This window comes from Hyla sarda, chromosome 4 (assembly GCF_029499605.1).
Source record: "Hyla sarda isolate aHylSar1 chromosome 4, aHylSar1.hap1, whole genome shotgun sequence".
Classification (NCBI taxonomy): Eukaryota; Metazoa; Chordata; class Amphibia; order Anura; family Hylidae; genus Hyla; species Hyla sarda.
In genome coordinates, this window is record NC_079192.1 from 406,172,661 (window position 1) to 406,394,702 (window position 222,042).

A 222,042-nucleotide genomic window follows, 5' to 3' on the forward strand; every position below is an offset into this window, starting at 1 on the left:
GAGCGCCGACGATGCAGGGGATCCCGAAGAGGCGCGCCGGAGCCCCGAGGACAGGTAAGTGATAGTCAGCGGACCACACGGGGCACCGTAAACGGCTATCCGGTGGCAGCTGAAGCAGTCTGCGCTGCCGGATAGCCGTTCATGTGATGGCCCCGACATACAAAAGCATCGGATGTTGATGCTGCCTTCAACATGCGATGGACTCTGAGAGGCCATCTATGTTGAAATGATCGTATGTCGGGGCGGTCACTGTATGTATATATATATATATATATATACATATACACAGACACACACATACATACACACAGAATATACACTTATAGAAATAAGATATCAATGTTTAAAAAGATACATGTCAGGTTACCCACCGTCTGGATCACACTCTCGGGCGATCTTCAGCGCCTCAGATGTCGCCATATCCGTGTTGGCAGCAGTGACAGCCAGGATAATAGAATTGGGGTTACCGATGTACCGCAGAATAAGCTCCCTGATCTGAACTTCAATGTCCTTGGGCTGGTCCCCTACAGGTACCTTCGTTAGAAAAGCAAAATACATACAAGGCTTAAAACGTGTTTATATATTGTATGACGGCCAATATCTGAAGAAACAACATGGCCTCCTCACCTTGGTTATCCCCGGTAAATCCACCAGTGTCAGGTTGACCACATGGGGGGAGAAAATCCTCAAGTGAATGGGTTCTGAACTAATACCCTGGAAGACAAAAATACGACTGTCAGGCGGTCAATTTCTTCTCTAGAGTAACATCTACTTACAGACTACTTCCGATCACATTTGTTGCCTTAAAGGGGTACTCCGCCCCTAGACATCTTATCCTCTATCCAAGTTTTTCATCATACTCGGAGTGTATTTTCTTTTTTTGTCGGGAACACGCCCCTTTTTCAGCTAACCACGCCCATTTTGACGTTTAAAAAAAAAAAAAAAAAACTGATGATATTGTGTGTCGGGAAATTGTGTCGCACAAAGTGTCGCATGGGCTATGCAACACAAATTTGGTCGCACAACCCAAGATAAAGAGTCGGGTATAAGTAAATCAGGGTTAATGTGTGAATGTATGTATGAATGTGTGTGTGTGTGTGTAGTCATGGCCGTAAATGTCGGCACCCCTGAAATTTTTCTAGAAAATTAAGTATTTCTCACAGAAAAGGATTGCAGTAACACATGTTTTTCTATACACATGTTTATTCCCTTTGTGTGTATTGGAACTAAACCAAAAAAGGAGGAAAAAAACCAAATTGGACATAATGTCACCAAACTCCAAAAATGGTCTGGACAAAATTATTGGCACCCTTTCAAAATTATGGGAAAATAAGATTGTTTCAAGCATGTGATGCTCCTTTATACTCACCTGGGGCAAGTAACAAGTGTGGGCAATATAATAAATCACACCTGAAAGCAGATAAAAAGGAGAGAAGTTCACTTAGCCTTTGCATTGTGTGTCTGTGTGTGCCTCACTAAGCATGGACAACAGAAAGAGGAGAAGAGAACTGTCTGAGGACTTGAGAACCAAAATTGTAGAAAAATATCAAGGTTACAAGTCCATCTCCAGAGATCTAGATTTGCCTTTGTCCACAGTGCGAAACATTATCAAGAAGTTTGCAACTCATGGAACTGTAGCTAATCTCCCTGGGTGTGGACAGAAGAAAAAAATTGATGAAAAGGTGTCATTGCAGGATAGTCCGGATGGTGGATAGGCAGCCCCAAACAAGTTCCAAAGATATTCAAACTGTCCTGCAGGCTCAGGGAGGATCAGTGTCAGCGCGAACTATCCAACGACATTTAAATGAAATGAAACGCTATGGAGGAGACCCAGGAGGACCCCACTATGGAGGAGACCCGGAAGGACCCCACTGCTGACACAGGGATATAAAAAAAATAAGACTTCATTTTGCCAAAATGAACTTGAGTAACCAAAATCCTTCTCGGAAAACGTCTTGTGGACAGATGAGACCAAGATAGAGCTTTTTGATAAAACACATCATTCTACTGTTTACCGAAAACGGAATGAGGCCTACAAAGAAAAGAACACAGAACCTACAGTGAAATATGGTGGAGGTCAATGATGTTTTGGGTGTTTTGCTTCCTCTGGCACTGGGGGCCTTGAATGTGTACAAGACATCATGAAATCTGAGAATTACTAACAGATTTTGGGTCGCACTGTACAGCCCAGTGTCAGAAAGCTGGGTTTGCGTCTGAGATCTTGGGTCTTCCAGCAGGACAATGACCCCAAACATACGTCAAAAAGCCGCCAGAAATGGATGGGAACAAAGCGCTGGAGAGTTCTGAAGTGGCAGCAATGAGTCCGGATCTAAATCCCATTGATCACCTGTGGAGAGATCTTAAAATTGCTGTTGGGAAAAGGCGCCTTCCAATAAGAGACCTGGAGCGGTTTGTAAAGGACGAGTGGTCCAACATTCCGGCTGAGAGGTGTAAGAAGCTTATTGATGGTTATAGGAAGTGACTGATTTCAGTAATTTTTTCCAAAGGGTGTGCAACCAAATATTAAGTTAAAGGTGCCAATAATTTTTTGTAGCCCATTTTGAGTTTGGTGACATTATGTCCAATTTGCTTTCTTTCCTCCTTTTTTGGTTTAGTTCCAATACACACAATAAACAAACATGTGTATAGCAAAACATGTGTTACTGCAATCCTTTCCTGTGAGAAATACTTCATTTTCTAGAAAAACTTCAGGGGTGCCAACGTTTACGGCCATGACTGTATGTGTGTGTGTGTGTGTGTGTGTATGTGTGCGTGTGTGTATGTATGTGTGCGTGTGTGTATGTTCCAGCATCACGTCCAAACGGCTAAAGATATTAACATGAAACTTGGCCATATGTTACTTATATGTCAACAACAAACATAGGATAGGTGATTTAACCCTTACTCACCCCCATTTGCCAGGGGCGGGGTTTTTTATTTAAAGTCCCATGGTCTATGGGAAATGTATGTTACAGCATAACTTCCAAACGGCTGGAGATATTTCAATAATACTTGGTCACATGTTACTTATATGTCAAATAAAAATATATAATAGTTTAATTAACCCTAACCTACCTATGTGAAGGATGTTTTTTTTGTTTCAAGTCCCATACAAGTGTATATAGGACTTTTGGTGCCTTACTCCACAAGCTCCGCATCTCCTGTGAATGTGTCAGTCCGGCTGGCAAGCCACACCCTCCTCACATTTCATGCCCCATCTTGCAAAGACACGCCCACCATTTAAGCCACACCCCTTTTATTGTCGGCTTACAATATCTATACCACAACGCAGCCCCACCTGAAGACGGGATTTGAGGATTAGATATGGGGAAGGGATATGAGGACAAAAGCTTTCTCCTTTGTTGCTTTTCCTCCCCCACAAGGATAAGGTAGGAAAAAACGGGCAGCGTGGGTACTCAGCTAGTGTGTGTGTATATATATATTTTTTTATTTTTATTAGATAAGATTCTGCTATAAGAAGTCACAACAGATAAAAAAAAATATATATATATATATATATATTTTAAGAAAAGTCCCATTTCCTTGAAGAAAACAACAGCAGATGACTTGGACGCGGCACCAAATTACATTACATTAGCAGCAGAGCAGGAAGCTAGAGACACTGCTCCATATGCCGGGAAACCATGGAGGCGCAATGAGGACACATGAAAATTTTACAGGATGAATTAGGATCCTCTCCAAGGGATAATCCTCCATAATGACTGCAGGCAGCCAGTAATGTAGACACAACAGGAGCGCCGCAGCGCTCGCTGTCTCCGGAGGAACGGGAACAGGACGTGCCCACATTATGCCTTTTATTAGCAGCCACTTTTGATTAGGAAATTACAGTACAGTACACGTCTACAATGTTTTATTATTCGGCCGCTCCTACTGTGAAAAAAATTAAGTCCCTTTGCACACAGCTGTGATTAAATATTTCTACTGTATTGCTTATACAGATCCTATGCAAACCTGTGCGTCTCCATGGTAACAGACTACAAACAAGCTTTGTGTAGTCTGACCCGTTATCCTCTTTTACTGTAATGGGGTGAAATCCCATATGTTACATGTGCCGATTTTCCTGTGGATTCACTGTGAGTAAACATCCCCCTATAGAAACCCTAGGCTATGGCCTTCCAGAAAATACTTTGGAATATGCACAATTGTATGTCCCAACCACGTGGTCACTCTTACTTTATTATTGCCAGATATCCTTTCCGTTTCATTCTCGATTTCTTGACGAATTTCATCAAAGTCTGTGTAGATCTGAAGGAAAAATAAAGACTTGAAATAACAGAAGATGAGAAAGAAAAAACCACCAACACAACACCACCACCACCACAAACACATAATTCATATATATTATTTATCATTTTTTTGGGTTAAATTACGCCAAATGCAGATCCTACCTTGTTCTTTGTGTGAAGAAATTTGCCCCATTCCTCAGCTTCTACCCCTGAAACAAAGTAAAGCACAAGAGGTGTAAAAACATCCTGACTATAATGATATACAAAACCAGCTGTAATACCAGAAACAGCCACTACCAAGAACATGGCGCTGTGTTGGGTAAACAACGTAGGGGATATAAAGCGTAATGTTCGATCAGCTGATAGGGCGCAATGCAGGGAGTCAGGCCCCCCCCCCCCCCCTCTGATCTAACAGAGGTCGCCTACCCTACGGTGCCAAGGATGGGTGAGTCTTAAACACCTTAAAAAAGGTTTCATTTACTGTATATAAAACCCTTCTAAAATAAACCAGTGAGAAGATTCAGGGGCCCGGGCTCCACATACGATATTCCAGGCACATTGTGTGCAGAATTATTTGTGCTGCCAGGGAGAACAGTGTGAGTCACGATTTCCATCCTTCAGGCATTTCTCCTATACTGAGATGAGTCACTGACAGATGGCGGGGGCCTGAAGAAGGCCACGAGGAACATCCCAGACTTCATACAGGCCCCATCAACATTTTCTAGGTAACACTAGTACTAGTGAAAGTGCCGCAATAAACTCATTTCTGCCTGACTTTATACCCTGCTGCGGCTTTGCAATGAGCCTATGATGTAACCCCAAAATTTATTAGCCAATGTGAAAACAAACACTAAAAGATCCCCGTCTGTATGTTAAAAGGGGTTGTGTGAATTAGAAAAACCTATTTAAATACCCTATTAGGGTAGGGTCACACACAGCGCATCCGCAGCATATTTCATGTTGTGGATGCGCCGATGGCAGAGCGAGCTCCCTGCTGCGGCCGGGTAGCTCTGTGACCATCAGCATTGCATCTGCAGCGTCAAATACACTGCGGATGCGCTGTGTGTAACTACGCTTAGAGAGGGTTATTCAGGAGTGGAGACTGACTATGAAGAAAGTCTCTCTCTGGAGGACCTAGCACTATTGGTGCACTCCAAAAACAGTGATAAGTGAATTTAGATCTGAGAGCCCCAATAGGGACAGGGCCCAATTTTAGAGTACAGTGCTGGGGAAACTGTGTGCGCTATATAAAAGAATGGTTATTGCACAAAATGCCAATTGATTTCAATAGGATCTGTGTAATACCTCATTTGACCTGTGGGGGCACTGCAGGGAAAATAAAAAGGTTCATTTTGCAACTGATCGATGGCGATCACCCTCTGATTTGGTTATTTTTTTTGTTTGTTTTTTTTATATCTGTTTAAAATCTACAAATAACAAAACCAGCACTGCTACATCTTTACACTCAGAAGCCTGTATGTCATTTGGAATTAAGAAAAAGTAACTCAAGCTCGGAGCAATGAAGCACATGATCGCTCGCTATTTGCAGAACTCTTAGAGTCCTCAGAAGACTTTACGCCCATGTGATGAAAACAGAGTGCAGATTCTCATTTAAAGGGGTACTCCACTGCTCAGCGTTTGGAACAAACTGTTCCGAACGCTGGAGCCAATGCCGGGAGCTCGTGACGCCATAGTCCTGCCCACTCATGACATCACGCCCTGCCCCCCTCAATGGAAGTCTATGGGAGGGGGCTTGACAGCCGTCACGCCCCCTCCCATAGATTTGCATTGAGGGGGCGGGGCGCAATGTCATGTGGGGGCGGGTCTATGACGTCACGAGCTTCCGGCACAGTTTGTTCCAAACGCTGAGCAGCAAAGTACCCCTTTAAGAGTAGCGGCATTAACAGCCATACGCCCCAGGAACGCTGCGCTTCTAAATCCTATATAACACAGGGGATCTGCTTCATGCACACAGGCATGGGGACACCCATCGGTGCAGGTTGCAGGGGGTCAGAGGTCGCAAAATCACCACTTGGGGCGATTCGCTCACTATGGACATTGCAGGGATTATACACACTGCAGTTTAGAAAAAATATATAAAAATGAGTAAAAGAAAAAATATATATTTTTAGATGCCGCATTTCAGCTTTCTGATCCGCTTACTTATACTGTAACAGTAAAAAGGACCCAAAATATCTAGAAAAAAAAACTCTGCCATAATGCATATAGGAGTGCGACTTCCATAGTATTTTTTTTAATTTAACTTTTTATTTGTGCAGTAGAAAACAGGAAGCAGCGCTGGTGATCCCGGCGGCCACTTCTGCCCCGAGAAACAATGACAGTGAAATCGATAAATAAAAAAAGCAGAACATGGGTCACTTATTACTACACAATAACCATCCATGCAAAAAGGTCATGTCTGATAGAACCCCCAGCGCTCGGAATACACGCAGGCCGCTTATACACGAGCGGATTATGCAGATTAGCCTACGGATCCAATGTTAAAGGGGTAAACCCCTGGATAACATTTTTTTTTTAATCAACTGGTGCCAGAAACACTTTAAAATTTGTAAATTATTTCTATTTAAAAACCAGCACAGAAAGGAAATTCAAAAAGAAAATAACTTCCTGTGGAGCAAATAGAAGTTGATAAGTACTAGAAGTATTAAGATTTTTAAATAGAAGTCATTCACAAATCTGTTTAACTTTCTGGAACAAGCTAATAAAAAAAATAAAAAAAAGTTTTCAAGGGGAGTACCCCTTTAATCTATGGCAGTGTTCTCCAAACAGTGTGCCTCCAACTGTTGCACAACTACAACTCCCAGCATGGCTGGACAGTATCTTTTTTTTTTGGTCAGGTCAAAGTACTGAAAGGATTAAGATTTTTTAATAGAAGTAATTTACAAATCTGTGTAACTTTCTGTTTTCCACCGGAGGACCCCTTTAAAAAGTGAATGGGATCCGCCGGGATGGGCTGACGTCTAACATGCGACGGATAGTTCTGGCTCCGTTTTTCTGCACTGAACAGAATGCGAGACGGAGCAGTGAACCTAGGATTGGACATATCCTGTAAACCAGTGTGTCTCCAGCTGTTGCAGCTGTGTCTCCAGCTGTTGCTGTCCGGGCATGCTGGGAGTTGTAGTTTTACAACAGCTGGAACCCTGTTTGGAAAACACTGCTGTAAAGTGTTAAAGGGTTACTCCGGTGCTACAGCGTTCTGAACATTTTGTTCAGAATGCTCTGAGCCGGAGGCCGTGATCGTGACGTCATACCACGCCCCCTCCATTCATGCCTATGGGAGGGGGCGTGTACGCCAACACGCCCCCTCCCATAGACATGAATGGAGGGGGCGTGGTGTGACAGCACACGGGTGTGGCCGTGACGTCACGACCACTGCCGCGGGAACCCAGCATTTGTTTAGAACGCCCAGTGCTGCGGGAGATTGCGGGGGGCCCCAGCATTAGGACCCCCGCTATCAGACATCTTATCCTCTATCATTTGAATAGGGGATAAGATGTCTAGCAGGGGAGTACCCCTTTAAAAGTAAATACAAGGGTACGTTCACACGATAGCGAATTCTGCCACTTTCCCGGACCCATAAGTCGTAGCGGAGTTACAAACGGGTGAACGTACCCTAACAAACACATTAAAGGGGGACTCCGGTTGAAAACATTTTTCTTAAATCAACTGGTGCCAGAAAGTTAAACATATTTTTAAATGACTTCTATTAAAAAAATCTTTACCCTTCCAGTACTCTTTAGCAGCTGTATGCTACAGAGGAAATTATTTTCTTTTTGAATTGCTTTCTTGTCTTGTCCACAGTGCTCTCTGCTGACACCTCTGTCCGTGTCAGGAACTATCCAGAGCAGTATAGGAGGTTTGCAATGGGGATTTTCTCCTGATACAGGCATTAGGTGTCAGCAGAGAGCACTGTGGACAAGACAAGAAAGAAATTCAAAAAGAAAAGAATTTCCTCTGTGGCATACAGCTGCTAAAAAGTACTGGAAGGGTAAAGATTTTTTAATAGAAGTAATTTACAAATCTGTTTAAAGGGGTTCTCCGGTGCTTAGACATCTTATCCCCTATCCAAAGGATAAGGGAGAAGATGCCTGATCGGGGGGAGTCCAGCTGCTGGGGACCCCCGGGATCTTGCACGCTGCACCCCGTTTGTAATCAGTCCCCGGAGCGTGTTCACTCCGGGTCTGATTACCGGCGACTACAGAGTCGGCTGCGTGTGATGTCATGCCTCCACCCCCGTGTGACGTCACGCTCCGCCCCTCAATGCAAGCCTATGGGAGGGGGCGTGATAGCTGTCACACCCCCTCCCGTAGGCTTGCATTCAGGGGCGGGGCGTGATTTCACACGGGGGGGGGGGGGGGGGGCGGAGGCCTGGTCGCCGGTGATCAGACCCGGAGCGAACACGCTCCGAGGACTGATTACAAACGGGGTGCCGCGTGCAAGATCCCGGGGGTCCCCAGCGGCGGGACTCCCGCGATCAGGCATCTTATCCCCTATCCTTTGGATAGGGGATAAGATGTCTAAGCACCGGAGTACCCCTTTAACTTTCTGGCACCAGTTGATTTTAAAAAATAAATAAATAAAATGTTTTCCAACGGAGTACCCCTTTAAGACACATTAAGCAAATAAAAGTGATGTAACATTGCCCTATCCAGAGGATATACATAGCAATGAGGAGGAGAGGGGTAGGGGACAGTGCAGGTCCTGATACAGCCAGTGATCTATAGGGGGCGCCGTGGAGAGGTCTACAGCTCATGCAGGAGGAGGAGGAGAATGAGGAAACGGGAAACCTTTGGATAACTGTCTTGGATTTTTCCAGGCGTCCAGGTCTGGAATCAATGGGGAGACGTGTAAAGAGAAGACAAGAGGCAGAGAGAAGCGTTATCTACCACACAGGACTCTGTTCACATCTAGCAGATTATGGACACCTTTTCCACATGACCAATACGAACGCCAAACATGTTACACACATTTCCTGGCACGCCCGTTTCATCCACTGCCCCCATTTACTTCATTGTACAGTAAAGTCCTATTCGTGTGGCATCGAGAGGACCCCCATAAGTGCTGGATCATGGGAAGAAAACAAAGGGGTACTCAACTGGAAAACATTTCTTTTTTTTTTTTTAAATCAACTGGTGCCAGAAAGTTAAACAGATTTGTAAATTACTTCTATTAAAAAATCTTAACCCTTCCAGTACTTATCAGCTGCTGAATGCTCCACAGGAAGTTCTTTTCTTTTTGAATTTCCTTTCTGTCTGACCACAGTGCTCTCTGCTGACACCTCTGTCCATGTCAGGAACTGTCCAGAGCAGGAGATGTTTGCTATGGGGATTTGCTCCCCATAGCAAACCTCTCCTGCTCTGGACAGTTCCTAAAATGGACAGAGGTGTCAGCAGAGAGCACTGTGGTCAGACAGAATGGAAATTCAAAAAGAAAAGAGCTTCCTGTGGATCATACAGCAACTGATAAGTACAGGAAGGATTAAGATTTTTTTTTTTAATAGAAGTAATTTACAAATCTGTTTAACTTTCTGGCACCTATTGATTTAAAAAAAAAAAAATAATAATAATAATTTCCAGTGGAGTACCCCTTTAATTGTTGCCCATAGTGACCAATCATAGCGAAGCTTTCCTTTTCCTAAAGCAGAATGCGAAGCTCCGGTTGGTTGTTATGGGCAACAAAGACAATTGTTAAATGGGGACCAGCCACTGCTCAGCTGTCACTTTGCCAGAAAGCTTGGTTGCTATGGGCAACAATGACCGTTAATATTGTAGATTTATCAAAACTTGTGCAAAGAAGCAGTTGCCTATAGCAACCAGATGCCAACTATTTTTTTTTTACTGGCCTTTCTAAAAGGAAAAAACTGTCGTTGCCCATAGCAACCAATCTCGGCTCAGCTTTCATTTCAGATCCTGCTCTTGGAAATTAAATTGATTGGTTGCTATGGGCAACAACGACAGTTGATACATTGTAGATTCATAAAGCCTTGGGCAGAGGAGCAGTTGCCCATAGCAACCAGATTCCAACAGTCATTTTACACAGGCCTTTCTAAAAGGAAAACTGCCATTGCCCATAACAACCAATCACTTTATATTAATGACTTAATATCCGGCTTTTGGAAATGGAATTGACAATAATAATAATTATTATTATTATTTTATCCTTCATAAATCTACCCCCTTTCTCCTGAAGTTTTGGGCTCTTATGCCGGAATAAAGAAACGTTACTGTGATTTGAAGTAATTGGTCGCAGCCACATAAACATCACATCGGATTTATAAAAGCATTAATACATTTCGGCATTTTGACAGATCTAGAAGGTGACTATTCCCATAATGCACTGGGATGTGCTATGTTGTCAGTGATGGTTCTCCGGTGATAAGTTTTTCTCTTGTCTGATCCTGTCGCCCCCCACGTCTGCGGTGCCTCTTCTCTCCTCTATTAGACATCATCGGTGTCCTCACGCAGCGGCGCTCCGCACATGATACTGAATTAGCAGCTGACCGTCATTGGATGATGATGATGATTTTCCGAGCTGACCACAAAAAAGCTTTTACTGGAAAAAGAAGAACCTTCCTGCAGCTTTACCCCTGGGCTGACGGCATTAATCACTCTCTCATCCATTTATAATGAAACAAAAGAATGTAAAAACCCTGACATTGGGATGGAGATATAGATAGATATATATATAGATATATATATATATATATAGATAGATATAGATATATATACACACACACACACACACACACACATTTTTATACACACTTCTCAAAAAAATAAAGGGAACACTTAAACAACACAATGTAACTCCAAGTCAATGACACTTCTGTGAAATCACACTGTCCACTCAGGAACAACACTGATTGACAATCAATTTCACATGCTGTTGTGCAAATGGAACAGACAACAGGTGGAAATTATAGGCAGTTAGAAAAACACCCCCAATAAAGGAGTGGTTCTGCAGCTGGTGACCACAGACCACTTCTCAGTTCCTATACTTCCTGGCTGATGTTTTTGTCACTTTGAATGCTGGCGGTGCTTTCACTCTAGTGGTAGCATGAGATGGAGTCTACAACCCACACAAGTGGCTCAGGTAGTGCAGCTCATCCAGGATGGCACATCAATGCGAGCTGTGGCAAGAAGGTTTGCTGTGTCTGTCAGTGTAGTGTCCGAAACATGGAGGCGCTACCAGGAGACAGGCCAGTACATCAGGAGACGTGGAGGAGGTCGTAGGAGGGCAGCAACCCAGCAGCAGGACAGTTACCTCCGCCTTTGTGCAAGGAACAGCAGGAGGATCACTGTCAGGGCCCTGCAAAATGACCTCCAGCAGGCCACAAATGGGCATGTGTCCACTCAATCGGTCAGAAACAGACTCCATGGCCAGACGTCCACAGGTGGGGGTTGTGCTTACAGCCCAATACTGTGCAGGACATTTGGCAAATTCGCCACTGGCGCCCTGTGCTCTCCACAGATAAAAGCAGGTTCACACTGGGCACATGTGACAGACGTGACTGGAGACGCCGTGTAGAACGTTCTGCTGCCTGCAACATCCTCCAGCATGACCGGTTTGGCAGTGGGTCGGTAATTGTGTGGGGTGGCATTTCTTTGGGAGGGCGCACACAGCCCTCCATGTGCTTGCCAGAGGTAGCCTGACTGCCATTAGGTACTGAGATGAGATCCTCAGACCCATTGTGAGACCATATACTGGTGCGGATGGCCCTGGGTTCCTCCAAGTGCAAGACAATGCTAGACCTCATGTGGCTGGAGTGTGTCAGCAGTTCCTGCAAGAGGAAGGCATTGATGCTATGGACTGGCCCGTCCGTTCCCCAGACCTGAATCCAATTGAGCACATCTGGGACGTCTCGCTCCATCCACCACAGACTGTCCAGGAGTTGGCAGATGCTTTAGTCCAGGTCTGGGAGGACATCCCTCAGGAGACACCTCATCAGGAGCATGCCCAGGCATTGTATGGAGGTCATACGGGCACGTGGAGGCCACACACACTACTGAGCCTCATTGTGACTTGGTTTAAGGACATTACATAAAGTTGGATCAGCCTGTAGTGTGATTTCCCACACGGATTTTGAGTGTGACTCCATATCCAGACCTCCGTGGGTTGATAAATTTGATTTCCATTGATACATTTTATGTTATTTTGTTGTCAGCACATTCAACTATGTAAAGAGGAAAGTATTTCATACGATTAGGTCATTCATTCAGATCTAGGATGTGTTATCATATATATATATATATGTATATATATTTATTTTTTTTATATTTATACATCCGACAATTTTATACATATTTTTATATCTCCGACTATCAGAGAGAGACCATGCTGCAGAAGGCGCACTCTATTCATTTGTATGAGAGCGCCAAAGATACCAGAGAACAGCAATCGGCATCTCGGCGCTCCCATACAAATAAATGGAGCGTGTGCTATCTGCAAAACAGTCTCTCTCGGAGAGTCGGGGGTCCCACTGGTTAGAATCACTGCTATCAGATACTTATCCCTTTTCCTGTGGATAGGGGATAAAATATTTTTCGTGGGATAACCGCTTAAAAAATATATTCCCATTTCCCCTAAAGGCTTTTTGGCAATCTTGGCCTTCAGTTCCCAAGGAATATCCATATCTGCAGAGCAGCCTACGTGTCCCTGAGATTTCATGGCCGGATGCTACAACTCTCATCATCCCCTTCTATACACAGAGCCATGTGAGAGGTCATATCCCATATAAATTATGTAACAAACATTCATTACCGTTCTCCTCTCCGGAGGTTTTGCGCCGATCATCGGAGGATACGTGAACCAGCTGTAGGATCAGGGGTCTTCTCGTCACTATCCCCGTGCCTCGGGGGAGCAGATCCCGGCCAACTAAGCTTTCTAGGACCGAGCTTTTTCCACTGCTCTGTAGAGAGGGAAAAAAAATACATCACTTAGTACAATAAGGCAGGATACAGGATCCCATAAAAGTATGGAAGACTCTAGAGCAGTGGTCTCCAACCTGCGGACCTCAAGATGTTGCAAGACTACAACTCCCAGCATGCCCGGACAGCCGTTGGCTGTCCGGGCATGCTGGGAGTTGTAGTTTTGCAACATCTGGAGGACCGCAGGTTGGAGACCACTGCTCTAGAGGAACAGCAGAGAATAGGTGATCATCACAGGTATATGTCTACATAGCACCGCCAATGGGACCCCACGATCTCGGCCAGGCACTGCCTCTGAACAAGTCGTAACGTCACGGCCACGCCCTCGTGATGTCACGCCACACCCCCTCCATTCATGTCTAAGGGAGGGGGCGTAGCGTGACATAGGGGATAATATGTATAAGTTCTTCTCACAGCTGAGGGTTTGCTACAACGTACATCCAGTCTAGAGCGAAACACCCTGGGACTCCAAAAACGGATACATTTTGCCTACACTGATACATTGTAACAAAAAAATTGTGCGGCTGTTAATGAACTTAGCTTGCAGGGGAACAACTGTAACAAACCCTCAGCAGTGAAATCCATTAGGCTTTATTCAGATATCATTTTCGGGAAGGAGTGTGTGAGCCCCTTAGAGTCAGCGTCCTGTTTCTTTTAATGGGAATCAATGGCAGAGTTCATACTGTGAGATGTGGCGCAGGATTTACTTCACTGCGGATGCGGATTTCCCGTTGCGCGCTTGCAGGAGGAATAAGGCTGCGTTCACACAGTGTATTTGTCTCGTGGTAAAAACGGAGACAGATAGACGTGTTATGAAGATTTAAGCTTTTTATAGAAAGATATTGAGTGAAATGACAAAGTATAAGAGCGAAGTGACTGCGCGTCCTGTATACGGCCACAGGCTCTATGGTCGTCTGACAATACATGGGACCGAGCGAGGAAGGACCTGGAGGGAAGAACAATGACAGGCAGGTGAGTGACGGCACACAACGGAAAAATACTGGGGAGGGGGCGACAATGGGCACAGCTCATACCACATGATCTTGGGGAGGGGGTGATATGGGGTGCAGCTCATACCACACAGTGCTGGGGAGGGGGTGATATGGGGAGCAGGTCATACCACACAGTGCTGGGGAGGGGGAGGCATAAGGAACAGGTCATACCACACAGTGCTGGGGAGGGGGAGGCATAAGGAGCAGATCATACCACACAGTGCTGGGGAGGGGGAGGCATAAGGAGCAGATCATACCACACAGTGCTGAGGAGGGGGAGGCATAAGGAACAGGTCATACCACACAGTGCTGGGGAGGGGGAGGCATAAGGAGCAGAGCATACCACAAAGTGCTGGGGAGGGGGAGGCATAAGGAACAGGTCATACCACACAGTGCTGGGGAGGGGAGGCGTGGGGAACAGGTCATACCACACAGTGCTGGGGAGGGGGAAGCATGAGGAACAGGTCATACCACACAGTGCTGGGGAGGGGGAGGCATGAGGAACAGGTCATACCACACAGTGCTGGGGAGGGGGAGGCATGAGGAACAGGTCATACCACACAGTGTTGGGGAGGGGGAGGCATGAGGAACAGGTCATACCACACAGTGCTGGGGAGGGGGAGGCATGAGGAACAGGTCATACCACACAGTGCTGGGGAGGGGGGAGGCATGAGGAACAGGTCATACCACACAGTGCTGGGGAGGGGGAGGCATGAGGAACAGGTCATACCACACAGTGCTGGGGAGGGGGGAGGCATGAGGAACAGGTCATACCACACAGTGCTGGGGAGGGGGAGGCATGAGGAACAGGTCATACCATACAGTGCTGGGGAAGGGGAGGCATGAGGAACAGCTGTCACACCCCCTCCATAGGCTTGCATTGAGGGGGTGAAGCGTGATGTCACACGGGGGCGGAGCCGTGACGTCACTATGCTCCGTCCCTGTGATCGCTAGTAATCAGACCCGTAGCGAGCACGCTCCGGGGACTGATGCTAACGGGGTGCGGCGTGGAAGATAACGGGGACCCCCGCGGTCAGGCATCTTATCCAATATCCTTTGGATAGGGGATAAGATGTCTTAGCGCCGGAGTACCCCTTTAAAGCGTGACTCCGATCTCGCTCCAGCGGCAGGATATCTGTTTAAATCTCCCGGGAACCTCCTTAGTCTTAGACTACAGCGATCAGGATCCAAGTCTCAGTTTAAGGCGGCGTTCACACCACGTTTTTACAATACAGTTCCCATATACGTTTTCAATGCGAAAACCGCACGGAACCGTATTGTAAACCGTATGTATTGACTCTCCATTGTAAACCGTATGTATTGACTCTCCATTGTAAACCGTATGCATTGACTCTCCATTGTAAACCGTATGCATTGACTCTCCATTGTAAACCGTATGCATTGACTCTCCATTGTAAACCGTATGCATTGACTCTCCATTGTAAACCGTATGCATTGACTCTCCATTGTAAACCGTATGCATTGACTCTCCATTGTAAACCGTATGCATTGACTCTCCATTGTAAACCGTATGCATTGACTCTCCATTGTAAACCGTATGCATTGACTCTCCATTGTAAACCGTATGCATTGACTCTCCATTGTAAACCGTATGCATTGACTCTCCATTGTAAACCGTATGCATTGACTCTCCATTGTAAACCGTATGCATTGACTCTCCATTGTAAACCGTATGCATTGACTCTCCATTGTAAACCGTATGCATTGACTCTCCATTGTAAACCGTATGCATTGACTCTCCATTGTAAACCGTATGCAATGACTCTCCATTGTAAACCGTATGCAATGACTCTCCATTGTAAACCGTATGTATTGACTCTCCATTGTAAACCGTATGTATTGACTCTCCATTGTAAACCGTATGTATTGACTCTCCATTGTAAACCGTATGTATTGACTCTCCATTGTAAACCGTATGTATTGACTCTCCATTGTAAACCGTATGTATTGACTCTCCATTGTAAACCGTATGTATTGACTCTCCATTGTAAACCGTATGTATTGACTCTCCATTGTAAACCGTATGTATTGACTCTCCATTGTAAACCGTATGTATTGACTCTCCATTGTAAACCGTATGTATTGACTCTCCATTGTAAACCGTATGTATTGACTCTCCATTGTAAACCGTATGTATTGACTCTCCATTGTAAACCGTATGTATTGACTCTCCATTGTAAACCGTATGTATTGACTCTCCATTGTAAACCGTATGTATTGACTCTCCATTGTAAACCGTATGTATTGACTCTCCATTGTAAACCGTATGTATTGACTCTCCATTGTAAACCGTATGTATTGACTCTCTATTGTAAACCGTATGTATTGACTCTCCATTGTAAACCATATGTCAAACGATGCATCCGGTTGTGTCCGTTTTGCGTCTTGTACGGTTTTGTCAGTTTTTTCCCTGAACGGTTTTTGGTCCGGGTGAAAAAAAACTTATTGAAACATATACTTTTTTTGGAATTCTTTTTTAACATGGGAGTCAATATGGAACCCTACAGACCTGTATGTGCGTACGGTTCCATCCGGTTTGCACCATCCAGTTTTTGACTTTGCACAGTTTCATATCTTGGAATTTTATTCATCATGCAGTGAAAAGTTAAAAACGTATACGCTTTTTTTTTTCCTTTAAAAAAACGGATGCAATGGGACATTTTTCAAACCGTGTACGGGTTAAAAGGGGTACTCCGGTGGAAAACATTTTTATTTTTTTTTTTTTAAATCAACTGGTGCCAGAAAGTTAAACCAAATTGGAAATTACTTCTATTTAAAAATCTTTACCCTTCCAGTACTTTATTTTTTATTTTTTTATTTCTTTTCTGTTTGACCACAGTGCTCTCTGCTGACACCTGATGCCCGTGTCAGGAACTGTCCAGAGCAGCATAGGTTTGCAATGGGGATTTCCTCCTCCTCGGACAGTTCCTGATACGGGCATCAGGTGTCAGCAGAGAGCACTGTGGACAAGACAAAAAAGAAATTCAAAAAGAAAAGAATTTCCTCTGTAGCATACAGCTGCTAAAAAGTACAGGAAGGGTAAAGATTTTTTAATCAAATTGATTTACAAATCTGTTTATCTTTCTGGCACCAGTAGATTTAAAAAAACATTTTTCCCATCGGAGTACCCCCTTTAAAATGTGTACACACGTTTTGATACAGTTTAGTCAGGTTTTGAGGAATCAGTTTTTGATCAAAAACCTGATACGGAAACTGTATTGCAAAAACGTGGTGTGAACCCGGCCTAAGAAGGTGTCAGAATGTTTAGACAGATGTCCTGCCGCTGGAGCCTGATCGGTGTTCCGCTTTAAAGAGAGGGGTGATCTGTGACTGTTGGGTGGATCAGCGATAGTAATATCCATGGTAGACGGACGAGACAGACTCCATTACTGATCTATTAATATTCAGTCCCCTCTATTAGTGACACGGTGGGGGGCGAGCAGTAACCTTGTGAGGGTCAGGAGATTGGGATCTCACGGGAATCCTCCTCCCGCAGGCCCTGGAGCACCAACACACAAGACGCCTCATCCTTAGCGCCCCCTCCCCACAATTAGTCAGAACAGGCATTATATGCATTTGGTCTAAAGCAGTGTTTCCCAACCAGGGTGCCTCCAGCTGTGGCCAAACTACAACTCCCTGGGAGTTGTAGTTTGGCCACAGCTGGAGGCACCCTGGTTGGGAAACACTGGTCTAAAGTGTCCATCTCCTGGTCCTGCAGTCTTAAAGGGGTATTCCAGGAAAAAAAAAATTATAATTATAAATATATATATATATATATATATATATATATATATATATATATATATATATATATATATATATATATATATATATACATATACACACACACACACACATCTCTCTATATATTATTATAATAAATATATCTCTATCTCAACTGGCTCCAGAAAGTTAAACAGATTTGTAAATTACTTCTATTAAAAAAATCTTAATCCTTCCAGTACTTATGAGCTGCTGAAGTTGAGTTGTTCTTTTCTGTCTAAGTGCTCTCTGATGACACCTGTCTCGGGAACTGTCCAGAGTAGAAGCGAATCTCCATAGCAAACCTCTTCTACTCTGTGCAGTTCCCGAGACAAGCAGAGATGTCAGCAGAGAGCACTGTTGCCAGAAAGAAAACAACAACTCAACTTCAGCAGCTGATAATTATTGGAAGGATTAAAAGGGGTACTCCCGTGGAAATTCTTTTTTTTTTTTTTTTTTTTTTTTTACTGGTGCCAGAAAGTTAAACAGATTTGTAAATTACTTCTATTAAAAAAAATCTTTACCCTTCCAGTACTTTTTAGCAGCTGTATGCTACAGAGGAAATTATTTTCTTTTTTAATTTATTTTTTGTCCACAGTGCTCTCTGCTGACACCACTGTCCATGTCGGGAACTGTCCAAAGCAGGAGCAAATCCCCATAGCAAACCTGGCAGTTCCTGAAACGGACAGAGGTGTCAGCAGAGAGCACTGTGGACAAGACAAAAAAGAAATTCAAAAATAAAAGAATTTCCTCTGTGGCATACAGCTGCTGAAAAGTACTGGAAGGGTAAAGATTTTTTTTTTTAAGAGTAGTCATTTACAAATCTATTTAACTTTCTAGCACTAGTTGATAAAAAAATAAAATAAAAAGTTTTCCACGGGAGTACCCCTTTAATCCTTCCAATAATTATCAGCTGCTGAAGTTGAGTTGTTCTTTTCTGTCTGGCAACAGTGCTCTCTGCTGACATCTGTTTGTCTCGGGAACTGCACAGAGTAGAAGAGGTTTGCTATGGGGATTTGCTTCTACTCTGGACGGTTCCCGAGACACGTGTCATCAGAGAGCACTTAGACAGAAAAGAACAACTCAACTTCAGCAGCTCATAAGTACTGAAAGGATTAAGTTTTTTTTTAAATAGAAGTAATTTACAAATCTTTCTGGAGCCAGTTGATCTATAAAAAAAAGTTTTTATCTGGATAACCCCTTTAACCACATATTCTGACCTAGAAGGGCTCCGGGTAAGGCCTCTTTCAAGCATGTTTATACTTCAGTCCGTGCCCGACCGCAGGTTTAACAGAACAGACCTGAAACCATCATGGTGATCTAAAATGCTGCCCCCAGTAGGGTTGCCACCTTTCTTGCAAAAAAATTAATGAATAAATAAATACATACTGGCCATGCTAATTTGCATAATTAATTATATATGCGTGACATCACAGGATGCACATATGCGGGGGAAATTTTGACCCCTATAAACTTTCTAATTTCTTCTTATACGAGCTCATTTTTTGTGTCCCGTTCTGTAGTTTAACGGTTCAATTTTTGTTTCCATGTGACTTTTGGATCACTTTTTATTTTTTTATTAAATTCGGGAGTTGCAGTTAGTTACTGACTACAACTCCCAGCATGTCCTGATACAGACTGTGGCTCAGCAGCTGCCCCAAATGAAAACTACAACTCCCAGCATGTTGGACTATACAGTAGTATATAGTGTAGGTCAGTGTTTTTCCAACCAGGGGTGCCTCCAGCTGTTGCAAAACTACAACTCCCAGCATGCCTGGACAGCCAACGGCTGTCCGGGCATGCTGAGAGTTGTAGTTTTGCAATATCTGGCGGTCCGCAGGTTGAAGACCACTGGTATAGAGTGTCAGCGCCGGTGGCAGCAACAAACTGGAGGATAGGGATGGGGACAGCGCTGGGCTGATAATTAATTGGGGGCAGAACAGCGCTCGCGGGCAACATATGATTAGTTCCCCGATGTGGGGACAGCGCAGCACTGGGCTAATTCATTCATTCATTCCCAAGGGGCCAAACCGGTATTGCTGTATGAGTTAAAATTCATATCGTGCAGCACAAAAATGTCGGTATTCGGTATGAACCGGTATATATACCGCCCAACCCTACCAGAGATCAACCCCAACTAGGGATCGACCGATTATCGGTATGGACGATATTATCGGCCGATTATCACGATTTTGGGCATTATCGGTATCGGCAATTACCTTGCCGATAAGCCGATAATGCCCCGCCCCCCGCACCGCACTGCCCCCCCGATTCGCCGCCCTGCACCGCGACCGCCCCCCGTAGTGCTGGGCGGTATACCGGTATGGATTTTTGCACATACCGCTATATCGGTCGGGCCCCTCCCCCACCCTCCGAGTCAATAAAAAAAAAAAATTAAACTTACCCGTAATGGGGTGGTCCGGGCCATCCATCCTGTAGTGTCCATCGGCATTCCGGGTGGAGGGTGAACCGGTCCGGGCTGTCCTTCACCGGGGGTCCTCTTCTCCACTCCGGGCAGGCTCCGGCCTAGTACGCTGCATAGACGCCGCTACGCCGTGACGTCAGGTGCGTCGCTGCGCACGGGCGTCACTGCGCAGCGGCGCCTATGCAGTGTACTAGGCCGGAGCCTGCCCGGAGTGGAGAAGATGACCCCCTGAGAAGAAGGACAGCCCGGAACGGTGCACCCTCCACCCGGAATGCCGCCGGACACTACAGGAAGGGAGGATGGTCCGGACCACCCTGACAGGTAGGGGGGAGAGAAGTGGGTGGTGGTGGTGGCAGCCTATGGCACCGCAAAAGCCACCGCAGTGCATTGATTTAAAGCGCCCGCTTTAAATCAATGCTCTGCAGCGGTGTCGAGGGGGGATAAATAGCCGATAACTTATACCGGAATATCGGTATAAGTTATCGGCTATCGGCCCTAACCTCCACCGATTATCGGTATCGGCCCTAAAAAAACGATATTGGTCGATCCCTAACCCCAACCACGGCCGACTGTACACTATACCAGAGGGGGCACAAAATAAACACAAGTATAATATATCACACACATATACTATATCTAGGGTCCTGGACACACAATCGTCATGGAAACCGGACGCGTCCGTCATCAGATTCAATTCCACAGAGCACAGCGCCGACTACGAAGTTGCAGCCCTTTAAAGATTGTGGGACTAATGCTAAAGAGCCGCCAGTGCATAATGGGAGTTGTAGTATTACAGCCACTAGAGAGTCACAAGTTAGGGGGGGGGGGGGGGGTACTGAACCCAAATGTCAGTAAAAGAGTCTACATGATGTAAATAAGTGCCCAGTAGATTCTGACAGTCACTTAAGGGGGGGTTGTGTGTATATAGACTCGATTGGTCTGTTTTGCCTCCAGGAAAATCGATCACCGGATAGATAGAGAGAGATAGAGATATATATATATATATATATATCTCTATCTCTATCTCTCTCTCTCTCTCTCTATCTATCCGGTGATCGATTTTCCTGGAGGCAAAACAGACCAATCGAGTTGCGATTCCGATGCGCCTATAACCCCCCCCCCCCCCCTTCTAGTGAAAATAAACTCAGACAGAACTGGCTAATTAAAGTACTAAATACGGTAGATGGTTTTTGTGTAACGTGTACATATTGGATGTAAGGGGTCAGTCACACCCATGTCCACTACCTTGGGTGGCATTTTACCCTGGTCTCCCTTTTTGTCATCCCCCAGTAGAAGCCCCTGTCACCATCTCCTCTTTTGACACAATGGTTTCCTCCAGTACCCGCCCGTCGTCCCCCTTGGTCTCCTCCAGTGATTATCCCCCGTTATCCCCCTTTACCTCCTCCTGTGACCCCCACCCACCCGTTAATCCCCTCTGGTCCCTTCCAGTGATTTACCCCCTTTGTCTCCTCCTGTGACCACCCACCTCTTATTCCCCTTGGGTCTCCTTCAGGGACCACCCCTTGGTCTTCCCCAGTGATTTCCCCCCCCCCATAATTCCCCTTTGGTCTTCTCTAGTGACACCCCCCTCCTCTTGGTCTCCCCCAGTGATTTCCCCCTCCTGTCATGCTCCTTGGTCTCCTCCAGTAACATCCCCCCTATCATCCCTCTTGGTTCTTACCTATGACATCCCCCCCTATCATCCCTCATGGTCCCCTCCTGTGACCCCCCCCCCCCCCCCCCGCACCAATAATTCCCGTTTGGTATCTTCTAGTGACACCCCCTCCTGTCATGCTCCCTGGTCTCCTAAAGTGACATTCCCCCTATCATCCCTCTTGGTCCCCTCCTGTGACCCCCCCCCCCCCATAATTCCCCTTTGGTCTCCTCTAGTGACCCCCGTATCATCCCTCATGGTCCCCTCCTGTGACACCCCCCCCCCCCATAATTCCCCTTTGGTCTCCTCTAGTGACCCCCCTATCATCCCTCATGGTCCCCTCCTGTGACCCCCCCCCCCCATAATTCCCCTTTGGTCTCCTCTAGTGACCCCCGTATCATCCGTCATGGTCCCCTCCTGTGACCCCCCCCCCCGCCCGCCCCAATAATTCCCCTTTGGTATCTTCTAGTGACACCCTCCCCTATCATCCCTCTCGGTCCCCTCCTGTGACACCCCCCCATAATTCACCTTTGGTCTCCTCTAGTGACACCCCCCCCCCCCCCCTATCATCCCTCTTGGTCCCCTCCTGTGACCCCCCCCCCCCCTTCGTAATTCACCGTGGTCTCCTCTAGTGACCCCCCCCCCCACATAATTCCCCTTCGGTCTCCTCTAAAGACAGCCCCCCCCCCCCTCCCTCCCTCCCCCTCCTCTTGGTCTCCCCCCTCCTGTCATGCTCCTTGGTCTCCTCCAGTGACACCCCACCCCTCTGTCATCCCTCTTGGTCTCGCCCCGCACTCACCTGGGTCCCCACCACCACGATCTGCGGCAGCTGGATGACGTCGGACCCCACCGTGTTGAACACATCCTGCAGCTTGTTAATTACGGGGATGAGCGCCTCCATGTCTCAGGCCTGTGTGGGGCGATGAATGGAAGGAAGGGGGCGCCACTGCTCTCCACCAGCCGGCTCCACCGCTAAGCAACCATTTACCCGGCCCACGAGCCTTTGCGACAGGGAGGGAACGGGGGGAAAGCAGCGCGCATGCGCAGGACACAAGGCACGCCGGGAACTGTAGTCTTTGTCACTAGACGGGTACGTCCTCCACGCCTTGTATTTGGTTTCCTTAGTTTCCTCTTCTTTCCCACCCTCGCAGTGTGAACAGAGCGACCAATACTAGATCGTGCTCAGGCGGTTATATTAGTATTTTATATCTCTTTTGGGCTAGACTTGAGGTGTTTTGACCACAGTTAAAATGTCCGCTGGAAGCGTAATAAGGAAGAAGACCGGAAATGCGTCACATGATAAACCGGAAGGTGGTTTTCAAAGGTTCCTGAAAGTGACATTGGGCGGTAAGACCGGCGGAGGCGGCGTCCTCTCTTATTACTGATGTATTTCTTCACAAAAAAACACGAAAATATTAGGAGTTATTTCGCGATATTTATATAATGTCTCATTCTTCCAACAGTTCCAGTTTTAGCAGGAATGTTATGTGACCTAGACCTAAAGGGGGCGGGGTTAATACAAATTATTCCTGGATGACCCTATTGGAAGGGGGTTTTGGGGGCCAAAAGTAGGTAACAAATTTGTTTGGTATCGGGTTGAGAGGGTCCTAGAGGCGGGGCCAATGGACAATAATAGTGCCCAATAAACCCATAGATCAGTGGTCTTCAACCTGCGGACCTCCAGATGTTGCTAAACCCAGCATTCTGGGAGTTGTAGTTTTGCAACATCTGGAGGTCCGCAAGTTGAAGACCACTGCCATAGATGAATACCTTTAAGGCTAGGTTCAGACTACGGAATTTCCGCCTGCAATTCCGCTTGCTAAAATGTACTGTATAGTGAATGGGTTTCCGTTCACAAATTCACGCTTCGGAATTTGTGAACGGAAAATCCGCTTGGAAACTTCCGCCTGAAGAATGGCGTTGCTAAAAAAAAAACATGCAAGTCAATGGGATTTCCGTGCACCTATTCATACTTCTAATTTTTTCACTCGGAATTTGCGTGCCTAATTTCCGCTTGAAAATTTCTGCATGAAGAAAGGGGGTGCTCTTTCTTCAGACGGATTTCTGCCGCAGATCCCATTGACTTCAATGGCACTCTCATTTCCCGGCGGCTTTTTGTTCGAACGCGGAACGTAGGCAGATTGAAAGCAGATTGCATGCGGAAAATCCTTACGGATTTGAGTCAGAAATGTAAATATGATCAGCCCACTGGTTCTTGGACTATCCCACATTGTTCCTTCTAAATACGCTCCTTATCCAGTTTGCAATCTCCATTTTCCTTTTTGGTCAAGGAGTTGTGCTTTTTCTTGCGGCTTAGTGTTTTGCTTCCTTTCAGCTTTTTCTCCGCACTAATTTGATATAATGTCGGATCTTACTTCCCCAGCCAGCCATTGGCTGTCCGGGCATGCTGGGAGTTGTAGTTTTGCAACAGCTGGAGGGCCTACTGTAGGTATAGTATATTATACAGACCCCCGTCCATCCCAGAACCCTGACTCCCCTTCCCAGTTGCTGCAGGGACCGTCCGGGGAGGGTGGTCCGGGCCATCCATCCTTCCGGTAGTGTGGCGTTCCGGGTGGAGGGTGAACCGTTCCGGGCTGTCCTTCTTCTCCGGGGGTCATCTTCTCCACTCCGGACAGGCTCCGGCCTAGTAACGCTGCATAGACGCCGCTGCGCAGTGACGCCCGTGCGCAGCGATGCACCTGACGTCACGGCGTAGCGGCATCTATGCAGCGTTACTAGGCCGGAGCCTGTCCGGAGTGGAGAAGATGACCCCCGGAGAAGAAGGACAGCCCGGACCGGTTCACCCTCCACCCGGAATGCCACCGGACACTACAGGAAGGATGGATGGCCCGGACCACCCCCATTACGGGTAAGTTAATTTTTTTTTATTGACTCGGAGGGTGGGGAGAGGAGCCCGACCGGTATAGCGGTATGGGCAAAAATCCATACCGTGGGAGAAAAAAAAACGGTATCCGGTTCATATCGGTATACCGCCCAGCACTAACTTGCACATCACAGTGTGTCTCCTGGTAGCGGCAGATTGCCACTATTAGCAGGCACAAAGAGGGCAGCACTTTAGGGGCCTTTGTCAGCGGATCCGCAGCTGCGAATCCGCTGACAAATACGCCCGTGTGAATGCACCCTTAGGGTGTATTCACACATAGGCTGCAGATTTTCTGCTGTGTTCAGTCAATTAGTTTACATTGAAATCGTAGCTTCAAATCCTGCGCATCAAATATTTGCAGAATACTGTACGTGTGAATAGTCCCTTAACATCTTGGAGACTAAGGGCGTACAGGTACTTAAGGATCAAGGGCGTACCTGTCGCCCTGGTCCCATTACCTGGGTTTGAAGCATGCTCACGAGCAGCTGAGCATGCTTTAAACCCAGTTGGTCCCAACTGCTATCAGCAGCCAGGACCCACGTTAAAGGGGTACTCCAGTGAAAAACTTTTATTTATTTTTTTTTTTTTAAATCAACTGGTGCCAGAAGGTTAAACAGATTTGTAAATTACTTCTATTAAAAAATCTTAATCCTTCCTGTACTTATTAGCTGCTGAATACTACAGCGGAAATTCTTTTCTTTTTGAAACACAGAGCTCTCTGCTGACATCACGAGCACAGTGCTCTCTGCTGACATCTCAGTCCATTTTAGGAACTGTCCAGAGCAGCATATGTTTGCTATGGGGATTTCCTTTTACCCTGGACAGTTCCTAAAATGGACAGAGATGTCAGCAGAGAGCACTGTGTTTCAAACGGAAAATAATTTCCACTGTAGTATTCAGCAGCTAATAAGTACAGGAAGGATTAAGATTTTTTTAATAGAAGTAATTTACAAATCTGTTTAACTTTCTGGCACCAGTTGATTTAAAAAAAAAAAAAAAAGTTTTTCACCGGAGTACCCCTTTAATACCGGGCACCGCCATTCGGGCCAATGTCCAGCATTAACCCTTTAGACGCCGCGATCAAAGTTGACTGCCGCTTCTTAAACGAAAGTAAAATGATCCCGGCAGCTGTGAAACCGCATGTCCCGATCAGCTGAGAGAATGGCGGGAGGGCCCTTACCTGCCTCCTCGCCGTTTGATCTATCTTCTGATGCTCCAGCACCGATTACACTGATCAATGCTATGCTATGGCATAGCATCGAACAGTATATGCAATCAAAAGATTGCGTGGTATAGACCCCTATGGGGACTAAAAAAAAATGTAAATAAAATAACGCCATAAAAATAATCATATGTGGTACCGCCGTGTGCGTAAATGTCCGAACTATTAAAATGTAACGATAGCTAAACTGCATGGTCGATGGCGTACACGTAAAAAAAATACCAAAATCTAAAATTGTGCATTTTTGGTCACTTCATATACAATAAAAAAAAATAATAAAAAGCGATCAAAAAGTCCCATCAAAATAAAAACCAATAAAAACTACAGACCATGGCGCTAAAAAATGAGCCCTCATATAGCGCCGTATGCAGAAAAATAAAGTTATAGGGGTCAGAAGATGAGAATTTAAAAAATACAAATTTTGGTGCATGTAGTTATAATTTTTTAAAGTAGTAAAATAAAATAAAACCTACAATAATTGGGTATCCTTGTAACCGTATGGACCTACAGAATAAAGATATGGTGTCATTTTTATCAGAAAATGCTCTGCGTAGAAACGGGAGCCCCCAAAATGTACAAAATGGTGTTTGTTTTTTTCATTTCACACAACAAATAAGTTTTTTTTTTTTTTTTAACGCAGATTATGTTACAAAATAAGTAAAGTCATTACAAAGTACAATTGGTGACGCAAAAAACAAGCCCTTATGTGGGTCTGTAGGTGCAAAATTGAACATGTTATGATTTTTAGAAGGTGAGGAGGAAAAAACGCAAGCGCAAAAATGAAAATGTCTTAAGGGGTTAAAATTGTTTTGATTGGCAAAACATTATGAGAATTATTCTCTAATAAAGTCATATAACACCGATTTGAAAAAAAAAAAGACTGAGTGGGAGATTTATCAAAACCTGAGTAGAGGAAAGTTGACCTGTTGCCCATAGCAACCAATCAGATCGCTGCTTCTTTTTTTCACAGGCCTTGTTAAGAATGAAAGAAGCCATCTGATTGGTTGCTATGGGCAACTGGTCAACTTTCCTCTACTCAGGTTTTGATAAATCTCCCCCTGAATCTTTTAGGGTGTACAGGTCTAATTAGCTGGGTCCTTAAGGGGTTAAGAGTATCTTTTGTGATACCATCTGCTCAGTGTATCCAATCCTTTCCTGTGTGATACAGTATGCTCAGTGTAGCTAATTCTATCTTGTGTGATACTAGCTGCTGAGTGTATCTAATCCTATTCTGTGTGATACTATCTGCTCAGTGTATCCAATCCTATTCTGTGTGATACAGTATGCTCAGTGTAGCTAATTCTATCTGGTGTGATACTAGCTGATACTAGCTGCTCAGTGTATCTAATCCTATCCTAGATGTGTCTATCTGCTAAATGTATCCAAGCCTGTCCTGTGCGATACTATCTCTTCAGTGTGATACTGTGCTGAGCCAATTTATCCAACCCTATCCTACATGATACTATTTGTATCTAATTCTATCCTGCATGATACCATCTGCTCAGTGTATCCAATCCTATCCTGCATAATACTCTCTGCTCAGTGTATCCAATCCTATCCTGCATAATACTCTCTTGCTCAGTGTATCCAATCCTATCCTGTGTGATACAGTCTGCTCGGTGTAGCCAATCCTATCTTGCATACTACCTGCCCAGTGTATCCAAGCCTGTCATCCATGATACTATTTGTATCTAATTCTATCCTGCATGATACTGCTCAGTGTATCCAATCCTATTCTGTGTGATACTATCTGCTCAGCGTATCCAATCCTATTCTGTGTGATACTATCTGCTCAGCGTATCCAATCCTATTCTGCGTGATACTATCTGCTCAGTGTATCCAATCCTATTCTGCGTGATACTATCTATTCAGTGTATCCAATCCTATTCTGTGTGATACTATCTGCTCAGTGTATCCAATCCTATTCTGTGTGATACTATCTGCTCAGCGTATCCAATCCTATTCTGTGTGATACTATCTGCTCAGTGTATCCAATCCTATTCTGCATGATACTATCTGCTCAGTGTATCCAATTCTATTCTTTGTGATACTATCTGCTCAGTGTATCCAATCTTATTCTGCATGATACTATCTGCTCAGTGTATCCAATCCTATTCTGCGTGATACTATCTGCTCAGCGTATCCAATCCTATTCTGCGTGATACTATCTGCTCAGTGTATCCAATCCTATTCTGCGTGATACTATCTGCTCAGTGTATCCAATCCTATTCTGTGTGATACCCTGCTTAACCATTGTATCCAATCCTATTCTGTGTGATACCCTGCTTAACCATTGTATCCAATCCTATTCTGTGTGATACCCTGCTTAACCATTGTATCCAATCCTGTCCTGTGTTTATATAAAAAGATGGATCAATAATAAATTATAAACAGTTGAGCCTCTGAGGCGGACATAAAAACACCTCAAAAAGTCATAATTTGTGACCCAATTTATCTTGTGCGATGAGTAAAACATAGTACAAAGGTTTAGGCAAAATATATACAATTTATTATACTATAAAGTATCATAAAATAGATACATTTTATCATCAGAAAAACACCTGATTTTATTGTAGTACCCAGATTTGGCCACAAGATGGCGTTCTGCTTTAGGACAAAATTATGACAATAATACCAACTTTAAGCACAGGAGGGCAGCATAACCACCCTGTGTACTTTCATGGGATCTTAAGCTTCTGATCTTTGCAATATTGGTAGTTTACAATATACAGAATACATGTTCTGAGGATAAACTATAAACAAATATCTGGTACGTTGTTTATTGCACTGCTCTTCTTACCAGCAGTAAGGGCTCATTCACACTATGGAATCTCCTGGGCGACACTCCATCTGGTGCGGTCACTTGCAAAACAGGCCGGCGCTAGGACCACTCGGAAATGTGCTGTCTCAATAGACAGCAACTCTGGTGGAATCCGCTGCCTGTCATTAGCAGAGAGTGTCCGACTACTAATAGCAGCCGACACTCACGGCTATGAAGAGAGTGCAGATCCCCCCTGCTCAGCGTTTGGAATAAACTGTTCCGAATGCTGGAGACGGCGCCGGCAGCTCGTGATGTCATAGCCCCCCTCCTCATCACGCCCCACCCCCTCAATGCAAGTCTATGGGAGGGGGCGTGACAGACGTCACGCCCCCTCCCATAGACTTGCAACGAGGGGGCGGGGCGTGACATAATGAAGGGGCGGAGCTATGACATCACAAGCTCCCGACTTCAGCGGAACAGTTTGTTCCAAACGCTGAGCAGCGGAGTACCCCTTTAAGGCATCAGGGCGTACAGGTACGCCCTTTGTGCTTAACCCCTTAAGGACTGAGCCCTTTTTCACCTTAAGGACTCGGCCATTTTTTGCAATTCTGACCACTGTCACTTTAAACATTAATAACTCTGGAATGCTTTTAGTTATCATTCTGATTCCGAGATTGTTTTTTCGTGACATATTCTACTTTAACTTAGTGGTAAAATTTTGTGGTAACTTGCATCCTTTCTTGGTGAAAAATCCCAAAATTTGATGAAAAATTTGAAAATTTTGCATTTTTCTAACTTTGAAGCTCTCTGCTTGTAAGGAAAATGGATATTCAAAATATATATTTTTTTTAATTCACATATACAATATGTCTACTTTATGTTTGCATCATAAAATTTATGAGTTTTTACTTTTGGAAGACACCAGAGGGCTTCAAAGTTCCGCAGCAATTTTCCAATTTTTCACAAAATTTTGAAACTCGCTTTTTTTCAGGGACCAGTTCAGGTTTGAAGTGGATTTGAAGGGTCTTCATATTAGAAATACCCCATAAATGACCCCATTATAAAAACTACACCCCCCAAAGTATTCAAAATGACATTCAGTAAGCGTTTTAACCCTTTAGGTGTTTCACAGGAATAGCAGCAAAGTGAAGGAGAAAATACACAATCTTCATTTTTTACACTTGCTTGTTCTTGTAGACCCAATTTTTGATTTTTGCAAGGGGTAAAAAGGAGAAAATTTTTACTTGTATTTGAAACCCAATTTCTCTCGAGTAAGCACATACCTCATATTTCTATGTTAATTGTTCGGCGGGCGCAGTAGAGGGCTCTGAAGGGAAGGAGCGTCAAATGGTTTTTGGGGGGCATGTCACCTTTAGGAAGCCCCTATGGTGCCAGAACTGCAAAAAACCCCACATGGCATACCATTTTGGAAACTAGACCCCTCAGGGAACGTAACAAGGGGTTAAGTGAACCTTAATACCCCACAGGTGATTCACGACTTTTGCATATGTAAAAAAAAAAAAAAAATTTTTACCTAAAATGCTTGGTTTCCCTAAAGTTTTACATTTTTAAAACGGGTAATAGCAGAAAATACACCCCAAAATTTGAAGCCCAATTTCTCCCGATTCAGAAAACACCCCATATGGGGGTGAAAAGTGCTCTGCTGGCGCACTACAGGTCTCAGAAGAGAAGGAGTCACATTTGGCTTTTTGAAAGCAAATTTTGCTCTGGGGGCATGCCGCATTTAGGAAGCCCCTATGGTGCCAGGACCGCAAAAAATACCCACATGGCATACCATTTTGGAAACTAGACCCCTCGGGGAACGTAACAAGGGGTTAAGTGAACCTTAATACCCCACAGGCGTTTCACGACTATTGCATATGTAAAAAAAATAAAAAAAATTTTACCTAAAATGCTTCTTTTCCCAAAAACTTTACATTTTTAAAAAGGGTAAAAGCAGAAAATACCCCCCAAAATTTGAAGCCCAATTTCTCCCGAGTACGGCGATACCCCATATGTGACCCTTAACTGTTGCCTTGAAATACGACAGGGCTCCAAAGTGAGAGCGCCATGCGCATTTGAGGCCTAAATTAGGGATTGCATAGGGGTGGACATAGGGGTATTCTACGCCAGTGATTCCCAAACAGGGGGCCTCCAGCTGTTGCAAAACTCCCAGCATGCCTGGACAGTCAACGGCTGTCCGACAATACTGGGAGTTGTTGTTTTGCAACAGCTGGAGGCTCCGTTTTGGAAACCGTGGCGTACCAGACGTTTTTCATTTTTATTGGGAAGGGGAGGGGGGCTGTTTAGGGGTATGTGTATATGTAGCGTTTTTTACTTTTTCTTTTATTTTGTGTTAGTGTAGTGTAGTGTTTTTAGGGTACAGTCACACGGGCGGGGGTTCACAGTAGTTTCTCGCTGGCAGTTTGAGCTGTTGCAGAAAATTTGCTGCAGCTCAAACTTGCAGCCCGATACTTACTGTAATCCTCCGCCCATGTGAGTGTACCCTGTACATTCACATTGGGGGGGACATACAGCTGTTGCATAACTACAACTCCCAGCATGCGCTGACAGACTGTACATGCTGAGAGTTTTAGTTTTGCAACAGCTGTAGGCACACTGGTTATGTATCACGGAGTTTGTGACCTTACTCAGTGTTTCAAAACCAGTGTGCCTCCAGCTGTTGCAAAACTACAACTCCCAGCATGTACGGTGCATGGTGTAAGGTGACTGCTGGGAGTTGTAGTTTGCAACTGCTGGAGGCACACCGGTCGTGAAACACAGTTAGGTAAAAAAAAAACCTCTAAGTTTCACAACCAGTGTGCCTTCAGCTGTTGCAAAACTACAACTCTCAGCAGTCACCGACAGCAAACGGGCATGCTGGGAGTTGTAGTTATGCAACCAGCAGATGCACCACTACAACTCCCAGCATGCACTTTAGCTGTTTGTGCAAGCTGGGAGTTGTAGTTATACAACAGCTGAAGGTACACTTTTCCATAGAAATAATGTGCCTCCAGCTGTTGCAAAACCATAAGTCCCAGCATGCCCATAAGGGAATGCTGGGAGTTGTGGTGGTCTGCCTCCTGCTGTTGCATAACTACAGCTCCCAGCATGCCCTTTTTGCATGCTGGGAGCTGTTGCTAAGCAACAGCAGGAGGCTGTAACTCACCTCCTGCTGTTGCTTCATCGCTGGACTGTCCCTCGCCGCCGCCGTCGCTCCTGGGGCCCCGATCCCAACATTGACGCCGGGGATCGGGGTCCCCAGCACCGGGGTCGTCTTCCCGCACCCGCTCACGCCCTCCGGAAGAGGGGCGGAGCAGGTGCGGGAGTGACACCCGCAGCAGGCGCCCTGATTGGTCGGCCGGTAATCCGGCCGACGAATCAGGGCGATCGTGAGGTGGCACCAGTGCCACCTCACCCCTGCAGGCTCTGGCTGTTCGGGGCCGTCAGAGACGGCCCCGAACAGCCAGTAATTCCGGGTCACCGGGTCACCGGAGACCCGATTGACCCGGAATCGCCGCAGATCGCTGGACTGAATTGTCCAGCGATCTGCGGCGATCGCCGACATGGGGGGGCATAATGACCCCCCTGGGCGATATGCCGGGATGCCTGCTGAACGATTTCAGCAGGCATCCGGCTCCGGTCCCCAACCGGCTAGCGGTGGGGGCCGGAATTCCCACGGGCGTATGGATACGCCCTGCGTCCTTAAGAGGTTAAAGGGGTACTCCATTGGAAAACACAGGTTTTCAAATTAACCGGTTCCAGAAAGTTAAACAGATTTGTAATTACTTCTTTATATAAATATTTTACCTTCCAGTACAGAAAGAATTAGGATTTTTAAATAGAAGTAATTCACAAATCTGTATAACTTTCTGGAACCAGTTGATTTGAAAACTTTAACCCCTTAAGGACTCAGGGTTTTTCAGTTTTTGCACTTTCGTTTTTTCCTCCTTACCTTTTAAAAATCATAACCCTTTCAATTTTCCACCTAAAAATCCATATTATGGCTTATTTTTTGCGTTGCCAATTCTACTTTGCAGTGACATCAGTCATTTTACCCAAAAATGCACGGCGAAACGGAAAAAAAAATCATTGTGCGACAAAATCGAAGAAAAAACGCCATTTTGTAACTTTTGGGGGCTTCCGTTTCTACGCAGTGCATATTTCGGTACAAATGACACCTTATCCTTATTCTGTAGGTCCATACGGTTAAAATGATACCCTACTTGTATAGGTTTGATTTTGTCGCACTTCTGGAAAAAATCATAACTACATGCAGGAAAATTTATACGTTTAAAAATGTCATCTTCTGACCCTTATAACTTTTTAATTTTTCCACGTACGGGGCGGTATGAGGACTAATTTTTTGCAATGTTTTTATCGGTATGATTTTTGTTTTGATCAGACTTTTTATTCATTTTTTAATGGTATAAAAAGTGACCAAAATACGCTTTTTTGGACTTTGGAATTTTTTTGCGCCATTGACCGTGCGGTTTAATTAATGATATATTTTTATAGTTCGGACATTTACGCACGCGGCGATACCACATATGTTTATTTTTATTTTTTTTACACTTTTTTTTTTTATGGGAAAAGCGGGGTGATTCAAACTTTTATTAGGGAAGGGGTTAAATGACCTTTATTAACACTTTTTTTTTACATTTTTTTTGCAGTGTTATAGCTCCCATAGGGACCTATAACACTGCACACACTGATCATTGTTATCCCATAGGGACCTATAACACTGCACACACTGATCTTCTATGCTGATCACTGGTGTGTATTAACACGCCTGTGATCAGTGTTATCGGCGCTTGACTGCTCCTGCCTGGATCTCAGGCACGGAGCAGTCATTCGCCGATCGGACACCGAGGAGGCAGGTAAGGGCCCTCCCGGAGTCCGGTCAGCTGTTCGGGATGCCGCGATTTCACCGCGGCGGTCCCGAACAGCCCGACTGAGCAGCCGGGTCACTTTCGCTTTAGAAGCGGCGGTCAGTTTTGACCACCGTTTCTAAAGGGTTAATACCACACATCGCCGCGATCGGCGATGTGTGGTATTAGCCGCGGGTCCCGGCCGTTGATGAGCGCCGGGACCGACGCGATATGATGCGGGATCGCGGTGCGATCCCGCTTCATATCGCGGGAGCCGGCGCAGGACGTAAATATACGTCCTGTGTCGTTAAGGGGTTAAAGGGGTATTCCAGTAATTTTTTTTATTTGACTATACTACAGGGGCTGTACACTTAGTGTAGTTCATAATATAGTGCCTGTACCTGTGTGTGACGGTTTTCTCACAATTCTTCTGTGATTTTCACCCCAATATTTATTTTTACCAGCATACAAAATGACTGTTGTCTCAGATTTTTCCCAGGTTGCAATGCGGCCGAGACCTGACATCACTAGTCAGCTGATGAGAGGGAGCCTGTCTGCTTCAATGGGTGGAGCGATCGCTTGGTGGGAGAGAGATCAATCTGCAACTAATGCAACAGCTGTAGGCACCCTGATTGAAAACCACAGGTCTTTCGAAGGGATGCAGCTCATTTATGTTTCAATGGGTGGGGTGGCAGATGTGTGGAAGGGAGGAAAATGGAATTATGGGACTTGTAGGCATAGAAGAAAACTCAAACAGGAAATACTAGTTCACAAAAAGCTAGCCACAGTGTTCTGGTAATCTCACAACATAGCTACTTAGCCCCAAGACAAGCGCAGATCCTTCCTAAGCATGTCCATTACTGTCTGCCAGGTATGTACTAAAATCACCTTATGTTGGAGAACCCCTTTAAGTACCAGGACACAAGGGCGTACCTGTATGCCTGATATACTGAACGGGTTTTGTTATCGGGCAGCATTTTTGTGATATCATGGAGCTCCGGTCCTTTGCTGTGCAACACTGCCAGGTTTGGGGATGTGATGTCACAGGCCCACTTATCCAACCACTGGCCTCAGCAGTGTCCCACCTGATTGGATGAGCGGGCCTATGGCGTCACATCACCCAACCTGGAAGTGTTGCACAGCAAGGACCGGGACTCCATGATACCGAAGGGGAGCGAGGAAAGTATGTGGGGTTTTTACTCCTCCCATTATATTTTTGGTACTGAAAAAAACATAATTTACCCAAGGGCTTCTACCAGCCTTAATCCACTGTTCACTAAACTACTAGGCCAGTTTAGGAACACTTAAATAATTTAGGTATATCCCGTTCTGCACTACCCATACCACCTTACAATGCACTTTCTTCTCTTCTAATGGGATTTTGTTTAAGTGAATAGTTAGGCTGCATTCACACCAAGTTTTGTACATACGGGTGCCGGATCCGTCGGGGAAGGGGCAATCCGAGTGCTCCCGTACCCCGGCCGTATCAGCCCCTGACTCCATTAAAAAAAAATTTTAAATCAACTGGTGCCAGAAAGATAAACAGATTTGTAAATTACTTTTACTATTTACATATCTTAACCCTTCCAGTACTTATCAGCTGCTGTATGCTCCACAGGAAGTTCTTTTCTTTTTGAATTTACTTTATGTCTGACCACAGTGCTCTCTGCTGACCTCTGCTGTCCATTTTAGGAACTGTCCAGAGCAGCATATGTTTTCTATGTTTGCTCGTGAAATTCACAAAGAAAAGAACTTGTGGAGTATATAGCAGCACTGGATGGATTAAGATTTTGAAATATTTACAAATTACAAATCTGTAGGCACCAGTTGATTAAACAAATATGTTTTCCAGTGAAGTACCCCTTTAAGGTGTACTCCGCTGCTCAACGTTTGGAACAAACTGTTCCAAACGCTGGAGCCGGCATCGGGAGCTCGTGACGTCATAGCCCCACCCCCTGAATGCAAGTCTATGGGAGGGGGCGTGACAGCAAACGAACACGAGTGCAGCAGGGAGATCGCGGGGGTCCCCAGCAGTGGGACCCCCATGAACAGACATCTTATGCCCTATCCTTTGGATAGGGGCAAAGTACCCTTTTAAGGCTAGGACAAATGACCGTCACGTAACCCCACAGTTGCCATAAATCCATCCAAGATGGATTTCTTGTGACCATTGAGTTGCGGCCACTTGTGGGTTTCAACAGAACCCCATCCACGTGCCTCAGCAGCACGATTCCTGCACGGCGATGATTTACGATGCGTCTCCGAGCCGCAACATCAATATTTTACTTTCAAGATTTTAGAATGAGATTACCACGGTCCGTACCCACCATGCGCCATTTATAATACTTGTGTTTTCTTACAATATTTGGCATTAGGGCCTTTAAACCCCCTCAGCCAGTTGTGACTGGGTGACTTATCTCTGCACCCAGGGGTGTAACTATAGAGGGTGCAGTTGCACCTTTCCATATGAGATCAGTACAGAAGAATTCTAGTTGGGGGCCCTGTTACAGATTTTGCATTGGGTCCCCACATCTTCAAGTTCCGCTTTTGTCTGCAGCCCTTAGGCTGCATTCACACCACGTTTTATACATGTGGGTGCCGGATCCGGTGGGGGGAGGGGTAAACCGGGCACTCCCGTACCCCGGCCAGATTAGCCCGTGACTCCATTTACTTTAATGATCCGACCGGAGTCAAACGGTGACTCCGGTCGGCTCAGTTTTGACCCGTATGCGGTTTTGGACCGGACCTAAAACCGTATTATACGGGGCATTTGATTGTTTCCCATCTAAAATGCAATAATGCAATACAATTTTTTTTTTAACAAACATCCCCCCCCCCCACAAAAATTAAAAAAAAATAAGGAAAACAGGATAAACAGCACATGGAGGTAACCAGCTTTTGGGATTTTATTTCTCATCATAGACAAAGAATCTTTACTGATACAACATTCACATCATCTGGATTATTATTTTTACAGAATACAAATTTGCAGCTATTTACCAGTAAGTAAAGTGCTTCTCGTTCCTTGTACATCAGCTCTCCTGCTCCTCAATGCCAAATATACATATATTACAGTGAATATGTACAACTTCCAAAATCTTCATTGTCATTAAAGGGGTATTCCAGGCCAAAACTTTTTTTTATATATATCAACTGGCTCCGGAAAGTTAAACAGATTTGTAAATTACTACAATTAAAAAAATCTTAATCCTTCCAATAGTTATTAGCTTCTGAAGTTGAGTTATTTTCTGTCTAACTGCTCTCTGATGACTCACGTCCCGGGAGCTGTGCAGTTCCTATGGGGATATTTTCCCATCATGCACAGCTCCCGTGACGTGACATCATCATTGAGCAGTTAGACAGAAAACTTCAGAAGCTAATAACTATTGGAAGGATTAAGATTTTTTAATAGAAGTAATTTACAAATCTGTTTAACTTTCTGGAGCCAGTTGATATATATTAAAAAAGGTTTTGCCTGGAATACCCCTTTAAGGTTTAAAAGGGGTCATTAATTCGTATTAACAATATAGGAGTCTCTTATCATTTTTTTTCGACCCCCCCCCTTTATCTTTATAGGTTGCAGCTTCGTTTTTCTGATGCCGAGCTACAAACCTAGACTAGGAACATTCACTATGGGGTAAAGATTAGACCCGTTTTGCTCTGGTTGTTCCCTTGGGGTTAGAGTCTCCACATATCTGTATGTAAGTGCCCTCACCACCATGTCTGTGTATAGTCACCATAATAGACTTTCATTCTATCGCCGACCATCGCTTGTTCCTTGACCAATCTTGGCTGCTTATAGGAGGGAGTTCTATGTCTAAAATTATTTTACATGAATCTAGAAGAAATAAGAGAACAGTGTAGTTTGGGTACTGCCCCGGCTCCTCACCATATTGATGCCATTCAATCCATGCCAGCTAGAGTTAAAGGGGCATTCCAGGCAAAAACTTTTTTTATATATATATATCAACTGGCTCCGGAAAGTTAAACAGATTTGTAAATTACTACTATTAAAAAAAATCTTAATCCTTCCAATAGTTATTAGCTTCTGAAGTTGAGTTGTTGTTTTCTGTCTAACTTCTCTCTGATGACTCACGTCCCTGGAGCTGTCCAGCTCCTATGGGGATATTCTCCCATCATGCACAGCTCCCGGGACGTGACATCATTATTGAGCAGTTAGACAGAAAACTTCAGAAGCTAATAACTATTGGAAGGATTAAGATTTTTTAATAGAAGTAATTTACAAATCTGTTTAACTTTCCGGAGCCTGTTGAGATATATATATATATATATAAAAGAAAAAATGTTTGCCTGGAATACCCCTTTAAGTTGAAGGACTAATATGAGAGACTGGTAGATCAGGTTCAAGTTTTCTGTGAGGCAATTCCTATAGGTAGAAACCAATCTGTCTGAAATGACTTGGCTTTACAGCTGCAGACTGGCACTGTGCTGACTGCTTGGCATTAGTCATGCTTTTTTGACTCCTATCTCAACCTACGTTATGAATGATTTTTCTCAAAATACATGAGAATAACTAAGGCACCAGAATCGGCGAACCCTGTAAAACCAAATGGGGACGGGTAAGATCCGTACACTTGGGCTGAGCACTGTCTATACTGTGGCTCGGGAGGTCATTGTGCGGTTGTTTTGGCACTTTTGCTTTTAATGTTGTGTTATAACTGTATAGAAGGCATGATGCTGCCGAGTGATGCATTTATGAAGCCTATATTTTTTTACCTGCACCCGTGGTAGTCTACAACTGTGGAGACATATACATTGGCATAGGGGCTGTATACACAAAACACAAAGATAAGTTTATAATGAACCAGGAGAAGAAAGGGTTAAGTTCGGCACTGCAAGACTAAGGTGGATGGCAGCCTGATGTGATGTGGATGGTTCTGAAGTTCCTGTTATGTAGCGTTGGGTGCGGTGGTGCACAAATCCAATAGTATATGAAGGCAATAGCGAAAAAGAAAACAAGGATTGCACTCACCATCCAAACGGTTCTTTATTTCATAGTGTAGGGGTGGAGGCGGGTAGTGAGGGACCGGGACAGACTGTTTCACGCCACCACGGCGCTTCTTCGAGCCGGTATACCGGCTCGAAGAAGCGCCGTAGTGGCGTGAAACAGTCTGTCCCGGTCCCTCACTACCCGCCTCCACCCCTACACCAGCCTGTTATGCCTGACACTATGAAATAAAGAACCGTTCGGATGGTGAGTGCAATCCTTGTTTTCTTTTTCGCTATTGCCTTCATATGCTATTGGATTTGTGCACCACCGCACCCAACGCTACATAACAGAAACTTCAGAACCATCCACATCACATCAGGCTGCCATCCACCTTAGTCTTGCAGTTCCGAACTTAACCCTTTCTTCTCCTGGTTCTTTATAAACTTAAGTCCGGCACTGCAAGACTAAGGTGGATGGCAGCCTGATGTGATGTGGATGGTTCTGAAGTTCCTGATATGTAGCGTTGGGTGCGGTGGTGCACAAATCCAATAGCATATGAAGGCAATAGCGAAAAAGAAAACAAGGATTGCACTCACCATCCAAACTGTTCTTTATTTCATAGTGTCAGGCATAACAGGCTGGTGTAGGCGGGTATTTAGGGACCGGGACAGACTGTTTCACGCCACTACGGCGCTTCTTCGAGCCGGTATACCGGCTCGAAGAAGCGCCGTGGTGGCGTGAAACAGTCTTTCCCGGTCCCTCACTACCCGCCTCCACCCCTACACTATGAAATAAAGAACCGTTTTGGATGGTGAGTGCAATCCTTGTTTTCTTTTTCGCTATTACAAAGATAAGTTTGTTTGCAATGTTGCCTTGTTTAGGTTTGGATGGTCTGTGTAATGTACCTGATATAGTAATTTAGAACCCCTCTTGGGGCCAGTATAGAGTTCTATTCATAAATACCCCATACTCTCTATAGCTATAGTCCCCGGGATATGCTCACCAGGACCATGGGACTTCAGACGGTATTTTACAATGTCTGAATATGTGATTTGTTTAAAGTATTATCCTACAGCGCCATCTGTTTCATTCCAACTCAGCTGCATTCATACGTTTTATTACTGTAACTGGTTCATGTGATCACCAGTCTGACCCAAAGAAATTTATAGTACTTATGAGGAAGTGGTTGGTGCTAGGTCACTGTCTTCTTGTGATCTACAGGATGAGGTCATCACCAAGATCACCCAGATAGCTCCTGGCAGCTATCAGACCCCAGGGACCTGGCTCAGGTCCTATTTCTTTGTTCCTGTGAACAGGTTCAACCTGAGCCCCAACTCTATGGTGCAACAGTGAGCATTCTACTGCGCTACCAAAAGCTATCTGGCTGCACAACCCCCTGCTGCTCCAGTGTCTGCTTTGGTGCATTGTGGGTAATGTAGTGTTTACAGTGGACTGGATTGTTTCATAAGAGATTATTTGGCAACCAGTTGAAATATGAAAATCTTAAAAGGGGTACTCCGGTGGAAAACTATCAACTGGTGGCAGAAAGTTAAACAGATTTGTAAATTACTTCTATTAAAAATTCTTAATTCTTCCACTACTTATTAGCTGCTGAATACTACAGAGGAAACTATTTTCTTTTTGGACACAGTCCTCTCTTCTGCCATCATTACCACAGTGCTCTCTGCTGACATCTCTGTCCATTTTAGGAATTGTCCACAGCAGCATATGTTTGCTATGGGGATTTTCTCCTACTCTGGACAGTTCTTTAAATGGACAGAGATGTCCGCAGAGAGATCTGTGTTCCAAAAAGAAAAAGAATTTCCTCTGTAGTATTCAGCAGCTAATAAGTACTGGAAGGATTAAGATTTTTTAATACAAGTCATTTGCACATCTGTTTAACTTTCTGGCACCAGTTGATAAAAAATAAAAAAATAGTTTTCCACGGGACTACCCCTTTAAATATGGTTTCTGCATTGTAATTGCGCAAGGCTGTTGTCTCCATGACACATACAAAAAAAGGTCCACATGCAGTCATGTAATAAATAGGCTCCACCCAGACAGTCTCTGGCACCGCCCCTGCTTAATGGTAATGGTATACTGTGTCGCTTGGATTGGTTTGAGTTTGAATTGTTTTTGGGCTATTAGATAATAAGTGATTTATTTTAAAATAAACCATAATAATCAGTAAGATAGACCCCCACCGACACCAGTGGTGATTGAAATGCCCACCTTCCTATTATGGTGCAAACTATCCATTATAGGAACACTCTGGGTAAAAATGATTGACTATATTATGTCAGGTGCAAGAAAGGGGGGCGGAGCATGACACAGGTATTCTGTCTCTAGTGTTTGTTGAATTCTTTGAGTTATGCCCCACCCCCTCGGAGCCTGAGCTAGTCATAGTATCAGCTTTGCCTGGTGTGTTCCGGATTATGAACTGGCAATGTTACAATGACGAGTCACCGGCTTTTGATAAGAGAAATTGTTGGGCCATTGTTTATCTTAAGGCACTTCAATAAACAAAAATGTAAAGCCCCACTGTGTGAACGGAACCGATAATTTCAGGCAACTGAAGAATTAACTGAAACATAATTTATGAAACGAATTGAAGAGATGATGTATATGAAAGTAAACAAATATAAATAAATGGAATGAGAACTCCACCTATATTTCTTTCACATTGGTTGGGTCTTTGAGCTAGGACTTCAACCATTTACCAAAATAAAAATAAAGGGGAGCTTCACCCCCCCCCCCCCCCCCGATTACGAGAATTGAGGTCAATTGTCCTCTGTGTTAATGGAGCGGTAGTGTGCATGCATGGCCTCTGCACTTACATTAAAGGGGTACGCCGCCGCCCCATCGTTCGGAACATTTTATTCCGAACGCTTGGAGCGGGCGGTGGGGGTACTCTGCCCCTAGACATCTTATCCCCTGTCCAAAGGATAGGGGATAAGATGTCTGATTGCAGGGGTCCCCCCATTGGGAACCCCTTCGCTCCCGGCTGCAGCACCCCAGACATCCGGTGCACGGAGCGAACTTCGCTCCGCGCTGGATGACTGGCGATGCGGGGCGGAGGATCAAGACGTCACACCGCGCCCCCTCAATGCAAGTCATAGACTTGCATTGAGGGGGCGTGGTGTGACATCAAGAGGGGCTTGGTGTGATGTCACAACCCCCACGCCGGCACCCGAACGCTGGGTGCTGCACAGATATTGCGGGGGTCCCAGCTGGGGGACCCCCATGATCAGACATCTTATCCCCCTGTCCTTTGGATAGGGGATGAGATGTCTAGGAGCAGAGTACCCCTTTAACCACAGTAGTGGTCCCCAACCCAGTCCTTTCTTTGTTCTATTCCAATGGAGTAACTGAAAAAGCTGGATTGTTGGTGGGCCTGGAGAACTGGGTTGGGACCATTCCTCTGAGTTCAACGCTTGGCAATGTTCAGAAGACCCATAGACAATGAATGGAGGGGTGGCGGACCATACACTCTGCAGCTTTGTTCACTTAGGGCACAATTGGGCTCAGAGACCTCCACTATTGTCAGACAGGAGGATGTTCCCTATAAGATGTATCTTAACATCAGCAGGATAACAGTCGCCATGTTGTATTACAAAAGGACAATATTTAATTAATAAATAAAAATCTAAGTGCAAATAAAAGTACAGAAATCAATTACTTCTCAATTTACATGAATATTTTGTCTGGATTTCCTTTTATAAATTATCGGGACAGTCCGAGGACCCCACTTCAAGTTTCCATGTGCTTTCTCTACTCCACCATTGTGCCTTTGAATTTTCATGTCCGAGCTCAACGAAAACATTGACAGAATAACATTCGACGATTTCCTCTTATAGCTGATTGTGCAATTATTGATAAGATAACTGAGATCCTATAACATTTTGGGTGATGTCCTTTATATTGATTGTAGGGCTCCCCTAATACTTCTGTTGACACGAAACATCCTCAACTTTAAAGATGTTCTTGTAGGGACTATTTCCTGAAGGTCCATAAATGGCACCATGTAGTGATACTTCCTTTTGGTGAAAGCTTGACTCAAACCAGTAGTCAAAACTATATGTCCACCAAGTATTCTCACCACCCAGATATCCATACCGCCATGTTTATGGATTCTCTGGATTCTCATGGTTGGCACTGAACGAAAGATGCGACCTGGAAATTAAATGAGATTCCATCCCAGGTCAGTAGTCAAATCTGGAAGCCACGTTTGGCTTATCCTTTTTCTCAACTTTCTCAGTCTTGTGTTCATATTGCATTGGGGATTCCAAGCAGGGCCTTAGCCACTACACAGAAGGTTCCAAGTGTCCATCTACAGCACCGTTTTCATCTGCATCCAGCGTGGTCTCTCCTTTCACTGCCATGTTGATAACTCTAAGCCACCTCTGCTTGAGTTCTTCACTGTCAGCCGAGAAGTTGTGTATGGATTTAGACTGTGATAGTTTGAAGCTATAAGGCAGGTCTATTAAACGCGGTGATTCCTCAACAGCGTAACCCAGAAGAGGAATAGTGGCTTGAGCTTTGACATCCTAAAAGCAAAAAATAAAATAAAAACATTGACTATTTGAATAAAGATTTTACCAGGCTGACCAGTTTTATTAACACCCAACTCTACTGCAATAACTACATTTTGATGTGTTTATGGGTGGGGTATAATTTGGGACCACCAACAATAAGACAATACAGACAGCAGAATCCCAGCATGCAAATACAATCATTGTTTTCAAGGAGCATCATGCAATACTTAATTTCCCCTACAGGTGGTGCTGTAGGGAAATTGAACACTTACTGACACATTTTCTGATTACTAAAATCTGCTTTTTTATGGGACACAATCAGAAAGGAATGGTAACCAGGAACTGCAATTCTGTATGCAACATAATATATTAAGTGAACAGCCACTAATATAGGTAGCGGTCAATAGGAATCAGGTCAACGCGGTGCTCAGTGTCTGTAACAGAGACATGATATTCAACTGGAAAAAAGTAGAAGACACGGCAACTCACCAAAATTGACAACTGTAGAACGATGGTTTATTCTGATCCAGAAGAAACAAGTCCATGCCGACACGCTAACAGGAGGGTGAGGGAGAGTGGAACAGGTGCGGGGACAAGGCAACGTCCGTTTCACGTCAAATGACGCATCTTCTGGAAGAAGCGTCATTTGACACGAAACGGACATTGCCTTGTCCCCTCACCTGTTCCACTCTCTTAGCGTGTCAGCATGGACTTGTTTCTTCCGTCTTCACTCCACAGTGGATCAGAATAAACCATTGTTCTACAGTTGTCAATTTTGGTGAGTTGCCACGTCTTCTACTTTTTTCCAGTTGCATATTATTTATGGGACACCCTTCTAACAAAAAAAAACAACTCTTTTTATTATTGTTTGTCTCCATAAAAAGGGTGTTGGACCACTAAGAACAGTTATCCCTATCCACCGTGTATGATCACGGGGGAGGGGGTCAACCACTAGGACCCCGATCTCGAGAACAGCGGTCCGGAGTCTATTCATGTGTGCGCACTGTCACGCCTTAATTGTCTTTAGGACTGGATATAGCTGTGTCTGTAAAGAAGATTTGGAGCTCTGTGTAGGAAAGTGTGTCTCACCTGTGGAGCGCCGTACATGTATAACACAAGAGCCTCGTGTTTGGGTATCACGCACCAGACCTTCTGCCAAGGCTTTGATTTCTCATTATACTGGAGGAAACTACAGATAATGCTGTTTCCTGAGACTTCTGCAGACTCGATCTGAGAATGGCAAAAAATGATAACATTTTAAAAGTATATGTCCATAAAAACTCAATAAATACAATAATAATAATTAATGTTAAATCCTTATTATCGAACTTCCAATATATATATTTTTTTTATTCCATTAAAGTTCCATGAAGACAACACCATATCATAGGCCTTACAGGGGGTGAGGGGCAGGGGAATCTTCCAGCAAATTAATTATATACCTGGCTCTATTCTTGAATGGAAAGTTGCTTTAAAGGGGTACACCGCTGCTAGACATCTTATCCAAAGGATAGGGGATAAGATGTCTGATCGCAGAGATTCCGCCGCTGGGGACCCCTTCTATCTCAGCTGCGGCACCCCAGACATCCGGTACACGGAGCAAACTTTGCTCCATGCCGGATGACTGGCAATGCGGGGCGGAGAATCAAGACATCACAGCCATGCCCCCTCAATGCAAGTCTATGGGAGGGGGCATGACGGCCATCACGCCCCCTCCCATAGACTTGCATTGAGGGGGCGTGGCTGCACTCAACATTCTAAACAAACGCTGATGCAGCAGGGAGATCGCGGGGGTCCCCAGGGGCTGGATCTCCGCAAACAGACATCTCATCCCCTATCCTTTGTATAGGGGATAAGATGTCTAGGGGCGGAATTCCCCTTTAAGAGCTTATGAATAAAATGGCTAATATGTATTACTAGGTTTCTTCTGGCCATCCTTAAAGGGGTTTACCAGGAAAAAACTTTTTTTTATGTATTAAACAGATTTGTAAATGACTTCCATTAAAAAATCGTAATCCTTTCAGTACTTATGAGCTGCTGAAGTTGAGTTGTTCTTTTCTGTCTAAGTGCCCTCTGATGACACCTGTCTCGGGAACTGTCCAGAGTAGAAGCAAATCCCCATAAGCAAACCTCTTTTACTCTGTGCAGTTCCCGAGATAAGCAGAGATGTCAGCAGAGAACACTGTTGCCAGACAGAAAAGAACAACTCAACTTCAGCAGCTGATACATATTGGAAGGATTACGATTTTTTTTTTAATAGAAGTAATTTACAAATCTGTTTAACTTTCTGGAGCCAGTTGATATATAATGAATTTTTTTTTCCTGGAATACCCACTTTAAGCTGAAATGGTTGTCTACCTCTTTACAATGAGACTTTTGAAACTGCAGGGGATTTGTATGGCAGTGCCATAAGTATACAGTCTCACCTCCAGTATGCCCCTCTTCTTCTCTTTCTCCTCACTGTCATTACATCCTTTCAATATATGGTAGCAATCTTTACACACTTTATTCATTTTACCACCATCGTATTCAAGAGGAGCTTTGTAGTCGGAACATTTCCAACAAACCACCTGTAAATAAAACAAGATAAATGGATGTCAGATGTTAGTCCCGCACATAACATGTACAAAAGACGTCATAGAAAGTTATATCCGTTATACAATGAAACCAGGGGAACCCAACCGGGGTACCACAGTCTTAACCTAGACCATGGACGCCATCTTTTTGGACTCCATAGACCTGCCATCGTAGATTCATAAGGCAGAAAGAATACATGTTTATTTTTTTTTATTGGTCTGGGAGTTTTAATTAATTTTAACCCCTTCATGACCCAGCAAATTTAGATTTCTGGCTCATGTTTTTTTCCCTCCTTACATTCTAAGACCCATAACTTTTTTGTTTTTCGACTGACGAAGTTGTATTAGGGCCTATTTTCTGTGTGACGAGTTGGACTTACCAATTATTCACTTTCACTTTTTATCATACAATGTATTACAAAGCCAGAAAAAAATTATATGCGGGGCAAAATAAAAAAATAAAATAAAAATGGAATTGCACAATTTTGTAGGGCAATGAATTTTTCGTCGTTCAAAATACGATAAATCTGACATTCCATATTTATTCTATGGGTCAGTACGATTCCAATGATACCAAACTTGAATAATTTTTGTTTTCGTTTTATTGTTAAAAAAAAATTTAAACCTTGAAATATAAGATAAAAAAAACTTTGTTCATTACCATGTTCTCACCCCTATAACTATTTTTCCACCTACAGAGCTGTTTTAGGTTTTTGCTTTTTGCACCATGAGCTTTAGTTTTTAAAAGGTACCACTATTGTCTAGTTCCGTTTTTTTGACTTTTTATTACATTTTTTGGGGGATGTAATGTAACCAAAAATCTGCAGTTTTGGCGTGTGGAATTTTTTCGTGTTTACACCATTCACCTTGCAGGATCAGATACATTTATAGTTCGGACAATTATACATGAGGCGATACCAAATATGTTTTTTTTTTTTTTTTTTTTTTTTGTACAGTGTTTTATTTAGAAAAGGGGGGGTGATTTGAATTTTTATGAGGGATTTTTGTAAATTTTTAAAAACATTTTTTTACTTTTTTTATACACATCTTTTGGCCCCCCCCCTAGGGACCTATCATAAGCCATCATCAGATGGCTTACATAGATCAATGTATTGCTATGGCATTACATTGATTTATGAAATCTGAGCTTGATTGCTAAGGGCTGCCTAAGTGAGCCCTAAGCAATAACAGAGCCACAGAAGACACCGAGGAGCAAGTAAGACCTCAGGCTTCCCTAGCAATCCATAGCAGCCCCCTTGAGCCAGCGTCGGGAGCTTGGGACGTCATAGCCCTGCCCACTCATGACTTCTCCCATAGACTTGCATTGAAGGGGCGGGGTGTGATGTCATGAGGGGGTGGGGCTATGACATAACGTGTTCAGATCACAGTTTGTTCCAAACGCTGAGCAGCGGAGTACCCCATTAAACACCACACTACCAAGGATAAAACCTCCAAGCCCAGCTTGCCAACAGAGGTAACAAAACATGGCACCATATCAAACCTTGAACATATGCTTTATCAATACCAATGTGAACCGTAAATTTGACTTACATATCCACATGCCCTGCAGTGATGCCTCCTCCTGGTCAGGGCATTAAATTGTTCTTTGCATTTCATGCACATTGTCACTTCATTGTCTCGAATCCACCTTGGGGCCCTTAGTCCTAGTTCAGCAAACTGAAATACAGACAGACATATAAATAATTAGGATAATGTTATTGTATGTACATGGTGACTCCACCAGCAGAATAGTGAGTACAGCTCTGGAGTATAATACAGGATATAACTCACGATCAGTACAGGATCAGTAATGTAATGTATGTACACAGTGACCCCACCAGCAGAATAGTGAGTACAGCTCTAGAGTATAATACAGGATATAACTCAGGATCAGTACAGGATAAGTAATGTAATGTATGTACACAGTGACCTCACCAGCAGAATAGTGAGTACAGCTCTGGGGTATAATACAGGATATAACTCAGGATCAGTACAGGATAAGTAATGTAATGTATGTACACAGTGACCCCACCAGCAGAATAGTGAGTACAGCTCTGGAGTATAATACAGGATATAACTCAGGATCAGTACAGGATAAGTAATGTAATATATGTACACAGTGACCTCACCAGCAGAATAGTGAGTACAGCTCTGGAATATAATACAGGATATAACTCAGGATTAGTACAGGATAAGTAATGTAATGTATGTACACAGTGACCCCACCAGCAGAATAGTGAGTACTGCTCTGGAGTATAATACAGGATATAACTCAGGATCAGTACAGGATAAGTAATGTAATGTATGTACACAGTGACCCCCACCAGCAGAATAGTGAGTACAGCTCTGGAGTATAATACAAGATATAACTCAGGATCAGTACAGGATAAGTAATGGATGTATACAGTGACCCCCACCAGCAGAATAGTGAGTACAGCTCTGGAGTATAATACAGGATAGAACTCAGGATCAGTACAGGATAAGTAATGGATGTATACAGTGACTCCAGTATTTTTTTCTTTAAAGGGGGAACTGTGAAAACAAACTATTACTTCATGACATACGATAATATTGAAGGACACTTTCACAAGATGCCAGACATTGTCAAAAAAACTTACAGGAACTTCCTGTGGCACCTCCTCCATCTTTTTCGCTGTTGCGATCAAAAAGGTTTCATTTCGCTGTTGAAATTCTACAATCGCCGCGCCCAAAGCCTGAAAAGAAGTAATGAAGTAGGTTTGGGAATATGCACCAATGAAGGGGATGTCTCACCCCGACACACATCATTTAAGGACCTTATGGCTTTAACAGGACGGTCCCTCTATATGTACCAGAACGGAAAGCTACTCCATAGAAATGACTGCTTATAATGCTACATTCTCCATTTATCTAGCTGCAGCCTCTCCTCCTCACTACTGGCAGCCATGAAAGCTCCTATAAGGGATAATCCCATTAAAAGAAGTATCACAAAAGGTCCAGTCGCTGCTGCACATAATTTCTGGGTTCAGGGACATGACATCATAGGCCCGCTCATCTAACCAGAGGTGATAAGCATTGATTGGCTGAGCAGGCCTATGATGTCACTCAACCGAAAATTGCTGCACAGCAGATACCAGAGCTTCATGGTTCCGGCAGCGGGAGGAGGGAGAAAAGTAAGTATGTTTCTTTTTTTATTATCTTATCAACTATTTTGCTATCATTCTCTCCTTCCAATCCCCCACCTACTATTATGTTGACTACCTTGCCCCTGATAGTCAAGAGTTTTAAAGGCATTCTCTGCCCCTAGACATCTGTTCCCCTATCCAAAGAATAGGGGATAAGATGTCTGATCATGGGGTCCTGCCACTGCGACCCCCCGTAATCTCCATGCAGCACCCAGTATTCTAAACAGTATCACGCCCCTTCCCATAGACATGAAAGGAGGGGATAAGATGTCTAGGGGCAGAGTACCCCTTTAAGAATTTCCCTTAAGAAAATCACCTTTTTATTTTTCAGCCTAGTGTCAAGGAGACGGAGCAAATCTGCTTAAAGGGGTACTCCGCCCCTGGCATCTTATCCCCTATCGAAAGGAAAGGGGATAAGATGTTAGATCGCCACGGTCCCGCTGCTGGGGAGCCCTGGGATCGCAGCTGCGGCACCCCGCCATCATTACTGCGCAGAGCGAGTTCGCTCTGTGCGTAATGACGGGCGATACAGGGGCCGGAGCAGCGTGACGTCATGGCTCCGCCCCTCATGACATCACGGCCCGTCCCCTTAATGCAAGTCTATGGCAGGGGGCGTGACGACCGCCACGCCCCCTCCCATAGACTTGTATTGATGGGGCGGGCCGTGACGTAACGATGCTCCGGCCCCTGTATTGCCCGTCATTACATGCAGAGCAATCTCGCTCTGCACAGTAATGATAGTGGGGTGCTGCAGCAGCGATCCCCGGGGTCCCCAGCAGCGGGACCCCGGCAATCTGACATCTTATCCCCTATCCTTTGGATAGGGGATAAGATGCCAGGGGCGGAGTGCCACACCCTGGCATCCCTCTTTGCTCACCCTAAGCTTCCAGCTCCTCCTTGAAAGGTGCACTGGGTTTGGCTTACAATCAAAGAGGTGCTTGAAGGTGAAGACGATCAAGGAAGCGTTCTAGGCTATGGCACTTGGGCAGCTGGGCTCCACCTCCTTAACACTTGGCTGAGAAGTAAACAATTTTATTTCTGAGACAATTTTTTTAAAGGGGTATTCCGGGCAAAAACATTTTATACCCTATCCAAAGGATATGGGATAAGATGTCTGATCGTGGGGGGCCCGCTGCTGAGTCAACCCCAACCCCCCCCCCCGTGATCTCCCTGCAGCACCTGTATTCTATGCTAGTGTTGAATCTCCAGATTCGGAAACCTCCGGGTTTCCGAGACTGGGGACGTCACGCCACGCCCCGTCCATTCATGTCTATGGGAGGGGGCGTGATGGCAGTCACACCCCCTCCCATAGACATGAATGGAGGGGGCGTGGCGTGACATCACGTCCCCAGTCCCGGAAACCCGGAGGTTTCCGAAACTAGGGACGCAGTCCCCGCATAGAATACAGGTGCTGCAGGGAGATCACGGGGGGACTCAGCAGCGGGCCCCCCACGATCAGACATCTTATCCCCTATCCTTTGGATAGGGGATAAAATGTTTTTGCCCGAAATATCCCTTTAAGTTTGGCCACCACCATCCATTGTTTTTATACCTTAAGAGCTATCCAATGGTGTCTGAAGATTTTAGGAGGAAATACAGCTAACCGATTCCCTATAAATAGGTTTTGCCATCTCTTTTGGACAAGCTGAACTGCGGGGACTCCAACAAAGAGGACAAAATAAGCTTGTTATTCCCTATCCTGTGGATAAGGATTAACTTCATCGGATGGCCATACCATAAAAATGAAAGTAGCGATCTGATTGGTTGCTATGAGCAACTTTTCCTCTGGACAGGTTTTGATAAATCTCCCCTCATCATCTTTTTATATACCTTATTAGGACAAATCTATGTAATAAAGCGGGATTCTCTGCTCTGTACAACCCTCTATTAAACAGAGTAAAGAGCCACCAACATAGAGCATTTCTTGGACCTACTAATGTGTTACATGGTACTTCATCTTGTATTGCTACCCACAGATGCCCTAATTTCAGCCAGTCATTGGCCCATACCTTGATCCATTCTTGCTTGATTTGTTCGGAGCTGAAATAAAAGATAAAAAAAAGAAGGTATAAATAAACATAAGACTAAAGACCGCGACCTCACCATGCAGAAGAACCCCCACACATTACCTGGCCTGTAACTCCAGCGTCCTCTCTTTACCGGAGATCTGGAAGGTGTGCGGATAGTCCTCGTTCTGCGTCTCCACCACTTTCATACCATCCAGCCCGATCTTTGTTCGCACAGAGTACTTTGTCCCCACCAGACTGAACTTGGGCACACAGTAGAGTAACATGTTGTTAAACTAAAAAGAGAAGAGTTGGTACAATAGTCAGACACGAGATTCCCTCATCTGTAGTAAATCTCATACTTCCCAAAATAGCCTATTGGGGAACATTTCTAAAATATACTGCTATGATGACGTAAAAGGGGGTTATCCTTAGAGCTAAAGTTATCACCTATTAACAGCATAGAAATAATTAGGTAGATTGCTGCCCCCCACCCCAACAGCAGGACCCCCACCGATCCAGAGAATGGAGGTCAAATGTCATCCTAATTAATTGAGAAGTATTTGAACCCTATTCATTCTACCTGGTCCTGTTTAGCCCCACAGAGAACAAATGGAGCGCTGGCTTCACATGGATGCTGTTTCTCCATTCACTCAGGAGACAATTGACTTTCATTCTCCGAATCGGTGGTGGGGGTATTAGTAGTCGGACCCCAACTGATCAGCTTGTTACCCCCATTCTATGGGTAGACGATGACCTTTGATTTTGAGATAACCCCTTTAAGTTAAAGCTGTACCTCGAAGGGAAAAAAAAGTTTTCAACTCAATTGGTGCCAGAAGGTTATACAGAATTGTCAATTACTTCTATTTAATAATCTTAAGACTTCCAGTAGTTATCGGCTGCTGTATGCTCTAGAGGAAGTTGTGTAGTTCTTTCCAGTCTGACCACAGTGCTCTCTGCTGACACCTCTGTCTGTGTCAGAAACTGTCCAGAGCAGGAGAGGTTTGCTATGGGGATTTGCTCCTGCTCTGGACAGTTCCTGACCTGGACAGAGGTGTCAGCAGAGAGCACTGAGGTCAGACACAACTTCATGTGGAGCAGCTGATAAATACTGGAGGATTAAGATTTTAAAATAGAAGTAATTTACAGATCTGTAGAACTTTCTGGCACCAATTAACTTTAATTTACATTTATTTTCTTCTGTGTACCCCTCTCACCTTTTGAGGTTCTAATTCATTTTTTCCCCATAGAGGCAGCATAATAAAACATATAAGCTCAGAGAAGTTGATGCATCTCTTTGCCTCAGGGGGGCGACAAGTAGAAGAGGAAACTGTAAAAAGTATATGAAATCTCGTTTGGCTTGAGGCATGATGGAAGGGGCAATACATTTATGTTATTAAGAATTATCATGACCCTTTAACATAAGAATGACTAACCTGCCTATACTAGTAATAGACATGACGACTGGAATTATTATTCAATTACTAAGACGTACCAGGAAGAGATGTCGCTCTTGGGCTGACGTGTTGCGAGCGGCCAGTTTAAGGATCTGTCCTTCTTTTATAAACTCATTGGAGGGGTGGACAATGTCTTCTTCTTCTCCCAACATTTCATAGACCATCAGTAGCTTCTTCAGACTCTCCTGTAGATCACCAGAAAGCCACAGTGATCAGTAGTGATAGCCATAAGGAACAGAACTGTGAGCCATTCCTGAGGCCCCTGAAACCATACATAGGTAAAGTATATGCCCCCCTATCAGCGAACTGAAGGGTCCCTCATACAGAAGGGCCTTACCCTTAGTGAGCCTATTAATGATTCTTGTTTGACCCATACAAACAGGGAGTTAGGTTACTTGAAATATGAAAGGGAGGGTTCACTTTATGGGATATACTGTATATATAATGTGAGGGGTGGACTCACTTTATGGGAGATACTGTATATATAATGTGAGGGGTGGACTCACTTATGGGAGATACTGTATATATAATGTGAGGGGTGGACTCACTTATGGGAGATACTGTATATAATGTGAGGGGTGGACTCACTTATGGGATATACTGTATATATAATGTGAGGGGTGGGCTCACTTATGGGAGATACTATATATATAATGTGAGGGGTGGACTCTCTTATGGGATATACTGTATATATAATGTGAGGGGTGGACTCACTTATGGGATATACTGTATATATAATGTGAGGGGTGGACTCACTTATGGGATATACTGTATATATAATGTGAGGGGTGGACTCACTTATGGGAAATACTGTATATAATGTGAGGGGTGGACTCACTTATGGGATATACTATATATAATGTGAGGGGAGGACTCACTTATGGGATATACTGTATATATAATGTGAGGGGTGGACTCACTTATGGGAGATACTGTATATAATGTGAGGGGTGGACTCACTTATGGGATATACTGTATATATAATGTGAGGGGTGGAGTCACTTATGGGATATACTATATATAATGTGAGGGGAGGACTCACTTATGGGATATACTGTATATATAATGTGAGGGGTGGACTCACTTATGGGATATACTGTGTATATAATGTGAGGGGTGGAGTCACTTATGGGATATACTGTATATATAATGTGAGGGGTGGACTCACTTATGGGATATACTGTATATATAATGTGAGGGGTGGACTCACTTATGGGATATACTGTATATATAATGTGAGGGGTGAACTCACTTATGGGATATACTGTATATATAATGTGAGGGGTGGAGTCACTTATGGGATATACTGTATATATAATGTGAGGGGTGGACTCACTTATGGGAGATACTGTATATATAATGTGAGGGGGGGAGTCACTTATGGGATATACTGTATATAATGTGAGGGTGGACTCACTTATGGGATATACTGTATATATAATGTGAGGGGTGGAGTCACTTATGGGATATACTGTATATATAATGTGAGGGGTGGACTCACTTATGGGAGTTACTGTATATAATGTGAGGGGTGGACTCACTTATGGGATATACTATATATAATGTGAGGAGTGGAGTCACTTATGGGATATACTGTATATATAATGTGAAGGGTGGACTCACTTATGGGATATACTGTATATATAATGTGAGGGGTGGACTCACTTATGGGATATACTGTATATATAATGTGAGGGGTGGACTCACTTATGGGAGATACTGTATATATAATGTGAGGGGTGGACTCGCTTATGGGATATACTGTATATATAATGTGAGGGGTGGACTCACTTATGGGAGATACTGTATATATAATGTGAGGGGTGGACTCACTTATGGGAGATACTATATATAATGTGAGGGGTGGAATCACTTATGGGATATACTGTATATATAATGTGAAGGGTGGACTCACTTATGGGATATACTGTATATATAATGTGAGGGGTGGACTCACTTATGGGAGATACTGTATATAATGTGAGGGGTGGAGTCACTTATGGGAGATACTGTATATATAATGTGAGGGGTGGACTCACTTATGGGATATACTGTATATATAATGTGAGGGGTGGACTCACTTATGGGAGATACTGTATATAATGTGAGGGGTGGACTCACTTATGGGATATACTGTATATATAATGTGAGGGGTGGACTCACTTATGGGAGATACTGTATATAATGTGAGGGGTGGACTCACTTATGGGATATACTGTATATATAATGTGAGGGGTGGACTCACTTATGGGATATACTGTATATAATGTGAGGGGTGGAGTCACTTATGGGAGATACTGTATATATAATGTGAGGGGTGGACTCACTTATGGGATATACTGTATATATAATGTGAGGGGTGGAGTCACTTATGGGAGATACTGTATATAATGTGAGGGGTGGACTCACTTATGGGATATACTATATATAATGTGAGGGGTGGAGTCACTTATGGGATATACTGTATATAATGTGAGGGGTGGAGTCACTTATGGGATATACTGTATATAATGTGAGGGGTGGACTCACTTATGGGAGATACTGTGTATAATGTGAGGGGGGACTCACCTATGGGAGATACTGTATATATAATGTGAGGGGGGGACTCACCTATGGGATATACTGTATATATAATGTGAGGGGTGGACTCATTTATGGGAGATACTGTATATATAATGTGAGGGGTGGAGTCACCTATGGGATATACTGTATATATAATGTGAGGGGTGGACTCACTTATGGGATATACTGTATATATAATGTGAGGGGTGGAGTCACTTATGGGAGATACTGTATATAATGTGAGGGGTGGACTCACTTATGGGATATACTGTATATATAATGTGAGGGGTGGACTCACTTATGGGATATACTGTATATATAATGTGAGGGGTGGACTCACTTATGGGATATACTGTATATAATGTGAGGGGTGGACTCACTTATGGGATATACTGTATATATAATGTGAGGGGTGGACTCACTTATGGGATATACTGTATATATAATGTGAGGGGGGGAGTCACTTATGGGATATACTGTATATAATGTGAGGGGTGGACTCACTTATGGGAGATACTGTATATATAATATGAGGGGTGGAGTCACTTATGGGAGATACTGTATATATAATGTGAGGGGTGGACTCTCTTATGGGATATACTGTATATATAATGTGGGGGGTGGACTCACTTATGGGAGATACTGTATATATAATGTGAGGGGTGGAGTCACTTATGGGAGATACTGTATATATAATGTGAGGGGTGGACACACTTATGGGATATACTGTATATATAATGTGAGGGGTGGACTCTCTTATAGGAGATACTGTATATATAATGTGAGGGGTGGACTCACTTATGGGATATACTGTATATATAATGTGAGGGGTGGACTCACTTATGGGATATACTGTATATATAATGTGAGGGGTGGACTCACTTATGGGAGATACTGTATATATAATGTGAGGGGTGGAGTCACTTATGGGAGATACTGTATATATAATGTGAGGGGTGGAGTCACTTATGGGATATACTGTATATAATGTGAGGGGTGGACTCACTTATGGGATATACTGTATATAATGTGAGGGGTGGAATCACTTATGGGATATACTGTATATATAATGTGAGGGGTGGACTCACTTATGGGAGATACTGTATATATAATGTGAGGGGTGGAGTCACTTATGGGATATACTGTATATATAATGTGAGGAGTGGAGTCACTTATGGGATATACTGTATATATAATGTGAGGGGTGGACTCACTTATGGGATATACTGTATATAATGTGAGTGGTGGACTCTCTTATGGTATATACAGTATATATAATGTGAGGGGTGGAGTCACTTATGGGATATACTGTATATATAATGTGAGGGGTGGAGTCACTTATGGGATATACTGTATATATAATGTGAGGGGTGGACTCACTTATGGGATATACTGTATATATAATGTGAGGGGTGGAGTCACTTATGGGATATACTGTATATAATGTGAGGGGTGGAGTCACTTATGGGATATACTGTATATAATGTGAGGGGTGGACTCACTTATGGGATATACTGTATATAATGTGAGGGGTGGAATCACTTATGGGATATACTGTATATATAATGTGAGGGGTGGAGTCACTTATGGGATATACTGTATATATAATGTGAGGGGTGGAGTCACTTATGGGATATACTGTATATAATGTGAGGGGTGGAGTCACTTATGGGATATACTATATATAATGTGAGGGGTGGACTCACTTATGGGATATACTGTATATATAATGTGAGGGGTGGACTCTCTTATGGGATATACTGTATATATAATGTGAGGGGTGGAGTCACTTATGGGATATACTGTATATATAATGTGAGGGGTGGACTCGCTTATGGGATATACTGTATATAATGTGAGGGGTGGACTCTCTTATGGTATATACTGTATATAATGTGAGGAGTGGACTCACTTATGGGAGATACTGTATATATAATGTGAGGGGTGGAGTCACTTATGGGATATACTGTATATATAATGTGAGGGGTGGACTCACTTATGGGATATACTGTATATAATGTGAGGGGTAGACTCACTTATGGGAGATACTGTATATATAATGTGAGGGGTGGAGTCACTTATGGGAGATACTGTATATAATGTGAGGGGTGGAGTCACTTATGGGATATACTGTATATATATAATGTGAGGGGTGAAGTCACTTATGGGAGATACTGTAGATATAATGTGAGGGGTGGAGTCACTTATGGGATATACTATATATAATGTGAGGGGTGGAGTCACTTATGGGATATACTGTATATATAATGTGAGGGGTGGACTCACTTATGGGAGATACTGTATATATAATGTGGGGGGTGGACTCACTTATGGGAGATACTGTATATAATGTGAGGGGTGGAGTCACTTATGGGATATACTATATATATATAATGTGAGGGGTGAAGTCACTTATGGGAGATACTGTATATATAATGTGAGGGGTGGAGTCACTTATGGGATATACTATATATAATGTGAGGGGTGGAGTCACTTATGGGATATACTGTATATAATGTGAGGGGTGGACTCACTTATGGGAGATACTGTATATATAATGTGGGGGGTGGACTCACTTATGGGATATACTGTATATATAATGTGAGGGGTGGAATCACTTATGGGATATACTGTATATATAATGTGAGGGGTGGAGTCACTTATGGGATATACTGTATATATAATGTGAGGGGTGGAGTCACTTATGGGAGATACTGTATATAATGTGAGGGGTGGAGTCACTTATGGGATATACTGTATATAATGTGAGGGGTGGAGTCACTTATGGGAGATACTGTATATATAATGTGAGGGGTGGACTCACTTATGGGAGATACTGTATATATAATGTGAGGGGTGGACTCACTTATGGGATATACTATATATATAATGTGAGGGGTGGAGTCACTTATGGGAGATACTGTATATATAATGTGAGGGGTGGAGTCACTTATGGGAGATACTGTATATATAATGTGAGGGGTGGACTCACTTATGGGATATACTGTATATAATGTGAGGGGTGGAATCACTTATGGGATATACTGTATATATAATGTGAGGGGTGGAGTCACTTATGGGATATACTGTATATATAATGTGAGGGGTGGAGTCACTTATGGGATATACTGTATATAATATGAGGGGTGGACTCACTTATGGGAGATACTGTATATATAATGTGAGGGGTGGACTCACTTATGGGATATACTATATATAATGTGAGGGGTGGAGTCATACTGTATATACCAGTAATATGGTGAGTGCACAGTAGACATAATAGGATACACAGGACCCCTAGATCCTCAGTCAGGAGGTTGTTGCCCAATTGCTGCAGTTGAGCCCAGAAAAGTTTGTCTTTCTTCCCATTGTACAAACATATCAGTCACTGTTATATAAGTAGTATATAGCGATCCCATAGTATATAGCGATCCCATAGTATATATAGCGATCCCATAGTATATAGCGATCCCATAGTATATATAGCGATCCCATAGTATATATAGCGATCCCATAGTATATATAGCGATCCCATAGTATATAGCGATCCCATAGTATATATAGCGATCCCATAGTATATAGCGATCCCATAGTATATATAGCGATCCCATAGTATATATAGCGATCCCATAGTATATATAGCGATCCCATAGTATATAGCGATCCCATAGTATATATAGCGATCCCATAGTATATATAGCGATCCCATAGTATATATAGCGATCCCATAGTATATAGCGATCCCATAGTATATATAGCGATCCCATAGTATATATAGCGATCCCATAGTATATATAGCGATCCCATAGTATATATAGCGATCCCATAGTATATATAGCGATCCCATAGTATATATAGCGACCCCATAGTATATATAGCGACCCCATAGTATATATAGCGATCCCATAGTATATATAGCGATCCCATAGTATATATAGCGATCCCATAGTATATATAGCGATCCCATAGTATATATAGCGATCCCATAGTATATATAGCGATCCCATAGTATATATAGCGATCCCATAGTATATATAGCGATCCCATAGTATATAGCGATCCCATTGTATATATAGCGATCCCATAGTATATAGCGATCCCATAGTATATATAGCGATCCCATAGTATATATAGCGATCCCATAGTATATATAGCGATCCCATAGTAAATATAGCGATCCCATAGTATATATAGCGATCCCATAGTATATAGCGATCCCATAGTATATATAGCGATCCCATAGTATATATAGCGATCCCATAGTATATAGCGATCCCATAGTATATAGCGATCCCATAGTATATAGCGATCCCATAGTATATAGCGATCCCATAGTATATATAGCGACCCCATAGTATATAGCGATCCCATAGTGTATATAGCGATCCCATAGTATATATAGCGATCCCATAGTATATATAGCGATCCCATAGTATATATAGCGATCCCATAGTATATAGCGATCCCATAGTATATAGCGATCCCATAGTATATATAGCGATCCCATAGTATATATAGCGATCCCATAGTATATATAGCGATCCCATAGTATATAGCGATCCCATAGTATATATAGCGATCCCATAGTATATAGCGATCCCATAGTATATAGCGATCCCATAGTATATAGCGATCCCATAGTTACATAGTTAGTACGGTCGAAAAAAGACATATGTCCATCAAGTTCAACCAGGGAATTAAGGGGTATATATAGCGATCCCATAGTATATAGCGATCCCATAGTATATAGCGATCCCATAGTATATATAGCGATCCCATAGTATATATAGCGATCCCATAGTATATATAGTGATCCCATAGTATATAGCGATCCCATAGTATATAGCGATCCCATAGTATATATAGCGACCCCATAGTATATATAGCGATCCCATAGTATATAGCGACCCCATAGTATATATAGCGATCCCATAGTATATATAGCGATCCCATAGTATATATAGCGATCCCATAGTATATATAGCGATCCCATAGTATATATAGCGATCCCATAGTATATAGCGATCCCATAGTATACAGCGATCCCATAGTATATATAGCGATCCCATAGTATATAGCGATCCCATAGTATATAGCGATCCCATAGTATATATAGCGATCCCATAGTATATAGCGATCCCATAGTATATAGCGGTCCCATAGTATATAGCGATCCCATAGTATATAGCAATCCCATAGTTACATAGTAAGTACGGTCGAAAAAATACATATGTCCATCAAGTTCAACCAGGGAATTAAGGGGTATATATAGCGATCCCATAGTATATAGCGATCCCATAGTATATAGCGATCCCATAGTATATATAGCGATCCCATAGTATATATAGCGATCCCATAGTATATAGCGATCCCATAGTATATATAGCGACCCCATAGTATATATAGCGATCCCATAGTATATATAGCGATCCCATAGTATATATAGCGATCCCATAGTATATATAGCGATCCCATAGTATATATAGCGATCCCATAGTATATATAGCGATCCCATAGTATATAGCGATCCCATAGTATATAGCGATCCCATAGTATATAGCGATCCCATAGGATATAGCGATCCCATAGTATATATAGCGATCCCATTGTATATATAGCGATCCCATAGTATATAGCGATCCCATAGTATATAGCGATCCCATTGTATATATAGCGATCCCATAGTATATAGCGATCCCATAGTATATATAGCGATCCCATAGTATATATAGCGATCCCATAGTATATAGCGATCCCATAGTATATAGCGATCCCATAGTATATAGCGATCCCATAGTATATATAGCGATCCCATAGTATATATAGCGATCCCATAGTATATATAGCGATCCCATAGTATATATAGCGATCCCATTGTATATAGCGATCCCATAGTATATATAGCGATCCCATAGTATATAGCGATCCCATAGTATATAGCGATCCAATAGTATATAGCGATCCCATAGTATATAGCGATCCCATAGTATATAGCGATCCCATAGTGTATATAGCGATCCCATAGTATATAGCGATCCCATAGTATATAGCGATCCAATAGTATATAGCGATCCCATAGTATATAGCGATCCCATAGTATATAGCGATCCCATAGTGTATATAGCGATCCCATAGTGTATATAGCGATCCCATAGTATATAGCGATCCCATAGTATATAGCGATCCCATAGTGTATATAGCGATCCCATAGTGTATATAGCGATCCCATAGTATATATAGCGATCCCATAGTATATAGCGATCCCATAGTATATATAGCGATCCCATAGTATAATGCGATCCCATAAATGTGCATGATAATCCGCTCACCATTTTCCTGATGGCGGTATTCGAGTGACTCGCTGCTGTCGAAATTATTTCAAGGGACTCTGAAAGAAAAGAAAGTTACTAAATGTTACTACAGCCAGTAGAGCAGTCGTGAGGAGACTACTAGCACTGTCACCTCAGGATAACAACATATAGTGTGATATCTACTCACTTCTGCATCTCTAAGGCTATGTTCACACAGCAGATTATTTGCGGAATGTCCGCCCAGAAAACACAAACATGCCGGTCCCAGGACCACTCGGAAATGTGCCATCTCCATAGACGGCAATGCATTTCCAAGCGGATTCCGACGAAAGAGTTGACATGTTACCTCATTCTGCGAAGGCAGGAATTTGAATTTCCATGACAGATGTTTATGCCGCAGAAATTCTGCTGTGCGCACGGTGCAGAAGGATCACATTAAAAACAATGGGGCATTGCTGCAACGGAATTTCCGAGTGGATATTTTGTGTCAGATTGCTCAGTTTTCACAAAGAGGAATTTGCAACCGGATTCTGCTGCACTGTGCACATTTTCACGTTGGAAACATCTGCCGCAAAAATCCCGGTTCCGGCCTCCGTCATGTCAATTCTTTCGGCAGAATCCCCTCAGAATTGCATTGCCGTCTATGGAGGCTGCACATTTCTGAGTGGTTCCAGCACCCGCTATTTCCACCGTGTGAACATAATCTAACAGAGAAACTTCATCAGCATCCTGTACATATATAGTGAGATGGTGGTGTTATTACTTAGAACTATGGCGGTTGTCTATTCATGGACAATAGTCTATCCCTCAGGCTTGATAATACAACATCTACAATTAGGACCAAATATAGAGGTATATAGGTTAAACACATTTCTCTGTGTCCTTGACAAAGCCGGTTCCATCGGCGAAACGTCGGACAGGCTAATCATGCTATTTTAACTAGCAGTGTGCCGAACCATAAACATACTAAAGCGCAAGCTTATCAGTGGATGCATCTCCTCCGTGACCGCTGTTAATAAAAGGATCCACTCACAGCGTGTCACATACAAATAAAGGGAGTTATATGCAGTCCCATATATAACTACTAGTGCAGTTGCACAATATGGGCAGCACACTGTGTTTTTAAATAAGTTTGCTATTATTTGGGTTACACACTCCACGGGGTATAATAAAGTTGATTCACTTATGTAAGGTGGGGGTTTCCTAGACAGGGGATATTATCTAAGGGTTTTCTTTCCCTCAGTTTGTTTTTCTATTATTTGCCCCGGAGCCTCCGGGAGATTGTATTTTGTACAAGATTGATGTTAAATGGGCACTGTCAGATCTTAAAACTTTTCATATGTTGTTACTGATGAAAATTAAAGACCTTTTGTAATCTGGTTGTTTATAAATGTTTTGAACATCTAATAAAGAAAACGGCTCTTGAAAATCCCACCACTAGGGGTCCCCATACCTACTGGGACACTAACCAGTCATGCAGCAGAATCAGGCTTGTCCATGAGTCATGGACAAAAGATGACACAGGGACAAGGCTGCATGAGCCTCCCACCACCATAAGGAAGTGACACGCCCCTTCCCACCACACACTAATCACCTCCCACCACCACAAGGGAAGGACACGCCCCCTCCCACCACACACCAATTACCTCCCACCATCACAAGGTAAGGAAACGCCCTGTTCCACAACACACCAATCACTTTCCACCGCCACAAGGGAGTGAGTGACACGCCCCTTCGCACCACACACCAATCACCTCCCACCACCATAAGGGAGGGACACGCCCCCTTCCACCACACACCAATCACCTCCCACCGCCACAAGGGAGGGACACGCCCCCTTCCACCACACACCAATCACCTCCCACCACCACAAGGGAGGGACACGCCCCCTTCCACCACACACCAATCACCTCCCACCACCACAAGGGAGGGACACGCCCCTTCGCACCACACACCAATCACCTCCCACCACCACAAGGGAAGTACACGCCCCCTCCCACCACACACCAATCACCTCCCACCACCATAAGGGAGGGACACGCCCCCTTCCACCACACACCAATCACCTCTGCTGACATCTCTGTCCATTTTAGGAACTGTCCAGAGCAGAACATGTTTTCTATGGGGATTTTACTCCTACTCTGGACAGTTCTTAAAATGGACAGATATGTCAGCAGAGAGCACTGTGCTCGTGATGTCAACAGAGAGCTCCGTGTTCCAAAAAGAAAACCATTTCCTCTGTAGTATTCAGCAGCTAATAAGTACTGGAAGGATTAATATTTTTTAATAGAAGTAATTTACAAATCTGTTTAACTTTCTGGCACCAGTTGATTTTAAAAAAATAAAATAAAAGTTTTCCACCGGAGTACCCCTTTAATTGTGTCTGTGCAATACTTCATTTCCCCTGTGGGGGTGCTGTTGGGGAATTGAACACTTGCTGCTGTGATCTCCCACAGATCAGAGCAGATCCAACACATACTGAACCATGGAACCTATCTAGATCAGTGTTCTTCAAACAGTGTCTCCAGCTGTTGCAAAACTACAACTCCCAGCATGCCCGGACAGCCTTCGGCTGTCCGGGCATGCTGGGAGTTGTAGTTTTGCAGCAGCTTGAAACACACTTTGGAAGACACCGGTCTAGACAAAGGAGGCCAAGCAATCATCTTACTTTCTGCATCCTTCCAATCCAGCGAGTCTTGAGGCAGTTTGCGGAGATAGTCCTTTAAGAGCATCTCGTATCGCGGTATCCGCTGTACCGGTTCCAGCATGTGATGCTGCAGCGTCAGGCTGCCGCACTTTCCTTCCCTCTGCAACAAGAACATACATAGATTTGCGTTTTTGAGAAGAAAAAAAATTGCGCCCGGAAAAGAATATACGCCACCTATCACAATGTAAACCATTAAAAACAGTGGAAAATTTGCGCGGTAAAAAGCACAGTATGAACGCGGCCTGATTGTTTAGTACATTTTTAAAGGGGTACTCCACGGGAAAACATTTTTTTTTTTTTTTTTTAAATCAACAGGTTCCATAAAGTTAAACAGGTTTGTACATTACTTCTATTAAAAAATCTTAATCCTTCCAGTACTTATCAGCTGCAGTATGATCCACAGGAAGTTCTTTTCTTTTTTCTTTTTTTTAAATTTCCTTTCTGTCTGACCACAGTGCTCTCTGCTGACACCTCTGTCCATTTTAGGAACTGTCCAGAGCAGGAGAGGTTTTCTATGGGGATTTGCTCCTGCTTTGGACAGTTCCTAAAATGGACAGAGGTGTCTACAGAGAGCACTTGTGGTCAGACAGAAAGGAAATTCAAAAAGAAAAGAACTTCCTGTGGATCATACTGCAGCTGATAACTACTGGAAGGATTAAGATGTTTCCATAGAAGTCATTTACAAATCTGTTTAACTTTCTGGCACCAGTTGATTTAAAGGGGTACTCCGCTGCCCTGCCTCCTGGAGCTCTGCTCCCCAGCATTCCGTGTTCAGGGACGCCCCTTGTGACATCACGCCCGCCCCCTCACGACTGCTGTCACGCCCCCTTCCTATAGACTTTCGTCAAGGGGGCGGGCGTGACGTGACGAGGGGCGGCCTTGAACACGGAAGCCCGCACACAGCATTCGGAACAATAAACTTCCGGATGCTGGGGAGCAGAGCTCCGGAAGCAGGGCAGCGGAGTACGCCTTTAAGAATTTTTTTTCCTGTGGAGTACCCCTTTAAAGGCTGGATACCACTATAACAAACCCTCGTCTGTCTGAATATGGCTGATTTCAGCCAAAGGCTGTCTAGGCATGCTGGGAGTTGTAGTTCTGGAACACTGGAATAACTTTTAATCTTGGGATAACCCCTTGTTTTCTTTTTTATTTTTATACACGATCATTGCATATTTCAACTTCACCACTAGGTGTCACTATGTGTACTCTGCATCAATATGTACTATAGTGTTATCCAACCTGAGGCTCTTTAGCTGTTACAGAACTACAACTCCCAGCAGGCCTGGACAGCCTGTAGCTGAAATCTGCAATAAATTCAAAAGTCCCAAAGATATTGAACGGATTCCAGCCAAAGTCTGTCTGGACATGCTGGGAGTTGTAGTTTTTGAATACTGGAATAACTTTTAATCTTGAGAAAACCCCTTGTTTTATTTTTTATAAGATTTTTGCATATTTCTACTTCACCACTAGGTGTCACTGTGTACGTTGCATCCAATCTGCAGCATTGTATTATGTACAGTATTGTGCTCTAACCTTTGGCTTTTCAGCTGTTGGAAAACTACAACTCTCAGCAGGCCCGGACAACTGAAGGAGTCAGGGCTGGCTCTGCCTATAGGCAAAATGGGCAGCCGACTAGAGCGCCCTCTTGATGGGGTGCCACTCTGCATCAGTATGTCAGTGGTAAGGAGATTACATGAGGAGGAGGTTTGTTACAGTGTGTCACCCCAGTAGTAAGGAGATTACATGAAGAGGAGGTTTGTTACAGTGTGTCACCCCAGTAGTAAGTAGATTACATGAGGAGGAGGTTTGTTACAGTGTGTCACCACAGTAGTAAGGAGATTACATGAGGAAGGTTTGTTACAGTGTGTCACCCCAGTAGTAAGGAGATTACATGAGGAGGTTTGTTACAGTGTGTCATCCCAGTAGTAAGGAGATTACATGAGGAGGAGGTTTGTTACAGTGTGTCACCCCAGTAGTAAGGAGATTACATGAGGAGGGGGTTTGTTACACTGTGTCACCCCAGTAGTAAGGAGATTACATGAGGAGGAGGTTTGTTACAGTGTGTCACCCCAATAGTAAGGATTACATGGGGAGGAGGTTTGTAACAGTGTGTCACCCCAGTAGTAAGGAGATTACATGAGGAGGAGGTTTGTTACAGTGTGTCACCCCAGTAGTAAGGAGATTACATGAGGAGGAGGTTTGTTACAGTGTGTCACCCCAGTAGTAAGGAGATTACATGAGGAGGAGGTTTGTTACAGTGTGTCACCTCAGTAGTAAGGAGATTACATGAGGAGGAGGTTTGTTACAGTGTGTCACCCCAGTAGTAAGGAGATTACATGAGGAGGAGGTTTGTTACAGTGTGTCACCTCAGTAGTAAGGAGATTACATGAGAAGGAGGTTTGTTACAGTGTGTGACCCCAGTAGTAAGGAGATTACATGAGGAGGAGGTTTGTTACAGTGTGTCACCCCAGTAGTAAGGAGATTACATGAGGAGGAGGTGGGATGTGTTAAGAGGCGGCAAAATTAGCTTTTGCTTAGGATGGCCGAAATCCTTGCACCAGCCCTGGAAGGAGATGTCGTTTTGCAACATCCGGGGGCTACAGGATAGAGAACAGCGGTCTAAGGCCTCACCTGGATTTCTTGAACCACGTGTTTAAACTGCGCTGACCGATCCATCCACGTTTTCACCGTTTCCATGGCGTTATCAAAATTTTTCACATATTCTGCATACATCTTTAGGAACGGTGCCAGTTTTTGTAAAATGTCTCCAATTCTGGGGCTGACGGACCTGTGATAGTGGAAGGTAAATTCAGTGGACTCATCATGGCCGCTCAGCGCAGACCTGTTACATTTCGTAGTATTCTGCATCGCAGCGGCAACAATTCTGTGACTGCGTCAACAATGTGTCTGGTTAATCCAGCGCTCATGGACCCTCCGCTACATCAAGACTGACATTTCCGAACATCTTTGTCACCAGCAACTATGAAAAACGGGCAAAATTACCCAGTATATATATATATATATATATGTGTGTGTGTGTGTGTGTGTGGATTAGAGAACATTTGGGCCTTAAAAACTTGTCCTTGCACTTTCCTCTACAGAAAACTCCTTCTCCTCTTATTCTATCTGCATCTCAGAAAGCTGGGTGACCGTCATTGCTCTCTATATTCTGTCCACCATAGAAGATTTTCAGGTTTGCAGTGATGCCACGGTTTGTGTACAGGACTTGTGGACATCTGCATAATAAGGGGGCACTCTGCCAACACAGGCTTTTGGGGGCACTATGTGACACATGTGGTATGGGGTGTGAGATGGAGGGCAGATGGAATTACCATAGGGGAAGATGGCATTGACCCCTTGTATTCGTGATGCCAGGGTGTGGTTTATCCTCAATACCACATGAAGATATACCGCTGGATCCTGGGCTGGGTACAGGGGCAATAATGACTCTGACACCAAGTTACAGACAACCGTAGCTTTACTGAGTGACAGATGGTAAAGTCTATACAGTTCAGCCAAAGCCCAAGGAGGTGACCAGTGACATTATATGGGATCCCGCTGCGCGTCTGTCTTATGCACTGAAGATGACATTCTGAATAAAGTTCACGGAACCAGAACGCTGTTGGGGTGAGTGCCATCTTTCAATTTTTGTTTGGATACTTTGTAGAGCAAGGAGAGGATTGACAGCTCGGCTCCCATGTATCTCCAGGCAGAGGAGAGCCCTATAGCAGAAGAGACTGATGCCGACCCATCGCGCTGTATTCTATAGTCTCTCTGAGGCTGAAAACATCTGACACCATTGGGTTGAGCCCAGGACATGAATCCCATTCTCTAAGCACCTCCACCCACCCCACATCCCTATGTCACTCCAAGACACACAGCCAAGGGGAGCAGAATGAATGAGGTCACACTGCAGAGCTGTAATCTTTATGGAGCTACAACTATACAATATATATATATATATATATATATATATATAGTCACCAGTTTACAGGATAGATATAGAATTACTCGTGTAAATATATTACATTACTTATCCTGTACTGATCCTGAGTTATATCCTGTATTTTACTCCAATGCTGTACTCACTATTCTGCTGGTGGGGTCACTGTGTACATACATTACATTACTTATCCTGTACTGATCCTGAGTTATATCCTGTATTTTACTCCAATGCTGTACTCACTATTCTGCTGGTGGGGTCACTGTGTACATACATTACATTACTTATCCTGTACTGATCCTTAGTTATATCCTGTATTATACTCCAGAGCTGTACTCACTATTCTGCTGGTGGGGTCACTGTGTAGATACATTACATTACTTATCCTGTATTATACTCCAGAGCTGTACTCACTATTCTGCTGGTGAGGTCACTGTGTACATACATTACATTACTTATCCTGTACTGATCCTGAGTTATATCCTGTATTATACTCCAGAGCTGTACTCACTATTCTGCTGGTGAGGTCACTGTGTACATACATTTCATTACTTATCCTGCACTGATCCTGAGTTATATCCTGTATTATACTCCAGAGCTGTACTCACTATTCTGCTGGTGGGGTCACGGTGTACATACATTACATTACTTATCCTGTACTGATCCTGAGTTATATCCTGTATTATACTCCAGAGCTGTACTCACTATTCTGCTGGTGAGGTCACTGTGTACATACATTACATTACTTATCCTGTACTGATCCTGAGTTATATCCTGTATTTTACTCCAATGCTGTACTCACTATTCTGCTGGTGGGGTCACTGTGTACATACATTACATTACTTATCCTGTACTGATCCTTAGTTATATCCTGTATTATACTCCAGAGCTGTACTCACTATTCTGCTGGTGGGGTCACTGTGTAGATACATTACATTACTTATCCTGTATTATACTCCAGAGCTGTACTCACTATTCTGCTGGTGAGGTCACTGTGTACATACATTACATTACTTATCCTGTACTGATCCTGAGATGTATCCTGTATTATACTTCAGAGCTGCACTCACTATTCTGCTGGTGAGGTCACTGTGTACATACATTACATTACTTATCCTGTACTGATCCTGAGTTATATCCTGTATTATACTCCAGAGCTGTACTCACTATTCTGCTGGTGAGGTCACTGTGTACATACATTTCATTACTTATCCTGCACTGATCCTAAGTTATTTCCTGTATTATACTCCAGAGCTGTACTCACTATTCTGCTGGTGGGGTCACGGTGTACATACATTACATTACTTATCCTGTACTGATCCTGAGTTATATCCTGTATTATACTCCAGAGCTGTACTCACTATTCTGCTGGTGAGGTCACTGTGTACATACATTACATTACTTATCCTGTACTGATCCTGAGTTATATCCTGTATTTTACTCCAATGCTGTACTCACTATTCTGCTGGTGGGGTCACTGTGTACATACATTACATTACTTATCCTGTACTGATCCTTAGTTATATCCTGTATTATACTCCAGAGCTGTACTCACTATTCTGCTGGTGAGGTCACTGTGTACATACATTACATTACTTATCCTGTACTGATCCTGAGTTATATCCTGTATTATACTCCAGAGCTGTACTCACTATTCTGCTGGTGAGGTCACTGTGTACATACATTACATTACTTATCCTGTACTGATCCTGAGTTATATCCTGTATTATACTCCAGAGCTGTACTCACTATTCTGCTGGTGGGGTCACTGTGTAGATACATTACATTACTTATCCTGTATTATACTCCATAGCTGCACTCACTATTCTGCTGGTGAGGTCACTGTGTACATACATTACATTGCTTATCCTGTACTGATCCTGAGTTATATCCTGTATTATACTCCAGAGCTGTACTCACTATTCTGCTGGTGAGTTCACTGTTTACATACATTACTTATCCTGTACTGATCCTGAGTTATATCCTGTATTATACTCCAGAGCTGTACTCACTATTCTGCAGACTTCAGAGCTGACATTTCCTATTGTACCTCTTTGTAGCCATCTACTCACCATTCATTCATTCTGTTTTCAAGGTCCGGGAGCAGGAATGATGAGTGGAAATTATAGATTGATACAATGTTGGAGAATATTTTGTTAGGGACGTCCACAGGGAAAGAGCCTTTCTTAGCTTCATTCTCTAGAGCTTTGTTAAAAGTCTAAAATATAAAAATAAAAAAATTGTTTTCTTTTTCTCATTTTCTTGGATTAAACCAAATTAATCCAGAAGAGCTTTGCAGATTAGAAGTTATTTTACAGACGCTATTGCGCCCCCTAGTTGTTATACTGGTAATACATTATAGTAGTTATATTCTTGTTCATAGGAGCAGTATTATAGTAGTTATATTCTTGTTCATAGGAGCAGTATTATAGTAGTTATATTCTTGTTCATAGGAGCAGTATTATAGTAGTTATATTCTTGTACATAGGGGCAGTATTATAGTAGTTATATTCTTGTATATAGGAGCAGTATTATAGTAGTTATATTCTAGTATATAGGAGCAGCATTATAGTAGTTATATTCTAGTATATAGGAGCAGTATTATAGTAGTTATATTCTTGTATATAGGAGCAGTATTATAGTAGTTATATTCTTGTATATAGGAGCAGTATTATAGTAGTTATATTCTTGTATATAGGGGCAGTATTATAGTAGTTATATTCTTGTATATAGGAGCAGTATTATAGTAGTTATATTCTTGTATATAGGAACAGTATTATAGTAGTTATATTCTTGTATATAGGAGCAGTATTATAGTAGTTATATTCTTGTATATAGGAGCAGTATTATAGTAGTTATGTGGAGGGGAGATAGAGAGATAGGACCGCACCGCGGTCACCCACAATATCCGGGAGTGTGTACACTGTGACAGGGGATGTCGGAGGTATGGAGCGGGGTGGTGCAAAAAAGCAGGAGAAAACAATGTCCAAAATAGCAAATAGAGAAAAAGGTTTGCTTCTGCACTCACCCTTCTTGCGCTGCTTCACTGTGTCAATGAGTTAGTCCATGTACGGCCGGCCGCTGTACGGGAGATGATACGGAGAGATCGCTGCAGCCGGAGCTGAGCGGTGACAGCTACGAGCTCGTTTCGCGGTTAAAACCGCTTCTTCGGGCCTCACCTCGTGTCTGTCTGAGCGCATCCTTTATCTGGGCGCTCCTATGACGTCATCCTCGGTAGGAGGAGACTAGTGTTACCTGTTCAGGTACGTGGTTGACATTCACAAAAAATGTTTTCAAAGTGAATAAAAACAAAGAAGTTGCAATAAGAATATAAAAATGTGTAAGGGGGGAGTGAAATAGATTCAAACAAAAGGGGAAATTTTATGTACACGTGGATTGCAGAATTGGTTTGTGTCAGTGTACGGGGCATCATACACTGGAGCTCACAGAAATACTGTGAGCTCATTGCGATCATTAAGCCCCAAAATGCCCATGGCATCGGTCTTAATGATCCAATGTGCCTCTCGCTGTCGGAGGACTTTCTCTCTGGCTGTGCCCCCGGTGGCTATTTTTTCTAAGCCGCAGAAAATCAGTGTTTTTTCATCACTGTTGTGGTGAGCCTTCATATGCTCGATTAGTCTGGCCGAGCCGATCCCTGTTTTAAGGGACCGTTTGTGCTCCCTGAATCTAGAAAAAAGGCAGCGTTTGGTGGACCCTATGTAGTACCTTTTACAGGGACATAGGATCGCATATATGACCCATTCTGATATGCAGAAGATAAAGTCATGTATAGAGATGTCACAGTTTCCCAATTTTATGTAGGCGCCTCTGTACATCTGGGGGCAGTGAATACATGTCCCACATTTGTAGTTTCCTTTTAATTCATTTTTCGCCATCCAGTTCTCGCCAAGTTTTTTGCTGGAGAAAGAGGAGGAGACTAATTGGTTTTTCAGACTTTCACTCCTGCGGAAAGTGACCAGCGGTTTTTTCATTGCGGCTTTTTGTAAGACAGGATCCCTTTCGAGAATGTGCCAATTATTGAGAAGAGCTTTTCTGATGACAGTGGCAAGAGGGTTATATTGAAAAGAAAAAACAAATCTCTGCTCTTCAATGTCTTTTTCCGTTTTAGCGGACGTGGCATGTTTTTTATTTTTCTTATATTTTTTGTTGATCAAGTCACTGCGGGGGATCTTTTTCACTCTCTCCAGAGCTTCTTTTAGTAACCTGGGAGGATAACCTCTTTCTTGGAATCTGCTGGTGAGTTCGTCAGCTTGTTTTATGAAACCTTCTTCTGTACTATTAATCTTTTTTATCCGGAGATATTGGCTGTATGGTAGAGCATTCTTTGTGTGCTGAGGATGATAGCTTTGGTAGTGGAGATACGAGTTGGTGGCTGTCTCCTTTCTGTATCCTGTGGTTGTTATGTTGCCATCTCTAATGTGGATCTCTACGTCCAGAAATTCAATTTTTTCGGCTGAAAATTTACTGGTGAAGAACATGTTCATCCTGTTATGATTATTTAGGTACTGCACAAACTCATTGAATTCGGATTCTTAGCCTTCCCATGCAATAAACACATCGGCCACAAAGCGACTGTACAATTTAATGTGCCCGATATAAGGATTTTGTGAACTGTAGATGATCTTCTGCTCAAGTGCTGCCAAAAAAAGGTTTGCGAAGGTACATGCGACCGGAGTCCCCATCGCCGTACCTGTACGCTGGGAGTACCAATCCCCATCAAATGTAAAGCAATTGTTGGTGAGAATTAACTCCAAGCCCTCTTTCACAGAGTTAGTGTAAGCTTCACTTTTACCGGCGGTGATCAGGAAATCACCTATTACCCGGATCCCCAATTCTTGTGGGATCCGGGTATAGAGGCTCTCTACATCAATGGTAGCCAGTCTGTAGGAGTCAGACCATTGGGTGCTGTCTAGAGTTTTTAGGAAGCTGTCTGTGTCCTTCAGGTAGGAAGGTACACTCTCCAGTAAAGGTCTCAGTAGCCAGTCTAAATACTGGGAGAGGTATTCCAAGGGTGCCCCAATTCCTGCAACAATGGGTCTCCCCGGGGGAGATTCCAGGCTTTTGTGAACCTTAGGTAAGAAATACCAGTGCGGTTTTTTTGCGCATTCTGGTATAAGCTTTTCAGCCTTCTTCTTGTCTAGAAGTCCTTTCTCCACATTTTTGTGCAAATATGTTCTCAGCTTGGAAATTATTTTATTAGTGGGATCCGTGGCAAGGGGCAGGTATACCTCCTGGTTCTTTAATTGACTGTGCGCTTCCTTCAGATAATACTCTTTTGACATCACCACTACACTCCCACCTTTGTCGGCTTTTTTGATGACCAAGTCTTGTCTGGTGCGGAGCCATTTGAGTGCTTTTTGTTCTTTCAAGGATAAATTACTTGTGGTACTGGGGTAGATGAGGGATTTGACATCTTTCATCACCTGAGCAGAAAATATATCGAGGCTACTCCCTGGTTGTATTTGGGGGGTAAAAGTGGACGGTACCCCTCCTTTAAATGTGTCAGGTGGGGGTATAATTTCTTCCTGCGATATGGGGTTGCTGTCTCTGTCCATATTCACCAGATCAAGAAGGCATTCTTGCTCAAATGGTGAAAAGGTTCCTGGTGCGAAAAATCCTAAAGGGCCAATGCTGGCTTGTACTTCTCCTTCTTTAACCACAATGGGTTTACTGGTTTTATTGGTGGCTGTCTCAAAGAATTTATGCAGATTTATTCTCCTTATTCCTTTAAAAAGGTCCACTTCAAAAGAAACTGGATTGAAGGGGGCGGGGATACAGTAATTAAGTCCTTTGGATAATAGTGTCAAACAGTCATCATCCAAAGGGATGTCGGAAAGATTAAGTACTGTGGAGGTTTTTATGTTTTCTTGTTCCAGGTCACTTGTCTTCTGGGTCTTTGTGTTCTTCCTTTTTCTGCCCCGCCTGATGCGTTTTCTGGCGGGGCTCTTGCGTTTTTTGAAACCTCTATTGTCTTGTCCTCCTCTCTGGTAACATTCTCTTCTGCAGAGCTGGAATCGGTATCCGATGTCCAGTATTCTCTGTTTTTTGTCCGTGGTTTAGTATATTTCTTCCTCGGTATTCTTTTTTTCTGTTCTCTGTCCTGTTTCCATTCGAAAATGCGGTCATTTTCGTAGTCCATCTTATCCCGCAGAAATTTGTCTTTTTTTCTTTCCTTAATTTCTGCTTGTATGGGGATAAGTCTTTTTTCTAATTTCTGCAGGAACTGTTACCATTGATGTAGAGAGCCTCTATACCCTGATCCCACAAGAATTGGGTATCCGGGTAATAGGTGATTTCCTGATCACCGCCGGTAAAAGTGAAGCTTACACTAACTTTGTGAAAGAGGGCTTGGAGTTAATTCTCACCAACAATTGCTTTACATTTGATGGGGATTGGTACTCCCAGCGTACAGGTACGGCGATGGGGACTCCGGTCGCATGTACCTTCGCAAACCTTTTTTTGGCAGCACTTGAGCAGAAGATCATCTACAGTTCACAAAATCCTTATATCGGGCACATTAAATTGTACAGTCGCTTTGTGGCCGATGTGTTTATTGCATGGGAAGGCTAAGAATCCGAATTCAACGAGTTTGTGCAGTACCTCAACAATCATAACAGGATGAACATGTTCTTCACCAGTAAATTTTCAGCCGAAAAAATAGAATTTCTGGACGTAGAGATCCACATTAGAGATGGCAACATAACAACCACAGGATACAGAAAGGAGACAGCCACCAACTCTTATCTCCACTACCAAAGCTATCATCCTCAGCACACAAAGAATGCTCTACCATACAGCCAATATCTCCGGATAAAAAAGATTAATAGTACAGAAGAAGGTTTCATAAAACAAGCCGACGAACTCACCAGCAGATTCCAAGAAAGAGGTTATCCTCCCAGGTTACTAAAAGAAGCTCTGGAGAGAGTGAAAAAGATCCCCCGCAGTGACTTGATCAACAAAAAATATAAGAAAAATAAAAAACATGCCACGTCCGCTAAAACGGAAAAAGACATTGAAGAGCAGAGATTTGTTTTTTCTTTTCAATATAACCCTCTTGCCACTGTCATCAGAAAAGCTCTCCTCAATAATTGGCACATTCTCGAAAGGGATCCTGTCTTACAAAAAGCCGCAATGAAAAAACCGCTGGTCACTTTCCGCAGGAGCGAAAGTCTGAAAAACCAATTAGTCTCCTCCTCTTTCTCCAGCAAAAAACTTGGCGAGAACTGGATGGCGAAAAATGAATTAAAAGGAAACTACAAATGTGGGACATGTATTCACTGCCCCCAGATGTACAGAGGCGCCTTCATAAAATTGGGAAACTGTGACATCTCTATACATGACTTTATTTTCTGCATATCAGAATGGGTCATATATGCGATCCTATGTCCCTGTAAAAGGTATTACATAGGGTCCACCAAACGCTGCCTTTTTTCTAGATTCAGGGAACACAAACGGTCCCTTAAAACAGGGATCGGCTCGGCCAGACTTATCGAGCATATGAAGGCTCACCACAACAGTGATGAAAAAACACTGATTTTCTGCGGCTTAGAAAAAATAGCCACCGGGGGCACAGCCAGAGAGAAAGTCCTCCGACAGCGAGAGGCACATTGGATCATTAAGACCGATGCCATGGGCATTTTGGGGCTTAATGATCGCAATGAGCTTACAGTATTTCTGTGAGCTCCAGTGTATGATGCCCCGTACACTGACACAAACCAATTCTGCAATCCACGTGTACATAAAATTTCCCCTTTTGTTTGAATTTATCTCACTCCCCCCTTACACATTTTTATATTCTTATTGCAACTTCATTGTTTTTATTCACTTTGAAAACATTTTTTGTGAATGTCAACCACGTACCTGAACAGGTAACACTAGTCTCCTCCTACCGAGGATGACGTCATAGGAGCGCCCAGATAAAGGATGCGCTCAGACAGACACGAGGTGAGGCCCGAAGAAGCGGTTTTAACCGCGAAACGAGCTCGTAGCTGTCACCGCTCAGCTCCGGCTGCAGCGATCTCTCCGTATCATCTCCCGTACAGCGGCCGGCCGTACATGGACTAACTCATTGACACAGTGAAGCAGCGCAAGAAGGGTGAGTGCAGAAGCAAACCTTTTTCTCTATTTGCTATTTTGGACATTGTTTTCTCCTGCTTTTTTGCACCACCCCGCTCCATACCTCCGACATCCCCTGTCACAGTGTACACACTCCCGGATATTGTGGGTGACCGCGGTGCGGTCCTATCTCTCTATCTCCCCTCCACATTATAGTAGTTATATTCTTGTATATAGGAGCAGTATTATAGTAGTTATATTCTTGTATATAGGAGCGGTATTATAGTAGTAATATTCTTGTATATAAGAGGCAGTATTATAGTAGTTATATTCTTGTATATAGGAGGAAGTGTTATAGTAGTTATATTCTTGTATATAGTAGACGGCATTATAGTAGTTATATTCTTGTATATAGGAGCAGTATTATAGTAGTTATATTCTTGTATATAGGAGCAGTATTATAGTAGTTATATTCTTGTATATAGTAGTCAGTATTATAGTAGTTATATATTCTTGTATATAGGAGCAATATTATAGTAGTTATATTCTTGTATATAGGAGCAGTATTATAGTAGTTATATTCTTGTATATAGTAGTCAGTATTATAGTAGTTATATTCTTGTATATAGTAGACGGCATTATAGTAGTTATATTCTTGTATATAGGAGACAGTATTATAGTAGTTATATTCTTGTATATAGGAGCAGTATTATAGTAGTTATATTCTTGTATATAGGAGCAGTATTATAGTACTTATATTCTTGTATATAGTAGTCAGTATTATAGTAGTTATATTCTTGTATATAGGAGGCAGTATTATAGTAGTTATATTCTTGTATATAGGAGGCAGTATTATAGTAGTTATATTCTTGTATATAGTAGACGGCATTATAGTAGTTATATTATCGTCCACCGAACATAGATCCTCACCTGTAGAAGTTCCAGCCTGCTGACATACGCCCGTTCCGTCTGCAGAAGTTCATTGGCAATGTTGTGAAGTTTCTGCTCATTTGTCTCCTAGAATAATGGAAAGTATCGTTATATGATGTGACGTGATCCGGTCGTCCACAGCAGGACACACAGTCATTGCTCCATCGCAGAACAGCTTCCCCATTAGGAGGTCATGTGACATTTACTTGGCTCTTCTAATGATCCACAAGCCACAGGAATTCTGATTGTGCTTGTTTATGACTCCGCTCCCATCCAGGCGGAGGAGATTATATTAATGTAGCGTCTGCTACAGCCATGAATCACATCCTAAAGGTCATCGCCATCTCCAATAACAATTCACCAGGAGGTTTAGTTGTTAAAAATTCTATTCATCTTTTTGTCATTTGTATCAGATTCTTTCCACATCGTGTTTCTAAAGGGACGACCACGTTATAGCACCAACTGAGGCCGTCACGCTGTCCTGTATGACGTCTGCGTAGTTATATAGTAATGTGGGATATGTGAAGAAAAATCACAAATGTCCCCTAAAAGGACAATCCGGGATCTGATTAATTATGAAACACAATTACCCCAGAGCACGTAGCCCGGGGTACAGATATCCCTATAGAGTAGGAATCCCAGCGGTCAGGATCAGTTATTTTGCACTGCAGTATTCCATTAACGGGGCGGACTTACTTATCAGGGACCCTATCCACCTAATGGGGTGACATACTGGTCCTGCCTATCAGGTTTTTATTAATAAAAGACCTTATTTACATACTATTTGGGTTAAAATTATTTTGTACCAGGACAAGTGGATTGTTATGAGGGACAAGTAGATTCTGCTCAGTTTTAGTCCCTTGGACAAGTTTTTTATTTTAAATTCCACACCCCTGTCCCCCCCTCCATTGGTTGAACTTGATGTACTATGGGGGAGATTAATCAAACCTTATACAGAGGAGCAGTTGCCCATAGCAACCAGATTCCAACTTTCATTTTAAAAAAGGCTTCGGCAAAATGAAAGCTGGAGTCTGGTTGCTATGGGCAACTGCTCCTCCTCACAATGGGGGAGATTTATGAAAACCTGTGCAAGGAAAAAAGTTGCCCAGAGCAACCAATCAGATCGCTTCTTTCATTTTGCAGAGGCCTTGTTAAAAATGAAAGAAGCAATCTGATTGGTTGCTATGGGCAACTGGGCAACTTTTCCTCTGGACAGGTTTTGATAAACCCCCCCCCCCCCCCCCTGTGTGTCTCTATGTAAAGGGGTAACACTGAAAAAAGTATACTATGCGGTACTTTTATTTTGGAACTCAGTAGCTGCGGTATATAGTGGTTAGGGTTGCCACCTGACCGGTATTTTACCAACATAGACGGTATTTTTGCCACCCTAAAAATACCGGCAATGCAATGGCCGGTATTCATCCAACCAATCCTCCAACTCCCGGAACAGTGTTTTAAAACCACAGCACCTCCAGCTGTTGCAAAACTACAACTCCCAGCATGCTCGGACAGCCGTTGGCTGTCCGGGCATGCTGAGAGTTGTAGTTTTGCAACAGCTGGAGGCACCCCTGGTTGGTAAATGCTGACCTATACTATATACTACTATATGGTCCAACATGCTGGGAGTTGTAGTTTCGCAACAGCTGGAGGCACTCCTGGTTGGTAAATGCTGACCTATACTATATACTACTATATAGTCAAACATGCTGGGAGTTGTAGTTTTGCAATAGCTGGAGGCACCCCTGGTTGGGAAACACTGACCTATACTATATACTACTATATAGTCCAACATGCTGGGAGTTGTAGTTTTGCAACAGCTGGAGGCACCCCCTGGTTGGGAAACACTGACCTATACTATATACTACTATATAGTCCAACATGCTGGGAGTTGTAGTTTTCGTTTGGGGCAGCTGCTTGAGCTACAGGCTGTATCAGGGCATGCTGGGAGTTGTAGTCAGTAACTAACTGCAACTCCTGAATTTAATAAATAAGGCTATCGAAAAGTCCCATCAAAACAAAAATGGTAATGTTAAAAACTACAGACCGGGGCGCAAAAAATGAGCCCTCATAAGGAGAAATAAAAACGTTACAGGGGTCAGAATAGGACAAAATTTCCCCCGCATATGTGTATCGTGTGATGTCACGCATATATAATTAATTATGCAAATTAGCATGGCCGGTATTTTTATTTTTGCAAGAAAGGTGGCAAACCTATTGGCGGTATAAGTCTTAGGAAGGATCATTAGCTTTGTGTAGACATTTCTATTAAAGTCAATAGGAAATGGGTTGTCATGTGTAAATGTGCGGACCCGGATGCGGAAATCAGTGCGGATTTTATGTACAGATCATCCCAGATGTGTGAAACAGCAGTGAATCTCCAGACGGAGTGTGGTCAGCGCTGACAGGAGAGCACGTACATTGCCGTCCTCATAGACATAATGGCCCTGATTTACTAAGTGTTGTGTAGGTTTCTTTGTGGGTTTTAATTTCCTACAATTTTTTTTCTATGGTATTTACTAAGGTTTCCCTACATTTTGCACTTTTCCCTACATTTTTCTTTTTTTTACACATTCTCTGATCTGTGGGGTTTTCCCTCAGCTCAAATCCACTACTTTTTCTGTGGAAACCTTAGTAAATATGTTGGGATTTTGTGAAAATGTTGGGAACACGCCCCTTTTCTGTGACCACACCCTCTTTTCCCCGACAGACACGCCCCTTTTTCAGGTTAAATGGAGAGTTGGTCGGGTTTTCCATTTCTGGCGCAGACAGAATTTTATGCCGCAATGCACCACAACCTGGCGCACAACCTGACAAAACATGTCGGGTTTACAATAGTAAATCAAGGCCAATGTATTCCAGGCGTGATCATTCTTTTGGCTGTGAAGTTTCAGCGCCAGAACGTCTGCCTCAGAAATTCCGCAGTGTGCACTGTGCAGCGGAATCCCAGCAACAAGACTCTGCTGCACCGAAAATTCCAGAGTCTGAATCTAGTCCTATAGCTAGTGTGTGGTGAAACTTGGGGTCCTGGACATGTTCCCTAACGGCCACATAAGCGAGGACAGGTATAGGATTTACAGTAACATCCTAGTTATCCCAAGTATAAAGGAGTTATCAAGGATAGGAAAAACATAGCTGCTTTCTTCTTTAAAAAAAAAAAACAGCGCCACTCCTGTTCTCAGGTTGTGTGAGGTATTACAACTTGGCTCCATTTCCTTCAAAGGAGCTGCAATACCACATAGAATCTAGAGTAGCGCTGTTTCTGGAATAAAGTAGGTAATCCTGGATAGCCCCTTTATTGTCAGACGCCATCCCTGGTTTTCTAGGGCAGCGCAGCTGGCTGGAAGAAGCGGTAGGTATGTGCTGGCTCCTGCCTCTGGATGTAAAAATGTTTTCATTTACTGACAGCAAGCAGAGATTTGGAAAATGGTGAACAATGGAAACAACGTGTTTGATTGTCTGTAATCTAAATCATGTAGCATCGTCCCTGAAAACTCCTTCCACTGTGGACAACAAGGTCATTGTACGTACCTTGACTTCTTCCGATTGACTTGACGCGGACCTGATACTATTGCTGCCTTCTCCATCGTTCTCGTCAGATGATGTCCTACTAGGGGGTTCAGTTTCTTGGTACCCCTCATTGATAAGACCCTCGTGACTGTCTGGTAAAGATTTATCCTTAGAGGTCTGGAGTCCTTCCCCATTCAGGTGGTTCTCCATTGCTTCTTCGGTGGAAGGTTCTGATGTTCTAGAAGAGTCTTGTGTATCTAAGGGTGGAGAATACGGAGCCCCAGAGGCTTGAGTTCTGTTAGGAGACTTTGGAGGTGTTGGGACTCTTGGACCATGAATAGGAGACCTTGGAAGTAGAGGTACTTTAGAAGAAGGTGGTTTAGAAGAAATTAATTCAGTCTCCATCGTATTCCCAGGAGATGGTAATGTGTCGCTGTCCGCATAGTCCTCTGGGGCAGGGCCCACTATGCCATTTTGCTGTGGTTTTGGTTCTTCCTGACTGATCTCCACGCTTACACTTTGTTTTAGGAGAAGCGGGTGCTCGGTAAAGGGCCTGGGTTGGAGAATTACCCTATGGGTGGGTCCATTATTCAGATCTGGACTTTCTTTTCTGGTCTCAGCTGGGCTAAAAAACACAAACATAAAAAATGTGTCAATGATCGCTTAAATAACATACAGCCACAGTGCTCTCTGCTGACATCACAAGTACAGTGCTCTCTGCTGACATGTCTTTCCATTTTAGGAACTGTCCAGAGCAGCATATGTTTGCTATGGGGATTTTCTCCAACTCTGGACAGTTCTTAAAAAGGACAGAGATGTCAGCAGAGAGCACTGTGTTCCAGAAATATAAGAATTCCCTCTGTAGTTTTCAGCAGCTAATAAGTACTGGAAGGATTAATATTTTTACTAGAAGTAATTTACAAATCTCTTGATCTTTCTGGCACCAGTTGATTTAAAAAAAAAAAAAATATATATATATAAAAGAAGGAAGATCAGGGCAGCACTCCAATGGTGTGAAAAAAAGATAACATTTATTCCATCAAAACAATGTGCAAAACAGCAGCGACGTTTCGATCCGCTGCTGTTTTGCACATTGTTTTGATGGAATAAATTTTATCTTTTTTTCACACCATTGGAGTGCTGCCCTGATCTTCCTTCTTTTACATTTGGATGGATCGTTGGACTTGATCCTTTTACAGGTTGCCTGCACCTTTTCTTTAAATTGTTTGGACTTTTTGAGTGCTGTTGCCCTTTTGTTTTATATATATATATATATATATATAAAAGTTTTCCACCGGAGTATCCCTTTAATTAATGACAGAATGCCTGGTGGTCTAGAGCAGTGAAGGGAATAATGTCAGAATGCCTGATGGTCTAGGGCCGCAATAGTTTAGGGAAGAGAAGGGGTTAATGTCAGAATCTCGAGGTCCAAGGCAGTGAAGAGGTTAATGACATAATCCCTGGTGGTCCAGGGCAGTGAACTGGTAAATGTCCGAATTCCCTGGTGGTCCAGGAAATAAAACAGGTTAATGTTGGATTCTCTGGTGGTCTAGGGGGGGGGGGCAGTAAGTGAGTTCATGTCAGTAGCCTAGAGGACATAGAGATGAGCTCTTAGAGGAGGTAGAGAGGACTGTACGGCTGTAATTCTATGACTACACACCTACCTCTATGGTCAGCAGAGCTATTCAGGAGCGCTCTGCCCCATGCTGAATACTACAGAGCTCTCTGCTGACATCATGACCACAGTGCTCTCTGCTGACATCTCTGCCCATTTTAGGAACTGTCCAGAGCAGGAGAAAATCCCCATAGCAAACATATTCTGCTCTGTGTTCCAAAAAGAAAAGAATTTCCTATGTAGTATTCAGCAGCTAATAAGTACTGGAAGGATTAAGATTTTTTTTTTAATAGAAGTAATTTACAAATCTGTTTAACTTTCTGGCACAAGTTGATTTAAAAAAAAAAAAAAATAAATAAGTGGCGAGGGGCCCTGTGGGGTCCATAGTTTAGGGGCCCGGTCACAATTACAACCTCTGCAACACCTATAGCTACGCCACTACTACCACAGACTGTCTTTGGCATTGCATTCACTGAAATGGCTACGAGCTGCAGTACCAGACTCTGCCCACAGACGGCAGTGGCGCTGTAGCCATATTGATTTACTTCTAAGATAAAAATGCGTTCGGCTTAATCCAGGCGGATCTGCTATGAAGTCAAACGATGGACTATTTTATTTCGTAACATGGTAACAAAACACACACACTGCTAAGTTCTCTGGCACGGAGCCCCAGGTCCGTGCGTGTCCTAAAATAATTCATCCCACCCTGACACACAGGAATAGCATTTCTACAAAGGAAACGCACTGTGTCCAGGTGCTAAGACACAGAGGAAGGCACAGGCTCTTCCCTTCCTCAGCTTCACCTAGATGTCACCACATGTGGAGAGGAAGGACTGAGCGGCATGCCAATGGGAGATGGACACCATAAATCAGTGCTTCCCAAACAGTGTGCCTCCAGCTGTGGCAAAACCACAACTCCCATCATGCCTGGACAGCCAACGGCTGTCCAGGCATGACGGGAGTTGTAGTTTTGCCACAGCTGGAGGCACACTGTTAGGAAAACACTGCCCTAAATTATGAGACTTAAAGGGGTACTCCGGTGGAAAACTTTTTTTTATTTATTTATTTATTTATTTATTTATTTTTAACGTGAAGAAAGAAGCGCGTCCGGCACCCAAGGTTTGCAGATAAAAACCAAAGCTTGCTTTATTCAATCCTTGGACAATGATCAAATACAGAGATAGTGTCTGACGCGTTTCGCACCAAGGTGCGAAACGCGTCAGACACTATCTCTGTATTTGACCATTGTCCAAGGATTTAAAGGGGTACTCCGGTGGAAAACTTTTTTTTTATTTTTTTTTTTTACGTGAAGAAAGAAGCGCGTCCGGCACCCAAGGTTTGCAGATAAAAACCAAAGCTTGCTTTATTCAATCCTTGGACAACGGTCACTAGAGATGAGCGAACTTACAGTAAATTCGATTCGTCAAGAACTTCTCGGCTCGGCAGTTGATGACTTTTCCTGCGTAAATTAGTTCAGCTTTCAGGTGCTCCGGTGGGCTGGAAAAGGTGGATACAATCCAAGGAAAGAGTCTCCTAGGACTGTATCCACCTTTTCCAGCCCACCGGAGCACCTGAAAGCTGAACTAATTTAGGCAGGAAAAGTTATCAACTGCCGAGCCGAGAAGTTTGTGACGAATCGAATTTACTGTAAGTTCGCTCATCTCTAATGGCCACATACAGAGATAGTGGCTGACGCGTTTCGCACCTAGGTGCGAAACGCGCCAGACACTATTCTCTGTATTTGACCATTGTCCAAGGATTTAAAGGGGTACTCCGGTGGAAAACTTTTTTTTTTTTTTTTTTAGCAACAACTGGTGCCAGATTTTTAAATTACTTCTATTTAAAAAATCTTAATCCTTCCAGTACTTATGAGCTACAGATGAAATTCTTTTCTTTTTGGAACACAGAGCTCTCTGCTGACATCATGAGCACAGTGCTCTCTGCTGACATCTCTCTCCGCTCGCAGCGTCCAGAAGTTTATTACAGCGGTCGCGCCCCCTTTCCATAGACTTTTGTTGAGGGGCGGGCGTGACGTCACGAGGGGGCGGCCTCGAACGCGGAAGCCCACACACAGCGTCCGGAGTAATAAACAGGGAAGTGGAGAACCCCTTTGAGAACTGTCCAGATTAGGAGAAAACCCCCATAGAAAACATATGCTGCTCTGGACAGTTGCTAAAATGGACAGAGATGTCAGCAGAGAGCACTGTGGTCATGATGTCAGCAGAGAGCTCTGTTTTCCAAAAAGAAAATCATTTCCTATGTAGTATTCAGCAGCTAATAAGTGCTGGAAGGATTAAGATTTTTTTATTAGAAGTAATTTACAAATCTGTTTAACTTTCTGGCACCAGTTGATTAAAAAAAAAAAAAAAAGTTTTCCACTGGAATATCCCTTTAAAGGGATTGTAGCAATTATATTCTTGCCATAAACACATTAAAGAGACAGTCTTACTGATCTAAAGAAGGGGCCCGGTAATTCAGAACATTGATCAGTCCCAGAGTTCTTTGGGTTCAAAGATGAATATCTGTTTTGAATCAACTGTTACAACTGGTGGCGCTGTTGCATTGGTGTCTATGGGAAGATTTGTGGCGAGAAGGGGTATTGCAGGTGATACATTTTTTCTCTATATGGTTTCATGTAGGTCTAATTTTGGTGTAGTAGCTCTAAGGAAAGTCGGATTATAGTGTCTGTAATGGAGACGCTAAAAAAGGGCCTTAGATGTTACAATATGTCGCATCTGCCGCATGATTTTTACAAAAAGTAAAATAAATGTCTAATCTGTGGAGTGTAGAAAACCTAAATTTATTGTATATGGGGGAAAGGTGATCCGATGTTGGCTACAAAGGAGTGTCTCTCTATCTGGAGGACCTGTCCTGATATAAACAGAGATCCCATTCATTTGAATAGACTCTCTGCAATGCTCACTTTCCCCTGTGGGGGCACTGCAGGGAAATTGAACACTTACTGCCAGGTTTTCCTACAGAATACAGCTGATTTCTGGAGGTCCCAGTAGGGGGGACAGTTTGTGATCTGCTTATTATCAGCGAACCCTTCTCAAAATGAACAATTGTCCAAAGCGGAGGACCTTCTTTAATATGAGGATTACCACTAACTGCTACAATGTAGAAACCATACTGCAATAGTGAAGACAAGGAGAGCAGCTCAGTTTTGAGCATAAGAATCAAAAAAATAATAACCTGCTGCCTTCAAATCGGCTGATGAGATCTGAAATCTTGCTCGACTTCTCCCCTGATGGGGGCGTACCGTCATCCATCCTGGGACGGCCCCGAGGAAAGGTCCTCCAGTTAGGGTTTTGGTTCTTGTATGGTGATGGAGAGGGGGGCACGTCTGCAGGCTTTGGTGGCACTGTGGAAAATGAAAAAAAAAATCAGTATTAGCCGTCTTGATGGAGCCTATTATTGGGAATAATACAATTCTGTCTTCCTTTAACTGCCACTAGGGGGAGCTCACTTCATACAGATCAAACCATGATTCAATCTGTATATAGGGAGCTAATAGGAGGCTGTACAGAAGCTCTGACCTATATAAAGACATGTAGTGGAGTTTCTGGGTGGCCCTTCCTAATCCAATGAGCTCTTGGGCAGTGCCTAACATGCGGGTAGGTTCACAATAAGTAAGGCATAAAAGCAAGGTAGAATTGCTTCATGATCAGACTAAACGAGCTTTGCCTGTATTTAGTAAACAAGAACACATAGATCTACACAGGAGCTGTATACACAAAACTGAACTGTATACACAAAATCTCAACCAATGTGTATATATCTGTATATACGGCTGGATATATTTCCATGAAAGTTGGTACATGTGTTTCTTATATAAATAAAAATATAGTAGAATTTAGGGATGTCCCGGCATCGACAAACCTTGCAGCCTGAGAGAAAAACAGTGAAGCCAGGACAGTTAAATCATACTTTACCATGAGTTTGGTCCAGCAGCAGAATGTTTAAAACTCCCGGGCAATCTTCTCAGCCTGAGAGTAGCGTGATCATGAGATGTACAGGAAGTCCCATGCAAGCCTATAGGACTATAGGATACATCTCCTGATTGCGTTACTCTCAGGCCTGGAAACTTTTAAACATCCTGCTGCCAGACCAACATGATTGAGGTACAGTATGATTTAACTGTTCAGCAGGCAGGTGCAGAGAATAGTTAGTGCGATCACATGGTAAAAAATTATTTATGGCAAGCTGAAAGAAGAGTCGGGGGAGAGAAGACATCATTGTGGTATCAGGGAGAGGACATGGCAGCGCTGCTGCAGTGGGGAGTGAAGGGAAGACAAGCAGCCTGTCACTGCTGGGGCTTCAGGAGACTGGAAAAGCTGAGTGGCATGCAGTACCCGGAGTTGCCCGGTCTTACTACCTAAACATTGTGGGAGACGAAAAGCAATGCTCTTCAGGAAACTGGAAAAGCTGGGTGGCACGCATACTGCGTGCCACCCAGCTTTTCCAGTCTCCTGAAGAGCTGTGCTTTTCCTTTCCCAAAATGTTTAGGTAGGAAGACCATGCTGAGCTAGGGCAGTAATAAAGGAACATGACAACATATCACTGTCTCACTATCTTACTAGGTAGACTACCCATTCATGACCTGAGAGAACTGGGCAGGGGTCCCTTATAAAAACACGAAGCAAGGATGTATTAGCCGTCACCCAACTTTCCTAGGAACAGATAACAAATGGCTGATCAGACACTTTTCTTTTATAAATACGTAATGAGGAGAGCGCCATCTATTCTGTTCCTCAATGTGAACCTGACTAAACTCCAGACGGTGTCTCGACAGGTTTCCTTTCTTGATAAGCCTCCGACGACAAATTTATTGTACACCTCAAATGAAACTGTTATCCCTTCACCCGACAGTAACATACCAGCCAATAAAATGGGCCGCGCTGCACCAGCACTTTCTAGAGACGTCGGTAAAAAGGCCAGGCAGAGGAAATGGCACCCCTCCCAGGACCAACTATGAATAATAATTCAGAAATATCTGCGTGGTAAACATAGTCGGAGGTGTTACGATAAAGGTCAGTGAGTTATAAGCGCTAAAAATGATTTAAAAAAACATTATAACCTTGGAGAAAACTCAATTTTCTACACATATAATAGGTGCATATGCACCTGAGAACTAAATGGTGCCGCTATTGTAAAAGTAATAAATAATGCCATCATAGAGTACACATACACAATGCTGCTATTATGTGCACATCTCTTAAAAGGGGTATTCCAAGAAAAACACTTTTTTTTAAATATATATATATATATATATATATATATATATATACTGGCTCCAGAATGTTAAACAGATTTTTAAATTACTTCTATTAAAAAATCTTAATCCTTCCAATAATTATCAGCTGGTGAAGTTGAGTTGTTGTTTTCTGTCTGGAAACAGTGCTCTCTGCTGACATCCCTGTCTGTCTCGGGAACTGCACATAGGTTTGCTATGGGGATTTGCTTCTACTCTGGACAGTTCCCGAGACACGTGTCATCAGAGAGCACTTAGACAGAAAAGAACAACTCAACTTCAGCAGTTCATAAGTACTGAAAGGATTAAGATCTCTTAATAGAAGTCATTTACAAATCTGTTTAACTTTCTGGAGGCAGTTGATCTATAAAAAAAAAAAAATTTTTCCTGGATAACCCCTTTAAGACATGACACATTACACATACACAATGTTGACGCACCTGAGACCTCAATAGTAAAGAAAATTATTGTAAAGAAAATAAATAATGCCATCATAGAGTACACATACACAATGTTTCCAAACTGTGCACATTAATAAAGCTACCTAATATGACCATAGAGTGCAGAATTTTGTTATACTGTGCACAAATGTTATGTCACTATATAGTACACATACATATTTCCACACTGTACAAGTATCGAATGGCATTGTACAATACACATAAAAAAAGTTGCCACTATATACGACACATAAATAATGTTGCCATACAATGCACATATCTAATGCCGCTATATAGTACACACAAATAATATTTCCTGGCTATACAAATATCTAATGCCTTCGTACAGTATATATACACAATGTTACCACACCATGCACATATCTCATTACATCATTACAGTACGCATGCATCATGTTGCCATACTGTGCACCTATCTTAAGCCATCAAACAAATAATGTTATCAAGCTATGAGCATTTTTAGCACATAAATAATGTTGCCATACTGCGCATATATCTAGTGAAACCAGAGTGCACTTAAACAATGCTGCCATACTGTGCACATATCTTATGCCACCAAACAGTACATATAAATAATGCTGCCATACTGCAAGTTTAATAGCCCCATACAATACACATAAATTATAATGCCAAACAATGCATATCTAATGCCACCATATAGTACACATAAATACTACTACCTTACTACATACATTACTAATGCCCCCATATAATACGCATAGTTAATACTGCCATACTGTACACATATGTAATGTCCCCTTACTGTACGCCTTAAGAATGCCATACAATGCACACATCTAATGGTGTCATATAGTACACATAAATAATACTACCTTATTACTGCCGCCGTATAATACACATAGGGAATACTGCCATACTGTACACATATGTAATGTCCCCTTACTGTACGCATTATTAAGAATGCCATACAATGCACACATCTAATGGTGTCATATAGTATCCATAAATAATACTACCTTTCTACTGCCGCCGTATAATACACATAGGTAATACTGCCATACTGTACACATATGTAATGTCCCCTTACTGTACGCATTATTAAGAATGCCATGCAATGCACATATCTAATGGTTCCATATAGTACACATAAATAATGCTACCATACTTTAATATACGTATATAAGTAATGGCCCCATAGAGTACTCATAAATAATGTTGCCATACTGTGTACATAATTAATGGCCCCATACAGTAAACATTAATAATGCTGCCATACTGTACACATATCCAGTGCCATCATATCAACAAACATTAATAATACTGCCATACTACACACACAGCTTATACCACCATATAGTATAGTATAGTACTGCATATATTACTAATGGCACCATACAGTGCAAATAGGTAATAAGTGAGACATCTGCGTTGCAGGCTCCGTTCCAAGCTTCTGATGAAATAAAATGGAGACTGTGACACCATCTGAAATGCCCCCATTATGAGTCAATGTAGTCTGTGTGGCGACACATGAACTGGTTGTCACCTGCACTTGTGACTAGATAGGGGCAGTAACATAAGGGGGATAGTCTGACGCATGGCGGGTAGAAATTGGAGTCAAGATGGCAGAAACCATGTGTAACCGAGAAAGCTTGAAATAATAATATACTAAACCGCTTTATGCATTCAGAATTATTACATCTATTACCCTCTACTTAGAACAGTGCTTCCTAACCAGGGTGGGTGCCTCCAGCTGTTGCAAAATTACAACTCCCAGCAGAAAATGGAGTCAAGATGGCAGAAACCATGTGTAACCATGAAAACCTGCAATAATAATATACAGTGGTCCCTCAAGTTACAATATTAATTGGTTCTGGGACGACCATAGTATGTTGAAACCATTGTATGTTGAGACCATTGTATGTTGAGACCATAACTATGGAAACCTGGTAATTGGTTCTAAAGCCACCAAAATGTCATCCAAATATAGGAAAAAGTGAGGATTAAAGAAAAATAAGTAGATAATTAATATAGATAAAGCAAATCCTTATATATAAAAGTAATAAAGATCTGCTGGGAGCTGTAATCACGGTCTATGTCACTGTTTTCCAAGCAGGGAGCCTCCAGCTGTTGCAAAACTACAACTCCCAGCATGTCCGGGAATGGTAGTTTTGCAACAGCTGGGGGCACCCTGCTTGGGAAGCACTGGTCTATGTAGAGGACAGGGGCTTCTTAGTACATGCAATGTCCTAAAAATGTAACATGGAATCGCCCTCACCTGGTGTCCAAAGGAGCAGCTAACCCTGGTACAGGTAAAGAGTACAGAACATGTAATACCTCCCTGTACTGTAGGAGGCGCTACCAGACACCAGTCAGTGCATACACTTCAGTAATACAGGTACAGAGTACAGACCATGTTATACCTCCCTGTACTGTAGGGGGTGCTACCAGACACCAGTCAGTACATACACTTCAGTAATACAGGTAAAGAGTACAGAACATGTAATACCTCCCTGTACTGTAGGGGGCTCTACCAGACACCAGTCAGTGCATGCACTTCAGTAATACAGGTAAAGAGTACAGAACATGTAATACCTCCCTGTACTGTAGGGGGCGCTACCAGACACCAGTCAGTGCATACACTTCAGTAATACAGCTAAAGAGTACAGAACATGTTATACCTCCCTGTACTGTAGAGGGTGCTACCAGACACCAGCCAGTGCATGCACTTCAGTAATACAGGTAAAGAGTAGAGAACATGTAATACCTCCCTGTACTGTAGGGGGCGCTACCAGACACCAGTAAGTGCATACACTTCACTAATACAGGTGTTTTACCAGTGAATGCCCATTTTAATTGGTCAGTTCTTCCGGCCATTGAGATGTTTCACAGATCTGGACTGTCCGTAGCATTGTATGTTGAGTCTGGTTTCAACTTACAATGGTCCAAAAAAGACCATTGTATGTTGAAACTATTGTATGTTGAGGCCATTGTAAGTTGAGGGATTACTGTACTAAACCTAGTTATGCATTCAGGATTATTACAACTATTACCCTCTACTTAGAACAGTGCTTCCCATCCAGGGTGCCTCCAGCTGTTGCAAAACTACAACTCCCAGCATGCCTGGACAGCCGAAGGCTGTCCAGGCATGCTGGGAGTTGTAGTTTTGCAACAGCTGGAGGCACCCTGGATGGGAAGCACTGACCTAGAAAGATAAGCAGATCGCTCTCCACCCAAACACCGGGAAGCCAACGCTAATGGCGCACGAGGGGCATCCTGTGTCTACCCGCATTGCTGGATGTGGCTATTGCTCCTCAGGGATTCCCATGTCTCCATCTATAGATGACATCTCCCAGGTCAGGCCTGTCCCTCCTTCCATCCTGCTGAGTCACCGATGTCCTGCTAAGGTGGAGCACATGGGTGGTAAGTTGTGTGCGCCAAATATCAGAAGGCCGTGTGTGTGCAAGGTCACTGGGTAATAGTGATGAATGACAAAGAGCTGTGTGATCCGCACAGAGGACCTCATTTACTAAGCTAAAACCCAATCGTTTTTGTCAGATTTTTCCAAGTTATTTTGGTGCACAGGGTCTGAGACACGTCGGAGACACTGGCCTTCATTTACTATTGCAAACCTGACATGTTTTGTCGGGTTGTGCGCCAGAAGTTCTGTCTGCGCCAGAATTTGAGTCTGGGTTCACATTATGTTTTCAGCAATATGAGACCGTATACGGATGGGGGGGGGGGGGGAGCAAAAATTGTGCGCTGCCGTATGCCGCCCGTATGTAATTCATTTCAATGAGCCAACCGGAGTGAAACGCTGACTCTGGTCGGCTCATTTTTGCCCCATATGTGGTTTTCCCACCGCACCTAAAACCGTGGTAAACTGGAGTGAAACGCTGACTACGGTCGACCTAAAACCGTGGTACACTGGAGTGAAAGGCTGACTCCGGTCAACCTAAAACCGTGGTACACCGGAGTGAAACGCTGACTCCAGTCGACCTAAAACAGTGGTACACCGGAGTGAAACGCTGACTCCGGTCAGCTCATTTTTGCCCCATATGTGGTTTTCCCACCGGACCTAAAACCGTGGTACACTGGAGTGAAACGCTGACTCCGGTCGACCTAAAACTGTGGTACACCGGAGTGAAATGCTGACTTTGGTCGGCCTAAAACCGTGGTACACCGGAGTGAAACGCTGACTCCAGTCGACCTAAAACTGTGGTACACCGGAGTGAAATGCTGACTCTGGTCGACCTAAAACAGTGGTACACCGGAGTGAAACGCTGACTCCGGTCAGCTCATTTTTGCCCCATATGTGGTTTTTCCACCGGACCTAAAACCGTGGTACACTGGAGTGAAACGCTGACTCCGGTCGACCTAAAACTGTGGTACACCGGAGTGAAATGCTGACTCTGGTCGGCCTAAAACCGTGGTACACCGGAGTGAAACGCTGACTCCAGTCGACCTAAAACTGTGGTACACCGGAGTGAAATGCTGACTCTGGTCGACCTAAAACAGTGGTACACCAGAGTGAAACGCTGACTCCGGTCAGCTAATTTTTGCCCCATATGCGGTTTTCCCACCGGACCTAAAACCGTGGTACACTGGAGTGAAACGCTGACTCCAGTCGACCTAAAACTGTGGTACACCGGAGTGAAATGCTGACTCTGGTCGACCTAAGACAGTGGTACACCAGAGTGAAACGCTGACTCCGGTCAGCTCATTTTTGCCCCATATGCGGTTTTCCCACCGGACCTAAAACCGTGGTACACTGGAGTGAAACGCTGACTCCAGTCGACCTAAAACAGTGGTACACCAGAGTGAAACGCTGACTCCGGTCGACCTAAAACAGTGGTACACCAGAGTGAAACGCTGACTCCAGTCGACCTAAAACAGTGGTACACCAGAGTGAAACGCTGACTCCGGTCGACCTAAAACAGTGGTACACTGGAGTGAAATGCTGACTCCGGTCGACCTAAAACAGTGGTACACCGGAGTGAAATGCTGACTCCGGTCGGCTCATTTTTGCCCCATATGCGTTTTTCCCACCGGACCTAAAACCGTAGTACACTGGAGTGAAACGCTGACTCCAGTCGACCTAAAACCGTGGTACACCGGAGTGAAATGCTGACTCCGGTCGACCTAAAACAGTGGTACACCTGAGTGAAATGCTGACTCCGGTCGGCTCATTTTTGCCCCGTATGCGGTTTTCCCACCGGAACCAAAACCGTGGTACATCGGAATGAAACACTGAAAATGTAATGTGAAGCCAGTGAAACTCCTTTTCACTAAGAAAATGGGCGTGGCAATCGATAAAAGGGGGCATGGTTACAAAAAAGGGGAGTGTTCCTGACCTTTTCACAAAAACCAACATATTTACTAAGGTTTCCACAGAAAATGTGGTGGATTTCAGCTGAGGAAAACCCGACAGATCAGAGCATGTATAAAAAAAAACAAAATGTAAGGAAAAAGGAAAATGTAGGGAAACCTTAGTAAATACCGTGGAAAATAAATTGTAGGAAATTAAATCCTACAAAGAAAACTACACAACACTCTGTAAATCAGGGCCAATGTGCGACAGGAAAATCCACTAACCTGATATTGCATTGTGAAAAGCGGAAAAAGGGGGTGTGGCTCGCCCAAAAAGGGGCGTGGTTTCGCATAACGACCTATTTACTGTTGAATTCACAAAAGTTCCTGTGAATAAATGGCTGGAAATTTCCACCTAGAAAAAACTGGTCAGAAAATTGTGTATCGGTGATCCCCATAGTAAATAGAGGGAAATCCTCCAAGTCTGAAACAACATTTCTCACTGGAAAAAAACCTGACACTCTTAGTAAATGAGGCCCATAGTGTATATACCGTACACAAGATAAGTGATTGCATAACTACTCACACCCCTGTTACTATTGGCACCTAAACAAACGCTCACACAGTCAGATGGTGCCTGTGTACAATCACCTGCATCGAGAGAATAGTGGGGCAGAACATCTCATAGTATTTAGACTACAGTCTGCAAAGTAGGCAAAGATTCTGGATTTCGAAGACCAAATCTGTGTGTTTGGAGATAACAAAAAAAATAAAAATAAATAAAAGACACTTTCACTATAAAGCATGGTGATGGCACCATCATATTGTGAAGGTGCAGTAAAATACTGTGGGGTAAACATGCTGCAGTCTACAAGTAAATTGGGACTTGGGTTGCGTTCACCCGGCAGTCTAGACCGGTCCCGTTCTCCTGTCAAAAATAAAAACTGACAACAACGGATGCAAACGGATGTTATCCATTTGGATCCATTATTGTTCAGTTAATAAACCAAAAAAACATAGAATTTTATTTTGTTCTGAGGATGCTCAGAAGTAAAAATGGATTAAAAAAAACGGATTGAAAAAATTGATGCAAACAGATGACATTAAAGGCTCATCTGTTTTCCATAGACTTCAATGTAAAATTTACTGCATGTGCCGTTTTTTCTGCCGTCAAAAAAAACGGAAATGAGTGCAGACTGGTCCAAAAGGATGGTAAAAAAAATTCCATTGACATGAATGGGATTTTCCTAAAACTATTTTTTTAATTCTGTTTACAGCTTGCAAGAACGGAACCAAAACGGGGATAAAAAAAAAAAAAAGGGGACAGACGGCCGTGTGAATGCACCCTTTGGAGTAAGGGCTTAGGTATCATTGCTGTTGCTAGGGACCCCTCGAAAGAAGAGGGGGTCATTACAGGTTGGTACTATCCTCAGTTCGGTAGCGACCTGCACAGGAATGTGGTCCATTAATGTTAAAGAGTACCTCTCATGATCTTGTTGTATTTTAAAATCCTCCCAGTTCACTGCCCCCATCATGATAATCCACCCCCGGCCTTTATTTTTATTATTTTTTTAGTTTTCTACCTTGATATTGCTCTGTATTTTCTGCTCAGTCTCAGTAAGATTCACAGACTGGGAAGGGGCGTTCCCCAGCAGGCGTGACATCATCTGAAGCCATACAGGGGAGAACTTCCTCTTTCACTCTGCTACACACAGCCCATAGCAGTGTAGTGTGAGATGAACTATGATTGGCTAAGGCTGCGCACACACCTCAGCATTTCCTGATTTTGGACTTCTGCCAGGCCAGCAGGAGTCCAAAGTCTGTACAAAAGATGGAGGGAAATGTGCTCTGGACAAGTAGGGAGACACCTAGTGGCAGTTTTTTTTAAACACAAATAAAACATAGAAAACTTCATTTTTTTAAACAAAGTACATTAGAAACATTTTTTATTTACCATAAGGAGTGCAATAGCAAAAATTTGTTTTAATGACAGTGCCCATTTAAGCATACTTGATAACATTTATTTGGGTCTTGGGAGAGTTAAAGCAAAACTTCTAAGGGGTCCAATTTTTATCATGCTTTGGGCCACTTAGAACTTGCTCTATAGTGAGTGATTGGGCACTTCACTCACCGGCTGGCCGTCCGATCCGACTTATGTGCTCCATTATAGTCTATGTTGCGCATCAGTCAAATCTGCAGGTGAGTGACGCACATTACTACATGTTTTACCCGATGATGGGTTTCAGGACTGAGATCCAATACAAACTTTGGACATGTGCTGACAAAAATTTGGGATATGTCAAGCAAGGATCTTTTCCATATGGGGTTGTTACCCATCTGCAGACAGCTGTTTTAGGGTTGTTGCCCCTCGTCAGCACAGAGCAGGGTGATGGCTGGCTTGTGAGAGGATTTTAACATGGGGCTAGGTGGTAGAGTGTCTCCAGAAAGACGAAAAGTATACCAGCTGAGGGTCCAATTCCTCAGGGGGGGCACAGTCTCCATAGAAAATGAAAAAAAAAAACATAAAATGCAGAATATTGGTTGATTTCTATGGAGAGTAGTCACACAAGAGCGGCCAACTCACTCTTGGGAATGGTGGAGGTCTAAGAGGCGCGAACATTGTTCATAGGTTATATAAGTTGTTGTGGGACAACCTGAACTTACACATTCTACCAATTGGTTTGTACAGTATGTTCCACAGGGCCCTCAGGTACTGTCTGTCACAAGGCCCTATATGTCACTGGGCTCTCAAGTAGTGTGTGTCACTGGGCCCTCAAGAACTGTTTGTCAGAAGGCCCTATATGTCACAGGGCCCTCAAGTACTATATGCCACTGGGCCCTCAAGTACTATATGTCACAGGGCCCTCAAATAGTGTGCGTTAGTGGGTCCTCAAGTACTGTGTGTCACTGGGCCCTCAAGTACTGTGTGTCACTGGGCCCTCAAGTACTGTGTGTCACTGGGCCCTCAAGTACTGTGTGTCACTGGGCCCTCAAGTACTGTGTGTCACTGGGCCCTCATGTACTGTGTGTCACTGGGCCCTCAAGTACTGTGTGTCACTGGGCCCTCAAGTACTGTGTGTCACTGGGCCCTCAAGTACTGTGTGTCACAGGGCCCTCAAGTAATAGGCCCTCAAGTACTGTGTGCCACTGGGCCCTCAAGTACTGTGTGTCACTGGGCCCTCAAGTACTATGTGTCACAGGGCCCTCAAGTACTATGGGCCATTTCTAATACTGGTGTCTTCTTATGTGCTTGTCGGCTCCTTCAAGCACCATGGCTCGTGTTCAACTGCAAAAACATATAGCTACGCTTCCACATCAATAGTATCTTCTCAATAACATGTAAAGGCATGCAAAAAACACTAACATACAGCCATCACTGTTTACCTAAAGGCTTTGGACTTCTCCCTATGTTTCTGGGAATCTGCTGGTCTTTTACATGATAATCGCGTTTACCGCTTCCCTCCTGCTCTACAAGCTGGTCTGTGCTGGTGGAGATTGGCTTCCAGATGGGAAGGATGCGAGGACAGGGCACGCTGTTGCCTGCAAGATGATGAGAAAAGTGCATGAGCTCACAAATAAAAGATAACACAGAAAACAATGTGATGATTTTCACAACAATTACATAGCAAAATGGGGAGGGGTAGTGTGCTGGCGACGGACCGTTGCACGCCGAATCGCTTCGTCAGGCCAGAGGCCTGACGAAGCGCTTTGGCGTGCAACGGTCCTTCACCAGCACACTTCCGCCGTGTCTTGTTCTCCCGCTCCCTTGCACGTTCAATCCTGAATGTTCCGAAGAACAATAAAGAAGCATCTGTAAGAAGACCCTGGTGAGTGCTCCGCGTTACCTTTCTTTATGGCGCACATTTTCATATCTCACCTATCATAAGTGTGTCAGCACCTAAGGGAAACAGTATAGCTTCTAGGGGCCTGCATTGAGCCCACCGTCCACCCATGAAGTGGGTATACACTTAGTGGTGCCATGTACATCTCTATTAGTAATCTACAATAGAGCTCTAGTCTTTCCATCAAAACAATAGTTGCTGAGACAGAACCCAGTGGACCTTGACGGACAAGTCAATGGGATCTGCTGGGCATCTGGTCAGGCCTAACATAGGTGCCTGGCATTTGGTGGTTCAATCTGCGGACAATTTTGAACTCCCTTTTTGATCAGATTCAGCTCCTCTGAAGAGGGAATTCTTGCAAAGGTTCTTGCCAACCAGGAGCAACCAGTGCCTGGGCCCCACTGTCCAAGGGCCCAACAGCATGTCCGTGGAGAGGGGAGGTCAGGTGCTGCTTGGCTTCTCTTGTGGCATCTTATCTTCTCTAACAACAAAAATAGTCCATCTGAAAAAGTCAAGATGCCCGAATCTTCTTCCCTCAACATCTGCGGTTGGGGGAAGAGTCGGGAGGTGCCAAACACTAGATGGTCAGCCTATCCTGCCAAAGTCGACAGGCTTGGAGGACATTATTCCAATGTGTATGGCCTTTAGTAAGAGGACAACTCGAGAACTTGTTTTTCCTGGTGAAATGTTCTTCATCTTTCACGAGCAGGTTGTCTTTATCGACGTCTCCTTGTATGAATCATACAATTAGCAGAGACAAGCCTGCCCAAACCTGACTCATCGCGGGTAATGAACGCTAACGCGGGGAAGGTTTTTGCTGTTTTAAATTTTTTTTTTCTTTTAACAGAAAATCATCTCTCACATTTATTAATTTGTTCTCTGCTAAATTGACTTAAATTGCTATTTTCTGTGATTCTAAAACAAGCTGTCTGTCTCTCAAAACGTCTGAGCAAAATTACCAGCAAAAGACGTCAATGGTGACTGCGAACTGGGAAAACAATCATTATGATCAAGGGGCAAGGGCTTGTTTATGAGCCTTCAAGAACCCACACATTTTTTTTTCTCTCTTAAGTGCCAATTATAAACCTGAAATTAGCAACAAAAGGGGGAGGGGGGCAGAAGTAGCTGTCAACCCATGGCCCTGGAATTTGAGGGGGCCCAATAGACTCTTGCCACATTTGAAATCATAATTGGTGAAGGAACTGTTACAGATTTCACATTTGAGCCCACAAATGTTAAAAGTGGCCACTCTGAGATTAATAAAAAACAATCCCCATGTCCCCTGCTGCCCAGTCCCCACTGCTTACTACTTCCTGTTTTTCTCCCGACACAAGGAAGTGTTTACGCAATCACTGACTGACGATATGGCTAGTCATTGGTTGAGCAGGCAGTGGGGACTGGGCACTATCATACTGGAACAAAACACTGTACAACCCCATATATGAGGGATATTCAGGTAGTCAAGAATAGGGTTGTGGCTTTTATTTATAACAGACTCTACAAAAATCTGCACAAAACAATAGATCCATCACCAACAGAACCCAACAACCCTACTGGCGTAAAATGAAGGACACCTTGGAGAAACCCAAAAAACATTATTATAGCTGGAATAATAGTGTTCCGTGCACACCTGAGCATTCAACACAGCCCTAATCAGATATGTATGGGTTCCGGGTAAGAGTACCCCCACCAGTTTTCACAGCGAATGGATCCCACCATTTTTATTGGCGAGGGAATACCGTTCATGAGGGCCACCTCTTTAATTTCAGTAAAAACAAAAAACATAGTATTGGAACAGGGTTCAGGTCTGAATTACAGTTTGTGGAATCCTTTTTTACCCCCCAATACCTTTCCAAACAGGTGAAAAATTAGGAATAACTCAAAAAACAAAGTTGGTAACAATGTGGTGCAGTGCCTAAATAGTAGCATTATGGAGTGGCCATATAGTGTTAATATGCTAGTGATATAGAGGTGCCCAAATAAAGCCTTTTTACTCTACCCTGATGACAACGATTGAGGAAGAGTGATGGATCGGGCACTTGGACTCCAACAGCCCAATCCTTTTGTCCTCAGAAGGATTAGTCACTGCCAAAGGAGTCTGGCAGCAGCTTCCTGCCCCCCACCCCTCTAAGAATCCATGCATACTCAGCCAAGCCTAGCAGGCACGTGTACATTGAAATCGGGAAAGATACTTGTCATATATATTGCATTTAATGACTATTAATAATCTATAGTAAAACTTCACCCGAAGACCACCTCTACGAGAAGACCATCCCCTTATCCAAGACAGATTTTGTATGATGGAATTTCAGGCCACCATATATTATACTAAGTAGCCATTTTTGAGAAGACCGCCTCTATAACAGAACACTTTTGGTGGTCTTCTTAAAGTGGTTTCACTGTATATATGGGTGTTTTATTTCTGAATGGGATGTTAGTGGCTAGGTCATGAATTAGTGATCAAGCTTTTCCCACACGCTAATGTCATAGACATGCATTATATAACACAGGAAATAGAGCGGAGAAGGGAAACCTCATTCACACATGAGAATATCCTATTCCCAGGAGATCAGAAGGATCCATAATGTGCTGCATATTACTGTATGGAGATAATGGGGGTCTCCTGGGGTCTGTTACACATGGTCCAGCTCGTAAGTTTAAATCGGCTTCCTGAATTATACATCAGCTTACATATAGATAAATGGTTCTCCAGAAGTAACTAGTCCAATTGGTCATGGTGTATGTACACAAAACGTCCCCAGATCTTCATACACAGATAGTTGAGGTGCCTGTACACTTTAGGCAAAAGTCGTCCAAACTCACCAATTTTAGTGCGTTCGGCTGACTGGGGGCCTCCTGACTCACACGCCTGATCATGACTGAACACGGCCATCCACCTAATGGGGGGCCTCCTGGGTCCACCATTCTATTGATCAGTGGGGGGTCCTAACAGTCGGACCCTCACTGATCAGATACTTATCACCTATCCTGTTGATGGAGGATAGCTTTTAATCTCGGGATATCCCCTTTACATTAATCTTCATGATGATGCAGGGAATTTGGAGCTACGCATTAGAAGACTGCGGCTCCAGTAGAGCTATACTAGCACAGAATTTGGGTATTAATAAGATAAATAAATTATGAAAATGTATTTCATAGTTATAATTTTTGGGGAAATGCTGGATAACAATCAACATAGCAGTGTAAAGAGAGACAGATAGTTTAGAGTGGAGTTCAAGGCAAGACCTCTGCTGTGTGATTTGTCCCTCACCACATGGGGACAGGCCCAAGACCCAGTTACCAGAATTATTGCAGTATGAGCGACTATACTCATTACAAGGATTCTGCCAACCAGGTTGTCAGTCCAGTTCAAGTCAGCTTTGGGGAGAATAGAAGATTCTGATGGGCCCCATAGCAACTGTTAGGGTACATGTGGTTCTGATCCCTAAAAACTAGAGATCTTGCTTGTCTGTGTGCTTTCCAAATAAGTTTTCCACCCTCCTGTCAGAGGTTATAGAGTGGCCGGAAAGATCAACATACAACAAATTAATGTGGTGTGAAGGTCTCTGAACACCCCGCTCAGCTTTTATTTATAGTCTACAACACATAGACGCCATCCAATGGGACAATGGCATGAAGTGTTTCCATTTAAAATACAGCAGTACACTATTTAAGGACAGACAATGTATCTGTAGCTATTCTATTATTTAAGGAAGGGATAGAGACACACAGTGCACATAGGCAAAATCATGGCTTATAGCTACAGTAAAATTATATATTAACTTATGTGAAACAAAAATCAAGAAACAGAAACAAAGCCGAACACCCACCATTTGTATTTTGATCTACTTGCTTCTCAGCATAATTTTAAAAACGAACAGGTTATTAGTATACATTTTGCTCGGTGGCGGCCATTGTTTCTGTGATGCTTTGTCTGTGGGGTGGTGTGGCCCAGGGCCAGGGGCTCGGCTGGGCAGCAGTGGGGCTGCAGGGCCACTGGGTCATTCCTCCGGTGGGCTTGGTGTCTCGGAGGCAGTGGTCGCCGCGTGGCGCTCCGCCAGTGTTAGGTTAGGGACCCACTCTGAATAGGTGGCCTTGACGTGGCGAGTGGGCTTGTACTTTTTGATCAAAATGTATAATAACAACCTGTTAGTTTTTGAAATTATGCAGTGAAGCAAGTAGATCAAAATGCAAATGGTGGATGTGCGGCTGTGTTTCTCTATTTTTGTTTTATATTAACTTGTGCTTACATGCATACTATATTTTATATTACAGCAAAGGATAGAGGGGGGAAGATCCTCTGGCCGTCCCTGTCCACTAAGTCCACCCTGGCGGTAAGCACCCAATTTGGATTCCATTCTGTGAAGCAGCACAAGGCAGTGATAGTCATCTCCTAAAGTCAAGTCAAGGCTATTCATGTCAAGTCCTTTCTATTTCAGTCACGTCAAAGTCAGGTAAAGGGGTACTCCGCTGCTCAACGCTTGGAACAAACTGTTGCGAACGCTGGAGCCGGCGCCGGGAACTTGTGATGTCATGTCCCACCCCCTCAATGCAAGTCTATAGGAGGGGGCTTGACAGCCGTCACGCCCCCTCCCATAGACTTGCATTGAAGGGGTGGGGTGTGATGTTATGAGGGGGCGGGGCTATGACGTCACAAGCTCCCGACGCCGGCTCCAGCCAAACGCTAAACAGCGGAGTACCCCTTTAAGACAACAAGCCCCAGAAAGCCCTGTATTGCAACTGTGGTTTCTTATTGCATCCTTCCCTACAATTACACTTCTGCTGAATTGAACTGTCTGTATTTCCTCTCCTGCAATTGTTTAAGTAAAGTTCAAGCGGTTACTGTAAAATGGCATTGGAGGTATTCATTACCCGGTGCTTGGCACTGGCAACCGCTTTACCTTGGAGTGAGGTGGGTTAACACTCCTGGCGTCACGAACATTCACCTTAGTCACATCACCCAATTGTCCACAATACATGCCACCCTAAGCTCACCACAGATACTAGTTATAATAACCGTATGTAGGATGCCTATAGCCAAGAGACGTCACCGCCACCATATTTCTGGCCATACGTAATATTCCATGCCAGCCACTGAACGTGTGGACCGGGCTCTATGGTGTCCATATGGACAGTAGTTGTTGTCATGTTCACTGACACATTTCAGTTGAGGAAATGGTAACAGATACCATCAAAAGGCAATAGGCTTCATTTATTTTTGCAAAAGTAAATTTACAAGAAGTGGAAATTTTCATCTTAAAAGAGGAACAAGAAGCCTGAAAGGTCCTGTTCCCTGTTTAAGTGGTTTACTGTGAGATTGTGAAAGTACTACATGACAATGGCGCGAGGTGACCACTTTACCAGGGTAGTACCTGAGCATAGATGTCGCCTCTATATAACCTGAGCTGAATTTGAGCTGAAAGCTGAATTTGAATAAAATAAAATAAAAAGTTTTCCACCGGAGTACCCCTTTAAAATAACAGCCAGTATTGGGAAAAAGAAGGGTAACTGTAACTGCATCTGTAGGACACACATACAGTTCAAAAGTCAGATGGGTATAAGGAAACTCATGGCCCCCAGTAGGACCATTTAGTGTCCCCCTGTAAGATGCAGACAGAGCAAATACAATTTGGCACCATCTGAGTCCTTATCCTAACAGAGGCAAAACATGCATCTGTGTATGACAATGTGGGAACAGGCATAGGTGAGTACACTTTACTTGGGTGCAGGGCACTGATCATTACAGGGGTTCAGAACATAAAATTCAAGTGGAGGGGGGGGCAGAAAGTATATTACAAGTAGTGGATGGATCATATATAATGAAATGAATTCAGGGAGCAAATAATATCATAAATTTAGGGGGAATTTTAGGAGAACACCATACAGATTACAGTTCATTACAGGGGGCACAGTGTGTAGTGAGACTTTCAGGTGGCACTATGTGTAGCGCTATTATTCTCAGGGTGCAGCTTGTCCCAAATTTATATTCAGGGGTACAGTGTGTGGAGTTTTTTTTCAGGGGGTGCAGTATTTGGCAGTATTGTTTACAAAGGGCACAGTGTGTGGCATTATTATAATCAGGGGGGCACATTATTTGGGAGTATCATATTTAGGGGGGGCAGAGTGTGTGGCAAAACAATATTCAGATGGCACAGTGTGTGACAGTATTATATTCAGGGGGCACAGTGTGTGGAAGTGTCATATTCAGAGGACACAGTGTTTGTCAGAACCATATTCAGGGGGTCAATGTGGGTCAGTATCATATTTAGGGGGCACAGTGTATGACAATATTATGTTCAAAGGACAGAGTTTGTGGCAGGGTTGTATTCAGGTAGCATAATGTGCACAGGGTCATATTTAGGGGGCACAGTGTTTGGCAGAAACATTTAGAGGGCACAGTGTGTGGCACAGTTATATTCAGGGAGCACAGTGTGTGGAAGGATCATATTCAGGGGGCACAGTATTTGTCAGAAACATATTCAGAGTGCATGGTGTGTGGCACTAAGGGGATAGGGTATAAGATGTCCCAGCAGCGGGACCCCCGCAATCTCCCTGCTGCATACTGCGTTTATTTAAAGTGTCGGGTGCAGCGCCGGAGGTTCGTGACGTCGCGGCCATGCCCCTCAATGCAAGTCTATGGGAGGGGGCGTGACGGCCGTCACGCCCCCTCCCATAGGCTTGCATTGAGGGGGCATGGCTGTGATGTCACGAGCCTCCGCCCCACATTGCCAATCATCCGGCATGGAGCAAAATTCGCTCCGTGCACCGGATGTCTGGGGTGCCGCAGCCAAGATCCCCTTTAATCTCTAACATGGACATCAAATGACATGATAAAATTATGTCTGGATCCACCACTAGGGGGAGCTCAGTAGCTCCACAAATACAGATTTTACTATAGGACTTGTACAAATCTACCATCATGAAGGAAGACTAAAGGGCTAAAATGGATGGGAATTTATGCAAAATAAATAGGGATAGAACACAATACATGTACGCCCATAATAACAACCACAATAATGATAGACGCCGATGCCCACACACAGCAAACAAACACACCGCCATCATATCATCCATACTGGGTGCATCATGTATCAGTTCTTACTTTGTGTTTTTAAGAGTCCCGGCCTCACCCGTATTTAGCTTGGACTAAAACCAAAAATATCGCTGTCGCACTTGACTCTACGGGGAAAATAAAAATCTACAATCCCTGCAGCTTCCTCCTTCAAACAATTCAATATCTGCTACCTGAAAAAACCTAAACTTTTTTTTGAAAATGTTGCTATAATTCCTCTTGATCTCTGCTTGCTGTCAGTGAATAGGAACGTTTGAAAGGAATCTGTGAACTCCTCATAACAGGTCTACTTTTAGTAAATACTTGTGTTCTCAATAAAATCATATTGGTGAAACATCTTTTATTTCTGAAACCGTTCCCCTGTTATTCCTCCTGGAAATAGATAAATAAAATGAGAACTATAAGGCTAGGTTTCCACTTTTTATTTATTTTACACCTTCAAAAACGCAGCAAAAACACCACGCTACATTTTGGCAGTTTTTCTAGCGTTTTTATTGGCGTTTTTGCCCCCAAAAAACTAAAACAAAAAACAACATGTGGAAACCTAGCCTCAGGGAGATTCATCAAGACCTGTGCTGAGGAAGAGTTGACCCGTTGCCTATAGTAACCAATCAGATCGCTTCTTTTGCCTTTTCAAAAATGAAAGTAGCGATCTGATTGGTTGCTATGGGCAACTGGTCGATTTTTTTTCCCCTCTGCGCAGGTTTTGATGAATCTCCCAATAAGTTGCCAGTTCAGGGGTTGTCTCTGCACAGTCTGGCACTCTCCAGTTAGTTTGGACAATATTAAATTGTAGTTACACATCCCCCCCCCCCCCCCCCCATTGTCAAGGTAAATGGTATCGCCCAGATGTCAATCAAATAATAGTAATTATTTGAGGGGAAAACGTTTAAAAAAAATTTTTTTTTATAAATAAAATAGACCAGAGAGCGGTCCCAGAGAGTCCTATTTAACCCCTTCAGGACGGAGCCCATTTTGGCCTTAAGGACCGGAGCGTTTTTTGCACATCTGACCACTGTCACTAAACATTAATAACTCTGGAATGCTTTTAGTTATCATTCTGATTCCGAGATTGTTTTTTCGTGACATATTCTACTTTAACATAGTGGTAAATTTTTGTCGATACTTGCATCCTTTCTTGGTGAAAAATCTGTAAATTTGATGAAAAATTTGAAAATTTAGCATTTTTCTAACTTTGAAGCTTTCTGCTTGTAAGGAAAATGGATATTACGAATACATTTTTTTTTGGTTCACATATACAATATGTCTACTTTATGTTTGCATCATAAAATTGACGTGTTTTTACTTTTGGAAGACACCAGAGGGCTTCAACGGTCAGCAGCAATTTTCCGATTTTTCACAAAATTTTCAAACTCAGTATTTTTCAGGGACCAGTTCAGGTTTGAAGTGGATTTGAAGGGTCTTCATATTAGAAATACCCCATAAATGACCCCATTATAAAAACTACACCCCCCAAAGTATTCAAAATGACATTCAGTCAGCGTTTTAACCCTTTAGGTGTTTCACACAAATAGCAGCAAAGTGAAGGAGAAAATTCACAATCTTCATTTTTTACACTCACATGTTCTTGTAGACCCAATTTTTGAATTTTTACAAGGGGTAAAAGGACAAAATTTTTACTTGTATTTGTTGCCCAATTTCTCTCGAGTAAGCACATACCTCATATGTCTATGTAAAGTGTTCGGCGGGCGCAGTAGAGGGCTCAGAAGCGAAGGAGCGACAAGGGGATTTTGGAGAGTACGTTTTTCTGAAATGGTTTTTGGGGGGCATGTTACCTTTAGGAAGCCCTTATGGTGCCAGAACAGCAAAAAAAAAACACATGGCATACCATTTTGGAAACTAGACCCCTCGGGGAATGTAACATGGGATAAAGTGAACCTTAATACCCCACAGGTGTTTCACGACTTTTGCAAATGTAAAAAAAAAAAAAAAAATTTTACCTAAAATGCTTGTTTTCCCAAAAAAATTTTATTTTTAAAAAGGGTAATAGCAGAAAATACCCCTAAAAATTTGAAGCCCAATTTCTCCCGATTCAGAAAACACCCCATATGGGGGTGAAAAGTGTTCTGCTGGCGCACTACAGGTCTCGGAAGAGAAGGAGTCACATTTGGCTTTTTGAACGCAAATTTTGCTCTGGGGGCATGCCGCATTTAGGAAGCCCCTATGGTGCCAGGACCGCAAAAAAAAACCACATGGCATACCATTTTGGAAACTAGACCCCTCGGGGAACATAACAAGGGGTTAAGTGAACCTTTATACCCCACAGGTGTTTCACAACTTTTGCATATGTAAAAAATTTTTTTTTTTTTTACCTAAAATGCTTGTTTTCCCAAAAATTTTACATTTTTAAAAAGGTTAAAAGCAGAAAATACCCCCCAAAATTTGTAACACAATTTCTCCCGAGTACGGCGATACCCCATATGTGACCCTAAACTGTTGCCTTGAAATACGACAGGGCTCCAAAGTGAGAGCGCCATGCGCATTTGAGGCCTAAATTAGGGATTGCATAGGGGTGGACATAGGGGTATTCTACGCCAGTGATTCCCAAACAGGGTGCCTCCAGCTGTTGCAAAACTCCCAGCATGCCTGGACAGTCAACAGCTGTCCGACAATACTGGGAGTTGTTTTGCAACAGCTGGAGGCTCCGTTCTGGAAACAGTGGTGTACCAGACGTTTTTAATTTTTATTGGGGAGGGGAGGGGGGCTGTGTAGGGGTATGTGTATATGTAGTGTTTTTTACTTTTTATTTTATTTTTTGTGTTAGTGTAGTGTAGTGTTTTTAGGGTACAGTCGCACGGGCGGGGGATTACAGTAGTTTCTCGCTGGCAATTTGAGCTGCAGCAGAAAGTTTGCGGCAGCTCAAACTTGCAGCCAGATACTTACTGTAATCCTCCGCCCATGTGAGTGTACCCTGTACGTTCACATTGGGGGGGACATCCAGCTGTTGCATAACTACAACTCCCAGCATGCCCGTTGGCTGTCGGTGACTGCTGAGAGTTGCAGTTTTGCAACAACTGTAGGCACACTGGTTATGTATCACTGAGTTTGTGACCTAACTCAGTGTTTCACAACCAGTGTGCCTCCAGCTGTTGCAAAACTACAACTCCCAGCATGTACGGTGCATGGTGTACATTGACTGCTGAGAGTTGTAGTTTGCAACAGCTGGAGGCACACCGGTCGTGAAACACTGAGTTAGGTAAAAAAAAACTCTGAGTTTCACAACCAGTGTGCCTTCAGCTGTTGCAAAACTACAACTCTCAGCAGTCACCGACAGCCAACGGGCATGCTGGGAGTTGTAGTTATGCAACCAGCAGATGCACCACTACAACTCCCAGCATGCACTTTAGCTGTTTGTGCAAGCTGGGAGTTGTAGTTAGACAACAGCTGAAGGTACACTTTTCCATAGAAAGAATGTGCCTCCAGCTGTTGCAAAACCATAAGTCCCAGCATGCCCATAAGGGAATGCTGGGAGTTGTGGTGGTCTGCCTCCTGCTGTTGCATAACTACAGCTCCCAGCATGCCCTTTTTGCATGCTGGGAGCTGTTGCTAAGCAACAGCAGGAGGCTGTAACTCACCTCCAACGATCCAGACGCTGCAGGTCAGTCCCGCCGCCGCAGCTGCTCCTGGGGCCCCGATCCCAACAGGGGCGCCGGGGATCGGGGTCCCCAGCACCGGGGGTCGTCTTCCCGCACCCGCTCACGTCCTCCAGAAGAGGGGCGGAGCGGGTGCGGGAGTGACACCCGCAGCAGGCGCCCTGATTGGTCGGCCGGTAATCCGGCCGACGAATCAGGGCGATCGTGAGGTGGCACCAGTGCCACCTCACCCCTGCAGGCTCTGGCTGTTCGGGGCCGTCAGAGACGGCCCCGAACAGCCAGTAATTCCGGGTCACCGGGTCACTGGAGACCCGATTGACCCGGAATCGCCGCAGATCGCTGGACTGAATTGTCCAGCGATCTGCGGCGATCGCCGACATGGGGGGACATAATGACCCCCCTGGGCGATATGCCGGGATGCCTGCTGAACGATTTCAGCAGGCATCCGGCTCCGGTCCCCAACCGGCTAGCGGTGGGGGCCGGAATTCCCACGGGCGTATGGATACGCCCTCGGTCCTTAAGGACTCGGGATTCAGGGCGTATCCATACGCCCTATGTCCTGAAGAGGTTAAAGGGGTATTCCAGGCAAAAACTTTTTTTATATATATATCAACTGGCTCCGGAAAGTTAAACAGATTTGTAAATTACTTCTATTAAGAAATCTTAATCCTTCCAATAGTTATTAGCTTCTGAAGTTGAGTTGCTGTTTTCTGTCTAACTGCTCTCTGATGACTCACATCCCGGGAGCTGTGCAGTTCCTATGGGAATATTCTCCCATCATGCACAGCTCCCGGGACGTGACATCATCATTGAGCAGTTAGACAGAAAACTTCAGAAGCTAATAACTATTGGAAGGATTAAGATTTTTTAATAGAAGTAATTTACAAATCTGTTTAAAGGGGTACTCCGGTGAAAACGTTTTTTCTTTTAAATCAACTGGTGGCAGAAAGTTAAACATATTTGTAAATTACTTCTATTAAAAAATCTTAATCCTTCCAGTACTTATTAGCTGCTGAATGCTACAGAGGAAATTCCTTTCTTTTTGGAACACTGATGACATCACGAGCACAGTGCTAAGGGTAGCATAGTGGCTCAGTGGTTATCATTGCTGCCTTGCAGTGCTGGGGACTTGGGTTCAAATCCCACTAAGGACAACAATAAATAAAGCGTTATTATTATTATAATAACGTCAGCAGAGAGAATTCCAAAAGAAAAGAATTTCCTCTGTAGTATTCAGCAGCTAATAAGTACAGGAAGGATTAATATTTTTTAATAGAAGTAATTTACAAATATGTTTAACTTTCTGCCACCAGTTGATTTAAAAGAAAAAAGGTTTTCATCGGAGTACTCCTTTAACTTTCCGGAGCCAGTTGATATATATAAAAAAAAAAGTTTTTGCCTGGAATACCCCTTTAATTCTAATGGCAGAAAAACAATAGAGCTAATACTTTTTACAGCTGAGGATTTGCTGCAGTTGTATCCAGCTCAGAGCTGGCATAGATTTTTGTTATTACTTACACCTTCCAGCTGTACATAGTAATACGTTTGGCGAGCGCATGATGCCACGCCCGCTTTGCGGCAAAGTGTCAAAAAATATTACGACTTTTTGAAAAATACGCCAGGTGCGGGGGACAATAAATCCCCCCTATAAAGAAGATGCAGAACAAATTATTTGCATTAAATTTAAATATTCTCTTAGGAACAATTGCTATAAAGTCATTTCACTGTTTGTTACCTGTCGGTGGAAAAGCCGAGTGACTGACATTATGGCTTCCGCAAGGATTGTCACCCAGCTTTTCCAGGGTTCTGAATAACAATGTTGCCTGGTTCTGAAGTGATAAGAAGACACATCCAGCATGGCTTTTGTAGGAACTCCCCCCATCAGTCTCCACTCAATCCCCCATAATGACAAAGGGGGAGATTTATCAAAACCTGTGCAGAGGAAGAGTGGTGCAGTTGCCCATAGCAACCAATCAGATCGCTTCTTTCATTTTCCACAGGCCTCTAAAGAGGCCTGTGGAAAATGAAAGAAGCAATCTGATTGGTTGCTATGGGCAACTGCACCACTCTTCCTCTGCACAGGTTTTGATAAATCTCCCCCAAAGTGATAGAATGTTAGAAATTTTTGCAAATTTATTTAGAAAGAAAAAACTACAGGGTTATACATTTATATGGATGCACCTTAATAAAATGGGAATGGTTGGTGATATTAACTTCCTGTTTGTGGGACATTAGTATATGTGAGGGGGGGGGGGAAACTTTTCAAGATGGGTGGTGACCATGGCGGCCATTTTGAAGTCGGCCATTTTGAATCCAACTTTTGTTTTTTCTATAGGAAGCGGGTCATGTGACACATCAATTGGGAATTTGTAACTTGGAAATTGGAACTTATAAAATGTGTTCAATGTGCTGCCCATTGTGTTGGATTGTCAATGCAACCCTCTTCTCTATATACTGCTATATACTACTATATACACCGCAGGAGAAATGCTAGCACAGGCTTCCAGTATCCGTATACACTGCTATATACTACTATATACACCGCAGGAGAAATGCTAGCACAGGCTTCCAGTATCTGTATACACTGCTATATACTACTATATACACCGCAGGAAAAATGCTAGCACAGGCTTCCAGTATCCGTATACACTGCTATATACTACTATATACACCGCAGGAGAAATGCTAGCACAGGCTTCCAGTATCTGTATACACTGCTATATACTACTATATACACCGCAGGACAAATGCTAGCACAGGCTTCCAGTATCCGTATACACTGCTATATACTACTATATACACCGCAGGAGAAATGCTAGCACAGGCTTCCAGTATCTGTATACACTGCTATATACTACTATATACACCGCAGGAAAAATGCTAGCACAGGCTTCCAGTATCCGTATACACTGCTATATACTACTATATACACCGCAGGAGAAATGCTAGCACAGGCTTCCAGTATACGTATACACTGCTATATACTACTATATACACCGCAGGAGAAATGCTAGCACAGGCTTCCAGTATCCATATACACTGCTATATACTACTATATACACCGCAGGAGAAATGCTAGCACAGGCTTCCAGTATCCGTATACACTGCTATATACTACTATATACACCGCAGGAGAAATGCTAGCACAGGCTTCCAGTATCCGTAGTTTCAGGTGCTGCACATCTCGTATCTTCACAGCATAGACAATTGCCTTCAGATGTACCCAAAGATAAAAGTCTAAGGGGGTCAGATCGGGAGACCTTGGGGGCCATTCAACTGGACCACGATGACCAATCCATTATCCAGGAAACTGTTCATCTAGGAGTGCTCGGACCTGACACCCATAATGTGGTGATCACCATCTTGCTGGAAAAACTCAGGGAACGCGCAGCCTCAGTGCATAAAGAGGGAAACACATCAACATGTAGCAATTTCATATATCCAGTGGCCTTGAGGTTTCCATTGATGAAGAATGGCCCCACTATCTTTGTACCCCATATACCACACCATACCATCAATTTTTGTGTTCCAACAGTCTTAGAGGGATCTATCCAATGTGGGTTAGTGTCAGACCAATAGCCGTGGTTTTGTTTGTTAACTTCACCATTCACATAAAAGTTTGCCTCATCACTGAAAAAAATCTTCTGAGGGTCCTGTTCCAATTTTTGTTTTGCCCATTCTGCAGCACCTGAAACTACGGATACTGGAAGCCTGTGCTAGCATTTCTCCTGCGGTGTATATAGTAGTATATAGCAGTGTATACGGACACTGGAAGCCTGTGCCAGCATTTCTCCTGCGGTGTATATAGTAGTATATAGCAGTGTATACGGATACTGGAAGCCTGTGCTAGCATTTCTCCTGCGGTGTATATAGTAGTATATAGCAGTGTATACGGATACTGGAAGCCTGTGCTAGATTTTCTCCTGCGGTGTATATAGTAGTATATAGCAGTGTATACGGATACTGGAAGCCAGTGCTAGCATTTCTCCTGCGGTGTATATAGTAGTATATAGCAGTGTATACGGATACTGGAAGCCTGTGCTAGCATTTCTCCTGCGGTGTATATAGTAGTATATAGCAGTGTATACGGATACTGGAAGCCTGTGCTAGCATTTCTCCTGCGGTGTATATAGTAGTATATAGCAGTGTATACGGATACTGGAAGCCTGTGCTGACATTTCTCCTGCAGTGTATATAGTAGTATATAGCAGTGTATACAGATACTGGAAGCCTGTGCTAGCATTTCTCCTGCGGTGTATATAGTAGTATATAGCAGTGTATACGGATACTGGAAGCCTGTGCTAGCATTTCTCCTGCTGTGTATATAGTAGTATATAGCAGTGTATACGGATACTGGAAGCCTGTGCTAGCATTTCTCCTGCGCTGTATATAGTAGTATATAGCAGTGTATATGGATACTGGAAGCCTGTGCTAGCATTTCTCCTGTGGTGTATATAGTAATATATAGCAGTGTATACGGATACTGGAAGCCTGTGCTAGCATTTCTCCTGTGGTGTATATAGTAATATATAGCAGTGTATACGGATACTGGAAGCCTGTGCTAGCATTTCTCCTGCGCTGTATATAGTAGTATATAGCAGTGTATACGGATATTGGAAGCCTGTGCTAGCATTTCTCCTGCTGTGTATATAGTAGTATATAGCAGTGTATACGGATACTGGAAGCCTGTACTAGCATTTCTCCTGCGGTGTATATAGTAGTATATAGCAGTGTATATGGATACTGGAAGCCTGTGCTAGCATTTCTCCTGTGGTGTATATAGTAGTATATAGCAGTGTATACGGATACTGGAAGCCTGTGCTAGCATTTCTCCTGCGGTGTATATAGTAGTATATAGCAGTGTATACGGATATTGGAAGCCTGTGCTAGCATTTCTCCTGCGGTGTATATAGTAGTATATAGCAGTGTATATGGATACTGGAAGCCTGTGCTAGCATTTCTCCTGCGGTGTATATAGTAGTATATAGCAGTGTATACGGATACTGGAAGCCTGTGCTAGCATTTCTCCTGCGGTGTATATAGTAGTATATAGAGAAGAGGGTTGCATTGACAATCCAACACAATGGGCAGCACATTGAACACATTTTATAAGAGGTCAGAAACTTGTAAATAACTCATGAAAGAATAAAGTTACGTTAATACCAAGTACATCATTGTTTTTCTTGTGAAATCCCCAATAAGTTTGATGTGTCACATGACCCTCTTCCTATTGAAAAAAACAAAAGTTGGATTCAAAATGGCCGTCATGGTCACCACCCATCTTGAAAAGTTTCCCCCCTCACATATACTAATGTCCCACAAACAGGAAGTTAATATCACCAACCATTCCCATTTTATTAAGGTGTATCCATAGAAATGGCCCACCCTGTATAATCTTGCAGTGACATAAGTATTCATACCCTTTACTATAACATGTGACATAAGTATTCATAGCCTTTTCTCAGGACTTAGGTGAAGCCCCTTTGCAGTGATTGCAGCCTCCAGTCTTCTTGGGGATAAGGCCACAAGATTTACACACCTGAATTTGGGGATTTTCTGTCATTCTTCTCTGCAGATCTTCTCAGGCTCTGTCAGGTTGGATGGAGACCATTGGTGGAAGCCATTTTCAGGTCTCTCCACAGATGTTCCATTGTGTTCAGGCTCGGACTGGGACACTCAAGGGTATTCACAATGTTGTCCCTAAGCTGCTCCTGTGTTTTGTTGGCTGTGTTCTTAGGGTCATTTTCTTGTTGGAAGGTGAACCTTCACCCCAGTCTGAGGTCCAGAGCACTCTGGGTCAGGTTTTTATTAAGAATATCTCTGTACATTGCTCAATTCAGCTTTCCCTCAACCCTGACCATTCTCCCTGTCCCTACTTGATTATGCTGCTCCCACCATGATCACTGTAGGGATGGTATTGGGTAGGTGACGGGCAGTGCCTGGTTTCCTCCAGACATGATGCTGCCCCCACCATGATCACTGTAGGGATGGTATTGGGCAGGTAATGGGCAGTATCTGGTTTCCTCCAGACATGATGCTGCCCCCAACATGATCACTGTAGGGATGGTATTGGGCAGATGATGGGCAGTGCCTGGTTTCCTCCAGACATGATGCTGCCCCCACCATGATCACTGTAGGGATGGTATTGGGCAGGAGATAGGCAGTGCCTGGTTTCCTCCAGACATGATGCTGCCCCCACCATGATCACTGTAGGGATGGTATTGTGCAGGTGATGGGCAGTGCCTGGTTTCCTCCAGACATGATGCTGCCCCCACCATGATCACTGTAGGGATGGTATTGGGCAGGAGATAGGCAGTGCCTGGTTTCCTCCAGACATGATGCTGCCCCCACCATGATCACTGTAGGGATGGTATTGGGCAGGTGATGGGCAGTGCCTGGTTTCCTCCAGACATGATGCTGTCCCCACCATGATCACTGTAGGGATGGTATTGGGCAGGTGATGGGCAGTACCTGGTTTCCTCCAGATATGATGCTGCCCCCACCATGATCACTGTAGGGATGGTATTGGGCAGGAGATAGGCAGTACCTGGTTTCCTCCAGACATGATGCTGCCCCCACCATGATCACTGTAGGGATGGTATTGGGCAGGAGATGGGCAGTGCCTGGTTTCCCCCAGACATGATGCAGCCCCACCATGATCACTGTAGGGATGGTATTGGGCAGGTGATGGGTAGTACCTGGTTTCCTCCAGACATGATGCAGCCCCCACCATGATCACTGTAGGGATGGTATTGGGCAGGTGGTGGGTAGTGCCTTGTTTTCTCCAGACATGATGCTTAGAATTGAGGACAAAATCTTCAATTTTAGTTTCACTAGACTAGAAAATCCTGTTTCTCACAGTCTGAGAGTCCTTTAAATGCTTTTAACAAACTCCAGGTGGCTTTCATGTGTCTTTTACTGGGGAGAGACCATATTGTGGAGGCTGCAGAGATGGTTCTGGACCTTCTGGAATTTTCTCCCATCTGCACAGAGGATCTTTGGAGCTCAGCCAGAGTGAGCATTGGATTTTAGGTCATCTCTCTTACCAAGGCCCTTCTCCCCCATTACTCAGTTTGGTGGGGCAGCAGCTCTAGGAATCCTGGTTGTTCCAAACTTTTTGCCCCTTTCTCCAGATCTGTGCCTCCACACAATCATGTCTCTGAGCTCTACAGGCAGTTCTTTCTTCCTCATGGTTTGGTTTTTGCTCTGACATGCATTGTCAGCTGTAAGACCTTATATAGACAGGGCTGTGTCCTTCCAAATCTTGTGCAGTCAACTGAATTTACCACAGGTGACTGATCAAGGGGGAGAAACATCTCATGAATTATTATGAGTAATGGGAGGAGCCAGAGTGTCATAGTAAAGGATCTGAATACTTATATCCAGGTGAAATTTTTGTTTTTTCATTTTTGAGAAATATAAGTCTACAAAATAACAAAATGTGAAAAGTTTCAGAATGAATTGTAAAATATTTTTTTTATTTGCTATTTTAATTTATTTATTAATAAAATAAATATATAAATATATCACATATATAGTATAAATTAGAAAGTAGAAACTCTCACAATACACAGACATAACTATCTATAGCTCAAAACATCTATTTTTGGCCTAATAATTCTTCTTTCCGGTCCCTTGTGGGTATTTATATTCCTGTAGTAAACTTTAACTCCTTGTTTGTCATTTTTGGTCATTCATTGGTTTGGCTAAAAATTTATAGAACTATAATAAATTGTGTACAAAGGCCAAAATGTTGCATTGTAGGAAGCCAACTAAGATGTTGGGATGCATTTAACATGAAGTTGGCTTAATTGTGAATGCAGCTCTGAAGTGTAATGCAGCTTGTAGCTGTGGAATCGTGGATCCATACAGGATAAGTAATGTAATGTATGTAAACAGTGACCCCACCAGCAGAATAGTGAGTACAGCTCTGGAGTATAATACAGGATAGAACTCAGGATCAGTACAGGATAAGTAATGTAATGTATGTACACAGTGACCTCACCAGCAGAATAGTGAGTACAGCTCTGGAGTATAATACAGGATATAACTCAGGATCAGTAATGTAATGTATGTACACAGTGACCCCACCAGCAGAATAGTGAGTACAGCTCTGGAGTATAATACAGGATATAACTCAGGATCAGTACAGGATAAGTAATGTAATGTATGTACACAGTGACCTCACCAGCAGAATAGTGAGTACAGCTCTGGAGTATAATACAGGATATAACTCAGGATCAGTACAGGATAAGTAATGTAATGTATGTACACAGTGACCTCACCAGCAGAATAGTGAGTACAGCTCTGGAGTATAATACAGGATATAACTCAGGATCAGTACAGGATAAGTAATGTATGTACACAGTGACCTCACCAGCAGAATAGTGAGTACAGCTCTGGAGTATAATACAGGATATAACTCAGGATCAGTACAGGATAAGTAATGTATGTACACAGTGACCTCACCAGCAGAATAGTGAGTGCAGCTCTGGAGTATAATGCAGGATATAACTCAGGATCAGTACAGGATCAGTAATGTAATGTATATACACAGTGACCTCACCAGCAGAATAGTGAGTGCAGCTCTAGAGTACCTCTATCTATCTCATATCTATCTATCTCATTTCTATCCATCTATCTATCCATCTGTCATGTACCAAGATGGAAATAGCAGTAGCTTTTACTTCTGAAAGTCCTAACATGTGAAAGAGGTAGTAACAAAGGGTATCACAAACCGGTTCCCTTACTTCCATATAACAACAATCCCCCATCTCTTTCTTGTACCTTTATGTTCCCTTTTTTCTTATTTCTTCCCCTTTTTTAAAGCACAAAAATATAATTTAGAGCTGCAGCAATAAAATTGCCCTCTGTCTGTCCTCTGGTCTTCCCAGTCCTTAGACTCAAAGACTCAGTGGTCAGTAACTTTTATAGTTATCGAGTGGACACCCCCAAATGGTAGTATATGGAGTAAGTGGAATTTCATCCATGGTTATAGAATATTTTCTTTTTTTTTAAATGTTTATTTATTAGAAATTTTTGGATTATAGTAAGTACATAATACAAACAGTAAAAGAAATCAACATAGACAACTGCAGTACATGGCTGTTCAGTGATGAGAAGGACGAAGCATCATCAATCGTCAATATATTATGACAGCATATATACTATAGAATATTTTCTATGTACAAGATATTTAGGATACAGCTCAATTTCTTTACAATCACATTTATTTAAAATCCCCTCATGCCCTATATAGCTATTGGGGTGTTTAGAAAGTAAACCAAGAACCCAGTAGATCCTGTAATGGGAGCTGCTGTGAACACCAAACCGTATATAATACATAAGAACTCTTATCTGAGAGGACAATTTTAGGAAATCTGGTTTAACAGGGTGGGAGGGGTGAAGGGATTAATTTCACGATCAGGATTCTTCAGAGTCAGCTTCTTAACACAGCATGGAGTCCGATAAGCACAGCCGTACCTTGCCACCAAAAATAAGCTGAACGCGCATCAACCGATTCACATACAAACCATCTTTTGAGCAAAATAAATAATTTCCAGTCATTTACCCATCTATATTTATCCAGTACTAAATATGGCTAAAAAATGTTGTATACCTCTTCTTATTCTGAGCGTGGGAAAGTATTATCTCATAACCGTAAGCAAATAGTTCAGATTTATTTATTCAGAGCAAAAGAAAAAAATACCCCATGGCCTTGAGAGCAAGATGTAGTCGATGACAAAGTGTTCGGAATGGTCATAAACACATAATAATCTTCCCTCCAGATTCCTTCTGAATAGAATGTGTAATAGACTTATTGCTACATTTCTTATACCAGACATTGAATGAAGCAGCTCTATCTGTCTCTCTCACAGCGAGAACTCCCAGTACACTTACTTAGAAACTAGTCAACTGCAGCAAAGAAAGTTTACATAAATTTAAGGGTTACTCTGGATAGTAAAAACTTAGCCCTTATCCATAGGACGGAGGATAAGTGTCTGACCGGGGCGGGCAACCACTGGGACCCACCGCGTTTACAAAACGGGGCACATATTTGACTACTGAACACTTTGGCTCCCACATTCCGAGTCAAACTGGTCTCTGCAGTGATGGCCCACTCAGCCAATCATCGGCCACAACGATGTCCCACCTCAGCCGGTGATTGGTTGAGTTAGCCCTCACTGCCGAGCCCAGTTCGTCTTGGGTCTTCTGATAAGAGATGGGCCCCATTCTGGAAGACCGACACTTATCCCCTATCCCGTGGATAGGGGATACGTTTTTATTACTGGAGTACCCGTTTGAGCCCCAATAATGTGCAACCATGAATAAGAGCTAAATCAGCTCGAAACACGTCGGCTCTCTGCTTCCATGCTGCAATACACCTGCCACGGCCATGCACTTATGGACTTTGGCTTCTCTGGATTTCAACATGACATAAATAATCTAAGTGTAATTTAATCTTTTGATGAGTGCCGACCTCTATTTGATGCAAAGTTAACATTTAGACATTTAACTGCCTTAAAACCATCTAGTGTTTAGTTAGATTTTCCCATAAAATAGCTGAAAATTGCTACAAAACATCATGCTATGTGGAGTATACTTATTTCCAAAGTGTAAACACATGAAATACAGCCAAACATGGAAGTATTGAAACATTTCTAGATCATTAATAGTTGATCCATGCCATGTGATGGAAGGAAAAACCTTGTTAAGGGGGTAATTCACACGCTACTAACTAGCAGTGGGTTTCCCGCTGCGGGAAACCAGCTGCGAGTTACGCTACCATTCATTTGAATGGTTCCACAGAGAGTCCGCAAATTTGACTATTGCAAACTGTCTATGGACCCATTTAAATCAATGGTAGCATAACGCGCAGCAGGATACCTGTAGCGGGAAACCCTCTGCTAATAATAGCGTGTGAAAGGGGTATTCTGGCCATAGACATCGCCCCCTCCCATAGACATGAATGGAGGGGGCGTGGCGTGAGATCACGACTCCAGTCCCGGAAACAAAGAGGTTTCAGAGACTGGAGCAGCAGCCCGGCATACAATGCGGGTCCTCAGGGAGATCACGGAGGGATGGTCCCAGGGGCGGGCCCCTGCAATCAGACATCTTATCCCCTATCCTTTGGATAGGAGATAAGATGTCTATGACCAGAATACCCCTTTAACAGAGGGGTATTGTTCACCCCTCTCTATGACCCAAAGTTCGATCTGGTCCATCCATATTTGAATGGCCGCCATGTAATATGACATTTTCCCCCCTGTAGAGGCTGCTGTATGTTCAGACGTGGCTTTGGAAGGTGGACCAGCAGGGTTCTACTGGGCGCATTGTTTCTCAAACCCTTTAAAGGACATCCGCAGCAAAATACAACTCATCCCCTATCCACAGGATAGGGAATAAGTGTTTGATTGCGGGGGGGTCCACCGCTTGGACACCCCCCCCCCGATCTCCTGCACGGGGCCATGGCTCTGCCGCGGCTCTCCCGTACAGGTGGCGTGCCGGCTGCAGTGTGACATCATGGCCGACACCTCCTCTATGTAGTTCTGTGGGAGAGGTGGGGAGGCAGCTCTCCCATAGAACTGTATGTGGAGGGGGTGTACTGTCAACCTCAGAGAGATCGACGCTACACACATTAGCCGCTCACATAGAGCAGCAATGCGGGGCCCCGTTTGGGAGATCGCGGGGGGCCCAGTGGTCAGACCCCCTGTGATCAGACACTTATCTCTTATCTAGTGGACAAGGGATAAGTTGTCTTTTGGTGCAGATGTCCTTTAAAGGGTTTTTCCCTCAAACCTAAAAGAAGCCCTCCTGGCCACCTCTGGTCTATTCATGGTAAATAGTTGGAAAGCCAAAGAGAGGTAAGACAGCTGATTTATGCAATTTGTTCAACTCCCATTGACATTAATGAGAGTTTCATAAATGGTGTAGCCCCATAAGTGACTCTCGGAGCTACGTTAACAGGGTAGATCCTGGTGCTATGCAGTTTACGCAATCGGAGTTACAAAAATTCCGTAAGTCAGCTGTCTCGGCTCTTTTCAGTCATTTATGTTCAAGAGCAAAGCCTTTTAAAAAGAGTACAAAGGATGATGGAATCCAGCTCTCTTGTATAAATAAAATCCCACATTTATTCCAATAGGACAACACAAGAGAACGCGTTTGAAACGCAAAAAGCGCTCTTCGTCATAGACTAAGTATGAATAAGAGCGCTTTTTGCACTTGAAACGCGTTTTCTGTGTTGTCGTATTGGAATACATTTTGGATATTATTTGTACAAGAGCTGGATTCCATCATCCTTTATTCTATTTGTTTGCCGGTGTTGTCCAGCACCTGGATCCGTGCTCCATCTGTCCACGGCGGAGTGAGCTGCTCTTTTCTTTTCCATTTTAAAAAGAGTGTTCCAACCTTCATAAAATGTCTGATCGGTGCAGTTACCCCTATCTCGAGAACAAGGACCTCCCCGAGCTCCTTACGGTCTGCTTGCAGTAGCTGGGATGGTTTTGCACAATAAACTTAAAGGGGTACTCCGATGCCCCAGCGTTCAGAACATTTTGTTCCGAGCGCTTGGAGCGGGCGCCGCAGGGTCGTGACGTCACGGCCATGCCCTCATGACGTCACGTCTATAGACTTGCATTGAGGGGGCGTGGTGTGACCGTGACCCCCGCAATCAGACATCTTATCCCCTATCCAAGGGGATAAGATGTCTAGGGGCAGATTGCCCCTTTAACTCTAATAGATGTTAATGGGAGCCACGGAAACAATGTGCGACTCTGTGGCCATATAGTGTCTCCGGTCTCTCCTGCACTCCAAATACCTACTGGTAGATTTACTGGCTTCTTATAGAATTATCCCTAATGTATATAGGAGCCTAAGGAGTTATATATTTGACAGATAGTGAAGCGGTACATTACACATATTACGCATTCTTATTGAGCTCAGATACTGTTTACATCTCATGTTTCTAACCATTATCAAGAGGTTCATGACCGAGCAGATGTCTGGAAGAAAAATGGTGAATGTGTGCCAGGGACTCCACTTCTACCAAGCACTAGGTGCTACAAGTAACAGCTGGATGCAGATCTGGAATATCTCATGCTGGAGTATACACTGGGCTTTGTGTATGTAAACAGTCTCTAATGTAGACAAATGGAAGCTGGAGTCAGACTGGTTGCTAGGCCGAAAGTGAATCATGTATATTGTTTTACTCTTCAAGACCAGGTTTGGCCAGTCAAGTTGATGACCGTCCCTTCTGGTGGACAATCCCAGCACTTATTTATGCTCACAAAAAAAACAAAAAGTTGTGATGTCCCAGTATGGGATATAGTCCCGTACAGTACTTAGGCCCTGTCAGGTTGAGTCCCTCTTTTTCCTAGGGGTCCTCCTGCAGTGTCTCCCCCATAGTAATATATATTGTGTATAGTGTTATGTGTGTAATGTATAAAGGACCTTTGAGTTAGTCACATGATGTGTCCACATGATGTGTTTGTTACCCAGAGAGCACCAGCTAACCAGGTGACCTGCAGCTTGACCTATGGGCTTCTGGCCCAGCCCCCCCCCCCCCCTTTATAAGAGGGGGAGCCATTGCAATCTCTCTCTTGATCCTGAGGTGCAGTAAAGACCAGACGTCTCAGAGCCAGTGTCCAGTACATCTGGAGGCCTCAAGCCAAACCGGCAGCCACATGCCAGTAAGTAAAGTCATCTATTTCTGCTGTCACTACCTACAGTCAAGTCTATAATAGTCAGCATGGCTGCCCTAAAGTCTCTCAAGTCACTGCAAGTCCCAGCTAGCTGCAAGGTCCTTCTGTGTTACTGGCCACCTCTCTGGGATTCTGGCCTAGCTGTAAAGACTATTTCTATATGTCTACCTCAGTAAAGCTACCGTTAACCCTAACCTGGTCTTGGACTATTATTGCCCTGCCTGACCTTGGGATAGCGGTACTAAGGTTCGGGTGGGTCCTGTGAAAACCATGCCCTGGCATCACGAACATTTAGGGTTAACAACACCTTTCCCCTGGGCTACAACATCTGCCCCATACACCTCACCATTGCACACAGAGACACGCGAGTAGACTCTTGTTGACTGTGTACATGATGTCACTTTTTGTCAGGTAGTAAAGTACCTAGGAGATGAGTGTTTTCCTTGTGGGGACACTCTGTCCATCACTATGGAGTAATGCTTAGCTTACTTACCAATATTTTGCTAATTCTTGGGACATTTTCAAGTAGAACAGAATAGATCTTAGACTGTCGCATGATTTGGTGTTGTTGATAAGTGCGGGTACAATATCTAGCATTTGGGAACATGGTGCAGTTCGTCACTACCATGCCAATCCTTATGGGGGCAGTACAGTCTGACTCACTATTAGGGGCACTTTCTTCATTAAATCATAGTATTATTGTCAAAAGTTGGATTTATCAAAATGTGTTCAAAATACATTTTGCTTAGTTGCCCATAGCAACCAGATTGTTTCTTTCATTTTGCAGAGGCCTCTGAAAAAAGAAAGAAGCGATCTGATTGGTTGCTATGGGCAACTGTTCCTCTGGACAGGTTTTGATAAATCTCCCCCTATGAGTCTATGGGTGCACTCTATATCACATGGTACAGTCGGACTATCATTAAGGGGGCACTCTGTCCATCACATGGTTCAGTCAGACTAATAGCCTTCTCCACATTCATCGCTCTGTTTTCTGTCTCCCTGTTACCCGCTTTCTGATGTAAAGTTACTTAAAGCCTTAATTCCCTCCACTTCTCTATATAAGGACCTCTGAATATAAGGACACTTCATCACGTAGTATAGTCTGTGACTATGGTTACAATCACTATGAGGACACTTGATCCTTCTCATGATACTGTCTGCCACTATGGGGACATTCTGTCCATCACATAGTACTGACTGTCACTTTGTATGCACTTTGTCTATCATGTGATATAGTGTGACTGTCACTATGGGGGCACTCTGACAATCACATGGTACTATCTGACTATAGCTATGCAACATTTCTGGCTATTACATGGTATAGTCTGACTCTCCCTATGGGGGCACTCAAATTATCATTGTGGGGAATCTCTGTCCACTAAATGATATACTTAAAACCTGTCACTATGGAGGCACTCTTTCAATGACAGGGTATATATAATATGTCACTCACTGTAGGGGCACTCTGTCCAGCACATGGTACATTCTTACTGTCAATATGGAGGCACTAAGTCCATCACATGGTATACAATCTGTCTCTCACTATGGGGGCACTCTGTCCATCATATGGTATACAATCTGTCTCTCACTATGGGGGCACTCTGTCCATCACATGGTATACAATCTGTCTCTCACTATGGGGGCACTCTGTCCATCACATGGTATACAATCTGTCTCTCACTATGGGGGCACTCTGTCCATCACATGGTATACAATCTGTCTCTCACTATGGGGGCACTCTGTCCATCACATGGTGCACTCTTACTGTCTCTATGGTTGCATTCTGTTAATCACATGGTACAATCTGTCTCTTACTATGGGGCCACCCTTCATCACATGGTACAATCTGTCTCTTACTATGGGGGCACTCTGTCCATCACATGGTATACAATCTGTCTCTCACTATGGAGGCACTCTGTCCATCACATGGTATACAATCTGTCTCTCACTATGGGGGAACTCTGTCCATCACATGGTATACAATCTGTCTCTCACTAAGGGGGCACTCTGTCCATCACATGGTATACAATCTGTCTCTCACTATGGGGGCACTCTGTCCATCACATGGTGCACTCTTACTGTCTCTGTGGTTGCATTCTGTCCATCACATGGTACAATCTGTCTCTTACTATGGGGCCACCCTTCATCACATGGTACAATCTGTCTCTTACTATGGGGGCACTCTGTCCATCACATGGTACAATCTGTCTCTTACTATGGGGCCAACCTGTCCATCACATGGTACAATCTGTCTCTTACTATGGGGCCACTCTGTCCATCACATGGTACAATCTGTCTCTTACTATGGGGCCACCCTTCATCACATGGTACAATCTGTCTCTTACTATGGGGGCACTCTGTCCATCACATGGTAGAGGCCCTGGGTTTCAAAACCAAGGACCTCCAGCTGTTGCAAAACTACACTCCCAGCATACTCGGACAGGCAACGGCTGTCTGGGCATGCTGGTAGTTGTAGTTTTGCCACTAGCCCAGTCATAGGTCTAGGAGACTAAATCATTTTGAGATGAAACGGCTTCGATTTTTATTTGCGTCGTTCTGTAAACACGTTTTGGCTTCAAAGTGAATATTTTTAGTTTATAAAAACATTTTTCCGCAGTCCAGCTGTGCAGGAAGCTCCGAGCTCCCATAGTGCAGTGACAAATACCAGTCATAGAGCCGACTGTGAAACGGAGATTATTCTGACAGAACCCAAAAATTCTGATACGGAGACCAGCGGATTAATTCCTTTCCTCGCAACGTGACGCCTCAGAGGAGATCAGAAACTGTGAAGATGGGCACAAAATAGACCAGGGCTGCACGATTTGAGGAAAATCTCATATTGCGATTTAAATATAATAAACAATTAGTAAAATCCCCAAATATCATGTCCAATCCCCTCTATTTAATATCCCATTCCCCTGGTTTAATGTCATACCCCCCCCACATTTCACATTCCATCCCCCCAATTTACATCAAGTTCCAGCCAGTTCATGTCCCCCCCTCCCGTTTAATGGACTATCCCCTCCATTTCATGTCCCATCTTCCCATTTAATGTCCAATCTCCTCCATTTCATATCCCATTCAGCCCATTTCATGTCCCATCATGACCTGCAGTCCCGATGTCTTCTCTGTGCTTCCTTCTTTAGAGACAAGCAGCAGGTTGCAGGACCTTCCCGCTCAGCCAATCATTGGCCGAGACAGGAAATGGCTGTGGCCAGGTCTTGGTGGGAAGGTCCTGCAACCAGCTGCTTGTCTTGAAAGAAGGAGGCACAGAAGACACCGGGACCGCTCGGAGGAGAACTTGATCTGACCAATGGGGCACCGGGGCTAGGCAAGCATCATTTTTTAAAAATTTTTTATAATGTTTCCTCCATGCCCCATGACCATATAATCCATACACATGGGAGTCGGATTTTGGGCCAGGCCCCAGTTTCATTGCTTTTGCGATCAATTGTTGAGCCCTTATTTAGACCAAAGAGATGGTGTCCCTTCCCTGGGCCCTATCACATCTGGATGGTCTGCCACTATGGTACATGCTTAAGTTAGATTTCTTTCATATATATATATATATATATATATATATATATATATATATATACATACACATATACATATTGTGGGATCTGTAGATCATTCTAATGATCACTGGAAGACACCAGGAATGGACCATCTACTGATCATACATTTTCTGCCTATCCTAAGCATAGGCCCTTAACACAAAAACAAATTGGCCTCAAAATGAATAATCTAAAGGTGATCATACATTTTCTAAGTTCAACATGGCCAAATATTCATATTTCCCCTATGGGGTGGGGTAAGCCTAAGCCAGACAGCTTGGATACTGGCTTTTCCCACCTACAACAAAAAAGAGTCAAGCAATGAAAATCCAACACGCCTAACCCTTCTCTTCACCAAGATCACCTGTTGGGGAAGAGTCCAGAGGTCACATACACTCTAGGCAGTTGTCCGAAACCATTGGCGGTGGCACGTTCAGCTGGTTTGTACGGACACACTGAGGCTGACTATACATCAGACTTAGCCGTCAGTCACTCTTTCTCAAACACTTGCTCTTCGGACTGAGCTTGTGTGTACTTCATAGGGAAAGAGAATTAAAGGGGTACTCCAGTGGAAAACTTTTATTTATTTATTTTTAATCAACTGGTGCCAGAAAGTTAAACAGATTTGTAAATTACTTCTATTAAAAAAATCTTAATCCTTCCAGTACTTATTAGCTGCTGAATACTACAGAGGAAATTCTTTTCTTTTTGGAACACAGTGCTCTCTGCTGACATCTCTGTCCATTTTAGGAACTGTCCAGAGTATGAGAAAATCCCCATATCCCCTATGCTGCTCTGGACAGTTCCTAAAATGAACAGAGATGTCAGCAGAGAGCACTGTGTTCCAAAAAGAAAATAATTTTCTCTGTAGTATTCAGCAGCTAATAAGTACTGGAAGGATTAAGATTTTTTAATAGAAGTAATTTACAAATCTGTTTAACTTTCTGGCACCAGTTGATTTAAAAAAAATAAAAAAGGTTTCCACTGAAGTACCCCTTTAATTTACTGTCAAACTCCTCTGCTGGGACCCTTCAGAATAAAAGGATCTAGAATGATCAAATTCAATTGCCTGATCCGATTTGTCCCAATATCTTCCTTTGGGGAATTGTCGGGACGCCACCATTCACATTAGATGGTTGGATCATACTGTCAATATTGTCATGTTCTACCAGCTTTCATCTATGTGTGTGGTGCCTTAAATGGGCACTGTCACCAAAAATTTTTTTTTATATGTTTTAGTACTTATGTAATACAACATATCTCTAATATACTTTCATTATTATTTTTTTTTCATTAAAATAATTTAATTCACATTTAAAAATCGGCAACTAGAGGTCTCCCTCCTAGTGGCTTGCTGCAGCCTGGCGTGACGTCACGTTTGAATTCCGACTGATGCCGGCCTGGCATCGGTCCGAATTCAGTCAGGCTGAGCTCGCTCGCTGCCTGTCAATCAGACAGGCGGGAGGGAGTGCTTTGAATGAAGAGGATGCGTGCAGGCTCCCTGGCCTTGCACGCCGGCCCCGGGGACGAGTAAAATATTATGCACAGCTGCTGCTAAGCAGCAGCTCCACTATGACTGTTCTGTTTATTTTTTTGTGAGCGGAGGGGGGGGGGGTAGTGGATTGAGCGGCGAAGGGGAGTGGATTGAGCGGCGGGGGGGAGTGGATTGAGCGGCGGGGGGGGAGTGGATTGAGCGGCGGGGGGGAGTGGATTGAGCGGCGGGGGGAGTGGATTGAGCGGCGGGGGGGAGTGGATTGAGCGGCGGGGGGGAGTGGATTGAGCGGCGGGGGGGAGTGGATTGAGCGGCGGGGGGGAGTGGATTGAGTGGCGGGGGGAGTGGATTGAGCGGCGGGGGGGGTGGATTGAGCGGCGGGGGGGGTGGATTGAGCGGCGGGGGGGGAGTGGATTGAGCGGCGGGGGGGAGTGTATTGAGCGGCGGGGGGGAGTGGATTGAGCTTCGGGGAACGGGATGTTCGGCAGCTGCTGCAATTACAGATACTGTTTTCATATACAGGGTGCCTCCAGTTGTTTCCCCACTACAACTCTCAGCATGCCCTGACAGCCAAGACAGCCAATAGATTTTAGGGCAAGCTGGGAGTTGTAGTGGTGAAACAGCTGGAGGTACACTGAATAGGTGAACTAAGGGCAGAAGTGTCGGCCCCAGCAGGCATCAGTGACATCGTGCCTGCTGGGGAAGTCTGCCTGGTAGTGAGCACACTAACAGGGAAACAAAAGGCATCTTTAATATGTAAAAAAAAAAAAAGAATTAAAGGCAAGGAGGGGGTTAGGGAGAGATGCGCAATAGTCAGGGATAGAAAGAAAAAAGAGGATGGTGGGAGCTACTCTTTAAAAGCCTGGTTGCTAGGGACAAACTGCTTAACAATGCAAGGCTGCGGTTGTTAGGCAATATGGGGGAGATTTATCAAAACCTGTCCAGAGGAAAAGTTGAGGAAAACCAATCAGATCGCTTCTTTCATTTTTAACAAGGTCTCTGGAAAATGAAAGTAGCGATCTGATTGGTTGCTATGGGCAACTCAGCAACTTTTCCTCTGGACAGGTTTTGATAAATCTCCCGCTATATCCCTAGTAACCAGGTTGTCTTAGATATATCAGCTTTTCAAGAAAGAGAAAACCAGCTTGGCACCTGCTGGAGGGTGAAGCTATGGTGGGGGCCGACATAGATACTTTCGAGCCCTTGGACCCCCTCAGGCACCAGGGCCCCCTGGGCCCTGGTGCCTGAGGGGGTCCAAGGGCTCGAAAGTAAGGCCTTAGGCCTGTGTCTGAGGAGGGAATCAACCTGAATGGACAGGTCAGTCCGCAGCATCGACTCTATACCAGATCTACACAGACTAAGCGTCCGGTCATCATCCAGGGACATTTAACCACCAGGACAGAGAATCCATGAATATTCCATTGTCTGGCGGGTGCAACACAACAACATGAGCGGCGGCCCGCACCGGCTGAATGACCTTTCCTCCCTGTAGGCAGCAGTAATGGAGAGTAAACATCTTAAAGGGAACCGGCACAATGCTGTGAGCAAATATATGACTGAAGCCTATAGGTGTCTGGAAATGAGCTGGTCATAGAGAGTCCAACAAACAGCTCCTCATACCTCAGCGACCTGGACCCATGTGGGTATAGGAGGAGGAGGAGGAGGAGGAATTTGGGGGTTCTCCCAGGACCTCTCTTCAGGTGAATTGGGAATTTTAGGCATATTTGATGCCTCGATTTTGCCCTCAAGTTTGTCTCCTGCTGATAGTCCACAAGCATGGCGCGGTTCACCTGCAGCTGTTACGGGGTTTTACACGCAAAACAAAACACAGAAGAATCAGATTTCACAAGGTTCACATAAAACACTTCCACCAGATACAAAGACGACAAGCAAGTTATACAGGAAGCCGCTGTATATACAGAATAGTATACGAGACAATGGACCCAGCACAGTATGAGAGGGACACTCTGATAAGATACATATGAGATAGATAGATATGAGATAGATAGATAGATATGAGATAGATAGATATGAGATAGATAGATATGAGATAGATAGATAGATATGAGATAGATAGATATGAGATAGATAGATAGATATGAGATAGATAGATAGATATGAGATAGATAGATAGATATGAGATAGATAGATATGAGATAGATAGATAGATATGAGATAGATAGATAGATATGAGATAGATAGATAGATATGAGATAGATAGATATGAGATAGATAAATAGATATGAGATAGCTAGATATGAGATAGATAGATATGAGATAGATATGAGATAGATAGATATGAGATAGATAGATATGAATGAGATAGATATGAGATAGATAGATACGAGATAGATAGATACCAAAGCAGAAGGAGAGCAGCACATCCCCAATGAAAAGTGCACGGGTGCCGTCAGCATAGAGCCCAGGTTCAGGGATCCATAAAATAGTAGCAAATAGGCAGCAGCAACTCCATAAAGTGCAAAAAAAGTGGATTTTATTCACACAACGTGAGGCGACGTTTCGGTTTGCTCACCAAACCATTTTCGGCTTGAAAATGGTTTGGTGAGCAAACCGAAACGTCGTCTGACGTTGTGTGAATAAAATCCACTTTTTTTTGCACTTTATGGAGTTGCTGCTGCCTATTTGCTACTAGATAGATAGATATGAGATAGATAGATATGAGAGATAGATAGATAGATATTAGATAGATAGCTATAGATATGAGATAGATATGAGATAGATATGAGATAGATATGAGATAGATACGAGATAGGTAGATAGATAGATTTGAGATAGATAGATATGAGATAGATATATCTATCTATCTATCTCATATCTATCTATCTCATATCTATCTCTTATCTATCTATCGCATATTTATCTCGTATCTATCTATCGCATATCTATCTCGTATCTATCTATCTCATATCTATCTATCTCATATCTGAGATAGATAGATATGAGATAGATAGATACAAGATAGATAGATACAAGATAGATAGATAGATAGATAGATACGAGATAGATAGATACGAGATAGATAGATACGAGATAGATAGATATGAGATAGATAGATACGAGATAGATATGAGATAGATAGATATGAGATAGATAGATATGAGAGATAGATAGATAGATATTAGATAGATAGCGATAGATATGAGATAGATATGAGATAGATATGAGATAGATATGAGATAGATACGAGATAGGTAGATAGATAGATTTGAGATAGATAGATATGAGATAGATATATCTATCTATCTATCTCATATCTATCTATCTCATATCTATCTCTTATCTATCTATCGCATATTTATCTCGTATCTATCTATCGCATATCTATCTCGTATCTATCTATCTCATATCTATCTCGTATCTATCTATCTCATATCTATCTATCTCATATCTGAGATAGATAGATATGAGATAGATAGATACAAGATAGATAGATACAAGATAGATAGATAGATAGATAGATACGAGATAGATAGATACGAGATAGATAGATACGAGATAGATAGATATGAGATAGATAGATACGAGATAGATATGAGATAGATAGATATGAGATAGATAGATATGAGATAGATAGATATGAGATAGATAGATATGAGATAGATAGATATGAGATAGATACAAGATAGATAGATACGAGATAGATATGAGATAGATGGATATAAGAGAGATAGAAGATAGATATACAGATAGGAGAAAGATAGATAGGAGATAGATAGATAGATAGATAGATAGATAGATAGATAGATAGATAGATAGATAGATATGAGATAAATAGAACATAGATAGATATGAGATAGAAGATAGATATGAGATAGATCGATAGATATGAGATAGATAGATATGAGATAGATAGATAGATAGATATGAGATAGATAGATAGATAGATAGATAGACCATTAGGTGTCTATTTTTTGTAAACACACACAGGATACATAATCACTGGCAATTGGTTATAGTAAATATGGCAAATGAGTGAAGCTGCATTAGAAGACACGGTCTATAGTTGGCGCTGTTCCTTTAACTGGACCTTTTTTTTTTTTTTAATCTCCCAGAGCAGAATCACCTACACACATATCATCTAAGTTCTTCATTGAGAATAGACGGGTCCTAACCCAGCAATGACTGACAGCCTGTCTCCTACCGCAGCAGCTGGGATCAGAGACAACTCTGATCCCAACCATAAAGTCAGCAGCATCAGTGACCTGCAACCAGGATTACAGAGAGCAAGGGGCCCAACAGGGACTTTATAAAAGTTATTAGGTTATGTGTCGCCAGCAAAAAACGAGCCCTAATACCACTACATTGATGGAAACATGCTTGAGCAAAATAGTCCTGGTTGTTAAGGAGTTAAGGAAAAATCTGCTTTGCAAGGAACTATGAACTGCAAGCTACCAGGGAATGCTGGGAGTAAAGTAAAGTGTGAATTTTATGGCAAGTCAGGTTGGAATTTGACCTTATTTAAGATATAAAAGCTCAGCTCTACTGCAGCGACAAACTCAACTCTGCTGCACCTGTAGCTATTGTGACAGTTCTACCAGTCTGTCATATACTCCAGGGGGGAGATTTATCAAAACTGTGCAGAGGAAGAGTGGTACAGTTGCCCATAGCAACCAATCAGATCGCTTCTTTCATTTTCCACAGGCCTCTTTAGAGGCCTGTGGAAAATGAAAGAAGCGATCTGATTGGTTGCTATGGGCAACTGCACCACTCTTCCTCTGCACAGGTTTTGACAAATCTCCCCCCCCATGTATCCATTCCCTTACCACTTGCTATAATTGTAGTCTAGAGCTATAGTGGATTCCACATTGATCTATTATAGTACCTTCACTGATACATTGTAACAAACTATCAGTGCCCGCAGAGAGATAAATGCTGCTGTTGTTTTTTTTAAAGAACTTCCTCTGTAGTATACAGCCCCTAAAAAGTACTGGAAGGATTAAAGGGGTTATCCAGGAAAAAACTTTTATATATATATATATATATATATATATATATATATATATATATCTCAACTGGCTCCAGAAAGTTAAACAGATTTGTAAATTACTTCTATTAAAAAAAATTCTTAATCCTTTCAGTACTCATGAGCTGCTGAAGTTGAGTTGTTATTTTCTGTCTAAGTGCTCTCTGATGACACCTGTCTCGGGAACTGTCCAGTTTAGAAGCAAATCCCCATAGCAAACCTCTTCTACTCTGTGCAGTTCCCGAGACAAGCAGAGATGTCAGCAGAGAGCACTGTTGTCCAGACAGAAGAGAACAACTCAACTTCAGCAGCTGATAATTATTGGAAGGATTAAGATTTTTTAATAGAATTAATTTACAAATCTGTTTACATTTCTGGAGCCAGTTGATTATATATATATATATATATATATATATATATATATATATATACACACACATACACATACACATATATATATATATATATATATATATATATATATATATATATATATATATATATATATAAAGGTTTTTCATGCAATACCCCTTTAACCCACCTGTGAACAACTGTAACAAACCCTCAGCTACAAGAAGCATTAGGTCTGTACATGATTTCAGCCCCTTGGACGTAAAACCAAAAAAAGTGTTCAATTCACTGACAGCAAGTAGTGATGAGCGGCAGGGGCCATATTCGAATTAGCGATATTTTGCGAATATATGGACAAATTATTCGTCCTATGTTCGCGAAAAATTCGCATATTCGCTATGTTAGTTCTCTTTTTTTTTTTTCCAATGCGAAAATTCGTTATGAAATTTGCATACTGCGAATGCGCGATTATATCTTTCACCTAAAAGAAGGGAAGGATCAGTGTCCAGCCTGGAAGTGCTGATATTCACATAAATATTGACAAATTCACATAAAAAATATATATATATATTTGTCATTACGAATATATATAATCACTATTCTCTAAATATTTGCGAAATCGCCAAGTGCCGAAGTTCGCTGTAAAAATTCGCATTTCGAATAGTCGCGCTCAACACTAACAGCAAGCAGAAATCTTCAAAATAGTGAAAAATGGAAACGGTTTTCCGTAGCAACCAATCAGATCGCTTCTATCATTTTTCAAAATTAAAGAAGCAATCTTGGCATGCTGGGAACTGTAGTTTTGCAACAGCTGGAGGCACGCTGGTTGGGAAACGCTGCTTTAATCTGAAACCACAGAAAGACAATCAGCTCTGCTACATAACGTCAGTCTCGGCTACATCGCACACCAGTGTTTACCAACCAGGGTGCCCCCAGCTGTTGCAAAACTACAACTTCCAGCATGCCCGGACAGCCTTTGGCTGTCCGGGCATGCTGGAAGTTGTAGTTTTGCAACAGCTGGAGGCACGCTGATTGGAAAATGCTGCTTTTATCTGAAACCACAGAAACACAATCAGCTCTGCTATATAACATCCGTCAGTCTTGGCTACATCGCACACCAGTGTTTACCAACCAGGGTGCCTCCAGCTGTTGCAAAACTACAACTCCCAGCATGCCTGGACAGCCAAAGGCTGTCCGGGCATGCTGGTAGTTGTAGTTTTGCAACAGCTGGAGGCACGCTGATTGGGAAATGCTGCTTTAATCTGAAACCACAGAAACACAATCAGCTCTGCTACATAACATCCGTCAGTCTTGGCTACATCGCACACCAGTGTTTACCAACCAGGGTGCCTCCAGCTGTTGCAAAACTACAACTCCCAGCATGCCTGGACAGCCAAAGGCTGTCCGGGCATGCTGGTAGTTGTAGTTTTGCAACAGCTGGAGGCACCCCTGTTTGGGAAACACTTACCTATACTATATACTACTGTATAGTCCAACATGCTGGGAGTTGTAGTTTTGCAACAGCTGGAGGCACCCCTGTTTGGGAAACACTTACCTATACTATATACTACTGTATAGTCCAACATGCTGGGAGTTGTAGTTTTTGTTTGGGGCAGCTGCTGAGCCACAGGTTGTATCAGTGCATGCTGGGAGTTGTAGTTTTGCAACAGCTGGAGGAACCCTGGTTGGGAAAACACTGTCGCGCACAGAAGCGCACACTCACCTGCCGTCACCTTGCCACGGGTCGTATACATTGCGGCGCAGCGTCTCTTGAAAGTTTGGAGAAGTCGGAAATGGGAACTAAATAATTGGTGGGATCCGGTGAAATGCCGCCTGTTTGTCGTTTTTTTGGGTTCAATGTTGGGTTTCTGCTGCGTCCTTCTGACCGGAGCCTTTTACATTCTGCTGTATTCTCCAAACACAATGCACGCTCCTCCCTGCTGGGGAGAGACTCCACTTCCTCCTCAGAACAACTCTCACTGCACAATGACACTTCACACAAGCCAAGATGTCTATGACTGCTCCAGAGACAGCTTCAAAAGAGACTGTCACCTATCAGAGAGAGACATACATGCACGCTCACATCTATATACATGTACGCTCACAACCACCTAAAAGATCAGTGGACCTGAGTGTTACTAAAAGTAACATCACTATGGACATTGGGGGAGATTTATGGGAACCTGTCCAGAGGAAAAGTTGCTGAGTTGCCCGTAGCAACCAATCAGATCGCTGCTTTCATTTTTCAGAGGCCTTTTCAAAAATGAAAGCAGTGATCTGATTGGTTGCTATGGGCAACTCAGCAACTTTTCCTCTGGATGGGTTTTCATAAATCTCTCCCATTATACCTGTACGGTAACATCACTATGGACATTATACCTGTACTGTGACATCACTATGGACATTATACCTGTACTGTGACATCACTATGGACATTATACCTGTACTGTGACATCACTATGGACATTATACCTGTACGGTAACATCACTATAGACATTATATCTGTACGGTAACATCACTATGGACATTATACCTGTACTGTGACATCACTATGGACATTATACCTGTACTGTGACATCACTATGGACATTATACCTGTACGGTAACATCACTATAGACATTATATCTGTACGGTAACATCACTATGGACATTATACCTGTACTGTGACATCACTATGGACATTATACCTGTACGGTAACATCACTATAGACATTATATCTGTACGGTAACATCACTATGGACATTATACCTGTACTGTGACATCACTATGGACATTATACCTGTACTGTGACATCACTATGGACATTATACCTGTACTGTGACATCACTATAGACATTATACCTGTACGGTGACATCACTATGGACATTATACCTGTACTGTGACATCACTATGGACATTATACCTGTACTGTGACATCACTATGGACATTATACCTGTACTGTGACATCACTATAGACATTATACCTGTACGGTGACATCACTATGGACATTATACCTGTACTGTGACATCACTATGGACATTATACCTGTACTGTGACATCACTATGGACATTATACCTGTACTGTGACATCACTATAGACATTATACCTGTACGGTGACATCACTATGGACATTATACCTGTACGGTAACATCACTATGGACATTATACCTGTACGGTAACAGCACTATGGACATTATACCTGTACGGTAACAGCACTATGGACATTATACCTGTACGGTAACAGCACTATGGACATTATACCTGTACGGTAACAGCACTATGGACATTATACCTGTACGGTAACAGCACTATGGACATTATACCTGTACTGTGACATCACTATGGACATTATACCTGTACGGTAACATCACTATAGACATTATACCTGTACGGTAACATCACTATGGACATTATACCTGTACTGTGACATCACTATGGACATTATACCTGTACTGTGACATCACTATGGACATTATACCTGTACTGTGACATCACTATAGACATTATACCTGTACGGTGACATCACTATGGACATTATACCTGTACTGTGACATCACTATAGACATTATACCTGTACGGTGACATCACTATGGACATTATACCTGTACGGAAACATCACTATGGACATTATACCTGTACGGTAACAGCACTATGGACATTATACCTGTACGGTAACAGCACTATGGACATTATACCTGTACTGTGACATCACTATAGACATTATACCTGTACTGTGACATCACTATGGACATTATACCTGTACGGTAACATCACTATGGACATTATACCTGTACTGTGACATCACTATGGACATTATACCTGTACGGTAACATCACTATGGACATTATACCTGTACGGTGACATCACTATGGACATTATACCTGTACTGTGACATCACTATGGACATTATACCTGTACGGTAACAACACTATGGACATTATACCTGTACTGTGACATCACTATGGACATTATACCTGTACTGTGACATCACTATGGACATTATACCTGTACGGTGACATCACTATGGACATTATACCTGTACGGTGACATCACTATGGACATTATACCTGTACTGTGACATCACTATAGACATTATACCTGTACTGTGACATCACTATGGACATTATACCTGTACTGTGACATCACTATGGACATTATACCTGTACTGTGACATCACTATGGACATTATACCTGTACTGTGACATCACTATGGACATTATACCTGTACTGTGACATCACTATGGACATTATACCTGTACGGTAACATCACTATGGACATTATACCTGTACGGTAACATCACTATGGACATTATACCTGTACGGTAACATCACTATGGACATTATACCTGTACTGTGACATCACTATGGACGTATATCATCATGCACCTATTGACGTATATCATCATGCACCTATAGACGTATATCATCATGCACCTATAGACGTATATCATCATGCACCTATAGACGTATATCATCATCATGCACCTATAGACGTATATCATCATCATGCACCTATAGACGTATATCATCATGCACCTATAGACGTATATCATCATGCACCTATAGACGTATATCATCATGCACCTATAGACGTATATCATCATGCACCTATAGACGTATATCATCATGCACCTATAGACGTATATCATCATCATGCACCTATAGACGTATATCATCATCATATACCTATAGACGTATATCATCATCATATACCTATAGACGTATATCATCATGCACCTATAGACGTATATCATCATCATGCACCCATTGACGTATATCATCATCATGCACCTATAGACGTATATCATCATGCACCTATAGACGTATATCATCATGCACCTATAGACGTATATCATCATGCACCTATAGACGTATATCATCATGCACCTATAGACGTATATCATCATGCACCTATAGACGTATATCATCATCATGCACCTATAGACGTATATCATCATCATGCACCTATTGACGTATATCATCATGTACCTATAGACGTATATCATCATGCACATATAGACGTATATCATCATGCACCTATAGACGTATATCATCATGCCACTATAGACATATATCATCATCGTGCACCTATAGACGTATATCATCATCATGCACCTATAGACGTATATCATCATCATCATGCACCTATAGACATATATCATCATCATGCACCTATAGACGTATATCATCATCATGCACCTATAGACGTATATCACCATGCACCTATAGACGTATATCATCATGTACCTATAGACTTATATTATCATGCACCTATAGACGTATATCATTATGTACCTATAGACGTATATCATTATCATGCACCTATAGACGTATATCATCATCATGCACCTATTGACGTATATCATCATCATGCACCTATTGACGTATATCACCATGCACCTATCGACGTATATTATCATGCACCTATAGACGTATATCATCATGCACCTATAGACGTATATCATTATGTACCTATAGACGTATATCATTATCATGCACCTATAGACGTATATCATCATCATGCACCTATAGACGTATATCACCATGCACCTATAGACGTATATCATCATGTACCTATAGACTTATATTATCATGCACCTATAGACGTATATCATTATGTACCTATAGACGTAAATCATTATCATGCACCTATAGACGTATATCATCATCATGCACCTATTGACGTATATCATCATCATGCACCTATTGACGTATATCACCATGCACCTATCGACGTATATTATCATGCACCTATAGACGTATATCATCATGCACCTATAGACGTATATCATTATGTACCTATAGACGTATATCATTATCATGCACCTATAGACGTATATCATCATCATGCACCTATAGACGTATATTATCATGCACCAAAAGACTTATATCATCATGCACCTATAGACGTATATCATCATCATGTACCTATAGACCTATATCATCACGTACCTATAGACGAATTTAAGGGGGGTTTCCTTTCAAACATAGTAATGTCCTATCATAAACACTAAGAGGGACTGTACATCATGACCAGGAAAAGTCCCGGAAGTTCCAGTAGTTTCACTTGCTGTAAATAGGACTTAAAAATCACCTGGTGACAGTCGGGAAGTGACAATGACGCTGCAACCTTGGAATGTCACATGACATAAGGACGGAGTCGAGGAATGTGGCCCCACAACACCTGATCTGTATCAGGGACTATGAAAGGCTGCACAGCGTCATGTAGTACCTAGAACAGTGTTTCCCAAGCAGGTGTCTCCACAGGGACAGTTTCAGACTAAATGTGGCCCTGGACAAAATTAAAAGTGGGACCCCAAATATCTTATAAACAACACAGCCATAGTCACAATACTATTATATAAGGCCCAGATAATACCGCCACACCAGGAACACTACCATTACCAACAAACAGCGACTAATACCACTATACTGTATAAACCACTATATCAAGAGTTCCCCATACAGTGACCATATGGTTGTATATACAGCTCAACACAGGTGTGATGCCATATAAATGATTATCGTTACCTGTAGGGACTCGTAGGTGATGTCTTCTCTGCTCGGAGTCATTTACATTCCCTATTCTTTTCCTTCTGGCCCAGACTGCCATGACTATTTCTTCCAGCCACAACTCATCTTTGCAAACATTTTAGGCTCCGAATCTTTCCTGTACCTTCCCTCCCTTTTCACCACCATCGCAAATTTCTCATACATAAAACCCAAAATGGTAATAATGTCCCCAGTGACGTCCCACACAGTATAGAACTACCCCCCTTTTTATGCACAACACAATAGGTATGTAGGAAGATCACTCCATTAGATCGGTTGGTTGTCCCCCATTGAGAAGATTCCCCCATTAAAGGGGTACACTGGTGGAAAACAACATTTTTAAAATTAACTGGTGCGAAAAAGTTAAAACTGATGTGTGAATTACTTCTATTTAAAAATCTTAATCCTTCCAGTACTTATCACTGCTTTATGCTCCAGAGGAAGTTGTGTAGTTCTTTTCAGTCTGACCACAGTGCTCTCTGCTGACCCCTCTGACAATGTCAGGAACTGTCCAGAGCAGGAACAAATCCCCAAACTTTTCCTGCTCTGGACAATTTCTGACATGGACAAAGGTGGCAGCAGAGAGCACTGTGGTCAGACTGAAAAGAACTACACAACTTCCTCTGGAGTTTACAGCAACTGATAAGTACTGGAAGGATTACGATTTTTAAATGGGCTCTGTCGGATACAAAAACTTTTTGTATGTTGTACATCTTGGCAAAACATTAACCTTTCCAATATATTATTTCATCAGAAAATGTTATTTCCTTTTTATAGAAATCAATGCTTTGTCCAAGCTGAAGCACAGGCGTGGACAAAGTCCAGTAAGTGAGGGTGGACTAGCACTCCTCTGTGCTCTCTCCTGCCTGATAGCACTCCTCTGTGCTATCTCCTGTCTGATAGCAATCCCCTGTGCTCTCTCCTGTCTGATAGTACTCCTCTGTGCTCTCTCCTTTCTGATAGCACTCCTCTGTGCTCTCTCCTGTCTGATAGCACTCCCCTGTGCTCTCTCCTGTCTGATAGTACTCCCCTGTGCTCTCTCCTGTCTGATAGTACTCCCCTGTGCTCTCTCCTTTCTGATAGCACTCCTCTGTGCTCTCTCCTGTCTGATAGCACTCCTCTGTGCTCTCTCTTGTCTGATAGTACTCCTCTGTGCTCTCTCCTGTCTGATAGGACTCCTCTGTGCTCTCTCCTGTCTGATAGCACTCCTCTGTGCTCTCTCCTGTCTGATAGCACTCCTCTGTGCTCTCTCCTGTCTGGTAGGACTCCTCTGTGCTCTCTCCTGTCTGGTAGCACTCCTCTGTGCTCTCTCCTGTCTGGTAGCACTCCTCTGTGCTCTCTCCTGTCTGATAGGACTCCTCTGTGCTCTCTCCTGTCTGATAGGACTCCTCTGTGCTCTCTGCTGTCTGATAGGACTCCTCTGTGCTCTCTCCTGTCTGATAGGACTCCTCTGTGCTCTCTCCTGTCTGATAGGACTCCTCTGTGCTCTCTCCTGTCTGATAGGACTCCTCTGTGCTCTCTCCTGTCTGATAGGACTCCTCTGTGCTCTCTCCTGTCTGATAGGACTCCTCTGTGCTCTCTCCTGTCTGATAGCACTCCTCTGTGCTCTCTCCTGTCTGATAGGACTCCTCTGTGCTCTCTCCTGTCTGATAGGACTCCTCTGTGCTCTCTCCTTTCTGATAGGACTCCTCTGTGCTCTCTCCTGTCTGATAGGACTCCTCTGTGCTCTCTCCTGTCTGATAGGACTCCTCTGTGCTCTCTCCTGTCTGATAGGACTCCTCTGTGCTCTCTCCTGTCTGATAGGACTCCTCTGTGCTCTCTCCTGTCTGATAGGACTCCTCTGTGCTCTCTCCTGTCTGATAGGACTCCTCTGTGCTCTCTCCTGTCTGATAGGACTCCTCTGTGCTCTCTCCTGTCTGATAGGACTCCTCTGTGCTCTCTCCTGTCTGATAGCACTCCTCTGTGCTCTCTCCTGTCTGATAGCACTCCTCTGTGCTCTCTCCTGTCTGATAGGACTCCTCTGTGCTCTCTCCTGTCTGATAGGACTCCTCTGTGCTCTCTCCTGTCTGATGAAACCCATCCACACTTTTGTTTTTAGTTTTTACTCTTCTTTTGTATTTTTCTGTGGTTTCGCCCAGTAGCCATTACAAAAAAAAAAAAAAAAAAAAAAAGCTACAAAAACAAAGCTACAAAAAACAAAGCTACAAAAAAACAAACAACTACATCTTGGAAGTGCAAAAAGACCAGGCAGCTTTTTTTTTGTGGCATTTATTCCAGGAAAAAAATGGCAGAAAAAAAAAAAAAAAAGTTTTCAAACCTGCACAATTGTGCACAATGTGCAGTGAAATCTGGTGTACTACTGAGCACAGTTATGTGAGCTCCCCCTAGAGGTAGGTAGATAAAATGTCACATTCTATGGAAAGATTACAGCCTTAAAACGAGTTACCCAGGATTAGAAAAAAAAAAAATACAGCGCCACCCTTGTCACCAGGTTGTGTGTGGTATTACAGCTCTGTTCGATTAAGGTGAATGGAGCCAAGTTGTAATACCACACCCAACTTGGGAGTAAAGGTGGAACTGATTTTGGACGAAATGAACTCTGTTTTTCTATTCCTGGATGACCCCTTATAAGGAAGCGTGATTGATAGCCAAACTATGCTTTAAATAGCCATGGCTTACTCAGCTTTCTACAGCTCTTAAAGGAAACATACGTCTGTATAGTAACACCAGGTTTCCCAACCAGGGTGCTTCCAACTGTTGCAAAACTACAAAACCCAGCATGCCCTGACAGCCAACGGATGAACACATATACACATACACACATATGTTTAGTAGATAAGTTGCACTCACCGATTCCCTCAGTTAGGTTCTATGTTGTAATACCATTTGCCAGTCATCGCCAGGTGCCCATATAACAGAGGAGCAGTATACACTCTACAGCAGCCTGGCACACAGTGAGCGGGCACTGGAATATTTGTGTGGTGTAATTCTAACGTATTGACATTGCTGAGATAGGGAAGGTCAGTAGGTAAGTAAACTGAGAACATTTGCCCTTCCAGTTGGCAGCTGCGGCTCTGGCAAACAGGTAACCTCAACATTAACCCACCACTGCCCAGAGCTAAACTAACAAAGCGCTTTATATCTGTCAAAATTATTTTCAATCCCCCCCAAAATACTATTATTGACCATATAATGGCAGGGCATGCTGGGAGTTGTAGTTTTGCAATAGCTGGAGAACCACAGTTTGAAGACCACTACCATAGAGTGTGACTCTATGGTCCTCCTAGAGGGACACATTAACATTTTGTTCTCCCTTTACCAATCACAACATTGTCCTGTCATCTGCCCCACGTACAACCTCCATTTATCCTGAAGGGGATGTTATAGAGACTTTTCTTCATGCTGTCACCTCTCTTACCAGGGGTCTCCTGTTATAGAGACTTTTCTTCATGCTGTCACCTCTCTTACCAGGGGGCCTCCTGTTATAGAGACTTTTCTTCATGTTATCATCCCTATTACTAGGGGCCTCCTGTTATAGAGACTTTTCTTCATGCTGTCACCTCTCTTACCAGGGGTCTCCTGTTATAGAGACTTTTCTTCATGCTGTCACCTCTCTTACCAGGGGGCCTCCTGTTATAGAGACTTTTCTTCATGTTATCATCCCTATTACTAGGGGCCTCCTGTTATAGAGACTTTTCTTCATGCTATCACCTCTCTTACCAGGGGGCCTCCTGTTATAGAGACTTTTCTTCATGCTATCACCTCTCTTACCAGGGGGCCTCCTGTTATAGAGACTTTTCTTCATGCTATCACCTCTCTTACCAGGGGGCCTCCTGTTATAGAGACTTTTCTTCATGTTATCACCTCTCTTACCAGGGGCCTCCTGTTATAGAGACTTTTCTTCATGTTATCACCTCTCTTACCAGGGGGCCTCCTGTTCTAGAGACTTTTCTTCATGTTATCACCCTTATTACCAGGGGCCTCCTGTTATAGAGACTTTTCTTCATGCTATCACCTCTCTTACCAGGGACCTCCTGTTATTGAGACTTTTCTTCATGTTATCATCCCTATTACCAGGGGTCTCCTGTTATAGAGACTTTTCTTCATGTTATCATCCCTATTACCAGGGGGTCTCCTGTTATAGAGACTTTTCTTCATGTTATCATCCCTATTACCAGGGGTCTCCTGTTATAGAGACTTTTCTTCATGTTATCACCCTTATTACCAGGGGCCTCCTGTTATAGAGACTTTTCTTCATGTTATCACCTCTATTACCAGGGGGCCTCCTGTTATAGAGACTTTTCTTCATGTTATCACCCTTATTACCAGGGGCCTCCTGTTATAGAGACTTTTCTTCATGCTATCACCTCTCTTACCAGGGGCCTCCTGTTATTGAGACTTTTCTTCATGTTATCACCCTTATTACCAGGGGGTCTCCTGTTATAGAGACTTTTCTTCATGCTGTCACCTCTCTTACCAGGGGGCCTCCTGTTATAGAGACTTTTCTTCATGTTATCACCCTTATTACCAGGGGCCTCCTGTTATAGAGACTTTTCTTCATGTTATCATCCCTATTACCAGGGGTCTCCTGTTATAGAGACTTTTCTTCATGCTATCACCTCTCTTACCAGGGGGCCTCCTGTTATAGAGACTTTTCTTCATGTTATCATCCTTATTACCAGGGGGCCTCCTGTTATAGAGACTTTTCTTCATGTTATCATCCCTATTACCAGGGGGTCTCCTGTTCTAGAGACTTTTCTTCATGTTATCACCCTTATTACCAGGGGGCCTCCTGTTATAGAGACTTTTCTTCATGTTATCATCCCTATTACCAGGGGTCTCCTGTTATAGAGACTTTTCTTCATGCTATCACCTCTCTTACCAGGGGGCCTCCTGTTATAGAGACTTTTCTTCATGCTATCACCTCTCTTACCAGGGGGCCTCCTGTTATAGAGACTTTTCTTCATGCTATCACCTCTCTTACCAGGGGCCTCCTGTTATAGAGACTTTTCTTCATGCTATCACCTCTCTTACCAGGGGACCTCCTGTTATAGAGACTTTTCTTCATGTTATCACCTCTCTTACCAGGGGGCCTCCTGTTATAGAGACTTTTCTTCATGCTATCACCTCTCTTACCAGGGGGCCTCCTGTTATAGAGACTTTTCTTCATGCTATCACCTCTCTTACCAGGGGCCTCCTGTTATAGAGACTTTTCTTCATGTTATCATCCTTATTACTAGGGGACCTCCTGTTATAGAGACTTTTCTTCATGTTATCACCCTTATTACCAGGGGGCCTCCTGTTATAGGACATTTCTTCATGTTATCATCCTTATTACCAGGGGGCCTCCTGTTATAGAGACTTTTCTTCATGTTATCATCCCTATTACCAGGGGGTCTCCTGTTCTAGAGACTTTTCTTCATGTTATCACCCTTATTACCAGGGGGCCTCCTGTTATAGAGACTTTTCTTCATGTTATCATCCCTATTACCAGGGGGCCTCCTGTTATAGAGACTTTTCTTCATGTTATCATCCCTATTACCAGGGGGTCTCCTGTTCTAGAGACTTTTCTTCATGTTATCACCCTTATTACCAGGGGGCCTCCTGTTATAGAGACTTTTCTTCATGTTATCATCCCTATTACCAGGGGGTCTCCTGTTCTAGAGACTTTTCTTCATGTTATCACCCTTATTACCAGGGGGCCTCCTGTTATAGAGACTTTTCTTCATGTTATCATCCCTATTACCAGGGGTCTCCTGTTATAGAGACTTTTCTTCATGTTATCATCCCTATTACCAGGGGGCCTCCTGTTCTAGAGACTTTTCTTCATGTTATCATCCTTATTACCAGGGGGCCTCCTGTTATAGAGACTTTTCTTCATGTTATCATCCCTATTACCAAGGGACCTCCTGTTATAGAGACTTTTCTTCATGTTATCATCCTTATTACTAGGGGACCTCCTGTTATAGAGACTTTTCTTCATGTTATCACCCTTATTACCAGGGGGCCTCCTGTTCTAGAGACTTTTCTTCATGTTACCCTTATTACTAGAGGGCCTCCTGTTATAGAGACTTTTCTTCATGTTATCACCCTTATTACCAGGGGGCCTCCTGTCATAGGGACTTTTCCCTTATGATCACTCTTAGGCACACTTCACATGGCCGAAAATGTGCAGAAAATGTGCGGAAATGCACTGCCGTCTGTCAGGATTCGGCAGGCTGGAGGTGGATCCTCTGCGTCAGAGAGGGATTGGTGTGGACCCTGTCGGTGGACCAGATCTAAGTTGCTACTGGTTTTCACCAGAGCCCGCCGCAAAGCGGGATGGACTTGCAGCGGCGGTAGCAACCAGGTCGTATCCACCGGCAACGGCTCAACCTCTCTGACTGCTGAGATATGCGCGGTACAAGGGAGTAGACAAGAGCAAGGTCGGACGTAGCAGAAGGTCAGGGCAGGCAGCAAGGATTGTAGTCAGGGGCAACCGCAGGAGGTCTGGAACACAGGCTAGGAACACACAAGGAAACGCTTTCACTGGCACAATGGCAACAAGATCCGGCAAGGAAGTGCAGGGGAAGTGAGGTTATATAGGGAAGTGCACAGGTGAAGACACTAATTAAAACCCATGCGCCAATCAGTGGCGCACCAGCCCTTTAAATCGCAAAGACCCGGCGCGCGCGCACCCTAGGGAGTGGGGCCGCGTACGCCAGGGCAGCACAGACGGGGAGCGAGTCTGGTAAGCGGGTCGGGATGCGCACCGCGAGCGCATCGCATCCCGGCTAGGGACATTATCGCAGTGCACTCGGTCAGCAGGTCTGACCGGGGCGCTGCGAACAGGAAAACGCTGTGAGCGCTCCGGGGAGGAGCGGGGACCCGGAGCGCTCGGCGTAACACCGTCTATGAAACTGCACATTTCTGAGCAGTTCTAGTGCACACTGGAACATTCATATGTGCAAAATGTCCGGCCGGACATTTTGCACATATGAATGTTCCAGCGTGCACTAGGACCGCTCAGAAATGTGCAGTTTCATAGATGGCAGTGCATTTCCGAAAGGAATCTGCATAAAGAATAGACATGTTTATTCTTTCTGCATATGATGGAATTTGAAAATTCTGCTGTGTGCACAGTGCAGCATAATCAGACTCTGCTGCAGTGAAACTTCAGAGCAGATTATTCCCACGGAATTCCGTTTGGAAATGTCACAGTGTGAACATAACCCTACAGGGTGCTTCCATATGAATATATATTTTATATACCTACATTTTATGTGCCTTTATGTGACATTCAGAGGGTACATTTACTTTGCAATAAGTAAGGAGGTGATAAAAGTTTTTGTACCCCCCCCCCTTTCACCTTGTTGGGGTCACGGGATACTATACAACGAAGAGAAAACAAGAATAGATTGTGAGTAATAGGATGGGGTGATAACATGAAGAGGAGTATCTGTATCAGCTCTATCAGGATCAATGGAGGTTACTTTGGGTGCTGATGACAGGAAAATGTTGTGATGTTGGAAATGGGGGGATAACATGAGTTTTCTGGACCCCCACCCCCACACACACACCTTGGGGAAGGGGGGTGTAACTGGATGCTGTAGAGGGGTAGAGACAACAAGAATAGGGTGTGAGTAATTAGAGGGGTGATAATGTGATAGCCTGGGTGCTTGTTAACCCTTGCTATTCGTGACACCAGGGTGAGGGCTCCTCAGTAATGCTTGTCCTACTGCCACCCTTCCCAAGAGCGATAGGGAGGTAGATAATAATAGAATGTCCACAACCGGAGATTTTTCTGAAACAGGTATAACTTTTGTTTTCTGCAAGCTTCATAAACGGAGCAGTCTCTATACATACAACTACTTTCCTTGGAGATTGACAAAGGTTGGGACTTTAGCAATTTAGAGTCTTTAAGTATTAGGCGCTGTTCCACTGGATTTAGGGGTTTACTTGCGGTCCAGTAGTCATGCTAGCTTTAGTGGGGGTAGTTTAGAACTCACGGTTTTAGTTCAGCTGAGGCCGGTAGGTTTTTCAGGCCTAGCGTGTCTTTGCAAGTTGCGCAGATCCGTCCTGCTAGTTCGGCATCCACGAGAGCAGCAACCCAAGAGAGCGATAATTGGACGCAGCTGCCTTATATGGGCAGGGGCTGGACTAATGCCAATTGGTCCATACTAATGTTAATCACCATTACAAATATTTGTGGGTAACACGTGACCCAAGGACCTCCAAAGGTCCTGCGACACTAAACAAAGTAAGTACTTTACCTTATCTTAGATATACATTATTATTAAATATATACATGTATTAACATTAGAGAATTAGACTTGAGGAGAGGCGACTAGGGGCTGTCCCATCTGAGGAACCCTACCTGAGCGTAGTTACTCTGACTTTGGGGACCTCTACACTAGGTACGGTATGCAATACGGTACCGGGAGACCACAATAACATGAAGAAAAGTCCCTGTATCATCTCCCTCAGGATCGGTGAAGGCTATTCGGTGGCTGATGAGATGTCAGGGGGTAGTAACATGAAGTTACTGAAATCCCCCCTACCCACACCTTGGGGGAAAGGGGTCACTGGATGCTGTACAGGGGAGAGATTACAACAGTAGGGTGTGAGTGGTAATAGGGGTGATGACATGAAGAAAAGTCCCTGTTTTAGCCCTTTCCTTTCAGGAGGTTGTATGAAGGGTTGATGTCAGAAAAAGGGAGTGACGGTAAGGGGGAGATAACATGAAGAAAGTTCCTTGGTCACCCCCCCCCCCTCCCCCTCCTTGCTACCTTGGGAGTCACTGGATGCTGTACATGGGGAGAGACAAGACAATGACAAGAACAGAGTGCGAATAATAAGAGGGGTGATAACATGCAGAAAGGTCCCTGTGGGGACTTTTCTTGATTAGGATCAATGCATGTTGTAGGGGGTGGAGGTTTGCAGCTCTCTTGTCTGGTTCCTAAAAAAAAAAAGTCGATACGTATGTCCTAACAGAGCAATCTCTTTAACCTCTCTTTACCCAGGTGTTTACCCCACACCTTATTTCTGTAGCATCTTATTAAGGGGGTATTGTCCACGTCTTCATTACAATTTACAGTCGGCATCCTGTATACAAAGCTTGTAATTCCTAGAATACCTCTCTATAGCATATCATACATTCCTTATCTTATAGCTGTAAGGTAAATTACCTCAGCTGCCGAATCTACCTGCTATGGAAAAACCTGCAATTTACTTCCATCAACTGAGCAAAACAATAAAAGAAAAAACAATAAAAAACGAATTTACAAAGTTTTACATTAAAGGGGTACTCCAGTGGAAAACAATTTTTTTTTTTTTTTTAAATCAACTGGTGGCAGAAAGTTAAACAGATTTGTAAATTACTTCTATTAAAAAATCTTAATCCTTCCAGTACCTATCAGCTGCTGTATACTCCACAGGAAGTTCTTTTCTTTTAGAATTTCTTTCCAGTCTGACCACAGTGCTCTCTGCTGATACGCAGTATGTAGGATGTAACAGAAACTCTTTGTTACGGATCACATGGATATACACAGGAATAGCCAACGCATTTCGGATCAAACTGGACCCTTAATCAAGGGTGATGCCATGATTAAGGGCCCAGTTTGATCCGAAACACGTTGGCTGTTGTTCCTGTGTATATCCATGTGATCCGTAATGAAGAGTTCCTGTTTCATTCTACCTACTGCGCTGGACATCTCTTCTTGTTGTGCTACTCTATTGGGCCTGGAAGCGCTGCCGTCCAGTCCGTGCGCAGGCGATTGGATTAAGTAGTGGAGAGCTGTCGGCACCTTTCCTTCTCTGTCCATGACAGGAACTGTCCAGAGCAGGAGCAAATCTCCACAGCAAACCTATTCTGCTCTGGACAGTTCCTGACACGGACAGAGGTGTCAGCAGAGAGCACTGTGCTCAGACTGAAAGTAACTTCCTCTGTAGTATACAACAGCTGATAAGTACTGAAAGTATTAAGATTTTTAAATAGAAGGAATTTACAAATCTGTTTAACTTTCTGGCACCAGTTAATATAAAAAAAAATTCAATCCACCAGAGTACCTCTTAAAAAAGAAAATAGTCTCTGACATCAATGGAGGCGTTCGGTGGCGGGCACTGGGTTAATTTTAATTCTCCAGTCATGTAGAATTGGGATTTATAGGCAGAGGTGACAGAATATCGAACAGTCCCTATATGTCCCCCTGTGGTCACTCGCGGTAGTACAGGTGGATAGATGGCAGCAACAGGCTATTAAAAGGCACTGTATATGTCCACTGAAGGCAGTGCGGGGGGTGAAAGGACAGTAACCTGCTGTGATAGGTGATAGGGGTGATAACATGAAGAAAAGACCCTGTATATCCCCCCTGGGGCCACTCAAGGTAGTAAAAGGGGAGAGGGGACAATAATAGGCTGTGATAAGTAAGATGGGTGATAACATGAAGAAAAGACAAAGGTAAAAAATCTCATGTATATCCCTTTAGGGTGACTAGAGGTAGTACAGCGAGAGATGGCGGTAATATTTATATATGGCCAGAGGTCATTCCCAATTGTTTCCATCCTTTAAAATGGTTCCCTATGTTTTTAAATAGGTTTGTTCCCTGTCCCGATCCTGCACCGTTACTCCTGCTCACCCCTGAAAGAAATGATTATGGACGACAGATCACAAGAGCGTCACAGCCAATCACAATTGATTACAAAGATGTCAGTAGGTTATTGTTACATTGCTAGTGCAGTGTAGGACAGCACTCAGAGGTAAGTCATCTTTTAGAACAGTCGGTATATGGCAGTGTATTTTTATTCTGTCCTCTTCACCTGGGGAAAATATGACATTTCTGCTCTTGGTCTTGTAAGGGGCTTTCCTCTTCTCTAGAGAAGGTCCCAAGCAGGTACCCTAATAGGGCACATTACAAGCGCGTTATCATCATGTAACATGCTATACAAGTGTCAAGGGGGTGGGGCCACACAAATATATGCGATCTTGCGGGAGAATCAGGGGTGGAGTTAAGGCCTGCAAATGAGGAATCCAATTATAGCGACATTATGTGTTGTTGCTTCCCTAGAACCCCAAGATTATATCTCCCTAGATAAAGTATACCGCCATACACTCCACATCACATATGGCTGCATCATAATATAAAGGTCACCGCCCTGTATTAAATCCATTTCCTCACCCTTTATCTTTTATATTATTAATGTGGGGTTAATAATTGTCCGGAGACCATGACAGACAGGTCTCACTTCTCCTTTCTCAGCTGAAAGTGTTTATTCCTATTCAAAAGAAGAAACATTGAACCACGTACAGAAGTTCCGTACAGATATATAAGACTTAACTAAAAGGTCAGAAGACAGAACTGCAGAACTGGTTTCTAGTTGTAACCAATCAGCACTTAATGGGTACTTTTATTTGTATGTGTATATATATATATATATATATATATATATATATATATATACATACATAGGAGTCAGTATTATAGTAGTGATATTCTTGTATATAGGAGGCAGTATTATAGTAGTTATATTCTTGTATATAGGAGCAGTATTATAGTAGTTATATTCTTGTATATAGGAGGTAGTATTATAGTAGCTATATTCTTGTATATAGGAGCAGTATTATAGTAATTATATTCTTGTATATAGGGGGGCAGTATTATAGTAGTTTTATTCTTGTATATAGGAGGCAGTATTATAGTAGTTATATTCTTGTATATAGGAGAAGTATTATAGTAGTTATATTCTTGTATATAGGAGGCAGTATTATAGTAGTTATATTCTTGTATATAGGAGGCAGTATTATAGTAGTTATATTCTTGTATATAGGAGCAGTATTATAGTAGTTATATTCTTGTATATAGGAGGCAGTATTATAGTAGTTATATTCTTGTATATAGGAGCAGTATTATAGTAGTTATATTCTTGTATATAGGAGGCAGTATTATAGTAGTTATATTCTTGTATATAGGAGGCAGTATTATTGTAGTTATATTCTTGTATATAGGAGGCAGTATTATAGTAGTTATATTCTTGTATATAGGAGCAGTATTATAGTAGTCATATTCTTGTATATAGGAGCAGTATTATAGTAGTTATATTCTTGTATATAGGAGCAGTATTATAGTAGTTATATTCTTGTATATAGAAGCAGTATTATAGTAGTTATATTCTTGTATATTGGAGCAGTATTATAGTAGTTATATTCTTATATATAGGAGCAGTATTATAGTAGTTATATTCTTGTATATAGGAGGCAGTATTATAGTAGTTATATTCTTGTATATAGGAGGCAGTATTATAGTAGCTATATTCTTGTATATAGGAGGCAGTATTATAGTAGTTATATTCTTGTATATAGGAGCAGTATTATAGTAGTTATATTCTTGTATATAGGAGAGCAGTATTATAGTAGATATATTCTTGTATATTGGAGCAGTATTATAGTAGTTATATTCTTGTATATAGGAGCAGTATTATAGTAGTTATATTCTTGTATATAGGAGACAGTATTATAGTATTTATATTGTTGTACATAGGGACCATATTGAAATAGCTATATTTTTGACAAGATATTCTAAGATGTGATGGCCAGAAGGATTAAGGATAAGTAAATAATATCGCATCATCATTATCTACAGTACTGGACATTGTATCTTGGATCTGTAAATAGTTGTAAAAATATAAGATAATAAATATATATATATATATCACAATAATACACCCAATAAAACGGCCATACTGTAACAAATCACTCACATTGAGTTTCCATGTGGAAGATTTCAATTGCCAAGGAGAAAACGAAATAAGGTTCCAGATTAAACCACCTTCTACCTCACACAAAGGGCCATTGTTGTCCGCAGCACGGGGTCCCGGTATGAACCTTCTCTCCTTTATATCCATCATGTAACAGATTTTGGGGTCTGCTGTAAATGGTCTTTAGACATTCTGTAGAGCCGACCTGTCTGCAGCCATTACTCACCCCTCAGTGCATCTCTACAAAGACGCTTCTGCACCCATTATGATCTACAAATACCATCTTCTTCATCAATGACAGAGTTAGGCCAATCCTACCCCTAAGCTCAGTCTGACCTTCATATAAGTTCTGTAGATTCTCTAGAAAGGAGTTTATTGTATACAAACATTTCTACAAGAAGATACAAAATAACTAAATGTCATAAAGGACATTTCTAGATGGGCAAATACAATTTCAATCAATTATGAAGACAATTTGCCACTGTATTATAGTAGTTATATTCTTGTATATAGGAGCAGTATTATAGTAGTTATATTCTTGTATATAGGAGCAGTATTATAGTAGTTATATTCTTGTATATAGGAGCAGTATTATAGTAGTTATATTCTTGTATATAGGTGCAGTATTATAGTAGATATATTCTTGTATATAGGAGCAGTATTATAGTAGTTATATTCTTGTATATAGGAGTAGTATTATAGTAGTTATATTCTTGTATATAGGTGCAGTATTATAGTAGTTATATTCTTGTATATAGGAGCAGTATTATAGTAGTCACATTCTTGTATATAGGAGCAGTATTATAGTAGTTATATTCTTGTATATAGGAGGCAGTATTACAGTAGTTATATTCTTGTATATAGGAGCAGTATTATAGTAGTTATATTCTTGTATATAGGAGGCAGTATTATAGTAGTTATATTCTTGTACATAGGAGCAATATTATAGTAGTTATATTCTTGTATATAGAATGCAGTATTATAGTAGTTATATTCTTGTATATAGGAGCAGTATTATAGTAGTTATATTCTTGTATATAGGAGTAGTATTCTAGTAGTTATATTCTTGTATATAGGAGACAGTATTATAGTAGTTATATTCTTGTACATAGGAGACAGTATTATAGTAGTTATATTCTTGTATATAGGAGGCAGTATTATAGTAGTTATATTCTTGTATATAGGAGATAATATTATAGTAGTTATATTCTTGTATATAGGGGGCAGTATTATAGTAGTTATATTCTTGTATATAGGAGGCAGTATTATAGGAGTTATATTCTTGTATATAGGAGCAGTATTATAGTAGTTATATTCTTGTATATAGCAGCAGTATTCTAGTAGTTATATTCTTGTATATAGGAGGCAGTATTATAAAAGTTATATTCTTGTATATAGGAGCAGTATTCTAGTAGTTATATTCTTGTATATTGGAGTAGTATTCTAGTAGTTATATTCTTGTATATAAGAGACAGTATTATAGTAGTTATATTCTTGTATATAGGAGTAGTATTATTGTAGTTATATTCTTGTATATAGGAGCAGTATTATAGTAGTTATATTCTTGTATATAGGAGTAGTATTATAGTAGTTATATTCTTGTATATAGGGGCAGTATTATAGTAGTTCTATTCTTCTATATAGCATCAGTATTATAGTAGTTATATTCTTGTATATAGGAGCAGTATTATCGTAGTTATATTCTTGTATATAGGAGGCAGTATTACAGTAGTTATATTCTTGTATATAGGAGGCAGTATTATAGTAGTTATATTCTTGTATATAGGAGCAGTATTATAGTAGTTATATTCTTGTATATAGGAGCAGTATTATAGTAGTTATATTGTTGTATATAGGAGCAGTATTATAGTAGTTATATTCTTGTATATAGGAGTAGTATTATAGTAATTATATTCTTGTATATAGGAGCAGTATTATAGTAGCTATATTCTTGTATATAGGAGCAGTATTATAGTAGTTATATTCTTGTACATAGAGAGTAGTATTATAGTAGTTATATTCTTGTACATAGGGAGCAGTATTATAGTAGTTATATTCTTGTACATAGAGAGTAGTATTATAGTAGTTGTATGTTTGGCCTGTTTTTTTTAGTGAGAAAAATGCAGTATTTATCATTCTGCACAGCGCACATTAGAAGATTGAAGTCAGGAAAAAAAATACTTATTTCAGAGCACATGACATCCATGTTATTATTAGGATTAATACTTTGCCTCATGAGGTAATTGCTTTATGTCCTGTCAGCATGAACTGTTATAAAAGGACATTAGGAAAACTTCCCCCTGTCAGCAACAGTCTGGACACTCAAAACACACAAGAGCCAACCAGTGACATGGCATCTTTCACCAAACAGAGCCATAATCTTTAGAGAATCGTGAGGTTTAGGGCACAAGATGCCCCTGATTAGGGGTAAACACAATTGAATGATTCTTTCTTGCTTAAAAAGTCTATAAGAAACTTTTTTGCTCCCTTCCGTAAACTTACAAAATACTATAGAAGAGATATTCTAGACTTCCTGCAAACACTGCTGTCAGCTGCCACTAGGGGGAAGCATGCTGCACATGTATAAATGGGCACTGTCAGATCCAAAAACTTTTTAAATGTTGTTAATGATGAATTTTAAAGACCTTTTGTAATATGGTTATTTTTTATTTTTTTTTAAATAGTTAAATAAAGGAAACGGCTCCTGAAAATCCCACAACTAGGGGTCCCCATACCTACTGGGACACTAACTAGTCCTGCAGCAGCATCAGCTTGTCCATTAGTCATGGACATGTGATGACTAATGGACAGGGGTGCATGAGAAGACACACCAATCACCTCCCACCACAACAAGGGAGGGACACACCCCCTTCCACCACACACCAATCACCTCCCACCATCACAAGGGAGGGACACACCCCCTTCCACTACACACCAATCACCTCCCACCACCACAAGGGAGGGCCATACCCCCTCATACCACACACCAATCACCTCCCACCACCACAAGGGAGGGACACTCCCCCTTCCCCTGAGAAAATTTCTAATACTGTGAGCTATTAAAAATAGGTATTTTCCCAAAAACCCAACCCAAACTAAAGTTTACATAGAAAATGTGGTAGATTTGAGCTGAGGAAAACCCTACAGATCAGCGCATGTGTTTAAAAAAAATAATAAAAAAATAAGCAAAATGTAGGGAAAAGTGCAAAATGTAGGGGAACCTTAGTAAATACCGTGGAAAAAAAATTGCAAGGAATTTAAACCCACAAAGAAAACTACACAACACTCTTGGTAAATCAGGGCCCATGTGTGTATGTGTGTAAGTTCCAGCATCACTTCCAAACCACTAAAGATATTAAAGGGGTACCCCGGCCCTAAGGCATCTTATCCCCTAACCAAAGGATAGGGGATAAGATGTCTGATCACGGAGTGCCACCGCTGGGACCCCGCAATCTCTCATGCAGCACCCACCTGTCTCAGCTGCACGCAGCGCTGGAGGCTCCGTGTCTGAAGCCTCACGACCACAGGGACGGAGTATCGTGATGTCACGACTCCCCCCACTTGTGGACCCAGGAAGCCGCCTATGGGAGGGGGCGTGACGTCACAATACTCCGTCCCCGTGGTCGTGAGGCTTCAGACACGGAGCCTCCAGCGCTGCGTGCAGCTGAGACAGGTGGGTGCTGCATGAGAGATTGTGGGGTCCCCTGTGGTAGGACCCCCGCGATCAGACATCTTATCCCCTATCCGTTGGAGGCATAAAAATGAGATGTACATGGTCAGGATTAGGTACTGAGCACCATAATAATTATATTTTACGGTGGGATCTGACAGGTACGTTTTAAAGAAGCGCTCCAGAATTTTCTTTTTGCCCATATCATGCACGCTCACCATCACTAGTCCTAGTCCCCATCTGTTTTATTCCAGCTGCATCCAGACATTTCATTACTGTAACTGGGCCATCTGATCACCAGTCTGACCCACAGAAAATCACAGTGTTTAATATGTTAGAGCAAGTGTTTAGTCCTGGGTCAGCTGACTTCCTGTAAACTACAGAATGACATTATCACCTATCAGATCTTTCCTAGCAGATCCCAGACTCCCCCCCCCCCCCAGCTCTCTCTGTATACTGCTGCTATCGTGCTAGAAAAATCATTTCTGTTCTGACACAGAAACCAAGTTGGCTGAAAGCTCATGCCTGCAACATGAGCTAAAACAGGTAAGCACAAGGCATACACAAGAACCTCTACATTATTCTCTAATAGTCTATGCTGTTCTATAAAAGAAAAAAGATCCTGGAGTGTTTCTTCAAGTGTCGCTTCTTTTGACTTTCATGTATATATGACACTTTATATGCGGGACACTATACTGAAAATATTTTAGGGACACTCTGGTTATGAGGGGACACTTAGGCCATAATGAAAGTGTCTCCATTAGTTTTGTGTGGCCTATAATTTCAGTCAGGCTTCACAGAGAGAACAATGTTTACTGCAATTAAAGGGGTACTCCGCCCCTAGACATCTTATCCCCTATCCAAAAGGATAGGGGATAAGATGTCAGATCGCCAGGGTCCCGCTGCTTGGGACCCCCGGGATCTAGGCTGCGACACCGCGCTATCATTACTGCACAGAGCAGACTCGCTTCGTGCGTAATGACGGGCAATACAGGGGCCGGAGCATCGTTACGTCACGGCCATAGACTTGCATTAAGGGGGCGGGCTGTGATGTCACAAGGGGCCGAGCCATGACGTAACGATGCTTCGGCCCCTGTATTGCCAGTCATTACGCACGAAGCGAGTCTGCTCTGTGCAGTAATGATAACAGGGTGCCGCAGCCGAGATCCCGGGGGTCCCCAGCAGTGGGACCCCGGCGATCTGACATCTTATCCCCTATCCTTAGGATAGGGGATGAGATGTCTAGGGGCGGAGTACCTCTTTAAAGGGGTACTCCGGTGGAAAACATTTTTTTTTTAATATAAATCAACTGGTGCCAGAAAGTTAAACAGATTTGTAAATTATTTCTATTAAAAAATCTTAATCCTTCCAGTACTTATTAGTGGCTGTATACTACAGAGGAAATGCTTTTCTTTTTGAATTTCTCTTCTGTCACGACCACAGTGCTCTCTGCTGATCTCTGCTGTCCATTTTAGGAACTGTCCAGAGCAGGAGAAAATCCCCTTAGCAAACATATGCTGCTCTGGACAGTTCGTAAAATGGACAGCAGAGGTCAAGAGAAATCCAAAAAGAAAAGAACTTCCTCTGTAGTATACAGCCCCTAAAAAGTACTGGAAGGATTAAGATTATTTAATAGAAGTAATTTGGTTTCCACGTGAGTACCCCTTTAATATGCATTGGGGAAAAAATGGTGTTATACTTAATAAATATTCTGCAGAACATTAGCAGTAAAGGGGCAAGGCTCAGCCCATGAGATTTCCCACGTGAATCATCCAAAAAGATGACAGTTTCCAAATATCTTACATCGCGCCTGTACGAGACAATTCACTTCATCCCTCCGCATCAATTATTAAACAGATTTTTCCAAGGACGGAGAATACAGCGAGCGGCAGATCAGGTCCCCGAACACTTCAGCTGCCGTGAACATTCTGAAACAATTAAGCAGCGGCCATCGAGCCTCTGAATGAGAACGCTTCGATGCGGTGACTCAGAACGCAGGGTGGTTCCCGTACATGTCCCATGATATGGAGAACGGGCCAGGAGGCTTTGTAATTCCTAAATGGAACCCCTCCCGAACCCGGCGACTACCCAGGAATCTAAATATTTACTAAGCAGAAGAAAAAAACATGTGACATAACCCACCAATCAGATGACTGCTTCTATGAGATGAACTACAAGATTACGGCTATAGGGAAGGTTCGATCTTAAAAAAAAAAAAAAAAAAATTTGGAAAATTGCAGCAAACACAACGCAAAAACGTGGTGAGAACGTCTAAAAAATGCAGTAAAGGTGCAACATGTGAACACGACCTGAAGGGTCACACACAGCACATCCACAGCGTATTTGACGCTGCGGATGCACTGCCGGCAGTCACGGAGTAGCTCTATGTGTCAGCGGGTGACTGCCGAAGGGAAATCCGCCACTACGAGCGGGGACACAGAGCTGCAGGGAGTCGCTCTTCAATCGCTCTGTGACTACCGGCAGCGGTTGCGCTGCCGGTAGTCACAGAGCGACTGAAGAGCAAGCTCCCTGTAGCTTTGTGTGTCTGCTCGTAGCGGTGGATTTCCCATCGGCAGTCACCCGCTGACACATAGAGCTACTCCGTGACTGCCGGCAGTGCATCCGCAGCGTCAAATACGCTGCGGATGTGCTGTGTGTCAGCCTACCCTAAAATACATCAGTTGTGATTATAGGTCAAATCACTTTCACCTCATGGCACATAATCTGAACTGACACCAACCCACTTATGAGTCTCAGCAGTTTAGGCTTCTGGTTGCCAGAGTCTAGCCACTTGATTAGGTATATTTCATTGATGAGACTTTACTACCCTCTCTCTGCAAAGTCAGAGGATTTATTGGAAATGCAGTCAGCATTAGGAAATCATTTCAGTGACTTGGAATTAGTACGGCCAAAAACTCATGCCGTGTATAAGGTCGATGATTAAAGGGGTATTCCAGGCCAAAACTTTTTTTTTTATATATATATGTATCAACTGGCTCCGGAAAGTTAAACAGATTTGTAAATTACTTCTATTAAAAAATCTTAATCCTTCCAATAGTTATTAGCTTCTGAAGTTTTCTGTCTTACTGCTCAATGATGATGTCACATCGCGGGAGCTGTGCATGATGGGAAAATATCCTCATAGGAGCTGCACAGCTCCCGGGACGTGAGTCATCATTGAGCAGTTAGACAGAAAACAACAACTCAACGTCAGAAGCTAATAACTATTGGAAGGATTAAGATTTTTTAATAGAAGTCATTTACAAATCTGTTCAGCTTTCCGGAGACGGTTGAGATATATATATATATATATATATATATATATATATATATATATATATATAGGTTTCGCCTGGAATACCCCTTTAAGACAGGTCAAGATGACCCAGTCAACCATTATTACAAAGGACGATATCGGCCAATAACTGTGTAATAGGGCTCTTTTACCTGTTCTGCTGATCCATGGGGGTCCCAGAGGGTCACACCAATTCAATTCCATTTGGTTGACTATCCCAAGAATATTTATTCTCCATTTATCTTTTGTCATAGAGATGAGATTGTCTATGTGGTCATGAGACCTGTTGTCCTAATGTACGGTAAGGGTCTCCAAACTATGAACCTCCAGATGTTGCAAAACTACAACACCCCCCCCCCCCCCTCAACCTTAATGTAATTTTGCAACATCTGGAGGTCCACATTTTGGAGACTACTGCATTAGGACAACAGGTCTCATGACAATTGGTCTCATGACCAATCTAATCTCTATGAACGATTTCACTGATTAGGATTTTGTGATGTGTCGCCCCCTATAAACTAGACTTAGTATAGCAAAACATAAACATTAAAGCAGTGGTCTTCAAACTGTGGCCCTCCAGATGTTACAAAACTACAACTCCCAGCATGCCCGGACAGCCGTTGGCTGTCCGGGCATGCTGGGAATTGTAGTTTTGCAACATCTGGAGGGCCACAGTTTGAAGACCACTGCATTAAAGGATCAGACATTAGATATGAGCGAATTTACAGTAAATTTGATTCGTCACGAACTTCTCGGCTCGGCAGTTGATTACTTTTCCTGCATAAATGAGTTCAGCTTTCAGGTGCTCCGGTGGGCTGGAGAAGGTGGATACAGTCCTAGGAGACTCTTTCCTAGGACTGTATCCATCTTTTCCAGCCCACTGGAGCACCGGAAAGCTGAACTAATTTACGCAGGAAAAGTCATCAACTGCCGAGCCGAGCAGTTCGTGACGAATCGAATTTACTGTAAATTCGCTCATCTTTAATTAGATTATCAATTGTATTATTGGACGTCAATAGAAGATATATAAGTCAATGATTGGTTCCTTCTGCTCCGTCTTCTTCTGGTGGTCATGTGTAAGTTCTCAGTTCGACATCGGAAACAATTGCCGGATTATCGGATTTACTCCTTTATAAAGGAACACCCAAATGCTAGGGGGGGATAAGCCTATAGGACGCTTTCGCATGAAAAGGGGTCTTCTTGTTTAGATCTATTTGAAGGGTCCTCCGAAAAGTAAGATGGCCCCTCATCTCCCACTGTTGTGATCCCAACAGATCAGATCTAATCAGTGTAGGGGGAAGTGTGTCATTTCCCTGCAGTGACACCACAGGACAAATGAAGTATTGCACTGAAATTATTGAGATGTTTTATGTGCTGGGTCCTCCACTCTGCTCATCACTCTGGCGTATGGATGCAATATGGGGACCCCCTGGATCCCCTATTATTAAGTGTCTATTCTCCAACCTCCAGGCCTCTTCCCCCACAGTGTAAGTAACCGGACTGCACTGACACAACAGTATCACATCCCTAAAAACGTCACGAGACCCTGGTTGTGCAATGCACACGAAAATAGCCTCTACAACTCCAAGTTGGCAAGTTAACTCACACACATATTTCCCCTAAAAACAGAGTTGAAAAACGAATTTTCTGTATCCGGAAAAGCTGGGTGACAACCATCATTGACATCAGCCGTTGCATGGCCAATCGCACATCTTTCCTACAATCCTGAAAGGATAAACTATCATAATATAAAGACGTACATTCTTGACGTCTGTATTACTGCATAACTATATACTTTACAAGACTTTAGGAAAGCTGGGTGGACACACTCCTAAAGGTGGTCACCCAGCTTTCCTACACTACAATCCTGAAAGGTTAAACTATCATAATATAAAGAGGTACATTCCGACGCCTGTATTACTGCATAACTAGATACTTTACAGGACTTTAGGATAGCTGGGTGGACATACTCCTACAGGTTGTCACCCAGCTTTCTTACAATCCTGAAAGGTTAAACTATCACATTATATAGAGATACATCCCCAACTCCTGTAATACTGCATAACTAGATACATTGTGGGACTTTTTGGGAAAGCTGGGTGGACACACTCCTAAAGGTTGTCACCCAGCTTTCCCTGCAAAACATATATGGCCAATAAACAGTGGGTAGAAATTTTAACAATGTTTATATATATATATATATATTTTTTTTTTTTGGGGGGGGGGGGTAGTGAGAATTGCAGATATAGTAACTTGGGGGGTACATAGGGATATCTGGGGGTAAATGCCCATATGGTAATATTTTGGGCAATATATTTTGTAATTTTTTTTTGCAGGGGTGATTGGGTGGGAGGGGGGCGTAATGTCTCTTTCTGCATAAAAATGCTTCAATGCAAAGAATTTCAGAGCAAATCAAATAGACATAGACAGTGAAGAAGGGGGCACCTAATGGGCATCGTCCCCTCCAACAAGGCGCTATACATCTCGTTGCATTAGAAATCAATAAGAGCGGAACAAGGGACTTGATTGTTGTCCCCACTGATCTGTAGTCCAGAGAAATATGCCAAGCATGCACTCCTTATCCGAAAAGCCTCAATCTCTAGTGGCCTCCTACACTACAGATCAGGGACAAAACAAGACCAGCGCCTGGGGGGGGGGCAAAGGGGCTGGAGATCCTGTACATACTGCTGCTCCAAACTTCTCAATGGGGGTGTGTGCTTGCTAAAATGCACCAAATCCAGAACCCATGATCCTGGATATAGCAGATTGCTGCAATGGGAAGCCCCCCCCCCCCCCGCCACCCCCCCCCCCCTCTTCCCATCTTTCCCGCATCCCGACAGCATCTCAGGTAGAGCAACATCAAGTCATAGACAACAAAGGGATCGGGGGATTCTCTGCATTATGTTCTAGTTAGGACCGTGACCCCCACCATCATCATGGGTGATCCGGAATATTATTATTATTTTTTATTTTTTTTGTAAAGACCCATTTATCCCTTACCTGGGGGTAAGTGGAATCCGATAGCGACCTGGCGGCGTCCGTCATGGGATCCTGTATTAGTCTTGATTCCGGGGCAGGTCCTGAGATTGTCCCCACTGCAGGTCCCTGTACCCTCACTGTATGGCTTCCCAGCTTTTCTCCAGCAAAGCTCCACATTCCAGTGGGGAGGGAACAGATGGCGATATCCGTGGTAACCGGCCGGAGCTTACTCCATTGGATGAATGAGGCTCCTGCCTATTGGGCAACTAGGTTTTTTTTTTTTGTTTTTTTTCACTCATTGTCCCTGCGCTTTGCAAAATTTCTTAATGAAGGGACAAGCCGCCCCCTGGCTATAGCAAAGCTTTGGCAGACAGGTGCGGATTTTTATCCCCCCCCCCCCCCCCACCCTAGTGCTCCAGTTTGTAGCATAAAAGGCGACCTAGACTGTGAATGCCGGGGCCAGGACTTCGTCAGCATGAAGAGGTTTTTTTGTTTTTTTTTTCCATTTTTTTTTCCTTCCTTCTTCATTTCCACCGCAAGGGGAGGAACAACCTGTGCGTGTGCCAAAGTGCAAACTATTGTCTCCCATCCGTTCAATAGATGAATCACGCAGACCACACATGGACGGCACAGGAGGGATCTGGATGAGCATCGCCATGTAGAGAAAATGCTCAGTACAACTTCTCAGCCAGAGTCTATAATCCTATCTAAATGAGAAGTATTTATCCTAGGAAGATATGTGGGGGGGGGGGGGGGGGGGGGGTCCTCATAAACTCCATAAAGCTGTGTTTTCCAAACAGTGTGTCTCCAGCTGTTTTAAAACAGCTGGAGACACACTGGAGGCATCCTGGTTGGGAAACACTGGGTTAACTTTTTTGTTCAATTAATGCCCAGCACCACTTCCCTTTCACTGTAAAGGATTCAGTTGATATCCTTATCATGCACTAAGGGAAAATTGCCCAGTACTACTTCTCTTTTCTTGCACCTTAGTGCTTATTCAATGATTATGAGTGCCACTTCCTTTTTATAGTAGAATGGGAGTTATACTGTATATACCAGTGGTCTCCAACCTGCGGACCTCCAGATGTTGCAAAACTACAACTCCCAGCATGCCCGGACAGCCAACGGCTGTCCGGGCGTGCTGGGAGTTGTAGTTTTGCAACATCTGGAGGTCCGCAGGTTGGAGACCACTGGTATATACAATGTATAAAGCACAATTATTGCACAGTACAACTTCTATATTAGGTGAACCTTCATGCAAAGAAAACCTGTAATCATTTCCCCGGACCATGGGGGCTTCTCATCGCCCCATCCTTGATAGATCTCTCCCTGTTTGAGGATATCTATCAATCAAGGCTGGTGGGGTGGGCAGAAGCCCCCTAGGACTCGTGGCTCAGGCACCATGACAATTATGACAGGTTCTCTTTAAATGGACGCTGTAAGATTCAAAAACGTTTTATATGTTGTACATCTTGGCAAAACCTTAAAGGAGTAGTCCAGTGCTAAAAAAAAACGTATCCCCTATCCTAAGGATAGGGGATAAGTTTCAGATCGCAAGGGTCCGACCGCTGGGGCCCCCCCGCGATCTCTCAGTATGGGGCCCCGGCTCGCTGGCCAGATAGCGGGTGTCAACCACCGCACGAAGCGGCAGCTGACACGCCCCCGAAATACATCGCTATGGCAGAGCCGGAGAGTGCTCCGGCTCTGCCATAGACTTGTATTGAGGGGGCGTGTCAGCCGCCGCTTCGTGCAGTGGTCAACACGCCCCCTTCCCACGGGCTGCCGGGGCCCCGTACAGGAGATTGCGTGGAGCCCTAGCGGTCGGACCCCACACAATCTGAAACTTATCCCCTATCCTTAGAATAGGGGATACGTTTTTCAGGACTGGACTACCCCTTTAACCTTTCTAATATACTTCATAAGAATATGTCTTCTTTTTATAGAAATTATGGCTTATAAAAAAAGACCACAAGGGGGCCCCATACCATCCAGAACATAATCCTGTTCGGATGCAGCATAGTCTTTGTTCCAGCTGAAGCACAGGCAGGGACAAAGTCCAGGAAGTGAGGACTGGGCTAGCACTTCTCTGTGCTCACTCCTGTCCTATCAGACTGCAGCATAGAACAGAGAGGAGGGGCTTACAGAGCAGCCTTACAGTGATTGGATGAAAACACCCAACATAGCACAGTAGACTTAGGGAGGAAGTGAATGCATGGTGAGTAAAGGCAGGCTCAGTGCTTGCCTAAGACACGCCCCTTTCTGAGCAGTGGATGTCACAATAAGTGAGCAGCAGAAGAGAGGCAATACAGAAGCTAGACACATAAAAAAGACATGTAAAGAATCTGCACGACTTAGTGAGTAACATATAGAAGCATTATTATTTTTTTCTGTGATATGACAGGAACGCTTCAAGAGAAGACCAAAAGTAGTCCCCATGGAGGTTCCCAATAACAAAATACCCAAGAAAACCCAATGGTTCCTGAAGTATTTATTGAAATCGTGCCCCTATATCCTCAGAAGTCAGGGATGCATTGCGGCAAATCGCTGACCTCACGGATAGTGCCCCCCTGAACTTGTGTCGCTGCATATAACAAAAAGACAGAACCCAAAGTCCCCCCCCATCCTTGTGTAATAACCTCATATATTGGGAGGGATAGGGGCCGTGTTATTAAAGATTGTCGAAATCGAATTACAATTGAAATAAGTGGCTGCAAATGTGACCGTCTCCTCCATAATGTGACAGGATGATGGATGGACAGAATTCACATATACAATTATCTCATAAACCCTATTAAAAATGTAAAAAAAAAGTTTCCTCCGCAGCTAGAGGTATCGAGAGGTTTCATTAAAAAAATACATCTGCGTACATTATAAACAGTCTCACCCTATGACTAAATAAGGTGTAATATTATGGTCAATTTAATAGGGGTCTAATCGTACCAGACCACTAATGCCACTATGTTCCCATATTACTATATACAGCAGTATAGATCATTCACATCCACATTGGAGGCTCCGTTATAGGCCGGACAACTGAGTCCGACCACCAATGGATCCCATTGACTTTATCCAGGATCAGAACAACAGAGTCCATTTTTTTTTTTTTCTAAAAACAGTGCCACACTTGTCTCCAGGTTGTGTGTGGTATTGCAGCCTGGTTTTGTTGAAGTAAATGGAACAAAGTTGTAATATCTTTGTATGATATAACGCGATTCTTCATATGTGGAGAACAATCAGGATTAGTAGATTTACTAAATTGGTAACTATAGGGAGAAAGAAGATTGTATGTATATTTATGAACCAAAAATATAATGATATGGCGTTATAAAGTCACTGCTCATATAAAAGTGGGTTTAGTTTGTCCGTTATAGTATACCTGATAGAAGCTCCATACATAGACAGGGTGCAGTAGCAATAGTATACACTGTTTCTGTAGTGAAGGTCAATGAGCCTTGCTTTTTTATGTCTCTGTGTCAGCAGTTGGGTCCTCCTGGGTCTCCTCCATAGTGGGGTCCTCCTGGGTCTCCTGCCATAGCGCTTCATTTCATTTAAATGTGGACTGAGTTCGCGCTGACACTGATGCTCCCTGAGCCTGCAGGACAGCTTGAATATCTTTGGAACTTGTTTGGGGCTGCTTATCCACCATCCAGACTATCCTCCATTGACACCTTTCATCATTTTTTCTCTTCCGTCCAAGCCCAGGGAGATTAGCTACAGGGCCATGGGTTGCTAACTTCTTGATAATGTTGCGCACTGTGGACAAAGGCAAATGTAGATCTCTGGAGATGGACTTGTAACCTTGAGATTGTTGATATTTTTCCACAATTGTGGTTCTCAAGTCCTCAGACAGTTCTCTTCTCCTCTTTCTGTTGTCCATGCTTAGTGTGGCACACACAGGCACACAATGCAAAGACCAAGTGAACTTCTCTCCTTTTTATCTGCTTACAGGTGTGATTTTTATATTGCCCACACCTGTTACTTGCCTCAGATGAGTTTTAAGGAGCATCACATGCTTAAAACAATATTATTTTCCCACAATTTTGAAAGGGTGCCAATAATTTTGTCCAAACCATTTTTGGAGTTTGGTGACATTACGTCCAATTTGTTTTTTTTCTTCCCTTTTTTGGTTTAGTTCCAATACACACAAAGGGAATAAACATGTGTATAGCAAAACATGTGTTACTGCAATCCTTTTCTGTGAGAAATACTTCATTTTCTCAAAAAATTTCACGGGTGCCAATATTTACGGCCATGACTATATAGTACGAGTACACAGTGAAGCGTACAATAGTGAAGTGGCAGAGTGAGCTCTATAGTTCACATCCAGCGCTTGTGATTGATTTTTATATACAAAGTTGTAATATCACACACAAACAGGTGTGGTGCTGTTTTTGGGGAAAAAAGTTTGCTTTGTTCTTCTATTCCTAGATAACCCTTGTAATGGGGTCCATCTTGTTTGCATGTATTAAGCTGGATATGACTGGTCATGCTATTTAACTAATTCAAGACAGACACCTTAATGCTTAAAGGGTTTTTAATAGTGTAGCTCAATTATTACAAATAATACACAATTGTATTATTTAAGCAGATTTTGTGACAACAAATGTTTCATTTTCCTGCAGTGCCCCTACAGGAGACATGAAGCATTGCATGGTGCCAATTAAAATCAAAGGTCTGTGTGTGTCATGCATGGACATGCATAAAAAAAAATATACCAAACGTGTTTTGAACTATCAGTAGTTCTTAATCATGGTATAACATACAACCCAGACTGAACATGTTTATATATCTCCTCTGCTATATAAACATGTTTAGTCTTGGTTGTACGTTATGTCATGAATAAGAACTAGCTAACACTCTAGCATATAGGTGTGGATAACATATCACAGGAGATTTTCTCCAGCTCCAATAAAATCCAACTATCCAACTATAAAGCTGAAAACAAAAACAACAAAAAAAAAACATAAAACCCACAAACGAAACACCGTCGTGTTTTGAACTATGAATAGTTCTTATTCATGACATAATGTACAACCCAGACTGAACATGTTTATATAGCAAAGGAGATAAATAAACATTTTCTGTCTGGGTTGTATGTTATGTCATGATTAAGAACTACTGATAGTTCAAAACACGTTTGGTATTTTTTTGTTCATGGGTTTTATTTTTATTTTTTATGCTTTGTAGCCTAAATACATTTTTGAATTTTATGGGAGTTGGAGACACTCTCTCACTGAACGTGTTTATATAGCAGAGGAGATATATAAACATGTTCAGTCTGGGTTGTATGTTATGCCATGATTAAGAACTACTGATAATTCGAAACGCGTTTGAACTTTTATTTGCATTCTTTATGTATTGAATTTTTATGTAAATTTTGGTTTCTGCTTTAAATCATTCCTAAATAAATGTTATTGGATTTTAGTAGAGCTACAACTCCCATCATGACTTAGGCTTCGCAACAACTGGGGAGACTCCAGTCAAGAGGCACTGGTCTAGACTATGGGGGAGATTTAGCAAAGGATTTAGACTGGTTTTTCCTGTCTAAATTTGTCTCACAGAAAGTCGCAGTCTAAATATGTGCGACTTTTCTGCGACTTTAGCTCTAGAGGATTTTTAGAACATGATGCATGCACGTCTATTTTAGATGGAAATGCATTGGTGCTGAATTTATCAAGTGCGACTTTTGTGCGACAAGTCGCATCTGCCCAAAATACGCTGAAATGTCAGACCATGTTGGAGCAGGTCTAAATGCAGTTTAAGCTGTAGACCCTGAAGTCTGAGCACAGAATTTATCAAGGGCTGTGAGACCTTTGATAAATTATGAGCACAATAGACAGGAGACTACCACATACGCTGGTCTATAAGCATGCCCAGAATAGACTAGATTAGGAAATGTCCCCCTATGTATCTATAACATATGCAGAGGGGGCAGTTCTTGGTTGCCTTTGGAGGGGGGCCGTATTATAGGTGGCACATGGTTGGGGGGGCTGGTACAGACTTAGCATCGGAGACCTGGAGCTTCAAGTTACACCTCTGGTTTACATCAATGGCCTTTAATATGAGTCCCTCCAGCTGGTGTGGATATACAACTCCCAGCATGCTGAGAGTTGTAGTTTTGCAACAGCTGGAGAGACACCTGCAGTCCACCGGTCTAAACAAACCCCTGCCCCATATCACATATCTCCATTTTATCCTGCATAACATCAGTTTACAGAACGTGTAGTGCAGTGGTCTTCAACCTGCGGACCTCCAGATGTTGCAAAACTACAACTCCCAGCATGCCCGGACAGCCGATGGCTGTCCGGGCATGATGGGAGTTGTAGTTTTGCAACATCTGGAGGTCTGCAGGTTGAAGACCACTGGTAGTGATTACAGAGTACTCCCAACGGGCTATGGTAATGGACTCCTTGCCTTAGAAGCTGTTGAGAGTCCAGCACCAAATATGGCCTTTTTGTCCAGTCACCAGTGATCGTAATCTGGGATCACGCTTTTACGTTCCGGCATTTACAAGCTCTATAAATCCCTGACGGTTTATACAACGGAGAATTCTGCAGAAGAGCTGGAGAAACTACAGAGACCTTTCCCAGTCAAGATATGAAGCAGATCCTCAAGATATAATGTTCTCCAGGTTCACTGTCACGGAAGTCTGCTGCTATGCCGCCATATAGTGCCACACCAGAAGATCAGCCATTTAGGGCTTTCAGAGAGCTGGGTAAGAGGCAGTCATATTGAATCTCACAAAGTTTTCAATTATAAAAATGATTCCTGTAGTCAAAATAGTACCACCCTAGGGGTCTAGTTGCAAAACTAAAACTCCTAGCAGAGAGTTGCTAAAAGTTGTAGTTTTGCAACATCTGGAGGTCCACAGTTTGGAGAACCTCAGAAGCAAACTAAAACCACCCAGTATTATTCATCAGTGTATGATGGTTTTACTCAATGCATTGAATGGCAGTATTATGTGGGTACTACTGTATATGGCAGCAATCTGTAAATATTCTTTAGATTACTGCATATTATTTGGACACTATATGGTGCTTATTGATAGCTGTATGTGCCGCTATTATCTCGGCACTATAGAGCGTTATGGCAGCATTATGTGGTCTGATATTCTAAAACTGTATTCACACCACCATTATGGCTTCCAGTACAACGGAAACCACAACAACATTGTCCGAACCTCTGATTGACAGACAACACTTTAGCCCAATGAACCCCCATTGACTTATACTGAGGTCCATCCTTGTGGCTTGTGTTTTGATGGGAAGAATAGCACAGAATACAACTAAGCCCAGTGGACCTCCATTGACTTATAATGGGGTCCATCTTGGTGCCCATCATTTTGACAGAAAGAATAGCACAGCATGCACAACATAAAACCAGGGCTGTGGAGTCGGTAGATAAATGTTCCGACTCCGCAGTTTTTTGTACTTCCGACTCCGACTCCTCTGTATTAATATGCAAATGTATTTTATACATTCCTTGAAGGAAAGAAAGGCAACATACATGTCAATAGTTAGGGAGAAACAGCTAGCCTGGCACTGCTACTTCACACTCCTGTGGATTATTACTCAGGTAGACACAATGCAGCAAAAGATTCACGTAAGCAGTGGAGCTGCAAGACTTGATAGAAGATACAACACTTATGCACAAATCCAATAAAGAAAGAATTCAAGTGCACTCACCACGTAGACTGTTTCTTCGTTACTTTATTTCTTGTCACAAAAAGACATAATGCAGGGGGACGACATATAGGGGGTGTGCCCACGCACACCCCCTATATGTCGTCCCCCTGCATTATGTCTTTTTGTGACAAGAAATAAAGTAACGAAGAAACAGTCTACGTGGTGAGTGCACTTGAATTCTTTCTTCACTGGATTTCAACATACATGTCATTACCACAGGACTACTGGCTGGGAAGCCAACAGTCTACTGTATTGAACAGTTTAAGCCCACAAAGTTATTCTAAGCTCTTCTAGCAGAGAGAGGTAGTTGGGCAGAAGCTGCTGCCTTCTCCTTTTTGTGTGCTGATCTGCTGCTGAAGATAGGGCAGTGGGAGGATCCAGGAAGGAGCATTTATTATAAAACATGATTTCCCTAGTAGAATCCCATAGTCATGTTTAAAGTTTAAGTTTAACAGAGTTTACAAGTTTTTATAGCCTTTGCTGAACGACAGCAGTATTTCCAATGGTCTACAGCTTCAGTCTTGAACTATTGACCCTCCATTCCCTTCACTTATACAAGTGTCTCTAGTCCTGCAAAAAACATATTTACTTAATCCCTTATCAGGGAAAGGCTAGGTTGCCCATGGGTTCCCTGTAACAGCAGAACACAACACTATGGAAAGTATAAGTATTGCCGCTCTAATTGTGCGTTGCCATATCCATATAGTGAAGCACATGAAAAGCATGCTTCTTCACGGTCACTTAATGTGTTTGTTTTGTGGTAACGTGAGGCACTGCATGCATTGGTCTTTATTCTTACAGTAGAGAAGTCATTAATTATAACTTTTTGTGAATTGGGACATTCCAATCTAAATTTAGGAGGAGTCTGAGTCGGTGCATTGTTTGCCGACTCCGACTCCAGGTTCCCAACTCCAACTCCACAGCCCTGCATAAAACTGAGCTAAAGTACCCCCATTGTCCTTTAATGGGGTCCATCTTGGTGTCTATAATTTTGACAGGAAGAATACAACCATCAAAACGATAGCCACCTTGATGGACCATTATGAGTCAATGGGGTCCAATGGGCTCAGTTGTGGTGTGAACAGTGTATGGTGCCAACCAGAGTTATGGCAGATGTAGGGCTCTTTCTACGGTTGTACAACCTTGACGATTTTAAAGGAGTTTTCTAACTATGAACAATTTTAACATATTAATGGGATAGTAGGAGAGTGGGTGTCCTCCTGTGACCATCGTTTTGCAGTCCAAAGTGGCCAAGGTTGGCCGAGAAAGGGAGTAAAAACCGGAGAGAGCACACAGAGCATCATATATCCTTGAAGTGAGTTACAAGAACTTCTGAGCCGCTTCTATAACTGGCAACAGAGGTGCCAGCGCCACCATTTCATATTTAAGATGAACCTTAAAGAAACAGCATAAAGGTCTCGGCATACCATGCTAAGGATACTGCCACCCTACTAAATCTACACCCCACCAGATGTACCACCTTTATGTTAAAGTTTCTTGTTAAAAAAAAAAAAACTAAAGCTCCAAGTATGCAGAGAGTTGAAGTTTGGCAACATCTGGAGGTCCACAGTTTGGAGACCACTGGCCTAAAAAAAAAGCTATATAAACAGTAAAGCAGCCTACTCATAAGAATCAATGCATGGTGCGCACATTAAGCTTACTAATGCCAAACCACATAGACTTAAATAAAGTAAAGAGGAACTGGTGGGTGTACATTATCTCCGAAGATAAAGGTTATGTGCAGAGGGTACATAGGCCCCTTGGGTCCTGGAGCTTAAGGGGAGGGGGCCAAAGGTCCCACATAAGACCACACAGGTGTTATAAATGGCGCATGGTAGGTGCTACAGAATTTGCATTAGGACCCAGGAGCTTCAAGTTACACCTTTGGTGATACAGATTATTAAAAACAGAGAAAACTGGTCATACTCACACCCCCCCATGAGCTGCTTCTCTCCGGGTGTCTCTACATTTCTGCAGGGTTATCTGCCAAAAGTCGCCCACCCGTCCACCAAAAATCCTCCTTTACAACCATACGGGTAGATGGAGTTGTGCCGCTGCTCGGTTACCATTAAGGTAGCTGTATAGGAAATGCTGTATATGTTTTGTAAAGCTGTGAACAATTTGCAACCACAGGAAACTTGCAAAGAGTATTTCAAAACACGGAGGAAACTGTTCCTCAGACTTCTTGTTTTGGATTGTTCAAAGCCCCCCTTACCTTCCCGGCTTCCTTGCTACGTATGGGCTGTGCATTCTTCGTACAGTAGTAGATAAATATATCTCTGTATAATATTTTGTAGAAGTCTATTGGGGAGGAGGATATTTACCACAAGTTTTGGCTTCCGTTTTCTGATGAGACAAAACCAAAATTATACCTTAGAGAAGCTAATTTGTGAGGAAAGCCAACTAAACCCACCCAATGGACACAGGCCCTTGCTATGCACCACGGCTGGTATGAAGGTCGATGTAGACAACAGCCTAGGGTGTCAACTTGTATAAGGCAAGGAAGGGGAATAGCACAATCTGCTTGAAAAATATGTTTTAACTGTTGTAACTTTATGGAGCTCTGCTAACCGTGACAAACAAGCCACCATGCTCATTGGGCACCATTTTCCTTACCTACCTAAGACACCAAAGTAACTTGTCTTGGCTCTGCCATGTACAGTGGGTGATAGGGTCAAATAACCCCCAAGAAGCAATAAGAAAGGCATCATGCCAGAACAGTAGTCTTTCAAGGGTCCCGGAGCTGGAGTCTAGGGTGTTTGAGAAAAGGTAGTGACTGCTGGTTCTAGAATGTTTCGAGGGCAAGCAGGGGTTAAATTGGTGGGTGAATGCATGTGATTTGGAAAAGACTGAAGCAAAGGAAGGGTTAATTGCTGCTGGGTTGTTGCCCTCCTACGGCCTCCTCCACGTCTCCTGATGTACTGGCCTGTCTCCTGGTAGCGTCTCCATGCTCTGGACACTACACCGACAAACACAGCAAACCTTCTTGCCACAGCTCGCATTGATGTGCCATCCTGGATGAGCTGCACTACCTGAGCCACTTGTGTGGGTTGTAGACTCCGTCTCATGCTACCACTAGAGTGAAAGCACCGCCAGCATTCAAAAGTGACCAAAACATCAGCAAGGAAGCATAGGAACGGAGAAGTGGTCTGTGGTCACCACCTGCAGAACCACTCCTTTATTGGGGGTGTCTTACTAATTGCTTACAATTTCCACCTGTTGTCTATTCCATTTGCACAACAACATGTGAAATTGATTGTCAATCAGTGTTGCTTCCTGAGTGGACAGTGTGATTTCACAGAAGTGTCATTGACTTGGAGTTACATTGTGTTGTTTGAGTGTTCCCTTTATTTTTTTGAGCAGTGTAAATAGTCCCACTGCCCGGTCCCGGTGATATCAAGGAGAAGCCCCTAGATGAACATGCTCTTGTAGATGCAGTAAGGGTTTCTAGGCCTAATCCCAGAGATTTATATATTATACAAGATGGATCCTAATTATTTTCCTAAAGTTTTCCTTTAATTATTAATGTTATTTTTTCAATAAAATCTTATAAAAGTTTTTGAAATTTTCTAATAAAATATAAAAAAAGTTTTAAAAAATCCTAAAAATAGGCTAATATAAAGTATTCTGCTCTCCAGAGGATAAGAGCAGATCTGAACTCTCTTGAAAACTGTGTTGGATTTCTTAATTTATCTAAATGACAGGAAATATTTCTCAGAGCTGGGAAAAGTCAACTTCATTCTTGTAGGAAAGGTTCCCTGGTCTTTGTGAAAAGGACTTTTTGTTTGTGAATCTTGAGTTGAGGAAAGCACATGTCTGCAGTAATGGGGATTGACCCTTAATCCTAATTTATTTATGTTTAGCCCATTAGGCAGTCAATGCACCAGCCTTCAATAATGTTGGGGGGGGGGGGGGGGGGGTTAAACACTGATAATGTGATAATGGGTTTATAATTAAGTGGAGGCTGCTTTTCCATTCTTTTCCTGAGATAGAACACAACATTGAAGTCCGGACAATACATCATTGGGGGCTCGTCCGGGATCAGGATAAAACTCAGTTTTGTGTTGTTTTGTTTGCCCTCAGAAGCCACATCACTGTCCATCAGCCATCTTGGTTATATAGCTCAGACACATTTAATACTGCAATACCAAACAGAATGGACAGCAAAAAGAGGCATTGTTTTTAGAAAAAAGTAGACAGATTGTTGTCACCTATCTTTTTGAGACTCCTAGTGGATATATTTACCAGTTAATACAGTAAAGATGGTCATAAATTTTATACAGCTATAGACAGCTCTCTCCCCCCCCCCCCCCCCATACATATATGCTAAACTGAGAATGAATTTACTCTGGATGGGCGGTGGCTTATTTCCTCAAGAACAAATTAATTGATCATATTGAAACCCAATATGTTCTGTCATTCAGACAGAAAGCCTGACATAGAGCAGTGGTTCCCAACCAATGTGCCAGGAGGACCCCATTGGTGTGCCACTGCAGTCCAGCATATCACCACCACAGGGATCCTAGCATGTCCTAGCTGTGAGGTCTCCAGGGGCTGTCGGCCTCTAGTGACGCTACCTGTGGCCACTAGAGGCCAGAAACATTGCTTCTTAGGAAAGCGAATGATGATATCATGCACATCTCATAGGTAGAAAAGCTTACAACCAGCCTCTAATGGCCACAGGAAAAAGCTAAAGCAGTAGCCTTTGACAGCAGGGGAACAGAGGTAAGTATGCGGGGGGGGGGGGGGGGGGGATGGGGGGTCCTACCTACAACGGGGACCTACCTACATGGGCCAAACTACCTAAAAGGGGTTTCTCCATACAGGGGGCATGCTACATACTGTGGGTCCTACCTACAAGGGGTAAACTACCTACAGAGGCCAAAGTGCATGGGGGGGGGGGGGGGTATTGTGTGTAAAGCTGAAAAAGGTTGGGAAATACTGATGTAAAATTCTAAGAAAAAGATGTTAGCATTGTTATTTTATGGGGGATGGGAGTATTTACTACTGTCAGGAGAGCGTGCAGGTCCTCTTTAAATTCTATTGTAAAAAATGCACATCATCTTTGCAATGAGGTATAAGGCTTCCAACAATACCCAATGTGCCCGACCCTCTCTTGCTCTTCACCATAGACACACAACAGTGATTGACCTTCCTTTCAATTTTTGCAACAAGTGGAATACGCCCGTGCATGTCAATGCCCCACTACCGAGGGCTTCAACAGGTCTGATGGAAAACGGCCTCTCTCATCAGAGTTTCACAACCCTGAGCAGTTTCCTTTTTTTTAGCAACTTACCAAAAAAAAAAAAAGGATCCAAGCAACTTTGGGAAGTCACGGCGTCCTATAGTGTACGCTGCTCTAAACCGTAACTGAACTTGGCTTCCCTTTAACCGTTTGGGTGCTGCAATAATTCTGCACTTGGCAATCTCCATTATGTAACACTATTCGGGACCTGTGTCTAGATTTGTAATGAAGTAATCCTATATAGAGCCTGCTTTGCTGTTCTTCCCATGACAGGGAGGGATGAAGACTCTTGTGGATGTCTACCAAAACAGCAAGAAGTTTGCATTTCCATAAGACGTTTTCTCATCTTAGATGAAACACTGTAATGACATGAAATGCCATAAAACAAGTGCCATGTCTGATAGCTGCCATCCCACCTATTGGGTATGTTGAACCTGTATCACCAAGTGAAACTACCCCATCCCACTGCACATTGAACCAGGAAATAAGTTTTCGTATTTTTTATTTTCAAGAAGCAGCGCCACTCTTGTCTATGGTCCATGCCTGGTATTGCAACTCGGCATTAGTCACTTGAATGGGGAATGATCTGCAACAAATATAACCCAAATATCAAATCAAAGAAACCTATAAAAAATAGCAGACCCTATTTTCTTATGCTTTGCAACCTCCTGAAAAGCATCAACGTGAGGCAGACCTAATGCTTCCATCGGCTTTTCAGTGACTAACAATGGAATGACTTGATTCCATAGTATATCAGTGTCAGGGAGACACAGTTGTCGGTCTTCCCATAATGCCTTGCCCGAGCGTGACCTACATGGCCGTTTTGTGAAAACCCAACCGGTCTCATTCATCTGTCAAAGTAAATTAGCACGAGGGATGAATAGGAGAGATGCTCCAGGCCTTAGAAATACAAGGAAGGCTTCTTTTTATGCTTAGGCCCGAGAGAGTCCCTCCTGCACAATGATAAAGGATTTCAGGAGTAACTCAAAGAAGACCCCTGAAATCTTTGTCTTAGGGTCCACGTTAGCTTTATCCAACTACAGGATGGAAAATAAATGTCTAGGAATCTGCGTCAGGGGGGAAAAGACAGACACTTGTATAGTCAATGCGTTGTTAAATCGTATTGAGGGGTATCCAGTGAGGTGCAGCCCCTCAATCACTGCCTTAACCCACCATCCCCTTTTACAGCCCCATTTGCCTGCTCTAACCAACCACAGTCCACCACCAAATCACTAGGACTGCTACGAAATTCTGTTGGCTGAGATAAAATGAGGATCTAAACCTAAAACGGGAGATCGCTTTACTGGCCTAGAAGTAGACACTAAGATACAAAGGTTCAGAGCAATGTCAGGAGGGCACAGGAAGGGAAGTCGATGGTGGGCTCCAGCCCTTGCGGTTGTCACTGCAAATCCATTAGCAGTTCTTCGTCTTAAGTGATGAGGGGGCCCTATGTCCTGATGGGAAGGGGACTCACCCACTGCTAGACATTGGTTATCAGGATCAGTGTTTAGGGGTGTGAGCCCCCTTGATATAGTAGCATGGCGTGTGTGCGAGGCATGTCCTAACTCCATGCCAAATGAACAAGCAAGAAAAAAGCTCCACCAGCCAGGAGGCAAACCTCAACAGGCTTCTCCTGCTCCCCGGCGCTCCACTTATACCCTCGGCACATTTCAGAAGATGGTTCATAAAAGAAGTAGCACGGCACTGCGGTATTAGTGGAAACTAACGTGTTGGATATGCGTCGGTGTAGCTAGGTGCTGTTGGTGGTGCTCTGACACAATGAGATTTTCATATGATATTCCAAGAGAAGAGAAAGAAATCGGCAACTCACCATTTCAGCTGGTATGTTCTTCTTTATTGAAGCATACTCACATAAATATGACAAAGGGAGAGGGTGGTGGGGGGATAGTGATATGCGACCGAGCTCCTGTTTCGCACACTAAGTGTGCTTCCTCCGGCCATCATGGCCGGAGGAAGCACCCTTAGTGTGCGAAACAGGAGCTCCCCTGGAAAACATTTTTTTTAAATCAACTGGTGCCAGAAAGTTAAACAGATTTGTAAATTGCTTATATTTAAACATCTTAACCCTTCCAGTACTTATCATCTGCTATATGTTCCACAGGAAGTTCTTTTCTTTTTGAATTTCCTTTCTGTCTGACCACAGTGCTCTCTGCTGACACCTCTGTCCATTTTAGGAACTGTCCAGAGCAGGAGCAAATCCCCATAGCAAACCTATCTTGCTCTGGACAGTTCCTGACATGGACAGAGGTGTCAGCAGAGAGCACTGTGGTCAGACAGAAAGGAAATTCAAAAAGAAAATAACTTACTGTGGAGCAAATAGCAGCTGATAAGTACTGGAAGGATTAAGATTTTTAAATAGAAGTCATTTACAAATCTGTAACTTTCTGGCACCAGTTGATTTAAAAAAAAATTAAAAATGTTTTCCAGGGGGGTACCCCTTTAAGCCGCCGAGCTGCATTTGCCCTTGACGCCATGCCAAGTACTGATTATTGTCACGTGATATATATATATATATTTTATTATCACCCCATGGATTGTATTTGTGGGCATTTTCTACAGAAATACCTCTTCATGAGCCCTTTATAGCCCCAATTTACATGGGACTTTAGAAAGAGAATTACTTTCACTAAACTACAGTAATAAACATTTATATCTGTCAATGGTCGCCTATGAGATTTTCCACTCTTAAAGCCATAGAAAGTCTTTAGGACCCAATCTCCCTTTACTGTGGTGGGGCATAAATTACATAAAAAAAAGAAAATAAATCAGAACTGCAGTGTAAAGCAATGGGGAGGAACAATTGGTGAAAAGACAAAATAACCGCTAATTAGAAGGAGATAACTAGGAGATCCTTTACTTAGGACAAAACATATTTAGAAGGTTCCTTTGACAATAAGCTGATCACAAAGTGTCCCCTGGACGGGACCCCCAGCAATGATCTGTAGGGACACCTGGGAAGTGTTTTATCTCTCTGCAGCGCCACCAAAGGGGAAACAAAGTATTACACAATGTCCATTCACATGTATGTAGTGCAGGAAAGGACAGGTCCTCCGGAGTGAGGGGACGCGCTGTAGCCATTCCTTACTCTGGACAAGCAATAAGGTCCCTGAGCAGAGACACCCTCCTCTACTACCCTAATTCCTTACTAGGGTGTAAGAGAACAGGTAGTGTAAACTGGACGACCACCTTTAAAGGGGTACTCCGGTGGAAAACTTTTTTTTTTTTTTTTTAAATCAACTAGTGCCAGAAAGTTAAACAGTTGATTTACTTCTAATAAAAAATCTTAATCTTTCCAGTACTTATTAGCTGCTGAATACTACAGAGGAAATTATTTTCTTTTTGGAACACAGTGCTCTCTGATGAAATCATGACCACAGTGCTCTCTGCTGACATCTCAGTCCATTTTAGGAACTGTCCAGAGCAGCATATGTTTGCTATGGGGATTTTCTCCTACTCTGGACAGTTCTTAAAATGGACAGAGATGTCAGCAGAGAGCACTGTGGTCATGATGTCAGCAGAGAGCACTGTGTTCCAAAAAGAAAAGAATTTCCTCTGTAGTATTCAGCAGCTAATAAGTACTGGAAGGATTGAGATTTTTTTAATATAAGTAATTTACAAATCTGTTTAACTTTCTGGCACCAGTTCATTAAAAAAAAAAAAAAAAGTTTTCCACGGTAGTACCCCTTTAAGAATACAAAGATCCGATAAGCTGTGGCCAGTTATAGATAAGCAAAACACAGGAGCATTTTTTACACTGGCAAATGCAGAAATATGAACTAAGAGCAACATAGACCCTACAGTCTGGAGGATTTCTGAATATTCATTTATAAGGCGCATATGACTCCGCTGCCACGACCACACAATGTCCTCGCAATAAGCAGATGATCTTAATTTGCAAAAGTCATTAATAAAATGCTCCGAGAGTAAATGTCTTTTTGATTAAGTGCAGAGAACAACCTAATAAATGTGCAACTTATTAACAGTATAGTCAGTCATCCCCAAGAGTTATCATCTTCACTGTTATAGCCCCATCTGCTGGGGAGACTGTAATATACATCTTATATATCTTATCTCATACTGTATCTATCCATCCATCCATCTCATATCTATCTATCCAGGGGCGGACATATCGCCTGTGCAGCCGGTTCAGCTGCACAGGGGCCCAGCGTGGGAGGGGGCCCGCCCTCACACGCTGGGCCGGTCCTACCATCGGACCCAGTGCACAGGGCCGCCATCAGGGGGTAAACCCATACACTTGTATGGGGCCCGGAGCTTCAGGGAGGCCCGGACGTCCCTGTACTTTTTTTTTTCCGGCTAGTCAGTGAGTGACTGCGACTGTCACTCACTGACTCCTGGCTGGGTACCCGTCAGAACTATGACCGGGCCTCATAGTCTGGGGGGCCCGCAGGACTATGAGGCCCGCTCTTTCTAGGGCGCGGGCCCCTTAAGAAGTACGGCAGGGCCGGACAGGCCAGGGGCTGATGGGAGTCGACGTGCCCCGCGCAGGCACGCACGTCTACTCCAGTCACCTGACCTGTCCCGGCACGATCTCCAGTCCAGCAGCCTCCCGACGGATCCTCCCCATGCAGTGACACTGACAGGAGCAGCAGCTGCACCGAACCCCGGCAGGGTGAGTGAACGGGGGGGGGGGGATTGGGGGGTTGGATGGGGGCTATGTTGTTTGCAGACTACAATGGTGATGAGAGGTGCAGGGGAACTGGTGCTTGGGGTGTTATAGGGGTGATGAGGGGGGGGGGTGTTATGGGGGTAATGAGAGGTGCAGGGGGTGTTATGGGGGGATGAGAGGTGCAGGGGGGTGTTATGGGGGGATGAAAGGTGCATGGGGAGGTTATGGGGGTGATGAGAGGTGCAGGGGGTTATGCAGGGGGGTGTTATGGGGGTAATGAGATGTGCAGGGGGGTGTTATGGGGGGATGAGAGGTGCAGGGGGTGTTATGGAGGGATGAAAGGTGCATGGGGAGGTTATGGGGGTGATGAGAGGTGCAGGGGGGTTATGGGGGTGATGAGAGATGCAGGGGGGGTTATGGGGGTGATGAGAGATGAAGGAGGTGTTATGGGAGTGATGAGAGATGCAGGGGGTGTTATGGGGGTGATGAGGGGGGGGGTGTTATGGGGTGATGAGAGGTGCAGGGGGGGTTATGGGTGTGATAAGAGGTGCAGGAGGGTGTTATGGGGGTGAAGAGAGGTGCAGGGGGGTGTTATGGGGGTGGTGAGAGATGCAGGGGGCATTATAATAGTGATGAGAAGAGGTGCGGGGGTTATAGTAGTGATGAGGAGAGGTGCGGGGATTATAGTAGTGATGAGGAGAGGTGTGTGGGGGGGTTATAGTAGTGATGAGGAGAGGTGTGTGGGGGGGTTATAGTAGTGATGAGGAGAGGTGTGTGGGGGGGTTATAGTAATGATTAGGAGAGGTATGTGGGGGGGTTATAGTAGTGATGAGAAGAGGTGTGTGGGGGGGTTATAGTAGTGATGAGGAGAGGTGCGGGGGGGGTTATAGCAGTGATGAGGAGAGGTGCAGGGGTTATAGTAGTGATGAGGAGAGGAGTGGGGGGGTTAGAGTAGTGATGAGGAGAGGTGTGGGGGGGTTATAGTAGTGATGAGGAGAGGTGCGGGGGTGGTTATAGTAGTGATGAGGAGAGGTGCGGGGGTGGTTATAGTAGTGTTGAGGAGAGGTTTGGCAGGGGTTATGGGGGTGATGAGGAATGATGAGGACACAGAGGATAAGAGGTATTATATTTAGTGGGTATAGTGTGTGGCAGAATTATATTTAGTGGGTACAGTGTATAGCAGTATTATATTCAGGGTACAGTGTGTGGCAGGATTATATTTAGTGGGTACAGTGTATAGCAGTATTATACTCAGGTTACAGTTTATAGCATTATTATATTCAGGGTACGGTGTGTGGCAGGATTGTATTTAGTGGGCACAGTGTGTAGCAGTATTATATTCAGGGTACAGTGTATAGTATTATATTCAGGGTACAGTGTATGAGCAGTATTATATTCAGGGTACAGTGTGTGGCAGTATTATATTTAGTGGGTACAATGTGTGGCAGTATTATATTCGGAGTACAGTGTGTGGCAGTATTATATTCAGGTTACAGTGTGTAGCAGGATTATATTTAGTGGATACAGTGTATAGCAGTATTATATTTAGTGGGTACAGTGTACAGCAGTATTGTATTCAGGTTACAGTGTCTGGCAATATTATATTTAGGGTACAGTGTGGGGCAGTATTTTATTTAGGGTACAGTGTGTGACAGTATTTTATTTAGGGTACTGTGTGGGGCAGTATTATATTTAGTGGGTACAGTGAATAGCAGTATTATATTTAGTGGGTACAGTGTATGGCAGTATGCTATTCATGGTACAGTGTGTGGCAGTATTATATTCAGGGACCAGTGTGTGGCAGGATTATATTCAGGGTACAGTGTGTGGCAGTATTATATTTAGTGGGTACAGTGTATAGCAGTATTATATTCAGGGTACAGTGTGGGGCAGTATTTTATTTAGGTTACACTTTCTGGCAATATTATATTTAGGGTACTGTGTGGGGCAGTATTATATTTAGTGGGTACAGTGAATAGCAGTATTATATTTAGTGGGTACAGTGTATGGCAGTATGCTATTCATGGTACAGTGTGTGGCAGTATTATATTCAGGGTACAGTGTGTGGCAGGATTATATTCAGGGTACAGTGTGTGGCAGTATTATATTTAGTGGGTACAGTGTATAGCAGTATTATATTCAGGGTACAGTGTGGGGCAGTATTATATTCAGGGTACAGTGTGGGGCAGTATTTTATTTAGGTTACACTTTCTGGCAAGGTTATAATGATTACTGTCTTCATGCAGAGGATGAGGATCTGCTGACAGTGAGGAGCCAATGATGTCTGCATGTCAGACTCTGCAGAGAAGATGGAGCTGGGGGAAGACCTGATCTCTGGACGAGATGAAGAAGAAAAGAAGACGTCACTCAGGTCACTGACATCATTGTATGTTCTTATGACTGTCCCATCAGAGCTGTAGTCACTTGTAAGTTCTGCAGTGATGATGGGTAAAACTGTGTCCAATCTGTGTCTCTTCAGCTGTTACAAAACTACAACTCCCATTGCCTGAGGCTCTCCAGACATGATGGGAGTTTTAGCTTTCCAACAGCTGGAGAACCACTTCAACCGAGGTGATCGGTGGGGGTCTCAGGCCTTGAGTTGTGTAAGGGGCCCCGAAATTTCTGATGGCAGCCCTGCCAGTGCACATATGACAGGGAAACCAGTCTTGCCCAGTCACTAAACTGCTACTTACATCTGCCCATGGGGACTTCCTGGCTGAGGTGCGTGCAGTGAGTGACGTCATCGCAAGCACCTGGACGGTGACGTCCAGCGCAGAGCGTGCGATGATGTCACTTATAGCGCGCACCTCGGCCAGGAAGTCCCCATGGGCAAATGTATGTAGTGCAGGCCAGGTAAGAGTGTGTGGGTGAGTGAGAGTGTGTGTGTGTTTGTTTGTTGGGGTTATGCTACGCTACCTTATGTGGGGAATCTATGCTACCTAATGTGGGGAATATATGCTATGCTACCTAATGTGGGGAATCTATGCTACCTAATGTGGGGAATATATGCTATGCTACCTAATGTGGGGAATCTATGCTACCTAATGTGGGGAATATATGCTATGCTACCTAATGTGGGGAATCTTTGCTACACTACCTAATGTGGGGAATATATGCTACGCTACCTAATGTGGGGAATCTATGCCATGCTACCTAATGTGGGGAATATATGCTATGCTACGCTACCTAATGTGGGGCTACGCTACCTAATGTAGGGAATATATGATGCGCTACCTAATGTGGGGAATAAATGCTACGCTACCTAATGTGGGGAAATTATGCTACGTTACCTAATGTGGGGAAACTATGCAATGCTACCTAATGTGGGGAATATATGCTACATAATGTGGGAAAACTATGCTACCTAATGTGGGGAATCTATGCTACCTAATGTGGGGGAACTGCTGCCTATCTAATGCAGATTAATGTGAGTTGCAGTGCAATTTTATCGCATATTACTTTTTTTTGGGGGGGGGGGGGGTTGGGCCCAGGCACATTCTTTGCACAGGGGCCCTCTGTTGTCTGTGTCCGCCCCTGTATCTATCCATCTCCTATCTATCCCATATCTATCTATCTATCTATCTCATATCTATCTATCTATCAATCCCATATCTATCTATCTATCCCATATCTATCTCCTATCTATCCATCTCCTATCTATCTCATATCTATCTATCCCATATCTATCTATCCATCCCATATCTATCCATCCCATATCTATCTATCCATCCCATATCTATCTATCCATCCCATATCTATCTATCCATCCCATATCTATCTATCTATCCCATATCTATCTATCCCATATCTATCTATCCCATATCTATCTATATCTATCTATCTATCCCATATCTATCTATCTATCCCATATCTATCCCATATCTATCTATCTATCCCATATCTATCTATCTATCTATCTATCTATCTATCTATCTATCCCATATCTATCTATCTATCCCATATCTATCTATCTATCCCATATCTATCTATCTATCCCATATCTATCTATCTATCTCATATCTATCTATCTATCTATCTCATATCTATCTATCTATCCCATATCTATCTATCTATCTCATATCTATCTAGCTATCTATCTTATATCTATCTATCTCTCCTATATATCTATTTCATATCTATATATCTCATATCTATTTATCTATCTATCTCATATCTATATCCATCCAATATCTATCCATCGGTTTATTTGAACAGTGGAAGAGTAACAAGAAAAATAATTAAAAAAAAAAAAAAAAAAACAACAACACATTTTAAATATAAATTGATCTTCATTTTACTCAGTGAAATAAGTATTTGATCACCAAGATTTCTGGCTCCCAGGTGTCTTTTATGCGGGCATTAAACTGAGATTAGGAGCACTCTTTTAAAGGGAACATTCCTAATTTCAGCTTGTTACCTCTAAAAAAAAAAAAAAAAGTCAGCTGTCCACAGAATTAATCAATCAGATTTCCAACTCTTCACCATGGCCAAGACCAAAGAGCTGTCCAAGGATGTCAGGGACAAGATTGTAGACCTACACAAGGCTGAAATGGGCTACAAGATCATCGCCAAGCAGCTTGGTGAGAAGCTGTCAATCTCCCTCATTCAGGGACTACATGTAAAATCTCATCTCGTGGAGTCTCAATAATCATGAGAACAATGAGGATCTTGTCAATGTAGTTGGGACTATAGTCACGGAGAAAACAATTGGTAACACACTACATCGTTAAGGACTGAAATCCTGTAGCGCCCCCAAGGTGCACCTGCTCAAGAAAGCACATGTACAGGTCTGCCTGAATCGTGCAGATTAGAACCTTAAAGGAGAGCCAGGGTAAGGCTGCATTCACACCACGTTTTTGCAATACAGTTCCCGTATCAGTTTTTTGATGAAAAACTGATTCCTCAAAACCGGACTAAACTGTATGAAAACTTGTGTACAAATTTTAACCCATATACGGTTCGAAAAATGATGTCCGGATGCATCATTTTTGTATGAAAAAAACATATGTTTTTAACTTTTCACTCCATTATGAATAAAGTTTCACTTGTTTGATTGAAATTCCAAGAAAAAAAACTGTGCAAAGTCAAAAACCGTATGGTGCAAACCGGATGGAACCGTACACACATACAGTTCTGTACGGTTCCCATTGACTCCCTTGTTAAAAAAAACAAAAAAAAAAAAAAAACGTATACGGTTTAATACTGTTTTTCACCCGGACCAAAAACAGTGGTAGGCTACAGTTTTGGGTACGGGAAAAAAAAAAAACAGACAAAACCGTACAAGATGCTAAACGGATTGGGCATACGTTGGGCATACGGTTTTCAATGGAGACTCAATGCATACGGTTTTCAATACGGTTCCGTATGGGTTTTCACATTGAAAATGTATACGGGAACTGTATTGCAAAAACGTGGTGTGAATGCACCATCGAAGTGACCAACATGAAGCTCTTTGGCATAAACGCAACTTACCTTGTTTGAAGGTGGAGAAACCCCTAAAAACACCATGACCACCGGCAACATTGAGATGGAAACATGCTTTGGGGTTGTTTTTCTGCTAAGGGGACATGACAACTTCACTGCATCAAAGAGACGAGTGATGGGGCCATGTACTGTCAAATCTTGGCTAAGAACCTCCTTTCATTAGCCAAGGCATTGGAAATGGGTTGTAGATGGGTATTCCAGCACAACAATGACCCAAAACACATGGCCAAGGCAACAAAGGAATGGCTCAAGAAGAAGCACATTAAAGGGGTATTCCACCCTAAGACATCTTATCTATCCCCTATCCAAAGGAAAGGGGGATAAGACGTTTGATTGTGGGGGTGCTGCTGCTGAGACCCCCTGTGATCTCCGTGCAGCACCCGGCATTCTGTGCCATCTACGATCCAGCCATCAAGCCCACTCCCGTAGACAAGAATGGAGGGGGCGTGATGTGAGGTTATGCTAGGCCCCCTTGTGCGTCACATCATGCCCCCTCAAGTGTTTTTGAGACTGGAGCAGCACCCCGCACAGAAAGCTGGGAGGGTGATGCATGGAGATCGCAGGGGTCCCAGCGGCAGAACCCCCGTGATCAGAAATCTTATCCATTTTCCTTTATATAGGGGATAACATGGTTAAGGGCGGAATACCCCTTTAAGGTCCTAGAGTGGCCTAGCCAGTCTCCAGACTTTAATCCCAGAGAAAATATGTGATCATGCCGGTGATGTCAACTGAACCAATTGATTTTAGTAGGATCGCCCAGCCATCTGATGTGTGTGGGGTTTCCCAAATTTTCCCAAAGGAACAGGTCATATGAAAGAGAGATCATGACAGACATCAAAGTGCCCGATCCTCTGATACCTAGTCAGACAGTCAGAAAGAGATTGTTGGGGTCTAAACACCCAGACCTCAAACAATTGCTAGATACATCCGGGAGAAGAGCATGGCCGAGTGCTTCACTCCCCAACTTGCTGCTTTATCTAAATCATTGCAGGAAACTGGTTCTTTAGTAAGAGAGTGAAGAGCTTAGCCTCTTGCTTCTCCCAGCTCTATCCAGACCCTGACTATTCAAAACTTTTGACATGGCAAAAATTTTTAAAGTCACAGTAGCACATTAAGTAAGAAAAACCTCTAGAGCCTTGGTCCCCAAACTGTAGACCTCCAGATATTGCAAAACAAACATTCCCTGCATGCCCGGACAGCCAGCGGCTGTCCGGGCATGCAGGGAATGGTAGTTTTGCAACAGATGGAGGTCCACAATTTGGGGACCCCCGCAATCTCCCTGCTGCACCCGGCATTCGTTTAGAGCGTTGGGTGCAGCGCCGGAGGCTCGGGACGTCATGGCCACAGCCCCTCAATGCAAGTCTATGGGAGGGGGCATGGCGGGCATCACGCCCACTCCTATAGACTTGCATTAAGGGGGCATGGCCGTGATGTCACGAGCCTCTGCCCCCCTTCCCCAGTCATTCGGCATGGAGCGAAGTTCACTCCATGCACCAGATGTCTGGGGTGCCACAGCCGAGATCGCAGGGGTCCCACCGCTGGATAGGGGATACGATGTCTAGGGGTGGAGTACCATTTTAAGGGCTGGTCCTGCAGGACTCTTGCTAATGGGAACTGCGTTCCTGCTGTGGAAAAATTCCAGGAACTTCGTTCCCATGAGTTCCTGCAGGAATTGAGCCCTGCCCTGGGTGGAGCCTCTGCTCACTCTCTTCCTGCTTATGCTGAGTTGCAGCAAGGTCAAGCCCAGAGGGTGTCTGGAGTCCATAGGAGGCCGCAAATCAGTCCGGCAGCCACAGGTCTTCAATTAAGCTACAATTGGGGTAAAGTCAGCCATTCAAGTCAAAGTCATATGTCTTCAGTCAGCGTGGCCTGCATCAATATTGTCCCAGTCCCTTACAAGACCCAGCAAGCCCTGAGGTCTCTGAAGTCACTGGTCACCTCTGTGGGCCTGACTAAACTGTATAGACTGTTCCATCTGTCACTCATTAAAGCTACCGTTTTCCGTAACTTGGCATCTGAGTCATTATTGCCCCCATGCCTAGCCCAGGATCCAGCGGTATATCTTCGTGTGGTATTGAGGATAAACCACGCCCTGGCGTCACGAATACAACGGGTTAGTGCCATCTGCCCCTAGGGTAACTCCATCTGCCTTGCATCACATCCTCTACCACAGATCACTTTTTTTTTGCCCTCTTTGTGTGGGGGTCACTCATTCAACCAACTTCATACTCTGGTGGTCTCTCTTGGTCCAATTTATTATTTTGGGTTGTTTTTTTTTTTTGTTGTTTTTTGTATTTTTACTCATCATACAGTATGACGTGGGAATTTATCCCATCTTTCTCATATGGTGACCCTCGTCTATGTGCATATTCATACCGATAGTTCTCATCAACAGGAAACCATTTTGGGAAGTGCTACACTGTCGAGAAGTTGAGGGTGACGTAATAGAGATTGTGATACATCTCGTCCATCAAGAGGTTTCTAAAACATTTTTCTCGCTCATTTTGAGAAAGGGAAGTCCTCGTTTTCTAATTTACTAATGCTATTTACTATAAGTGTCTTACTATGTTGCATTAAGGAAGTGTGTTTTTTAAATCAAAAATTTTATGCAGATTCATTATATAATTTATCTTTATAACGGTTGAAAAAAATAAGTGTTTTTGACGCAGAACCTTAAAGGGGTACTCCACTGGTCAGCGTTTGGAACATTTAGTTCCGAACGCTGTGTGTACACAGCAGGGGTCGGCCACGGCCCTCTCTTGACATCATTCCACACCCCCTCAATACAAGTCTGTGCCCCTTCCATATACTTACATTGAGGGGGCATGGTGTGACGTCATGAGGGGGTGCGCACTAGGGATCGACCGATATCGATTTTTTTAGGGCCAATACCGATACTCTGTGGAGGTTAGGGCCGATAGACGATAACTTATACCGATATTCTGGTATACGTTATCGGCTATTTATCCCCCCCCCCCCCCCGGGCAACACCGATGCAGATCATTGATTTAAAGCGGGCGCTTTAAATCAATAACCTGCAGTGGATTTTGCGGTGCCAGAGACCGCAGCCGCCACCCGCTTCTCTCCCCCGCCTGTACTGGGGTCCACCTGAGTCCTGTCACCGCCACTGCCCCCCCCCCCCGACCCCCCGCTACTGCACCGGAAGGTAATTGCCGATGCCGATACCGAAAATGTGAATATCGGCCGATAATATCGACCAGACCGATAATTGGTCGATCCCTAGTGCGCACACAGTGTTCGGAACAAAATTTTCCAAACGCTGCCCAGTGGAGTACGCCTTTAAAGGGGTTCTCTGCCCCTGGACATCTTATATCCTAGTCAAAGAATAGGGGATAGGAAGTCTGATATTTTGGCCAGCACCTCGGCATTCTGAGCATTTGTGTTCGGGCGGCCATGGTCATGACGTCACGCTACGCCCCCTCCATTCATGTCTATGGAAGGAGGCATGATGGGCGACCACAGCTGTCAAGCCCCTCCTATAGACATGAATGGGAGGGGCATGGCATGACGTCACAACCACGGCTGCCCGAGCCCAGCGCTCTGAACATAAATGATTAGAAAGCCAGGTTGCCTGCCAGAAGATCACGGAGGTCCCAGTGGCCAGAACCCCCGCGATCAGTCATCTTATACCCCATCCAAAGTAGCCAAAGATGTCCAGGGGCAAAGTACTCCCATGGAAAACTTTTTTTTTTTTATAAACTTGTGCCAGAAATTTAAACAGATTTGTAAATTACTTCTATTAACAAAAATCTTAATCCTTCCTGTACTTTTTAGGGGCTAAATACTACAGAGGAAATGCTTTACTTTTTAGATTTCTCTGATGTCATGACCACAGTGCTCTCTGCTGACCTCTGCTGTCCATTTTAGGAACTGTCCAGAGAAGGAGAAAATCCTCATAGCAAACATATGCTGCTCTGGACAGTTCCTAAAATGGACAGCAGAGGTCAGCAGAGAGCACTGTGGTCATGACATCAGAGAAATCTAAAAAGTAAAGCATTTCCTCTGTAGTATTTAGCCCCTAAAAAGTACAGGAAGGATTAAGATTTTTTAATAGAAGTAACTTACAAATCTGTTTAACTTTCTGGCACCAGTTTATTTAAAAAAAAAAAAAGTTTTCCATGGGAGTACCCCTTTAAATCCCCTGGATAGTCATACAGTCCTGTCCAGTTCTTCTGGTTTTCAAATGAACTCTACTAAGGGCACATTCACACTACGGAATCTCGGACCTTCTGGAGTGGGCACCGGCAAAACAAGCTGGCACTAGGACCACTCGGAAATGCATTTCAGTTGACGGCAATTCATTTCCAACCGGATTCCACCGAAATAATGAAAGTGTACATGAATCTGGGGTCTAGAATTTTCGAGGCGGAACGTGTGAATGGTGCAGCAGAATCCTATTGAGAACAGTGGGAGGCTGCTGCATCGTATTTTCCAAGTGGTATTCTGTTCAGAAAATACCTAGTGTGAATGAATCCTAAGAGACTGCACAGTTTTTGTTTTTTTTTATATATGTAAAAACATTTTTTTTTAGATAGCAGAATACCAAATTGATGGACTATATTTACAGAATTATTACGAACAAAAAGTAGGACCCCCATCTATCATAAATTTATGGTAAATCCTGTTAAAATGCCTATAATCGAAGGACTTGACTGTAACAAATACATTTTTGAAATATTTTACCTGTGTTTTTATCTTTAAATATTTAAATTTTTATTCTTAGATAAGAAACATTTTGGAGGGTGAACCTCCTGATCCTGCAACATGAGAATTTGACTCTTTTAACATGTCTCCTGGATAGGATTTCTTTACGAGTGAACTTTGAGACCAGATTAATAAATAACTCTTATCAAGCTCGTGTGCTTTAAGATTAGGAAATCTTGCACCAAGTACACACGGGCTCCAAAGTCATGGAAACGAGCCAGGAGCTTGAAGACGTGCCCTCCTATAAAGGAGAAACCTTTTAAAGGGGTATTTTGGTATTTTTTTATTATTTGACTGTGCAACAGGGGCTGTAAAGTTAGTGCAGTTCATAATATAGTGTCTGTACCTGTGTTTGATTGTGTTCTCGCAATTATTTTGTGATCTTTGCCCCAAAGTTTATTTTTGACAACATGTAAAATGGGTTTCTTCTCAGGTTTTCCCAGGTTGCAGCGCAGCCCGAGACATTACATTGCTTGTCAGGTGATCAGAGGGAGCCTGTCTTTGCTTCAATGGTGGGAGGGAGATCATTTTGCAGGGAATTGTAGTTTTGCAACAGCTGGAGGCACCCTAGTTAGAAAACACTGGTCTATTACATGGAAGGGATCACAGGTGTGTTTCAGTGGGTGGGGTGGCTGATGTGTGAGAAGGAGAAAAGTGACCTCACACTTACTAACAAGGAATCATGGAACTTGTAGTTTGAGGGAACGAACTCCAACAAAAATAGCCAGTTCACAAAAAGCCTCAGCGTTATGGTAATCTCATAGCCATTTAGCCCCAAGACAAGCACAGACCCTTCCTAAGCATGTCCATTACTGTCTGACAGGTATGTCCTAAAATCACCTTATGGTGGATAACCCCTTTAAAGGGGTACTCCGGTGGAAAAAACGTTTTCTTTTTAAATAAACTGATGCTAGAAAGTTAAACAGATTTGTAAATTATTTCTATTAAAAAAATCTTAATCCTTCCAGTACTTATTAGCTGCTGTATGCTTTAGAGGCAATTCTTTTCTGTCACGACCACAGTGCTCTCTGCTGACACCTCTGCCCATGTCAGGAACTGTTCAGAGCAGGAGAAAATCCCCATAGCAAACATATGCTGCTCTGGACAGTTCCTAAAATAGACAGAGGTGTCAGCAGAGAGCACTGTGGTCAGACAGAAAAGAAATCCCAAAAGAAAATAATATCCTGTATAATATACAGCCGCTAATAAGTACTGGAAGGATTAAGAATTTTCAATAGAAGTAGTTTACAAATCTGTTTAACTTTCTGGCACCAGTTGATTTAAAAAAAATAAAAGTTTTCCACCAGAGTGCCCCTTTAATACCATGCCGCACTAAAGTTTCTAAATTCTGTACAGATATATTTCTTAAAAGGTTATTCAAACATTTTAAATAATATGCTTCTGGGGGGTTAAAAAAGAAAGAAAAAAAAAAAAAAAACAGCCGCAAGCAAAAAAACGTACTTAGCCCTGATTCCTCGCAGCTCCTACTCGCCTCCATCTGTTCCTCTGATCTCTCGCCTTCCTGCATTTGAGGCGAGCACTTGGTGCAGGACCTGCCAGCTCAGAAAGTCCCTGGCCACAGCAGTGTCCCATCTCGGCCAGTGATTGGCTGAGTGAGCAGGTCCTGCTCCAGAAGATCGGGGCACCGTATGAAGGCAAACGCTAACTGCAGTAAACAGTAAGGGACCAAGGCTAGGTAAGTATGTTTTTTTTATATTTCCCCTCTGTCCCATCAGAATATATTTTTTAAAGGCTGGAATACCCCATTAATATACATAGGATAGAACACCAAATGTAAGTGAGAAAATGCTAAGATTCTGCCTGCAGCTACCATTAACCCATTCCCAACGTTTGATGTACATGTGCATCATAATTTTGGGAAAGTTGTATGGTGCAAGTTCAGGAGCTTCGGGCTCATTCACATGGCAGTTGTGCTTTGGTAAAGGGAGCTCCATTGGCAAATCAGTTGGAAGAATGAGAGTTGAGCAGAGAAAAAAATTCTGCATGTTCTATTTATTTTTTTTCTCCGCTCTGGTAAAATACTGTATCCCCGATGGACCCTATTCAAGTCAGCAGGATCCTTCGGGACCCAGCAGTGTCAGTTGTGCTCTGAGCTATTCTGTGTCCGCTTGGCACAAGAAAAAAAGCCGAACAGGTAGGAGCACAATGGCAGTGTGAACGTAGCCTCAGCTGCTTCATAATCATTGTGTAATGTCCAGGTACATGGTCCTATACTACCTGCAGGCCCTGTCAAGCTGAGTCCCTCAGTGACCTGCAGGGTCTCCCTATGTTTTCTCCCTGTTGTTCTATATGGTGTGTGTATGTTCCCTTAATGCTTAGACAGGATCCCTATGTCTAGATAGTCTCAAGGACCTGTGGAGGTCTCAAGGACCTGTGAGTAAGCTTGTCACATATTACGTTATGCAGTTACATGATTTGTTGTCACATGTACTCCCAGAGAGCACCAGCTTTAACCTATGACCCACAGCTTGATCAATGGGCTATAGTCCAGCCCCCCACTATATAAAAGGGGTGTCCATCTTTAATTAGCTCTCTTAGACCCTACCATCTGATCTGAGTCTTTGCTGAAGCAGCTACCAGAGATCTCAGGACAAGTGCTCAGCATCTGGAGTACCACAAAGCTACAAGTCTCTCCAGTAAGTCTACAAGTCTGTGTCTGCCGTCACTACATCTAGTCAAGTCCTGCACATAGTCAAGTCAAGTCTAATTACAAATCAAAGTCAAGTTTATTACAAGTATTGGTCCAGCAAGCTGCGAGGTCCTCTGGGTCCTGGCCACCTCTTTGGGAATTCTGGCCTTAGCTGTGAAGATAATTTCACCTGTCTTCTATTCAGTAAAGCCTCCGTTTACCCATAACTGGTTGTGGACTGTTTACTCACTACTAGCCCGTGGGATAATGGAGAATCCGAGTGAGTGGTGTTCCGGAACCTGAAAACCACACCACAAACACATAGGGGTTAATACACCGCCATACACCGGTGGTTACCACAATTGGGTGTCAGCTGTTTTCTACAGCTGACACCCTCCAGATTTGAGAGATATCTCAGATCATGGTCGTTCAACACTTTAAATGCCACAGTGATTGCTCCATCTCTAGGCGATAAGACAGTGAGTGACAGTCCCCTCTGTCCTTTGGTCACTGATGGCCTTTTTCTCCCTGCAGTTAGGATGGCAGCCAGGGGCCTAGTGAGGGACCCTAGATCTTCCATCTTAGTACTCAGAGTGGTCAAATCAAAAAAGTTTTTAGAAACACCCCCTTTACCTGTTTACCATATAAAACAAACTTTGTATCGAGACATACAGAAATGTCAAAACTATAATAATAAAAAAAATCATTATGTTTCCTGCATGGTAAATAAAAACTACAGCTCCTCCTGCAAACAATGAAAAAGATAGCATAAAACCTATGTAAATGTGTTCTCACTATAAAATCGCACTGTCCCCTAGAATAAAAGGTAAAATAATAAACGTCATCAGAACTAAAGGATTCAGAGACCCACAACCTTGCCCGCAGCTACATTGGTAGATCCCACAATAATTCATTGTATAAAATGGGGCCACCATACCCTCTTGGGCGTTCATTTTTCCAATGAACTGGCATCTCCCATTTCTCCCTCCTTAAATATAAACATAACAGAAAAACTGGCATCAAACATTCACCTGGGATAGGACACCGGCAGGATGAGGGAGCTCTGCATCTGGGGCAGGTCCCCTCCAAGGACATGGCTTCATTCCACGTTCCTCTACATAAAAATATAATAACACACTGTTGTCGACCATAAAAACAGCACCCAATAAAACAAAAACTCCAGATTCTCTCCCAGCTAACTAAGACATGGAGAACCTTGAGGATCTTGAGTTCTATAAACTTTCCAGTGGGATGCAGCTTCGAAAATACAGGTCCACACCTGCAGTTCTTGGGAACACCCAAGGTGGATCAGGGATTGAAGGTATTAATCTTCCAAGAAACAACAAGGGAACAGGAAATTATAGAGAGATGATGGCCTTCTGTGAAGCTCATAGCGAAGATATCAGTCTTTAATGACATGTTATCAAGATCCTAAGGGGTTAATTATACCATTCTATTATGAATTGTTCCATAATAGTGTAACATTATTGTAGCTTCTATCACCTTTAGGGATGAGCGAATTGAATCTGACGAATCTGAATTCATTAAGAATTTCAGGAAAAATTTGCTTTGCAACGGATCCGAATATCAACGCGATTCGATGGCACGAATGGATTTATTAAACACCATTTAGTGCGGTCCAGGCTCCAGGGCATCTAAAATGGCGGATCCACATGTGAAGACATGAGGGCAAGGAACTCTGGGAAGGTGGCAAGGCGGGTTGGGGGGATGACCCTGAATCACATGCAGCCTAACAGCAGCCAGCCACCCCTGTGATGTCACAGCCCTATATAATCGGCAGCCATCTTGCGGCTACACCATAAGCCCAAATCACTGCATAAAAGCACTGACAGAGATAGACAGAGAGAGAGAAAGTACACTTTTGGGTGTAATACAAAGCGACTCCACTGCTGCAATGGTATACAGCAACTCTAAATCTTAAAAGGGGCCAGTTAGGCAGAGCACTAAAAGCCATTGTCACCTGCTATTAGTGCCTAATAATACTGTACTGGGCTGTACTACACAGAGATTCTGTACTGCTGCAGTTGGTTGTACAACAACTGTAAAGCTAACAGGGGACAGTTAGGGTGAGCACGAAAAGCCATTGTCACCTGATTACAGTGCCTAATACAGGTTGCGTAGTGGAGCTTTTTTTCCTCTCATAAGTGTAACCTGTCCATACATAGGTGGTGTACGTTTTTTTTTTCCTGAAAAACAAATTTTGGCCTAGTTACTGTGAAAGATCAGCTAAAGCTACACCCTTGTTTCTGTAGCCTTATACAGTTTTAAGCTGAGCATGTTGTCCAGCTCTCATAGTTGTAAACTGTACGTACACCTATGTGGTGTACGTTATTTTTAGTGGAGTGCATTGTCCTCCTCTCATAAGTGTAACATATACGCAAAACATATACGCATATACACACATATACGCACGGATATATGTATGTCAGACAGAGAAGTGCCAAGATGTGCACAGAGGAGTGGCAGAGAATTAAATTCATCAGGCACAGGCAGAGGTCGCAGCAGAGTAGGGGCGTGTGGAAGCAGGAGTCACAGCAAGAGGTCTGAGCTCCCTGTGTCAGCTAGCAGTCGTGTCTCGACCAGCAACCTAGCAACCGTGATTTATTGGTTCACTTGGACATCCACTTCATCCCAAGTGACATCCGACACCCCCAGTCAACAGTCAGTGGGTTCCTCAGACTCAACCCTCAGTTGGCATGGCCCTCATGTTGATGCTGCCACCTCCAGGCTCTCTCATTGTGCTGCTATATGGTCTGCTGCTGCCACCTCCAGGCTCTCTCATTGTGCTGCCATATGGTCTCCTCACGCTGATACTGCCACCTCCAGGCTCTGTCATTGTGCCGCCATATGGTCTCCTCATGCTGATGCTACCACCTCCAGGCTCTCTCATTGTGCTGCCATGGATACTGCAAAACATAATTAAGGTGCTGGTCCCCAGTTACAGAAATTCCTCCACATCAGACCACAAGTAAGTATTGAGGATATGCATTAGCTAAAACTTAACTTTTCTTAGGATAAAATATATGGACCCAAATAATTTTTGAAATCTAACAAAAGGAAAGCTGTGCAAAAAACACCACGTGCCACCTACACCACCAAGTATTGATGCGATACAAAGACCTCGAAAAGGTGGAAGGGAACACCGTATGGTCCATTGTAACAGGTTGGGGTAAAAGCTTCCCCTGTAAGGCCCTACTCTCGCACTGTTAATTCCCTTCTTGGCAACTGTTACTCGTCCTAGAAAGGGTGGCCCCACACAGGAACCTCTCCATATTTCCAACTAAAAACCCTGGGAAATGGCAGTGTTTTTAGGTGGAAATAGGGAGAGGTTCCTTTGTGGGGCTGCCCTTTTTAGGGCGAGTAACACTTGCCAATAAGGGAATTAATAGTGCGAGAATAAGGCCTTACAGGGGAAGTTTTTACCCCGCCGTTTACAATGAACCATACGTTGTTCCCTTCCACCTTTTAGAGGTCTTTGCATCACACCAATACTTGGTGGTGTTGGTGGCACATGGTGTTTTTTTTGCATACCTTTCCTTTTGTTAAAAAAAAAAAATTTGGGTACATATATTTTATCCTAAGAATATTATTAAAAGTTAAGTTTTACGTAGTGCATATTCTCAATACTTGTGCACTCTAAACACTTTTACAAAAGAGACCGTTTTCTTGTATCTACCTGCCTCAGCAACTATTTTGATCCTGCCACCCGCCTGATGCCACACATCTGATGCCAAGTTCTCCTTCTTTCACCCACCTTCGTCACCGGGTACTGGTATTGCCACACACCGCCCCACTCTGTCACCGGGTCACTTTCTGGACTCTTGATGCTGCAGATGCCACCTCCAGGCTGTCTCATTCAGCCACCATATGTTCTCCTCATACTGATGCCAGCTCCAGGCTGTCTCATTCTGCCACCATATGTTCTCCTCTTGCTTCTGCCACCTCCAGGCTGTGTCATTCCGCCACTATATGGTCTCCTCATGCTGCCGCCACCTCCAGGCTGTGACATTCAGCCACTATATAGTCTCCTCTTGCTGCCGCTAACTCCAGGCTGTGTCATTCTGCCAGATTATGGTCTCCTCATGCTGCTGCCACCTCCAGGTTGTGTCACTGTGCCACCATGTGGACTACTACTACTACTGTGGAATTATTCTGTTCCTGCAGGATTTCTGACTATTATTGCCTGCTCCTGCAAGGTGTGTGTTTCACTCCTGCCCGCTCCTGCAACGTGTCCAATCCCGCCTGCTTCTGAAAACATTTTGTAACAGATTTCAGCGATAGTACCCCCTGTGCCATTTCATAACCCCTGTGCAATTTCAATACTCCCTTGTGCCATTTCATAGATTTGGGGAACTGCACAGGATTTTGCGGGACCCCCTGTATGTTCTGTGACCGCCTACAACAACCTCATTATGGCCCGTGCTCGCAAGCTTTTTATTGGGTCCAGTGGTCCCAGGATTGATCCCAATCCTGATGCAGGGCTCTACCCTCTGGTACCAGCATCAAATGTCAGGTCCTAAAACCCAAAGTACCCTGGACCAAAACCAGTTAAATCTGCCCTACGTTGTTGTTATTATAAGATTACAATTCATACAGAAGTTACCGAGAAATCTCCCGTACGGCTCACTATTCCTGACAGACTGGTTGGGACAAAAGCTCTTATTACTTAAGTAAAATTCTGGGCGCACGATCAACCTAATGCAAAGCGACTGGCGAGTTTATACACTAGATTGGTCTTTCAGGTCCCTTACGAATGTTTTAGTTGGCTCTAAACTGCTCGCAATTTAATTAGAAAAAAAGTTTATTAAAACAAGTGGCCGCAGCTCCCGGAACAGGTTTTTTTTGTTGGTGATGGCAGAATCGGATGACATCATAGGCTGACTTAATTCTTGTGTTGAATGACTGACATGAATGTAAATACAATAAAAAATGAAGAAAAACTTTTTTTTTTTTTTAAATCTATTATTTAAAGGGGGCTATCCAACATAAGGTGACTTTACTGATTACCTGTCAGCCAGTACTGGACATGCTTACCAAGGATCTGTGCTTGTATTGGTGGTAAATGGCCATGTCTTGTGTCCCCCATCACGCTACTGGTTAGTTTGTGTGAAATGACTATTTCCTGTTTGCAACTACAATTCCAAGGATCCCTTGTTTCTAGGTGAAAGGTGACATATTTCCCTGCCACATATCCTCCATCCCACCCATTGCAGCACAGCTAGGCTCCCTACCATGTGTGCTGTGCTTGAAACTACAATTTCCTGCAGCCTTGTGAAGAATTATCTCCCTCTCACCGGGGGTCCCTCCACCCAGTGAAGCACAGGCAGGTTCCCTTTTAACACCTGACTAGTGATGCACTCTCTCGGCCGCCCTGCAACCTGGGAAAGGCCCTAGACAACACTAATTTTGTATGCTGCTAAAAATGAACATCCGGGACAAAGATGACATCAGAGTTCCAAGACCAGCCATCACACACAAGTACAGACACTATATTTAGAGACTTAGATGCTCTAGTAGCTAATAACCACAGCCTCTAAAAGGTTAAAGAGGTTTTCTGGGACTTTTTATTTATGGACTGTCCTCAGGATAGGGAATTAATATTTGATCTGTTGGGGTCCAATACCTGGGAGCTCACCAAAGCTGCGGCATCAGCATACACAGTAAAAATAGACGGATGAAGACAGCTCCGCACGTTGTGTAGTGCCCATGCAGCTTCCATTCACTTGCATGGGAGCTGAGCTGCTGTTACCCAGCAATAAGCTGATCAGTGGGCATACCGGGTGTCAGAATCCCATGATACTGTGGTGTCCTGGTACCGTATTGCATACCGTACCTAGTATGGTGGTCCCCAAAGTCAGAGTAACTACGCTCAGGTAGGGTCCCCCAGGTGGGACAGCCCCTAGTCGCCTCTCCTCAAATTTCATAATGTTTACATGTACATATTTAATAATAATGTGTATATTTAATATAATGCATATTAGTATGCTTACCTTGTTAGCGTCGCAGGACCTTCAGTCATGTGACTATATAAATTCCTCTATGGTATGTTAAAGGACCTTTGGAGGTCCTTGGGTCACATGCTACCCATAATCCTATGTAAGGATGATTGACAGAAGTATTGCACCAATTAGCTCTAGTCCAGCCCTTGCCCATATAAGGGAGCTGTAGCCAATTATCGCTCTCTTGGGTTGCTGCTCTCGTGGATGCCGGACTAGCAGGACGGATCTGTGCAACTTTCAAAGACACGCTAGGCCTGAAAACCTACTGGCCTCAGCCTAAACGAAACCTTGAATTCTAAACTAATCCCCGCTAAATCTCCTGAATCCAGTGGAACAGCGCATATCAGTCTAAGGACTCAAAATAGCTTTAAGGGGTACTCCCGTAGGCTTGCATTGAGGGGCGGAGCGTGACGTCACATACCGCCGGCCCTGCGGTCGACCATAATCAGACCCGGAGCGAACACGTTGCGGGGACTGATTACAAACGGGGTTCCGCGTGCAAGATCCCGGGCGTCCCCAGCTGCGGGACTCCCGCGATCAGGCATCTTATCCCCTATCCTTTGGATAGGGGATAAGATGTGTAAGCACCGGAGTACCCCTTTAAAGTCCCAACCTTTGTCAATCTCCAAGAGACTTTGCATTTGTAGAGACTGTTCCTGTTATGAAGCTTGCATAAAATCTTCAGTAAAAGTTCCAACTGTTTTCAGCAAACTCTCCGGTTGTGGACATTCAATTATTCTAAACCTCCCTATCGCTCTTGGGAAGGGTGGCGGTAGGACAAGCATTACAGAGGAGCCCTCACCCTGGCGTCACGAATAGCAAGGGTTAACCAGACACCCTTTAGTCACCCCATATACCCTACTCCCCCAGGCTATCACAATACTCTATCCAAAGCCATTAACAAAAAAAAAACAAATAAAAGTTCTGGAAAATCCTTTTAAACAGCTAGATTGGGAGTTTTCTCCAATCCCGGCCTTTAGAGGTGGGTGTCAGCCATATAACATAGCTGGCACCTGCCAATTCTGAAGGAGGCTCATCTCCTCCTCCTCCTGCGCCAGACATTATGATATGCAGAAACTAAATTGAAGGGTTCACTTACTTTCTTTCACGTGCCTTATATGCGTGATGGTTAAAGGCAATCGTAATGTAGTCATTCCAGTTCTCCATTCAGAACCTGCTCAATTAGACAGATGTGAGATGATAAGCCACATCTTGGGCGGTAGGGGCGTGAATACTTTTTTTTTTCTAACGAGGTCAGTTATTTAATTTCTCAAGTATTTGTATGTTCTAGACCAGTGGTCTCCAACCTGCCGACCTCCAGATGTTGCAAAACTACAACTCCCAGCATGCCCGGACAGCCAACGGCTGTCCGGGCATGCTGGGAGTTGTAGTTTTGCAACATCTGGAGGCCCGCAGGTTGAATACCACTGGTCTAGAATAAACTAGGAGCGTGTCTGAGCAGAGACGGGTGTGCGCAGCACCACAGCCATTACATAAGAGCAGCCACCGCGCTCCGCCTGAGGCCGCAGATTTATCGGAGATGACAGGGCATCCATCACCGCCCGCTCACCACTGACGAGGAGGATTTCCCGCCACATTAAATTCTGCCTGGATCTCTCCAGCATCTAATCTGAGAGACTACAATGCCCAGCAATGTTGACTACAAAACCCGTGTAAAGGAAGAGTGGTGCAGTTGCCCATAGCAACCAATCACTACTTTCATTTTTCACAGGCCTCTTTAAAAAAGAAAGAAGCAATCTCATTGGTTGCTATGGGCAACTGCACCACTCTTGCTCCTCACAGGTTTTGATTAGAGATGAGCGAACTTACAGTAAATTCGATTCCTCACGAACTTCTCGGCTCGGCAGTTGATGACTTTTCCTGCATAAATTAGTTCAGCCTTCAGGTGCTCCGGTGGGCTGGAAAAGGTGGATACAGTCCTAGGAAAGAGTCTCCTAGGACTGTATCCACCTTTTCCAGCCTACCGGAGCACCGGAAAGCTGAACTAATTTATGCAGGAAAAGACATCAACTGCCGAGCCGAGAAGTTCGTGACGAATCGAATTTACTGTAAGTTCGCTCATCTCTAGTTTTTATAATTCCCTCCCCCCCCCCCCCCCCCCCCCCCCGTTGAACAAATTCATATGTTTCAGGGACAAGTCAAAAAGCAAAACAATTAGGGCGCGTTCACACTACGGAAATTCCAGAATTTCACTCGGAAATTCTGGTGCAGCAGCCTTCCCTTGTTTTCAATGGGATTCTGTTGCATCGTGCACGCCGCTGAATTTCCGTGGCGGAAAATTCCACACCCGGAATTCAAATTCTGGACTCAACAGGGGAGATTTATCAAAACCTGTCCAGAGGAAAAGTTGCCCAGTTGCCCCTAGCAACCAATCAGATCGCTTCTTTCATTTTTAAAAGGGTCTGTGTAAAATGAAAGAAGTGATCTGATTGGTTGCTATGGGCAACTGTGCAACTTTTCCTCTGCACAGGTTTTGATAAATCTCCCCCCAACAAGTTCATTCTTTTGGCAGGTCCACTGGGATGTGCATTGGTGTCAATGGTGATGGCGCATGTCCGAGAGGTCGCAACGCCAGCACTGCTCTGCATGAAAGGTCTGCCAGGAATTTCTCTGGGTGGACATTTCGTAGTGTGAATGCGCCCCGAGCATAAAGCCAGGGCTACACAACCACTTTTTCCGTGACAGGGACCAGATCACCACTTGTGGTTCACAACATGACCCCATTCACTCACCTTTATCCCAAGAGGATAGGGGATAAGATGTCTGATTGCGGTGGTCCCGCTGCTGGGGACCCCCGCGATCTCCCGGCGGCACCCCAGACATCCGGTGCAGGGAGCGAACTTCGCTCCGTGACGGATGACTGGCGATGCAGGGCGGAGGCTCGTGACATCACAGTCATGCCTACTTGTGACATCACGGCCACGCCCCCTCAATGCAAGTCTATGGGAGGGGGCGTGACATCCGTCACGCCCCCACCCATAGACTTGCATCGAGGGGGCATGGCCGTGACATCACTAGCCTCCGGCACGGCACCCAACACCCTTTGGATAGGGGATATGATGTCTAGGGGCGGAGTACCCCTTTAAGGAACAGGTGTGGTGCTGCATTTGGAAGAATGCAGCTAGAGGAATAACCTAGGGGGTGCTCACAAAAATGAAGTCAGAAGATGGAGCCAATCATTTTGCAGCCGTATAATACATAATATGTACAGAAACGGCGCCAGCAGAATCCGGCTCTTGTAAATGTATTTCCTTGGTATTGTGCCGCTCACATGACCCGCGTCTGCTCTCATGCCTGGAAGCGGAGAACAAGGATTGTATAAAGAGACATAATGTGCGGCGACAGTCACAACAGCACAAGTATGTGAACAGCAGCGACAGATGCCACAGGTGATGTCACCCTTCATTCCTTTCCGATTACAAAATGTGAGCCCGTGAGCGGGGGATAGGGATGGGGGGATAGGGGTAGTCACCTGGAGTGAACTTGGGTGGAGAAAAGCTAAAAAATAAATAAAAGGTGTTGTATAAGATTAGAAAAAACATGGCTGCTTTATTCCAAAAACAGCGCCACCCCTATCCACAGGTTATGTGTGGTATTGCAGTTTAGTCTCATTCACTCCTAAAGGAACTTTCCTGCAACACCCAACACAGCCTATGAACAGGTGTGGCGCTGTTTCTAGACGAAAGCAGCCATGTTTTCCTAACCCTGTACAAGCAATGGAGTAACCATTCGGTATAGGATCCAGCTCAGCCATGACCAGTGTAGTCGGCTTTTCTGGAAGGTCCTGGACAGGAAGGGGAGAAAGAATAGAGAGAGGTGCCATTCTTGGCCAGGCTGGGTTCAGGTAATATAGACTTTTTTTTTTTGCGTCCATATGATAGCCACAAGTCCCGGCCTAACCGCGAATCATCAGATCTGCAGTCAGGCTGCAACTTCCTACCGTAGTATGCATCCGTATGACACTATTGTGAAATTGACCCAAGTAAGTTGCTTTAAAGGGGCACTCCAGTAGAAAACATTTTTTTTTTTTTTAAATGAACTGGTTCCAGAAAGTTAAACAGGTTTGTAAATCACTTCTATTAAAAAATCTTTATCCTTCCATTACTTATTAGCAGCTGTATGCTACAGAGGAAATTCCTTTCTTTTTGAATTTCTTTTTCGTCTTGTCCACAGTGCTCTCTGCTGACACCTCCTTTCCGTGTCAGGAACTGTCCTGAGCAGCATAGGTTTGCTATGGGGATTTTCTCCTGCACTGGACAGTTCCTGATACGGGCATCAGGTGTCAGCAGAGAGCACTGTGGACAAGACAAAAAAGAAATTCAAAAACAAAGAATTTCCTCTGTAGCATACAGCTGCTAAAAAGTACACGAAGGGTAAAGATTTTTTAACTTTCTGGCACCAGATGAATTAATAAAAGAGAAAATTCCCACCGGAGTACCCCTTTAATCTAGTCACCCAGGCTTTATATAAATGCAGAGTCTCTGCTCACTTCTGTTATATTTTGGTTGCATGACCATGTATCCCTAGCCTCAGTAATCTTTACAAGCACCAACACATTCCGCAACGCCGTACAAAGATTGTCATCACTCACATTAGTCCAGACCCCCCCACAGGGGACTAAAGGGGTTATCCAGTATTAGAAAACCATAGCTACTTTCTTCCAAAGACAGCACCACTCTTGTCCACAGTGGGAGTGCGGTATTGCAGCTCAGTTTCATTGAGCTCAATAGAGCCAAGTTGTAATACCACACACAACCTCAAGACAGGTGTGGTGCTGTTTTGAGAAGAAAGAAGCCATGTCTTTCTAATCCTGGATAAAGGGGGTTGTCAAGGATTAACATGGCTGCTTTCTTTCAAAAACAAGTTGTGTGCGGTATTGCAATTCAGCTCCACTCATTTTAAAGGGGTACTCCACTGGCCAGCGTTCGGAAGTAAACGTCCCGAACGCTGTTTTCGCGCTGCGGGGGTCTGCCACGCCCATTGTGACGTCATGATCACGCTCCCTCAATGCAAGTCTATGGGAGGGGGCGTGACTGCCGTCACGCCCCTCCCATTGACTTGCATTGAGGGGGTGTGACCATGACATCACAAGGGGCGTGGCAGACCCCCGCAGCGTGAAAACAGCGTTCGGGACATTTACTTCTGAACGCTGGCCAGTGGAGTACCCCTTTAATGGTAAGTTGCAATATCAGACAAAGCCCATGGACAGGTGTGGCGCTGTTGTTGGAAAAAAAAAAACAAGAGCAGCCATATTTTGTCCAGTCCTTGACAAACCTTGGTCACAATTTCATCATGTGCTGATGGGACATATTTAGGACTACAGTCGTACTAATAAAGTGCAGTGAGATACATCTGCAATCCAGCTCCATCACACGGACGTCACTTTGATGGAGCGCAACGGGCAACAGCGGGTCCCGATGGACCCCATTATAGCCAATCGGGTCCGCCGGGCGCCACTGTTTTTCAACTGTGCAATAACGGTAGTTTGAAAGTAGCCTTAAAGGGGCACTCCGTGCCTGAACCTTCTGAATATCCGGATAAGAAGGCTTGAAGCAGCAGCGACGGTGGCTACATCACAGCCCCGCCCCCTTGTGACGTCACGCCATGCCCCCTCCATTGATGTCTATGGGAGGGGGCGTGATGACCATCACGCCCCCTCCCATAGACATCAATGGAGGGGGCGGGGCCGTGACATTGCGACCGCCGCCGCTCCAAGCCTTCTGAAACAGATGTTCAGAAGGCTCGGGCATGGGAGAACCCCTTTAATTATGGCTACTATTAGCTTATACCACAGTTCTATACAAAGGTTGTATCAGCCAATCAGAATTCTCATTTTCCATCAGCTGATGAAAGTCAGGTGACGTGTCATCTGATTCAGCATACCTATACACAACATAGGAACAATGTAAAATGGTTTAAACTTACACAAAATAGAAAAATCACTGTGCCAAATAACAAGAACCGGTGTAAAGAGAAAACACAACATAAAAAACCAAAAAATGCTCACGAGGCAAAAGGAACCATACAATATACTCAATAAGGGAAAATGGGATCCTGCCACCTATTCATACCCCGAAATGCCGATGTAGCCAAATGACAGATCCAATATGCCTCCCAGGTAAGTAGCTTCTGTGCGGCGGAGACAACATTTTCTAATAAAGCTGTGACCTCAGAAGTCTGGGTTCTGTGAAACAACTCTAAACTAAACTCAGTCTGCAATTCCAGATAATATCCAGTGGGATGCAACAAGGTACTTGTACAACTTATCCTTGCTTAACCTCTTAAAGTAGAAAAGATAGACCATCCTTACAGTGTGACCCAGGTCAGGAACCACTTTGTTGCAGACAGGACTGGTGACAATGTGGCCTATTCATAGCAGGTTTGCCTGACATTAGCAATACCTAGGTTCATTAAAGGGGTTATCCGGCCAAAGAGCAGCACCCGCATTCTATGAGGGGCTGCGTCTCCAGTCTACGGCCGTTACAGGACTGGGGAAGCGACATACCAAGCGCCATTCAAGTCTATGGGAGGGAACGTGACGGCCGCACCCCGCGATCAGACATCCTTTGGATAGGGTAGGTCTTTGGCCGGATAACCCCTTTAACTTTGGCCTCCTCAGGAGATAACCGCACAGAGGGACAAGACGTCACATTGTTTGTTGTACTCTGTTATACAGAGCTCTGTCGTCAAGTCCGACGGTACAACGGGAGTTTAGCGAAGAAAAAAAAATAGTGCATGCACTATTACCAAATCCCTGACGAACCCCATTTAATGGGATCTGTCAGGACCTGGTGGTGACCCAGTGGAGTCAGTTGTGCTCTTAACCATTTGGGGCTGATTAGTGCAAAAAAAAAAAAAAAAAGAGGAATGGGACAGAGCACAAAGGCAGTGTGAACCTAGCCTAACTAGAAAAGGTCAAGATCCACCTATTCTTCCAGTAGGGGCTTCACAGAGGCTCGTAACAATCCTATTCCTGTAACAATTAAAGTAGACACCTCTGTCCATGTCAGGAACTGTCCAGAGCAGGAGAGGTTTGCTATGGGGGATTTGCTCCTACTCTGGACAATTCCTGACATAGACAGAGGTGTCAGAAGAGAGCACTGAGGTCAGACTGGAAAGAAATTAAAAAAGAAAAGAACTTCCTCTGGAGCATACAGCAGCTGATAAGTACTAAAAGGATTAAGTTTTTTTTTAAATAAAAGTAATTTACAAATCTGTTTACCTTTCTGGCACCAGTTGATTTAAAAAAATAAATAAATCAACTTACAGTACAGTGGTCCCTCAAGTTACAATATTAATTGGTTCCAGGACGACCATTGTATGTTGAAACCATTGTATGTTGAGACCAGAACTCTATGGAAACCTGGTAATTGGTTCTAAAGGCACCAAAATGTCATCCAAAAATAGGAAAAAGTGAGAATTAAAGAAAAATAAATAGATAACTAATACAGATAAAGCAAATCCTTACATATAAAAGTAAGGCTGCATTCACATCACGATTTCTACAATTTCTCCATCCGACCTGAGTACACGATTTGTATAACTTAAAATCGTATGAAATCGTATATAAAGTCTGATCCATTGACTTCCATTAAAAAATCGGATCCATTACACACATCCGATTTGATCCGCATCCGATTTCACCCGATTTTTGTTCAGGTCTGAAATCGTGGTCAACCCCGATTTCAGACCCGAACAAAAATCGTGTGAAATCGGATGCGGATCAAATCGGATGTGTGTAATGGATCCGATTTTTTAATGGAAGTCAATGGATCAGACTTTATATACGATTTCATACGATTTTAAGTTATACAAATCGTGTACTCAGGTCGGATGGAGAAGTCATGATGTGAATGCAGCCTAAGAAAGATCTACTGGGAGCTGTAATCACTTGTCTATGTCAGTGTTTCCCAAGCAGGGAGCCTCCAGCTGTTGCAAAACTACAACTCTCAGCATGCCCGGACAGCCAAAGGCTGTCCAGGCATGCTGGGAGTTGTAGTTTTGCAACAGCTGGGGCCACCCTGTTTGGGAAACACTGGTCTCTGTAGAGGACAGGAGCTTCTTCAGGGTCCTGTAAGTAAAAAAAGTAATGGAGTCGCCCTCACCTGGTGTCCAAAGGAGCAGCTAACCCTGGTACAGGTAAAGAGTACAGAACATGTAATACCTCCCTGTACTGTAGGGGGCGCTACCAGACACTAGTCAGTGCATACGCTTCAGTAATACAGGTAAAGAGTACAGAACATGTAATACCTCCCTGTACTGTAGGGGGCGCTACCAGACACTAGTCAGTGCATACGTTTCAGTAATACAGGGGTTTTACCAGTGAATGCCCATTTTGATTGGTCGGTTCTTCTAGCCATTGACACGTTTCACAGATCCGTACATTGTATGTTGAGTCTGGTTTCAACTTACGATGGTCCAGAAAAGACCATTGTATGTTGAAACTATTGTATGTTGAGGCCATTGTAAGTTGAGGGATCACTGTATTTTGTGGGTGGATCCCAGGAGGGTTACTTTTGGGAATTGGTGGAACATCCTGTTAAACCAGTTTTTCATTCTCTGGAACAATTAAGATTATTTTAAAATAAGTCATTTACAAATCTGTTTATCTTTCTGGCACCAGTTGATTTAAAAAAAACATTGTTTTCCTCCGGAGTACCCCTTTAAAGCCTTACTGTCACGTAGAACAATTTTTTCCATGTTGCCCAGATGTGTCGCAAGCTGAGATCACACCTGGTCTCCCTCCTTTTACCCGACGCGATCACAAGTAACAGCCGGGTGTAGAGGCGGCAGCCCAAGCCTCACTCCCCGGCTGCCACTCAAACCTGACCCTTTCGCTGCATTAGTCTATGGGGCGAAAAAGGTTGGATTTGCCAGCTATCCAGGGAGCAGAGGCTGCTGCCGCGCAATTCACCAGGTTATAACTCTCAATCCCATCGGGTCCCAGAAATCACAAATCTTGGCAACATGTCGAAAGTTGTTCTAAATGACAAAGATGATTCAATTGTGTTGGCGCATCAACGACTGTATGGACGTTGGAGCGTGGTCCCATTCACAACGGAATTCCTCGTCGGAAGTTCCACTACAGAACTTCTGCCACGTGAGCTATGCCACAGAATCCCATTGATATCTAATTAGTGCGGAATTTTCTAGTGGAACTGAAGAGGACCCTTCGTTTAGGATTCTTACGTCTTTCGCCACATTTTCTAGTTCACCAGGGGGGCATTTTTCAATATGTTAGCTCAGGGAATTTAACAGGTTACACAATCGCAGCAGCAATCCTTTAAAGGAGGGCTTTCCCACCAGGGTGCCTCCAGCTGTTGCAAAACTACGACTCCCAACATGCCGGACAGCCTTTGGCTGTCCGGCATGCTGGGAGTTGTAGTTTTGCTACAGCTGGAGGCACCCTGGTTGGGAAACAATTCTTTAAAAGAAAGAAGTTAACCAGGATTTAAGGAATGAATACCTTTCTCTTGCCAGAACTTCAAGAGTTGCAGTTTTTACATGTACTCCTCCTCTTGTACTAGTGCACAGGTTACACCGCATGGCAAATACATTGCGCAATGGGTCATTCCCAAACCACACCCCCCCCCCACTTTCCCAACAGTAAATTCCATAATATTGCATTATACGTGTGTACAGTATATAGCAGTCTGCAACATAACGTACCAGGATGAGTCCGGTGTTGACACAGTGAGTCAGATGTGTGTGTACAGGGCTCCGCCACAGGGGGACCCCACACATACACATAAAGACTCTTCGGGGAAAGCTGGATGACAACGTGCCTTCCCTGACAACCTATATGGAGCTTCCCTCAACTTTCCCAGCACCCTGATTGGCAAGTCTATAGACATGGAAAAGTTTATGACCATATCAGACGACGGGATTAGGATTCCGTTCAGGGGTCTAGGAAAGCTGAGTAATACAGAGCTGCTATTTGGTTGTCACATAATATCTGGTTGTACGATGTTGATAAGGGACATACAGGCTGTCGTGGTTGTCACCGCCATCTGCTATATACACCATTAATGTCACCTAATAAGCTTAGGCTTTGCCCTTGACCGTACTCACCGGCTTCGTCTCCATTGTCCAACGGTTCGTATACCCTTAAAGGTCCACTGGCCAGACAGGGGTTGGACTTCCTCCTGATGGCCATTCTCCTAAAACCCTCCGTGCTCATGGTTGCTCTAATAAAGTATTTGCACAGTCCAGGCAGATATCCGGATTATGACGCCTTCTCCCCCCGCAGGGTCACACGACTCCTCAGATGCCCCCAGAGTCTGCAGGCGGTGGGGGTCTCCCTGTAAAAATCCTCAAGATACATTCCCTGTAAGCAGAGCCATCTCCTTGCAGTATTACGGCTGATCTGCAGCTGCTGCACACTGAGCCAATGTGAGTGACAGCACAGAGGAATGCAAGGCCACGCCCCCCTCACCTTGGCCCCACCCTCACCTGAGGGGGAATCTTCTCACCTGGGTATCACAGCTATTGCATTGCCTGAGCAGCATGCACTGGTTGCTACGGCAGAGGCGTTCCAGATTTAGAACAAGATTCACACTTGGCTCACAGGAAACAACAAAAACATCAGCAGAGATGTAAAGAAGAAATAAAACCTTGTGCAGGATGAGAAGATACGACAACGAAGGAAAAGCAAATGCCCTCTGAGTCATATATACTTATCATTTTCTATGCTGCGTCCATCTGTATGACGGTCAGATTGTATAAGAAAATAACTATGGTAATCCTGCGTATGTACAAGAATATAACTACTAAAATACTGCTCCTGTATACAAGAATATGACTACAATAATACTGCTCCTGTATACAAGAATATAACTACAATAATACTGCTCCTATATACAAGAATATAACTACTAAAATACTGCTCCTATATACAAGAATATAACTACTATAATACTGCTCCTATATACAAGAATATAACTACTATAATACTGCTCCTATATACAAGAATATAACTACTAAAATACTGCTCCTATATACAAGAATATAACTACTATAATACTGCTCCTATATACAAGAATATAACTACTATAATACTGCTCCTATATACAAGAATATAACTACTATAATACTGCTCCTGTATACAAGAATATAACTACTATAATACTGCTCCTGTATACAAGAATATAACTACTATAATACTGCTCCTATATACAAGAATATAACTACTATAATACTGCTCCTATATACAAGAATATAACTACTAAAATACTGCTCCTGTATACAAGAATATGACTACAATAATACTGCTCCTGTATACAAGAATATGACTACAATAATACTGCTCCTATATACAAGAATATAACTACTATAATACTGCTCCTATATACAAGAATATAACTACTAAAATACTGCTCCTGTATACAAGAATATGACTACAATAATACTGCTCCTGTATACAAGAATATGACTACAATAATACTGCTCCTATATACAAGAATATAACTACTATAATACTGCTCCTATATACAAGAATATAACTACTAAAATACTGCTCCTGTATACAAGAATATGACTACAATAATACTGCTCCTATATACAAGAATATAACTACTATAATACTGCTCCTATATACAAGAATATAACTACTATAATACTGCTCCTGTATACAAGAATATGACTACAATAATACTGCTCCTATATACAAGAATATAACTACTATAATACTGGTCCTATATACAAGAATATGACTACAATAATACTGCTCCTGTATACAAGAATATAACTACAATAATACTGCTCCTGTATACAAGAATATAACTACTAAAATACTGCTCCTGTATACAAGAATATAACTACTATAATACTGCTCCTATATACAAGAATATAACTACTATAATACTACCCCTATATACAAGAATATAACTACTAAAATACTGCTCCTGTATACAAGAATATGACTACAATAATACTGCTCCTGTATACAAGAATATGACTACAATAATACTGCTCCTGTATACAAGAATATAACTACAATAATACTGCTCCTGTATACACGAATATAACTACTATAATACTGCTCCTGTATACAAGAATATAACTACAATAATACTGCTCCTGTATACAAGAATATAACTACTATAATACTGCCTCCTATATGCAAGAATATAACTACTATAATACTTCTCCTATATACAAGAATATAACTACTATAATACTGCCTCCTATATACAAGAATATAACTACTATAATACTGCTCCTATATACAAGAATATAACTACTATAATACTGCCTCCTATATACAAGAATATAACTACTATAATACTGCCTCCTATATACAAGAATATAACTACTATAATACTGTCTCCTATATAAAAGATTATAACTACTATAATACTGCTCCTATGTACAAGAATATAACTACTATAATACTACCTCCTATATACAAGAATATAACTAATATAATACTGCTCCTATATACAAGAATATAACTACTATAATACTGCTCCTATATACAAGAATATAACTACTATAATACTGCTCATATATACAAGAATATAACTACTATAATACTGCTCCTATATACAAGAATATAACTACTATAATACTGCTCCTATATACAAGAATATAACTACTGTAATACTGCTCCTATATACAAGAATATAACTACTGTAATACTGCTCCTATATACAAGAATATAACTACTATAATACTGCTCCTATATACAAGAAAATAACTACTATAATACGGCCTCCTATATACAAGAATATAACTACTATAATACTGCCTCCTATATACAAGAATATAACTACTATAATACTGTCTCCTATATACAAGAATGTAACTACTATAATACTGCCTCCTATGTACAAGAATATAACTACTATAATACTGCTCCTATATACAAGAACATAACTACTATAATACTGCCTCCTATATACAAGAATATAACTACTATAATACTGCCTCCTATATACAAGAATACAACTACTATAATACTGCTCCTATATACAAGAATATAACTACTATATTACTGCTTCTATATACAAGAATATAACTACTATAATACTGCTCCTATACACAAGAATATAACTACTATAATACTGCTCCTATATACAAGAATATAACTACTATAATACTGCCTACTGCTCCTATATACAAGAATATAACTACTATAATACTGCCCCTATATACAAGAATATAACTACTATAATATTGCTCCTATATACAAGAATATAACTACTATAATACTGCTCCTGTATACAAGAATATAACTACTATAATACTGCTCCTATATACAAGAATATAACTACTGTAATACTGCCTCCTAGCTGAGAGGTTGTGTCTGTGTAGCTCTCCTGATGTCTGGAGAAAGCCCAGGGCGGGGCCACCCTGGGTGGGGAAGCTCCCCAAGCAAGGCCCAGGCTTCTCGGCCTATTCTGGGAATTAATCCCCAGACACCTCAAACCATGGATGAAAATCCTAAAGTTTCTATGGAAGGAAGAAATGTGCAGAATGTTGCCAGTCCCAGTGTGGTAAGAAGCACAGATGAGAAGAAAGTGTTGGAACTAAAGAAGGAATCATCATCAAGTAAGGTAATGGCTGCAGGTACAATCCACCCCTCCTGCAGTCAGACAGAGGAGAACATCCCTGGAGAAGCAGACCATGCAGGAGAATCTGCAGCAGCCTTTCCTGATACGGTCTGACCGCACACGATACGGGAGCGGGAGCAGCGCAAAAGTTACAAGCACGCCAGATGAGCCCAGAGGGAATACACCAGGAAGGCTTCAGGGGGCCACAAGTGCGGTCACTGGGAAGAACCAGGGGCCCAGTCCCCAGTCTGGAGATTGTGGCCCGGCAGCAGTGACCACAGCAACACCGAGTCAGATGCCACCTCAGAAGAAGAGTCCTGTGAGTACCCCACCAGCACGGCCCCCCAATACTCAGCGGGCGCCTGAACTGTGTTTGGCCGAGCAGATCCCAGCTCTGGTAAAGAGACTTGAGACTTTAAAAAAGACAAAGTTACAGCTGCAGAAACAGACTGTATATACAAGCTAAAGGCAGCAAACCCCAATAACCAGGCTGTACATGACAAGAAGCTGAGCTCCCTCGCTGTGCAGCTCGCTGACACTGTGCAGGACATGGAGGACGTATTGGAGCGGATGGGACCAGTCACTGAGACCTTCAGGAATCATCAGCGATTTGAGGGATATAATGAAAGACCAAAGTCATCTACATCTACTGCTGAACCTAAGTCTACAACCTGTAAAGATGACACCCAGCAGTCCTGTGTAAGACCACTCCTCAGACCAGCCAGCTTCCCTTTTGAGAAAGGGGATTTGTACAGACAAGCAGAAGCAAGCGTCCAGCAACAGCAGAAACCTGCAGAGATTCCTCCAGAGGCACCACAAGTCCCAGCAGTCCATCCTGTGAAGCAGGACTATAGACACAAACCACAAGGTAACACTGTAGAAGCTGTGCAGTCACCACAAGCCCCGGGGGGCAGTAGAGAGCAGCAGGACTGTGGACTCTTACCTGAAGGTAGCAGTGCAGCAGAGAGTTCACAGGACATGGCTCTGCAGGGCTTGCTGGGCTCTGTAGTGCAGGATCATTCTGCCAGTGACTGCACTGATATGACTGTATGTGATTTATCTGATAATGTGTCTGCAGAGGGGAGCGCTTCACAGTCTGTGTTGCATCTGGGGTCTCGTCCACCATTAGTTCAGCCTTCAGAGGCTTGTGACGCCCAGAGTATAGAGGTTGATGGTGGGGAGGGGGCTGTGCAGTCTGATGCACAACACTTCCCCCCCTTTAGTCACACAAGTGTCAGACCCCCATAGTACAGCTGGTCAGCAGCCACCACAGCGCCCCCAAGTACAGCAGGAGGGTAGAAGTAGTGGCACCTCCTCTGGAAATGCCTGGAGCCATGGGTCACCATTTATGTCCAATGTGAATTATACAGGTCAGGCTTTCAAGAGGAGGAACGTGGTCAGGTTCAGACATAGAGGGGCCAAGGAGGAGCTGCCTGACAGGAGGTTTGTGGTCCGTGAACTTCTCTGCCACCATATAGGCTTCCTGCCATCTAACATCCTGGCAGTGATAAACCTTCCTGACAGGCAGGGCTATGACGTCAGCTTCAAACTCATGTCTGACCTGGACCGCTTCTGGGCCCATGTCACCCGGGTGAGAGATGCTGATGGCTGGAATAAGTTCAGCTTTGTCCCCATCTCCAGACCAGACACAGCAAACGTTACAATAATATTCTGGAACGAGTCTGTCCCCTCCCCAGGATATTGTCGTATGGTTAAAAAGACACTGTGACCTAATGTCAGACCTGACTAAAACAAGGGACGAGGACGGCATATGGACGGGAGGGTGGAAGGTCCTGGTAAAGTTAAGGCAGATAAACAACATTACCCAACATCTGCCCAATTCTTTCTTCATTGGCCGGGAGAAAGGGGTTTGTTTCTATGCAGGTCAGCCAAGGAAATGGCTATATCGCGAGTGTGTGCACCCTGGTAAAATGTAATCTATGTGGGGAGATCGGCCATGTCAGCGCCACCTGTAAGAACATCCGCTGCAACCTCTGTGGTAAGACCGGTCACTCCCACAGGGACTGTCCTGACGCCTGGCATAACATCTGTAAGGACTTCCCTGATGAGGACCTGCTGGAGGGGGCAGAGGACCTGGAGGAGGAGACATTGGTGTCAGGGTCAGCAGTGGCACAGCCCGAGCCTCATCACAACATGGGTGACAACATGGGTGATGATATGGGTGACATAGTGCCTGACCAGTCCCAGCCAGGAGCCACTGAGGGGAACAGGGAGGTCACTGAGCGGGTTGTGGCCATGTCTTCTTCTGCCCCAACATCAATAAATCTACAGAAGAGATGGAAAAAAGACAAAACCAGCCGTAAGCCTGAGGAGGGATGGACCACTGTCCAAAAACCTTCCAAAAAGAAAGTAGACCCCGAGTCAGGTGTCATGTCCATCACAAATAGGGACAGTGTGTTATCAGAGTCAGACGCGGAGGAAGAGATGGAGAGAGAGCTAAAGCGAGTGGTAGAGGAATTTAATGAGGACCAAGAGGGTGATCCCCCCCCCCCCCACAAAAAGGAGACCCCCACGGGATAAACGTCTGTCCGAATCGGACATGGAAACAGGTGGTAAGCAGGAGGGCTCGTACTCAGATCAATGATGATGGGGGTGATATCTCTACTTTGCTTTGCTTTAATGGCCGACTTTAGCCTTAAAGTGTTCTCCAGTAATGTGAACAGTGTCAGAGTGAGGAGGACCAGACACGCTGTATATGACCATCTAACGTCTCTTGATGTTGACATCTTCTTCTTACAGGAGACACGTTTAAATACTTTAGGTCTTTTACGTGAAGCAGAGCTTGAATGGCGGTCTGGTCCGTCCTTTTGGTCACTGGCTGTGGAACCAAGTGCCGGGGTCTCTATCCTGTTTACCACCAATGATGTAACTATACATAGGCTGACAGAGGTATTGATGGGAAGGTGCCTAATGCTAGAAGTTACTATACGGGGTAGAAGGCTCCGACTTATCAATATCTATGGTTCACAGACAGTGACTGAAAGGGTTAACCTTTATAACGAAGTAAAGCCATATCTCTTTACGTCTGTCCCTGTCATCATGGCGGGGGATTTTAATGCCTCCAGAACATCGAGTGATAGATCCTCTAATAGACCTCTAACCCGAGACTCCAAGGTCTTAAACCAAATCATTCTACAGGCCGGGTTGTTAGATGTGTTTGTGCAGGGTGGTCGGAAGCCAAAATGTACCTATTTCTGTGGTGGAAGAAGTAGTCGTATAGATTTCGCTCTGGTTAGTCCTACAGAGATGATTGGTGAGAAGGATGAGAAGATCGTCCCTTATTCTGACCATCTGGCCTTATATTTTTGTCTGGGTGTCACACAGGGTCCTGAGACAGGTAGAGGGTTGTGGAGACTGAATTCCGGTCTATTAGAGGATCCTTCTGTGCAGAGACAGGTTCACTCTCTTATACAGAGTCAGCTAGAGAGGGTGGACTTCTATGATGATATGGCCGCCTGGTGGGAGGATGTCAAGGATGAGATCAGAACCCTCTTAAAGAGACTGTCAGTTATAAAGGGGAAGAGTAAGTATGGCCAGTATCTCAAGCTGCGCAAAGAATTGGAGTCATTATATTCGGCGGGTGAGGAACAACAAAGGATAGACCGGCTGAAATCTGAGATAAGGCAGTATCAGTACAGCAGGTATACCTCCCTGGTTCTTGAACGGGATTATGGGTCCTTAGGGTCTCCTGATCCCTTTGAGAAATGCCGGGAGCGGGTGGCAAATAAATCTGTCACCGGTCTCACTGACTCCCAGGGTGTTTTGCAGGAATCTCGGGAGGGTATCCTGGGGGTGGTGAGATCTTACTATGCTGACTTGTTTCAGAGGAAGGTTTTGGATAGAGACAAGATGACCCAATTCTTAAAGACAACTCCGCTCCCTGATACTAATGATTTGGACTTTCTCCTTTGACAGTAGAATTGAAGGTGGCGGAGGTTAAAGAGGCCATTGATAAGTTACATGTGAAGAAGGCGCCAGTTCCAGATGGGATAACAGCAGAATTCTATAAGACATTCAGAGACCTCTTGGCCCCAATCCTCGTGGATGTTTATACAAATTGTCTAGAAAGTCACCTGATGCCTCCATCCAGGAGAGTGTGCTCGCTGATTCTGCTGTCTAAAGGTAAAGAGCCGAGTGACATCAAGAATTGGAGGCCAATTGCCCTCTTGAATGTCGACAGGAAGATTCTGGCAAAGATCCTGTTTTCTAGGTTAGTTTGTCTGTCCCCGGCACTGTTGGCAGGCTGTCAGTATGGCACAGTAAAAGGGCGGAACATCTCTGGGGCAGTGATCTCCATAAGGGAGATGTTTGAGAGATGTAAAGCCCTGAGGTGTCGGAGATATGTTGTGAGTCTTGACCAGGCTAAAGCCTTTGACAAAGTAGATCATGAGTATCTATGGGCCACTTTGTCAAAGTACGGTATTCCGGGACAATTCATTGATTGGCTGAAGACTTTGTATTGTGAGGCCGAGAGCTTTCCTCTGATCAATGGTTGGCAGGGTGACACGTTCAGGGTTGAGGCGGGGGTGAGACAAGGTTGCCCAGGGAGTCCGCTGCTGTATGTATTTGCCTTAGACCCGTTTCTGAGGTCACTGCAGGAGTGTGGTTTTCAGGGGGTGCCGGTCCCCCACTGCCTGCCCCTGAGTGTTGTTGCCTATGCGGATGATGTGACTGTAGTGATATCTGAACCTCGCGAGGTGGAGATGTTGTCTGCGGCCATTAGAAGTTACTCGGAGGCCTCAGGGTCTCTGGTAAACCTAGAGAAGAGTCAAGCTCTCTGGATATCAGATACTGATCCAGACTTTGATCTGCCCCAATTTCTGAGATCCTCCTCCTATATTAAAATCCTAGGGGTCAAATTCGGGAGGGAAGATAATGCCAGACTAAATTGGGAAGAGAAGTTGGAAACCGGAAATGCAAAGGTTCAGCGATGGAAGAACTGGAGGCTGACCTATAGAGAAAGGGTTAAAATGTTGAAGACTTACCTGGTATCTGTCTTCTTGTATGTCTCTGTCGTTTTTCCTTTGCCAGAATCTTTCTCCGCTCTGCTCTTTAGCCTGTTCTTCCAAATGTTCAGGGGGAACAGGTTGAACCTGATAAAAAGAGGTATCACCTACCTACAGAGGAGAGAGGGTGGGTTGAATATGCTGAATCCAAGGGTGTTCTTTGACTCCATGTTTCTAAAAGCTCATTTTGGTTGCCTGGACTCAAACAACAGCTCCCTGTGGGCAAATAGTATAAGGGACTGGATATTGCCTTTTGCAGAGTCTTGGGTGCGAGGCGGCAGTCTCGAGGGGGAGATGGACGCGTGACTACCTCCCCCTGTACCTGGAATATGGGCTCAGATGTCTGAAAAGATGGCGTATTGAGAAGTCTTATATAGAGAGTAAGCCAAGGAAGGACCTATATTTGAGGATCTGTAGGGCTTTCTTTTGTTCTCCGCTTGCCTTGAGAGATTGTGTGACCAGCACTTTACAGGAAAGCCTTAAGTTGCTCAATGATAAACGACTCCCAGATAAATTCTATGATGTAGCTTGGTTATCACTACATGGGAGGCTCTTTGTCAGGGGTAACCTGAAATATCTAAGTGTCTCAGATAGGAGCTGTCCTCTAGGTTGTCAGCAGAAGGAGACGCTGTACCATCCAGCAACAGGAATGTAGACGGGGGGACGATGTACCTGATCATTACTGTGTTAAAATATTACCATTGGCACATGAGAACCCGTGTGTCCATACACAATGAGCCATTCCACCACATCACAGCAGTAAGCCAAATAATGTCTGAGCTCCAATGGGTAAAGTCATTAGAAATAAAGAGAAACCAGAATAATAAGAAATTATGGAGAAATGTATCTTTGGTTTGACACAGATGATGTCTGTTATTTTATTTATTTATTTTGTGTTTTCTTTCCCAGCAAATGTGGACTTTCTAAGTTTATTATCTTTTAATAAGTACTCTAGTTGAGTAGTCATTGTGTGTACAATGCTTGTTATTTTTGTTTTGTATTGTAAGAATTTATTTTAATTGTATTTTCACAATAAAAATTGCCTCCTATATACAAGAATATAACTACTATAATACTGTCTCCTATATACAAGAATATAACTACTATAATACTGCTCCTATATACAAGAATATAACTACTATAATACTGCTCCCATATACAAGAATATAACTACTATAATACTGCTCCTATATACAAGAATATAACTACTATAATACTGCCTCCTATATACAATAATATAACTACTATAATACTGCTCCTATATACAAGAATATAACTGCTATAATACTGCTCCGTTATACAAGAATATACCTACTATAATACTGCTCCTATATACAAGAATATAACTACTATAATACTGCCTCCTATATACAAGAATATAACTACTATAATACTGCCCCTATATACAAGAATATAACTACTATAATACTGCTCCTATTTACAAGAATATAACTACTATAATACTGCAACCTATATACAAGAATATAACTACTATAATACTGCTCCTATATACAAGAATATAACTGCTATAATACTGCTCCGTTATACAAGAATATATCTACTATAATACTGCTCCTATATACAAAAATATAACTACTATAATACTGCTCATATATACAAGAATATAACTACTATAATACTGCCTCCTATATACCAGAATATAACTACTATAATACTGCTCCTATATACAAGAATATAACTACTATAATACTGCTCCTATATACAAGAATATGACTACTATAATACTGCTCCTATATACAAGAATACAACTACTATAATATTGCTCCTATATACAAGAATATAACAACTATAATACTGCCTCCTATATACAAGAATATAACTACTATAATACTGCTCCTATATACAAGAATATAACTACTATAATACTGCTTCTATATACAAGAATATAACTACTATAATACTGCCTCCTATATACAAGAATATAACTACTATAATACTGCCCCTATATACAAGAATATAACTACTATAATACTGCTCCTATTTACAAGAATATAACTACTATAATACTGCAACCTATATACAAGAATATAACTACTATAATACTGCTCCTATATACAAGAATATAACTGCTATAATACTGCTCCGTTATACAAGAATATATCTACTATAATACTGCTCCTATATACAAAAATATAACTACTATAATACTGCTCATATATACAAGAATATAACTACTATAATACTGCCTCCTATATACCAGAATATAACTACTATAATACTGCTCCTATATACAAGAATATAACTACTATAATACTGCTCCTATATACAAGAATATGACTACTATAATACTGCTCCTATATACAAGAATACAACTACTATAATATTGCTCCTATATACAAGAATATAACAACTATAATACTGCCTCCTATATACAAGAATATAACTACTATAATACTGCTCCTATATACAAGAATATAACTACTATAATACTGCTTCTATATACAAGAATATAACTACTATAATACTGCCTCCTATATACAAGAATATAACTACTATAATACTGCCCCTATATACAAGAATATAACTACTATAATACTGCTCCTATTTACAAGAATATAACTACTATAATACTGCAACCTATATACAAGAATATAACTACTATAATACTGCTCCTATATACAAGAATATAACTGCTATAATACTGCTCCGTTATACAAGAATATATCTACTATAATACTGCTCCTATATACAAAAATATAACTACTATAATACTGCTCATATATACAAGAATATAACTACTATAATACTGCCTCCTATATACCAGAATATAACTACTATAATACTGCTCCTATATACAAGAATATAACTACTATAATTCACAAGCGGCACATAGAAGCGAGCAGCCGGCACAACTACCCCTAGATTCCTAAGATCGCACTCTCAGCTAGTGCAGCGAAAATGAAAGACGCCCTGAGCTCGGGCTCCACAGTTCCCTTAACAGTGCTGGCAGGCACTGTAACCCTTCGGGTTCCAAGTCCCTAATGAAAAGACATCTTCGTATCAAACATATGTAGAAAGCAGGGACGTCACTCACCGGGGTACTGTGCCGATAATTCTTTATTTCTTTAAGGTGCAAAAACAGACGGTGCACGGACGTTTCCAAGGACTCAGCTAATCAGAGTAAGACTGGGTGACAGCTGTTGCGCGTGCGCATTCACGCTTCTTCAGGGTCTGAAGAAGCGTGAATGCGCACGCGCAACAGCTGTCACCCAGTCTTACTCTGATTAGCTGAGTCCTTGGAAACGTCCGTGCACCATGTCTGTTTTTGCACCTTAAAGAAATAAAGAATTATCGGCACAGTACCCCGGTGAGTGACGTCCCTGCTTTCTACATATGTTTGATAACTACTATAATACTGCTCCTATACACAAGAATATGACTACTATAATACTGCTCCTATATACAACAATATAACTACTATAATGCTGCCCCCAACAGAATGTAAATAAGAGGTAAACTATCACACCCTTCAAGTTCAGGTGACTGATTTATTGATCTGTCATGTGACCAGCTACTATGGCAGGAATTAAAGTGGTCCCAATAAAAGTAAAAATGCTGCTCAAACACAATGTAAAGTGGTGTAGAGGTGCGGTATAATGGATGGTCCTGTCAGCAGAGTAAACACATGTCTGATAATATCATTATAATGGACCTATAGTTGTGGTCAGAGGATTCCACCCCGACTTTTAATGGAAATCTTGTTACATAACTTAGATGTTTATCTTGTTCTGGAGTAAATAAGTACTGAGGCAGGATATATAATGTATTGTATAAATGTGCAATCTGCAAAACTTTATAAAGATTCCTCCGGAAATGTCACTCCTCCGATACATATTTTAGAAACCTATTCACTTTGTACAAAAGGGTGCAGTATTATAGTAGTTATATTCTTGTATATAGGAGCAGTATTATAGTAGTTATATTCTTGTATATAGGAGCAGTATTATAGTAGTTATATTCTTGTATATAGGAGGCAGTATTATAGTAGTTCTATTCTTGTATATAGGAGCAGTATTATAGTAGTTATATTCTTGTATATAGGATATATAGGAGGCAGTATTATAGTAGTTATATTCTTGTATATAGGAGGCAGTATTATAGTAGTTGTCACGATGCCGGCTGGCAGGTAGTGGATCCTCTGTGCCAGAGAGGGGTGGCGAGGACCGCGCTAGTGGACCGGTTCTAAGCCACTACAGGTTTTCACCAGAGCCCGCCGCAAAGCGGGATGGTCTTGCTGCGGCGGTAGTGACCAGGTCGTATCCACTAGCAACGGCTCACCTCTCTGACTGCTGAAGATAGGCGAGGTACAAGGGAGTAGGCAGAAGCAAGGTCGGACGTAGCAGAAGGTCGGGGGCAGGCGGCAAGGATCGTAGTCAGGGGCAACGGCAGGAGGTCAGGAACACGGGCTAGGAACAAACAAGGGAACGCTTTCACTAGGCACAAGTGCAACAAGATCCGGCCAGGGAGTGCAGGGGAAGTGAGGTGATATAGGGAAGTGCACAGGTGGAAACTAATTAAGCTAATTGGAAGATTGGGCCAGGCACCATCATAGGTGCACTGGCCCTTTAAATCGCAGAGACCCGGCGCGCGCGCGCCCTAGGGAGCGGGGCCGCGCGCGCCGGGACAGGACCGATGGAGAGCGAGTCAGGTACGGGGACCGGGGTGCGCATCGCGAGCGGGCGCCACCCGCATCGCGAATCGCATCCCGGCTGGAGGCGGTACCGCAGCGCACCCGGTCAGGAGATCTGACCGGGGCGCTGCAGCAACGAGGATGAGGCGAGTGCTCCGGGGAGGAACGGGGACCCGGAGCGCTCGGCGTAACAGTACCCCCCCCCCTTGGGTCTCCCCCTCTTCTTGGGGCCAAAGAACCTGAGGAAAAAAAAGTCAATTTTTCCGTGATGAGGTCCGATGCACATTAGGAGGGGTTCTGTGCGGAAACGCATGAGACAGTCCAATCTTTCATTGTTAATACAATAGATGTAGAGGGGTCTGGCGAGACTGGTCACAGGGACGTAGAACCTGTTGATAAGAGAGGCCAAAAAATTTTTTCCTGCAGATCCGGAATCCAAGAAGACCATAGTAGAGAAGGAGAAGGTAGAGGCAGATATCCGCACAGGCACAGTAAGGCGTGGAGAAGCAGAGTTGACATCAAGAACTGTGTCACCTTTGTGCGGAGTCAGCGTACGTCTTTCCAGGCGGGGAGGACGGATAGGACAATCCTTCAGGAAGTGTTCGGTACCGGCATAGTACAGGCAAAGATTCTCCATGCGGCGTCGTGTCCTCTCTTGAGGTGTCAAGCGAGACCGGTCAACTTGCATAGCCTCCGCGGCGGGAGGCACAGGAACGGATTGCAGAGGACCAGAGGAGAGAGGAGCCGGGGAGAAAAAACGCCTCGTGCGAACAAAGTCCATATCCAGGCGGAGCTCCAGACGCCATCCGGAAGAACGCATGTCAATGCGAGTGGCAAGATGAATGAGTTCATGCAGGTTAGCAGGAGTTTCTCGTGCGGCCAGAACATCTTTAATGTTGCTGGATAGGCCTTTTTTAAAGGTCGCGCAGAGAATCTCACTATTCCAGGACAACTCGGAAGCAAGAGCACGGAACTGAATGGCGTACTCGCCAACGGAAGAAACACCCTGGACCAGGTTCAGCAGGGCAGTCTTGGCAGAAGAGGCTCGGGCAGGCTCCTCGAAGACACCACGGACCTCAGCGAAGTAGGACTGGACTGTGGCTGTGGCAGGATCATTGCGGACCCCATCAAATTTGTCCGGCAGGGACAAGCAGGGGTTAGGAGCGGCCGGTTGCTGCGGAGGAGTTGCAGGAGCCGGCGGAGGAGATGGTTGTTGCAGCTGTAGCTGTGACTGAATTTGCTGTATCTGTGACTGAAGATGCAGTGTCACGGAGGTCAAGTATGCCAGCTGTTGATTTCGTTGGGCGATCTTTAGGGCTTGCTGGGCGACCAGTGTAGGGAGGTCGGTGACAACTGGCAGAGGAACTTCAGCGGGATCCATGGCCGGATCTACTGTC

The 222,042-nt window shown here is 43.3% G+C and overlaps 2 protein-coding genes across 7 annotated transcripts in view; both read right to left on the reverse strand.

The window, feature by feature from the left end:
- Window positions 1–23,087, reverse strand: part of DNM1L (dynamin 1 like) — a 61,219-nt gene extending 38,132 nt beyond the window's left edge. For 2 of the 4 annotated variants that reach the window (XM_056517525.1, XM_056517527.1), the window contains exons 1-7: window positions 22,849–23,087; window positions 13,029–13,176; window positions 9,056–9,094; window positions 4,410–4,456; window positions 4,195–4,266; window positions 628–714; window positions 372–534 (exon numbers count right to left, since the gene is read on the reverse strand). In XM_056517525.1, the coding sequence (XP_056373500.1) occupies window positions 372–534; window positions 628–714; window positions 4,195–4,266; window positions 4,410–4,456; window positions 9,056–9,094; window positions 13,029–13,176; window positions 22,849–22,950 (658 nt within the window). In that variant the 5' untranslated portion in view covers window positions 22,951–23,087. The remainder of the gene's footprint in view (window positions 1–371; window positions 535–627; window positions 715–4,194; window positions 4,267–4,409; window positions 4,457–9,055; window positions 9,095–13,028; window positions 13,177–22,848) is intronic. The other 2 variants (XM_056517526.1, XM_056517528.1) reach the window with 1 other exon arrangement.
- An 18,425-nt stretch (window positions 23,088–41,512) lies between these two features.
- On the reverse strand, window positions 41,513–207,984 carry FGD4 (FYVE, RhoGEF and PH domain containing 4). Of its 3 annotated transcripts, none has more exons than XM_056517522.1 (17): window positions 207,486–207,984; window positions 96,495–96,650; window positions 85,323–85,491; window positions 80,534–81,137; window positions 77,006–77,092; window positions 70,072–70,217; window positions 66,688–66,844; window positions 64,018–64,156; window positions 61,368–61,426; window positions 52,515–52,661; window positions 51,143–51,315; window positions 51,023–51,053; window positions 48,468–48,563; window positions 47,401–47,526; window positions 45,700–45,843; window positions 44,363–44,503; window positions 41,513–43,285 (listed from the first exon to the last, which is right to left on the reverse strand). In XM_056517522.1, exons 1-17 carry the CDS (start codon window positions 207,592–207,594, stop codon window positions 43,043–43,045), a joined length of 2,727 nt encoding a protein of 908 aa, XP_056373497.1. In that variant the 5' UTR covers window positions 207,595–207,984; the 3' UTR covers window positions 41,513–43,042. The 3 variants fall into 3 exon arrangements, with proteins under 3 accessions (XP_056373497.1, XP_056373499.1, XP_056373498.1); XM_056517524.1 differs by lacking the exon at window positions 207,486–207,984 and adding an exon at window positions 170,552–170,692; XM_056517523.1 differs by lacking the exon at window positions 207,486–207,984 and adding an exon at window positions 133,446–133,831.
- Between the last annotated feature and the right edge of the window lie 14,058 nt (window positions 207,985–222,042).

What these genes read in the sequence shown, in the direction of transcription:
- FGD4 (XM_056517522.1), bottom strand. Translation starts at nt 207,594, where the DNA reads ATGAGCACGGAGGGTTTTAGGAGAATGGCCATCAGGAGGAAGTCCAAC. An exon ending in GCAGGCTGGAACTTCTACAG is followed by an intron (nt 70,218 to 77,005) that starts GTGAGGATCTAT and finishes TTTATATTTTAG; the next exon opens with ACTTTTAACAAAGCTCTAGA. An exon ending in TCAAGCAAGAATGGATCAAG is followed by an intron (nt 48,564 to 51,022) that starts GTATGGGCCAAT and finishes ACTTCTTTTCAG; the next exon opens with GCTTTGGGCGCGGCGATTGT.